This window comes from Pelecanus crispus, chromosome 3 (genome assembly GCF_030463565.1).
Source record: "Pelecanus crispus isolate bPelCri1 chromosome 3, bPelCri1.pri, whole genome shotgun sequence".
Classification (NCBI taxonomy): domain Eukaryota; kingdom Metazoa; phylum Chordata; class Aves; order Pelecaniformes; family Pelecanidae; genus Pelecanus; species Pelecanus crispus.
The window spans coordinates 119,507,455-119,795,812 of NC_134645.1; the positions used below are offsets into that span (position 1 = coordinate 119,507,455).

At 38.6% G+C, this 288,358-nt stretch overlaps 1 non-coding gene across 1 annotated transcript; it reads left to right on the forward strand.

Moving 5' to 3' along the window:
- Positions 1-11,925: 11,925 nt before the first annotated feature.
- Positions 11,926-11,997, forward strand: TRNAE-CUC (transfer RNA glutamic acid (anticodon CUC)). The gene has a single exon. It is a non-coding gene; the product is annotated as a tRNA-Glu (tRNA).
- The last annotated feature ends 276,361 nt before the right edge of the window (positions 11,998-288,358 follow it).

The window sequence follows — 288,358 nt, forward strand, 5'->3', positions numbered from 1 at the left end:
TCATTTCCCCAGATGGTGCATCGGTACCTCCCTTTGGGCTGCTGTGCTGTTGGAAAGCACTCGTGCCTGCCTGTGGACCCTCTGCATTAATGGGGTATCGAAGGGAAGCACATAGGAACACATGGGAGCATTTATGCAAGAGGTTTTGCAGGGAGTCATAGGGGAGGACAATTACCTATCCAGATTAAGGCTCTATAATGTAGATGTCTTCAGCCAGCTGAGAGAGGAAAGATGACTTTCTCAGGGGCAGGAATCACCTTTTAAAGAGGACTGCCTCACACGTCCCCATCAATACTCCGGTGTCTCAAATTACATGGTACGGTTCCAGGAGTGAGTTGCCTCTCATCTAACTTCAGACATTCGCTAGATTAGATGAATCACCATCAGAAATATCTGTTTCCATCTTCTGTCCTTAAAGGTAAATCTGTTTGGACTTCAATATGCAATAGCAGACATTTATTTGTTGATAGGACCCTTATTGATTTTTATGGGTTAACTGGTGATTTGAGGACTGAAAAGGATAACTAAAACTAAGTTGAACAGAAAAAAAATAACCCAGTAATGCTGGACCACTTATTTGAGTGATTTATCAGTCAGGACTGTCTCCTTTACTCTGCTCTCAAATATGCACAGGTACTTTACTTAAAAAAAAAAAACAAAACCCAAAATAAGGGCCCTCATTTCAAGTGTAGTAGCTGGCAAGGGGGGAGATGAGGCATATGGATGCTTTAAGTCATTCCATTTTCCTCCATATTTACAGCACCATCAAATTGCAAAGATTAATCTTAGAATTTTCAAAATTTTTGTTTTTCCAAAGGCAAAATGGAACATTAAAATGCACATTTAGACTAAATGAACCAAATAGCCTGCAGACCTACTGTGGACCTTATAAGTGATTAGTTTTGCTGGAGTTCAAAGCACTGACTTTCAGTTTATTGAAATGCTAATGAAATTTTTATTATAATATAAAATACCATTTTTTCCTCTAAAACATTATAAATGCCATTTCAGAGATTAATGTTGCAACCAGAGTGCTTCATTTTTCATTAATCTACCAGTTCATTGCCAAATATACTTCTAAATCTCCCCCTTCATCCAGCTTATCTCTCATTGCTCCACCGAGTTTAAATTCTATCTAAAATTTTATGAGAGCAGAAGTATATTACTGCAATTAAAATATCAATAAAACAACCCATAGCCCCATTTTCACTATCGTTCATAGCATGCTGGCAAAATACAAGGATTAAAGTGAGCATGGGCCCTTTTATGATTTAACTGTGCACAGGGAGAATCCAGCCACAGTGTTTGAACAGAAAGATTTGATAACATTAATCAACACAACTAGGCCAAAAGCACAATGGATACTGAATGCCATTAATCATGAAATTAATTTTCACTAATACAGTACCCTTTTTTCACCTTTCCTGTCCCTGGTAGGCCATGTACTGAGGATTAGTTTTGTTGCCGTTTCTGTATTGCCTCTTGTTCTGCAGTCACCGTCATAGCATCTGAGATCCTGCCAGTAGTTCTTTAAGCAACCTAACTACCATTTGCCACATATTTTTTTCTCTTGTACTCTCTCTAGGCAGAAGAAATGTAGCTGTCAGTGTGCTTTATTCTAGAAAATTGAACTTTTCAGCAAAGAAGGATGATATTTTTCCCCGTGCTCGGTGCTTAATTCTGATGCAGATTGCGGCTTTCAGAATTATTACCTGCTATAAATCCTACCTTAGAGTTGGCAGCGTCAATAAAGGTTGATAAAGGTTTTGGCTGTCTTGCATATCCTTAGAGTGGGCTTGGGGAAAAAAGCTTTACATTTTGCTATCTGTTGCAGTGTTTGCTTCCCTCTAGAGAGGTCTGACTTCTCACTTTCTCTGTCTCTTACTGTAGTGAAAACTGAAAACCCAGGCGATCTATGTGGGGGATAAGGAGAAGGACAGTTGAAGAGCCAAGAGTTGGTTACCAAGACTCTAGCATACCAACACAATGATTTACCAAACTCATTACCTTCTTGTTCTGTGGGTGGAGTGTCTTTTAACAGCTATTGATACTTGATCATTCCCTACTCCACCTTCCTGAGCAACAGCTAATATAAGAGATATGTGCACACATCTAAACATCCTGATGAGTTCAGTTGGTTCTAGAATCCATAAAGCTCACTAGAACATCAGTAAAACCTGGGTAATGAAATACAGGGCATATTTTTATAGAATGCAAAGCAGTTTCGCACTATCCAGTGTATCCATGTGTCTCAGATTCTGAATTAAGATTTTCCTGCATGTATTAATGAATAGGTAAATATTACCCTGATATTACTCAATTTGAAGTCACTAGATGACTGTGTCTGTGAGATGCATTGGGAAGGTAAAGGGTATTTGGTGGAGTTATATTCTTTGTCTGTTTTCCAAGTCAGAAAACTGAAAGGCTTATCCTAGTTTTAGCTTATAATAGTAAAGAATTATGCTTTTCAGTTGCATTAAGTCTAATATTCTACCTTTTAAATTCCTGGTGGATAGGGCTCTTCATCTAATCTTGGTAATTTATAATTCATGGTAATGCAAAATTCTAACAGGATTTGTGTTTTAACAACAGAAAGAGTAATTTTTATTTAACTTTAACCTAATTTCTTTTTTGTTCAAAGCTTTTTCTTTGCAACAACCAATAAATGGTCCCACTGATGCATCAAATTTGCCCTTCATAAACTTTCAAGGTTTTGATTTAGGTTTATGCAAAAGTGTTGAAACTCCCACTAATCTGAGAGAATATCAAGTCATTTTGCTGCTAACAACTGTAGGAAATTATTTATGTTGCTATTATCTGGGAGAGAGAGCATATTGCCAAGGTTAAATGCTGAGACATAGAGGTATTGCAGAGAAAATTTCCGACTTGCTTTTTAAATGTAAATCTTTAATCTGGGCAGGGTGAATTACTGTGTAGCTTTTAATTCTCATTTATTTCAAAATACCTTGAATGTCTGTGAGTGTTCTGTGGTATTTTTCCTTCATCTTCCCTTTCTATTCCTCATTGTTATGTGCTTGTACTGTGCTTTATTCTCAGTCATGACTTCTGCCTCGCTTCCAGAGAACTTTTGTTCAGCAACTTTGCATTTCATAGGACTGCTTGGATATCTGAAACTGGGCACGGAGATGTTCCTGCTGGCAGCCCAAATAACTAAGGGATACATGGGAATGAAAGAAAAAAGGAGTCCTGCTTCGGTCCGTAGTGTAGTGATGGACCTGCTTTATACTTTCAGTGTAGCGTGCCTTGCAGCTGCTTTTTGCTCTGTGAACAGGGATTAGGGGCCTGAAGGAATTGTGACCCTACTTGCACAGTACTCCATCAGCTTGTATGGCCTCTCTATTCTGTGACTGTATTCAGACAACAAACTTGTATTCTACCACTGGTATTTCCTGCACATAAGCAACATCCCTGATTCTATATAACACGCATATGGCTTTCTCTTCTGCTTTGCTTAATCCTGTCCCAAAGTATTATCCTAAGAACAGGCAATGTGAACTACTGAGGTTTTCACTCTGCTAATTTGATCCTAGAGAACATGTAACTGCGTCTTTTGAATTAGCCTCTATAACTTTGCTATACTAATAGCTATACCAGTTTTGAAACCAGAGAAGAAATCTACAGATCAAGACAACTTAGGAAAAAAAGCTGATAAATGGACACATCAGACTGGGCTATTAGAGGTCTGATAATGTAATTGTGAAGAGTTTAAAAATCTTAATTTCATGAAGCAGGAAATGGTGATGAAAGAATCTGATGGAATGTTGAAGTTTGAGGGGAAAAAATCTGCTAGATTTTTAATAACCCATCATAAAATCTACTAACTCAGACAGATCAACAGTGATAGTTTTGCAAAAGATGCATTAAAACTCAGGGTAAAACGTACAGGACATTAATTCTAAGGAGAAAACCAGAAAATAAATAATATGTGGCCTTTACTTTTGAGCAATGAAGTAGAAGAAATTCACACCAAACTTAGCATCTCCTCCCAGACAATAGAAATGCATGCAAGTAGATAAGTAGATCAAAGAAATGGGATTACTTTACATGGGTCCCTCTAACCTGCTAAGTATGTACAGTGTCAGCAGCACGTCACTTTCTGACATGTTGCTATTACTGTTTTTCATTGATAGATATCTGTCAATAAGTTAATTCCAAGAGCACTTTCCACAATGTCTGTAGCAAGAGTGTTGGTTTTCTGTCAACAGTGTAACTGCAGAAATGGCACACATTTGTTAATTCTGGCAGCACTGCACATACCAGGAATATCTGAAACTTATGATTCCATCTGGCCCCCCAAGTTAAGCAGGAATGGGTGAAGACAATGCTTTGATGACAGACTTTTATGAAGAATTTAGAGCCTTCAACGCAGTGATGTGAGCTGCTTGGAAGATATTCTTTTTTTGGAGTCAGTAACAGATGTGCATTAAAATAGCAGGGTTTATTCTGCCTGGTCAATCTGTGCAGAAAATATCCCTCAGCCATCTTGTTTCAGAGATGCAATGATTGAGACACCCTCATTTTTTCAATCCCCACCCTCTTTGCAGCATAAAAAAGCACCATGATTTTAAAACTGAAATGGAGAGCCATCATGAGAAATATTTGCAGAGACACAAGTTCTCTCACACAGGTTGCCTCTCAGGTCCTTTGCTCTCCAACAGCTCATGCTATTCATCTAAGTAACCAACACACAGTCATGTTGTCAGAGACTGAAATTATGTCTCAAACTTTGTGGTGAGGCAAGTCAAGGTCTGCAAAGAGACAAGTTAAGGTCTCCATAGGGATAAATTGGGGTCTGCATAGGACCACAGGTGAGAAGCCCATTGGCACGGAGCCAGGAGGCTGTTGGAGGACTCACAGTTCCACCCTCTCATGGCAGAAGGTCATGCAGAGTTCATTTGGGGAAGGGGCTCACTACCACCTGAAAGACCCCTCGTGAACATCCCCCCCCCAGTGGTGACTGCGCAGAAGATGGAGAACATTCTGGAACAAGCCTCAAGGGGAGCGAGACTAGAGGTGGGGAATGGCCTATCAAAGACACAACTTTGAGGAGCCACGGGTGCACCCCCACCACCAGAGGACCCCACGCTGCTGCTGCTCCGGGCAGACCTCCCCCTCCCCCAGTGCTGGGGGCCCTGCGCTCCGGGAGCAGCGCCCCGCGCCGGAGGACTGCCACATTTGGCATCGACATCGTGGGAGCCAAGGGTGGTGATATCTCTCTCTCTCTCCCCTTTCTTCCTTTTCCTTTCCTTTTGTAAGTATTTGAATTAGAACCAACATTGCCTATCATTGCGCTTTGCTGGTTTGGGTTGCCTACCGTTACATTTTCCAAGTTCAGGTCGGTGCTTACTGTCAATGAAGTGTTTAATCGATCATTTGGTGTCGTTTCACCTTAATTTAGCCCAGGGAATCACAGAACCTCCACGATCCTCTCTGGGCAGCCCAGTTTGGGTCGTGACACATGTCCTGGGTGACTGTTGGAACCACATGACTATAGAATCATAGAATCATAGAATCGTTTAGGTTGGAAAAGACCTTTAACATCATCCAGTCCAAACATTAACCTACACTACCAAATCCACACTAAACCAATCAAGGGTAGACTAGACTAAACCATGTCCCAGAGTGCCACATCTACCCGTTTTTTGAACACTTCCAGGGATGGTGACTCCACCACCTCTCTGGGCAGCCTCTTCCAATGCTTGACTACCCTTTCCATGAAGAAATTTCTCCTAATTTCCAACCTAAACCTCCCCTGGTGCAGCTTGAGCCCATTTCCTCTCGTCCTATCGCTAACTACATGGGAGAAGAGACCAACACCCACCTCACTACAACCTCCTTTCAGGTAGTTGTAGAGAGCGATAAGGTCTCCCCTCAGCCTCCTCTTCTCCAGGCTAAACAACACCACTTCCCTCAGCCGCTCCTCATAAGGCCTGTGCTCCAGACCCTTCACCAGCCTTGTTGCCCTTCTCTGGACACGCTCCAGCACCTCAATGTCTTTCTTGTATTGAGGGGCCCAAAACTGGACACAGTATTCCAGGTGCAGCCTCACCAGTGCTGAGTACAGGGGGACAATCACCTCCCTGCTCCTGCTGGCCACACTATTCCTGATACAAGCCAGGATGCTGTTGGCAATCTTCTCATTGCTTCAATGCCTGTTCATTGCCAACATCCTTGGCAATGAAATGTACTGATTTGCTAAGCTTTTAATTGTGCTCTTCTGAGAAACAGAAAGGAATAATATCTTCAGTTTGAGGTTAGCCAGCTTTTAGTTTCTATGACTTCCCTACATATAACTACTTAAAATTTCCCTGCTAGGTGGTGTTAAATGTTAAATTTAAGATTGAGCCAGTAGACCTGAGGCTACACAGCACTTTGTGGAAGCAGACTAATAATACAGTATATTTTAGTTTATTTAGTCGTATATTATAATCATATGGTTATATGAATCCTCACAGGGTTCCTCTCATCCCAGCATGATAGAAGGGAGGCTGCTGCAGGTCCATGTTCCCTATGTGCCAGAGTGAGGCTGAGCTTGTATTCCCAGCTGGTGCATGTGCACGCACACAGACACATGCACACATGGCCAAACACACAGACCAGCACAGAGAGAGGTTAGTGCCTTTATCAGCACCCACATAAACACCCACAGCACTCACACAGACATGAACATCACAGACGGCCTCATCCCATTCCTTCTCGCAGGGCAATTGGGGTTGGGGTCAGGATATATACATGCCCTCGCTCTTGATTCACAAATACACATCTGTGAGTTCCTTGAATATCGGCAGATTTCAAATCCATCCAATATCTGTGGCCCATTCCCACACACCTATTGAGGCTTTGGGTGTTTCCCTATGTGGATCTCTTCCTACTTACCGGCTGGTTCAACGTGAAGTTCATGAGCAGTTTGCACACACAGGTTCAGGGAGTTACTCACCCAGAAAATAGTTAAAATGGATTTAATAAGAAGTTACAACAGACTGTGGTAATCATCCACCAGGTTTGCCAGGGTTTTGCTTGCAGATGGCTTGCCCTTTTTATTCCCTTTTTTCTCCCTGACCCAGCTTGATCCCACCCTTCCCCTACTTTTGATCCTTCCCCTAAATATTTTGCACATTCCCACATTACCTTGAAGACACCCTGTGGTTTTATACCATCTTCAAATTCTCTTTGCTCCACCTCAGAATCCACCATCCCAAAATAAGGCCTGTACCCCTTTGGAAAATAATCCCCCTTAGTTTGTATGGTGTTCCAGGAAGATATTTTCTTTCCTTGAGTCATCTTGGCAGGTGGGACAGGGGACAATGATCTGATTGTTCTACTTTGACAGTCTTAGGAGTAGCTGACTTGGCATGCTCCATATTCACTGATCAGGTTAGTTGTTGGGTACCTTGGCCTGTCATAGTTCCTTGGATACTTGCTGAGTCTTTGTTTTCACTGTGATTAGCTTTTTAATCTCATAACCTAATAAAAACAAGTAATTTCATCTGTCATCATGGAAATATAATGAAATATATAATATATGTATATTGTATTCTTACAAGGAATTAAAATAAAATGCTATCAACATGAGGAGTATTCTGTTTACTACTTTTCATGAAAAATTTTCCAAGAACTCTTTGTCTTAAAATGTTTAAGACATTTTGAAAAATCTTGTCCATGTAAAAGTCTTTGTCAGTGTAGAAAGATATTCTGATGATCACTATTTCTATTCCTGGCCTCTTCAAAATCTTCAGAAATAGCAATTACAAAATTCATACATTTTTAGTTTTGAGTTTAATTTGTATTAGTTTTATTTATCAATACAATCTCCTGTATAGTTCTTTTTATAATCACAATACACATAAAATGCATCTATGTCTATAAAACACGTATATATTCTCTGCATCATAGAAGATAGAAAGGTAGAATCAAAATGAATTGCTTCCAAAAAATAATTGGTTTTGCCTTTCCAAAATTTTCATAAGTCTGCTGAAATAGAATACAAATACAAGGCTGTGACTGCACAAGTTGAACCTGTAAAGGGTGGAATAATGTATGAACTTATAAAGTCAAACAGATGATAGCGCCACAAATGACTGCCATATATCAAAACACTCTTCTCATGACTATTGTACATCATCTTGAAGGTCGTCTTCCCTTACACACTAATTACCCAATAACAGCAATCTTTTGTTAGGATGGAAAGGCAATCTTATTTTATCTTGCAAGCCTGACAAATCAGTCAACTTGTTTTTAAGATAGTCTTAATTCAAAAATCCTTCAGCACATGGTTTTTTAATTTATGCAGTGCTTCAGGATTCAGAGACAGAAAAAAGACTGCAGTGTGATCCCCAGTGAATAACTAATATGCTCACATGCATTTAGGTCAATGAAAGCTCTGTAGAATTTATGCTAGCATAAACAAAGTTGACTAAATTTAGCTGAATCATCACTTCATTAGGTATTCCTTTTTATTCCTACATCAGATATAAATGAACACAGGCATTTCAAAAATTATATCCTTCTTTTCATTGACATATCTTTTGAATTTCATGCTTAGTGTTTTTGTCTGATACAACTGTTGCAGTTTCCACTGGAGAGGTATAGTCTTTAGAGGCTTAGGGGAAAAAAAAAAAAAAGAGTTATAGCAACATTCTTCTTAAAAACAAAAGATTTCATCTATAAGGTGATATCTAAATGATGTCCTTTACACTTATGTTCAGCATCAAACTTCAGTGACAGAATTCAGCTCAAAATTAAAATGTCTAAATTCAGTTCTGTATGTATAGGTACCTATAGGTATGCCACATATCTAAATCTTCATGCAGTCAAAGAATATATAATTACTACAATCAGTGTAACTTAGAGCTCTGCTAGAAGTTGACCCTAAAGTAAATACCTAGGTCTTCGATTCAATTGCCCACCTATAGGCACTTAATTCTATATGACATGTTCTAGAACAACCAAGACATCCTTGTGAGGCTGGTGGATCTAGTACAGGACACTTGTATCCTTTGGGATCAGCAACTGAAAGACAGACAGTATACCTCAGAGTATCTCAAATTCCACTAAACACTCATGTGTGGACAACTGAACAAAACCTCAAATCTCTTCTGACTGCAATGGTTACCATGTCTGTAGACAGTGATGTGTGGAGAGCTACATTTACTCTTCAATTTGTGAATTGAATCCTTCACTGGTTACAGCAAATATTGCAGTGAGTTCTTCCTACAGGACTTTCTATAAAGTGGTCTGGTCATACTGCATACATTTATTTTTGGTATCTTGGATTGTATGCAAATAATGGTATTCAATATAGCTAAGGAACACCATCAAATCTACTGTTGTCTAATGCACAAAGATTCACAAAGTTATCCTGAGCTTTTCAGCTGCCATTTTAGACTCCTGTATCTATAACTTAGACGCACAAAATCCTTTTCAGCTACCATTAATTTCTAGAAGAAGCAGAAGGTCTCCAGTTTCCAAAATATTAGATGGAAGTCATATAAACACTTTGCTTTTGATCAGTTTCATGCCTACCTCTTCAAAAGTACAAACAGTGTTTTTTCTGCTCAGATCTGCTGACAAACTCATTGCAGAAAGGTTCTCAGAGCATCCATGGCTAACAGGCTCCACACAAGACTGGAGTGGAGGTGACTTATTTTGTCCAATATACTCAATGATTAAAACACTCATCAAGAAAATTAAAGATCCTGCTTCATTCCTGTCTTGACCCTACTGGGATTCAAACCCCCATCACACTGTTCTTGAGAGATCACTAATCAGTGCTTCCTCTTGCAGCACTAAAGAAGATACTTAAAACTTAGCACTTGTTTTGCTAAATGTCTCTTGAACCCTGTTGAGATGGTTCCCTGCTCCCAGTGCTGGATCTGTGGGCTCTGTTCTCAGACACCTCTCACCTTACAGATTCTGTAAATTAGTGAGGTTTTGCAGTAGTCACTATTGCACAGTATAAATCTCTTTTCTTGTATTTGCCCCAAGTTTTCTTTTGTAGATGGATCAATTACATAGTTTAGTTTGGTTTAGTATACATACGTCACAGAAATTAAACCCTGGAGAAACCATTTAGCATCATTTTCCCTCCCCAGATCAGTGCAACATTATTCCCTATTGAGCTCTTTACAGCATGTTTCCAGCTGTAAACTATTCTTTCTTTTGTTATATGTGTAAAATTGATTCATTCCAATATGTCTAACTATCCTTTTATGAAAATTATTCTGAATAGTATTTACATATGTAGAACTGAAGAATTAAAGAATGTTTCTAATTTAAGTTCTCCTGTTAGGAAAAAAAATCCTAAGGAAACTTCTAATGAACTACATACACTTGTTTGCATATCTTGGAAGTATGCCTGTGGTTTTGTATAAAGGATGCACAGGAACTTGAATAGATAACTTTTTCCTAAGAGTATTAGCTTCTTTCCAAAATGAAACTAGTTTTTAATTCTTCACAGATCAATGATTGACATAGCTTGAGTTTTAGTCTGTAATCCTTTTAGCCTTTTTTTTCCCTCTTGCAGCCCAATGCTTGATAGAATTATACTGAAAAAATTATGAACAAGCAATTCCTGTATTCAGAAACAATTTCTCAAGCCAAAAAGTTTTTTATCTATGGCATAATGTAGAAAAGAGAAAAAGAGTTTAAATCACTCAGTGCATGAATGATATATTGGTGACCTTTGTAATATACTAATGGTTACACACTTATCAAAGACTAGATTACCAGAATACATCTCAAACAAATCTGTAGGGGCTTAGTGTTACGTGTGAAGTGTTTCTAATTTTCTTTAATCAGCAGGCAAGAAACAGACAAATTGCTCCATTTGAGAAAATATATTCAATGACTGATAAAACTAATTCTGGAAGAGAGCATGTTGACTGATAGGAGGGAGGGAAAACATTGGTTATCTATTTTTTACAATCATCACTGCTGTAATATTTCTTAAAATTCAGAAGGGAAGAGAATAATGTCTTTGAGTGTTCATTGTCACAAATGTATGTAGAAAGAGAATCAAGACTTCCACGTGGATCCTGACTTGTCATGATTATATATTGCAAATACAGATGTATTTGTAAAGACACAGAGGGATTGAAAAGATTTCTCTTAGAAGCTTAGTACTTGAGTTATGGCAGGTGAAACAGTTCAAAGAAGCAGCTCCTTTAGATCCATACAGATTCAGTATGAAGGGCTGGACTGATATCTCAAAAAACCTCAAGAGCTACCTTGATCCAGCTTTCACTGACATATGTCAGAATGCCTAGTATACACTGGGTCTTAATTGCAGCTGCGTTTGGCTTTGCTAAGGAAAACCAAATGTAGACAAGCCATAGATAAAATTAAAAAAAAAAAAAATTAAATGTTAATACTATGAAATAAAGAGAGCATGTTCAGACCCATTTTACATCATGAGTACTCTACCATCATTATGGCGTTCAGTTGCCTGAACATAGGCATTCAGCACAATTCTATGATTTAATTTCCTAGAGTCCTGAAAGGATTTTCCCAGGCCCCTCCAAGCCCCTCCTAGTCTGGCAGAGGTGATGCACATAGCATTGGATACTTATTTTTGCACAAATTAAATCAGCCCCAAGGCTAAGATTAATTTAGTGTACCTCTGGGCATTTAAACATTAGATAACTAGTCTAGCCTAGTCACCTAGACAGTAATTGGTAGAGAAACAGGGAACTCAGGTGGGAGACTCATACCATCTGAAGAGATGCATTTTAGAAAGGTAGGAAGAATTCCTTTTCTCTCTCCAGGGACTATTGAGGGAACTCAAGTCCCTAAATTAGACAAATGTCAGATGGCTAAATTCAGGTGAGATCAAACGGTCCCAGAGAGCCTGATAAACTGGTATTCTAATCTAATCGAATCTGATCTATTCAGAACTGATTATCACCCTCCCTGGTGGTCTAGTGGTTAGGATTCGGCGCTCTCACCGCCGCGGCCCGGGTTCGATTCCCGGTCAGGGAATCAGCGTTTTGCAGAGCCCAGTGTGTGGGGATGAGGAACGTGCAACAGGAAATATCAGCTCGTATGTGTTTCTCGTTACTGAAGTGTCTCCCCACCAACATTCACAATGTATATTAATTACACACTTAAACCATCTTTATACCCAATATACAGATTTGTACATTCTCAGTAACCACTATGTGCTGTCTCTTAATGCACAGTTACTATTCTCCCATTCCATTGGCTTCTGCCACTCCCCCACATGTGTATAAAAGCAGGCTATGGTTTGGGCCCCATCTGTCAAGGTGGGTACTCAGCACAGGAGAAGCAGCATGTTCAAGTACTGGGTGCCAACGCCAGCTTGGTTTGGGTCATTGCTGCACTTGCCTGTTTTTTTGCGAAGCTCACTCTGTGTCAGTTCAGGTCATTCCTGCTACATTACTTCCTAGAACACACAACTCACATCACAGATTATTTTTCCCCCCAAGGTTAAATCTCCTTGTGGCACATGTGGTATCTCCCCATCCATCTGCATTACCCACCAAATACACCCAGCTCATTGAGTGAAGACAATCTCATGAATGAGTTTGAGTTTTCCTAATGGAGGATCAACCCACACCACCTTCCCCAGGCACTTCCCTATGTGCACTTGTGCTGGTTTTGGCTGGGATAGAGTTAATTTTCTTCAGAGTAGCTGGTATGGGACTGTTTCACATTTGTGCTGAAAACAGTGTTGATAATACAAGGATGTTTTTGTTATTGATGAGCAGTGCTAACACAGAGTCAGGGACTTTTCTGCTTCTCACACCACCCCACCAGCGAGGAGGCTGGGAGTGCACAAGAAGTTGGGAGGGGACACAGCTGGGACAGCTGACCCCAACTGACCAAAGGGATATTCCATACCATATGACGTCATGCTCAGCATATGAAGCTGGAGAAGAAGAAGGAAGAGCAGACGTTCAGAGCTATGGCATTTTGACTTCCCAAGTAACCATTACGCACGATGGAGCCCTGCTTTCCTGGAGATGGCTGAACACCTGCCTGCTGATGGGAAGTAGTGAATGAATTCCTTGTTTTGGTTTGCTTGCGTGTGCGGCTTTTGTTTTACCTATTAACCTGTCTTTATCTCAACCCACAGGATTTCTCGCTTTTACCCTTCCAATTCTCTCCTCCATCCCACTGCAGGGGAAATGAGCAAGCAGCTGTGTGGTGCTTAGCTCCCTACTGGGGTTAAACCATGACAGCACTATGGGAACATTATATCCTCCCACAATATGCATGGGTTTTGTTTGGGCAGGACCAGGATGGTTAACAAATCCTCTGGTGTTAACCAGCCAAGTGGCTTCTGTAAATTTATATCCCAGTGCTTCCATGCCCCATTGCCCAATGCTTTCAACATAGTCTTTACCAGTGCGTTATATCTCTTATTTTTTCCAGAGGCTTGTGGGTGACAGGGGATGTGATACAGCTGGTCAATGCCATGTTTCTTGGCCCAGGAGGTTATGAGATTATTTCTGAAATGAGTCCCATTGTCTGACTCAATTCTTTCTGGGGTACCATGTCACCACAAATTTGCTTTTCAAGGCCTAAGATGGTGTTTTGGGCAATGGCATGGTTTACAGGATATGTTTCTAGCCACCTGGTAGTTGCTTCCACCATGATGAGTATGTAGCACTTGCCTTGGTGTATTCATGACAGTGGTGCAATATAGTCAACTTGCCAGGCCTTGGCCATATTGAAAACCTAGCCACCACCTTCTATTCCAGAGAGACTTCACTCATGTGGCTCACTTGATTGCAGCACATGCTTCACATTCATCGGTGACCAGTGTGTTAGCCTCCATGGTCAGGTCCACCCCTTGATCATGAGCCCATCTGTATGCTGCACCTCCCCCTAGATGTCCTGATGTTTCGTCGGTCCATCGAGCTACAACTAGCTCACTCTTATGCTCTCAGTCCAGGTCCACCTGAGCCACTTTAGTTTTAACAGCCTTGGCTACCTGTTCATTGTTTTGGTATACTTCAGCAGTATGTTTTTTGGGCATGTGAGTGTCTACATGGTGTACCTTTAGTGGTATGTCATGATATATCATGGTATGTAATAATAAACCAGTATTCTAATGAACTGTTAGGTATACTGCCCATTTTTCATATCTCCCTCCTTTTCTTGGTCTGTTTATTTGGCTTGTGAAATTACCATTTGGAAGAAAAACTGATCTTTCCCTCTCTATCATGTTTGTGCTTTACGACTCCTTTGTAGATGGCTTGCAGGCAAGAACCATTTACAATAAATGAATTAAATGTCAGTTTTCATGCTTCAGCAGTTCCTATTCCACATTTTGCAGCAAACTGTCAAGACGAAACTGAACCTTGAGTGGGATGTGGCCTTAGGTTCTGAGATTAGGACTTGAACTGTGCCATGACACTGTGAAGGCTGTCTATACACAGGTGGACCTCAGCTTGCTTTTTTTTTTTTTTTTTTTCATTCCAGAATCCTGGGGCGTAGGATGATTTTCCAAAAATATCATCATGTCCAACGTTCTTCTGCTTTTATGAGCTAATCACCCACACTGTTACACCTTTGCTAAAGATGTACTGTCATAATTTAGTTGGTCTTTATCATCATTAGTTCATGCTTTATTCTGGAACCCTTGGTGTCTTATTTGTGACTGGAATAAATGGGACCAGCTCCCTTTTCAGCACTCAGTTCACTCACCAGCAAATGTTATTGCTCAAAATTTTTGGCCAATGCTACATAACATAAGCATCTAGTTTTGTTATTATTTTGTACAATTCATAGTGTTGGAAGAAGTTACATAGTTTTACTTCTGTATTTATTGTCATATTTTAAAAACTTAAGATTTAAACAAAAATAATTCATATTTTCTCTTGTTTTCCCCATTCATATTATTCCATTTCTGTAGTTCTATCATAGCAAAATGGTAGACACAATCCATATAATCAAATTGACTTGAACAAAGGTTTTTGCACTACTAGCTTGTTAATTTTTTTTGAGTTATATCAGTTATTGTGATTCATACAATCTAATACTCCTCCCGCAAAATTTTCTTTCTTAAAAACCATGGCTATAAACAAATTCTTCAGCATCTGTCTTAGTTTAGCTTTTCTAATAGGTATGATATTTGTTTTTTTCAGGTTTTTTTTTTAAACCATCTTTTTTGTTTGAAACCTTACATGCTTGTTCATTGGAGATAACTAGTCTTCTTTCTTTTTAGGGCTTTGTCTATATGGTGCATATAGCAACTGAGGGAAGAGCTACACTGTCCACAAATCTTTGAGGTTTCCATTGTCATTCCATAGTTTCTCCACTTCTGTGAGTCAGTCTAAAGCCAGTCTCAACAGCAAGAGTAGCACTTAACATTACTACTTGTCTTCTATTGCTAGACCATACAATTTCTCTGGAAAACTTTTGCATATCATTCATGGAATAACAAAATAAGGTGTGAGCATTCTGCTGTCTTTTATATTACTAAAAATCCCCTACTTCCTTCTGTAGTTCTCTATTATCCTTCCATAAAGTGCTCTGGTGAAGAGCATCAAAGCATCAAAATGAATACAGTTAATGATGACTAGCAATTTATATTCAAGCTTTCTATAGGATTCAAAATACATAATCTTCCTCCTCTGAAATGTCATACTTTTAATTTTTGCTTCTTGTCTTCAGTTTCTTCCACTGTAAACAATAATCTGGCTAAGAATTCTTTGGTACTGTCAATATAGCTGTGCTGTGACAGTAATTGCAGTTTGACAAGTATTTTTTCTTCAGCAGTTAGCCAGTTAAAACCACTGTAGTTACTACTTTTTCTTCTTTTCAGGCATTGTTTCAGAAACGGTGTAGACAGTCATATTTTGGTCACCTTTAGAAGTTTGTTACATTTTATCAATAGTAGGTGATTTCAGCTTCTTAGTAGCATTTGCAGTTTTCTTTGTAGTGCATAATTCTTGCAGATAAAAAGATTTTGGCAGCAATGTAGTATCTATAAAGGTAGTCCTGATCTATTCAGAAACTCTTGAAAAAATACCCATTTTGTGCATTATTGTCAGTGTAAGCATATTCTCCTATTTCATTTTGATGGTAATGATCATTTGCTTTGCCACCCATAAAGGTTTTGATGTTTCTGTTACTTTAACTTTTTAGTGTGCATCTTCATTAATTTTGTGACTCCATTTCCCCTCACTATCATATCTGTGTTTTCTACACTGACTTTGAGAGATTCCATTTTTATCTTCATTATTTTTCACATGCCTGAATTATGTTTTGCAGAAACCTTATATTTTGTAAGTTTTCAAACTTTTCCCCTCTGTTTAATATTTGTCTAATGAATTGCTAAGTTTAAATTTCTTCTCTTCTTGCTAATATCATGTTATGAGTTTATCTGCTGAAGCATATGATCTAATTATGGTTGTCTGCTATCAAAAATGGTCACCATATGTCACTCATTCCATGTAACTATAAATCTTTTGGTAGTTACACCCATCTTCTCCAGTCTCAGTAGGCTCATTCTTCTTTGCTGCTTTTCCCCTGGACTGCCTCTTTTACATCTTTATGACCATATTTGTGAGGGCATTCAGTCCCTAGAACAGTGGTTACCCTATTTTTACAATATTAATAGGCATTTTATAAAACCTTCACTGTGTAGAGGAGTTAATTATTGTCTTTTATGGGATCTACTTATTATTCAAAGCTTATTCATATGCATTATGTTTGCAAGAAATCAAATATGCTGACTAGGCCATTTCTCTGGTGCATTATAACAAACAAAGCATATAAAATACTTTTTTACAAGCAGCAGTCACTTTTAACTATCTAGAAATTGGCTTTTTTTTTTTTTTTTTTTTAACACTGGGATGCAAAATTTGAAGCTACCCATTGCTTTGTTCCAAGTTTTCCACACTGTGAAAATAGTGTAATGTTTGTGTAATAAGAACTCACACAGTTCATACAGAAACCACAAAACATTTTGTTAAGATAGAATATCAGAAGGTAAACCAGCTGTTAAGAGATGGCCCTGAGCTGACCCCAAAAAGCAACAGACTGAAAAAGATCAAGGCACTTACGAAACTATGTGGTTCACTAGTCAAGACATTTCACCAACAGCTTGTAAGCCTAATAAAATGCATATGGAGTTATATGGTCAGGTGTAAATTTACCACAGTTCACCTGACTTGGTGTTGTGATTTAATCCCAGCCAGCAACTAAGCGCCACACAGCCGCTCACTCACTCCCCCCGCAGTGGGATGGGGGAGAGAATTGGAAGGGTAAAAGTGAGAAATCCTATGGGTTGAAATAAAGACAGGTTAATAGGTAAAACAAAAGCCGCACACGCAAGCAAACCAAAACAAGGAATTCATTCACTACTTCCCATTGGCAGGCAGATGTTCAGCCATCTCCAGGAAAGCAGGGCTCCATCATGCATAATGGTTACTTGGGAAGTCAAAATGCCGTAACTCTGAATGTCTGCTCTTCCTTCTTCTTCTCCAGCTTCATATGCTGAGCATGACGTCACATGGTATGGAATATCCCTTTGGTCAGTTGGGGTCAGCTGTCCCGGCTGTGTCCCCTCCCAACTTCTTGTGTACCCCCTTTTCCTGACAGTTACCTCTTTCTTCAAATACACCTCTTACATATGTATTTCTACACGAGTGTAAAGAAAGACTAGCACATGACAGACTAAAGTGACATCACGTGACTAACATATGACACCAAAACCATGAACTTATAAAGAAACTTATGTATTTCTTTTTGTTTAATTATCCAGTGTATTGCAGTAAATTTGTCTGCATAAGAGTCTCAAAAATAACTGGAGCTCAACTCAGGTACAGGGAGTCTTGCAGAAATTAGACTAGACTGTGAGGCCTAAAACCTTCATCTGCAAAAGCAGAAACATGCATTTTTCAACCAGGGCTTCAGAAGTATAGTTAAGTTTGGAATTCTTTGGGGAAAAAAGTTATTTCAAATGCTCATGTTTGCCCATATGTCAAACATTCAGTATTGCTCAAAAGTAAAGCTCTTAAAATACTAACTGGATATCAGTTATGATGAAATTTCCAAGATGCTTTAAAAGGGGCATACTGATTTCAAACTTCTGTAATCAGATCTAGATACTTTTAAAGATATATGACAGGGGTCTTGGTTTTTAAAAGATCTTGTGTAATATATGCTTTACACTAATGATCAGGTTTTAATATGAGACACTCAGTGGGATTTTCAGAAGCAGCTAAGTAATGTAAGGTTGAAAGTCCCTGTAGAAAGCAGAATTGAATTTACTATTTGCCTTTCTCATTTCTGCTACAAGACACATTGAAGAAACAAATGGTTGAAATAAACAAGAAATGAGCAACCCCCATAAAAAATCAATAGAGTCTTAAAATATAACGCTTATATATAGTACAATACGCAAGAGGTAAAGATACAAGTAGGCATAAGAATTTCCACTAAGAACCACACAAATTTTATGATTTGCATGTGTCTGTCCCTGGATTTAGCAACCCATTTAGGCGTGTGTGGAATTTTAAGCATTAGCTTGAATTTCACTGGAAATTAAGGATATGCGACTAATGCCAAATGTTCTGAAGGACATTACTATCTGAAGTAGACTGTAGAATCAGTCTTTACATCTCTGATGTTTTAAATCTCTTATTGAAGAGTAAAAAGGGAAATAGTTAAAAAAGGTAAAAACAACATTTTGCTGGAGCAGCACTATAGATTTTCTATTTATAACTTTCATCTTGCTTTTTCCAAAATTGTTAGAGTTGTATTTTATATGATGCAAGGTATTTCCAAAGAGATTATTATAACATTAAGTTTAGACATTTCCTTAGATTTTCTAAATGTAGTTCAAAGGGCATAAAATGAAAAATTCAAGGCATATATCTAATAAATGTCTCTAATTGAGCATATCTTAGTCCCTGTCTCCCCCCACCCACCCACCCCAATCAATCTTTTGCTTATTAAAGGAAAATTAATTTGTGAGTACAAAAAAAGTATCTAACTGGGAGAAGGAATCTCTGATGTGTTGCATCTTTCTTACTCTGCTGGGAGCTATGTGTACTTCCCAGTCCATGTAATAGATCAAGTATCTAAGTTAACCCCAAGGAGATTTGAGATCTGTTTGACAATATATAAGCTGTAGTCATACCTTTTAGAATAAAAACCAATTATTGATCAATGATAAACAATCTGTTGGTGGCATAAACACTGTTGAACATAGTTACCTAAATGTTAGTAGAAAGACCACGTTACTGAAAGCTGAATTCATGCTGCCAGAAGATTCAAACTGGCAGAAAAAAGACAGAAAATATTGAGCAAGTCATGCAACATTTTATGGGAAATGATTTACACAGAGACAGTTTCATATTGGTGCATATCTTGTTCTTGTAGTCATTTGTCTCCATTTTTATTGCATGTCATTAAAAAACCTACAGAGAAATATTGCTGTTATTCAGGCTAAAACCCTACTCAGTTTAATTGTGTAAAAAACCCTGTATGAAAACTCATAAACACCTGCCAGATTTCCTGTCAATGTTAAACATAATTTCTCACTCTTTACTGCTAATGTTAAGAAGAAACAGCATGCATATATCTAAAATTGTTGAGACAGAACGTTAAATACCTATAATAGCAAGTGCCTACCTTTCAGTGCTACTGCCTAAATATTAAAATTTCACAACAGTAATACTCATAAAATGGTTCCTTCATGATTCAGTGGGCAAAATGTGTTGTTAAAGTAAGTTAACGTTATTAAAAGAGCTTCTGACTTGTGGTAGTTCTGTTTCCAAATGTGTTGTGAAGCCAGAATAACTGGGTCTTCCTTGGTAAGCACAGATCACCATACAGTATTTTCCTACTGTGGAATGTCTGAGATCATTTGCCTTTTTCTAGAGAATCCTTTGCTGGCTCACTTTACATAGGGCTGGCTTGTTTATTTCAACCAGTTATTGTCTCCTTGTCATGTATTTAATAAAATGTTATAAGAAAAAATTGTGGTTGTAGCACTTTTTCATAAATTAACAGGTTTCTCTGTTATATCTCTTCAAACAAGTGGAAATCTTGTCCTTTATACATGGCTTTTTTCAAGATATAAGCAACTCTAAGCTGTTGCAATATATATCTTTGTCAAGTCTCCTTTTCAGATTTCTTCTGTTTTATTATCTTATCCATTATTTATCTCAATAGTTAGTGTCTATCTCTGTGTTCATGTACCTGACTGATATAGAATTCTACAAGTAGCTAGCTAGGTCCAAATAAACGGATTCAAATAAATCAAAGTAATTACAAATTCTCATTACTTCACAATTCATCACATTCCATTTTTTAATAATGTCAGTATAAAAGATGACTGCCCTGTAGTGTTGCACTGATAATAAAATCAAGTTGCAAAGTGTGAGTTTTCTAACTCAGCAAAACTAATCTAAGATGAACTGACTAGTGTAATATCAATCAAAACTTAATAAGATTTCACCTCAGATTTGACAAACGAGACACAGTTTAAATTCCTCCTGCTTTTCATGGAGTTTGAGATATACATTTGAATTCTTTCTCCCAGAGATGGGGAATCTAAATTTGGACTTAATTCCACACTCCTTCCTCAGGTAAAAATCTTGTTGTTTGACTCATTATTTGTACCAAGCTTTTAATATAAATTTACTGAGACTGACAATTAACTCAAGGTAGATCAGCTGTAAGAGCATTATGATCCTGTATGGTACTTAGAAAGCTTTGCAATTACTAGTCATTAATTTCCTTGTATGTATATGTAAGGCTTTATCCAAAGCTTTATCAAACGTAATATAAAATTTCACACTAACTTCAATGAAAACTGAGGAATGCTCACAAAAAGGTCCAGATGAGCATATCTAACATTAGATATGTGAATAGTGGCATTGAAGGCAGAGGAAATTATCCTCTTTCTTAAAATGAGTATATGCTTGAAAAAACAGCCTTTACATTTCTTTAATCTTCTCTACGACCTTGAACAGCAAATAAAATGAAGTCCATCTGAACTAAGTCATTGAAGGAATGAACCTGGAGAAACATGCAGATGTACATCAGACCTCAGTGAAGTGTATTGTCACATCTCACCAAATACATGGAACAATTCACTGGAATACAAGCTTCCTCCTGCAAAAGACTGAGAACAACTTTTCAGAGGGGCTCAGCCAATAAGTTACATCAATCTTTATGTCAGACTTGTTCAGCCAATCTAATATAACGGCATACACAGAAGTAACTCCAGAAAACAAGCAGGAGTTCATCCATTCACAGCATCTTCAGTCCTGACAGTTCATCGCTGTCTGCTAGAGTTGCACTTTTGTGCCATTATTACTTCTCCATCACAAATGACAGGATGTACACATACCACAAAAAATTTAGCACAACTGCTCCTGTTCCTTTGTGTTGAGATGCCTTTCTTGACAGCACATATTTGTGACAAATAGCACGCAGTGTCTTAGGATGTACTTATAGAGCTATATAAACTTTTTACTTCTTGAAACAAATGCACTGTAAATAATATGCACACATAGCAACACTACAAGTGATTTCCAGGCAAAAGAAGCTTTGCAAAACCCTTTAATTAAAGAAAAAAAAAATCTCTTCCAGTTCAGCTATTTTCACAATCTTTATTATTTGCCTGGAATATGAATAAACTTAATATTACCTGCTGTAGAGTGGGAAGAGAGAAAAAGTAAGACAACAGCTATAACCAATTACTGTGAACTTCTTCAGATTACTCCTTGCATCTGTTTATGCAGTTCTGCATGTGCTCAGCCTTATTAGGTGAATATATGTTCTTACAGGTGTCACTGCTGTGTATCTCTGTTAACGAGGTACAGGTCCATGATGCCTCGAGTACTCAGATTTATGATCAAGGACTCAAGAGGCTAAAGCAAGCCAAGACCCTTCTTGTCAGTCAGCAAAAAAGGAAATGCAACTCCAGGGAGCATAGCAGCTCAATAATTGATGCTAGTGAGGACAGACCTGTATCTGCTAAGATCATCTACATCTTTCATAGCTGAGTGACTGAATGGGAACAGAAAAGAGAGCTGGCAAAATCCCAAGGACACTTGACAACACTGGATTTGCCTTTTATGAAAAGCAGTCTCAATAATTAAGAAGAGATGGTGATAATGACCTGAGAAGTAGCATTTATTCATGAAATAATAGATGCTTGTACTCTTGGAAAACAGCAGTATCTGCTTAAACCAGGCTGTTTTCCAGTAAAATCTATAACATTAATATGCAGTATTACTGACATCTCCATGACAGACAGAAACAGAAAGGACCAGGAACTGAATCAGAATAAAAAAGCTTTTTATTTTTTTTTTAAATATATGTAAAATACATACACCATATATTTATATGTTCACATGTGCACATATAATATACATTTATTTCCTTGTATTGTTTCATCCAATTTTTCCTGTTTCCCAGAATAGTCATCAGTTCTCTCAGTACAGTAAAAGGCCTGTTTAATAGTCTCCAATGGAATATCAAAACAAGGTGATTTATGACTTGGAAATTTGTCAATTTCAACCAGAAACTGCAAGAGAATAATATATGTTTCATGTTTGTGAATTTGCCTTTTGCCACCTATAGTCTAGCAAAGGGAGACAAGAAAAAAACTCAGAGATCGACAAGATGCTTCACAATTATGATCACTTTTCCATAGGGAGAATTAGCTTAATGCCCTCCCCACTCCCAGTACACACACTTCATTAATATAACTACATTGTCTCTCTAGTACTGCACAATTTTATAATCTCATTTGGCCAAAGTAGAAATTCACGCATCATCCCGATACAAGTAAAATGCAGATGAAGGCATGGTTGATCACCAGAGATCAGATGTAGAAGACCATATGCCTATACAAGCCTGCATAAAAATCACACTGGATAGAAAGAGCAGGATTGCCAAAGGGATATCAAGATAAATGTTACTTAGAAATCATAAGAGAACAAACGATCAGCTGAAATATACAATCAGCTGAATCAGTCATGGGGGACTCTACTCCTGCCTCAAAATTATGGATTAGTTTGAGCTACTCAGATACCAAGGTGTGATATGAAATGGCAAGTCCCTGAACATATGCTTGGGCGTGCAAGGAATAGTGATGGGATGTTTTCTCATTTTAACTCACACTTCCAGTCCCAGCGCTTTTGTGTGGAAAGATTAGAGAAGCTGGCACAAGAAACCTGAAGCTAGAGGGGCTGTCATGGCTCCATCGGTCTGCCCATGAAGCTGAACTCTGACATCCAAGTCCAGCTTTGCCGTTATTCACCCCGATGCTCATACTGCAGAAATATGAGTCAGGATCAGTCTGAGGACTCCTACCTCCCATACTCATCTTAATCATCACTTTTCCCCTGAGCTCTATAGCTGCAATATGGGAGGGTGAGTGCGTGTGTGTGCATGGAGAGTTAAAGCATTTACTTTTCTGGCGATACATAGTCATATCTTTTTGTTTGTTGCTAAATAGCGTCACAGATCGGGTCTTCTATCTCTTCATGTGATCAGAAGCAATCAGTACACTGTTACCAGTTATCCTAGAAAATACAACATTGCTTCCTCTCCTGCCCTGCTAGTAGGAATATGCATCACTCTCAAATCTACCAAAGATATAAGCAATTGCATGGTCTTTGGAGACCTGCACTGAAAGTGTTTTCAGAGGAATTTCTAGCCTCGGAAAGAAGAGTTGTCAGCATCGACTTTCCCCATAGCAAAAGGTGTGAATATACACCACCCTCGACGCTGCATTTGTTCAGTACCTTTGGCAGTTTGCTGCAGTGTTAGCCAGAGTGATGTATAATGTTGCTAGAGGGAACCAAAGTTTCCACAGAAATGATGAATCTTTAGCACAGGAAGCTTAAGGTTTTGAAATGCAATTTAACATTAGCTACTGGTTTCTGCTGAGCCCTTGTACTCGCTTGGAAAAGAAATAAAGCTCATAGAAACACTGCTTGTACTACAGGGAAAAGTAGCCCCCTGAAACAGGGAGCTAGCCTTGACTCTCAGTGCTCTTATTTTTTTCTCTCTTAAGCCAATCACCAAAGAAATTATTCCCCTGTCACTTTCAGAGTCACGTATTTCACATCACTTGAAGTTTGCAGTCATAGGTGAAAAAATAAAAGAAAAAACTATAAAAAAAGAAGAGGGCAGAGAGCTCTGAAGCAATTTATTCTCTCAAACTTAAAGATAGCACAGATTTTTCTTAGGGTATTACAGAAGAGCATATTGGTTTGTAGTTCTATAAAAGAGGAATGACTAAGGACCCTATTGCAATTTTCATGTGTTTTATGTCTGGATAGAAAGGCTTTACTTGTTTGGTTCTTGGGGAATGGGACCCGTTTTCCCTATGCGTGGCTGGCTTTGTCCCACCTTTCATCTCCCACCTTCCTTCTGCTAGTTTTTCAGTGCAACCTAACACAAAGAATATGTCAGCTGTGACAAAAAATTGCTGGTACAGCTGCATGAAAATTAGACAGTGATCAGATGTCATCCCCACTGCTCAGTCTTTCTAGTTTGCTCTGGTAATGTCTTTTCTTTTATCTTATTAAGGGAGACAAGGTTGTAAAAGCTTCTTAGGGAAAGGGTAAATAACATATCTGACTTGAAATTGATAGTAGGAAAGGGCTCAAAACAGCAGAAAGAGCTGCTCTGTTCTTTTCTTCCAAAGAAGAGGAATAAAAATAAAAATGTTGTCAAAAATACCGATGCAGCAGACGTGTTTCTACAGACAACATTGCAGACCAGTATTTTTGAAAAGGACACCAAATGGGTTTTTAAAATTATACGTATTATATATAAATACACAGACATACATATACTTATTTATATACAGTGCTAAAATAGATATTTCTCAATACAATTGCATTACACTGGATGCCTTCACTTCTAGTTGTCTAGATCAAATTACAAATAAGTGCCAGATGCTCCAAGTTCCAGTTGCAGCTGGGCAAACAATGGACTACCATGATTTTTCTACAGATAAACAAAATTTTTCTTTTGAAGCTTTAATCTATATTTTCCAATTATGTTTAGACGTAAGTGCTGCTTCAAATCCTTCCTAAACAAGTGTTTGTTTTTGTTGACTTCATTAATGAAACAAGTCTTGCATGAACAATGTGCTCATGTGCAAATGGGATGGGAAGTGGAGATGGTGAGACACACCTGCACTTCTGCTAGACACTCACACAACATTCAAACTAATTTAGCACCATATGAAAGTAGGTATATAAATCTTAAACTGATAAATAACTGGCTAATTATTAGAGCTCAAAATATAATGGGAATGAAACTCCTCTAGTTCCATATTGTGTGCTTCCCAAAGGCAGTATAGGGATTAGTTGCTGGCCAAAGCCTCTTTTTACAAATGAACTGAAAAGGAGCATAGGACAATAATAAAGATAAGATAAAGCCTGTTGGGCCACTGAGTTATGATGTGAAGAATCACAGACATAAAGACAGGCTTTATCAGTTGTAAGCTAGTCGCAGTCAAATGCCTCAGAATATTCATGTTAAAATAAAGGAACAGGTTACAGAACCACAGTGAAGAGGACATGGTAGATAATCATTAAACTTCAATGTGAAACAAAGGCCAAAGGCATAACTTAAGATAAACAGCTAGTTTCACATATGCTAGTAAATAAGGAGATGTATTTCAGGATTGCCTCTACTACCAAAAGAGAAATCTAGTTCCTCCTCTGAAGTGTTAATAAAATCCTTCTCCTGTACTGGTGTTAATGATGTAAGGAATCCTAGCCAGGCAGCATTGATATAATTCTATTGCAGCATGCCAGGATCTCTGTTCATTGAAACAAGGCTCACTATTAATCATTGCTATGCCTGTGCTTCTGTACATTTTATAATTCACTGAAACAAAGTAGCATATGGTGGATAATATTTTCCAATTACTTTAGTTAAACAGTGTAAAACAAAGACAAGATATGGTGCTTCCTGTTGCTGGACAAAATACATCCCCATTTACAGACAATCTGGGAAGAAATAAATCCTAGGACAGATGTTCTAATATAATTGATTTAATAATTCTGTGGCTTAAGATAACATGTTCTGCATCCTCTGATAACAGGCTATTATTTACCTCTGGTCCCAAGACTGTACCCTTATACAGAGACATTGTCATACCCTCTACTGGGTCAGGTTGTCTCCTGGTATCCCTTAGTTATTGCAGCATTGATTAGGAGTGAAATCTTGTTCTGCCTCACAAATACTCTCCAACTACTAAGAACTGACTTGTACACCTGCATAATTATTTCAGAATCTTTAGTGCTTTAAACAGTATTTCTACACTTACTGCCAGCTGGTGTCAGCAACAGATAGGCTCTTTGATCAGTTACACCTGTACCTGCAATATTTTTCCTCCTTCACATTGCCACATTTATGTCTTTGCTTTTGATTTCCAGACCTTACAAGTAAGACAAGGAAAAAAAGGTCATTCACATTTTACAAGCCATGCAAACAAATGTGATTTGTTTCCATTCACCTCCTAGCCTTTTTTTTTTTTCCAGCTGACAGCATCATCCTCAGGAACTTTTTCAGGTGCAATGAACCAGGTCTAAAAGGCCAGAAAGAATGTATGCAATAAAAGAAGGGAAACAGAGAAAATTGCTGAAGAGAGGTTGCTGTTTTCCTCTACTTTTTCTCAAAATTTTGGACATCAAAGAAAGTAAGTGCCAAAAATTTAAAATTATTAATTGTATGAGTTTGATAGTTTCAAAGTACAATGTGACTGCATGCCTAGAACTTGGGCACAATCAAAACTGTGCTTTAATCTTTGTTTCAGAGATGGTTATAAATATGGTCTGAATTAGTTCCTATTAGTATAATGCCACTGTTATGTATGTAGCATGTTGTTTTGATGTGTTATTATCCTTTTGTGTAGGGCCTGATCAGGCTTTCCATAAGCAGAACTTTCTTGGATTGCACCAGCAATTTCGCATATTGAAAATTTCCAGTACAGAAACAGAACTGTGCAAGCTGGGGAGAAAGCAGATACTTTGTAGATATAGTAGAAGATACACAGGTATAATACAGTCCCTTGAACCATCTGTATTAATTGATTGCCCCTAAATAGCTTGCAGTGTGGCATTATGTAGCTCAGACTTCCCTGTCTTAGGAAGTACATTTGCAAATGGATATAAAAGAAGCTGTTTACTTTGAAGAGAGTAAGGGAGCTTTCATCCCTTGTGAGAGATATTGAGAAATTCAGTCATTACACTGTCTGATATAGCCACCAATCAAATTTTAACTAACGAACAACTAGGAGAACTAAATTACACTTTAAAGTTGTGCTTTAACTTGTGTATGCTTTTATGAAAGGAAAGCAAAGCTTTCCAAATTTCTTTCTTACCTACTGCAATATATTTGCTAAAGTTTAATGGTTTTAGTCTGCCGCTTTTATTTTAAACAATTTAAAATTAGATGTCAGTGGCATGAGGTTTATGAAGTCCACTTCCAAGTCTATTTCGTGGATGTTTTTACTCAAAGTATCAATCTATTGTGACTGATGATATTGAGGTGAGATAAAAAAAAGGAGAAGACAAAAGATAAAGGCATATACAATAAAACTTAAGTGAATGCTACATTTCTATGCCCAAAGTTGTATTCCACGAACTTTTTTTTAAATGTGAATTCCTAAACTTGGACGCATGTGAACTCTCAAATCATCTCACTGTTAGAGTTGAAAGCCCACTTCTCCTACTTAGTTTTACATCTAAACATGCTCAAAGTCACCCAGCTCTGTAGTAAGGCAGCAAACCAACTGAGATTGAGAAGTTAGGCAGTTTGATGCCTTTGTCTGCTGAAGGGTCTGTACTGAGCAAGTACGAACATTCACTGCAGCACAAACATTTCATCAGAACAATTTGTTCTATGAGAAGCAGAGCTAGTGGTGTCTGATGGCCTATATATGTGTGGGAACTGTGTCCTATGTACCCTATACTCCTCACTGCCATCACCCAAGCTCACGTGTAATTCTAATGACAAACTCCTTCCTATAATTTTTCATCATAATGTACCTGTTCCCCCCTTATCTGCTGCCTACCTTCTCTGGCTTGCTGCCTGCCATTATTTGGCTTATGCCATAGCTACTTTGGAATGGCAAGGTCAAACTGATGGGTCAGGTTCTGCCAGCCTCAGTAGCAATTCTTTTAACAAAGACATTAACAGACCTGATTTCCATGGAACTTATAATAATTTAATATGGTGTGGATTATGACCCTTTTGTAAACTGTGCCAAAACAGTTTCAAAAATTACTGTAAAAGTTTGATGGGTAGGCAGATGGGTGGATGGCATGAGCAGACAATGACCCAAGTGGAAGGCCCCTTTTCACAGGGGGTGAGTGCTCATCCAGAAGCAAAGTTTTTTGAATGCTATCCAGGGAACTACAGGCTGGTCAACACCAGATTGATCCCCCTGGGAAGGTGATGGAGCAGATATACAAGGGACTAGGAGGTGGCTGGAGTAGTTAGCATGGATATGTGAAAGGGAAATCATGCTTAACCAGACTGATAGCACTCTATGATTCTATGACTAGCTTGGTGGAAGAGGTGAAAGAAGTGGATGTTTTACTGCAACTGTATTAAGGCTTTTGACACTGTTTCCTGTAACATCCTCACAGACAAACTGATGAAGTGCATACTAGGTAAGTGGACAGTGAGGTAGACTGGACTGCTGGGCTAAAAGGGTTGTGATCAACAGCGTAAAGTCCAGATGAAGTCTAGTCATCAGTGGTTGCACCTGAGGGATCAATACCGGAGTCAGTACTATTTAACATCTTCATTAATGACTTGGATAGTGGGACAGAATGTACCTCAGCAATTTTGCAAATGATACAAAACTTGGAGGAGTTGTTGATACACCAGAGGGATTTGCTGCCATTCAGAGGGACCTTGAGAAGCTGGAGAATTAGACAAAATGGAATCTCATGAAACAGAGAAGTGCAAAATCCTGCACCTTGGAAGGAATAACCCCAGACATCAGGACAGGCTGGGGGCCAACCAGTTGGAAAACAGCTTTGCGGAAAAGGATTTGGGCATTGTGATTGACAAGATGATGACCAAGAGCCAGCATTGTGATCTTGTGGCAAAGAAGGGCAACAGCATCTTGGGCTGTGTGAGGAAGAGTGTCATGGGCAGGCCAAGGGAGGTTCTCATTGTGGTACTCAGCTTGGGAAGTCGTTTAAGTCCTTCTTTAGAACCGGCCTGTAGGCTGAGGCTACATCTATGTTAGTGAGCTGAACACTGCTGGGATGCATTCCCTGGGCCAGATGGCACAGGTGGGCCTCATCCATGCTACTAAATTCTTTTACTTTCCAAAACAAGATATGCTGCTTGGAGAATTTCTATTAAAGATGGTTCCTGGCCCATCGTAGCCCAGAATCTTCCCAGAAACAATTTGGAAAGTGCAATTTGCCCAGGGACTATGTTGTGCCGGTGACTGTTGTAATAATTAAACAGTCCAGATGGTTGGCACTATTTAGTGTATGGATACAGTAGTGGAACAGATGTACTCTCAAATCAAAATTTATCTCATGTAATTTAAAGGCCAAAGCCTAAACTGACCACACGAGCCTCTCTTAACCTAAATAGGGCAATGGTAGATTAATCTCATTTTAGGTGATATCATGTTCTTACCACTAACTATCGTGCAATTTAGGGTGATTATTTTAGATCAGAAAACTAGCTGTAGTCTGTTAATCAGGGAAGAGTTACAGGCTTGGGGCAGATTGTCAAAGAATATTCAAGTGTCAGGTGTGATGGATGCTTTGTGAGGCTTTTAAAAGCACACAGATCCTTAAATTCTACCCAGTCTTCTACAACCATTGCCTAGTAACAGCTTCTAGTGAATTTTATCCTGGGCTGAACATGAATCAGAAGTAAAAATATATCACAGATCACCATTAATCAGTCTTTGAGAAACTGCACAGCTAGAAAATAATGAGATTTCAATTAAATTTGGTTAATTGCAAGCCCAGAGCCTAAGTTATGTGAATGAGTCTGTTAATCTTGAATAAGCAGTGCCAGAAAAGAATAGTTATTACATTCGTCTGCCTCACAGTGAAATTCTGTCCATGAATAAGGTTTGCCTAAATATACAGGGGAACTTATGATAGGTGGGGGGTTAATTTCAGTTTTCTTGCTGAAAAAACACCCGAAACCAATAAGAAATTAATCTTTGCATGCCACATGTTCATTTTTTTAAGCAGAAAGGATGTTCCCTCAAAATATGAGCATGTCTTGTTTACAAACAACTTCCTGTAAAGGCAGTATGTCCACAGGTGCAGAGAGCTGATCCTATTTTGTTGGGAAATGGTTTTAGAATGTTTCTAGGGTCCTCATGGCAAGTAAATAAGTATGATGATATAGGTAACTATATAAATACAAATAATACAATTTCTGGTTTAAATTACCAGGACAAAACATTGTGATTTCTAGGAACAGATCCAGGTTCTCAGTTCAAGAATTATCTGAAAAATGACAGAATTGTTACTGCTAGCTAAACTCACAGATGTGAAAGATTTGTCATGTGTACATTCTTTCCTTTGAACTTTGGCTGCTATCTGGTGCTAGAATAATACCAATTCTCTTTTTCTGTCAAGATATCATGTTTGAAAAAATGACTAATTAGTAAAGACTTTTGCAGCTTGTCAGGAAGAGAATTTGGAATAAATTATTGTCTAGAGCAATTAATTGAAATTGGGAGTTATACCATATGTAAATGTGATTTTCCCCTATTAATTACAAGCCTTAATTACTTTGATCAGAGACCTCATTATACCACTTTTGGGAAGCAATGGAAGTAGGAAAAAATAAAAAGATCTTGAAGAGGCCAGTTATTCTAGTATCAAAAGCCTTTTTTTTTTTTTTTGTCTTTTTTTTTCCTTGTTCCTTATAGCCTTGCATAAAAGTTTTACTGGATTCAGATCTGAACTGTGGAAGTTTATTTCATGCTTGAACCCTACTGCACCCAGAATAATTTTTTTAAATGTATATTAATGTTGTTTTGTTATTTCCCTTAGCAAGAGCAGCACGTCAAAGCATCTTAGAACTTATGGGGACCAGCAGAAAGAATGGTCCTGCAGGGGAGCCAGCATATCAGGGTCTCGTGATCTGTATTTAGTTCCTGCCAGCCAAAGTTTTCTTATGAAATCTTACATTAACTACTTAATATTTCTGTGCCTCAGTTTACATCCTGTGTAGAAGGATAACAATATGTTTCTCTCTTCTGTTTGTCTGACTTGTCAAGTTAGAATGAAGTGACAAGCATAGCACACTTGCACAGAAGTTCATACAGCGAGTCACAGCAGTCTTGTCTGGAGAAGAAGGGCAGGGCAGAGAGCTCTCTGTACAACATCACACGCAAATGGCCAACAGGGAGGGAAGCTAAACAGACAATTATTTCATTAACTGCACTAATGACATCTTAGTGAAGACTTAGATTGCCTTAATTTTTATATGTACAGTTGTGCATCCCATGTAAAATCCTAGCATAGGTTAGCTCTATGTGCACACAAGATAGCAGCCTTTCTAAAGATGTAATTACCTAAATCCATCTTTAGATGCATCTGTGTGGTGAATATCCTTTATTAGGACTGGAGGAAGGAAGATATCTGTGTTCTATTTAAAAAAACCAAATAAACAAAAGAATTTCTGCTCTTTTCTACAGTCCTTCACAATACTAAAGGCAGTAGCATATTTTTATTTCAAATGAGTTCTTGTTCTCTTCAGCTGCTACTGTAATACCTGTGTTACCCATGTCATCAATCACTTTTTTTTTTCTTTTAAAATCTGTGCCTCCCCTTTATCCATCTTGTAAAGGTCTGTAGTCCTGGTCTGCATTTTAATAAGGTGATCCACAGACACTTGAAAGTTTGCTGAATGCAGTCAGCAGTAATGAAAAGGCTTTAACAGTCTGCTACAGCAGCACAGGTGTTTAAACTCTATGGAATTAAATATTTCCTGGTACTATGATATTACACCAGACTTCAACCTGTTGTTTTTCTATTGTGATCACAGCAGTCAAGTTTCTATTTCCTGTTATTCTGAGACAGCCCAGAGGCTTACATACCTTTGCTGAAGCATATGAGATATTTTTCTTAATTTACCTTTCAAGTGGCAAATGCATGGTCATGCTGTGAAGGAGAAAAGATAAAGACTCTGCATTTTATTTTTGAGTGAATTTGAATAACAGGCTCAAAAACTAATGCCCTGTACACCAAATATCAGTAAAATGTCTTAAAGATTTAAATTTTGTGGTTTTTTCCCCTCTGCATGCAGTGTGTTATATTATACATGATCAGACAGCACAAAACAACTGTCACTGCCAAACACCAGCTGTGTACCATACTCTTAAATTTTATCAAACATCCTTCAGTCATTAATTCTGCAATGTTCTGATTGTACTTCTAAACTACCAGATAGCAAATATATGTCTAGGTTAAGATGACAAAATTGGATCACATTTAATCAGCAGAAGATTAGTCTCATAATTAGGGTTTGAGACCTTAAAAAAATTTTTTGCCTTTCTTTGTCTTGATTGTCCCTTAGTTGGAAGGGATCCTGAAATAGGTACTGAAGCAGAGGAGCTTACATTTAAAGAAATTAGTTTTCCATTTCAATCAGTCATCTCCAACTTTTTCTAGCTTGCTAGCAACAGTACTTGGGAAGAAATGTGCTGCCAGCAACATCTGACCTTTCTCTGCCTAAGCATATTTCAGCTTTACCAGCAACAGCTTCCTTTGGCCTCTGTGTTGCTGGAGGATCTTGCAGAGAACATATTGCCTATAAACTATATTAAGAACCATTGATAAATGTGAATTTGTGTTATGCTCATCTAACACTATGCCCTTTACAAACATGAATGCAAAATCCCTGTTCTGTTATGCACTAAACAAAAAGCACTAAGGAAATGACGGGTTTTTTTTAAACATCAAGTTACTGATGAGCAAAATTCAAGCACTCTTTTGGTGGAGCCTGGGAGAAGGGAAGGTGAAAGTATTCAAAGCAAAACTCCAGTAGGTGTAATTAATATCAAGCATTGATGCCTTATTGCTATGTAGTCTGCCTGGAGTTTACTTCAAACGTTTTCTGGTATATGCACCTTTTCTGTTAGATTTTTGTTTTGTTTGAAGTCAGTGCAGATTTTATTATTTGCACCTAGTGTGGATGCAATAATTAACCACAATGCACATTTCTTCCAGTCTGTCTTCTGTTTAGAGCTTCAGTGCAAATATATCTCTGAACAGTGCTTGAATGCTTTTAACTATGCTTAAGTTAGATGTACCCATCCACATGTCTAAGTATTTTCCTGAAAGGGGAAATATGTTGAACTGGGGGCCATATAATAAACTGGAAATTTGCTATGGAATTAAATCATAGAATCATTTAGGTTGGAAAGGACCTTTACAATCATTGAGTCCAACCGTTAACTTAGCACTGCAAAGTCTGCCACTAAACCATGTCCCTAAGAGCCACACCTACACATCTTTTAAATACTTCCAGGCATGGGGACTCAACCACTTCCCTGGGCAGCCTGTTCCAGTGCTTGACAACCCTTTCCCTAAAGAAATTTTCTCTAATATCCAATCTAAACCTCCCCTGGTGCAACTTGAGGCCATTTCCTGTCATTCTATCGCTTGTTACTTGGGAGAAGAGCCTGACACCCACCTCACTACAACCTCCTTTCAGGTAGTTGTAGAGAGCGATAAGGTCTCCCCTCAGCCTCCTCTTCTCCAGGCTAAACAACCCCAGTTCCCTCAGCCGCTCCTCATAAGGCCTGTGCTCCAGACCCTTCTCCAGCCTTGTTGCCCTTCTCTGGACACGCTCCAGCACCTCAATGTCTTTCTTGTAGTGAGGGGCCCATTAACAGAGGATATTACCAACACTTTACATACAGCCAGTATTTCCCATGCTAAAAAAACATATCTATCCTGAAGTTTATGCAAAATACCAGATTTATTAGCTAAATATTTTATTATCTTTATACACAAGAAAGATGTTGCTGTACATGGCAGACTGCAGCTACAGAGGAATTTAATTAGGCCAGATCTCATCACATGTTTGCAGGTCAGCTGGACAACCAAGCCAAGGCCTCTCTGTGCTTGTGAAAATGCCATGGAACATGTAGGGCTTAAAGTAGCCAAGATCTTAATTTTGCAGCTCTTCCAAAGAAGCAGCTGTCCTTCTGCTGCAGTAGCTGCAACTTCTGGGATGACAGCATATTTCCGTTTAAAAGTGGTAATTAACACTGGCTCAAAGGGAACAACAGCATCCATTAAAGGATTACTAGCAAATAGTTTATTAGTGGAGGAACCCCAACACTACTCACACTTGGATCAGTCAGTCTGAAAGAAAAGTGAAAAGAGGCATAACTAAACCCCTGGGAGTATGTCAAATTATTTGATCAATACATTTTCAAATTGTATTTAGTGTCTGACAACCATATAGCTAACAAAAAAATCTGTAATACCCAATGCATACAAACAATTAATTTAATTCTTGGATCATTCAAAAAGAATCATTTGCTGGACAGAAGGCAGGCCAATATTTCATAACAGCCTCTTATTTCACTTATAATTGTGTAAAGATGGTGCAATATTTAAGACCACTCTTGAGGATCATTTCATCCTCTGCTCCTTATCCTGCAACAGACTTCGTCTTACACCCCCAGTTACTCAGGCCTTGATGCACATAAAATTAAACAATCAAAGTAGAGTGTTGCAGGATCTACAATGAACTCCAGTGATGTGATCCTCAAAACCAAGGTCTAGTCTTGTTAGCAACCTAATTTTTCACCATTACAGATACTGCAAATCCAGTCCAGCAACAACATGGCAACAATAGCATGAGTGTGTATTCTGTAATTTATAGTTGTGCATGTAGGTACATAGATATAAACTATAAATAAATTTTTATATACATGTTTATATGTATTAATGGTGTGTATATATATATTTCTAGTTTTCATCCACATACATAAAAACCGTTTCATGTGTTTATAGCCCAATATATTGGAAGTTTAGTGTTAATTTTTAACCTTAACCAGTGTGTAAGCATTACAAATCAGCATGTATTCAAATTTCAGTATGCAAGGAATTGTATTGATTCAGAAGACATTTGCCTCTCCTGGATTTTAATGACTGTCAGCAGTTTCAATTCATCAGCAGACTATGAACATTGTTTATCATATTTAAGACATAATATAGTAGAATATCCCATGTCTCTTATGCAAATGGACAGCCTCACTTTGTCCATACCAACCTGAAAAGATCCAGTCATCAAGTCTCATTTCCCAGCTACTGCAAAAACCCCTCCTTTTACTGTCTTTTCCATTTTGTCCAACTCATTGCCTTTCATAAGGTCTTAGAAAACTCTATCTGCATCTCAAAAGGACTATAAAGATAAGAAAAAAGAGCTTGCAAGGATAAAAGTTCCAGGCTGAGACTTTCATTTACCCTTTCTTTCATAAGTCTGTTTTTTCATTCTGTAGTTTTTAATATTTGGTAAATTGCTTTTTTATGTTAATAGCACATGAATAAGTGGAGAATGTCAACATTAGAAGATATTATCTAAAATAGGCAGTCAAATGAGCTTCTTGATTTTAATATGGTTTATAATGATTAAAAAATCCAGAAAGTTCTTAAACAGAATCTTTCTCCATTTAGGTGTTTGTTTCTCCCTACTCAGTGGCAAAGGGCAAACATGAAGGATCTCTGATTTAGTCTGGAGATCTATACCTAAAAGTATTTTTTATATATACGTAAAAGTACGGGGTCACTTGAAATTTTTGGGACACCATCAGCATGTGTAATCTGTAGAACAAATGTCCAGAGCATCTTCAGAGTCCTCATGGATTCTGCTGTTTTTCCTGCAGGTATATGGGGACAGAGATGTGTCTTATACCTAAGGGAATGCTCCCTCCAAGCAGTTTGTCAGTTTTCTGCAGAAAATCAAGTGAAACATTGTCACTAGGAAATACAGGCTGAAGCAGGACAGTTTAATTACCTTTGGCAAAACATGCATAGATTCCCTAGAATGACTCTGCTATTGTTGATGTTTTTGACACCTCAGTTTTGTAAAAGAAGGAGGAAAAGTTTTCTTGACACAAGTAGATTAATGTGTGGGTATGCAGATGTTGGAAGTCTCATTCCTACCTTACAGAAAAATTGTGGTGGTTAGAAAAGAAAGATTAATGAATTTAGGAAGTTTGGGTCTTTTTCTAGAAATGCTTTTAGTTATGTAAAGTAAGGTCACTTGCAAGGTTATGCTGCACCTCTAACAGAGCGTTAAGAAGCAGTAAGGAAGCAGCAAGTAAATAAATAAGTTGATCTAAAACAGAATCATAGACTCATAGAATGGTTTGGGTGGGAAGGGACCTCTAGAGATCATCTAGTCCAACTGCCCAATACAGGGTATAAGTATTCTGTACTCTAGTTAAATAAATCGAGACTGGGAAATTTCAAATAGATAAATACATAAAGTAGATAATATTAGATGTAAAAGACACATACGAAGGAGATATGCCTGCTGTGTTCCCTGAGGTAGTGTTTATTAATACCAGGATATCCACTTTGCCAGGCTGTGTTATGCATGGAAACAATTAAGAAGTTGCTAATCAGTTTTGTCTATTGCCATGTGTTGTACCGGTTTAAATTTCTTATATCCCACATTCTGTTCTGATAAGCCTGAGAATTCCATGACAAATTTTCCAGTGTCTGATCAGAGACATACCTAACAATGTAGCATGTTTATTTAGTCCTGTTCATTCTGAATCTAACTTCATAATAAGTATTATGAAGTCATTCACAGCCTATATACTTCATTCTTAATCACCAGTTATTTTATTGCCAGATCTGAAATTACACTTCCAAATCCTATGTTTTGCTTTATCAGATAGATATGTAAAATAAAATAATATGATCCATTGGGTTGGCTTTAACATAAGGAAATCATTATTATTTTAGTACATTGATCATAACCCCTGTTATATCTGCCACCTTTTTACTGAAGACAAATGATGGGCCTTACTTGTGTTCATATCTTTGCTGAGATTATAAATTGTACTTTTTCCTAACCTGACAACAACCACATGAGGCTTATTACATTTCTGTCAGGTTTGCTGTTCAACTTACTTAGTCACAGGGTCACCTTTTTGATTTTAATACAAATATGAGAACATTACACTTTTTCAAATCACAAAACCTTTAGTGAAGGAGGAAAAAATAAATTATATCTCTTTTATAGGCATTAAATCCCAACAGAGAGAGCTTGTTGATTTTGTCATCCAGTATTACACTTTTTCTTTGCACTTGCAGGTATTAAAAGTTTGCAGGATATGTAATATGTTATTGTAATAGTTACAAGCACTGTGTTAATCAACCTATTGTCTTCAGTTCTCTAAAAACCAGCCTCCTAGAGTATCAGAAAAGCCTTGTCACTGATTCCCTTTTTGTGTTTGAATACATTCTTTGTTACGTGTATATATATCTCTGCAAATTTTTTGTATTGTTTCTTTGCATTTACTGCTCAAATAACTGTGTATGGCAACAAAAACTCACAAGGCAACAAGATACATTTTATTTCTCTCCATTCTGGGTCTAAAATAATTTTAATCTATGTGTTAACATCAGAGCCAAAGATAATTGAATCCAGAGGGATTTTTTTTCTGCTGATTTTAGTCGGCCTTAGATTTATCACAGAAACCTATCTTTAGATAAAATAAGTTGCCATCTGGACATACTTATTTTTCTCCACTGACTATAGATGAAACTTAAATAGCTAGTGCAGATTTGTAAGCCTAACCTTTAGATGCATAAATTAGAACAGATAAACCCATTTTCTCTTGGATGCCTTCTTGGTCTGCTGTTTACCACTTGATGTAGCTTATATAAAGCTAGTGAAAAGTTTAGAGTTTAGAAGTTTTAGACATCTCATTCTGAACCTAGACAGGCAAAGCAATGTTTACCTTAGCTCAGGTATCATATTGTACATGCGTTTGCCTGTTTGTTCCTTCACTAGGTGTATTGGGTTTGGCTCGGATGGAGTAAATTTTCTTAGTAAATCTGTTACCGTGTGTCGTGGTTTAGCCCCAGCCAGCAACTCAGCACCACGCAGCTGCTCGCTCACTCCCCCTACCCCGATGGGATGGGGGAGAGAATCGGAGGAGTAAGAGTGAGAAAACTTCTGGGTTGAGATAAGAACAGTTTAATAATTGAAATAAAATAAAATAGTAATGATAATAATAACAATATAATAATAACAGTAATAATAATATATAAAGCAAGTGATTCACAATGCAATTGCTCACCACCTGCCGACTGATATCCAGACAGCTCCCGAGCAATGATTGCTGCTCCCCAGCCAACTCCCCCCAGCTTATAGACTGAGCATGATGTCATATGGTATGGAATAGCCCTTTGGGCAGTTTGGATCAACTCTTCTGGCTGTGCCCCCTCCCAGTTTCTTGTGCCCTTGGCAGAGCATGGGAAGCTGAAAAGTCCTTGACTAGCATAAGCACTGCTTAGCAACAACTAAGCCATCAGTGTGTTATCAGCATTATTCTCATCCTATGCCTGCTACTAGGAAGAAAATTAACTCTATCCCAGCCAAAACCAGGACACTGTGTGTGCCAATTTATTCCACGTGTGCCACAGGAATACATGTCTCAAGTAAGAGGTATTGAAAAAGGTCAAGACAAAGACGGAGCCCTCAGAAAATCCCAGCTCTTTGTGGCGTGTCTCCAGTGTGAATTCATTGCCACATAAACATCAGATAATCCACACAGGTCCTTGAAGAGATGCTTTCTGAATGCCTCAGACATTGGAAACTTTAGTGGTAAGCTCACAATTCAACAGCAGTCAACTGTTAGGCACACATCCAACACTGACATGGATTTCTTTGCTCCAGCAACCATTGAACCACTTGTTTTGATGATACCAGGGCTATGTAGCTTTTCTTCAGCTGTGCTGTAGGAACCATAGGGGATTTTTCCATATGGGGAATAACATGTTGGTCTTGGCAATTTTTGCCATGTTAGATGTCAACATTTTCTCTGGGAAAATACTTATAAGCACCTAAACCAAAAGCTGTTTTAAACAGTCTGCTTCTGTTGTGAAAAACAAACACAAAACTTGTACTTGATGTCACAGAAAACTTATAGATACCCTAATAACTTGCCAAATTTTCTTGATAGTTATAGTTTGGGCTAAATGTTGTCGGACACAGATCACTGTTACACTTAACCAAACTGGTGTGCTTTTCACACAGTTGATCTTTTCATCCTTCAAAGAATAATTATAGTTTTTAGATTAAACCCACACTTTTTCATAATTTTAAGATCCAAGTGGCAAGTTAAAATAGTATTTTTGACTGGTTATAAAATCTTCTGTAACAGATGCTCGACATAAAAAAAGAGTTCTTTGTAATGTTGATTTTTGTCATATCATTTAAATTTACCTGTTTAAATTTATATTGGTGCTTTGGGAATCAGTTTGCATATTGTCAAACAGATCACAAATAGTGATAACCTTATATTGAAGTAGTTTCTGGTTGTATTCATGTATTGCATTGCATTACCTTTTGTTTGAAAGTTATCATATCTAGTAGTCCTGGACTCTGAGTACATACATTTAAGAAGAGATGTTGACTGTTTGACTGTTGTACTGGGCCTGGCTAGCATAGAGCTCATTTTCTTCATAGCAGCTCATATGGTTCTGTGTTTTAGATTTTTGTCCAGAACAGTACCAATAACACAGTAATGTTCTAGCTTTTGCTCAACAGTGTTTGCACAGCATCAAGTCCTTCTTTGTTTCTCACTCTGCCTGCCCTCAGTGAATAGACTAGGGGGTGTGCAATAGCTTGGGAGGAGGCACGGCTGGGCAGATGACCCTAACTAACCTAAGAGATATTCCATACCATATAACATCATGATCAGCAATAAAAGTGAAAAAAGGGGGTTTTAGGAGGGTTAGCCATCTTTAGCTCAGGTACTGGCTGGGCATCGGTCTACCCATAGGAGTTGGTGAATAATTGCCTTTGCATCACTTGTTTTGCTTTGTTTTTTTTTCTCTCTTATTCCACTTATCCTTCACTTAAGAAACAACTTTTTTTCTTTTTTTTTTTTTCATATTGACCCCCCAAGCTTTCTTGCTTTTGTTCTTCTTTTTCTTTTCCCTTGTTCCATTGGGGCTGGTGGGGTGTCCTGGTTTTGGCTGGGATAGAGTTAATTTTCTTCCTAGTAGCTGGCATAGTGCTGTGTTTTAGATTTACTATGAGAACAATGCTGGTAACACACTGATGTTTTAGTTGTTGCTAAGTAATGTTTGTACTAGTTAAGGACTATAACTCTATACATTATATTCATTTTCACTAATTAGAGGTCAGATCTCTTTATAATATACTTATTCATTTGTTCAATTTGATATTGATGTTTCTTGAAAGTTGCATAAGCTGAACTGCATTTCTGTGCTGCTTGCAATAATGTGATATTGTGAAATTTAGCAGGAAACTTATTAAAGATGCAACAAGATGCATTTGTTTTCCCCTGAATGTAATACAGACCAAATTGTGCACAGATTATTTTTAAATATGGGAAAAAATATGATTTCGTGAAGACATCTCTTGCTGCTCAGGACAAATTTAATTTCAGTAAAATTCTAATTACTTGAATATATTTTACATGCTTCTTATTTGCTTGTTCTTATCTACTGCTTTGGGAGATTACTTTTTGATTAAATTGGTCCATCTTAATAAAATCTGAGATCACATGGAGGAAAATCAGGAGAGTAAGAAATAACTGATTATTTTTCCAAAATACTGATGAAACACAAGGAAATTAATTACCTGAGCAAATGTAAAACTGTGGGCTTAATCTTCAGTTATGTATAGGTCTTGCTAGAACTGGATATATCCTTTACAGCTGTCTTTACAGAGTCATGATAATGGTTTTGTTGTTCCTTGTTTAGAGCAGAGCATTGAACACAGGTCTTACACTCATTGGGGCATTGACAAAAAGCAAAATATTGTGAGTGGAGGTCAAAAGAGAGGGTAACATTTCAGACTCCACTAGTCACATATTTACCAAAGTTGCCTCATTTTACTCTTCATTTAATTCCTGGTTTTTCTTGGCAACGCCTACCTACATCTCTGAGAAAACTTGTCTTTTGTAGTTAATAGTTTCCACACACTGCTTGCATACCACCAGGAATGTGGAGGATTTTATTTTTTTCCAAGACATCTAGGAATTGGACAAAACATTTAATTTGGTGACACCTGGCGTTAATTAAGGTGGTTCAAGGCTTGAGCCAATTAATCTATCTGCTAAAAAGTTTCCTTTATAGTCAATAAAGGGGAAAAAATAAATAAAAAACTCCACAGGAAGACTCCTCCCGTACTGAGACAGATCTGTCCGACAGGTAAGATGAACAGCCCTCCAGGGGTGCCTCATTACCTCCATTGGCAATGGAAAGATCTATCATGGCTTGCTTAAACTAGATGCTAACTTTTAGACACTTACCTTTCAGTGAGAGGAAGATCTTAAGAGCTTCTTCCTCTCTCAGGCAGCTGACTGGTTGATTAAGTACCTAATTATCTTTGAATTTCTGCTTCTTGGGTCTTGGAGTTTCTACAGATAAAATATTTCTGGAAAAAAAAAAAAAAAAAGGTTTTCCAGTACTGCATAAAGTAAGTACTGTTTTCCACCAATTTATAAACTTATTAGCATGCATGAATAATTAACTTTCCATTCGGTTTTTCTTATCTAAGAACTGCCTATGACTTGGTATTGTTGACTTAAAAACTGAACAAACCATATACACCTTATGGCTTGATGTATATGCATAAACACTATATACATTAGTAGCAACAGAAATCATATTACCTCAGACAGCTAATTCTAAATCCAGAGTATTTTGCCACTGATTCCAAGAGAACCCTTCAAGTGCTGCCTGATGGCAGATACTGGGGCTTTTTTGGCTGGATCTAAAATCTACTGTAGAGAACCAAGGTCTTAACATGGGATATTACTCATCCTTTTGCAGCTTTAGACAAACTAAAGAGATACTGTTGATATCTACCTGGCTTTCTCTACAGCTTTGTACTTTTTGATATTACCAAGCAAGATCATTTTTATTGCCTGTATGGTTTGTATGTATTGATAAAGTACAGTTTCTGTCATGACATAATGTGGTCTTTTTCTGAGAAGAGACAGACAGGCAACCTTAATCTTTCCTTAAAATCACATATCTCATAGATTCTGTAATTCATCATGCATCAGAACTGCATGTCTAATGGCATAACTCTGTCCCAAACACTGAAGAAGCTCATCCTTTTCTGGCAATAATGTATAATTAGAAGTGTCCTTGTTCCCAGAAACAAGTTTTACCATCACCTTGTTTCTGGTAAAAGGCCAATTGGCAAACGTGAGTGAACAGGGTAGAGCAGGTACAGTAGAGTAGAATAGAGTATAACATTTCAGTTGGAAGGGACCTACAACAATCTTCTCGTGCAACTACCTTACCAATTCAGGGCTGACAGAAAGTTAAAGCATGTTATTAAGGGCATTGTCCAAATGCCTCTTAAACACTGACAGGCTTGGGGCATCGACCACCTCTCTAGGAAGCCTCTTCCAGTGTTTGACCACCCTCTTGGTAAAGAAATGCTTCCTAATGTCCAGTCTAAACGTCCCCTGGTGCAGTTTTGAGCCATTCCCATGTGTCCTATCACTGGAAAACAGGGAGAAGAGATCAGCACCTCCCTCTCCACTTCCCCTCCTCAGGAAGCTGTACAGAGCAACGAGGTCGCCCCTCAGCTTCCTTTTCTCCAAACTGGACAAACCCAGAGTCCTTAGCCGCTCCTCATAGGACATTCCTTCCAGCCCTTTCACCAGCTTTGTTGCCCTCCTCTGGATGCATTCAAGGACCTTCATAGTCTTCTTAAGTTGCGGAGCCCAGAACTGCACACAGTACTCAAGGCGAGGTTACACCAACACTAAGTACAGCCAGGTAATCACCTCTCTTTACCAGCTGGTTATATTGTGTTTAATGCACCCCAGAATGAGGTTGCAGACCTCCCCACACTCTTAAAACCTTTGGTGGATGATTGAGAGGGGTTCTGCTGTAATTTCTGCTAGCTACTTCAGCACTCTGGGATGAATCCCATCAGGCCCCATGGACTTAAGAACTTTTAACTGATGCAACCAGTTCCTTACAATTTCAGTGTCCACAAATGAAAAATCACTGTTCCCATAGTTGTGGTCCTCCAAATCAGAGGACTGAGAAGCCCACAGTCTATCAGTATTATTAAAGACCGAGGCAAAAAAAGTATAGAAAGCTTTAAGGACAGCCTGAAAACATATCTTAAAGCTTACCATGTCTCCTAGATCATCCAGGAGGGGCAACAGGGAAGTTAAAGAATAATAAAACTAGAATCAGCTTCCTCTTTTTAATCACCATACAGATGTAAGCTACATTTTTTTGGCACGAATTACTATTTAAAAGGTGTTTGTTTATTGGATTCTAAGAAGGTATTTATTATAAAGTATTTATAATCTAAATCTAAAAGCATGAACATTTGTTTTAAATGTTGAACTCCTCTGTGCCTCATCAGGAAACCAATGACTAACTTGCAAGGTGTTCAGGAAAGATAAAAATCCTTGAAAAGAATTACATCTGGGAAATAGAATTAGTACATATTTTTCCAATTATATATAGAACTTTTGTATTGAAATATTATTATAACTGCAAGGGAGACAGTGCTCTAGCATTCACATTTATACCAAATTCTGATACTGATTATAGATGACCTAGGCATTACCCTTGCATTACATCCTGTAGCATATATTTCTGTGTTAATACAGAAAAAAAAAATTCTAGAATTCTCAAACATTTTACAAAATATATTACCTTAAAATGAGAACATTGTTTGCCAGACACCAATGTTTCTTTTTGTGCCTGAAAAGCTGAATTTTTAGTACTTTTTTTCACTCAAAAGGCAACTTGTTTTCCTGTAATTTGCCTCCACTAATATATTGCTGCTAGAAATTAATTTTTGATTGATTGCTTCCTCACACTCAAATGCAAGTTATCATGGGACAAAGCTTCCACAGCAAATAAAGAACATTTTATGTAGCCCTTTTTAATTAAAAGAGAACTATTAATTGGGTATACCAAGTGTGGGAAGTTTTGTGACTATAAAAGAAATAATAGGGAGAAATTTATCTCAACTCATTGGTTTGGAAGTTATGACCATCTTTGGCAGTGGATGATGCAAATCCCTCTGTATTAGAACCAGCAAGGACTAGTTGGATGATTATTTTTTCCTTCAACTAATACCACACAAGTCTTGGTATAAGTGCAAGGTATTCAAGCATTTGGAGAAGGGAATACAGTTAAGGAATAGCTGTCTGAAAATACAAGAGAAAGCAAAAAGGAAAAGAAATAAGGAAAGATGTCTTTCAGATAATATCCTAACACTTCTTTCCCTTTTCTTTAGAAAATTTTGTCTGCAGCAATATTAGACAGTTGTTCTAGGGGAAATACCGGGTGTGCAGGAGGAGGGAGAGGCCACTGACATTAGTTCAGTAGAGAGGCTTATGTTCTTTGAGCATTCATTATTTGATGTTTATTAGTTTTACTCTTAGGCAACAATCTCCCTTTCCTGCCAGGGAAATCCAGGCTCTGAATGAGCTGTTTGGGATCTGATGTCCTGCACTAGGAGCTTGTCAGAGACCCACTGGAACTGACCCCCTAGAATTAGTTTTTAAAATTCAGATTTGGTGCCCTCGCAAAGTGAGCTACAAATTTTCTGGGCAAAGCAAACTATCACATTAGTACTAGCTGGCACAGCATAAGGTCCCACATTGTTTCTTCATAGAGTCTCTTTTGTTTAGCCAGAGGCTCTGTGCACCCTCAGTCCTTATAACAAATAGAGTAACACAACGTGGCTACAAGTCTCCTTTAGGATCTGTTTTTTACGCTCACTAGAAACAATGAATCAGCCGCCTCAGGAAATATACTGAGTCCATCCAGCCTATTTTAATAGCATGAGTTGTGATCTGCTGGTCTGTATCTCAGCTGAAGCTATTGGACAAGTAACCGTTTTCCAAATAACTTGGAGTGAGACCAAATGTTAGTACATTTTCTTCAAGTCTAATAACTAAAAGTCTGAAAAATATCTATACTTCTCAAGTGAATGTATAAATGTATAAAATATATAAAACTTACATGTAATCCTTTCACAGCCCAGATACTTGATTGTCTTTTCTCTTATAGATGGAAGAATTACTACCGTAAGACCTAATTTTTCCCAGTTTTTATGCATGTTTACAGGGTGTATGGAAGGGAATATATTTCCTGCCACCACTCTATTTCTTCTCCTGTTTTTCTTTTCTGTTCTCAGAACTTTTGTCAGTGGTATAAAATAGGGACTTGGGAAAAAAATAGAGCTACTGCAACCTGATAAGTACAAGGGCTGTGAAAGGTTTTTTGCATATTCCTCTAGGGCTGGCACTGCAAAAGGTGTGGATGAGCAGAGAATCATGTCAGTGTTTCATCTGGGCACCTCAAAAACCACAGAAAGAGTCCAAGAGCAAATGACCTCACAAAAACATGGTAATGAATGCACTGCATGCAGTCCTGCTGTCAGCTTTCTGATATTCCAAGGCAGAAACCTCCAAACACTCCTTTCAATAATGCAGAGGGAATGAAAACACAACACAACCCACGGGTAAGCAACCTTTCTTACCCCTCCTGTCAGATTTGCTCAAATATTTTCAGCAGGTGGGCTCCCAGTAGCTGAGTTACCAGGATAAGTTTAATTGTTTGTTCTGGGAGAGAAAATATAGTAAGGAGTGCATTTTTAAAGTGAGACTTTACATGGGTCATATTTTCTTGGGACCCTGCCTAAACAATAAAACTTCTGGGGTTAATCTAAACTGGCCTTTAGCCTTCCAAAGGACTTGTAATATCAGCTTTTTTGTTGTTGTTTGTTTCACCCATTAAGGACCTACAGACCTGTCTTTTTCCAAGGGAATGAAAAGTAGCTTTAAATTTGAAATTATGAAATTACATTTTTCCCCTCAGCAGTGCTGCTCATTTTTGTGCGGTGTTTAAGACATTGAGTGCCCTGTCCAAGCAATCTGAAAGAAATGAGTGAGATTATAATAATTCTCTTGGTAAAAGATTGATGCACAAACTCTCAAGGCAATTAGAAACTTGGCTTTGCCAATCTAATGTTTAATTCTTTCTCCTATTTTGTTAATAAACAAGAGCCAGAAATATGAGGAGAAAAACTGCAGCAGTTTTTATTATTCCACAGGCACACAGCCTACATGGTCTAGCAGAAATTACTTACTCTGAAATGTTTAGTATCAAACCTTATGTCTGTGTCTCAGGTACCTCATTTGGAGAACAGACCGACCTAGTACTTATTCTGCTTCTGATCTGTGATTTCTGGGTAGTTTGTAACACTCATGAGTTTGCAGAAAATTACAGGTGGGACCCAGTCACCTCCCACAGGTCTCTAATATTTATGTAAGCTTTTGGCGTCTAGTAAAATAGTTCTCCTGAAAGAATTATTTAAAGACTTTTTACTGTTGGTCTAGAGATATGCTCGTCTTTTGAAAGCTTTCAGAGTAGCTGTTTACTTGCTCAACTTGAACTTTCTAGGTTAATGACAAAATTTTACCGTTACAAGACTTCAAAGATATCTCCAAAGACTGTCTCCATTTATGCTTTCCTGTTACCTGTTCTGGCTTCAGAAACAACTGATATTTCCTCTTCCATGTATCTCCTTTCAAGCCTCAAATCTCTTGTAGGTGTGGCAGAACACAAGAGAGTTTGTTAACTCTGGCCAAGGAAAAAATTATGAACCTCTTCACAACCAACCATTCTATAAATATCACAACATGATTTTTATTTTCACTGAAGCATTAATTTAAAAAGTGGTCACACATAAATTTAGAATTCAGCAAAGCATCCACCAAAAAATATACAAATAAGTCGTGTTTAGAAATCCCTTTCATTTCCATAAACTGCTAGTCACTACAATGATTTACGTCCCAATATGGGCTAAATCTTAGTAATGACACTAATTTCTTTTGCAAAGGAAAAAACACTGTCATCTTCATATCTCATAGACATCTTTACTCAGTTCTTGCTTAAAAAAAACCCCGAAACAACAAACCATTATAAAAATGAAAAGCAGTAAATAAAATAATTTCAGCTAACCAAATCTAAGCCACATTATTTGAGAACTTTCTATAGGAGGAGGACGGACATTTCTAGAAGGAGATTGAATAGGTAGCTAAGGCAAATGGCATGAATCTCTCTCCAGAGCTACATCCATTTCTCCATGTTTCATAAGAATGGCCTTATTATCCTAGAAAAATAATTCTTAGACAGAGCTTTTAGGTGAGAGGAGTCCTTCCTAACCACTCTAAAATCTCTAGGATATGTATTTTCTTTAACATAACATGAAATCCAAATCCAGCTGCTTTTCTTCTATGGTATAATGTCTCTAAAATACTACTGCTTCTATATGTTGTAGTATATAAACTAAGTTAACAGGTATTGCGTCAAAAGTTTTATTCTTTTTTGTACAGGAAATTGGTACAAAGATGAACATGGAAAGGAATTTAGAACTTCAAGCACTTGAGTATGATTTGCTGATGCTGTCTTAAAAAATTACAAAAATGTTTTCTTAAATTGGGATACTAGTTACTAATTCTTTTATTTTCAATCAACACTTACTTATAATACAAATAGAGTACTTAAATGTTAAAATCAAGTACCTGGATATGAAAATATGGGGAAGGAAAAATATTAGAGTTAGAACCTGCAGGTTTAATCACACAATCCCAGCTAAACCCTGAAGACAGCTGAAGAAATGTATGACATGTCCCATTAATGAGAACAGACATATAAGAATATTATTTTCATTGGTATCTTTGAAAAATGTCTTTTAATAATTATATTCTCCTACAATTTGCATATGAAGCTGATACTTCAGTCTGAGAGCTTGCCAATATTTTGATTAGCCCCTGCTACATGTCAGCATGAAAAGCTTTTTCCTTATTGACTGAGCAAAGTCATTTAATGCAAAACATAATCATATCCTAAGTGGTAGAGGTCTTCCTTCTGGTGTGTGCTGGATTTATTTAGGCATGTCATTTGCTCTGTCTTTTAAATAGCACTTAGAAGGCAAAGGATAGCTATTGATATTTTGCCAACCATTCAGTTCCTTCATGTTAGCAGTCTCTCAGAAATCTGAAAGTTCACATCCCTTTTTACTATTTTGTACTTCAACATGAAATCTTTTTGATACCTTGATTTACACCATGTGTAAAACTTATTGTTGCAGAGATGCTAGCAATATTCCATGAATATCTATCTTCTCAGGTTTCCAGACTCCCTGAAAAGAAGTTTTTAAACTTTCATTTTGAGACCAGTATAAGCACTTATTTTTAATAATGATTTCTCATGCTGTTTCTGTGTTAGATTTTGCGTTAGAATTATTTAAGTAATGGTAATCTGTTAGGTATTTCAAGAGAAGTAAATAATTGTAAGTTTCCTATGAATTTCCTTTTTTTAAAAACAAAACCAAAAACAACCAAAAAACCCCCAAAAAACGTTTCCATCCCTTGTTTAGGAGAAAATAAAGGTAAGAAAAAAGACACCAAAATGGAACTGGGAAATGAGGGATCCAACAGGGATTCTCCCAAACCAAAAAACAAACATATTGGTTATTTCTTGTTATTAAAGTTGATATATGAAAATTAAAGTCTAACCAATATTTTAAAAAAATATTTTTATAAATAGTGATTTTCACAGAGAGAAGTAGAAGGAGACTCCAGAATTGACTTATAGCTTCTATTAACTTTGGTTTCCTTCCTTAGAAGATCTTATTGGCATAAAATCCTCTCTACTACAGGTTTAAACCTCTTCTTCTGAAAAAAAAATGCTGTTTCTGAAGAAGATCTCAAAGAAAGTGTTAGCAGTTTTACCTCTGTATTCATGTTTTCTTGCAATATCTTTCTAAGGACAAAATGTTGGCACTGCTTTCCTAGAATATAACAATGACAAATTTTTGCCAAATTTTAAAATGCGGGCATCTTTCCACAGTCCTATCACACAGTTCATTTCTTTCCATTTATCTGACCCAGTGTTAGTCACAAGTAAACTTTAACAAATGAGGAATAAGCCCTACATGCTCTCCAGCTTCTCACCCAGTCATTAAGCACATTTTTGAAGAGTGATTGATAAAGTTCAAATTAGAAATGAAACGCACTGAGAGGAATACGCTTTTAAACCTCATCATCACAAAAGATCATTGTGACCTTTTTGAGCCACCACAACCCAACTTACCGTAAATAAATCTGTTCTCCACCTATTCATTTTTCCCTTTCTAGAGGCCTTGGTCTGATAGCTGCTGGTGTTGTATACACCATTTCAAGTACTCTTTAAAACAGACTGGGTATTCTGCATCCTAGTCACTCCATAAACTGTTATGAAAAATATTTAAATAGATACAGTACTTGTTTATATAAGACATAATGACTTCAAATTGGGCTGATTAGATATGCCTGACTGAATGTACGTTAATAATTTACTTTTCATCAATTTGATCCAGTGCCTAGAGGGCTCTGAGAACATTAAAAAAAAAAAAAAAAAAAGAAATCCTAAACTATTAACCAGGCAAACAACTCAATTTATCTGAATAATGCATGCTAATTCAAAATTTAAAAAAAAAGTCATAATAGATTCATCTACACACAGATTCAAAAAGCAAAGAACCAAATAATTTGAGATCCAAAAATCTAGGCAAATTGTAGGTGAACTACAGAAAAAAGAGGGAATAAGTGGATATTACCTCATTATATAATACTCTGAGCTGGATTTGACCCAGAGTTTTTGACCAAAGGCTTTTCTGTTTTCTGGTGAGCTTGACATATACAAAAGGAGTACGTTAAAGACTTTCTCAAACATTTACTTGAAAAGAAAAATTATTAATCTTCATTTCAATGAAAGATTTTCCATCCTCCAGTATGTGTTGCTGATCTCATTAATTTTGCTATCCTGAATAAGCCACACTAGAAACTTTGAAATATATTTTTAGACAGAATCCCTTCATGTTAATATCAATGTGAACTAAAAAATTCAAATAAAAGATCACATAGTTCTTTTATAAAAATTCTTTGCTACTCAGAGATAGCAATCTTTTGTACCAAACTATGCATCTAAAATGAGGATGCTTTCAGAGACTGCTGATCAAAGTCTAATTTTCTAATAACTGTGAAAGGACACCAAAAGATATTTGAATAATAATGTCATTGTTTTCTTCCTTGCCAAGTCTCATGGGGTTTAGCTCCCCATGAAGCCACCTGTAAGTATGATTCAGCAGCCCATACACTGTTGTGTTGTGTTACTTGCTCTGCATCAGGTAGCTCACCTGGCTTCCAGCTGATTTCCCACAAGTCCTGTGTCATATATGCCAGTCCCATCCAGATAGGTCTCACGTCCTAGGGCATTTCACGTGGCATTACAGATGTGTGTGTGGACAACTAAAAGAAGATGTCAGCATTCACAAGTGTTCAGTCAATGGTCAATACAGCTAATGGGGTCAGCGAGTATTTCAGCCAACGGGCTGCAAGAGCCTCAATTCAAGTGCTGGAACATATTCACCTCCCTGAGGCTGGATACATGGAGGGTCTGAATCCTACTGGGAGGCTGCTGAAGAGAGAGATGCTGTCAAATATTTACAATAGTATTAAGCTCCTATGTTGAAATAGGGAGTTTAGTCTAGCGCAGCTAAACAGAGATGTCTAAATGTTGGTGTTTACAAATATGCCAAGTGTCTAGAGAGGAGGCTGGTTTCACATGAAGACACCAAGGGCCATTTCAGGTGCTCCAGAGCCCATGAGACAGCATCTGGCTTGGCAGATGTCTCTCCTCAGCAAGCTTGATTCTACTCTCTCCCATCTTCCATCTGAAAAGAGTAATGATTTTTATCATCCCTGCTCCTAGTTCTCCTTTTGTAGCCACTAAAGTGTACTGTACATTTAAGATCAATGAGAAACTGGTTCCCATGTAGAACAGAAAACTTATGTCTGCGTGTTGCTGATCAGACACTGCGCAAAGCTGGCTCCTTGACTGTGAATAACTGCTGAAGAAATCGAGCACTGAGGCAACAGGTTATTAAGGAAACTTTCTTCTTCTTCTTGTTAGCTTACCCCTAACCTGTTCGTTATTGGACATTTCCCAGCCCCATGGTTAGAATATATAAATAGAGTTCAACAAGTTTGAGTTTTTCACAAAAAAGTGAATTTTGGCATGTTTTATGAGAAATGTGGAGAGAACTGAGTCAACTATAAAAATGTTATGTCACTGACTACAATTGCTAGTTTTCCTTGTCCTTTTAATACAAACCTGCTTTGCAGAAGTACCTCCTGCCTTGACTATCTCAATTTCATGATAGAGTAAGTAAAACCACCCCACAAGTAAAACCACCCAGCAACCCTCCTGGGACTTCTGTCCTTCCTCGACATGTAAATCTGACGCCTCTTTGCACCTTTAGTCAGCTCAAAGGCTCTCCATCTCTTCTTCACTGATGTGAGGGAAAGAATAACTTGAGACTCTGCCTTCATGTGGTCCTCAGCTCCCAGGCAGGAGTGGGATATATCTGCTTTCTCTTGATGCAGCAAGGTCAAAAGCTTTAAGAGTGGGTCTGGAGCAGACTGGTTGGAGCAGACTGACTGTTCATACAGTTCTCATGACTAGCTTCAGTGGCCCTTGGAGTACCTCTGGGTTTTTTTCAGTGTTTTGCTGAGGCATATAAAAGGAACAACCTCTCTCCAGTGTCCACTGAGGGATTCAGCCTTGCTGTCATGCCATAAACTGGCAAATTACACAACCCACTGAAGTATAAAGCATTATGCACAGCCTGCTTTGCATCACTGAATTTTGTCCCTCCTCCATCCTTCCTTTCTACCCCATTGCTTGCTGTTCCCTGGAAAGGAACATATTCGCTCTTCAACCAAGGACCATGGAAAAATTATTTTCATAACACCAGAAAAGTGCCTGGTTTTACACTACAAAATAGTTGTCTCAGATTTGTTTTCAGGGTTTTTTTTTCAAAGCAAAATGTCTTTATTCAAAATTTCATGTGTTTTCAGCATATAAAATACTTATTTTTCCCTCCATGATACTTTTCCCCTTCTTCTAATTTCATAGTACCATACTATTTTCAGAAACTGTGTGCTTTCATAAAATAGTTCCAAAATGGACAAAAAATACAGGAAAATGGGATTTTTGCTGAAAAAATGCTATTTATTGGGCCAAAGCCAGGGAGGTACCTCTTAATATTGCAAAATATAAATGAGTGTGCTCTAGAAAGCCAAGTTTCAGTGCAGCTGCTGACATCTGCAGCAATATACCACATGAAACTGCATCAGCATTATTAAAGCAATGCGAAGAAACAAAAAATATCTGGTTGTCTGTATTATGAAGAGTTGCAGAAGATGGTAATCATGGTGGAGCGGGTCTCTTGGATTTAGATCTTGGGCTCCATGAAGCGTGCTGACAAATGTCTAAATATTTCTACAGCAACTCTACAGAGCCCAGCATGATTCACAAACTTCACTACAGGGTGATCAAGTGTTTTTAGCAGACAGAATGAAAATTCAATGTGACCGTGGGCAGCTCTATGTTATGTAATCTTCACTTTATCCCAGATGTTGCTAGAGGAATTTCTCTTTTGTTTAGTATCAACAACATTTTTCCCTTGACTTCACTCACTGTAGTCACATGTAATCATGTCAACATTAAAATACAGATGCCTAAACTAGCTTTTGTATTCATCCACAGTAGCCAAGGATTAACAAAATGGTATAAATAAAATAAATGAATAACACTGCACAGTATCTCTATAATAAATCAAACCTTTTTACAGGATATTATTCAATAAAGGACATAGGAATAATCTGTTTAACCTACATTATCCTTCATTTCCTTCAAAACCTTTCATTACCTGTACTGGTGAAAACCAAAGAAAATACTGTTGTATTCCAAAGTGCCATTACAGGCTATAGCTGGCCAGGAAGCAGGACGACCTGTCCTGTCCAAATCAGACTGAAATAAAAATTTATGTAATTTCACAAAAAAGTAATTCCAGCTCTTCTAAAAGGAAATGTAGTCCCAGGACTCTCTGAAGCTGCTCCATGAAATTGATGTTCTTGGTAGTTTCACCAAATAGCCACTTGGAATCCCAGGCTCTATAGCTGTAGGAAAAGCAAATAGACTAAATGAGCTGGTGTAGCTCATATAGCTAGCCTAACCTATGACACTACCACAAGCAAGTCTGCCGCTATGTGCAACATGCCATTGCTGTCCTGATTCACTGTCACAATGCCTGCTTAGCATATGAACCTGTTTTTTGCAGTAAACTGTTTCTCATGGTTCATTTTCCTAGTAGGAGTAGTATATAACTTTGTATAATATAAACTTATTTACCTGGGTTTTCTACTTCTTTCTAAACAATATTTTTTAAATCAGTCATCTATTACAGTTGCTTATTTGATTTATTTACTATAAGCTGTGGAAGATGGTCAGCTTATTCATTGTTTGTAGCAAAAGAATTATTTTCTTTCATTTTAGCCCAATTGTAACTTCTGCCTGAAATTTTATTTTGTGCATGTGCTCTCATTAATAGTCAAAAAGGCTGTTCAGTGCAGGCAAGGTTGAAAACCTCTATAATTGCAGTTTTCCCCAGAATATTCTAGAGAAAAAGAGAATTCCAGAAAAAATCAGACCTTGATACATTGTCACTATTTATCACTGTTAAATTCCCTTTATTTCTGAAGTGAAGGAAACCTAAATCAAACTTAAGGCACAGTGTTGGCAAATGCTGCCAATATTCAGTTCCTTATAACTCAGCACCCTGTGGTTTGAGAGCACTGAAAAATGGCTGCTGCATACCAAAAGTATGAGGAGATCCCCGTGTCCCTGCGCTATTAACATAATTCTGCATTGCAGAGTCTTTTTCTGGACTCTGGTTTAATTAATAAAATTATGCAAAGTTCTGGAGGACAGTTAGAGGAAGCAGAAACCCTTTCCCACCCATCAGTTTTGATCCAGTTCAAGTGACCTCTGATGGATCTTCAGTGCAGTCACTAAGCTAGAGTCCTTGTTTTATTTTTGCTCTTCTGGCATCAATCTATTCCTGGCTTGGCTTTCTCTTGACTCCAAGCCATGAGAACCTGGGTGAAGTCCCTTTTCCCCAGGCCCCCTGCCCTTTCTGCACCCTGATGCCAGGAAACAGACAGCATGACCTTGAGTCTTGTCAAGGTGGGGACGCAGATTGTGGTCTCTCATCTTTGTGTTGTGGTGGCACCAGCGCCATTTCCTCCAGTGTGGCTTTATGCACCTTCATTGCTGTTGGCAGCTCCTCACATAACCTTTGATATCTTTGAACTGCCCTTCTGAGACGTTATCTCTTTCTGTGTGCTGTATGGACCTGTTGGAGCGGGTCCAGAGGAGGGTCACAAAAATGATCCGAGGGCTGGAGCACCTCTCCTACGAGGCCAGGCTGAGGGAGTTGGGGTTGTTCAGCCTGGAGAAGAGAAGGCTGAGGGGACACCTTATTGCGGCCTTTCAGTACTTAAAGGGGGTCTATAGGAAAGATTGGGACAATCTTTATAGCAAGGGCCTGTTGTGACAGGACAAGGAGTAATGGTTTTAAACTAAAGGAGGGTAGATTTAGACTGATATAAGGAAGAAATTTTTTACCATGAGGATGGTCAAGAACTGCAACAGGTTGCCCAGAGAGGTAGTGGAGGCCCCATCCCTAGAAACACTCAAGGTCAGGTTGGCTGGGGCTCTGAGCAACCTGATCTGGTTAAAGCTGTCCCTGCTCACTGCAGAGGGGTTGGGCTGGATGACCTCTAAAGGTCCCTTCCAACCCAAAGCATTCTATGATTCTATGCATATGAAGCATAGGTAGCTATGTGACATGCAGGTATGAAATCCATAGTGGCAAACAAAAACCTGGATTAATCTACACAGTGTTACACTCTTGTATGAGAAACCTCAATCAACATCCTAAATTAGTGTTGTGCTTTAGCCCCAGCCAGCAGCTAAGCACCACACAGCTGCTCACTCACTCCCCCTACCCCAGTGGGATGGGGGAGAGAATTGGAAGAGTAAGAGTGAGAAAAACTCCTGGGTTGAGATAAGAACAGTTTAATAATTGAAATAAAGTAAAATAGTAATGATAATAATAATATAATAATGATAATAATAATAAAAATATACAAAGCAAGTGATGCACAATGCAATTGCTCACCACCCGCTGACCGATACCCAGACAGTTCCTGAGCAGCGATCGCTGCTCCCTGGCCACCCCCCACAGTTTATATACTGAGCATGACGTCACATGGTATGGAATAGCCCTTTGGTCAGTTTGGATCAACTCTTCTGGCTGTGCCCCCTCCCAGTTTCTTGTGCCCCTGGCAGAGCATGGGAAGCTGCAAAGTCCTTGACTGGCATAAGCAGTACTTAGCAACAACTAAAACATCAGTGTGTTATCAGCATTCTTCTCCTACTAAATCCAAAACACAGCACTATGCCTGCTACTAGGAAGAAAATTAACTCTATCCCAGCCAAACCCAGGACAATTAGGATGACCCTGTGCTTACGCTGCAGTCATAGAAGCAGGCTGGTAATATCCAGAACGCAGCTGAAATGTTTCCCCTTTTCCCACTGAGTTTAGAGGTAACCTATAAGAAATTATGATACTTATTTAGGCACTATTTTAAAAAGTGTAAAGTTAGATGGGGTGGAACCAGGCCCTGATGCTTGGAAATTAATCATAGGGTTTAATTGTAAAGACCTAAGTCATTGGCTTCTGCACTACACTACATCCAAACTGTACAGTATCTTTCTCTTATACATTTTCTCAAAATGTTAGCAAGCTGAAGAGACTGCCATACTGTTTTGCAAATGTCCTGAAGCTATTTTTGCTGCTTGCTACTCCCTGCTTTGACTCCAGGTCCCAATGACTTTACAAATTCATACAGCATTTCACAATCAGAGCTTTTTCCACATTGAAAGGGTGCCAATTAATGTGTCCACCATAAGAATGTGTCTGCCATCATTCCGTGCTCTGGAAAACCTGGGCAGGTGAGCATGTTTGACCTCATCAGCAACCTGGAGAATCAAAGCCAATTTGAATGAAAGGTTGCTCATTGGCTCATCTAGCTCCTGACTTGCTTTACTGAAGGAAAAATAATGGGTACTGCATTGTTTTAGGACATAAGGTTGGGGAGCTGGCAGACAAATTCAAGCTAAAAAACTTAAATGACACTTTCAGAACTGGAATTCTCTTTATGTCTTTTTTTTTTTTCCCTTTTTTTTCTAATTTGACCTTTTGTCCCCATTTGAAGGACATGGCTCATTAAAAATAAAATCCAATTATTCTGAAGAATAGAAATTCTGTATTGCAGCAAACTCTAGCAATCTGTGCTAAAGTACAACAATATATTAAATGGCAGTACCGTAGCATCCTTGTCAAGGAAAAAGTAAACACTTTAAAAACTTCTTAAATAACTCTTAAGTATTTTTCGCAAAAAGTTCTATCTACTACTGGGCAATGATGCATATTGTCAAATTCTTAATAATCATAAAGACAACTTCATCATTTACAGATTTGGATTTATATATCCCTGATACTTTGTGAAATATTTTTATGGAGTTCAGAACTAATATCAAAAAGAAAAAAAAAAATGCTATATTGGATCCTGTGTATGTGTAGTCTCTATAAACACTCACAGATTGCCTGAAAATAGCTAGGGTCCCATACACTAAAAATATTGAAAATTACTGATATGTTTGGATAAAACCATCATTCTTTTAGCTTTCAAATATCAGTTACTGTGAGAATATTTTAAAAGTTACATAAAAACCCAATAAATGTTATAAGAAATGAACACCAGGGCAAAATACTGAAGTGAGTATTCTGTTCTTACAGAGCATTCTTTGTGCACTGAATGTATTTCAAGATGTTCAGCCCTTTTTCTTGTCTGGCATAAATTCAGTTTCAAAGCAAGTTGAAACATCTAGTTGAATATCTAGTGAAAGACTGTTTCTGTTCACTGTAACTTCTGTCCCTATCTAGCCTGAAGTCATGACAGACTTTTCAGAATATACTTTGATGGTAATATAGATTGTCTTAATAGGTCAACACAGACAGGCATGAAGAAAGAATTTAGAAAACTATTTCTCGTAAAATTAATCAGTTTGAGAAAGTTAATAGTTTAACTATTGACAGAATAACACTGATCAAAGAACACCAAGAAATCAATGAGTTATTTTTAAAAGGTAGCACAGACACATGCATATTAAATAAAATAACATTAGACAGTAAATCACGTTAACATCAAAGATGTCATCTGAGACTAAGAGACTAATGACATTAGAAATAATAACATAGCAAAAATGTTATAAGGAGCTGCAGATGTGTAGTCAAGGATGATAATAGCTTTGCACTTCTATAGTACATTTCATCCAAGGATCTTAATGTATTTAAAAAACCCTACACTGCTCTACCTAGTTTGAAGATGAAAGTGGGATTCAAGTTAGAAGCTGGATATCTTGCCTCTTGGATAAAGACAAGATAAAGGTAAAACTGCAAGGGCTGGATTTATTGCATTCAATACTAATTCTAAAAATAGGCCTCTGCTTTAAGTCATCCAGGTCCTTTCTATAGTCATTGTAGGCAAATAGGAACAAGAAGATGATTCACCTTACATGTCTGACAAACCTAATTTAAGATGTAGTTACAATTTCTGAAGAATGGCACTTTCAAAATGTTTACTTACTGTATGATAAGAAGCTGCGGTCCTTACCCTGGATGCTGATGTCTGCCTTGCAGAATCTTCAGAGACCAAGGACATCAACTTCAGGTGCAAGAAGGCATCTAACCAGCTCAAATATGAATCATGAGGCGTGAAATCCACCAGGAACCTTCTGAGAGACCTGCATTCCTTCCTGGATCTGGCTGGCTTTAGAATTTTATATGCAGTGCAGAGGGAAGAATAAAAGTCCATGGTCTCATGGCGTTTAACATTAAACATGGGGAGGTTTTAAGAAATTAATATGCAGTTATTATCTGAGAAAGAACAAAATGAAAACAGAACCTTTTACATTATTAAGTATTTTGTTCTCTCAGCTTACTTAATACTCTTGCTGAGATATTAGAGACTTAAAAGATAGTAACTGTTAAGAGTGTTTTGAACAAGGGGAAAATAAATATTAATATTCGGGTTTATGTGTATGTACACTGAGCTCAGGCTGCTTTGTGCAAATGAGACAATCATCTTAAATCCAAATTGTTTTCCAAATACCTTTCACTCATACCACATGATATCACCCATTTCTCCCAGGGCATCAAGACCTTCTTTGTCGTCCACCACCCTCCCCCACCCCCCTTGGTATATATTTTTAGTAAAGATTTTTGAAATACAGGACTTCAAGGGTCATCTTTTGCTCTTGTCTTCTTTTCCTGCAGTGACATGTTAAAATGCTACAATGAAGTGCATAATCTTTTGTTTTGTTTTATTTTTAAGACAAAGTTAGTCTTTCTATGTTCATAATTAGACTTTGGACTGGAGACTCCCTGGATATTTTCTTCTCTAACTAAACCTTTTTCCCCTCTACCTTATCTTCTTATTGCTACAAAAAAAAAAAAAAAAAAAAAAAAAAAAGAAAAGAAAACAAAACAAAACCCAAACAACCTGGTATGGTCAGAGTAACACCATCTCATGACTTGAGCAGTTACACAAATGTACTTTTCCTTCCCTTCATTCAGGCCAACTGCAAATTTAACTTTCCAACCAAAAGACAGTTTCTTTCTTGAGCTGTTGACTTAAGCATCAGAACTGTGACCAAGACAGGTTTCAATTTTAAGACAGACGTTTTCCTCCATGAATAAAGCATGAGAAAATAAATATAACTAAAATAAGTTCATTCTGAGTGAAAAACATAAAGAAAATAAAGATTACCTTTCATTCTGTTATACATAAAAATAAAGACTAACCTCATACTGTTTATTGCAGTGATGTCAAAGAAGAAGAAAAAAGAAAGCTACAGGAATGTATAGCATAGAAATACTGTGGCAAAAAGGTTATTTTTGTATTGCAATAGGAAAAGAAGGAATGTTGTTCTACTGATTAAATGTCATGAAAATATATAAAATTACTGTCATTAAAAAGGTCTTTTTAGGCTCAGATGACATTTTGTCCATACTTCTCTGGGAACAACCCTGAGGCTGCCAGAGACAGTGCACACCAATTTCAGTCTTTCCAAAACATCCTCTTTCCTCCTTGTCAGGAGCTGTTGGATTTATGTGTAGATCAGAACGCTCACTGGCTATTTTCTCATTACCGGGGAGGGAATATAAGCAAGATATTAAGAAAATGAATGAACGTGGTCAATAGTGTAGATTTTCTTGTCACAATACTCCTCTGAAAAATCAAACTGAATACACAGTGTTTGAAGAATTTTAAGCACTTCTTTAATAGGAGGTATACATAAGGACCCAATTTCTTTTTACTAGTTAAATGTTCAGGGATGAAAAGATTCTCATTGTTTTGTTGGGTTTTTTTTCTTACAAATTTCTGTAGCAGAAACAGAAGGCCTGGAAAGAAGATGAGAGCAGGTACAATATTACTCTAGAAGAAGCAAAAACTTAGGTCAGAAGTGGCCATTGGGTAATACAAAAAAGTGAGACCTTGAATAAAAAGGAGGGTTTCATTTCAAGATTTCAGGGATATAGTATATTCCTAAATATATCCCTGAGATATAAAGAAGTTCCATTAAAGTCCTTTGGAAGTCTGCTACCACACCCTGGAACACAAATATCCCACATTTGGGAGTCTCCTGCATTCTGAAAGAACAGAAATAGAGATCATGTCCAAATCCTATGTTTATTTTTACATAGGATCATGGCATCATAACATATTTCATATTGAAAGGGACTTCTGGAGGTCTCTAGTCCAACCTCCTGCTCACAGCAGTCAGCTGTGAGATCAGACCAGGTTGCTTAAATTTTTATCTTGTCAGATCTTGAAAACCTCCAAGAATGGAAACCAAACAAACTTTTTGGGCAACCTGTTTCATTGCTTGACTGACCTCATGGGCTTTTCCTTATATCCAGTCTGAACCTCTGTTGTTTCAATTTATGCCCGTTGTCACTCATCGTCCCATGATGTGCTGCTGTGAAGAGCCTGGTTCCATCTTCCACATCCTTGTAGTTATTGGAAGGCTGCCATTAAGACCCCACCGACCAGATGTCTCTTCTCCAGGCTGAAGAAGGCTGGAGAGGAGTTGTTAGGAAATTGAAAGGGAAATTCAAATTATAACTGCTCAGCAGTGGTAATTTGTGACCAAGGAAGGATCTGGCATGGAGGGCAAGAAGGCTTAACTAGAGAATGGGCTAAACTGGCTGGAAGAAGGAATGCCAGAGACAGAATGCCTTTATGTAAAGGAGTGAAGTTTTCCTTAGTGATGAGACAGGACTTGTAGCAATCCTGCAATACAAGCACTCAGAGGCCAACTTTGGGCAGCAAACTGGGCTGGGGGATGGACCCAACACTGGGCTGAGGTGCCTGATGCTGATGCTCATGATTGGTGCTGGTGTAAGTGTGTGTAAAGAATTGACTCATGATGTATCTTTGCAGACTCCTTGTAGAACCACTTACGGTGGTAGGACTCTGTCCAATGCATTGTTCATAATTTTTTTTTATATTCAAGCACAAAAGTGCATTTAATTCACCTCAAATGTGAATGCCCCAACAAAAGCCAAAGCTCAGCTGCAGGCGAGATATGCAAGGGATACCAAGGGCAACAAGGTAGAATCATAGAATTATAGAATTCATAGGTAAGGCAAAAAGATGGAAAAAAATGAGGAATAGTTTAATTGCAATGAATAGATCAGTAGATACTGCCTTGACTAGGAACTGGACAAGGGATTTTGCTTTAAAATGCAGGTGTGTGACACCACTGATAACAGTAACATCTATTCATCAGAATGACAGATCAACACTTAATGCTTATACACTTACTGTAATTCACCGATAGATTTGTCAACTACTAGAAAGCAGCAAGAAAACAAAAAAGTTTAAACAAGGAAGAGCTCCAAAGAATTAAGTGATAACATTCCAAGCTACACTGAAGCCCTCAGGATCCATCATGTACTTACAGTTAAATGTGTGCTTAATTAGTATGTTAAATTATAACATGGAATTTCTGTCTCTTACTTTGATATTTACTCAGTAAGAAAGGCCTTCCTGGCCCAGTGGGCTGAGTCACTGCTGGGCTGCTCTGCAAAACAACCAACCACATCTGAAAGAGCAGCTATGGAGAGGCCACCAGTGATCCTGGAGGAACACATGCTAGTCTTGGTGCCACAACTCCTAGGAGCTGCAACACTGTCAGGGAGTGCACATTGCTAAGTACTTTTTACCAGATGCTCTGGGAGCTGTATTTAACACTCCTAGCTCTAATAAACTGGATCTAAGCACCTGCAGTCTAGTCCTGAGCCTGTGAGAGTGTGGAAATTCCAGCAGGCTGTGCTAATAGCTGAGCTTTCTTCTTCTAGATCCAGCCATGAGGTTTCGCTCCTAAAATCTGGATACCCAAGAGATTTCAAAGTTTCTGCAAAAGCAAAGCGATTGTCAAAAAGCTCCCAAACTCATCTGACTTATTTGTACAACTGTCAAGATGTACTGACAATAGAAAGAATATATTTCCTGGATGAAAGAGAAGAGCAGGCAGAATTTTAAATAAGTGCAATAGCTTAGCAGATGGTGGATATTGTATACCACAGTTCATCTGATTATAATGAGTCAATGAATGTGAGATAATCTGAAGTGACAATACAAACTGATGCTTGCCCTCCATTTCACATTAAGAAATGCACAGTATTTTCATAGAAATAGGTAATTACTTATAGAAGATATGTTAAGTTTAATCCTCAGAAGAGGGGAAGGAATGTGCAGCTATGGCACAGCTGGCTATCTATAATTTCAGTATTAAAAGGGCATTTTGAAGTCTTAAAGTAATAGTTAAATTTTGTTCTAAGAACAAACCCCAGCTATTATGAAAAGCTCATGATGGAAACCTTTTAGCATGTGACATGCCTCAGGCATATTCAAATTTCTGTTTGACATTTTCAAGAGTACCATAATCTAACATGACTGACAAGCTGTACTGCAGAAAATGGAGCTTGAAATAAACCTGTGTTTTATTAAGTGCCACTATAGATAAAATAGTTGGCTGTGCTTTACCCTGTATAATTCCCAAAAAAATAACTCCACGAAGGCTGCTCACAGTCAGGGTACTTAGATCACTGTTGCACGGTCCCTGAAGAACTAGAATGAGGCAACAACATGTGCATTACTGTTAAGAAGTGCATTAAGATAGCATGTTAAAGTTATTTTCACGTATGGGAACCCCTTTGCTATTTATCTGAATACTGTTGAGTTGTTAATGGTTTTAATTAACCAGTTCCCTGGTTCATTCTTTTTTGAAGTCTTTTGCTAGAGAATTGGGGTTTTTACTCAGATAACCCAAGTAAACTCCATTAGCAAAGTTTTGATAATTAATCAGTATGAACAGAAACAACCTCATGAAACAAAAGCATTTTCTAAGTTTTACTAAGCTTCATGAGTCCCATTTCTCTTTGGTTACAGGGAATAGTATTCATGAATCCAAGCTGCAATATTAATTTCACTGAAAGAGTGGCAAAGATAATTGTTTCTGTCTCTCCTGAAAAGCAAAGCCTTACTGCCTGTTTGTTTTCTGTTTTGCACTCATAACTTCTTTAAGAAGGCAAAATAAAATGGCTAACAGGGTTAAATGTAAGTCTTGCCAAAAGTATCTGTTAAAAATATTAAACATTTGTCAAAAATTCCTTTTGACATTACAAGACCTCTAATGCATGCATTTGTTCAGTTTGTGCATGTTTACATGGAATGCAATACAATTTGTCTACATTTTGTCTGCTTGAAATTCAATTACCTTATATTCTCATGTATTTAAAATATCAAAAGGGTCACAATGACTTTCCAAATATTTTATCAAAGCCTTTTAGGTCACAGTGACTTAACTGATCATGATTGGTATCATCACAAATCCTTGATATATGCTGTATTGAGACATGGTCATCACAGTGTCAAAACATCATCACATTCCTTTGAACAAAGTCAATAGTGCCACAGATGGACACAGCACAGTACCTTTTTGCTCATTACCTAATTAATAAAAAAAAGGCTTCTCTTGTATCAAAGGCACATCATTCCTCCTGCTACTATTCCAAGAAACGAGAGAGCCACCCAGCTGTGCCAACAGCTTTCTAACTTCAGTACGATGACCAAAACCTTCCATATTAACCACACAGTTATTTCTATCGAGCATTTGCAATTTTATCTGAGCTGTGATTTTGGGACATGGTACTCCAATGAAAATAGAGACAATTTTCATGTTTATATGAATCTAAGCTGACTTGTAATACATTCAGATAATAATAAAAATTTTTGCTATTTTTGGTCTGGCAAATGATGCACTTCTCTGTATCACAAAATAAATCATTATTTAGGAAATCAGAATTACAAAAAAGTGTATTATTGAAAAGATTTTAAAACTACAGACTAAACACTTAGTGAGAGACCTAGATTTCAAGTTTTAAAATTCCCTTTAATCTTCATAGATTGCACATATCCTAGGTGATCTGAATAGTAAAGCTCTGTTACAAAGCGTGTGCTTCTTAAAGATACTCAATAACATTTAAGCTGGGATGATATGTCATTTCAATTACGCCTGTAGGTGGAAGTCTATTATTTCTTACTTCAGAGCGCAACTGAAATCCTGGCTAAAGTTAAGTCCTGGTGTCACCACTTTCACTGAGGTTACTTCAAACATGATGATGACCCATTTATTTTCAGTTGGACATTTTAAAGAATTGTAAATTCTAAAGCGTTTTAAACAGTAGGTTTATAAGAGTTAGTAGTTAAATAATTGGCACAAAAGCATGCTGCAGAAATGAATGCTTAACAGTTATAGTAGATGTAAGAGATAATATAAGGCAATACGCACAATATAGTAGGTAGTGCATAAGGGTTCTTTAACTAGCTCTGTATAGCCGTCACTGTAGAAACAGCAACGGTTGTTTCAGCAATTCCCCTATACTGACTAGCCTTTGCTGGGAAGCTAACGCTCTTAGGACTTCATGAATAGTGCTGTGCTTATCCTGCAAATGCACCAGCTAGTTCTGCAAATCTCTACCCTGATATCCACTGAAAGGAATACACTGGTCAGTCCTTGGGTAAAACTTTCTAAGGCATATTTGCATCCTTGAAATATGTGTTCAGTATCACTGCTGGCTACACCTGGGAGTGGGGAAAAGCATCTGCCTCAAATCCAGGATGCCAACTGGGGAGGAATAATCCTGGGTATTGAAGACCATTGATTTGGCTGCTCTTAACAGCCCCTACTTCTGAATTTTACAAAAACAGTGCATGAACAAGTCACAAAAAAGAAAAGACTTGTTTAATGAAGCTACCTATTAATCATCCCATAAGACAAGACCTGCCTGTACAGACAAACAGTACCTTCTGCCCTGAATATTAAAAATCTGGTCTTTTTCAAACAAATAAGAAGCCATTTCCAGCATTTCTTCCTGCGGGAGAAAGTGATACACTGGAGGACATGGGTGCCATCCAAAGGAACCTCAGCAAGCTGGAGGAATTGGCAGCAAGAACTGCATGAAGTTCAACAGCGCCAGAGGCGAAGTCCTGCACCTGGGCTGGCACCATCCTGTACTCTGATACAGGCTCTGAGCTGACTGGCTCAGTGGCAAATCTGCAGAAAAGGACCTGGGGACGTGAGTCAGTGGTGTGCCCTGGCAGCAATAAAGGCTAAACATGTAGTGAGTTGAACCAGCAAATGCATAGGCAGACAGATGGTCGAAGGACATGATATTTCCCCGTTATTTTACACTCATGTGGTTGCACCTGGAAAAGTGTCCAGCTTGGTCCTCTCATCTCTAAGTACAAAAGAGATACTGAGAAACTGCAGAGTCCAGGAAAGGACCACTAAAATGACTGGGAGGAGAAGCATAGGATGTATGAGGAGCTGGTTCTTCTAAGTCTCCTGAGCTTGGTTTAAATGTAAAGGTCTTGTTGTGGAACTCTCAGTCATATTAGTAAAGTTTAGTAATATGAATACTCATTTTTTATTTCTGATGGCAGAAAGAACTAATTTCACACATTTGAAATGAAAAGTTTTAATGGTGTCTTAATTAATTGGAAAAAGCTGCAAAGAAAGCTGGAGAGAATTTTTTTTCCCCCCATTACCTCAAAGACTCCCTTTTCATCAAAAGATACTGAATGTTTAAAGGCAGTAAGTGACTAGTAAGAATAAAACTTCGTAATTCCCAAAGGAAGTCTGTAATGAGCACTTTTAAACACTTAGGGATATTATGTAGTTGTCAAAGTTGCTATGCTTTATGACCAAAAAAAGAAAAGAAAAAAAAGCATGGAAGAGAGAGAAAAGTGTTGTGCAGTGAATAAAAGAATTATTAGACTCAGTTGGGGTAAAAAAATAAGTGCTCACCAGCAGTTTAAGCTTCTCAGGACTGCAGACCAAGCTGAATTTTGCTCTTCTAAAGATTAAGAGCAAGAGCCTAGATAGGACTGAGCTGTCTGTGTGGAGGCAAGGGGCAAAACTAAAGGAATGACCAGAGCCTAATGCTGTTACAGAACTGAGGGATGGAAACTGACTTCTGTTTACGGACTGATCAAAGTTCAGAGGTAGCCACAGGTCTATATTGTCCCTTTACAGTAGCAGAAACCCTGCTTTCTAGGCTGCACAGGCACAAGGGATCCTGGGAAACGTGTTATTCTGCATCTTTAGCAATCTGCTGCTATTTCATTATTGCTGCTTTGCTTACTGTAGCTACACAATTGCCTGCGAGGAGATTTACTCCTATGATTCACTAAGGATATTTTAGATATTGAAACACCTACACCTTATTTAATAACTGATTAAAGAGATTATTTTTGAGGTCTCTGCATTCATTTCCAGTTTCTATCTGCAAGTATCGGTACACTCAGATGCTTACTCAGGAACACTAAACTAGGCTGGGATGTCCCACTGAGCTTTTGATGTTCCCCCCTGCCTTGTACCTTGAAAAGGTAACATTATTCAAGAGGGTTTTTTTCCCCCTTCCCATAGCTGCAGGAAGATAGTAATAATGATGGCCAGAGATCTGGCATGTTGTCTGTCCTGTGAAACATATATTGTACACAAGGTCACTAGGGAACACAGGGCTTTGGCCCAATATAAGCAATAGGCTGTGATGCTGGAATTCAGTTACCCTCCACACTTCTGTGTTGTAATGTGCTGTGTGCAGCCCACTGGGATTTTATACTGATACTTTCTCTCTGACTACCCAGTTTACTTCAGCTTGGGTTGCTGCCATGAATTCTCATTGGAGCTGTACCTTGGAATAGATAAAAAGCAGCATATCTATCCTGTGGGAAATGTCCATATTACAGAGTTTTCAGCCAAAAGTGGGACAAAAATTTGTAATTTTTTTTCATCCATTTAGTTCAATCAATTTTATTTGGACAACAATGGGCATTGTTTCCAGCTTTACTGCAACCACACAGATTCTGTCTTTCATTCATCACGTACTCTGCACAGGGCAAACTCCATAAGGCCACTTGAAAGAAACGCCTGTCATGAGAAACAGCTGGTCACTTGTGAATACTTTGCAGTATGGCAAATAGAAACAAAGCACATGTCTAGGCTCACCTGACTTTAAACCGTGGAAACTAATTAACTTACACACCACCACACAGTGGGCACTTGTGGTTTAACCCCAGCTGACCACTGAGCACCACACAGCTGCTTGCTCACAACCCCCTGCAGTGGGATGGGGGACAGAATTAGAAGGGTAAAAGTGAGAAAACTTGTGGGTTGAAATAAAGACAGTTTAATAGGTAAAGCAAAAGCCGCACACACAAACAAAGCAAAACAAGGAATTCATTCACTACTTCCTATCAGCAGGCAGGTGTTCAGCCATCTCCAGGAAAGCAGGGCTCCATCATGTGTAATGGTTACTTGGGAAGACAAACACCATCACTCCGAACATGTCCCCCCTTCCTTCTTCTTCCCCCAGCTTCATAGGCTGAGCATGATGTCATATGATGTGGAATATCCCTTTGGTCAGTTAGGGTCAGCTGTCCCAGCTGTGTCCCTTCCCAGCTTCTTGTGCACCCCCAGCCTACTTGTTGGTGGGGTGGTATGAGAAGGAGAAAAGGTCTTGACTGTGTAAGCACTGCTCAGCAATAACAAAAACATCCTTGTATTTTCAACAGTTTCCAGCACAAATCCAAAACATAGCCCCATACTAGCTACTATGAAGAAAATTAATTCTACCCCAGCCAAAACCAGCACAGTGATGTATTTGGCTAGAAGAACACATGACAGACCTTCATTTATTAAAACCATAAAGGTCAAAAGAAAAAAACAAAAGCATTTGGCTTGCACTCAACTGAATTAAAACAGAAATGTGAACAACAAGGGGAGTTAATAAAGGAGTTCACTCTTTGTGAATGGTTCCAGTCTGAAAACATTAGCTTCTGAGGATTTTTTTTTTCCATGTCTCATCTTCTCAGCTGAAAACCAGCCCATAAATCCAATCCACCCTTGATCTTTCTATGTGACTTACAAAATGAATAGATGTTTCTTACAGAGTTATGAAGAAAGGGGAAACAAATGTTATGTTACTTATGAGCAGGTGTAATTTCCAGGAACTCAGCTAAGATCATCATCTCATGTCAGATATGAGAAAGTTTTTCAGTTCAGAATTTCACCCATTAAGTATTACCACAGCTGAAAATGAAACATCTAGCTTTTGGACTGATATTGAAATTTTTGCATCGGGTTTTCAAGTCTTCCATAGTCAGTGGGGAAAGTTAAACATTTATTGAAGAGGATAATTAAGATCTATACACTAAGTAGGTAGGTGTGGAATAAGAATAGATGGGAGGTTTGCATCTGGAAATCCACCACTTGCTTAGATTTGGGTGTTTACTTGAGATGCAGTGAAGCATATGTATGAAATAGGTCAGTTTGAAATCACCTTAGAACTTAGTTGTGTATGTAATTTCAGCAGCAGACCTTATCTTTTACATAAAAATCCTCTGGTTAGAATACCCTTGCAAAAGCGGAAGAAGTGAGATCTAGACTCACCTCAGCCTGCAATTTTGCGAATCTACAACTTCACCATACAGAGGTGGAGTTTGTCATAGCATCAACTATCAGGCTTTCAGAAAAGCTAGGATTAGAACATTTTCTGTCAGATTGTTAGATGCTACCACTTAGCAAAAACTGTGAGATTATTCTCCTTGAAGAAAAGGAAAAAGTTTGATGTTAAGTCCAGTTGCTGTTACTAAGGGGTCATTGGTCGCCAGAGTGTCTTAGGTTCTCTTCCTCAAAGAGAGATTGTAACCCAGGATTGCACGACAAGATGTACTACCACCCTTCTCTTGCAGAGCTAGGCTAACCCTTGCCTAGTCTCTCCCTGTCCCCAGGAGTCTTTCATTCCTTTCTGCCTAGGTGTCCCGATGGGGCTAAAGAGGTCCCATACAAGACTAACAGGTGAGTTTGGGCAGTATCCTGGCTCCTAGGGGCAGTGGGTGTGAAAAGTCTGAGTGTACAAAAGAAATTTAAAATCCAGGCTCCCTGCTCTGCAGGCTCCTCTACTCAATCATTATCTAAAAAACCAAGAACCATCTCTTTTGGCACCATCTGTGAATCAAGGTTTTTTGGTTTTGGGTTTTTTTTTAACCTCTCTCTAGTTGTAGTCCTGGTGAACTTTCCCAGGGAGCAGAAGATCAGGGTTCAAAGGCCCTCCTGCTGATGAGAGTCTAAAATTTAGGTCTTTTGCTCCTTGGTTCATGTTTCATTCACCAGACAGAGGGGCTTTGCACTGACAGCTTGCATAGGGGTAGTCTAAGTGGGGAATTTTGATAGAAATGCATGCAGATTTTTAAACCTTGAATAAACTGAGGTGCTGGCATGTCTCGAAATATAAGGTGCAGTAGAACTTCAGTCCACTAAGTCATCTAATACAAATACAGCATCTTTGGTGCTGGGGCATTAGACAGGTAGATGGGGATTTCACCTTCTTGGTCTATACATTATGTGCCTACACAAAAGTTCACAAAGTCGCTTAGGCTCCTAACTCCCATTTACACTTAATTTAAACTGGATACAAGCATCTAAGTGCTATCAAGAATCTGAATCCTTAATTTTAGTTAAAGTGAAACTTAGTAAAAATTTGGTGAAATAAAACCAGGGTATATGTATCTCTATGCAAGAACTGGCATTCTGAAAACAGTAAGGGCATACCAAACAATCCTATATCTCAAGACGAGAAAAATATTGCACATTATTCCATGTAAGATTTAAAATCTCTTTTTTTCTTTTTATCTTTTTTTTTTTTTTCCCTTTAGAATCATTTGGGTTGGAAAAGACCTTTAAGATCATCCAGTTCAAAGATGTCCTTTCTATCAAGAACAGGATAAATCAGGACATACATGTGTAAGTATGCATATACTTACATGAGCAAGCAATGTGCCTTTGCAGTAAAGGCGACAAATGGTATCCTGGGCTGCATTAGGCAATGTATTGCCAGCAGGTTGAAGGAGATGATCCTTCCCTTCTACTCAGCATTGGTGAGGCCACACCTGGAGTATTGTGTTCAGTTCTGGGCTCCTCAGTACAAGAAGAGACATGGACATACTGGAGGAAGTCCAATGAAGGACCACAAAGATAATTAAGGGATGGAGTATCTTTCCTATGAGAAAAGGCTGAGAGAGCTGGGACTGTTCAGCCTAGAGAAAAGAAGGTTCAGGGTGGATCTCATCGATGTATATAAACACCCAAAGGGAGGGTGCAAAGAAGATGGAGCCAGGCTCTTTTCAGTGGTGCCCAGTGACAGGACCAGAGGCAATGGGCACAAACTGAAACACATGAGGTTCTGTCTGAACATCAGGAAACACTCTTTCACTGTGAGGGTGACCAAGCATTGGCACAGGTTGCCCAGGGAGGTGGTAGAATCTCCATCCTTGGAGGTATTCAAAAGCCATCTGGACATGGTCCTGATTAACTGGGTCTGGGAGGCCCTGATTGAGAAGGAATGTTGAAAAAGGTGATCTCCTTTGCAACCTCAACTACTTTGTGACTATGTGGTAAGTATATATAGGTATATATGTGTGTGTGTGTACATCTGTATATATGCACAAACATGATTAACATAAATGAGCATGTACATAAGTGAAAAAAATATAGAAATCTGTATCTCGCCTATATCTAGATCTTTGATATAGGCTTATACATGTGCATATGTATATACATATTAGGGTCATTATTTCATATATATATGAACTTTACTCTTTTCTGCCATTTACATTTCGGACTGCATAGTAGTTTTCTAGGCGAATTATAATACAAAGATGTAAATTGTATACAGCTGGTTGAGGTTTATTTGTACTCTGTCCTGATACTTAAATATTGAGCAATTACAAACCACGTTCATATTTCCAGCAGGAATATATATTTTAGCCAAGCAAATTAATAAAGAAATATAATGTTAGCAATATGTCATAGATAGCAGCATCATCTTGTATTTGTTGTCATTTCTGTTTAAGGAGTGGTTGCCTGGGAGATACTACTCTGACAATGTGAGCCCTTTCACATTTTCATGGACAAATGTCTGCAAATAACCTCTCTTGAGTTTGTGTTGTCCTTCCTTTTCCATCCCCTGCATATTGGCCCGGACTTTTGCACACAATGGTATATGATTCTACTTGGTTGTGCAGGGTTTGATCTGCTTTCATACACACTACCCAGAAAAACTGTTTCCCCAGTTAATCACATAGAACTTTGCTAAATTTGAAATTAATTTTTTGTTCCCCTATTGGGGGGAAAAAAAAAAAAAAAGCCTTCAACTTGAAAACTTTTTTCTTTATGGGGATAAAATTAGCCACTAGTGACAATATCAGAAACATATGCTTGTATTATTTCTAATTATTTTCAAAATTAATAAACAGAACTACAACCTTTGGTAGTTAGAAAAGAATCAGTTTTACTGGACCTTCTGCCCTTCTCTAAAGAAAGGAAAAAGAGGAAATATAAATGAGAAAATCTACTTTTGATGGACTCCATCTACATTCTGACCAGATGACTTCAGTGAATTATTTTTGAAGTATGCAGCTTACATGTTTCACCATTACTGTGGTGGACCTTAATTCCAGCCCTTATAATGAGATATCTATTTTGCTATGTGTGTCATTTGATTTCCTTATATCTTTCACCCATTCTTCATAACTACTCAGAGAAATGATCCATAGAAAGGAAGAATGCCTTTGACTTAAAAACGTCGATACATTTTCTCAGAGAAAGTGTGTATTTGTAGCGTATGGATTAGAAGAGACAGACAATGATAGTTTAATGCAGTCACTTATGTGAAAAGAGCCATTCCTTCATTAGATGTCATTAAGTGCATCAGCACTTAACTGAGTAGTTAAACTGAAGGTTTAACTGGTACCTAATTTTCAGAAAAACTCTCACTTCTGCCAAGATTATGGATTTTTAATGAGTTTTCTCCTTGGAGATTTTCCCTCCAATCTTTTGCCACAGAGCATTGAATACTTTGATTTGCAAGTTTACATAGCTTCCTTTTATCATCTTCTTCTAGCCTAAAACAGCTCAGACTGAAACAGTAAGGGAAATAAAGCTAATGTAATGAAACCTATCTTTATTCCAATCAGGAGAGTCAATAATGGCATGCCTATAGACAGCCACTCCATTTTGTATGGAAGAAAACAATCAGGAAAATGTTTGGTGTTCTACATAGTTCTTAACTTTCTTTCAAGTGTATTTTTGAATGAACAGTAAAAAAAACATTCAGGTGTATGTAACGTCTGATTCAGGGTCACCACCACCATATTCCCCCACCCCATGACTATATAAGGTTTATGGTAAGAAATATTATTGCTTTTGTACTCAGGGTTATGGGCGATAAGTATTAGCAATACTTTTTAAACCGGACCTTCTCCCTGCCAGAATCTTCAACATACAGAACTATAAAATGCTGACCTTTCAGGACTGTTTTAATCATTTGTTACCTGCTGAATAGTGCATTTTCCTGTACATCTTCATTTCAGATGGTTTACAAAGGAAAAAAAGGGGTTGGAATTTCTGATGACTTCAGCAGAGATAGTGTTCACCTGTTACTTTCTTACGTACTCTATTTTATTTTTTTTAATTACATTTTTTTCAGGCTTTCTCTAGCTGTTATGATCATTTACTTCTAATAAACGTCAGGCTAGCTAAATAGCCTGTCAGACAGAGAAATTACACCTACTAATTTTGTCTAGTGAGATTTTTTTGGTGGCCTTTTGTACTGATATTCTAGAGTTCTATGAAAGATGTTATTACTTGATTCTTTGATTGATTGGTGTAGAGTAAATACACATGCAGAGAGAGAGAGATGAAGGACATGCTGTGCCTAAGGCTGGGGAACAGCAAATGTAGGAGTGCAGGAAAGAACATCACATTTTATGAAGGACTCAGGTGAAAAAACTCAGGGAATATGACCAATATCTTGAAGAAAATAAGGCAGACACCTAATTTAAAATAATGATTCTGTGAGAACTATATGCCACTTCATTTCTAAGCTTTTGTAATTAAAAGACCAAATCTCTGGAATTCTCATGACATCTCCCCAAAGAATTTAACTAAGGAACAAATCAGTTATTTCATCTTAATATTTAATTAACCCTCAGGATTTAGCTCAAAATTTAAGGTATGACCAAGGAAGGGATCTAGTCTGTCCAAATTAGGCATCTGATAAATCAGTTTTCTATATACCCTTTCCTTTCTTGAGTTCCTCAGTAGCAACAAGGGCAGAAGTGGTGGAAGTAGGAGGTAGGTACTGTGTATTCTCAACTGGACAAGCAATTTCCATCATCCATAAAAGAGGATGTTACTTTACTTGTCTCAAGCCCATTGTGCTTCACCTTACTTGCTCTTTATTAGTTACAGGCTACCCAGTCAAGGTAAGCAGTTACCTTTGTTTTGAAAGCAGCTGGACTAACATTTAGTATTGTTTTTACAATTTTGAGATGGCCAGTTTTCCATAATGTCTGCATTTCCTATTTAACTGCAAGTGATACATAGAAAATTGTATGGTTTTGTTTTTGCAGGAAATTGATGAATTTCTCAGCTGCTAAACAGCAAAATTCATTTTATCAGGTCGTCAGTCATCTCAAAATTCCAGTTGGCTTCCAGCTGAAGCACTGACAGCTCTATCAAAAAACACACACAGGCCAAATGCACAAAAATATTTTGGTGCTGAACTGTATCCTGGGCAGAATGTGGGTATCTAAGCCAAAGTCAGGAGGCCACAAGATACTCTTCCAGACTTTATGCACATCTTTGTAACTCAGAGCTAAAGTAATCACCTTAAGCCAACTGAGGTTTACTTGCTCTTGAATGGTGATACTCTGGGAGCTTGGAGAAGGGATGTGGAGGGAAACAGGCAGGTGGAAATTCATTGAATCAGTCCTCAATACATCTTGATCTCATCTGCAAAAAGGTCAAGTTTGAGAAGTACAAAGTGCCTTTACGTGGAATACTTCCACCCATCTTGACAGCAGAAACTTTGGCAAATATATTTACATTCACTAGGACACATTACAAGATGTACTAAATGACTCAGTTTGCTCTTGTTCATGACCCTTTTCAACTTAGGCCTCTGCAAAGTTGTCTGTGAGTGTGACAGGTAAGAACTGTAATATTTTAAAGAACCTGCGAAGCTTCAGAGGTCTTGAATTTATTTATATGTAATGAATGGACCCAACCCTGTGATCTTAGTCTGGTAGGATGGAAAAGAAATCTAGGGACCATATTGCAGAAGAAGAGCTTAATCCATTGGCCCATACTAGGTGAGGCAGATGGACAGAATTCTGCTAATAAACCAGGCTTAAATCTCTAGTCAGTGTGATGCATGCACAGACTTACATTCCATTGGAGAAAATAGTTGGTGGAAGTTCATTCTTTTTATGTAACAATTCAGACTCCAGCAATGTGTGATGTGTTCTCTTGCAACATAATGTGTGACATAAGTTATGGCATTATATGTGCTGTTTTTTTCTGAAGGTCTTTCCTGAATGAATTCTGTTCAATTCATTGCTCATTCACACATTAGATACTGCTTTGTTTTCATCTGGCTGTGCTTTGTTTTCAGTGAGTCAACACCCATGGGCAAGACACTTGCTCAAAAATAAATATCAGAATAGCTATAGTGTCAATATGTGTTGTGAAATAATGTGTTGTATTAAATTACTTCTGGTTAATTGTGTCATAAGACACGAGAGTATCCTTCAATGGCACATTGGAAGATGTAAAGAAGAAAGCATACAAAATAGTCTGAACTGAAAAAAGATCTATTATTTTAATGTTTCTTGTTTTGTTAGCAATAATCAGACCATCAATTTTTAAAGTCAGAATTTTTCTTTTTCTCTTGTGGGTAGAAGATAAATGAAATCTTGAGCAGGAAAGAAAAGCACCTTTACTTAGCAAGAGGTTAATTAAGGTACTCATACAGTTCAAGTGCAAATAACAGGGATAATCATGTTCTGCCAACAGAGTAAAATAATTTGATAGTGTATCTCAGGAAGAAAGCTAAAAAGCAATGTAATAAAAAATTAAATACTTAACAAGGCACAGCAGACACACAAGACGAACTGATTCACTGTCCATTTCAGACTGATATTGGGGACACTTAGTGTCATGAATTTACTTTTCTTACTTTCTGGATTGGATTACATCCATGTTCACTTTATCATCATGACCTCTGCTGAAAGGTTTGCAGTATTTGATGGAACTGTTGTGGAACACCTGCTATTACTTCTTTTCTCAGGTAATGGAAACAGGCATGGAAATGAGTCATTAAAACCTGTAATAAAGCTCATAACCATTTCAAGAGATCTATCTGTATGAAACATGCAATGATAATGAAATGGAAATGTTTGACATGGAAGGAAGTGTAAGAACAATAACATTATTAAAAACGATAAGACTTTTATTGGTCCTTATTCCATAACCCTTTGGAATATTTTTCATACTGCATGATGAAGTGATGACACCAAATTTCTGATCAATTTTTGTACAGACAAATAATAACTGTCTGAAGTACTTAGGTATTAAAACTGCATTTATATTTGTAGTTGTTTCAGATATGCTATCTATCTCTTGAATCAGCACTGTATGAGCATTTCAGTCTAATAGTAAAGTACTCATGAAATGTTTTGGTTATACTTCTCTCATGCTGGTACTGATGGCACTGCTGTTCCCATCTGTTCAGTTTTATTCTGTTTCCTTGTAACCTCTTGTCTCTACAAGGAACTGTTGCTTTTAGACCTATCTGCTGTTTAATCAATTAAAGAAATATTTTGAGAAATTCTTCTCTCCCTTTTTAATTATTTTTAATTGATATGGAATCCAGACAGTGCTGACATTAATGGTCCTTCCTTCAAGTTTGACCTCCTCCATTGGAAAGGACTGCTAAAGGTCCTAGTATAGGATTTCATACAGCACAGCTCTGTAGAGAATGTGTGCCTGGGTCATATAGCAACAGGCAATCCACACCCTGCATAGGTCACTGTCCTTTTTGTTGTTTATTTCTGATTAACTTTGTTTCAGAATTTCACTGGACTCACTCATCTTTTGGCTTGCACTTACTCTTTGTTTTCCAGCTACATTTTGTTTGTAAGCACCCAGAGACATGGAACTTATTTTTGTTCTCTTTTTATGGGTATTAACACAATGATGTCTTGTCCATTGTAGCATCCCTATGAAACAACAGAAATACAAAGAACAGCAGAGAATATCAATCAGATATTCCTTTTGGCTACCATTTCTGGGAAATCACTCAAAACTTCCTCTCTGTTCCCTGGTCTGCATTCTGCTAAACCAAGGTATTTTTTCCTATATTCCTGTATTCTTAATTCCATCAGATTTACATTACTGAGAAATTCATGATGATCAAGTTGCTTCCTCCATTTTCCTGCAGTTAGAAGAAATCAGACTACATTGATAGACTCTAATTTACAGAAGTGTTGTAAAACTTCCACTAATCCTATTGTTTGCCACATTTACAGTGACTGAGATTCTAGTTTTCCATATCTACCTTTTCTCCCCATTCTTGTTTTTTCTGTCTTTTTCAGCTCTTTTTTACATTATGCCAACTTGTGCCAACTTGCAGCATACAGGCATCAAATACAGGATTAAAGCTATCAGAAGACACATGTTTTTCTTTTTTTAAATTTAGAGCTACAGGAAGGCAGTTACATTTCCTTTTTTTGGGTAAAAATAAAGAAAAAATATTTTTCTTTAATTTTAACTACAGAAAAAGAATGAAATTCTTGTAGCTAAGGAAGCATAACATGTATTATCCCACCAGTGTCTCTCAGCACCTTCTTGGTGGAACAGTCTTTTTCCTAGTTTTAATAATATTTACTTGGAAAGACAAATATGAAAGGTTTTCATGAAGTAGTCATTTGTTCCAAGGAAATCAACTGTGAACAGGGAAAGTTTTTACATGATAAATAGCCCCCAGTCACTATCCAATGATGATACTCGGTGGCATAACAAGCCATTTACAGCTAACCGTTAAGGAAGAGCTAATGACAGTTATTCTTTTAGGCAACATCTAGCTAAATATTAAGATTTTTCTGCGAAGCACAGGAGCAGCAGGACTGTATGAAGAAATCAATCTATTAAATAATTAATAACTGTGTCTCCATCAACATAATATTTTCTGTGTATTATTTTTGCAGGGGTGGAACGCCATTTCACTATTTCTCCCTGTAAAAACATAAAAGCTCTTACTGTAAAAACAATCCTGACATCTCATTGAAAAATTTACATTTTTTAATTTCCTTTTTTGTAAGCCTAGTATTATATCCCGTTTCCTTCAAGAATTTATATTTATGCTTGTACAAACAAAGCCTGGATAATAAGGAATAACAAAGTGTGTGGAATTTTAATTTTAAAATCCTGTAATGCATATGAACATGGCGTTATGATATATGAAATGCTGACATATGGTTATGGATTAGCAACTGTGTCTCATTGTTTTCTTTTGTCTTAAGTCCCTGAATGTTTCTCACAACTGAAGATGTCAGGATGCTTCTCTGGACCAGTGGAATGACAAACATTCACAGATCTGCAGGCCTTCCTGAAGGTGGCTCCATTTGATAAAGGTTAGGCTAGACAACCCAGGATCAGCTCAACTGCAAATTCTTATCAGTGATTGGTCAGAAGAGGAAAGAACAGCAATAACTGCTCAGATAACAGGTATAGATAATGTCATGAAAAAATTTCCATAAAATAGTTCTGGGATTTAAGCAACGTGTTCTTGAAATTAATCAACAGAGTGAAGACTCTACAAAAAATGACAGAAGAGTCTTTGCTTATTTACAGTGTATGTCTCAATCTCAATTCTGAACTAAAGACTGTCTTAACTAGTATTTTGCCTTTCTTTTTAATTCTGAGTACTAAAAAGTACAGGTTCATTAGACTGTATCTCATTCATACATGATTGTTTCCAGGTTCAGTGAAATAAAGAGACAGAAAACAAAAGAGACCTTAAGAAGAACACTTATTTATTTTAGGATAGTGCTCAATTTTGCGTCAAATTACTTCATCTCAGGATGTAGATGAAAAGCTAAAATGTACCAAGCTTCATTTCAAAAGAAATTCTAAAATAGGAAATGGAAGAGGAAATTAAATTTCAGTGTACTTCAGAAGTAAAGAACTATAGATTCAAAAACTTTGGATACCAGGGAATATAATTATATTCAGTCTGCTGATTTAAAAAGAATAGTAGTGAAATATTTTTAGTTAACTTAAATTCCAAGTTACTAGCAGATAAAAACTTCCATCTTTATTAGCAAATACTTTTTGAACACATTCCATGATGTTCTAATGGCTCAGTGGCAATGAATGAATAATGGAAAGATGGTATTTTTCCACTGTAGAAGATAAAAATTTAAAACTCTACAAACCCTCAGATAGGTGGTCAAGGGGTTCTGGAAGTCAATAAAGTTCTACCAGGTTACTTGAATCTAGACTAGCCTTTGTCTCCAAATTCAGGTACATATTTGAAGCATATTGATCAATTAATCATTTTCTGTTTGATGCATTTTTAGAAAAGGGCTTTAAACCTAGTTTAGGTACTTCAACATTGTTCAAAGTACCATATAAAATATTTAGGTATATTCTAGCTTCCCATCAGCCAGTAATGTCTTGTACTTCTTTTCCAAATCATCTTTCTCACCGTTCTGTCATAATCCCCCATAAATTGATGATGACACTATAATCAGCCAGTTGAACTTGTATGTGCAGAATGCTTGCATGTGAAAAGGTGTTCCTCATTAAGAGTTAAGGCAAATCCAAAAATAATAGCAGTGTTTGTGGTAGGTGGCTAAACAGGTTTACTGGACAACAAAACTGTAGCTTCATCTACAGCAAGGGGCCAGAAAAGAGCTTTCTCTGCCTTGTTGAGGACCTTAAAATCTTTGATGTCTGCTCCTCTCAGATAAATATAAGACACTGTATATTTATACTTGTTATGTATACATATACATTGGAATCCAATAAATATTTAATACATTGTACATGTAGTGGAATTTTTTCTTTCTGATCAATACCACATACAATTCTTGGGAAAATATGACAGCATTTCCCCAGAAGATGAACCATTTCAGTATAAAATCATTTTAAGAAAAATATTCAGTCAATTCTGCCTTTAAACATTTTTCTGTCTTGACCTAAAATGGAGTATGAATGCTACAGACTTGTAAGTAGGTATCTAAGTTAAATAAAAATGGGTTTGATAGAGTGAAGAAGAGCTTTTTTGTTTCTGGTTTTTTTCAATAACTTGGGAATAGGCTCCCAGATTTAAGAATCTTATCCTGCACTCAAGAAAGACTCCCAAAGAATTCAGTCAGGAAGAAAATGGCACAGGTGAGGTGAAGAGATGAGTACACAGATGAAGACTGGGAATTACAACGTGTAATTGTAGAAATGCTAGTTGTTCTAGTTGTTGGCAAAGCAAGATAAGAAATGAGGGAAATAAAAAAAAAGTAGCAGCCTTTCCATAGCACAGGGAGAAACCTACATTTAACAAATTTTTATGGTTTATTTTAAGAAATCTTAGAAAATTCATATTCCATGACTCTTGCCACTGTAAGGATTTAGAAAGACTTCAAAAAGGACACATGTTAATTTTGTGAAACAGCCTGAACCTGAAGACAGTTTTCAATTCTTTCTGTTGGAAAGTTAAAATATGACCTTAAAAAAATCATTGTGTCCTGGTGGAAGTTCAAGGCTGTGCTTCTTGCTGTTTGACCTGTAACACACCAGATGCTTTTTATATATCCATTAAGGTTACTTGTTATTTTAAAGTTTTGGAGGTTTTTTTTTAATAAGTAGTTAAATATTTCAGTAGCTTACTGTCTTTTGGTGATTGTCTTCATTTAGAAGAAAGACATTTAAAATCTTCTCTCCTCTTCTCTAAATGACTATGTGACTATCAAGCAAACTACATACTTTTAAGGTTAAATAAATAATGACAATTTAAAAAAAATATGGTCAGCACAGAGTAATGAGTTAACTAGCTTCACATAAATTCTAAGTAATGAACACCTTCTATGGTCTATAGGAAGGACATTTCTACTTTAGTGGTTAAATAATTATTGAGCTTAGGGGGAAAAATATTCCAATCAGATATGAATAAGCTTTTTATTAAAAAAAAGGCTGCTCCATGGTTTTTAATTCTACTTAAATTTTTTTCTCCTTATATCAGGATGTGGTAAACTCCAGAAGAATTAGAAATTTTCAAAGAATTTTGATTTTAAAAGTTTTCTATAAAAAGATATTTCTATCAAAATCAATGTGTTTGGAAAGATAATATTAAACTTAATTTTGTCAACTAATTTAATTGGCACAATAAAATTCAGTAACATGCAGATGTTTCAAATGAACATACTTAAATTTTCTGTTATTTTGATTTATAATTCAACTTTGTTTTCAATTTTTTTACTCTTCCCCCCACTTTGTCTTGCTAGTTTTTTCCATTCTACTGAAAAAAAAAAAAAACCCAAAAATATCAAAATGGAAATGCAAAAGGACATATTCTCTTTTTTTTTTTTTTTTCAAAAATAACCCAAAAGAAAAATTATGTCTGTTTATTTCAAAATATTACTGCTCATTGAAATGGACACTCTTAATTTTTGATATACGCACAGTTTTTAAAAGAAAAGTCTTCTTGTGCCAGTGTTAAACTATCTGGAATATTAGTAAGAAATTATTTTTCAAATATCAGTACTAACCATGGCATAGCAAAGAAATTAATTTTTTTTTTTTGTTTTTCCTTCGGATACATATTTTGCAAGTGTATCCCACTTTTGACAGTGTTTTAAATACCTTGAAGATAATTTTCTTATTCATAAATAAATGCAAACATTTTGGTTTTCTTTGGAAGTTCCAAAAGTGGGAACAAGGTAATCCTTTTTTCCCCACTTTCTCTCCACTGGATTGCAGCAAAATGTAAGGATTTAAAATTATTCATATGGTGGTAACAACAGGCATAGCATTTTTAAGAATCAAACCCAATCTGGGGGAAGACAACAAAGGAACAAATAATTGGTAACTGTTGTGTAGGCACAAAAAGGAAAATTCATGCAATATTAATGAAAATGGTTATCCTATTCTTAGAAATAAGTATTATACTCCGCAGTCATTGTTTGCGAGATTGCTTTAAGCAGCAGGTTTTCTTATTCTTTTCTGCTTTTCATGGTCTATAGAAGGTAGAAACTAGGGACCATTCTGTTTGGTCAAGGGAGCTAATGCAATGTATTTTCCAGGTTATGGAGGCAGCAACAAATCCACCATGAGGTCAGGAAACACAACAAAGTAATTCTTGAATGAAATGCCTTCCTAACAGAGATATAACTAAACACAGCTGGAAGTCTTTTATGAAAGGATTGGATCTTTTTTACATTACAAAGCTAAACATTATCACTAATTCTTCTTAAAAGCCAAATGTGAGTATTGTCACTAAGTTCTGGCCTTAGCCAAGTCTCATTTTCATCAGGATCCCAGGTAAGGTGAGGCATACTAAGGAAACATGCTTTGAATTTGAATTTTAAAGGGTTTCCTTTTCCTGCTCAGGTGTGTGAAGCAACTGCTCTTGTACCCAGCTCCATCGACATGCTCTTCTGCAAACAGATGCTCACAAATCCATGCTGTCTGAAATGACCAGACATAGGACACAGGTTTGATGCAGAGTCACTGCATCTGTGGCATTAAGTTGCAGCTAAGAAGCCTTAGCAGGACTTGACATTTCAAGCTGGTCAAACTAAAGAGCAAGAGGGAACTGCACAGGCAGTGGAAGCAGGGACAGGTGTCCTGGGGGCAATACAGGGAAACGGCCCGGTTGTGTAGGGAGGAGGTCAGGAAGGCCAAGGCGAGGATGGAGCTGAACTTGGCAAGGGACGTAAAGAATAACAAGAAGGGCTTCTACAGGTATATCAACCAGAAAAGGAAGGTGAAAGAAAGCATACCCCCCTTGATGAACAAGAAAGGCGAACTTGTATCAATGGATGAGCAGAAGGCTGAGGTACTCAACAACTTCTTTGCCTCAGTCTTCACCAGCAACCTCTCTCCTCACCCCTCCTGAGTCGATGGATTGCACGGTGGGGACCAGGGGGGTGAAGCCCCTCCCACTGTAATGGAAGATCAGGTGCGAGATCACCTGAAGAACCTCAATGTACACAAGTCTATGGGACCTGATGAGATGCATCCCAGAGTCCTGAGGGAATTGCCTGATGTAGTTGCCAAGCCACTCTCCATGATATTTGAAAAGTCATGGCAGTCAGGTGAAGTCCCTGCTGACTGGAAGAAGGGGAATATTGTGCCCATTTTTAAAAAGGGAAGAAAGGAGGACCCTGGGAACTACCAACCTGTCAGCCTCACCTCTGTGCCTGGGAAGATCATGGAGCAGATCCTCCTAGAAGCTATGCTCAAGCACATGGAGTATGGGGAGGTGATTTGAGACAGCCAGCATGGCTTCACCAAGGGCAAGTCCTGCCTGACCAACTTAGTGGCTTTCTATGAAGGAGTGACTGCATCAGTGGACAACGGAAAAGCAATGGATGTCATCTACTTGGATTTCTGTAAAGCGTTTGACACAGTCCCCCACAACATCCTTCTCTCTAAATTGGGGAGATATGGACTTGATGGGTGGACTGTTCGATGGATAAGGAATTGTCTGGATGGTTGCATCCAGAGGGTCGTGGTCAATGGCTCGATGTCCACATGGAGAAAGGTGACAAGTGGTGTCCCTCAAGGGTCTGTACTGCAACCGGTGCTGTTTAACATCTTCATCAATGACATAGACAGTGGGATCGAGTGTACCCTCAGCAAGTTTGCAGATGACACCAAGCTGAGTGGTGTGGTTGACACACCAGAAGGATGAGATGTCATCCAAAAGGACCTGGACAAGCTGGAGAGGTGGGCCTGTGTGAACCTCATGAGGTTCAACAAGGCCAAATGCAAGGTCCTGCCCCTGGGATGGGGCAACCCCCAATATCAGTACAGGTTGGGGGATGAAGGGATTGAGAGCAGCCCTGCGGAGAAGGACTTGGGAGTACTGGCAGATGAAAAGCTGGACATGAGCTGGCAATGTGTGCTTGCAGCCCAGAAAGCCAACCGTATCCTGGGCTGCATCAAAAGCAGCGTGGCCAGCAGGTCGAGGGAGGGGATTCTGCCCCTCTGCTCTGCTCTGGTGAGACCCCACCTGGAGTGCTGCGTCCAGCTCTGGAGCCCTCAGCACAAGAAGGACATGGACCTGTTGGAGCGGGTCCAGAGGAGGGCCACAAAAATGATCCGAGGGCTGGAGCACCTCTCCTAGGAGGCCAGGCTGAGAGAGTTGGGGTTGTTCAGCCTGCAGAAGAGAAGGCTGCGAGGAGACCTTATTGCGGCCTTTTAGTACTTAAAGGGGGCCTACAGGAAGGATGGGGAAAATCTTTTTAGCAAGGCCTGTTGTGACAGGACAAGGAGCAATGGTTTTAAACTAAAGAAGGGTAGATTTAGACTGGATATAAGGAAGAAGTTTTTTACAATGAGGGTGATGAAGCACTGGAACAGGTTGCCCAGAGAGGCAGTGGAGGCCCCATCCCTGGCAACATTCAAGGTCAGGTTGGCTGGGGCTCTGAGCACCCTGATCTGGTTAAAGCTGTCCCTGTCACTGCAGGGGGGTTGGGCTGGATGGCCTCTAAAGGTCCCTTCCAACCCAAAGCATTCTATGATTCTATGATTCTACCACCACCAGTGCAGCTCCCAGCTGGCTCCTGCCTGCCCAGGAGGGAGCCGAGGCACACCCAGCTTTTATTATTACACATCCATTATAATCATTTAGTTCTGGAAGTCTGAAATTGTTCCGGTCTCCTAAGAAAAAATAACAAACCATGGGTTCTTCAGCAAGAATATCAGCACTATAGTTTTAAGATTGTGGATGAGAACAATCTAATATCAACTGCAATCCTCATCACCTTTTGCTCTAAATCATTTGAGCAGAGAACTTTACATAAAATTTCGATTATAATTAGAAGAAACTATAATCATAAATTGCTGAAATAACAATGTTGTTGTAAACAAAGCTGAAAATATCAGTGTGATAATTATTTTAAAAAATAAATAAAACATGTTCTGTCATGCTTGACAAATTTAATTGCGGGATGTTTTTTATATGCAGAGGCTGCAGACGGTTACTGGTAATCAAACTAATGATTTGTCCTTGCCGCTTAGCAAGGTTTATTTTGTGTTAGTGAAAACATAAAGGTAGCACAGTAGGCATACTACTGGCATCTATATCAGAATACAGATGATATCATATACAGAAGCATGAGAGCACCGTGGAAATTTTTATTTTGTCATAATTTCCCTATTCAAATGGTACTCAGAAACTGAAAAGAAGGCAGAGATATTTGCCCCTGTCTTACTCATCAGTGTAAATTTTGAATTCCTCTTGCGGTTGTATATGCTTTTCATATGTGAGCAGAAGATACAGGAAAAAGGGGAATTAATGCTCTATCCCATGTGACCAGCACAGGGCTTTGAAATGAATGTGCAGAAAATCCTGGTTATTAATTAGTTTCATCTCATTCAAACTTGAAGGTCCCTAAAGGAGTCATCCCAAAGGCTAAACTACATATGCTTTAAGTCTGACTTATTTGTTTTGTAACTTGGAACAAAAGACAAGATTGTTTTGGCTGGCCTCTGTCTTCCTGTATTTTTCCTGATCTGATATAGCTTTTATTTTTCCTACTCTTCTAATTCAGCTCTATGCTATCTCAAACTGAACACTCTATTCAAAAGCACTAACCACTCCTGTCACTTTAATGTTGGAAAAAGACTTTTCCTTGGCTATACAATTATTCAGCTCAAAGGAGCTGAAATGAAAGTGGAGGTTACTGTTCTTTCATGTAATGATATATTCACTATTCTTATTTCTTTCTCTTACAATCAATTTCAGCAAGCACACCATTGCAATTTAAAATATCCTTCTCTGAACTCTTTCAGTGGCTGATTTGAGGGCTTCTCTTTGTTTCTCTAAAACAAGAGCTGTGACTTTGAATTTGACTTCAACATTTTGCATCCTGCTGTAAATATATATTTTTTGTTAAAAAACTACCAATCCCTTTTCTTCCCCAGTTGCCGCTTGTTTTGGGGGGGGGAAATAAAGAAAAGAAAGACCTGATGTCTCTGGCCTGCCAATGCTTACAGATCGAGGGTCAAGGAAAGATGCTATATTCACTGCAGCTTACATTTTGCCTCTTCTGCAGAGCAATAGGAAAATCTTTGTTCGGTTGCCAGTAGGTACCGCGTCTGCTGAAATGTTTCCATGGAGACAGGGCATAGCTGAGTGCAGCAGCCGGTGGCCACGATGCATGTCACAGCCCTTCCACGGGTACCGTGTTTACTTGCATGGCTGATGGAGCGCACAACGAAGGCATCTCCCTTCTTTAGGAATCTAATTTTGCTAGAAATTAAATGCTGATTTCCTAAAGAAAACTTAAAACTCTGTAAACTACACAAGGGGGAAACAAACAAGCAAACAACGCATAAGCATTTCTCACAAATTTCACAGTATTCCAGCGACACTTGAGGAAACTTGAAAACCCTGTATAGTTGAGATCCTGGTTTTTGAGTTTGGGCTTTATTTGCATTTCAGATTTATTTATTTATTTCTAGATCTAAAGTTAAACAAATACTGTCTTCTTTAGCATAAGATGACTTTAACTCATTCACTCCTTTGCATTCAGAATAAAAATGTTTTGTGGAAAGTCAAAACACGAATGGTTTATAGGTAAACACTTTTACTTGTGAATTAGTTTCTCAGTCACAGAACGGTGTTTGAAATGTATAGTTATGATTGAAAATTTTTGTATGTTTTATTTGGATTTAATTTCTCAGTAACTTTTTTTTTTATTTGAGTGTACATGTTTGCTTCATCAAGGCTAATGAGCTGAGAGGAGGAGAAGCTAATGGAAGTGTTCTTTATTTCAAAATGCAGGTATTCAGTTTTCTGTTTGGTTGTGGTATCTGAATCATGCCTCATTCCATAACACTTGTTGGAACAAGACACTCCTAGGAGAAAGGCTTTGGCATTACACTCCAGGAAGTGCTTCACGTACCACAAGTAGGTAAAAAAGAAGGCTTTTTTTATGAATGTGGGTGTGAAATCCTGATGTCATTAAAGTCAGTGTTAAAACTGTATCTTGGCTTCTTTAAGGTATTTTTTAGCAACACCAGGAAATTATTAGTACTGCTATAGAAAATACTGATAAAACTTCATTTTAAATAGTTCAGACTTTTCTAGTCACCAACACTGAAATGAACTAAAACTGGAAAAAGACGTCAACAGAGTGCTAAAATGATTTTGGAAATGTATTATGAGACACTGAATGAGTTTGATTTGTTTCATTTGGTCAAGGAAAGGTTAAGATGAGATATACTGATTCTTTATAAATAAAAACTTCAATAACTTTAAATCATTTCAAAACTACAAACATTTGTAGGACTTAATTCTACTTAAATCTTAGTAATAGTAAATACCTACAGCTGTTCAGCTGCTCACACAGCTCAACATGTGTTAAACCAATCATCAGATATGGGGTTCAGAGGAATTTCTTCTCCTAATTAGGAAGAATTTCTGCAGAGGCAGAATTTCCTTTTTTTGTAGGCTGGAGCATCGTCATCTGGTAATTTTATTGACAAAGGTCTAGGAATCCGGTATGCAGATAATGCTCTCACTTCCTCCTGCTTTCTTCCTGTGGCACACCATAGTTTTTTGCTAGGTGTCAGGAAGCACTTCGTGGCCCATGACATTTCCAGATATGTGGGATAATGTTGTGTGGTCCCCTCTGACCTAGCTGTTATTTGTTAGCACAGAGGTTAGGGCTTGCATGCAGTGACTCAGGTGGCCTCTTACAGTGTCCTGACCTTGTGCCCTCCTGGATGAGGGATCAGTATGAATATGAAAACAAAAGTCACATGCACAGGAGCCTGTTGGGTCCCATTTAACTGAAAACATCATCTCCCTTCAGACCCGCTCATGTTGTGGGTCACAGATGTTGTCTTTGCTGGAAGGTCTCTGAGGGAGGTAGGAGAACTGAATTCAGCTGGGTGCAAAAATAAGGGAACGCCAAGGCACTGAATTTTCACAAACAATACTTTCCCCTTTGTGGTCACACAAGACACCATGCTCGAATTCAGGGAGCTCCTGCAATGAAAGAACCAAAGGCCTGCGAGAAATTCCAGGTCTGATGCCTGCCCTAACGTTTCCCAACATTTTTTTCCCCAAAAGTCGCAGTTTGCTGGAGCGGTACTTTCACTTGTTGAAAACATGAAGATGTCTCATCTGTCATGTTCTTGTCTCATGCAGTATTTGCAGTAAACAGTACTGTAGCTACTTAAGATTGGGTTGTAATGAACCTAAGACTGTTAACTCATTTGCCACAGCTCACTTTTTTCCAGAAGTTTGAAAGGTTATGTAAGATTTACTAAACAAGTCTGTGTTAGATGAGTTGGAGAGTCATTCTGCTGCAAAAAAGGCTCTTAAAATCTGAGCTAGCTCACTGCAGCCTGGCAGATATGTCTAATCCATGCTGCGGTCACAGATGTACCCACAGCTCAATGTATCCTGATCCAAGGAATGTGACAGAATAGTTTGATCTTCATCTTTGCAAGACAAAAGATTTGGGTCTATTCCATCAGACTTGAAGAGCCACTCAGTGTGACATGGAGATGAGGATGGACAAACAGACTATACAGAAATCATTTTGCCCCAAGATCTTATTCTAAGAGGTGCAAAGGTGCTATAACACATTAAATGAAGATGCATCTTAGTACAAAGTGGTTATAGCCCTGCTTACTTGTCCTCAGATTGGAGAACCTCGTGGGCACCAGTCAGCATTAGACATACAGGTGAGCAGAGGATGACATTCAGAACTCTCTCTTCAGCTGAAGACAGAAATAGGTAGGACAATATCACAGCAAAGGTTATCTTCAATCACTTGAAGGAGAATAAGCCATCCTATTTTCAGAGCTGCTCTCTGAACAGTAAAAGAAACCAAAGAATTAATCACAAAGCAAAATCTTGTCTTTTGCTTCCCTTTAAGAGGTGATCAGGTGCAGAGAATGCTTGACCCTTAGGTCTGTTTAGTGTGGAGGACTGTGCCTTCACTGCTTGAACACAGGCATAGTTTCTACTCAGCTTTGCAATGGAATAAAACAACCATCTTGAGCAGAAAAATTACACAAGGACTTTCAGGATCAAACTTATTATGCATTCAGTATCCCAATACTCCATCTGCTGTTTCCTTGTTCCATGTCCCATTAACAAATGCTAAGCTGCAGATTGTTTTTCACATAGTAATGAGCTGCATAAGTATGCAAACAAAACAAAAGTTATATATTTCTGTTAGAACAAGTGCCAAGAACACCTCCTGTTGCAACACCACTAATGACAGGATAGCAACAGTGGAATAAAGAGAGTAATTTGTAGTATTCCCAGGTCAGCTGCACACATGGTTTCTCCAAAAATAAGTAAGTGAGGCAACTTATTCTATACTTACAATGCAGCAGATTCATGCCTGTTTTAATTGCAGTAGCCTCAGTGGATCTGTATCATGGAAGAATTTGGGCTTGCAGTTGGAAAGCTTCCTACAGATGGTGGTAAGAAAAGGTGACCAGCATAAATAATGTAATTATCCCAATTAACTGAAATTGATTAATTCATCCATCCATTTCCCAAGTGATTATCTCCAATTAAAATAATTGCCTGGATAGCATTCCATTGCTAGATCTTTGGGTGAAACAGAGTTCTTCTAAATAGCGTTTTACTCATATGCCAGCACAACCACCGCTACCTGGCAGTAGGGAAACACATTACAATCTGCTACAGTTCAACATGAGGGCAGAGGAAGCTTTGGAATGTCTCTAAGATACACAGACTCATGTATTATTATTTGTATAAGCATTGGGTTACTGTGGAACAGGACTTGATTTGTTGCAGAATGCAAGGGGATGGTGCCTGCTGTAGAGCTTACATTTCTAAGCAAGCGTAGACACGTATAAGGAGCACAAAGAAACCATGATATAATATCAGTAGGCATAGCCAGAGAACTGGCAGCGACACCACAGCAACCTCTCACTGTTGTGCATTTTTGTAGGCTTCACAGTAATGGATGGGTTTTCAACCACATCTCTGAAGGTAGCTAGCTCTGTTGATGCTTACAGAGATATCCTCCCAGCTGTGAAAGTGATAAAAAGTCTGATGATGCCTGTCTGAAAATGTAAAGCATGGCAGGGGAGCCTGACACCACAGGCCTACCAGAGGCAAGAGTCCACTTTCCAATTGCGACTAGGAGATGATGGGTGTGACAGGGATGCCTTGAAAAGGCAGCTTCTGAAATCACATGTGAAGTGTGAGAGAGAGATAGAGTAGTCATTTAAAGAAAGGGATAACAAGCTCAAATGATCTAAATAGGAGGAGGATGCTTTAGCCACAGTATAGCATCTGCTAAGTTCAGAGAAAAGGCTGTTCTAATAAAATGTGAGAGTATGCGTAGATGTATGCATAGATGGAGATGAAAAACTGTATCTAAAAGATGTTTTGTATAGAAAATATGCAAAATTCAAGCATAGTTTGCATCTAAAAACATTAAATTCAGAGCTGAATAGGATGCTCAAATTACTGGGCTGCATAATCACTCAGTACAGTAACTGGTACATTTTTAAGAAAATGAGGTAGGAGAAAGCTTGAAATAAGAAACAACTTTCTGCTGAATCTGAGCTCCTAGCTACATGATAAGAAAATATCAAAGATATTACAATTTTAATTTGAGCAGAAAGACAGTTATATGGTACTGGGAGACAACTATGAGTTGTTCATGTAAGTAATAGCAAATTATTTTTATTTACAAATGAGACAGTAACAGGATAAGGCATGGAAGAAAAAATTCCCCACTGGGAAAAATTCCCACTGGGGAACCCTGCAGAGAACTGGTAGAAGGATAAGAATGGTTGTTTATGGGACATACTAATAAAAAGATAATGGAAATATACTGGGAGTGGGGAAGAGATAGATTAATGGAAGCCAGTGACAGGCAAAATGACAAGGTAGAAAGTGCCCAGCACATCACAGAAGAGGAAGCTGAATTCTGGTTTTAAGCATACACAATGTAGAATCTTTTTGGTTGCTTAAATGTAGGCATCTAATTGTGCAAGGCTCCCACGTGGCCTCCAGCCACCTCTTCCGCACTGTGTCCTAGTTGTCACTCCAGGCAGGTTTTTCAGATACCTTGTTGTATCTCAGAGGCACTAGATGTCTGTGTTTAGGTAACTGAATACTGTACTACAGGTGGGAACCAGTTCACACTTAAATCTCCTAAAGGTTTCTGTACAAAGGTGCCTGCAAACATGTTGAGAGTTTGCATTCACATTTGTGGTGGTTTGACCCTGGCTGGATGCCACGCAAACCCAACACAACATTGCAGTCAGTACAGCTGGTGTGGTTTGTGAAGCAACCCGTGTTCCCAGCTAAAGTACAGAGCTACTCAAGTTAAAGTGCAGGTATCTAAGTGTCATCTGAGACACCCTAGAGTACCTGGAAGTCGTGTGGTGTGAAACAATGAGATTGATGCCAAAACATAAAATGAGTATCACATGAAATGAAGTCAATGAGCTACCTGAAGGAAAAAAAAAAATTTCTTTCTTGTTTTCACTCCCCCCTTCCCTCTTTGGAGATACTTTTTTTATATTCTTACCTTCAGCTTAAACTGTGTCTCAAAATACAAGACTCAACATACCCAGGGCCGGTGCAACCACAAAGCCCCAGTTACAGACATCAGTTTACTACAGCAAGCAGCTACACATAGCTGATGGCCTCTTGACAAAATTAAGAATTTTCATTAGTAAGACTGCTACACAAAGGATGTTAAGAAAGGTTTATATGCACAATGTTAATTATTGGGGTCTGTAGGTAATGGTTGACATTGACTTCAAAGTTACCTTAGGGGATAAACAAAGAGGTGGGGTGTGGAAGGAAAGGCCAGGCAGAAAGAGCAGTGGTGGGGTCTGCAGACAAGAATTCTCCTCTGAGCGAGGCGCTTCCATTGCAGCATGTGAAGAAGATGAAGATGACTACAATGATCATTTTTGCCATGCTTTTCCCCTAGCAATATATACTTTCCACTTGACCTGTTCAAATTCCCTGTAAGTTGTTCCCATTTATGATGTTAATGATGCTGATTGGAGTATGTTTAATCAGGCACAGGCATTGCATGCTGGCTGGTTGCTAAGCTTTTGTGCATGTATATTATTGGATAATACTTAATAATTATTTAAATGATACTATCTATTTTGTTATACACTAAGTTTTAGACTTTTTTTAACAAACTAAAAGCCACAAGATGAGGTGGGCATGGAGAAGGGGTGATTCTCACGTTGGTGTTAATTTCTTCTTATGAAGACCTGTTGGATCAAAGGTGCAAAGCAGTGAGAAATATGAGTGTGAGAAGAACAGCATGAAACAAGGGGAAAATACTGCCCTTGAGGCTTTTGGAAATCACTGTTGAAGTGAAAAGCTATGGAACTGTGAGCACAAGGCAGATGATAGAGCTACAGATGGAGGAAGGCCCTTTGCATTGCACAGGTTATTTGGCAGGACTATGCTGGTTCAGCTACACAGTTAGACAGAGGTGATCACAGGAACTGTTTCCTTACCAACACAAGTCAGTGTCTTAGAATATCTTTTAAATATACAGCTACAGAATATCTTTTGCAACATGCTTGGGTTCTTTCTTTCTCTGTTTCCTGTGGTCAAGTGTTACTCTGAGAATATGGACATGTTTCTAAACCCTCTCATTTGTAGTACAATATGTATGATTGCTAGAAGGGATTCTTAAAGTGCTATTCTTTGTAATGCCAGGTACTAGAAACATTAGTAGAAAGACTTTATATTAATGTTACTAGGGCAAGAGCAGTTCTTAGTATAGAGAGATGAGCCTGGGTGCAGCCGCAGGATGCACCAAGCTGCAATGAGTAAGAGGTCAATTCACCTTCTAATGCTACCATGAGCTACCTAAATGTGAGCAAATGAATCCATTCTTCATCAGTCAATGTTTTCTAGATTTTATGTGTTATGGTCACAGCTACATCATCTTGGAGCACTTCAGCCTGGATAAGATGTGTACAGACCTGAGGATGTACCGTGACTAAAATAAAATGGTTATTACAAAGACTGCAGAAAAAATATTAGTTGTTTTGGGGGTTGGTTGGTTAGGAGGGATCAGGCAGCCAACAAGTGAAAGAAAACATGCAAACAAAAAAGTCCTTTTGTTTAGCTAGAATATAGGTTTTTGCTGTTCTTGAAATTGAATTCAAAAATAGCATTTTGTGAACAGAAAGTGTCAATTGACTCATAGCTAAACAGAAGACAGGAATGAAGGGGCTAGCTTCACCAAGGATAGAACTGACAAAGCTTAGGGGCTAAAGCAGTTGTATCGGGAGTCCTAGCTAAAATTCCTTGTCTGCCTGAGGAAAATGAACCAAGGTCTCCTACCAAGCACCTAATGGTCTAACACCTTTTTCTTGGTGTTATTCTGGTTTACCTAAAGACCCCTCATTGTCTAGAGCAGAGACTGAAAGTGTTTAAGCTGCAAGTTTGCAGTCTTAACTGCTCAGACAGAAGAATAGCGTGCAGTGAGAAACAAATTCAACAAGTATGAAGGAATTGCAGCCAAGGACACAAACCTCAACGTATCCCATGCTGTGGTGACTAGAGCATTCGTTCAATGGGTAGGAGGCTCCATTTATCTTTGCCCATAAACTGAGTTCAAATAATGATTAAACTAATACAGAATAGCTGTGGAAAGTGTCAGAATTGAATTCATGTCTCTTTAGATGGAGCAAAGCAGGACACAGCGGAGGAGTTCAAAAGCAGTGGTATACAAAAGGCAGACTCTTGCTTTCTTCTATAGTTTCAGGAATACAATCACAAAAGCAGCTTGACATAAGGTTGTTATCCATTTCAGGACAGCTGATACTATACTTTTGTGCTATTGCTATTATTACATTTTCATAAAAAGTACCCATTTCTAAATCAAATAGTTTTTCAGACACATGAAAAATGTCAATAGTCCTCTTGGCTACCTAGAAACTTGTCAGCAGTTAGAAATATGAGTAAAGATACAGCATCGAAATTTTGCACACCAGCAGCACTGTGACCTAAGGAAATAAGAAAATGCCTATGGAATTGCTGCAGATTAACATGATGCCAGTCAAGTTTTGTAAGGCTTTTTCTCTTATATTGGGTTTGTCACAAACAGCTGTTGTATGTGCCCAGTCACATTGTTTGAAATAACCTCACTAAGTCTTCTGAAAGCTTGATCAATTCTACCAGTGCGTAATCAGTTTTGGCGGGTTGACTGTTTAGATCAGTGGTCCTCCTCCAAGCCTAAATCCATCAGATTTTAAGAGATTTGACCAAAACTGCTCAGGTCAGAGGAAATGAAGACACAGAATCAGGAGTATCTATGTAAAGACTCTCGGTATGGCTATGAGCCTGGAAATTCAGTAATCCACATAGGTTTTTTCCCAAAGAAATTGACGTTTATCTCATGTACCATAAAAGTGAAGACATTTGTTTTTATGAGAACCAAATAACATCAATCAAATTTGAAAAACCTTTATCACATTAAGATGAGGATGATTAACTGAGGGTTTTATTTTCTTATTTTCCTTACATAAGAACATAACACAAATAAGCCTTCATTAGATATCAAATGCTCTAAGATCATAGCTCTACAGTTAGAATTAAAAAGCTGACTAAAAAATAGCACATACCTTTATGTAAGAAAGAGAAAACATGTTCCACAGGTAGTTTGTCTATGTACACTAAACTTTGGGATAAATTTTGAAAAAGGAATCAAGGGATGGAGGTAAATAGAATCAGCTATATTATTGCATTACCAAAGATAGGCCATGCTAAATTAATCCAATATTGTTCCTCGAGAACTGTTTTTTTAATGATGGGATATGTATGTGTTTTAATTCACCAGGACCTTACAAAGAGACATAAGAGGATGTAAATGGGAGAACAGGGAGATTGATTCAAAAATGGCAGAAGCAGAGATGATATGGGTTACTACCACTGTGGAGGGACATTAGTAGTGGGCATATGTGAAGGAAGGTTTCAGTGATGAGCATGGGACTGGATCCACCAAGATCCTTACAGTCCTTACAGTTGAAGGTGAATCTAAATCTAGTTATTTCCTGAATGTAAGTGATAAAAGTTACACTGCCTCTTCTAAAGCCGTACTGTTCTTCTTCAAGAAAGTGAACAGTATGACTTTTCTAATACATATGAAAGCATATCCCTAAATACATATTTTTATTTGTAGTCACCATTTTAGAAGAATATGCACTGCTTCTTAAATAAACTATTATCTCTCAAACTTTTGTTTGCTATTTCATTGCTAAAGAATTGGATGTCTTTTTTGTCTCCTCAATAAATTTATAATATAATTTTATGCATATATATGTAATGTGTATTTTGTGTAATAATAAGCAGCACAGATGAACTCTTTAGAAACAGCAGGTTTCACACTTTTTAAAGAGTAACTAGCCATTTCTAAGGGTATTGTCTTGTGCTGATATTTGGGTCAGGCAAAAGAAAATCTTTGGCACCCTTATAACATTGCTTGCCAAGGGAAAGAGCATGCTGTCTGTGATAAAACATGAAGAGATCTCTGAAAAAATCCAGGATTAAGAAGCATTGTATGCTGTATGAAATGGCTCTTTCCTGACAACTTAGTTCTCTTGCAAACCTGAAAGTAGAAGTTTCTTTTTTTTTTTTCTTTTGCAATTCTTCATTCTAATTTACAACATATTTTTACAATGTATTACTGAGGAATCATGTGGAAAATGTGTTTGGAAACATATGCTGACATTGGGTAGCTCTCAGGCATTTAAATAGAGAAAATGAGTGTGTTTCACATATACCTGGAAGGGTGGGAAGGAGTCCCAGTTTGTCTGGTTTACCATTGCATTATGCATCACTTGTCACCATGAACTCAAGTTAAACATTTGGTGACCAACGATGTTTGCAAAATTTGCTGTCTTCGGTTTTTACAAAGTGGCCTAAAGTCTCAAAGTGCCTCTCTGGTAGTAAGACCAAGATTGTATACCCACTTCCTAGTTCCTTGTTGGTGGTTTTGTTCAGATGGTTTTGTTGGGTTTTTTGGATGGTTTTGTTCAGAAAAGGCATTGGATACTCCTGTTCCCTTCTTCCTTCCACAATATATCTCCCTCTTGAAGAGAACACACAAGGACATGGACCTGCTGGAGCAGGTCCAGAAGAAGGCCACAAAAATGATCCGAGGGCTGGAACACCTCTCCTATGAGACCAGGCTGAGAGAGTTGGGGTTGTTCAGCCTGGAGAAGAGAAGGCTGTGAGGAGACCTTATTGTGGCCTTTCAGTACTTAAAGGGGGCCTATAGGAAAGATCGGGACAATCTTTTTAGCAAGGCCTGTTGTGACAGGACAAGGAGTCATGGTTTTAAACTAAAGAAGGGTAGATTTAGACTGGATATAAGGAAGAAATTTTTTACAATGAGGGTGGTGAGGCACTGGAACAGGTTGCCCAGAGAGGTAGTAGAGGCCCCATCCCTGGCAACATTCCAGGTCAGGTTGGCTGGGGCTCTGAGCAACCTGATCTGGTTCAAGCTGTCCCTGCTCACTGCAGGGGGGTTGGGCTGGATGACCTCTAAAGGTCCCTTCCAACCCAAAGCATTCTATGATTCTATGATTCTAACAGGAACCACCACAGATTTCTCTATCCTTTTGCGTGATCCAGGACTCCTCTGATTCTGTTACAAGTTACTCAGAACATTTTCCTCTTAAAAAGACTGTCTTCTTACCTTCCCCACAAGACCCCATTTTCTTTCTTAGTGGAGAATAATACAGCTAATTTGAAAGAAGGAGTTACCAATTTATATTTGAAGTCTTAACTTTGCTGTCACCACTGTGCCTCCACAAAAGACATGCAGGTGGTCCACTCCCACTCTGTCTTAATAGATGCATTTATTATTGGCTACTGTCAACCAGGTCCACTTATGTCCATGGGAGGGCTACAAGAATTAGTCCCGTAATGCTTTGTCAGTAAGCACTATCCTGCAGCTCCCTCTCTACAGCTGTACAGTTCCTCCCATTTCTGTTTCGTACTGCTCACTGCTCTCGTACTCCTGCTGCCCATGCATACTTTAATGACACAAAAAACTGATTATGGTTGTAAGCTATTTCTCAGTTAAGTCAGCTTTGAAAATTGATGTCCTGTTTTAAGCAGTTATCTCTGTCAGAAAATTCAGGATTATACTGTTGCTGTAGTACAGTTTTATTACTGGGAATGAGTGACTGAGTGGGAAAGCATTTCATTGTGTCTACATCAGTGAAATTTAACCCAAATGTAAGAAGGGCTTGAAAAGAGCAGGAGGAAGAAACTCAATCTTCCTGTAAACCCTGGGAAAGCAGATTGCCTTAAAAGAGCCTATCTCATCGTCATAGTCCTTTCCTGGAAAGTTACTCAGACCCTGTGTTCTTCCCAAAGGCTAATGTTTGCTGCTGAGCTACTCCATGCTCAGCTCATTCCTTCTGTTGACACTAACGCTCATCCATTTTCACTGCTATGCCACCCATAGAAGGCAGAGAATGAAGGAGCAGACAGCATCTATAATCCTGCACACAAAGTTTAGGTGGTAACTGAATAAAGTAAAAAGATTTTTCTCCTCACATCCTCATCTAGGCAGCTGGCGAGAGTCAAAATCCAGTCCTGAGCAGATTTAGTGAATTGGAGAGAAATGACAGCTATTGCTGCAGTGGAGAAGGCACAAGTGGTCTCCGAACCTGGGAGGCGATTGCCTGTGCTTTGCACAGCTGCGAGCAGCAACAGACAGAACAGGATGTCTTTCCCGATCTCTGGATGCTTTCAACCATTTTTAGAGCACCTGAAACACTAGAACAAACTCAAACAAGCAAAAGATCAAACAGCAGCAAATTTTCTATCTCCAAGTAATAACCAATTAGAATGACAACAAAATAATTGGGAGTAGTGAGGCAGAGGGCGTACAAGATAGCTCCTCCTTCAAAATGACCCTTTTATGTAACAGCAGCCTATTTTAAACACCCGTGAAATTAATGAGCTGCAGGCTGCAATTAGCATGAAAAGCAGAGTTATTTCAGAGAAAAGTTTGAAACAAATGCTAAAGCAAGGGGAAATATGTGGAGAGGGTCTTGCCAGAAGATCTTATTTTTCTTAGGTTGAAGAGTTCCTGGCTAAAATTCCTTGCTCTCCATTCCGCGGAGACTGAACACAGGAGTTATGGCAAGCTTATTATTAGTTCATTTTCAGTAGGACATGACAGCAGAATGAATACAAACCATATGTTTGCAGCACAGTGTGCTACATCTTGCTTACTTGTTTGGATTGTGAACACCACCCCGGCTGACGTGCTCTGAACTTACTCTGTTGTGAGTCAGTGACATGAGCCCCTGCCATGCTTCTCTGAACTGCAGTGCAACTGTGCCCATTACTGGGCTGTCATTAAACAAATATAAGAATTTCTCTGAGGGGGACTGGTAGTAGCCAAAGTATATTTTAATACTAGAATGATATTCTAAGTAAAAATCTAGGACCTTAACTGCAAAGTCCCAATTTTGAGGAAAGAATGGAAAATTAATTTGAAGTATGGGGTTAAAACATCATCTTAACAGAATTTGGCATGTCATGCTGATATGTAGGAGGGAGCTGCTCGGTCAATCTCACAAAAATTTCAATATGATGGAGCCCTAGCACACAATAGTATTCTTATCCTAAATTTAAGACAAAAATGTACTGTAAAGCTATATTACTGGTGCAAATCAGACTCTGCCTCATCTTTCACAGCGTTTTTCCAAATACAGAAGCAATCTATATATATCCCTGAATCTTTGGGGCTTCAAGGGGGCTGAGGGTAGTCAAAAAGGGTCAGTTAGAGGAGTAAAATGAGCTAAAGTTTCAGAATTTGGACTCAAATTTATTGCTAGAATAAGAGAAAATTCTCTAAATTTTGGTAATTAACACCATCAAGTCTTGCTAAAATTGAGTCCTACAAAATGCATCACTATTCAGAAGAGAATATAAGAAAGCAACTAAAACTATAACAAGAATAGAAGTTATGACCCTAGGTGATTCTCTGCAAAAAGTGAAATTTGAATGTACATTTGCAATAAAATGTATATAGCACAAATGTGACTGTGTAAACTATACATGCAGAAGAGTGAATGTCTGCAACAGTGAAACTGTGAAATGCCCGATATATATCAAAGAGAGAAACCAGAATCTCTCTGGGATGTGTTGATTCAAATCCTCGAACACTTCAAATTACTCATATTCATAAACATCAAATCTGTTTGAATATTGCTGTGAATTTTTTGTTTTGTTTTGTTTTGTTTTCCATCCGGAAGACTCTTTTTGTTTCAATTTCCCATAATTTGTTTCACAGTCCACAAAACAGAGAACCTTTTTTTGCGCTCTTGAATATCTGTCATTCTCTTACACTCTGAATGCAGTTAGATTAGGTCTTCAAGCAGAAGTAGTAACTTGCTTTCATTATTAAAAAAGTACTTTGCTATTCAACATGGGAGGGGGTATTATTTTGTTTTCTTAGTTGGCCATAAGGAGCTCCCACTACAGTCCTGAAATTAGCTAAAATAAACGAAAACTTGTGAAGCTGCATTTTTAGGAATAAAAAGCATTGCTGCAGCTCTAGGTGATAGTTAGAGTTTGTCAATACCCGCCTAGAGTTCAACACCTCTTTCAGTGTCCCTGTGGTTAACCTAACGTAATCATGAGTGTCTTCTTGCAGGTGTGGGTTTTTCTATCAGCATATGCTTGACTGAAAGCATCTGATTCACAGCCCATGCCAGGACAGCAGATGCTGTGCGAGTCATTTCAGAGTGATACAGTGTGTGGAACTCATGACTGTAAAAGTAACATCTTTCCTCTGAGATCCTATTCCAAGACATTTTTGAAATCATTTCTTTTTGAAACCTTTTACTTTGGAAAGTTTTCAAAAGAGAAAACCAAGTATTTTAGTTATCCCTAGGGTCAGTTCTATGTTGCTTTCTCATATTCATGGATGTTGAATGCTGCAGAATTAGTGAGTTGGGGAACTTTTGTCCATGGCTTGTCTGTAGGCTTTGTACAGGAATAAACTCACATAAAGCCCACTGATACAGTCAGTTCTGGTCATCTGTAATCCAAGGTCAGCATCTGAGAAAATGGCTACAGACTTCTGACGAACAGACTGGGAGAAAGATATAGCACAAAAGCAAAAAGCAGAAAATGCTATTACTTACTATGGAAAAAAAAGAAAAAAGAAATCATCAAAATGGAGGGTTCTAGGTTAGATCACATTGTGAACCTAAGATGTGCTCTAATTCCCACAGAAATTTAATATTGGAGCAGGCATTTAAGTAACTGAAGGAAAACCATTCTGATTGTAAGGCAATTGTCATCACTGAAATCACTTCTAGCTCTGTTCAGTTCCTCTCAGTTATGCCTGCAACTGGTGTGGAGTGCAGAGCTTCAGACAGGTCTTTGAAATAAGTGCTAAAAATGTCAGCTCCATCCTTTTATACAAGACAGTGCAAAATTGCCTTTTTTTTTTTTTTTCACTCAAACTTTTAGGAGCTTAGGGTCAAAACTGTTACTCTTGTAAAACCTGATCAGTTTTTGCCTATTCTGGAGGAGGTAAAATTTCTGGGAAACCAGGATATGCTTAAATTTTAGACTCCTAATATACAAACCTCCTTAAAGCAAACACCTAAAATGCCTATATAATCTATAGTGAAAAGCAGGTGCTTTTGAAAATCTCTTGTCTATTTAAACATAGACAACTAAGCTGAAGAGAGCGAGGTGATGATCAATGGCTTTTGAGCATAGCTGGAAATAGAAAACAGAAAATATGCAATTTCTGACCTGTTCCTACCGGATATTGTGATATTAATTTTATACTCCTATATGAAAATGTACTTTAATCCTGTCAACCTTTTAACTCCTGAGCCACTAGATAAAGTGACAATCTTCATTACCTCCTCTTCCCACTAACTGGAAAAGTAGGGTTTTGAAAGACAGGGCCACAGCACCTAAAAAAGAGGGAAAGGAGTCTGTCTGAAAATGGCTTATGACCTTTTGCCATCATTTCTGCCTGTTAGGAGACTTCTGACACTAACCACTTGTGTTGGCTGTCATTTATGACATTTTTGGGTCATTATCTCCTTCCATACACGTTATAGAATGTTTAGACCCACATTCAGGCCTCTGTTCAAGATGTTTACATACTGTTGTATTTTAGCTGACAACTGCTGTTTGCAAATGCCATACTTGGTGAATAAGAAATCAGAATTGGCCAAGAACCCAACTCTGAGACATCTTCAGTTTTAATCCTCACACTAAGGTGCTGTGCTGTCATGGCTTAGTTATCCAGTGCTGTCTGTCTCTTTTTTCTGAACTGTAATCTGCCACCAGTACTTACACACTACATAGGAGAGGAATTGAGAGGATTGATAGTGCCTTAATAGAGCTGTTAAAGACAAATCTATTCATAATTATTATTATCCAACAACTGATTTCCATCTACAGAAAAAAAAATTAGTCATGCTCTGCTATAATTTACTGATCTGCACTTCACTAGGACTTGATCCTCTCTGTTTGCAATTTAACTACAAAAAAAAATCGTATTTAGTTCAGAGGGACTTTTTCTCAGTAGCATATATTATATACTCTTTAGAGAAAGTATATTTTCCATGCAATGAAATAGCTAACAAAAGGAAGCTCAATTTCTAGTGGCTTTTAGAGCTCAAATATCAAAAACTCCACAGCTAAAAGAAATCGTTCTACAGTTAACTCTTCAGCTATCTGAATTTATTTACACTTATATAGATTAATGGATACGTATGTATGCCTACAGTACATATCTATCTATCTATCTATCTATCTATCTATCTATCTATCTATCTATCTATCTATCTATCTTTACTTTCTTTTTTTAGGGCTTCCCCACCACCTGACCAGGAGAAGAGGACACATCAGGCAGTCCTAATGAAGGGACTACAGTCCCCATATTTTCAGTTGTAACACCTGGCATGCACTGTCTGCAATAGAAAACAGATACTAGGAGTAAATGAATAAATACACAGTTTTGATTAAAAAAAAAAAATCCCGCAAGATCAATTTATCTCAATTACGTTTGTTTCCTGGCTACTGAAGAAAATGACACCCATTCTTCCTTTTGTATCTGATCTGACTGGGAAGTTCCATCACTGTATTTCTTTGCTGATTCTTTCTCCTGCTAATATTCACTGCTTTTCATTCTGTCTTCATCTGCAATTTATCCTGTAAGCATCTGTATCATTTAGGTTAATGGAACTGTTCAGAAGCAATTTTTTTTGAAGAAACTGAAATTTGGGATGAAAAGAAGTAGAAATCAGAGTACACAGCTTGAACTCTGTTTTAGTTACTTGATTTTGAAAGTGCCTGGAACATCTAGTCATCCAAGATCATTGCAGCAACAATGCCAAAAGAGTTATGACATATTTTTATTGCAAAAAAAGATTTTTAAATGTCAACAACTTGTTAAGTCAGTGCTTTCACATTACCTCAAGTTTAGGGCTTAATCTCAGGCCCATACAAAGGGTTTCAACCTCCTTAGCAGACTTTAGAAGAAACAACAGGAGCCTATTTCAGTGATGAGTCTCTGCAGCGCAGGTCACACAGACTCCTGAGCAGGTTGCCCCTTTCCCGCAGTAGGAGCAAGCACAACGCTACACCTGGGTATCAGCACAACACTACACCTGGGTATCAGTTCTTGGGCTAATATTGCTACCCAGTTCTATATTGCAAAAAAAAATCATAATGGGGCCCATTTGCCCTTACAAGGTGCAGCATTATTCACACTCACCAAAACCCAGATTCACAAAAGCCTTTGTCAGTACAAGTCATACCTACACAGCCTAAACTCTTGGTCAGTCTTGCCTCTGCTGCTGCTGTTCACCATCACATCCCATTTCAGAAGGAGTTTCGCTTGTTCCAGAAGCAGTCAGAGGTTTACAGGTCTGGATCTCCGGCCCGATTGGAGAACCTCAGTGAATGCCAGCAGGGTGACTCCAGTGCTTTGTTAGCCACATCGCGGTATGATGAAAAACCGAGCTCCTGCTCTTCAGACTACCCTACTACGTCATTTAGGTCTCCAGGAGTTCAACACAATGACAGACAACTCTCTGAATTACCAGTGTACTAATGGCTCCTGACATTTGCAAGAGTTTTCAGGAAACGATTTGACATGATTCATGCAAAATAATTCCCCTTTGCTTTTTAACAAGCTCGGCATTTGTCAATGAACCTTTACACCAGGCAAGGATACCTATGACTCTTTTAATCCTCTGTTAAAGATTAACTGATTCTAACAAATTGTCTCACACTGGCTGCTTCTAAGCTACAGAAGAACATGCTAGGGAGGTGGAAAACTTTAAAAATAACTGTAATTAGAAATGATACTGCAGAGACACCCACCTCAGAGGAAAATCATGTGTACATATTTACACAGATTGTGGACTATGAGAAATTTACCCACTGTCCTCCAAATGCAATAAATATTTAAAAGCTGCATAAATTGCACACACATTAACAATACAGAGGCCAACTGACGGAGCTGGCTGGCAGCATATCCCATCCTGCAACCAATAACACTGAGTTGGTCTTGGTCCTCAATCCCAATCTACCTTCAAAAAGTCACCTGTGATCTGATACTCACATTTTTGACCCGTAGCAACTTTGAAGCAGTCTGAGATAAATATTTTATTACTTTAGCTGGAGTCACATCCTAGTTTGACTGGATTTGTATTCACTTTTACCAAATACGCTTTTGAGATGGAATTTAAGAACAAATTTTTTCAGTGAATATCGGTGCTTTGGAACATAATTTATTTTATTGCCTTTATGAAATCAAAGATTTTAATCTTTAACGTAATAAGCAACAAAGCTTGAAATATTGACTAAGTTTCTTCCTTATCACTTTTTTAATGTCACTATCACAAATCATTGTCACATGCTTATTTTCCTTGTTTTTCTCTAGTTACACAATTTTTTTTTTCCTCTGAGCTTTATTTATGTCAGTCAAATACTAGAAAATAACTTGCAAATTTTAATATGACTTCATTTTTAATAGCATTTTTGGATTTTCCCCAAAATTGATATTCTAATAAATGGGGGTTTTTATTATAAAGAATGGACAGCATGTTTTTATTCTTCAACCTCAGATCAAGAAACCTTAAAACTAAGCAAGCAGTTCAGTATAAAACAATATGGCTTAAATAAATCCTGCTTTCCCTCCTTTGAAAGGCCACCTCTAAGTGTACGATGAAATATTGCTATTCTTGTCAGATAAATAAAGTAAAAATAGGCAAACTAGCTACTTCCCTCATAGATTGTGGTCTGACCACTATGTGCTACTCAGATGTTAATTTTGGAAGTTGTGTAGAATTTTGGGTTAATTTAGACAGAAAACAAGTGGGTCTGAACAAAAATGAGTTTGGGTTCCTGTTTATAAAGGAAGGATAAAACAGCACTTCTGTGTTGTCAAAATGGCCATAGTTATTCATGCCTTTATCTCCAGAGTGAGTCAGAGGAATGGATTTTACCCTAGCTCTGTGCAATTACTGAAATTGCAAGAGCAAAGCAGGTCATCCATCATCCTCATAATACTATGAGAAATACTGAAAGTGTACCTTACCTCCAGCCACATAAATCAGAGACTATTTGCTATATTGCTAGCAAGTTGCTCATAATTAGTATGAACCTCTCTTTTATGCTCTCTTCTCTCCCTTAATATGCTTTTTTATTGCTGTATTTTTTTCCTTATTTTTTATGCTGGGAATGAAATGAAAAAATGATGTGAACTAAATATTCATATTGGCATAAAACATTGTAAACAGAATGTCAGTTGATGATTAGTTGGCACACAAAGCTGTACAGAAAAATATTTATTCCATTGCTTTGAAAAATCTAGAGTAAAAACAAAATTTTATTTTCATATTATATATATTACAATAAAATATAAAATCATCAGAAAAAAATAAGTTTGCTGATTTGGCTACTGGATAGTAATTCTGTTCAGGGAAAGTTTCTACACTTCTCCCCCCAAAAACGTAGTTTTAAAATAGCATTTTCTAATTAGATGTGAAATCATAGCTCTGCTGAAGTTTGTAAAAGCTTTTGCCACAGATTTCAGTGGAACCAGGATTTTACCTCAGAGGAGGTAAACCTCATTTTCATCTTGTCTGGTTGGTTTTAATTAGGTAAGTGAATTAACCTCAAGGATAAGAACTTGACAGTTCAATAGCATTACACTTGGACTCTTAATGTACACAAATTCAAATACTTGAGCAGAAATAATTACCCTTTTATCCACAAAAACTAAGGAAGACAATGGCCATACTCTGCCTACCTCAAGGAAATACCTCAAGCTTTGAAGTCTGTGCTTCCCTCTACTAAAGGTCCAGAATACCAAGTAATAAGGGAAAGAAGGGATCACACTTAACATCTAAGAAAAAAGGAGATCTTCCTTTAGCACAGTGATAACTGACTGTCTTCCCTGAGAGCCAGTCCATACCTGTGCTTCTACTGTGGGGATAATGTGTGCATTTTCCATTTAGGAATCACTAGATAAAATGGGAGAATGGAATTAGGTTAGCAAAGTACTCTAATTTCTGAGCTATATACAAAGAACATTATCTAATTCCAGAGCAGGGAAAATTTAAGGGTATTCAGAAAAAAAAAGAAAACAAAAAACCAAAAGAACAAAACCAGGCATTGGGCCATCACAATATAACAATTAATCCAGGGTTGCTTCAGATTATGGATTTGACTGTCAACTGCCAAACATCATGGGCAATGATCCTATTTACTGACCTATAGGATACTTCCTCATTTTGACCTGGAAAAATAAAGCGTCCCCAAGAACTTGTCTTAATGGAAATGAAATTAAAAATCTTTCTGAAAAAAAAACCCATTAGTCTGAACTGTGTCAAACTGATCTTTGCCAATGAAAAATGGTTTTGTCAAAAAGGTCCTAGGCAAATATTAATAATCTGGAACGAGAAACATAACAGTTCTGTTGTCTATCCTGGGGGATAGTGGCATAAAAATATCAAAATTAAGTTGACTTTAAAACAGGATAGTAATTCAGTGAGTACAAAATATCTTTAACGATGACAAGGCAGACGTCTTAGGAGTTGTAAAATTTTAATAACACTGTGGGGCTTCACTGACTTTGAACCCAGTTCCCAAGTAAAGACTTAATCTTTCCCTTTAACTGTGAAATGCCTCTTACAGTTTTACAGATCTTGAAGTCTTTACATAGTTTCGTACTTTCTATGAAACTTGAATTATATTCTCCTGTTAGCTGGAGTTCTTTCCCTTCTATCTAATTTTTCTTCAAAGCAAGAAGTACAGTTTAGTGCAATTGTTTCTTTAAGTATCTCACCAGGGGTGGCTGTTAGTCACTTACATTAAGTGCCTCCACTTGAAGTGCCAATTTGCACAGCAGGACCCTGCAGAGTAGTAGTAGCAAGACAGGGGATATTTAAAACAGTATTAAATACAGTAAGAAAATGAGTACAAAAACTGAGCAAAAAAAGTGGAAACGGAAAAAAAAGTATTGGCATTAGGAACATGGAACTAAGAAAAAGTACTGAAAAGAAAAGCTGTGAAAAGAGGTGTTTAGAAATTAAACTGGAAATATTGCTCATAAGGTGCAAATCACAGTGCACTCTGAAAGGCAGACACCATGCCAGTGAAACTTTTGATAGAGGAGAGTATTCACATTTGAATGTTCAAAGCAATTTTAACATTAATATCTTTGTGGGGGAGTAAGGACTGATTTTAAGAAAAATGGTTCCTTGTGTCTTGGTTGTTCCCAGGAGCATGGGAAACCCAGATTTAAACCCCTAGTCTGAACCAAGTGAAGAAATGAGTTTAACCTAGCTCAATCCTCTACAGTCTTCTTACCAGAAGTGTAGTGGGAAAGGAACCCCTAAAAACCCTGGTCACTTCCAAATACGACATGAAACAGTGTCTTTCTCAGATCAAAACCTGGAGGTCTATGAACACTAAAAGGTGACTGCTACTGTAACACATACTCCATTCAGTTACCATTGTTTGCAGATTACAAACCAGCCATGAAGCAGAACTTCTTCCAAAGCCACTCCTTGCTATCACAGAATTCTTCCTTTCAGAGGAGCTAATATAGTAATGTAGAATACATTCACACATATCTTACAATGAATGTTAAATGCTCTTAATCATTCTGAAGAGAAAAATCAAGATAGAGATTATGATGTACAGCTAAACCATGTATTCATGAAAGGAAATGGTAGAGGAAATGCTGATAAACCTACTGAGGTAAGCCTTGTTCTAAAACTCAGATGAAATGGGTAAAGATTTTTTTATTATTATTGTTCTGTTCTCTAGAGCCATAATTCTTTTTTGAACCTGTTCACTTTGCTTGACATTCATTGCCATATTTAGGAGCCTTGAAACAGCAGGTGATAATAGACTTTATGTATTATTACACACTTAGATTTCTTTGATCCTTTGAATTTACTTATTGGGAAAAAAAAAAGACTACTTTCTCTTTGTTTAACTTTATAGCCTAAGAGTGATTAAGTTTTCCATCACCATGTGTGTATTTATCACACTACACTATGTAGATGAGCTTTATATTTGTTCATACATGATAAGCACTGCTAGAAAAACTTTAACAACTATGGTTAGCTCAGTTGGTTAGAGCATGGTGCTAATAAGGCAGAGTTCACAGGTTCAATCCCTGCTTACTGCAGGGGGGGTGGGCTCGATGATCTCTCAAGGTCCCTTCCAACCCAAAGCATTCTATGATTCTATGTTAAATGGGTCCACTAACAGAACAGCTGTACAAGATCTTAAGACCAATAGGAGTGTGAAGTGTAGATTGGGATTCATCATCCTACACATGTCCAAGAAAACAAGACCTTTTTATATGTATATATTTTACAAAAAACACTGAACGTAGCTCTCCCAGCCAATAAATCTAGGAGAGAAGCCCTGCTGGAGCCTGTGAACTGGCAGCTGCTGCCAGAGAGCATCCTACGTCTGGTAGGCTGAAAGGTCTCCGCTTGCCAGAAACAAAGACAAAACATCGGGGCCCCATTTTTCAGAACAAATGAGCTCCTTTTCCCTGTGAAAAGAGCACAGAAATGGTACTTATGCTTCTGTCCTGGTCTTTTAAAGGCAATAAATAGGGTAATAAAATGGTTCTTTGCTGCACTGAGTTCAGCTCTAGATCTCTGTCTTTAAACAAAACAAACACTTCAGAGTGGACTGCTTCCAAAGCAAGCAGTGTGTGATCTGACTGTGCGTAAATGAGGGCGACAGCAGCAGGTTTCATAACATGAGGAGATAATGCTCTGCTGTCCACACTCCCATCAAGGTGCTGTTTACTTGCAGTACACAATCTCACTCATACCCTATTCTACTAAGTGCTGTCACACATAATGAAAAGTGGTCCCTGACCCCAAGACCTGACACTCAGCATACAAAAGCAGCAAATAGATATCAGATGAGGAGCAGAACATGAGGGACAGTTTGCAAATAGCATAAAAAGCAATCGTCAAGACCTGACAGCTGCTTAGCTGAGCACTATTTATTCCTAGCTATGGGGGTGGAGTTATCTTGCAAGGTGTTTTTTCCAATTCACTGTGGTGCCTAGGACAAAAGCTTGACATAGAAAGCAAGTGTTAATAACAAAAGAGATGAAGCAGAGATGGGGACAAAAGCAAGCAGCCTTACGGAGAACATGCTGAAGTACAAAGAGTCAAGAGCATCAAATGGGAATGTTAAATGCTTTTACATAGATGTTTTGAGTGAAGTATATTTGCAGTAGCAAATTCTCATAGCTGAAGAATTTGAATAAAATACCAGGTGGGTTATGGCAATGACTACATATTCCACAGCAGATATGCTGTCATGTTTCCTTCATAACTGAATGTGCAGTTTGACCCCAGCCGGCAACTAAGCACCACACAGCCGCTCACTCACTCCCCATTGCAGCAGGATGGGCGAAAGAATTGGAAGACTAAAAGTGAGAAAACTCATGGCTTGAGATAAAGACACTATAACAGGTAAAGCAAAAGATGCACACACAAGCAAAGTGTCTTGGTTTCGTCTGGGATAGAGTTCATTTTCTTCCTAGCAGCAGGCATAGTGCTGTGGTTTGGATTTAGTAGGAGAAGAATGTTGATAACATGCTGATGTTTTAGTTGTTGCTAAGTACTGCTTGTGCTAGTCAAGGACTTTTCACCTTCCCATAATCTGCCAGGTGCACAGGAAATTGGGAGGGGCCACAGCCAGGAGAGTTGATCCAAACTGACCAAAGGGCTATTCCATACCTTATGACGTCATGCTCAGTACAGAAGCTGGGGGGGGTTGGCCAGGGAGCAGCGATCGCTGCTCAGGAACTGTCTGGGCGTTGGTCGGTGGGTGGTGAGCAACTGCATTGTGCATCACTTGCTTTGTATATTATTATTATTATTATTGTATTGTTACTATTATCATTAATATTTTACTTTATTTCAATTATTAAACTGTTCTTATCTCCACCCAGGAGTGTTTCTCACTCTTACTCCTCCGATTCTCTCCCCCATCCCACTGGGGCAGGGGGAGTGAGTGTGCGGCTGCGTGGTGCTGAGTTGTTGGCTGGGGCTAAACCACGACACAAAGCAAAACAAGGAATTCATTCACTACTTCCCATCGGCAGGCAGGTGTTCAGCCATCTCTAGGAAGGCAGGGCTCCATCACGCATAACAGTTACTTGGGAAGACAAACGTCATCACTCTGAAAGTCCCCCACTTCCTTCTTCTTCACCCAGCTTCACATGCTGAGCATGACATCATATGGTATGGAACATCCCTTGGGTCAGTTGGGGTCAGCTGTCCCAGCTGTGTCCCCTCCCAGCTTCTTGTGCACCCCCAGTGTCCTCGCTGGTGGGGTGGGGTGAGAAGGAGAAAAGGCCTTGGTGCTGTGTAAGCGCTGCTCAGCAGTAATGAAAACATCCCTGTATTACCAACACTGTTTTCAGCACAAATCCAAAATGTAGCCCCATACTAGTTACTATGAAGAAAATTAACTCTATCCCAGCCAAAACCAGCACGCTGAAGTATATCTCGGTTGAAAAAGATTTGAATAGTGAAGTCTAACAAAGCATAAAAGAAGACACAGATCTCAGAGCAACTTTTTATTTTCTTCTATTGACACAGTGGCTCATTACAGTTTGGAGATGTAAAAACTCAAGAAACAATTAAATAACATGGAAAATAGTCTATAAAGGGGTGGATAAGAAATAACATCCTAGGATGGGTATTTTCCTCACGAAGAATGAGACATCAGAAAATATATTAAGTGAAAAGTCATTCGTTTATTTGAACAGGATATTGCTTATGGAGAAGTAGCACAGCTTTGTATCCCTGTCTCCCTTCCCTAGAGAAGAAAGGAACATAATGCTGAAAGCAATTTTTCTGATCTCTACTGATTTTGCTGCTGTTAAGTTAGGCTAGATCAACTGAAGGCAAGTTCAAGGCAGGGAAAGTGAGTTGGAAACTGGAAGAAAATGGTGATTTTCTTAACAAAATCTCCAGAAAAGAGGACTATTGGGAAAAACACATCTTACTTCAGCTTTGTGGATAATGCTTTGTTGATAGTATACTACTTAAAGTTGCCTCTGGGACTGAAATCAGGGCCTCCCATCTGCTGGCTGAATGGCCCAACCACTGACACCCTGAGGCCCAACCCTGCAAACCGTCTTTACATCTGTTTGAATCTAAATTTCCTTCTTCTGTGCATGAACAATCACAATTGTATACCCTGCTGGAGTGTCAATAAGATCAAAGGTGAAGAGAGCAAGATAGTACCAATCCTGCAAGAAAGCAAGAGTCAGAACAGAAACATGAAAGGAAACTTGCCAGAAGCAAGAAAGGAGGTGAACTGAAGAGTGTGCTATTATTTTTATTGTTCAAGAAATAGTAAGACAAGTTAATATAGTATCAACTAAGCTAAAAGCTTTCAGTAAATTGGTTCCCCTGGCAACTTCCAGTGTTCAAACACTTGTTCCTCAGTAACTCTGAAATAACTTTTCTATTTTCACTAAGGAATGAGCTATCATGCACGTAGTGAAGGGTTAGAGTGCATTCATAGGTAGGTAACAGAACAGATCTAAGTTTCATCCACACTTAATAGTAACTTTTAGTAACTTGTTCACAAGCTTATTCGGAAATAGAGGTTAAGAGAAGAGATAGGGGATCTGGGTAGCTAGGAAAGCTTACCTTTTCCATGTTCTGGGTTTAACATTAGGTCATGACTAGAAATAAATATTAATATCAGCCTTGGGACATGTTCATCTGATTTTGTTTTTTTAATGTGCAACTGATTTGGTAGACTGTAGCAGATACTACAGAATAGCTATGATCAATCATTTCACCAACTGCATGCAAACTCTGCAAATGCCAATCAGATAGAGAAGGATGGTGCCATTGGACAACAAGGTAGGTAGTCCCTATGATTTTGGGTATAATTTGATTTGGATATTTGAAATTAATGGATTTTTTTTTTCTTAGATCAACCTCAAAAGTGAGCTCCCAACTATAGCTAATATTGGAAATTTCCTCATGTGGATGCGTCCCTGTTGAGTTATGTCTGTGTGTAGAAGTTGGCCAGACCAGAAACAAAATTAGCTTAAAAATTGCCTGCCGCCTCTGCACTTGATGCTGGTTTCAGTATGTTACACTTCTTTAATTCTGTCATGGGGTAACATTTTTAACCAGGGAATGTGATCACATGCTAAATAAATAAACTGGTGCATGTGACAGTTGAAGATAGTGCATGTAGGTCCACTTAATTTTGGCTCAAATGAAGCTCAGAAAATAAAGTCACTGTAGTCAAAACAGGTCCTTTGTCATCTCAGTCACAGGCTTGCTGATCATATCAGTGGAAGATTTATTCATAGTTTTACTGATTTTCCCATTCATGATGTGGACTAGGATTGGACCAACCAAATCATGTGTGTTTGTAATCAATTTTATGCTTCAGTCACTTAGGGATGGTATAACTATGAATAATTGCCTTAAGCTTTCATGACAGCAAGTGGTAAAGATGACATAGGGTAAATCAGTTCATGTTCACAGAAAAATGTCCAGGCAGACCAAATACTATTGTACCTAGTTGTGAGAAACTGGAAGAGTTAATGTATGTTGATGCCTCAAACATTGTGGTGAAACAAGTTAAGATCTGCATGGCAACACCAAACCACAAGTGAGAAGTTGGTTGGCACAGAGCACGGGGAGGCATGTTGGAGGATGTGCAGTTCCGTATTTCTAATGTGCCTCACAACTCATCATATACGGCCAGAAGTCATACAGAGTTCATTTGAGGAAGGGGCTTATGACCACCCAAAAGACCCCTCACAACCACCCCCCACAATGACACCTGCACAGAAGATTGAGAATATTCTGGAACAAGAACATGTAAGTCATCGAGGGGATGGACTTGATGCAATTGAGAGTCGGAGAATGGCTTATAAAAGACACGACTCTGAGAAAGCCAGGTGCGTGCCCACCACTGGAGGATCACCTCATCTGTCATCGTCATTGCGGGATCCAAGGGTGGTGATAACTCTCTCTCTCCTCCCTCCCCTTTCCCTCTTTTTCCTTCCTTCTTATAAATATTTCAGTTAGAACCCATATTGCCTACCACTACACTTTCCTAGCTCAGGTTGCCTACTGTTACACTTGCCAAGTTAACGTTGTTTCTGTCATCAATAAAGCACTTAATCGATCATCTGGTGTCGTTTCACCTTAATTTAGCCCAAGGGAATCACAGAACTGCCATGATCCTCCCTGGTCAGCCCAGTTTAGATCGTGACACTAGTAAAGTACTGATTTTTGAGCATTGTGCTTATCACTGAATAACTTGGACACCAAAAGGTGGATGCTGTAATCCACAATATGGCAGAAGTCTACGATAGGCACCTCAGCTCCCTACATAGTGTGTGGGAAGGGCTAGAAAAGGAAGCAAAAAACCAGACCAGAGAGACATCTTAAGAACCCACAGAGATGTTCTGTATGCAGCTGGTTTAATCACTGAAAATAAATGTATTACTGAAACCTTTCTTTTAGACCTCACACCTCCACCTGTTATAGTCAAGGAAGAAAAAATCCACATTCCATAGGAGATGATGCACCTTCCTGGAACATTGGTTTAGGAAAAGATAAATCATCCCACAGGGATGATTTGTCTCTCCATTCTCTAGAGAAGGAAAACAGACAATTAGTTTAGCCTAAATGATAAAATTTTGTACAACAGAAGTTTGGGGACAAGAGTTTGACATAAAGCATTCTTTTACCCTTGAGAAATAGGATATCCACTCAAGAAGTTAATTGCATTAATGGCAATTGTTAATTGTTAATGGCACACAGATGTTGAAATCACTGTCTCTAACCGTTTCAGGCATTTTTCTAATACTTGAATTTAAAAACAGTATCCATCCTCTGTAGACTATGATTTCACTTATTTCATTTAACTGACTCCTACAAAATTTTTTGCATCATATTTATAGTAATTTATTAAAAATAATCTTGAAATAACCCCAAATAAGCACTATTACCAGAATCTTTGCTATCTGAGACTAAAATCCTTAGTAACAAAAACCTTTTTGCAAGATTTAGACCTTTTTTATTAGAATTTGCAAACTCCAGTGAAGATTTTAAATTATATATCTATTGAACACTTTCTACGTAGATTCTCAGAAAGATTTTTTTTTTCCCCCTAAGAATTTGCAAATTGTGATTCTTGCAGTTTAATCTGATGTCTCAGGCTGTGTTTTGAACTCTTTGAGAGAAAAATAGCCCGCTTTCTCCAGCTTCCCACCCACGTCAATTATGTTTCAAACAGTTTCACTTGCCACTCTTAAGACAGCTTGAAGCAGGACCCATAGAAGGACAAAGCTATCTTATTCTCTCAAAACTGATGTGCAGAATTTTTAGATAGTTTTTTGCCCAATGCAAGCTTTAGGCCTCATTAGGTGCTTACATTTTGTGAATGATATATATGACAATTTAGGGTATTTTTTCCCTTGCAGTGCAATGCTGTTCAAGCTCCAAATCTAAAGGCATTGTAAATACGGTTAGTTTGCCTGAATGCAACACCATATCGAACGGCTGCACTGCTACACGGGAGCCTGAGCTAGTACCTCTCTTAGATCTTGTACAGACACACCTTCTCATATGGAGGTACCTGAATACTCCTAAAAACATGCCGCTTTTCATTTTGTAGGTAGCGTATATGGACAATAAGTCACCGGAACAACTAGAGGACTATATAAGCTAGCCAATAGAAAACATTGAAGCCAAACTTTGGATAAAATGTGGCCATTGCTGTGACTTCAGTGTCTTTCTCTGGAAAAAAAAAGGAAGTATTTTATTTCCAATCTGTATTCATCATCCTGAATCTTCCTCTGCAGCAAAATATCCAAGTCATTTTTTCTCAGAAAATAGAAGAAATAAGAATAACATCTTTCTCTTAACCCATAGCACAGCACACTCATCATTTAGGAGCTCCGGGTGTAAATCTTTGTTGGCAACAGAAACTAGATGTGGATATTCCAGGTTAAGTGTGATACAAGCTAAGTTATAGAGGCATCTTCCTCTTCGCCTGGCTCAAGAATATACAAGTGTTTTTCATAAAGGGAAGCAGTGTTAAAAGCAAGTTAGTAAATGCCAAATCTGGAATCTAGACAAACCCAAAATAGTTGTCCCTGTGTTAAGCAACATCCATGTGAGAAGTTGTCACGATGCAAACTGGGCTGTCCAGAGAGGATCACGGAGTTTCTGTGATTCCCTGGGATAAATTAAGGTGAAACGACACCAAATGATCGATTAAACACTTTATTGACAGTAAGCACCAACCTGAACTTGGAAAGCATAACAGTAGGTAACCCAAACCAGGAAAGCACAATAGGCAACGTTGGTTCTAATTCAAATACTTATAAAAGGAAAAGAAAAGGAAGAAAGAGGAGGGGGGGGGGGAGAGAGAGAGAGAGAGAGAGAGATCCACCCTTGGCTCCCACGATGTCGATGTCAAACGCGGCAGTCCTCCGGCACTGGGCACGCTGCTCCCGGAGTGCAGGGCCCCCAGCACTGGGGGAGGGGGAGGTCCACCCGGAGCAGCAGCAGCATGGGGTCCTCCAAAGGTGGGGGTGCACCCGTGGCTCTTCAAAGTTGTGTCTTTGATAGGCCAGTCCCTGCCTCTAGCCTCGGCCCCCTTCAGGCTTGTTCCAGAATGTTCTCCATCTTCTGCGCAGGCGCCACTGGCCAGGGAGGGGAGGGTCATGAGGGGTCTTTTGGGTGGTCGTGAGCCCCTTCCTCAAATGAATTCTGCATGACCTTCTGCCATCAGAGGGTGGAACCGTGCATCCTCTGACAGCCTCCCGGCTCTGCCAATAGACTTCTCACCTGCGGTGCTATGCAGACCCCAATTTATCCCTACGGAGACCTGAACTTGTCTCTTTGCAGACCTTAACTTGCCTCACCACAATGTTTGAGACATTAACTCTTTCAGTTTCTCACAGCAGTGGGAGATGGAGCTTGGGGTTTTTTAAGAGCAGGAGAGAAATATGGGCCTTCCTATCCTAGATGAATGCTCAAAACATGGAGTTTATGTATTAAAGGTTTGTGGATACAGGTCTCCTCTGCACATGGCCTGACCTGGCAGCTGTGCCCCAGGACTGTAGTCAGGTAAGGACCTGCAAAGGTGAACCCTTGGCATATCTTGCTTCTCAGTAGTGTCCAGATATAATGGTTCTTAGCATTCCAAAAAGCAAATATTGGAAATTTACAGATCTTTGCTAATATTTTTGGGGGAATATCCAGTGTTATATGACTACTGAATTGGGGGTTTGATGATATGGACTTCACACCTATAGGGAGGAGTTGACAAATTCATTCCCATGGTCTGGAGGTTTGTGAGGATAAAGATTGTATGTCCTGTCTTCTACTAGGGAAAAGGTACTCATTCAGGAGCAATACACTGAAGCACAACTGAAAACCAGTGTGATGCTAGAATTAAGACTATAGAGGCTTGATAGTGGAAAGGATTCATAAATCAGGAAATTTGATTCCTAATCCAGCATTCTCCTGGAGAAACTGGCTGATCGTGGTTTGGACTCTTTGCTGGTTAAAAACTGGCTGGCTGGGCCCAAAGAGTTGTGGTGAATGGAGTTAAATCCAGTTGGCAGCCAGTCACAAGTGGTGTTCCCCAGGGCTCAGTATTGGAGCCAGTTCTGGTTAATATCTTTATCAAGGAGCTGGATGAGGAGATTGAGTGCACCCTCAGTACGTTTGCAGACGACACCAGACTGGGTGGGAGTGTCGATCTGCTGGAGGGTAGGATGGCCCTGCAGAGGGATCTGGACAGGCTGGACCAATGGGCTGAGGCCAACTGGATGAGATTTAACAAGGCCAAATGCTGGGTCCTGCACTTCGGTCACAACAACCCCACACAACGCTACAGGCTTGGGGAAGAGTGGCTGGAAAGCTGCCTGGCCGAAAAGGACCTGGGGGTGTTGGTCGACAGCCAGCTGAACATGAGCCAGCAGTGTGCCCAGGTGGCCAAGAAGGCCAACAGCATCCTGGCTTGTATCAGGAATAGTGTGGCCAGCAGGAGCAGGGAGGTGATTGTCCCCCTGTGCTCGGCACTGGTGAGGCTGCACCTGGAATACTGTGTCCAGTTTTGGGCCCCTCAATACAAGAAGGACATTGAGGTGCTGGAGCGTGTCCAGAGAAGGGCAACGAAGCTGGTGAATGGTCTCAAGAACAAGTCTTATGAGGAGTGGCTGAGGGAACTGGGATTGTTTGGCCTGGAGAAGAGGAGGCTGAGGGGAGACCTTATCGCTCTCTACAACTACCTGAAAGGAGATTGTAGTGAGGTGGGTGTCAGTCTCTTCTCCCAAGTAACTAGGGATAGAACGAAAGGAAATGGCCTCAAGCTGCATCAGGGGAGGTTTAGACTGCATATTAAGAAAGATTTCTTCACCAAAAGGATTGCAAGCATTGGAACAGGCTGCCCAGGGAAGTGGTTGAGTCCCCAGCCCTGGAGGTATTTAAAAGACTGTCAATGTGGTGCTTAGGGACATGGTTTAGTGGTGGACTTGGCAGTGTTAGGTTAACGGTTGGACTTGGTGACCTTAAAGGTCTTTTCCAACCTAAATGATTCTATGATTCTAATATAACCTAGGAAGAGCAATGGTAGCACATTTATAATTCTGGAGTAAATATGAAAGTCACTGTTTTGACTTAGCCCAGGGATTGCCATATCATTTATTCACCAGGAAATGTAATAATTAGGTTTAGATATCAGCCATAATTTGGCAGGCTGTCTCACAATACTGTTATGTTATGGACATTCTGTACTTTGAAAATGGGGAGGCTGTACTCCACCTGAAAAAATGTCATAGCTTGTTTCTGAGTTACTGACATTTCAGAAAGCTAGATCTTGGAATGTTTAGGTATTGACTTTCTGACTGATGAGTTACAGCACAGGTGACTAATATGTATCAGGCACAAGGAAAAAATAACAGGAGCAGCTCTTTCCAAAGCATAAAATGAATATTTTTTTCTGAAGTCCTGTGTCATCACTACTAAAACATCCCTGACTTGCTTAAAAAAAAAAAGAATAAAAAGCACAAAACAGATCAATAGTAGCATTCCAATAGAAAGATTTGATATCTCAGGAATATTTTACTTATTAAGGATGCATTTCCAAGAGATAAAACCAACAGGTCATTCTAATAATAATAATAATAATTATTATTATTATTATTATTATTCTATGATTGTATGTGATTATGATAAAATTGCATTTATTGTGTACAAAACATGCTTTGGGAATCAAGCATGTGTTCTCAGTACTTCAGAAAGGAAAATTTCACAAAGCTGGAAACATGAACAAAAGAGAGGAAGAGGAAAAAATTAAATGACAAAGATAATACTGAATTGCTTAAATAATGCTTCATTGTATACATAATATCTGTAATTATTTAACAAAGAAAAAAAGCATTCTAATGATTAAGAATTGAGATGATGGTATCAGTACAAGTATTTATGAGAAGTAAACAGAAAAATAAGTTTGATAACACAGAAGTTAAGATCTACTAAGAAGGGATAGGGCCCATAGGAGGGAATGTTTTGCCTATACCAAAGGTGAGAGCAGTGTGAATCATCATTGGATCAGACAAATACATTCTATACTACAAGAAGGAAGGAAGTTTAAGGCATATCAGGAACTGCCTGCAGCTCACCGGGCAGGGCTCCAAAAATCATACCTAGATGCATCAGTGCAAGGCTCAGATACAGAATATACAGTGTGGTCTTGGTCACTGGAATCAGGGACATATTTTCCATGTGACCAGCCTAAGAAGTTGTATCTGAAGATAACAGAATCTTGTGGCATAATAAAACCATCAAAGCTGATTGTTTTGAAAACATTCCTTTCACGCAAACCAATGCTTCCAAATGTCCAGCTTGAACACCACTGGACTAAAACCAGATGTAGATTTGCCTCCTATAGGGCTCCAGGGATGCCCACCTGAATCTTGAGTTCCTAATCTCATGTAATTTACACTGAAACTTCACACAGAACTACCATTACTTCTCATAGAGTAGGTTTATCCCTGAGCAGTCATCAGAAGAGGAGAAAGAATAACTTCTCTTACATCTAAGATTGTTTCCTTACACTCAGAATGAGGCTTAATGAGTTTCTCTGGAGAACATATTTTTCCGTGAATGGGCTGGACCATCAGCATGGTTTGTTTATTGCAGGTGTAGCGACAGACCGCTTTTTTGTACCTTCTGCAGGCATATGGCTTCCCAGCACACCATGAAACAGTATTTATCTTTCTCCCTTCTCAGCATGGCTCACATCCATAATTGAGCCCTTAATTTCTTTTCTCAAAGAACTAAAATCTGCCTGTTAAACTGCCAGGTGCAATGTAATGTTAATGACTGAGTAGTGCATAATTCTGTAGTATTAATAGCTATTTCTAGGCACGTATGTACCTGTCCCAATCATTAATTCCTTTCTGACTGTTACATTATTCTTTCTCAAACAGTATTTTTCCTTCTATCTTTTGAGAAGCTCTTTGTGTCCCTCTTGATTTTTCTATTCGCTATAATTAGTTTGAAATCACATTTCCTTAAATTAGAGAGTTTTCAGCCTTCTACACTGAATGAAATTTCATGGCTTTGAGTTAGATATCCCTTTTCATATTTGATAAAATTTTTAAAAAGCCTTGCTAATCTCTTATCACACAGGCCAGAAACTTTAAAATTGTGTGTTCAAAATTAATCTATAATTAGCTCTTAATGTTTTTAATGCACACTGTTTCATCAGGAAGACGGTAACTTCTGAGCACTGAAAGTTGCTAGAGAGGCTCTTAGGTGTGAGGAATTGTAAATGAGGGCATTTTGTACACTTGTTCAACATATGATTTTTTTCTTTAGAAAAAGGCAGATAGAATCCAGATTTGGGGTTTTTTTCTTCAAGAGGAGTCAGGATAATATAGTGCATCTTTTGTATTCTGAAGTCAGGCTGCAATGCCATTTTCCACTATCACACTCTTCTTGTCTGAGAAATAAGTGGTTTCCGCCACCATAAAAAGCTGAAAAGACATTAAAATTAATACTTCTTCAGCCCCATTTGGATAGCTCAAGTTGCTCTGAACATGATATCAATGGCCACCTCTATCCTGCTCTGTGGGGGCGGACTATCCATACTGGAGCACCCTTTCTGCATTCCTAGTCTTGGCCTCCAAGACATATCTAAGGGTCCCCAGTTCCACTCAACTCCAAACCAGATTTGTCCCTTTTCCAAATTCCCATTTCCCAGTAATCATTCCTTCCAGCACCTGGTGCCACACCTCACTTGTGTCCACCATGCATGACCTGTTGAAGGTCAATTTGCTGTGTCTCCCTTAGATCTTTAGGCATGGCACAGATCAGCTGCTAGTAACCGAGGTGCAAGGGAAGGATGGAGGAGGCTTTGCCCATGAGGCATATGCAGATACCGTCAGAGAGGGACTCCACAGAGTAGCACCATGGAGGATATATTTATTGAGAAAAGTTATCTCCTGGGCTCTGTCTTTCACATCAGCCAATGCAACCCATCACAAATTCGGCAATGTGCCTGGAGTGTGGCAACCTCTTCTGCTGTAGGCCCTGTGCAGACAGATGCATACCATGCTCTGATGTGCATATATCACATCATCCATATGGTCAGCCACCTGAATGGCTACATAAATGAGACTTCATCTCTTTTGCCTGAAGTCCTGGGACACAGAGTCTGGGAGCCCAGGAGAGAAAGAAGTTTGAGTCACCCATGGCTCTCCTGGATGTAGATGTCATGTAAAGCGCAGTACCTATACTGAGCGCGTCTTGTGGGTTATGTGAGCAATATTCTGAAAGCTTAGTTTCAGGGCTCAGGTCTTGTCCTCTTATGTCTTTGTTTGGATTATAAAATGATTATTTATTTCAGTTAAATAACTTCGGATTCAATGGGAGCTGTGCTTAAAATCAATCCTGTAGAATTCAGCCCTGTAATTAAGCTACTTATTTCTGGACTAATATTGCATTTCTTGCACACCTACATCTCTCAGAACTGCAGAGATGGGCTGACTGCCAGCAAACATTGGGTGAACCCTCAACCATCATAACAAATCAAGAACAGGGTTTATTTTGATCAATGATAATAAAAGTCATGACATTTATGCCAGTAAAACACCAGTTCACATCTGTCAATGATGGTGGCTAAACTTGTAGACACCACCTGTTTTACTTGTGAGAACAGACTACACATGCCACTATGACCGTGTTCAGTGTCTCTGAAATGCATAGCACTGCATCTGTTTACTGGCAGTTCTCCAGCAGAGCAGGTGTGCCACTTTTCAGACAACTAGCTAAGGGAATACTGTTGTAGATCACTTTGGTCCATTAGATATGAGGATATGTAGGCTCCCAACAGTGAGATAGCAGGACCCTGGCAGTGAGATACAAGGAAGAGTTTGTGACTACCTGGTTTTGTAAAATCCTGAATTAAGATGTATAGAGGATGGAAGGCTGGATAAGCATATTGACTAACAGATCACATAATTCAGTATTTTTCCTTTCCTGAATTTTTCTGCCTGTAGCTAAAATAAATGCACACATTGCACACATGAGTTTCTGACAGAAAAAGATATGATGTAGGAAGAAGACATAAAAATCTGAATGATTATGCATGTTAATTAATAATGAAAGCCTTGTAGAGAAGCTTAATAATAGTGAAACAAACCCAAGTAGGTTCATTTATGTTTGACATGAATTGTGAAGAGGCTGTGTCATTCTAGAAGGAAATCTACCCACTACACTTATACAAACAGACTTGTACAAACTTGTACAAGAAAACTTACAATGCTAGGTTCATCTGTGGTATAAATCTATTTATTACATTGTTTTTTTTTTTTTTTTTTGTCATCATTATTCCCTGGATTAACTGCCACTATGGACATAATCCTTCCCACAAAGATCCTCTGAGTATATGCTCTTTGATCAGAAGCTGAAGGGGAGCACAGCTACAAAGCCACTAACTCTCTGAACTAAAGTAATCTAAATAAGGCAGTTATACTTTTTAAAGGATGACCTGGATCTATCTCACACACTGAATAGTGCTTTCTACAATGTAGTAGGGACAGCACATAAAACCCTAGTTATTTGATTTTAGGTACATAAATGAATGTTCACAGAAATGAACATGTGAAATATTTGTGGTATTCAATGACTTAGGTGTAGACTTTGTTTCAAAATTTTATCTATATGATCTCTAGGCAAAGTTGTTAATGCTGGACTCTAAGTCAGATACAATGAAGTGCATCATCTCCTGATGAGGACTGACTGCATTCCTCTCTGACTTCAAGGCTGTGCATGTCAATCAAGCTGCAATTAGCTAGTAGCAATGGTGAACCAATTAATGCTACCTGAAAGGTAAGACAGACCTTGATCTCTCCTTCAGGTAAGTTATCCTTGCAAGCAAATACCCCAGTGGTCTGTATAATCAAAGGATGTATGTGTATTACTATTAAAATGGTGGCTGTTAAAATACCTTGCTGATTTTGTTATATGTCAAATTACAATAATCACAGCTTACAAATTGTGTATTTATATGCATGTAAGGAATACATACATATATTTCTCTGTGTATTCAGCACTACAATAATGTTACTCTTACTGGTTGCTTGGCTTAATGAAACCAAGTATTTAAACCATGTCCTGAATGTACTTTTCCTGTCTTCTGATAACCTCTTCAATAAATATAAAGACAAGCAAGAAATTTGTGTCAGTATAAACAAGGGACTGTTTATGCCTTTTCTTTGACATCTTTATTGTGACTGTCATTGGTAGACATCCAAAGTCAATGTTATTCAGGTGAGAAACATTAAATCAACTGATTACTTTTTCCAGTTTAATGAAAGAGTATTTACATTTTTACTTCAGTTGATTTAGTAGATTTCAAAAGATTTTCTTTCAAAACTTCTTTTTTTTTTTTTAAACTCTGGTAAACAAAAGTCTAAAAACAATTGTAGGAGCCATAAGAAATGAGGTCTAGCAGTGGCTGGTAGGTAGTAAAGCAAAAGAGAATGATAATTTCTTGTTTATCTCTCCTCAGTTTTTTCCCCTACTTCTGATGAAAGTCATTCATACAGTTGTATTTTTTCTTACAAGCTTTTTATTTTTGATAGGCTATGTCCTTATTCTCAAGGAAGCTTTTGAAATAATTTCTGTTTTTTTCTTCTTCATATACTCTTAAAAGTTCACACTGTGCTGAGGATTTGGGAGGTTTCTGCTAAAAGGAATTAATTCAAAGGTCTTCCTAAAAGCTGCATTGTTACTCCTCAGAATGTTTTTATGCTTTCTTTATCCCATATGCACAACAGCAATCACCATTCTGTTTCCTTCATTTTTCTTCCTGCCTGCTTCAGCTGCATAATAAGGTAACCAGCTCTTGTCTTGAAGTTGTCACTGTTATTTTCCTATGCTGGGAATAATGTTGCAAAATATGAGTAGTTGCCTAGGTCACAATACCTATGTAATGTGTAGTGATCACAGCTATACTGAAGCCCAATGAACGTCTGTTTTTACAGAGTTCAGCATTTTCTAAATCACTGGTATTTTCGACTGGAAGACCATGGAAAATGTCTTGCTTGTACACTCAGAAACATCCTTGTGCACCAAATATAGCCATAAAGTTTATGTAAATCCAGTCAAGTTACCACCTTATCTTTGGGTAGGAATGCAGGGACTGTGAGAATGATCAGGGCAGCCTATATTTGGGATCTTATCTGCAGTCTACTCAGCTAGCACCCTCAGAAAGTCTTTAACTGGGAGACACAGAAGCCAGGAGAACTGCAGTAGCTCTTCTGAGTGCCTGATAAAAACAATACTGTTTACTTTCTCAATGTTTTAGAGGTCTCATTGTATTAGTGAGGTGAGAAATAAAATCAGGAGAGATGAAATAAAAGTAGTAAACTAGTCTGAGCTCTGTGAATAGCTTTAGTAAGAGGCTGAAATTCTTCTGTGAAGATAAAGCAATCTGTGTGAGACTGTCATTGCAAATACTGAACTTGAAAGTAACCTAGAAATTCCAGGCTATTTAGTGAGTAATGAAATTATTACTGAATCCATATATTTCTGCCATTAAAGGAAACAATATTCACTTTTTGTAAGAAAATGAAGTCTCTTACAATTCTTCATGGAAGCAATATAGATTTGCCAACAGACCAACACTTGAACAGCTACATTCTTTGTACTGTAGACAAGGTCAATAGATCTAGAGCAGTTACATCAGACATCTAAAGTTGTTCTGGCAGTCAGCTGCTCACAGAAAGAATCTCAGTAACCTATGGGGTGTTGTAGGAATATTTGTGGTATATCAGACCACCTGTCATGGTTTAGCCCCAGCTAGCAGCTAAGCACCACGCAGCCGCTTGCTCACTCTCCCTGCCCTGGTGGGATGGGGGAGAGAATTGGAGGAGTAGGAGTGAGAAACACTCCTGGGTGGAGATAAGAACAGTTTAATAATTGAAATAAAGTAAAATAGTAATGATAATAGCAATAATATAATAATAATAACAACAATATACAAAGCAAGTGATGCACAATGCAATTGCTCACCACCCGCCAACCGATACCAAGACAGTTCCCGAGCAGCGATCGCTGCTCCCCAGCCAACCCCCCCCAGTTTATATACTGAGCATGACGTCACATGGTATGGAATAGCCCTTTGGGCAGTTTGGATCAACTGTTCTGGCTGTGCCTCCTCCCAGTTTCTTGTGCACCTGGCAGGGCATGGGAAGCTGAAAAGTCCTTGACTAGCATCAGCAGTACTGAGCAACAACTAAACCATCAGCGTGTTATCAACATTCTTCTCATAGTAAATCCAAACCACAGCACCATGCCAGCTACTAGGAAGAAAATTAACTCTATCCCAGCTGAAACTAGGACACCACCAAAGAAAATCCCTGACTCTCTGCTTCATTGAGCTAGGAGCCTTTCAATAGCAACCAATGAAAGAAACCTAGCAACTCCACCTGGATGCTCAAGCAAAGCCATGCAAGTCCCAAGGACACAAAAGTCCACTGTATTGCAACAGTGGTGCTATATGGTGCAACTTGAGTATAGAATACTTTGAGAAAATGGCAAACTAACAGCTTGATAACAACATGAAACTATAGTACTCATCCAGCTAGTGAAGGTTACACCAGACGTGTGTGGTACTGCAGGAAGAAGATACTCAGCAGGCTCAGATAATCAGAGTTTTTAGCATGTAGCATGAACAAAGGGAGATCAGTCAGTGAATGACAGGTGGAAAATTGCTGGTAGAGACGAAAGCTGAATCCTGACCTAAAGCATTTCACAGTTAGCCATTAAAATATATCTTTGGTGTAATTAAGCTATATTATAGCCACATCAGTAAGGAATATATTTTTTTTTTTCTGGGTGAATATTTCTCTAGTATTGTCTATAATAACTTTGGATCTCATTAAACACTGAACCACTATGATTTTTGGTTAATACAGGCACTACCAACTAGTAATTAATGAAAGTAGCTGAATTTTCATACTTTAACTTCTGACTTTGAGTCTTGTATGGCTCCAGAAAAGGCAGTTTTATTAACTCCCATCTATTTTTAATTTGTTAAACATGAAGTTTAATTTTCAGGTAATAAGATAACATAGAGAATGAGTGGTATTCATTCTGAGTTTCTCAAGAAGATCTCAAGATTCTTGAGTCTCTGACAAATATCAAAATTTTCACAACAAAATGCTCTCAATATAGCCTTCTATCTTTAGAACTTTTAAGGCAGTTGGGTTTACATTCAAAACATTTCTTTTTTTAAAGGAGCTGAACCACCTTTTGAAATTATGTACTGTCTGGTAAAATTGACGGACGATAACTTTCTTAATCATGCCATAGGACCTTCAAGTGTGTAGGGGGACATTTGTTAGTGCTGAACAAAAATGTACGCATCAAGAAAAATAGTTGCTACAACAAATGTGCATTAGTGATTAAATGCTCCAATTCCAGTTTGCTTCTTATTCATTAACCTTACCATTGTTAATCTAATAATACATTTTTTTCAGATTTATATAGCAATTAAAGATTTCACAGTGAGTTTATTGAAGTTATTACAGACCACTGTCTAGGTCCACCTACACCTGTAATATGCTAAATGATTCCATAAACAAGAAATTATCACTTAAATAGTACTTGATGTTACTTGAAACAGATAAACTGCAGTTACTTTTCCTTTTCCTGAATATAACAGGGTCTTGTGAATCTTTCTAGTGTATGGAAAACTTTATTTTTATGTGCATTACCTTATGTGAGAGAAGAGTCCTTTCTTAACCCCATATCTTGTACCATAATGTACTGGACTAGACTGTTTCATTCTTTAATCAGATCAGTTTCACCTAACCAGGAAAATGTAACCAGCTTTTTGTTGGCAATAGATACCATCTTTTTCCAATCTTCATGAATAAAGGCTTTAGGAAAGAATTTGATTCTACTACTTCTAAAAATACAGCTTTGTAACCTTAACTCCAGACTCAGATCATGAAACTAGATGCCGCAAGCCATAGTAATGTTGCCTGAAAATTAATAAGACATTGAAAACTGAAAAAGTTGTTTGATTTCTAGCAAGTAGAAACTGCCATCTGAAACTGAGGGACTGGATGATAAAATTCCTTAACTTTGACTAAGACAAACAATTTGAAACACAGTTTCAGATATAAAATTAAATTTGAAAGGAGAATTTAACAGAAAAATATATCACATTCATTACAACCTGTCCTCTGTAGTGATTAATTGGTCATCTTTATTGTTGCTTAGTGTTTATCAACTAGAGCCAGTAATCATATTCTGAATACTAATGTAAACAATATTATATGTACATATTGCAACACTCCAAACTCACTGTATAATGATTTTTAATTCCAGGACATTATCATTTATAAAATATCTCTGATCAGATCCAGTTTAAGCTCCTCTGTGTAACCACACATTAGTTTCTTAGCTCAGGTGTCTTCCTTTTGAAATCAGTAATTAAATTTTAAAATAATTACATTTATTTAATTAGTAACACTGACTGTACATCATCCCATGCTCCCCATCAGATAGAATTCTTCCCTGTCATTAAGGCTAATGTTTAAAAGACAGCATGTGAGTATCAGATCAAAAATAGTTCGGAGTCATTGGCATACACAACTGCTATCATGCTTTCACTATATACTTTTAATCCATATATTATTCCTGGTAATTGCTTGTCAAAAGCTGAGTATGACTGCAAATTGAATTTCCTGAGAAGATGTCCCTTTCCTCTGAGGAACTGCTTAGTTTATCTCAATTAAAAAGAGGTATGTTATACTGCTTTAGACATGTCTTTTCAATGTTAAATCCAAACTACTGATGCTTGCCACACAATCTAACTAATCTTCATTTCATGGCAGAAACAATTCTGTGTATTTTTGCTATTCAGCTCACACAGAAATCAAATGCTATAGATATATGATATAGAATGATTTCTATGGCAGATGATACATGACTTCATAATGTGTTACAGAATTATGGAGTTTCTAAGACTTTTCAAAACAACATATGGCTGCTGATGAAAAAAATTACCTTAAAGAACATTTCCTACTATGCTGCATGATGAACTTTCTTCACAACATTTCTATTCCTTAAGAAAACAATATCTCCATTATTATTTTAGTGTCTTAGCCTTTTCTGCAAGTACCTGTGCATACCATATTTTTCTAGCATTATAGCTCCAGTGGAACAGTATTTGCTATCTCTCACTGCAGAATGCACACAGACCTAAGCATCTCTGCCCAAAGACCCCTTTTCTGGGTCAACACCTAAGGGAGGTATAAAGGTCAAGATGAAAGAGAGATTAATGAGGGATCAGTACTCCACAGGAATTGAAGGAAGCTAGATATAATTGGGACGTAAATTAGCCACCCTTGCATCTTTTAGCCTGCCTTTAAACTGGAAAAGGTTAAGAGGAGCAGCAGATCAAGAAAAAAAGTGACCACAAAACTAATGAAAAGACACAAGTGTCTAGGTGATCAAATGGTACAGGACAGTGCTCAGTAGGTTCAAACAGCGTGGGTTTAATTAGGGGCAACTGTGATAACAGGCAAGAGGAGAAACCTGTGCTTTCCTAATCATTGAGTTTGGATTGATGTACATAGTACATGGTGTTTTATAGAAAAATAGCCACAAATCTTGGATACTGAAACTACCAAGGTTACATAGATAAAACTTTTTGAAATGCTGTGAAGCTCTGCAATGCAAGTCTCATCTGCTGAGCATCCCGCAATGAGTCAACAGAGCATCAGGCCTGTAGCAACCAAAAGTGAGATTTAACTCACCCAACTTTGTCCATGCTTAGGTGTTGGCCCTAAACCTAGGAGAAGAGAACTGAATACAAGACATCTGAAAAACCCGCAAGGTTGTGCAAAGGTAGATATTGTGCTCTAATTAGTGTGTTGCATATCTCACACCTTGGATTTGAGCAAGAGATATGGCCAGATCCCCTTGGGTCATAAGGCAGAAGCAAAGAGAAGATCTAGGACAAATATAGGACTGTTTCCAATTCCACTTCTTACATTTTCAACTAATTAATACAGGAAATATTTTTGAGAGACTGATAAAATTAATGTAGACTCCTGCCTACATTCAACATTTCTCTTTTAAGCAACATCTGGGAAGACCACAGAAGACCCATGGAAATTTTCTTATAGAAACATTGAGAGAGATGAGTCTGATTGTTAAAGTATCCAAATGCCAACCAAGAGCAGGTGAAGCAGTTCACTCAAGAGTATAACTGGAGAGGAAGAACCAGGAACACAACATGCTCTCCAACAGATGATGCCACTATTAACTGGCCAGTGTCTAGAACTAGCAGTTTATTAACAGGACTGGCATATTATTACCCCAGGTTTCAGCAACATTGTAACTGTCATTATAAAAATGGGGACTTTGCATTAAAAAACCCCAAACCCGAAGCGCCAGGAAATAAGCAAGCTGAACAAATTGAACAGGTAAAAGAGGCTCCTTCAATTTTGACAGCATATTTGAATTTTGCATCAATGCATCAAACAGCAGGTTTAGAAAGGATTATTCAAACAGGGAAAGAAAGAAAGAAATAGGATGAGGTTTTTGAATTTTTTCTTTTCTTTTAGCAAAAATGTTAACCTTTTGTGAGCAACAGGTTTTGTCACATAATGGGGACATTACTCTATTGTAGAGATCAGGCAATAGAAGTTTTGCTTGTTTAGCTATCTCTACTGAAATGTTTATAGGAAAATAAAACCATTAATTCAAATCTGTTAAACTTGAGTTTACAAAGTGAAGAATGTGTTGTCAATGTCTTAGATGGCAGAAAGAGGTAGTGTCAACAGTTTACAGTCGAGTGGACTTGAAAGCAAATCAAGGCCTTATGGAACAGTGTGTAGCCAAACAGCTGCATGGTATCAGAGGGAATGTGTGAGAGCCTTAACTTCTCCAAATCACAAATGAAGGAAAGTGAGGCACTTTAGGTGGCAGTAAAGTTCTCATTTGTACCATTACACTTCATGGGATATCTCTAGAAATGAAAATATTTTGTATCATGAAAGCATGAAAATATATGTATATATTATATATGTATATATGTATATAGTATACATTTTTTGTACTGTTAAAATTCCCAGTTACAGAATGTTGCAAACAGGTTTGTAGATTAAGACAGATTGTCTGGAAATAGGGCAATCAGAAGGATTTCAATTGTATTAGCTTTCCATGCTAGGAAGAGTATCTTGATGTAAGAAAGCTTATTATAGATGCTGTGTGCATATTTCTGCTCAACTAGACACTATATTTCATTAGATTTTTTTTTTTACAGGATTGTAAATACAAACAACTAAAACTGCAAGTTTTGTTAATTTAATCTAGCAAGGAAGAACGAGAAATTGGAAGGAACGTGAATGCATCAAGCATTAATTAGTGTACAATGGCACTCTAATAGCCCTCAACAATAGTTAGAATAGTGGTAGCTAAGATTGTCAGCTCTGGGAAGCTACTTTTAAGAAACATCCTAAATGACAGGTTGCAGAGATTTGGTTAGACGGTCTCTTTTTTTGTGTGCATTTATTACACCAGTTTCCTATTTTGCAGTCAAGAACTTAAGCCTTCACAGTGTTAACATGATGGGTTTTAATTCTGACTTGTCTAGTTTGTGATGGTCTTAATTGGATCTGACAACCACAAAGCATGCTCCTTTCTGAAAGCAACAATTATCAGTAAGGTGTTTTCCAGACCAGCACTTCAGAATCCTTGCAAATTAAAACCAAAACAAGTCTGGGAAACACTGAGATTGGAGCGTATTTTCCAGCAAACTACAAAGTCACATTTGGGGTATGATTATCATACACGGGGTAAAAGGGAAGTCACTCATTGCCAATCTTGACCAGTGATAGTCCACCAAACTGTTGAGAAAGAGACACAAGAATAAATCCATGTCTCTACAGTAAAGTTCTTCACTTGCAAAATAGGATCACTTCAGGGATGGGTGGATGTAATTGTACTGCCTGATTTTGAACCTACATAATATTGTAGATTTGCAAGTCAAGACCAAACTCCTTATTCTCTGTTCTTATTACATTGAAAAAGAAAACAGGAAAAAAAAAACAAGGGGAAGAAAATAAAATAAATAGAATAAAAAAAGAAAATAGAATAAATAAAGGTAGTCAATGAAATGAAGATTGAAGAAAAATACTTTTTTATGGTTTAAAAGTTTAACATGTATCTTTTAAGCTGCTTGTTGCCTAATATTAAGTGCAGAGAGGACCTTTGGCTTTGCTATTCCATATTCAGTACTTAACAACTGAATTTAAATGTAATTTGTGTAAGGATATACTCGTGCTTCAGATAGTCTTGTTAATTAAACTGATTCCATTTCTAACATTTCTTGGTATTAAAATTTCAAATATAATGTGCTTGCACATGCTAACAGTAGAAGTGTTTCACAAAAGATATAGTAAACACTACCTGTATATTCTGTATATTCAAATTACAGAATTCCAAGACCCAGGGGAAAGACCGTGAGGAATGAATTTCTCAGAGGCTTCCAGCATGCCATGGGAGATCCAGGAGACAAACCCCAAATCCCAATCCACTGTTCAAGACCATTTGGCCTTTACAGTAAATTACTTCAAGTTAGGCAAAAAAAAAAAGGAACTTTCAGTTCTCCAGTTGTTGATCTAAGAAGACAAACTCTTAATCCTACAGCAGTGCAAGTTATGTTTTTCTCATGACAAACAACAGGACAGAAAGAAGATTATTATTCCCAGTTCAGTTTTGATCACCTTTATTTCTGTTCAAAACTTTCCCTACTTTTTTCACAGTGGAGACTGGTGATACCCTGTGAACCATTCATCCAGTAACTGCCGATGGTGTTTCCTCTGCTAATTAATCACTTGTTTAGAATTATTTTTTCAGCACATAAATTATAACTGTGTTGTTTTACATCTTTTCATGTTTGCAACAAGCCAGTTATTCCTGATTCCATTTGTTGATCATAGAATACAGCGATTTTTGATATCTTTAAAATTTTTCCTTGCTGTCAGGAAGAAGACAATTAACATACATGTTACACAGTAATCTGAAAATCAACACTAATAGGGATCAAAAGGAAAAAAAAGTAAAATTAGCTTTTCAAGTGCACACAGCTGCATCAAAATGTAAATGAACACAGATTCCTTGGAGATAACCCAGAATGTCCAAAATTTCCTTTTCATTGCTTTTGGGGTACACTGATTCATATTCTGACTTTCTCAGTATCTTTTATTACAAGATACCTATGTTACAAATCCTTTCATAGGAATTTCCATCATTTTTTCTTTCCCCATCTCTTATTTCCCTAAGCATGTATTTGATACATTGATCATGCAATCATCTTAAAGTTACCTGCTTGCATGCAAACTGCCAGCTTGTACAAGAAAATGAATCTGCACAGATGCAAAACATAATCTGAAATGGCAACGAAAAGATTTCCAGGAAGAAATTTAACACAGTCACACAATTCTTTGTAAGGAAATACTCAGTGATAATAAATTTAGCTCTTCCATGTTTTTAAATGAAAAGAGGCTATAAGCATCCTATCACCAAGAACAGGCAAAACCATTTTTATCGTGGTGAGCATTCCTGAACCCAGATTTCTACAGTATTCATCTCACTCTTGCCCTTTCTTTTTTGCATTGGAAACTGTCTCAGTGCCAGTTTTGGTGTCTGGTTACTCTGAGTACTTCCAAGGGCACTCAGATGGCAATCTTGTACTTATCTCCAGAAACAGTGCTTTATTTCTCACACTGCTCATTTTAGCACTAATGATAACAGAAAGGAAGTTTCTTAAGCGTTGATCTCCCCCAGGAAGCTCAGTAATTACCTGTAAGACTAACTGGTAAAAGTTTGCCCTACCATGACACCTTTTAATAACATTGCAGTACTGTAATGAAAAATAGGTGATTGTTTGAAAGAAAAACAAAGCATTGAAGTAATTTGGTTTTATGGCACAAACATGAGAAAACAGGCAAACTTCCTAACTGCTTACTGGATAGTAAGGAAAGAAGTTCATTTTACTCATACGTGTATGTATAAAGGAACTTTAGAAAAGAAAGAACTGTATAAAGAAATTAAAGCAGACGGAGTTTACACTAGGGTAACAAACCACTTTGTAGTCAACAAAAGTGGAGTAAGACTGAAAGGAAGCTATTGCTTAGTGACTGAAGAAGGAAAATACCAATATGAGTAAATGGAAATATTTAAGAGAAAACACAAATGCATTTGTATTTGTCCACTATTTGGCTCTTCTCTCGTCTCCTCCTACACATATCTGTCAGTAGACAAGTATCCTTTCTGTTTAGTATCTCTTGTTCTTTTAAGGAAGACAGCAGCAAACAGAAAAAGAAATGTTTCTACATCTTCCAAAACAAGATTCTTCAAGTATAAGACAACAATTTGCAGGCACAGCAAGCAGGCAGTGAAAGAGATACCACTGTGCAACTATTGCCTTGTGAAACCAGAAGACCTTGACTGAATGTGTACAGTGGGATGCAGGTCCATGTTAAGACATATTTGAGTGTCTACCCATGATCTAAGTGTATAAATTGTATTACTGAGGCAATTAAGTCAATACAGTCAATTGAAACTAGAGGAGGATTCAACGCACTATAGACACACATGGCCCTGTTCAGCTGTTTAGATCCTTATGAAACACACAAGCACATTGTGTCTGGTTTCCACCTGCTGTTCTGGAAAGATACTGGCCTCTTGTAGGTCCTATGTCACATCTGTCAGCTTTGTGCAATTTTTTCAGGTATGAAAGAGCATAACAAGTGGTACTGGACATGTACATTTAGGAAACTGACTCAAGCCTCTAGCAGTGGGTCAGCTAATTGCTTTCTAGACCCAACTGGCTGCTGCCTAGATCTCTACTGCCTGTACTGCCCACCTGGACATCTTTGTTTAAAATTCTTTGTCCAGAGTCAGATCCCACTTGCAAGACTCCATTCAGCTGCCCACATAGAGGCATCCAGATGATTTGAGATAGTCAAAAGTATCCACAAGCTGCTAACAGATGTAAAAGGGGACTTGATGAAGACTTGAGGTACTCGGGGGGAGCAACAGGACACCAGGTACAGCACTCTAGATCTCTATGCAAGGCAAACTGAACTAAGCTAATCTGTAAATTAGGAAAGATTTCTCTCCTAGTAGATTTGGTTGCCTGTCACTTATTTTCAGAAGAGTGGCTGGAGACCTCCCTTTAAATAAATGTGTCTTTTAATGGCAAACAGAACTACATGCATTTGTTCCTTGTGTCTCGTTCACAGTGCATTATTCTTTATTTGCTCTTTATATCATGTGTTAAATAATTGTTGGGTTGTTTTTTTTTAAATAAAGTGTCATAAGAGCTTTGTCTCTCTGGGGCAAGACCTATTCTGAGTAAAGACTGCAGAAGATAAGGCTGATTCTCAAGGTTAACTCACAACTCCCAGAAGAGGGAGCCTGTTGATTGGGGTCAGGCAGGTTGCAGGGCAGATTATTGTAGAGTTTCCAAGCAACTCATAAGGCAGCCTGTTGTTTTGGGCAGGTTCATTTGGCTCAAAGTTTTGTAGGAATTAAGAACATTTAAGAACAACCCAGGAGACAGAGGACTAAATTGACGTTTGAGTACTACCTTAGCTGATCCTTTCCAGGGAAGCTGGTTTAGTACAGTTCATAGGGAGAAGCAGTAGGGGGTCTCACCCCTGAAGTGTGACAAAGCTCTTTTCATACACTCAAGTCTGCAGAGCCATTCAAAAATACCTGCTCCACAAGGATAAACAGGTTTCCAGTTTTCTGAAGTTTAACACATACAATAAAATTCAGACCCCTTGTTGCATAAGAGAAAGATATTTATAGTTCCCATGTTTTGGTGTTGCCTGCAGGATAATCAATAGTGCACAAATGACAACTAAAGTGATGTAGAGCGAAGGCAAAGAATATTGGTAGATATCAGGGTAAAAGAACTCATTTAATATTTAATCTATTCATGAGATCAATAGCACTCTATGAAGGGCATCTCAAATAGTTAGTTTAATCATCTAAGCCATAATGATATATCCAATACCAGAAATTTCATTAAGTCTATAGGGACACTGTGTGTGTATAGAATCTCTCTCTCTCTTTGTCAAAAACTAATGTCATTAAAGAGAAAAAAAAGGAACAAAGCTAAGGTTCTTCACTCAAATAATATGAAGAATAACAGTTTCTATTTTGTAGAAGGAAAAAAATCTTCTTCCTTCCCCCATAATAATCAAACAGAGGTTTGAAGAAAACCATCTTTAATTTATGTTCGTTGTTTTCTTCCTCCTTCACACACTGATTTGATTTTACTGTTTTGTCCAAAAAAGAAAATAAGAGTATGACAAAGCCATGAAAAAAGAAAAGAAAGAAAAGTTTGGTTTGGTTTGGTTTGGGTTGGTTTTTTTTATGTTTTAGTGTGAAGGTTTGGAAGTTTTCTTGCTTTGGGGAAAGATTGATAAAGGGATATAACAAGCCTGAAGCAGTGTGAAAAAGGGCAAGATTATTAATTTTTTTTAATCATCAGAATTTATATATGCTGATATGAAAAGCAATAAATCTGACAGCTTATTTCATCAACAGGTGACTCCTGGAAGTTATCTGCATGCTTGAAGTCAGGTGTGTACAGTACTTGTTGGCAATTCAGTGCCTGAACATCTCTGTAATGGTCACTCCAGTTCATAAAGTATCCCTTACCACAGGGATACTACACAGGGATGCTACCACGCATCTGCATGTCTACTCTGAGCAGGGGTGGAAGAGCCCATCTCCCTCCACCTCCCTGTCCTCTGTGTTCCCACAAGGATTGCATGCTGTCATGACTGCACCTACACCCTGAGCTGGACAAATGGGGAAAGTCAAATCAATCCAGAGAATCAGTGTTATCTGAGGAAATAAAAGCCACAATGATCCCTTTGGCAGCAGCACCCCTTTCGTCTACTCACGTAGGTCACAAAGGCAATTTCCCACTAGTTCCTGAGAGTGACCTTAGACCTTGGAGCACTCTTTTTGGTACTGGTCAAAGTAGAAAGAGAGTAACCCCCTGCTCCATGCATGGTCTGATTCATGGCCATGCAATTCCAAACTCTCCTGAATATTCTCGCTGCACTGCTGCTGCTGACGACAGATACAGTACACAGAACTTTTTCAATCTCACCATAAAAACCTGGCATGGTAGCTAACTCCTTAGCATTCTGGACATCCTGGGCAGGTTTTAACTGGGTTTATGAGTTTGGCGGGTTGAAAGCCAAAAAAAGCGTATAGATTAGGCCTAGTTAAAGGGCTGATATGAATGTTTTATGCCTTGAGTCTATTTACATCAGCAATTTACACCAGGTCAGCCTCTATCTCTGTGGGCTTCCTTTAGAACTAGCGAGTTGGGATAACTTTGTTAAAATGCATCTGTGCTAGCTGCTCTTGTTTCCCCCACTTGCTGTACAAATAAGCATTTATTATAATTATTGATCAACCCATTCTGCCCTGGCCATGTTCATTCAGAACAAAATGATTTAGCTGATTTTCAATGATGTTTGAATCAGAAACTTTATCTCTATATATTCCCAGAGCTTTAAATAGAAGGGCACATAAAATCCACGAGACTTTTTTCTTTTATTTATGTTAGTTATAAATGGGAATAAAATAAATAAACACCACATGCAACTTGAAAAGCCCTAACCTCTGGAACATTTTCTGCCTCACAAATGGGAAATTCAGAGAACATATTAAGAGACTTTGCTACATGCAATCTCTCATAATGTATTAAAGTGTTGGTTAAAATGAACTCTATATCAACACATTAATCTAGTCCTGTGAGGAACACAAGCTTTGGAAAACTAAACAGAATTTGTTTTCTTATTTATACAGCTTAAGTTCCTGACAGAAACCTATTTGTCCATAGAAGTGAAGCAGCTACTACCTAAAAATCATCTCAATTATGTCAAAGAAGTATATGCAACTGTTACTCAAAATTCTGTATAGAAGCAAAGTCTGAGATTTAACTCTCCCTGTTTATTATATTTTCTCAGTTGACTACCAAGATTTTAAGCAAACACTTCAAATTGTATCTCTGAAATTTAACAAATTTGGGTCCCCTTTACCTCCAATTTTTTTTTTCAAAATAAATCCAAAAAACCTGAAACTGTCTTTTTGAAAGTGTTAAGACTGCTTTACAAATAAAAGCAAAAAGCACAAGTAATGGAAACCAGGGATCAAAACAAATCAAAAATATAGATTGATTTTCCTCTAAAAATCTATGTTAAACTCAGAAGAATTAGAATTTTTGTATTCATGTTTTGCTTCCTTTTTCCCTTAAAAAAACCTGTATAAACCTATTGTGGTTTTTTTACCAACCTCAATAAATTACCTTTATTTTTCAAAACAACTTTTAATAAGTTTCATTATAGCCACATAATGTGGGTAGTTATATGTTTTTGTTATAGTCAATTAATACAAAGAAACTGCAACCAATGTTCCTGTATTCCCCCAAAATTACTGCCAACTTCTTTATGAACTTAGCTTAGGGGAGTGACAAAATGTTCATCAAAATAGCAACAGTATTCATGGGTGTTAGCCATCCTAGTATGAGGCTGCTCTGTTTAAAACTGATCACAGAACTGTTCATTTAGGTACAATTGAGCACCAAATTCAGCTTTTTTTTCAAGAACTTTAGATCCCTTCCTGCCTTCAGAGCACAGACCGGGACACCTATCACACCACTCCTTCATCATCTTCTGACTAGTGACATTTGTTCCTTCCACACCTTCTTTATGAGAAGGGAAGGTGCTGATCCCCACCTGATTAAAGCAGGATGAGGAACAGAGCTGGATCAAGCTTCCTCAGCCAGTGGGGAATTTGAGGGCTTGGTCATACTTCTCCCCTCATTCCCGTATACTCTTCTCTACTCTTCATGCTTCCTAGCTGACCTAAAATTTCTAGTCCTGAGCATCAAGAGCAACTAACAGGATTTTTTTTTTTTCCTTTCATTTGGTTGCACTTCCTGGTAATCACTTATGGCAGGCATCTTTCACTGTATCCTTGCTGCATTTCTCCTTGGGGCTCAGGTAAGGTATAGAGCCCAGAAAAGTGTTTTCTCAAGGCAGACTTCCATGAACATCTGAATTCTTCAGGTTTTTTTATTAAATGACAAGTCACTAAACCTGTCTGGGCTCCTGGGTGCTTTATGATACAAAGAGGGGTCAAAATGGTTCAGTGGCAGATGGTATAACAAATCAGAAGTCATTACATGTAATGTAATGTAAATACATACTGTAATGCAATGTAAATTCATACTGTAATGTAATGTAGATACATACTGCCATTTTTGGCAGAGTGCAGGAAATGGTACATCCTGAAACATCTCAGTTTTCATTCTGACCTTGGCCATGAGAATGGTGTGATGTTTTAGTAAACTGCAATGAATACACGGAGGAAGATTCATCTAGAAAGCGACTGCCTAATTCAAATAAACTTGTCTCACACTATAGCCACTAAAAAGAAAACAGAGGTACTGTTGTTAAGAGGGGCATCCAAAACAGGTCAGCAGAACAAATTTTAGAGATTTGTCTTTTTCTCCACTAACTTCAGAATGCAGTTTGGAGTAATTAACTCAGACCTAGACAACAGACTTTTAGCTACCTTCAGTTACGTAAAATGGTTCCCCCTTCATATAGTGGAACAATTGTAGAAGATATGACTCGCCTTTCCATTTTCCAGCCTCACTGGGATTTCCTAATCAGCTCATCAGATCATTCAGCACCTCTTCCATCTCCAGCCAAGAACCCCCTTAATTTTCCAATTATAAAACAGAAATCATGTATAATTTTTGAAGTAATGAAAACTAGATTACCAGTTAAAGATAAAATAATTAGGGGAAAATGTTCATCTTTATGGAAAGGGTGGTCAAAAATTGGAAGAGGCTGCCCAGAGAGGTGGTGGAGTCACCATTCCTGGAGGTGTTCAAAAAACGGGTAGATGTGGCACTTTGGGACATGGTTTAGCCTAATCTACCCTTGATTGGTTTAGAGTGGACTTGGTAGTGTAGGTTAATGGTTGGACTGGATGATCTTAAAGGTCTTTTCCAACCTAAACGATTCTATGATTCTATGATTCTATATAACTTCATGATGTGTTCATTTGCTTATGGAAGATTTACAATGAAATCTAGAAAAAAAAAAAAACTTACGAAGTGGAGATGATTGTTACTACTGATTAATAAATACCTTGAATGGTGGCATAAAAGGTGCAAGAATTTTTCCAGGCTTTTGGCAGTACTTTTTTTTTTTAATTTTACACCTTAATCTGAGATACATTTTTGTGCTTCACCATTCCAAAAGGACACGGAATTCATTAATACTTAACAAACCTCCTGCTCTTTCACTGCCCTAAAGTTAATCAGTAATTTCTGCCAACTCATTTCTGGTCAGTTTAAAAACATGTTGGGTATTTGCTGGGAGACAGCTTAAACACTTGGATTTCTAAGTTTGTTTTCTTGTTGGTGTGATTGATGATATCGATCTTAAAGGAGAGAGAAAGGAACACACTCAATCTCTCAGATGTCTTTGAAGGGAGGGTAGGAAATAGCATTTGGGAATGCATGTGCTGTTACCAGCTTGTCTGGCTCTTTTGAACTATTTCCTTTCACTCTGAAGCAAGACTTCTTGAATTTGTGACATTGCAAAGGTAAACTGTCTCTCAAAAAGTAAAATCAATTACTCTTGGGATTCTCATTGTCAATACTTTTAAAGGCATTAGCTTCAGACAAGGGTTTTTTCCTCCTACTTTTTAAATCTTTGGGGTTTTTGTGGCATCAGTTTACCTTTTCCAAATATTATCTAATCCAGAAAATTAAAGCAAGGAATAGAGGTGAAATATCTGAAACATGTCAAATAAAATGCAATTCTTCTGCTGTAGATCAGCATATACTTGCACAGTGTCAGGTACCATGAAAAAGGGAGATTGTGCTGCTAGGAACCTATGTTTTAAAAGTGCTAAGACAACTAGTGCACGGAGGTGAATAGTATGAATGTGAGTGAAAAGTATGAATGTTTTGAAGACATTTGAAATAGGACATTGACAGGTGATGAGTTTGGGACCTTTTCTCTAATTCTAGAGCAGAAGAAATGTCCTAAAGGCCTGTTATGTTGAAAAGAATATAGTTACTATGACCCTGTCATGTTTACATGGATATTGTTAAATTTTCTTGATTTATCACATAAAATGCCAAGTTATCCTTTGATGACATTATATTGAATACTTACTGATAAAACTAGCCTGAAAACTAAAAAATTCTCATATCAAGTGAGGAGAGAGAGCAGTGCTGCCTCACAAACGCTTCTTAAAAGGATGAGATTTGTTTTGTTTGCAACCCAAATTTACTTTCATATGGAAGCCAAGCCATATTGCTTCATGACCTGGTCATTTGTTCATGGAGTATTTATAATGAAATCTAGAAAAAAGCTTAGAAATACTGTGATAATCTCAAGTAACTTCAAGCATAACCAAAGCCATCGGGCTGTGATTTGAGTAAGGAACATTTTAAAACAAAATAATATTTTGATTTAATGTCTTCAAGTGATGTGGAATTTGCTGTATCTCACGATACTTATTCCAATGAGGTGACCAAAGAGTAGTTCCAGTAAGTAATTGTTCTGCTTACTTCTCATTGAATGCTCTCAGACTAAAAAAAGGCATAAGACACAAGAGGTCACAACAATAAGGCACAATTTCTGCTTTAACATTCTAACCATGTGATATATCTTTTTCATTAGAGTTTCCTAATTTTTGAATTACACAATGGCATAAACCTGCTCTTTTCCAAGCAGAAAAAAGAAAAATTTAGTCAATACTGTCCTTGCAATTGACATTTTTACCATCATTATTGAATCTTTCTGATACTGGAGTTTATTTATTTTCTATATATTTCAATAATATCTTTTTAATGTACATAACATCCTTAAATATTTGGCTAATTGAAAGCCAGTCCAAATACACAGGCAATGAAAATAGAAGGTTTTGCTTTTTTGACACATCATTCACAAGAATAAAAGACACAAAATACATTCAGTATTTGTTTAGTCAATTCATCTCACAAAATTTTACTCCAGAAATTCTTTTATGGTAACAGTCATTTTAAATCATGTTGTGTTTTCATAGCCTGCCTCTAAACAACGTACCTCAGGAGTATATCTGTTCATAAAAGGGCTTCTGTCTAGAGTCTGCCAAATATGACCAAAACTATATTCCAATCATGGAGCAGGAACATGCCCATGTTCCTGCCTGTCAGCATAAACAAGCTAGATGCAGCAACCTTCATTTTGCCAGAGAGAAATTAATTTAAAAAAAAAAAAAAAATCAATCATAGGATTCTTAATACTATGTTCTCTCATTCTGAAATCTAGGAAAGTACAGTGAAATAACTTAAATGTAAGAAGCACAACTAATAAGCAACCAAAAAATAAGACACTGTAAAGCATTCTTCTTGTGGCTGAGGTAAAGTGTACTTTCAATTTTGAGTTTTTAAATTCATATAAATCTTGCTGTTAAAAACAAACAGCTAACCAAACAAAAATCTGTTTCTATAGCTTTCAGAACTTAACTGTTAAATGCAGAGTATGTAAAAAACTAGAGGGTACCTGAGAACTAGGGGAGAAAAGTATTTGACTCATATCCAGCAATATTTTGTGAGTAAGTTCATTCAGCGACATACAAATTTCCTACAATCAAATACCCCCATCAGTAGTCTAAGTAGGTGTCCCATTTGTGACAAGAGAAGTTGAACCTGCTAGTTAGAGGTTTTCATTAAGTTTTGACAAAAGAAAGCAAAAATCCCCAAAGTGTTGTGACTAACTTGGGTTACATTGTGGTATTTAGATTTTTATTGCTGCATTCCAAAAATAACATTGCCTTCCTGAGCTCAGAGAACTCAGGATTTCTTGAGGATCTCAGGTTCACATGCAAAACATCTCTGCAATGTTGTGCTAACTGTACAAGTTCCTTCCAGAAAGATGAGCAAAAATACACTAATACTCAATGAGCATTTGTATACTATACCAGTGTTCCAGCTGAACTTTCTTCTGATGGACTGGATGTGTCAAAATAGGTTCCCACTGAAGTTAATGCTGAATACCTATAAATCCTACCTTACCTATAAATCCTGACTTTTGAAGTCAGGTGGAATCAAGAGATTTCTAAATGAAGTCTGGAATTGTTTACATTAAATAGGAAATACTGCCAGCTAGGATCAATTTAGGATTTGTAGATGGGAATGGGGATTACTGTTGTCCCCCCAGAAAATCTCAAAGACCCTGTCTATAGCAGAATGCACTTGTTGTCCTACAATGTTGACCAAATAAAAACAGATGTTACTACACAAAACAAACAAAAGCAAGAAAAAGACTTTCATTAATTTTGATCCTTCTCAGGGAGAGAAAGGATCATAAATCACTTGTAAGACTGTATTTTATTTTTTCTTATACTTAGAATGCCCTAGAAGGGAGTGCAAGAGTCCAAGCTCCTAGCTTCCCATGTTTGTTACCAGATTGCTGGATGAATTTGTCAAAAAAATTTGTCCATCTTGACTTACTCAAGTGTAATGACATCTGTGTCAAAAAGAGGTTTTACTCAAATCTCAGTTAATATGCAAAAATCACTGAGATCTTCAGAAAATATTACACAATTTAAAAATACACATTGTTGATAATTTACAAAAAAATAAGCAAATCATGCTTAAAGTTGACCATGTGTATTCACAACAACTCACAGTGATTTTCATCTTTTCAAGAGAAATATATGAGTGAATTATGTTTTCCACCCTCTGATCTTATTAGTTTCTGTCTCAGTACTGGTATACAGCTGGACTTCTACACCTGAAAGCTAAAACTGAAGAGAGAGCATTTTTAATGCAAGGTTCCTGTGATCTGTATGAAAAATTTTGGAATATCTCAGATGCGAAAAAATTAACCACTCCCTTCCATGTCAAATCCCCCTGTTTGACTAGAGTCCCTCCATGTGGCCTAAAATATTTTTATTTTCAGACTCAATGGATGAATGAATTCCTGTTGTTGATCACATCTATGACTTCTAAATAAACCCATACATAGACTTTCAAGTACTGGTATAAAATCACCTAAAGAGAATGCATGGCAGCCTCTATATGAATTGGAAGTCCACCCTTCCCTTGTCCTTTCCTTTCTTTCTTTGATGTCCTGTGAAACATAAAGCAAAGCTACGACACGTGCCCTCAGCTGAGAAGCACTCCTATCTCCAGATGTTACTTGGGCTCATTTCTGAAAAAAATGATGGACAGAAACTGCAAATGGGTGAGTTCCTAGTGTGTCATGGACAAAAGAGTGAACCTACTCATGATTGATTCACATTCATATCTATGTGCCCTTGCACCAAGCAGTTACAAAGACTCCAGTCAGATTCATCATTTTCCCTACATTCAGGGTCATTAGTGATAAGTTTTCCACCCAAGTCTGACAGTCTGACCATTTGTGGGATACAGTGTTGTATTTCAATGGCTGTATTTTAAACCCATGCTGAATTACAAGGATTTGCTTGAAAAATGCTATAAGAGTTTTCCATAACCTTTATCCTTGTTTAGCTGCTTCTTCAGAAATATTTCATTTCAGAAATTCACTGTCTTGATTGGTGTCATCATTTCTGAACACTGATCCTGTAGTTCTTGTATTGACATGAGTTATCAAGCTCTGCTGAAGATTTTCACATGGATCTTAGCTTGAAAATTAGCTAACTTTACTCCCCAGGGTAAAGGGCAATGAAGACAAATAAAACTACAAGCTTTGGAAAAGGTAGTCTTTTTGTTATGCACCATAGTCTATGCCAAAAAAGGAAACTTTTGGAAAGTTATTGTTGAAAATTTCTTCTCCCACACAGAGGAAGGCTCTTAGAGCCTCTTCAGGGGTAACACATGCAGATGATGTCTTAAAGGGCAGCTACTGGGTTTTGATCTGTGAAGAAATTTAATGAATATGAAACAGCATGACATATACCTTGGAGGGCTGAAACAGAAGTTGTTGATCAGTGAAGCCAGTGCAGTGGAGTTTCTCCCAGCCTGAAGATTTGATCTGTCTTTGGTTTTATTCATGGGAAGGGGAATTATGCAAGGGGCCCTCTCTCAGCTGTGGAGCACAAGGGGAGGAAGCTGCTGCTTGTACGTGACTAGGGAGGCATTGGGGAAGGGTGGTTATGTAGGACTCCCTCATGGGCAAGTCATGTTTCTATGAATGTTGAATCCAGGATTTGTTTTTAACTGAGCCCAGAGGAATAGACAGAAACATTACTTACTGTCCCTAGTCATACCCAGAGAGATTCTATGCCTTCTTCACAAGAGCTAGAATAGTACAAGATGCCATAAAACCATCAGAAACAGAGGAAACATAAAAAGAAGCAAAACCAGTATTTGCATTAGAAGTGGTGGCATTGTCATAATGCTGAGGAAAGGAAAAAGAGATTCAGCAATAGAAATATCTGGAGTAGTTTTTATTAGTTTTTTATTTATTTATTTTTATTGACTGTGCCATGATGAAATTTCTGAGACACACACAATATACAGAATTCTGCCTTTTATAAATCCTAGAGCAGAGGGATCTGGCTACAAAACCACAGTACACTAATGAAGGGAAGTCTTCAAAGAGAAGCTGTTTAAATAATTAAAATATCTGGCATGGTTGAGAAATTACTTCTGTTGCCACTTGCCATTTATTTTTAATCTATTCAAAGCAATTGGACATTTGAAAGGAATTACTTTGAAAAAACTTAAAGAGGCAGAATTTATAAAAATTATCATTGGTAAGGTGATATTAAATTTATGAAAGGTTCTTTCATAATTATAACCATAGAAAAAAAGGAAATACTTACCAGGTGATTAAATGAGTATGGTAGATTCTCAGAACAGATGGCAGGGGTACTTGATCCTTGCAAAGGTATTTGACAACATGCAAGTAAACAGAGTCTCATAGGGACTTTCATGCTATGTCTTTACATTTTTGCTGTTATAGCTATAGCTATAGGAAAAAATGCATTATTTTTATTTGACTGCATTTGATTAGCAGCAATATTTGAGGAGATGGAGAAAGAACATGTTTCTGTTGTAGCAAGGTTATAATGCAGAGCTTCATACAGACTAGTTCTGATATATCAGCTGATGCTCAGAACTGGATTGAGCCTTATTAGCAGTATTAGCATGTCCATTCACCTAGACTGAATAACTCGGTGAGAACATGAGATAGCTGGTTAGAGCTGCTTTAGTTATCTGCACTTCTTTGCATTGTGCCACACAAGCAGACCTGAAAAGTGGAAGAAAAGAAGTGGTACATTACTATAGTATTGCATTAAGGTTATCTTATTGTGAAGAAGTAGAGATAGCAATATAGTGTCCTGATAGAGGGAACAGAACTTGCTGGATTTTTTTTTTCTTTTTCTTTCTATGAACATTGTAAAGATTTAAAATATTCTTCCTATTCCTACCTATAGAGAAAAGAATCCTGTAATTGAAAATGTGAAAAAAGCAAGTGGAGTAAGAATATGCCTAGCACTAACATAGAGGAGTTGCAGCATAACAATGTCATTAGAAAAATTTCTTTCTGCTGTCCCCAAAGGAAACAACTGTATATGGTAATCCAGAGTATTTAGAAACTAAACAGAGAACCACCAAGAATCCCACAAGATTACTGATTCTTTTCAGTTGTTTATTTGTACTTTGGGGCTCTGTACGATTTTTTACATCTTTCAGGACAGAAAAGGTTGTAGCCTTGTATTGTGCTTGTGTATAACCTTGTGTCAGAGACTGAAAGAGTTAATGCCTCAAACATTGTGGTGAGGCAAGTCAAGGTCTGCATAGAGCCAAGTTAAGGTCTCCATAAGGATAAATTGGGGTCTGCATAGCACCACAGGTGAGAAGCCGGTTGGTGCAGAGTTGGCGAGGAGCCGGGAGGCTGGCAGAGGATGTGCAGTTCTGCCCACTGATGGTGGGCGGCCGTGCAGAGTTTATCTGGGGAAGGGGCTCATGACCACCCAAAAGACCCCTTGCGATCCCCCCCTCCCGCCAGTGGGGCCTGCGCAGAAGATGGAGAACATTCTGGAACATTCCTCGAGGGGGCCGAGGCCAGAGGCAGGGACTGGCCTATCAAAGACACAACTTCGAGGAGCCATGGTCGCACCCCCACCACTGGAGGACCCCGTGCCGCTGCCGCCCCTGCCCCGGACCGGCCTCCCCCGCCCGGTGCTGCCAGTGCAGTCGGGGCCCTGTGCTCCGGGAGCAGCACCCAGCGCCGGAGGACTGCCGCATTTGGCATCATCATTGTGGGAGCCAAGCGTGGTGATATCTCCCTCTCTCTCCTCTTTCTTCCTTTTCCTTTCCTCTTATACGGATTTGAATTAGAACCCACGTTGCCTATCGTTGTGCTTTCCTGGTTTGGGTTGCCTACTGTTACGCTTTCCAAGTTCAGGTTGATGTTTACCATCAATAAAGTGTTTAATTCACTGTTCGGTGTCATTTCACCTTAGTTTATCCCAAGGGAAACACATAACCTCCGCGATCCTCTCTGGACAGCCCAGTTTGGGTCGTGACACCTTGTATTGTGCTCACTATAGGTGTAATAAATTTTCATTAAAACCATTACAAAACTTGTGCTGGCAATTCCTATCATGGAATATACTGAGGACATAACTAATGAATACAGAAATATACACAACCTATGTAGTTCTATTAATATTTTCATGCAATCACTTTTCCCCCATTTGATGTAGTTAATTTTCTTTTTTGTTGCTATAGCAGCTCTTCTGACAGTTAGGAATTTCTCACATATCTAAAGGTCTTTCCTGCATTTCCCATGGAACTAGTATGGAAATATAGTATGCATATCTAAAGATGATAGAAGATGAGATATGTCATGCTCACAAACTGGGAGGTTCTTTGAGTTTAAAGTTTCTTTAGGGAAATATGGATAGGAAAATAATTTGGTTACAAAGGTGCCACAGAATTTCATCACAGTTTTATAAAACTGGGAATTTGTCTTCCCTACTAATTACCACCTAGGACCTGGAGATGGGAATTATCGTTTTGTTTGTTGTCATCTGTATCATGAGGGTAACTTCCTAAGCCAAGTAATAGACACCTGTACCCGAGGAGATGCAATACTGGACCTGATGGTCACCAATGCAAGTGAGCTCATCAGTCACATCAGGATTGGAGGCAGCCTGGGCTGCAGTGATCATGCATCGGTGCAGTTCACACTCCTGAGGGATATGGGAAAAGTGAGGAGTATAGTGAAGACCCTATATTTTAGAAAAGCAAACTTCCAGCTCTTCAAGGAGTTACTCAGAAGGACCCCCTGGGAAACAGTCCTCAGGGGCAGGGGAACGGAACAGAGATGGCAGATCTTTAAGGACACCTTCCATAGAGTGCAAGAGCTCTCAGTCCCCAAGTGTAAGAAATCAGGCAAAGAAGGGAAGAGACCAGCATGGCTGAGTCAAGACCTGCTGGTCAAACTAAAGAGTAAGAGGGAACTGCACAGGCAGTGGAAGCAGGGACAGGTGTCCTGGGAAGAGTACAGGGAAGCTGCCCAGTTGTGTGAGAGGGGGGTCAGGAAGGCCAAGGCACGGCTGGAGCTGAATTTGGCAAGGGGTGTAAAGAATAACAAGAAGGGCTTCTACAGGTATATCAACCAGAAAAGGAAGGTGAAAGAAAGCGTACCCCCCTTGATGAACAAGAAAGGCGAACTTGTATCAATGGATGAGCAGAAGGATGAGGTACTCAACAACTTCTTTGTCTCAGTCTTCACCAGCCACTTCTCACCCCTCCCGAATCAATGGACCAAAAGATGGGGACCAGGGGGGTAAAGCCCCTCCCACTGTAAGGGAAGATCAGGTGCGAGACCACCTGAGGAACCTCAATGTACACAAGACTACGGGACCTGATGAGATGCATCCCAGAGTCCTGAGGGAATTGGCTGATGTAGTTGCCAAGCCACTCTCCATGATATTTGAAAAGTCATGGCAGTCAGGTGAAGTCCCTGCTGACTGGAAGAAGGGGAATGTTGTGCCCATGTTTAAAAAGGGAAGAAAGGAGGACCCTGGGAACTACCAACCTGTCAGCCTCACCTCTGTGCCTGGGAAGATCAGGGAACAGATCCTCCTAGAAGCTATGCTCAAGCACATGGAGTATGGGGAGGTGATTTGAGACAGCCAGCATGGCTTCACCAAGGGCAAGTCCTGCCTGACCAACCTAGTGGCTTTCTATGAAGGAGTGACTGCATCAGTGGACAACGGAAAAGCAATGGATGTCATCTATCTGGACTTCTGTAAAGCGTTCGACACAGTCCCCCACAACATCCTTTTCTCTAAATTGGGGAGATATGGACTTGATGGGTGGACTGTTCGACGGATAAGGAATTGGCTGGATGGTCACATCCAGAGGGTCGTGGTCAATGGCTCGATGTCCACATGGAGACTGGTGACAAGTGGTGTCTCTCAGGGGTCCATATCGGGACCGATGCTGTTTAATATCTTCATCAATGACATAGATTGGGATTGAGTGCACCCTCAGGAAGTTTGCAGATGACACCAAGCTGAGTGGTACACTTGACACACCAGAAGGATGAGATGTCATCCAGAGGGACCTGGACAAGCTGGAGAGGTGGGCCCATGTAAACCTCATGAGGTTCAGCAAGGAAGGCCAAGGGCAAGGTCCTGCACCTGGGACGGGGCAAGCCCCAATATCAATACAGGCTGGGGGATGAAGGGATTGAGAGCAGCCCTGTGGAGAAGGACTTGGGGGTACTGGTAGATGACAAGCTGGACATGAGCCGGCAATGTGCACTTGTAGCCCAGAAAGCCAACCATTTCCTGGGCTGCACCAAAAGTCTGGGGAACTACAAGCCCGTCAGCCTGACCTCAGTGCCAGGAAAGATTATGGAGTGGTTCATATTAAGTGTGCTGAACAGGCATGTGCAGGTCAGCCAGGGGATCAGGCCTAGCCAACATGGGGTCATGAAAGGCAGGTCCTGCTTGACTAATGTGATCTCATTCTATGACCTGGTGACCCGCCTGGTGGATGAAGGAAAGGCTGTGGAAGTCATCTACCTGGACTTCAGTAAAGCCTTTGACACAGTCTCCCATAGCATTCTCCTTGGGAAGCTGGCAGCTCATGGCTTGGATGGGCGTAGTCTTCGCTGGGTAAAAAACTGGTTGGGTAGCCGAGCCCAGAGAGTAGTGGTGAATGGAGTTAAGTCCAGTTGGTGGCCGGTCATGAGCGGTGTTCCCCAGGGCTCAGTTTTGGGGCCAGTCTTGCTTAATATCTTTATCAACCATCTGGATGAGGGGATTGGGTGCACCCCCAGTAAGTTTGCAGGTGACACCAAACTGGGTGGGAGTGTTGATCTGCTCGAGGGTAGGATGGCCCTGCAGAGGGACCTGGACAGGCTGGACTGATGGGTCAAGGCCAACTGTATAAGGTTTAACAAGGCCAAGTGCCGGGTCCTGCACTTCGGTGACAACAACCCCATGCAATGCTACAGGCTTGGGGAAGAGTGGCTGGAAAGCTGCCTGGCCAAAAAGGACCTGGGGGTGTTGGTCGACAGCCGGCTGAACATGAGCCAGCAGTGTGCCCAGGTGGCCAAGAAGGCCAACAGCATCCTGGCTTGTATCAGGAAAAGTGTGGCCAGCAGGAGCAGAGAGGTGATTGTGCCCCTGTACTTGGCGCTGGTGAGGCCGCACCTGGAATACTGTGTCCGGTTTTGGGCCCCTCAATACAAGAAAGACATTGAGGTGCTGGAGCGTGTTCAGAGAAGGGAAGTGAAGCTGGTGAAGGGTCTGGAGCACTCTGCTCTGGTGAGACCCCATCTGGAGTATTGCGTCCAGCTCTGGAGCCCTCAGCACAAGAAGGACATGGACCTGTTGGAGCGGGTCCAGAGGAGGGCCACCAAAATGATCTGAGGGCTGGAGCGCCTCTCCTACAAGGACAGGCTGAGAGAGTTGGGGTTGTTCAGCCTGGAGAAGAGAAGGCTGCGAGGAGACCTTATTGCGACCTTCCAGTACTTAGATGGGGCCTACAGGAAAGATGGGGAGAATCTTTTTAGCAAAGCCTGTTGTGACAGGACAAGGAATAATGGATTTAAACTAAAAGAGGTTAGATCGAGACTGGATATAAGGACGAAACTTTTTACAGTGAGGGTGGTCATACACTGCAACAGGTTTCCCAGAGAGGTAGTGGAGGCCCCATCACTAGAAACATTCCAGGTCAGGTTGGCTGGGGCTCTGAGCACCCTGATCTGGTTAAAGCTGTCCCTGCTCACTGCAGGGGGGTTGGGCTGGATGACCTCTAAAGGTCCCTTCCAACCCAAAGCATTCTATGATTCTGTCACTGACTGTGCTGGTTTTGGCTGGGATAGAGTTAACTTTCTTCATAGTATCTAATATGGGGCTACATTTTGGATTTGTGCTGAAAACAGTGTTGATAATACAGGGATGTTTTCATTACTGCTGAGCAGTGCTCACACAGAGTCAAGGCCTTTTCTGCTTCTCACCCCACCCCACCAGCGAGGACGCTGGGGGTGCACAAGAAGGTGGAAGGGGACACAGCTGGGACAGCTGACCCCAACTGACCAAAGGGATATTCCATACCATATGATGTCGTGCTCAGCATATGAAGGTGGGGGAAGAAGAAGGAAGAGGGACATGTTTGCAGTGATGGCGTTTGTCTTCCCAAGTATCCATTACGCATGATGGAGCCCTGCTTTCCTGGAGATGGCTGAACAACTGCCTGCCGATGGGAAGTAGTGAATTAATTCCTTGTTTTGGTTTGTTTGTGTGCGTGGCTTTTGCTTTACCTATTACAGTGTCTTTATCTCAAGCCACAAATTTTCTCACTTCTACTTTTCCGATTGTCTCCCCATCCCACTGCAGGGGGGAGTGAGTGAGCGGCTGTATGGTGCTTAGTTGCTGGCTGGGGTTAAACCATGACACTGACTCTGTTACATTAAGATAAGTAGTTTAATCTGTGTACTGTTTCTCCATGTAAAATATTACCTTGTTTCACAGCACTGTTGCACATTGTAAGCATTGTCTGTAACATACTGTGTAGCCCTTATCTAACTGATAATGCAGAATAAAGTACTAATATGACATGCTAAGAAATTAATTAGTGTATTCACCTTTTTACACAAGCCAGAGTAGTGCCTCTGTAAATAGTTTCTCCATTCTTTCAAGACCTGTTTTTTTCCTCAAGTGAGGTCATTCTTTCTCCTTTCAGATGCTTTATAATGTTATGTTCTATAATTTTAATGTTTATAATCTGTGACCAGTTTTCATTTAATATCTCAAACACCTTCAGAATTATCTGCGTGCTTCTGTTTGCCTTTAACTTGCAGTATTGCATACTCAAGACTGCAAATCATGTTATGCTTTCCTCTAAAAAAATTTGCATTATATTTGCTAGAGTAAAAGAGTCACTACCTCAGTGATTGATAAAAATGACATTTTAATCTTATCTGTATAGCTGATACTTCAAAGACCAGGACATTTCTAAACAAGCAGCAATATAACATACTGCAGAAAGAATAAGGACCTGTCTTCATATTTAATAAGGTGATCTCTTTTTTGTCATCTCTCATTGTTTTATCTTTAACTTTTAAAGTATTTAGCATTTTTTTCCTCACTGAAAATGGGGAACAGGACAGAAAGCTTGACTGATAAAAAATTAAGGTTAAAATTACATCATTTTTTAATAAAATACCTGAGAAAAATTACATCTAATATGAGGTTATTAAAGCTAAGAACAGTGGATAAACCTTTTAAAATGTATAGTAGTTTCTCTTCTCATATCACTTATTTATCAAGTACCTTATAAAGCTAATTACTACCTAATTTATTGTAGACTGAATAGTAGGAAATCACTGCTCTCCTATGTAGTATAGCAGATAATCCATTAAGTAGCACAGTAGGATATGGGGCCACCAGGAGCCTCTCTGTGAGAAATGATCTATATCTTCCAAAGACAGGCAAGAGGCTGGCTGTACAGAGGTATGTCCTAAGCAAGTTACAAATGCCTGTTGCACTAATCTTCACCAAAATACATTTATCATGCTGCAGAGCTGTAAAAGAGATGTGTGTCATTAGACATGGACAAATTTGCATCCCTTTCCCTCATGCTGCCATGCATGACAACTGCAGACCCAGAGCTAGGCTGTAGCACAGAGGAAGAATCAAGGCAGTTTAGTTATTGATTTGATAACTTAATCTCTCAGCAATCTTCCCAGCTCTTGCTTCAGGCTTTTCATTACAGCTGGTGTTTCTGAGGTCTCTGTCTTCTTCCCAGCTACCTGTTTCCCAGAAATTTTAGGAAATTAACTATTCTGAGGTCTGTGTTAAGTTTTTTTGACACTGGCTAAGAGGTTTAGAAATTACCTAGGACACAAACATACACTCAGTCAGCATGATCATATAAACTTCCTTTTGCTAGGAAATCAATCTCAAAATAGAAATAAACATGAAGGCTAAATTGTTATAATAAATGATTTTCTGTTGTACAGGCTCATGCTGATCTTGACAGAAGACCATTGTACAGAAATATTCCTACTACAGCTTGAATCTGCAGGAATGCAGAAAATATTTCTTGATTCATAGTTGTGTTATGCCTGAATAACATCCCCTGATATTTTCACATGTATCCAAGTTCTTGCCGTCTATTCTACAATGACCATATTGGATAAATATGTATGTATAAAATTCTTGCTTTTTTTTTTTTTTGGTTGTTGGAATTTATAACAGCCACTGTTTCCACTGATGTGAGAGTCAGAGGAAAGAACTGTAACCTAGATAGAGAATAACAAATCATCACTGTAGGCCACAAACTTAATCTCTTCCCACCTCTGAGCCCTGTGAGACAAAGAAGAGGAAAGTGCAAGAGAAAGTGCAAGAGAAAGTAAATATTTCTATCAAGCAGGGCATTTTCTGTTTTCAGAAAAGTGCTGGAAAACATTACTTTTTTTTTCTTTTTTTAATTTAAAAAGAGGTCATATCTGGATGCATATATTTAACTGAAATAAATAACTTGTATCATAATATACATCGAAATATGTGAAAACTGCACTCTGAATGGAACTGTCCTTCATGTTCTCAAACCTTGTTCTGCCAGGGCAGTAAATTGTAAAGAGAATGAATTTATATTAACTTAGCTTAATTTGGAATATTAATGAGTATTATATATATGATAGAAGAGGTAATTTTTTTCCACTGTACTTTTCTCTGGTAGAGGCCTCCTCTGAAAAAATCTGTTCAGTCTGGACACTGCAATTTTAAATAAAATTCAAACAAATCAGGAGGAGTTCAGGGGAACACAAGAATAATGCATACAAGACACAACCCTTGAGAAAATGCTGAAGGGACTTTGTATGCCTTTGTAGACTATAAAAGAAGAGCCTTAGATAACTTGCAGTATATGAAACACTATTAGACAGAGGCTGGTGAACATTTTTTCTCTTCACTCAGTGAAGGCAGCACATGAAGAAATTAGGCAAGTTTTTAGGACACTGTGGAAGATACTGTTGTTAGACATGGTAAGGGTAGTGAAACACACAAATAGGCTATACATGGAACAGGTCTGATAAATGTCTCCCTGGACTGGTTTGGTCCTGAATGAATAAGACTGATCTTTTTTAGCCTTTTAAACTATCCTTTGCTCTGATTTTGTGAAGCAGTTAGTTGTCACCATCAGCGACAGGCTTCTGCCAAATTCTGTGAAATTCCTTTTCCAGACTTGCTTTTCCAAAGTCTCACACTCATAACTGCATCATGCTGATTAAAGAATAATTGTCCTCATTAGATAATCAGCCTGGTGAGCCATTTGGAACTCAATCCTGTTATTGCAAATGAATTTTTAACTATTCACCAAGCAACTAGGAACACAGAAACAACCAGAGCAAACCAGAACATCGACAGAGATATTAGCCTGTCACATGCAGACACCAGTATAAACTTCTTCAAAGGAAAGTGCAAGAAATCTTGCAGGAGGTTGGCATGCAGACATATACTCTCAGACTGTCTCCTTAGCCTTAGATAGAGACATGGAGCATCAACAATTATATCCTTTCAGCCATGCTCTTCTGATCTTCTCTTAATCCTTTCCAACTGAAATGTGGACATTCTCATCATCTATGCAAATCTTTCTTAAGCTTTCTTATAAACCTGCTTTAGTCTTAGTCTCATTAGCATTCATAGCCAATGAGTTCCACAAGTTGATTGGGCATTGTTAGGCAAGTATGTTCTTATAGCTTTAAATATTCCTGTCAGTGCTATTGAATCTCTATTTGGTTTTTTGTTTGGTTTGTTTGGCTTGGGTTTTTTAATTATGAAAATAAGTGAATATAAAATTAAATAATTCAAACTTCCTATAGTTCCTTTTTTCCTCATCATTTTCCCAGACTATATGAAATGAGCACTCTTCGCATTTTAATTTTGTCTTTATACAAATTATTTGTTTCTGTGGTGGGTCTAACAGTCAAACTCCCACCCAGCTGCTCACTCACTCCCTCTCCTTAGCAGAACAGGGGGACACAACAGGAAAAAACAGGAGGGAGAAAGCTTATGGTTTAAGATAAAGACAAGGAGATTGCTTAGCAATTATCACTGGCAAGCCAGACTTGGGGAAAATTAACTTAATTTACTGCCAATTAAAATAGATTCAGGTAGTGAGAAACAAAAAGACAGACATTAAAGGAACACCTTTTCTCCCCCCTCTCCCAGGCTCAGCTTCGTTCCTTCACTCCAGACTCCTCTATGCCCACCCCAGACGGCACAGCGGGGGTGAAGGAGATGTTATTACGGTCATTGTGTAGCAGTTTCTCTTTGTCACTTCCCCTGCTCTGGCATGGGCTTTCCACGGGCTGCAGTCCTGAAGGAAATCTGGTCTGGCATAGGTTTTCCATGGCTGCAGGGAATAACTGCTCCAGCTCCTGGAGCACTTTCTCCTCCTTCTTCTTTGATCTCAGTGTTTGCTCTGTTGTTTCTCACTCTTCCCCCCCCCCCCCCCCCCCCCCGGCTTCTTTCCTCTATCCACTGTTTTTTGCCCTTTCTTAAACATGTTTTCACAGAGGACATACAAACTTCACTGATGGGCTCAGCTTTGACCTGCAGTAGGACCCTTGCAACTGGATGTCTGGACAGCTGACCAGTTCAGGGAGCTGACCTGCTCCCAGAGGCCACCCCTGCAGACCCCCCTCCTCCCCCGCTAAAACCTTGCCATGTACACCTGTAAGTGTCATCAGTCACTTTTCAGCTGATTGGTGATTATAGACTGTTCACTTTGAATGTAAGTAATTTGGCATCTTACCGCCTTTTACTTCAGCCATCTAAAACCCTGTCCATAGGCAGCTAGAACAATTTGAAATTCCCCAGTGTATCTAAGGCAGTCATATGTGGCTAGCAGATATTCCTCCATACAAAACACAGTTGTGCACAGACTGGTAAGAGGAGAAGAGTAAACAGGAAGATTTTCAGAGAATGCAACAAGACTGCAATGTATTCTCTCCATGCATCATGGGAAAGCCTGGTGGTTTCCCATGCTGTGCGGAGAAAATACACTTCAGTAAGATAAGGAAGAAGAGCCATGGGAAGGATATATAAGGTACAAGAGGAAAATAGTCTGATAGTCCAGTAAAGATGTAAGTAATATGCTGCACTCATGCATTAACATTGCATGTGTGATATTGTATATCACATATATAGCCATAGCTGGGAGAATTCTGGAAAAACCAGGGACAGAAAAATAGGCATGAAAATAAATGAAACACATAAATCGTCATACTGAATCTGGGCACTCAGTCTTCAACACAGGCAGATGAGGAACTCCCATAATAGGAGATTATTCAAGAGATCCTCTGTGGGGATGTTTCCACTTAACCACATGAAAAATACTTTAGAACAAAGTTCTGAAAAAAAGATTGTTTATAAACCTTGGAGATTTTTGAGCAGTGTAAACACAGATGTTGTTGACAGTTCTAAACATTTTTAATCCTTCCTTAAAATACTCTAAGGTGACAGCTACTGGAATTTACTGTTGCCTTATATTTTCTGACAAACATAACACATTTACTCCATGCATTAAATTCTTGTTGAGTGTCTTAATTTTCAACCATCTACAAAAAATATTGGTACTTTAAAAAGGCAGTAATTATATCATTCATGAAAAGTCACAGGACGACATTCAGTGGCTGATGCAACTCCAGTATTTATTTTTAACCTCAAGGTTCAAGATATGTGTCTTCCAATTTAATAGGAAATTACGTTCTATTTCCCTACTAAATCTAAGTTCTTGTATTTCTTTTACTTTAGTACTTCTGACTGGAAATATTATCAGACATGATGTTTATGAAGTAGCATTTTATTTCCTCTTTCACGCTTCACACAGCCTGAAAACAGACTGCAGAGTTTCACCTTCGAGAGGAAAGTTGCATTACTTTCACTTGTTCAATCAATCAACATAATTTACAAAACAGAACCACTTTCCTACAATAGTAAGCTTCGGAGCACCTTCAATTCCCATTTCACTTCCAAAATTTGCTGACTGCGCCCCCCCCCCCCCCCCCCCAAGCTGTATTTTGTGTTCAGTGGCTTTCATAGGCAATCAAAGTATTTTGAATTTCCAAACTGAAGGCAATTAGTTCTGTTCTGCAATATAGATAGACAGATTAAGCAATTTAAATCCCTTTGTCACACTGATGCATATCACTATGATCAATCAGCGGAAACCATTCTTGAGGCAACACAATAACCCGTCTAAAAGAATCATCTGTAAAGGGAAGGAATCAAGTGATATATTATCAGTATGGTCACTGAAGACTTTGCTGAAACACATTAGTAGACATCACAAATTGCACTGAAAAATGTATATTAGAATGTCAGGTTAGGAAGACACCAATAGCTCAGCAAAAGATCTGAAAAAACAACCTTCTTTTTAACAGGTAAGAAATAAAAATTATGAAAGGGAAGAAGTAAGGTATTCTTTGCGTAGTATAATAACCTTGCTGCAGACATTTGCAGATGTTGAAGTTTTGTAACCAATCTTTTTTTGGCAGGTGCAGCTGCCTAAAAGCCAAGTGTCATGGTTTAGCCACAGCCAGCAACTAAGCACCACACAGCCGCTTACTCATTTCCCTCCCAGTGGATTGGGGGAGAGAATCAGAAGAAAGTGAGAAAACTTGTGGGTTGAGATAAAGACAGTTTAATAAGTAAAGCAAAAGATGTGCATGCAAGCAAAGCAAAACAAGGAATTCATTCACTACTTCCTGCTCGTAGGTGGGTGTTCAGCCATCTCCAGGAAAACAGGACTACATCACGCATAATGGTTACTTGAGAAGACAAAATGCCATCACTCCAAACGTCCCCCCTTCCTATGTCTTCCCCCAGTTTGTATACTGAGCATAATGTCCTATGGTATGGAATACGCCTTTGGCCAGTCTGGGTCAGCTGTCCTCACTGTGCCCCCTCCCAGCTTCTTGTGCACCTCCTCGCTGGCAGAGCACGGGAAGCTGAAAAGTCCTTGACTAACATAAGCACTGCTTAACAACAACTAAAACGTCAGTGTGTTATCAACATTATTCTCACGCTAAATCCAAAACACAGCACTTTACCAGCTACTAGGAGGAAAATTAACTCTACCCCATCCAAAACTAGCAGACCAAGTCTGTAAGAGATAAATACAGAAGTGAGTTTGATAAAACAGAAACCCCCAGCAAAATTCAGCTATAGCGAAGGAGAGATATAATCAGACCTCCTCCCAAGGAAAGGTCAGATACCAGATGAAAATGTATGAAGTTCTTTGTTTACCTTCTGAGAAAAATTTAAGAAACCAATCTAATTTCTTATAAAGTTGCATTGTTTTTGTAGCATGATGGTCTGAGAAAATACGTGAAGCAAAGCTACTGTAGCTATTTTTTTACTTCTTCCCATTACTTTTCAGAGCCTCTGCAGCAAATGAGGTTAACACTGGAAACCTACCATGACTCACACCACCTTCACATCTCCTACATGTGTGGGAGATTTTAGTCTTTACTCTTGTTTTCTTGTTTTACTGTACATATGCACTGCACATATAAAAAAATGGGGGTGAGGGTACACTGAAAAGATCCAGTTAGGACGGTATCATTGTTGTTATGAATCAGTTTTACAACAAACATGACTGTGACACAGAACACAAATATGGATTACATTTTTTTAAAAGAGCTTGCTCCAGAGACAGCCTTTAGGAAGCCTGTGCATCTGTCACATAGGAAAGAATTATAAGTTTCCCACACAGTCCTTTCTAATGACCACGGCTTCAGTAGTGGAAGACCATTGCTTCCTAAAGTTTAGCCTCATCTGAAAGGAAGTCTGCAAAGATCTGAACATTTACTATCCTTTCAATACTTCTGACGCACTGATGAAGGGAATCTTGACTATTCCTGATCTGTACAGCTAAATGAGTGAAGCTGTCATACTCTTATTTCTTGAATATTTGTTGGCAATTCACAATGGTAAGTTATTCCACTAGGGATGTCAAGGAATACCTCTCATTTTGTTTAGTGGGACTTAACCCAGCAAGCTAGACCCAAACCTAATTATTTCTTGTTTTGCAGAAGTGAATTCTACTTATGTGAGTGTTGTCATTTTAGTGAGAAATGCAGACTTGGTATATCATACCTCCTCTTTATTACACACTGTCATCTTTTTCATGGTTAAACTATATTTCTGTGCACTTTTCTTGTGCTAAGCCATTAAGTCCAAGAGTAACAAACTACATCACTGTACTCAGCAGGGGAAAGCCTACTAAAATGTTGGGGATACTTAACCATTCATGCTTCATCTGAGAAATGGCTTGTGTTTGTGGTTGGCTTACCACAACTTTTAGTTTCTACTTTCTTAAATGTTGTGCCTGAATAGGCAAAAATGCAGGAAATTTACTAAAGGGCCTCTGCTAATGATAAGTTATCCACAGCCAGCAACAGAAAGCTGAGATGGGATCCGTTCTATTCAACAGAGGTGATGGGGTAATAGTAATCCCTGACATTTTAAAATTTCTACCTTTAGAAGGATAATAAACACCAACATTTAGTTCATTGTGGAGGAATTCTGGCTATATTTCTTCTCTACTCCATCTTGTCAGGCATTTGATATTATAACATGCAAAAATGTCACGAGGAGGGGGCAATATATGGGATTGAACAAAAATTCTAACATTTTAATTAAAGAGCAGCATTAACCAGTAGTATTAAGAACTGATACCAAACTCTGCTAGAGGAAAGAGTTCAGCTGGAAAATGTAAAAGCATAAAAAGCCTGTATGCTTGATTGCATCTATTGGTTCTCAGATATCATCCACAGATGTACATTCCTCTTCTCTTGTTTACATGTTGTAGAACTGAATTTCAACACTAGCAATGAGCACTAACTAGAGCAGTCATTTCATTGTCTTATTCAAGAGATCCATTGAGATATATGGTTTCCCAAGAAGCTATTCTTGGGAGCTGCCTGTTCTTTCTGATTTTGTTTTTGTCAGTGACTGATTAATGGTGATGGGTCCTAACAACAAGTGGGAGAAACAAAACTTACTGGATGCCCTAGGCAGGGCTGTCACAAACAAGTGGGAGATCAGGACCAGATAACTCAGCAGTTTCTGAAGTCACCCACACCACACTGCTGTTACAATCCTCTTGCAAGACAATACAGCAGGCTGGAGAAGTATCATTGTCAGCATTGTCACAGCACTCCCAAGTTCTCAAACTAACAATCGTTCTAGACCATATCCACTCTCCTGGGCTTTGCTGATAGTTAAGTACAGTAAGTATACTGTTCAATAGAAAATGAGGTGGTAAGTAGCATCAGTAAACAGTTAAATAATTCCGATGATAATCTGAGCAAATTGAAATATCCAGAGAGATGCACAATTGTCTGGTTTCACGGTGAGAAACATGTCTGATTTTGTGTTCTAGATCTAAAAGGAAAAGCTCAGGAAAATGTGGAAAATGGTATTTTTTTTAAGGACGTTGGTTATTGATGAATGTTATAACCATCACTAATTTTTTGAGGAAAACTTATTTGACTGTGGAAGCATAGTTGTATGCTTCACCCTTATGCATTTTCCACATCTATGCCATAAAGTTTATTTTACAAAATGCTTGTAAGTTTTTTGCAAAACTGCTCAGTCTTAGAAAAATATATCAGTCCCAAATTATGAATAAGAATGAAATCTGGGTATACATATAGAGAAATGAGGCTGATGTGAAAAACAGCTGAGTAGAGCTGTTCCTCTTAGTCTTCATTGAATCTCATTTTCTACCATTTCTATTATGCATTGAGGTTTACAAGACTGTAATCTGATGAGTATTTATTGTCTCTTTTGACTTCATATCAGCTCACACAATTGTTGTCAATATTGTTATTGAAAAATGGGAGGAAACCTTTGATGCTGATTTTTAAAAGACTAGACTTGAAAGAATTTGCCATGTTAATTATGAACCATGATAATTTCATACACGGGATTTTGATCTGTTTTAGCATCCAGTCTTCATTAGTTTTCACATGGAAACAAATTGACAAAGATCAGTCCTACACTTTTTGTGTACTCACACTTCTCATCTTTTCTGAGGATTTTTCATATATAAAAATGGAAAGAACAATGTTTTTACCAAAGCTTTGACTGAGTCATAGTAATTTCAAATGTTGGCTATATATTACTAATTCCTCATTTTCCTTGATATGCACAGAGCTCTCTGCTCTGTTAGAAGGTATTGCATTTAAATGTACTGCCTTATAATTATCTTGGGCCTAATTATATGAATTCTGTTATTTCTAGTGAACCAATGGGATTCCAACACTACCACTATTTCTCTATTCCTTTTTCTTAAAAATAACTACTGAATATTCTACTGAATATCTTTCCCCATGTATTTCTGAAAATGTCTGACAATTAATGAACTACTTTAGACAGTTCCTTCCTGCATTACAGTAACTTCTCACAGAATTTCAGGGGAAATAAGGTCATTGCTCATAGCTGCACATTGTACTTCATTTGATGTTGTTCATAGAGATGCACTTATGCCTGTGCTTTGCCTTCACTTTCCTTTATCATGACCACTCCCTTCTCTTTCTAACATTCTAAGAAAATGTTACACAAAGTGTTCTGCCACTATTTTAATGTGTGTCTATATACAGACAGAGAGTGAGTGAGAGAAGATCACAGAAAAATATCTTATTAAGCATTTCAGCTTTCTCCGTGGCATCTGTTATTTGCATTCTTTCCTTGGAAGGATAATATGTTCATCTAGCAGAATATGATTGATTAACTGAGCAGAATGGTTATTTTGCGTGTGTCAGTACTTGGAAATGCCATAGTCTGCATCTATTCTCCTGCCCGTCTCTTCTCTCACATGGTTTAACACAAAATGCCAGTCTTTGTAGGGCCCTGCCACTTTTTCTCTAGGTTTGTCATTATCATTCTGGAAAATTACCTTTATTTCATGCAAATAGGATTGGTTTTATAACCTGAGGGAAAAAGGTGTACATACTATTCTGTAAAATATATAGAGAACTCTTATAAGGGTCCTTCTATGTATCTCTTTAGGAGAGGTTTTAAAATCTTGTCTTATGAAGTTAGTGTTCACTGAATAAGTGAGATGAAGATGAGATTGTTTTATTCATCAACAGAATCAACATAGTGCAAGTAGAACAGTGCAAACTTCTTCAGCTAAACCAGAAACAGCGATTAGTGTCTGCCTAAAGGTGTGATTTCTTCAGGTTTTCCGAAATTGTTTTATTCTGGCTCAATGAGAAAATTACTACCAATTGTTACTCAATTCTACTGTCCATGTATAATATCTTCAGGGTAACAGACTTGAAAACAAAGTACATGTGTAAATGGATTATGAGTGTGTTATTTCCCATGTAATAACATTTCACCATCTTTCCTATGTGGATGTGTGCTTAATCCCAATGTACATCATTCCCTCATTGTATATACCAGTATTACTACTTATTTCCATTCTCCTCTTTCAACTTAGACAATCTCCTGGTATTAATACAGTCATGCCTAAACTAAAAATACATAAAATTATTTATTCATGATTGTACCCACACTGTGATCCCACCTTATATTGAGAGTCAAACATGATCTTTCCAATCATGGACAAATCAGATTTGCTGTCAGTACATCCACTTCAAAATTCATCTGTTTGTACTAAGTAAATGAAGAAACTTAAATGTAAAAGATTTCTAACTCCTGTACTTCTTAGTCATATCTCTGCTAATGCTTTTGCGATGGGCTGTATTTCCCTAGGGAAAATGATAGGAACTGAGAATAAAGTCTTATTTCCCTCATCTTAGGCTGTCAGCTGTAACTTCTGCAGTGCTATAGGCATGGATTGCCAGAATTGCAAACTGTTCATATCACCACATTATAGATTTAACTTATATTTACAAACACAGGTTGAAAATATAATTCTGCACTGCAATTGTTTGGTAAATTGGAGTGGAATTCACCTCACCTAATTTAAGACAAGATAAATGTCCAATTAACCATCGAGGCTCCCACTAAAGTCAGTGGAGAAAAAAGGGTACACCAGAGGATGATTCATCCCATCTGTCTTGGTCACGTATCTTAAAAGTGGGATGAATTGCCTTCAAGTGTACTTATCACTCTTCACTGATCTGCTTGATCACTTGTTTGCACAGTATGTCTTTTAGATCGCTGAAATTAGGTGAAATGAATTTCACTTTCACTCAACATGGCAGAAAGCCAAGTGCTTTCTGTGCTTAGGTTTTGAAACCTGAACTCTTCTTCAGTCTCTGCAGTTAAGTTTTGCTATGTTTGAAGAATAAGCATGGATGAAAACTAAAGCCAATGAAATAAGTAATTTAAAACTCTTTGCTTGAATTTCGTGACATCTGAGCTTTTTGTGTTCAGTCTCCCCAGTAATTGTTTTACCTTCCTCAATGCTTGTAGAAACCAAGCAGCAATGACATGTTTTATATGGATAGGACGTTATTATTACTGCAAGAGATCATATACCTAAAGTTCCTACAGCAACTGACTGATAGAGAATTGAGCAGGATAGGTCTGGTCCTTCATAATTTGGTCCCCTTCTGTAATTAATTCTTTCAGTGCTTTAAAAAAAAAAAAAAAAACACCTAAATATTGAGTTATCTCTGTACCTAGTACAAAATATTTTCAGGCTGACTAAATCTTACTAGACCCAGAAAAGGAGGAGTGGAACATTCCTTGATTTGCTTTCCTTTCCATTTCTTTCTGATCCCAAGTGGGGCTTTTGACGTGGTGTCTCATTAAAAGGTGGATTCACCTTCCTGTTAGCTTAAGTGGGAGGTGGTGGTGGTGAGATATATCCAACAATGGAGCAGACATGTTCCCATATAATCATGGACCAACTGTAACTAAGCAACAGCTCACATTCCTCCTGTCAAATAGTTTTGCAGGTTGGTGTACTATTGAGCCCCAAAAGAAAAAAAATGCATGCACACACAGCCACTCTCACAAAAATGGCAAATAATTTCAAACAAAAAGATTTATTAACCTTCTAAAAGCTTGTTAGGGTTTTAAAAGCCAGTCAAGGACTTTTTTTAAATGGAAAACCTGTTAGATTGCTATAAACTTTGAATTACCAACACAGAAGGATTGAGACCCTAGGGAACTCAAAAACTTTTCTTTTCTGACAAGAGTGCAAAGCACCATCACTCTCACAAAATCATAACCCACAGATAGAAGACTCCACTGTCTGTCCCATGAACTAGTCCTGCAGGTGAATCTGCACTGAGACACAGACACAGATGTTACAGCCACAGATGTCTCTTTATAACTGAGTTAAAAAATTCCCGTGTTAACAATTCATATAACATTGAAAAAATAGTATCTCCTAGTGTTTAATGCAAAAACCCCTCTGTTTTATTCCTACTCTGATAATCAGTTCCAGTTAGTACATACTTCTTTTTCAGTTCTTTAAGGAGATCCAGCCATAATGAGGAGGATGGGATAGAAAGTTCATGACTTACTGAAATGTTATCAGCCAGGACATTTTGCACAAGACACTTAGCCTAACAGATTAGGCAAACTGTAAATCATTGACCCCACAGCTTATATACTGAGCATGACATCATACAGTACGGAATACCCCCTTGGTCAGTTCGGATCAGCTATCCTGGCTGTGCCCCCTCCCAGCTTCTTGTGCACCTGGCAGAGCATGGGAAGCTGCAAAGTCCTTGACTAGCATAAGCAGTACTTAGCAACAACTAAAACATCAGTGTGTTACCAGCATTATTCTCATACTAAATCCAAAACACAGCACTACACCAGGTACTAGGAAGAAAAGTAATTCTATCCCAGCTGAAACCAGGACAGTATCTACCCCTTATTCTATACCATCTATGTCATGCACAGGCCCTCTCCTTTCCAATGCATTCTAATTAATCACCACCACTTTCCCTATATTGATATATATACACAGATATAATTCCATTTATCTATGGGCCATCCCTCTAAGATGTCCATTGAGTTCATTTAGTCCATGACTTTGGGTTCCATCTATCATCACAGTCTTTCAGAGCAGGAGAGATGGCATGCGGTGTTGGACTGTTGCATGCTGAAGCTAGTTCTGGTTCCAACACTACTGCACTTTGCTCGGTTTCATCAAAGTTCATTCTTCATTAATCTGGGTGATTCTTACTGTAATACCATTGATGTGGCATATAGCAACCATAAAAGAGATGACATACAGTATTATATAGCAATTAACATCATACATTTCAGTTCACTGGCTATTTTTACCCAAAATCAAATCCCCTTGAGGTACACATCAGACTTCCCCATCCTTTCACATCACCCAGCAAGTGCACCCAGGTCCTTGAGCAAAAGCAATCCCATGAATGAGTTTGCCTTTTCCCAAGGCAGGAATAACCCAGACTGTCTTCCCCAGCATACTTTTTATGTGCACTACAAGGACTTTATCTCCTTCTACGGTATGTAAAAGTTATGATTGGGCAGGGCCAGCTCAATTGGCAGATCCCCTAGTATTCGCAGCCGACACCAGGACAGACCATACAGGCAATAACACTATTAAGAGAGACTTCTGTGAGGCATCTGGATTGGTACCATGTGCCGTTTAATTTAAAAACCAGAACAAAACTGTACAAACACAGTGCACAAAAAATACCAAAAGTGTTATAAGGGGGAGGGGGATCCTTTTTTTTTTCTTTTTTTTTTTTTTTTTGAGAAAATCTCTTTCTAATAGTGCCCTCTAGCAGTCAAGTCTTCATTCTGTATTATTTCATATTCCTATCAGTGACTGGGATTAGGGTGGAAAAGCACTTTTGCTAAAAAGTTGGAGATGAGACGTAGGTCAAGGCTGTAATAAGCAATTAAGACAGTGAATTACTGAAGAAGCAGCACATCAGGATCAGCAGCTACATGGGACGCTTTATTTAATATAGGCAAATAGTATGTTTAATTTAAATTGGTCACATGTAAAACCAATTATTTTAAAGGATGGAAAACTATTCTGGAAAGAAACATCTTAGAGAATGATTTAGAAGTCTAGGGAACCAGGATTTTCATATGATCCATCAGGACAACTTTTTTGACTGAAAGAGACAGTGGGCTCAGTGTTAAGCATAAGGCATTTTCCTTGATGTGGATGCCACTGAGAACAGTGGTTGTACTCATGGGCAGTGAAAATTAGAAACAAGTTTGGAAGAGACCAATGGGGATGAGTTGCCAATGTCTTAAATTGAGAGACTCAGACCTGAGTTTGCATTGGCAAGTAGTAATACACAAGTTGTAGCAGTGAATCTGCAGAATAATACAGCCAGTGTTGGGCTCCAAATGCCCACACTACAAATGGATGAGAGTTTTATTTAATACTACTTCCAGTCAAGTCCTGTTGTTTGCATGCTCATAAGTGACAGGATCACATTAAAAAGTCTCCTGAAGCATGTACTCATCCAGATTTGGGTTCATCTAGAGTTCAGTCTGCAATTCAAGGTTGTGTCATGAGGAGAAGCTAGGAGTCATAAGTGGGGATGACAGGAGATTTCCTTTAAAACAGCACTTGATCTCAATTAAAATACATTCAGTGTATTTAGAGAAGCAAAAATATGAAATAGTTCGATGTCTTTGTAAATAGCTGCTTGTGGACGGGTCATTTGAAAGCAGAAGTTTCTATTGTATAATTCACCAAGTCAATATATCCAGTGGCTGGAAATGCAAACTAGATAGGTTTAATATAGAAACAACTAGACAGGTTTAAGATAGAAACAACATGTCAATGTTACCTGTGAGTATAAATTACATAAACACCAGTTTAACAACTTCTACAGTGGACTCTCTACCACTTAAAATGTCTTAACCAGGGTTTTATTAAAAGATATGAGTTTGGGTTTGTGACTGAAGACTTAATTCTACAAACACATAGATGCACAGAGGAACAAGTAAGGCAATGCTAATAACCAGGGCTGTCACAGGAGGGTCACCAGTGGACCCAGTGGACAAGGCCACTTGTGCCATCTGTGTTTGAAAGAGTGTTTCTCTATGTGTTGATCTGTGTATGTATGTGTATGTATATATGTGCTGTATACATGTGTTCATATGCGTGCTTTTTGGGAATACAAGCTCAGCCTGGTTGAGACCTGGGAGCATGGAGCCTCATGTCTATCAGGCTCCCAGATTCAGCAGTCCCCAACAGTATACGGTAGGTTAAAAAAAAGGATAAGAGATGAAAAATTAGAAAATTCCAGTGTTCCATTTAGCCCCAAATTTAAGGATATATGAAGAGAGTGATCTTATTAATATCTTCCCTCCAGCTCAGGCTTGATGCCACAGACTTCAGTAAAAAAACACCAAGAACCAGCTGGTCAGAAATGAACATGGGAATACAGATACATAGCTTAAAGTTTCCAAGAGAGCTCAGTGTGATGTGATCTGGGGAGGTTTATGTAATCAAATACTGTAAAAATCCTACTAGTCTTCCTTCCTTCCTGCCTGCCTGCCTGCCTGCCTGCCTGCATGCCTTCCTTCTCTCACTCTCTTGCCAATAACCAAATAATGAATGCATAAGAGCATTATAGTCTGTTTTGAAAAGGACAATTTTTTATTACCACAAACTTTTAGCTTTTACTTCTCTTTTTTTCCCTATTGTGTTCAGCACAGATACTTATTATTTATAGGTAATTTACACTAGTTTGTATAATAAAACTAGCTGTGACTACAAGTCATTTCTCTAGAAGGGTTCAAAACATTTTTTTTCTTATCTCTAAACTCCCCATGAACATAATGTAGCATTTTGTTAAAAATCACTGAAAGACGTGTTAACATTTTTCAAAAATCCAATGAAGTTAATAAGAATCTTATACATTTGTTAAAGAAAAGAAATAGTTTTCAGGACTCAGAATGTTCAGCTTACAAAATTAACCCACCACTACATTTTTAAAAATAAACCTGACAAAACCACTCTTTTACTTAAAACTTGATTATTGAGCTTTATATCCTAAAAATGCTTTGGGTGTTTTGTTTCATGTAGGTTCAAAGGTCATTTCTATTGAAAGTAATCTGATGAAATCATTCCACCATTCTGTCACATCAACTAGTCATATCCCATAATGCTCAATGCATGTGCAGTCCCAATGTAGATATGAAATTAAGAGTTTGGCTTACTATTTTCTCCTTTTCTGAATCCAAAAGTCTGAAAGAGCACCTGAGTTTGTTTTTACATATGTCATCATGGAGGAAAAAATTAGGGAGTAACAGACAGGAGATAGTCTGAGTAAGCAAAAACAGAGAAGTGCAATTAGAAAAATTGAAATTAAAATTTTATCCAACATACAGCATCCAATCTCCAAACTTCAGTGAAGTACATTTGAAAGACAAACTTGACAGTGAAGAAGAGCTCTCTACTCTGGCCCAACTAAACATGACAAATAATAGATTGGTTTAATCTGATTAGTGGTATTCGTATCAGTTTGAAGGAATATTGGGGAACTCCCAGAAATGTATCCATCTTATCCTGTTTTCTTCTGACTTCTGTAGTCATTTATGTGGTTTTTTTCTATCTGAATAGAAAGCTGCTGTAGGTTGGAATTTTACTGAATGTAATGTAGAGTGATTGCTTGTCAGGGTTGTTGTTGGTATGGTGGCACATCTCAGTTATTACTGCCATGAGGTTTGTTTTCACATTCTATTGAGTACTTGGAATTTTCCTCAAGAGAAAAAAACAGGCCATTATCACAGCTTCTGTTATTGCATCTGGCACTATTACTTCTGAAGCATTTCCATCAAGTTTCAATCCAAAAATAGCAGGAAAAAAGAAAGATATTCCAATGGCTTTAGGTGTCTTTTCTTTTCTGATAGTCTAGGACAGAGAGTCTGAGCCTGTGGTCCAACACCTGCACACCATCCGCTGAAGCAGTACATGCCATCTCTTGCCCTGCTGTGACAATCTTCTTTCTGGGTGCAACACAGAAATGGCTATGAAATATAGTCCAGAGGAGTTGCCTTAAGAACAACAGCTTCTCTTTTATGCCATCTTTGTCCTTTGTGGCCTTTCCCTGCCGCACCCTACACAAATATGAGAAGAATGTATCAGTCTGGGTGTGGGAAGGAAATCTGTCACTTCTGCACACCAGATTTTCTCTACATTAATTGAATGCTGAACAGGCATAGTAAATCTACTTCTTGAGTACACTGGATGCACAAGGCTTGCACTGGAGTTCTGTCTTATACATACATACATTAAGCCCACAGCATCTGTGAAAGTCATAAGCCTACATTACAGTTCTGGACACCTGTCTTATTGCGTATGCACAGTGAATCCACCATTTGGTATGGAATATGCAGCTCTTTCATTAGGCTAACACAAGGCATATGAAAGCAAAGACAGTGGTGGTTGAAATGAGTAGAGGTCAAACTAATAGATATATTATCAAAGCTTAGTATTTTAGGAAGAACCAGAAAATTCTCATTTTAGACTGAAGTTGGAAACTTAGTCAAGGTGGAAGGTTGATAAAAAAGAACAGCCTTTTTATCAGTGATGTTCTGCTACAGCACTTTTTACTCTGTTACTTTTTTTTTTTTTTTAATTATGTTTACTTTTTACCAATATATTCCAGGACACTGGAACACATTCCGTTTTATGGTCAATGTTGAAGTCATCTGTGAGGGAACCTAGTTCTGCCTATGATCCCTAGCAAGGTTTCCTCCTCAAAATGTATCTTGGGTTGTCATAGGGGGTGTTTACAACTGTTGTGCCTGGAATCTGTTTTGCTGGCTTGTTCACCATATGTTGAAAGCAGTTCTGCATTTGGTTTTGCTGAAGGGTTGCCCAGGTAACAAGGAGACACCTTGTTTTGGCTGTTTCACTGTGCCATGCAGAAACCTGCAGAGGGAGGTGGAGGTTGCATCTTCCAGAATAAAAACCTGGGGAAAGAAAAGGCAAGGGAGCTCCTGCAGTGTCGAGAGAGAATCAGAGAGATCAGTGAACCCGGAGCACAAGAAGACGCTGGGAGATCCTTGAGATGAACAGATTCGATAACCAGAAAATAAGTGAGCCAAATCTGTGTAAAGGAGAATATTCTACTTGAATCCAGAAACAAACAGGCAGACTCTGTGGCCACTTAAAGGGAGCAAGACTCAAGAGAGGAAGGTACCTTAGGGGATACAGCTGGCAGGGAAGCGTGAGGTGCTTTTTAAGACCAGATGTATTCTCTCACCCAGAAAATCTGATTTTTTTACTATTTGAAAATTATCTTGTTTAAATAAAGCTTAGCTTTGCTGTTGGAAAGTGTTTTTATCACTTTTGCTTTTCCTCCTCAAGGAAAAGATGCAGGCAGACCTCTCTCAACTCTCCAGGGTGTTATCACAACCACAGAAAGACAAGGTGAGTCCAAAATAATGGGAGAGCTCAGGCTAGAATTTAGCACAGTTCCATGAGCATGAGAGGTATTCACTTGACTTTCTGTAAACCATTTGCCCATTTATATTTCCCAAGAGGCATAGCTTGACAGATTTTATCCTGTACGTTTGTGCCAATGGAAAGTAAAGCTGAGCTGAAGTCAACTTTCCTGAGTAGAAATGAAACCTAGAAATGAAACCTAGGCTAGTGTTAAAGCATGTTTTGGCTCAAGCCATTTTGCACCCTTAAAAGGAATCAATTTCCTATTTAAAAAAAATAAAGTTACTGAAATTTTGTGAGCCAAATGGCATGTAGGAAATAAAAGGATATAAGTCCAGAATGAAGTCTTGAGATCCCTTATTGGACATACAGAACTCAAATGGATTCAAACTGGACCTTTTTCTGCATCCGAAGTGACAAGGATTAACAGAGTGGCAGAAGATGCCCTTATAAGCGACTCAGTTATATCAGGGTTATCACAAGCCAGTCTTAATAAAACTAAAAAATGAACTCATGCCAGTATCAACCTGACAAAAAACATTGCTAAAGATCTTCCCAATTACAGCTTAATTAATATGCCAGGGAGTAAAGCTAGACTAAAAAAATAATTTGTGATCAATTTTGCAGAGAAATAATTGCAGCTGTTCACATGCAATCCTTTGAGTTTCTAAGACTAGTAGAACAGCTTAAAACAGTGATGATAGGATCTGTAATTGATGGTAGACTTTTATTTAACAAGCAATGTATTCTTCATGAGCTGGCAGGCATGTTTGATTCCATGACAGTAAAGAAAACTTGTTCAAATGGGCTTGAAGTAGAATAATTTCTTCAGGGTGCTGAGGAAGCTATGTGAGAAGTACGGGATGTCTCGAAGCAATTGCAGCCACAGTGTTGACAGGTCCATTTTTCCCAGGAGAGGGTAACAGGGGCTGTTGCCTGCTCATTCACAGGGAGTGTATTCTTCAGGCTGTGTGCCAGAGAGATGTCCTTCCTTCTCCCTCTTCCAGACCACAGATGAACCTGGCCATAACATCACAAAACTTAAATAGTTTTTTTTATACAGATGGAAATTTAAATGATGATGAGATTAGAAACATGAAGTGTACCATATCTGTAAGACTGAGCAAGTGCCTTCAGTTAGAGATTATTCAAAAAATTAAAGGAAAAAGGAGCACAAATCTCAGTGAAGGCAATGGGATTACTTGCTCCTAAATTCTGTGGGTTATAAGAATCTCCCTGTAAACTTTCATGACCTAAATTTCTAAAGTTATGTATGCATGATGAGGAAGGGAGGCTTTGGGGAGTTTTTGGAAACTAGGTATGATTTTGCACCTTCAAGCACCTAACTGTAAATTTTATCACTTGATTTAAATGGAGAGAGAAAGACCCTATCTTCTCCGGTCTAACTCTGTCAGACCAAGTGAAGGTTACCTGGAAGTGAAAGCTTTATTTGTGAAAGCTTTATTTACTCATTGATCTCAAAAGACTGCTTGGGATTTGTTTGATAGTTGCTTCTGACAGGTTAAGTGCAGAAGGATAAAATAAGTGGGGCAAACATCTTTTGAGGTGGGATTTGGATAACATGCAGACCTGCCAGTATTAAAACATTAGTAGAGGGTGGCGTATTTTATCTGCATGCAGTTCTCCTTGTAAAGACAAGTAAAGGAGGACCTTAAAGAAGTGCTATCCCAGCTCCACTATACTGAATTAATAAAACTGGCATCTAGGTAACTTCTGTCTGTAATTATTCCTTTTACAAACTGAGATAATGTTCCCAGACAAGCATGCTTGAGAATGATACCAGGACTCTTCACAGAGGTGTTAGCTACTTCTTGAAATACAATGGTATTGTGAGGTATCCCGCAGACTGCTGTCAAGATCAAAATCCCCTTGAATCAGGTGCTTAGAGAAGCCTACACTCCCCAGAGAGATCCAGGATTAAGAGAGCTAAATGCAGGAAGGTGGGAGACATCTGTCTAATTCATCACCTTTACTTGCCCCATTTTTTTTTTATTTATTCATTATTAGTAGAGACACAGAAGATATGAGAATAGTGAGAAAGATTGATAAAAGGAGAGACAAGCTGAAAAGAGAAGAACAACATCAGTAGAAAAGAGGGATATCCAGGTGGAAAAATATAAAAGGTTATGCCAACATTGTCTCCATCTAGAATCAAACAGGAGAGCAGGGCACACCTACCCAGTGACTTATCCACTGCTTTAGATACCTACAGAATAAATTGCCGTGGTGACATCACTTTAAGGCACCCAAAGAATTGCAGCCACAGGTACTGTGGATGGGTATAGTACAGGAAGGCTAGGCAAACATTTTGGAATATCTAATTTCTGTTGTTCTTGCTGGTAGTTGTGACTGGGAGTGTTTAATTTCCTGATTCTTAAAGTCTCATCTCTTGCTACATCTTCTTTTCAGTAGTAAACCGATAAGTTTTTTTCTTATCTGAACAGGATTCAGGGCAGTGAGTTCCACAGGTTAAAAATGTATTAGGGGAAATTAATATTTATTTTTACAGCTTATACTGTATTGCCTATTCATGAGTAATCCCTCCATTCTTGTCTCTCAGTTTGACCACTTCTTCTGAGTCAGTTCTTTTCTTTTTTGTTACCCGTCTACCCTCATTAATGAATTTGTAAAATGACTCAGTAAGGACTTGGGCAATGGTGGGATTTTTTGTTTTGTTTTGTTTTTTTTCAGTATGATAGTTTGTTCTCATGTGAGTGGCTTTAACTTCACCATGGGAACTCTGCATAGCTGGCTTTGTTCTCTGCAGCTGCAGCTCAATATTTCTGACAGTAGTATGTATATCACCTCATTGCAGAACTGAAACATTATCATTTTGAGTGAGTCCGAAACGCTAATGATATGTCTTCTCATGTCCAATTTCATAAATGAGGTTTAATTGACTTTCTGCATGATGTAATGACTGTCACATTGAACAAGCAGGCTAGGGGTCCATCTGCAGAATACCAATTAAAAAAAAAATGGTAGCAGATTGCCATGTATTACAGAAATCCTGTCTTGTGTCAGCTAAGTATTTAGTTTGAAAAAAACTGTTGGACAGTTTTGTAGTTGCTGTTAGTTACATAGGAGGCTATATACACTGAGTTGATTTCATTTCACATGGGAAGAAATGGTGAGGTTTTCTCATTGATGTAAACCACACTATAATCCTTTTGATGGTTGGCTTCTCTCAGTTTTTAGAATGACCTAGTATGAAACTTATAGTTACAATAATTTCTTAGTCTGGAATAATATTACCAAATGCAATATGAAATAGTAGGAAGTGATATATTTTCTAACATAAGCAGCAATATTAATATTGGCCTGAAATAATAACTCAGTTCTGAAAAATAGTGACAGGTTTCTTGCTTTTCGTAATGTACTAGAGACTAAAGATTTGTTCCACTTTATTTTAAAATAATGTTTTGAGGTTACCATAATTGAAATCACCTCTTAATGAACACAATGGTTGTGGCTACAGGGATCATATCAGTAAATATTAGTAAATACAAAAAACATTTCCCTCAGGAAAACAATCAAAGTACCACCAAAAATACCATTGTAGCTACCAGCTTTATTAGAATTTCTGAGAGACTAAATTAAAGATTTTACAAATCAATTGCTCAGACTACAGTTTCTTGGATGAAGCCAAGATGGTCTTATATCACCTTTGGGAAAACAATCTTAAGGAACTCATGCCCACTTGTGTGTTACAAAAGTAAAACCTACAAAATGTATCACAAAAAAATTTGAGCTTTGGCCATCTCCTCCTCTTTTTCACAGAATTATTTTCTGCCCTTATGCCTGTATGCATTCAGCAGATATGGCAAGAAATTAGTAAACAAACCACTCATTTGAGGGGTCATGTAGGAAATGTATCATCAGGTACTAGAAAGGCTTACTCTGCCACAGTCTATTTTTTGTGGTTAACTGATGCCGATTTCTAAGGTTGCTAGTACTTTAAAAGAACAACATTCTCTCATAGGAAAACAGAATAAATAAATTATAAAATAATTGCTAAAGCCACCATATGCCACATTCTATTCTGCTTCTCTTTCATGTTTTTCCCATCTGAAAGATTCATCTTCTGAAGCACAACCTTTTCTTCTGACCTTTAGGAAATTAAATAAAAATGAGGATTTTTCCCTCCTCCCCACTTAGAGGTTAAAAGTATGCTTATAATATGAAGTAAAGTAGATTAAAATCCTCCTTAATAAGTTATCAAAGCCTCCAGAATACCTCTCACAAAAATCTCCTAAATGCCTTTTCTATCACTTGGGAATAAGTGCAATTAAGGAATACTAAAAAAAAAATTAAAATAGATTTCTTAATAGATTACAAGCCCAATCCATAATTAATATACACATCAATCTTTTTGTCTTCACCACAGACAGTTCTTTCTGACACAATTTGATGACACAGAAATTTTGGTAATAGCACAAAAATTAATCAAACAACATTTTAAAAATAGTTTTAGCTGGCCTCTGTGATCTGTCTCCTGTCAGAGCCATGACCAACACTGCAGCTTCCTTCCATGCTGGTTCTCTAGAGTGCATCTGCCCTGTATCAATAAACCATCTACATCCTTCATGAGGTGTTCAAGTCTCATGTCCTTGCTTTACATGCTAAGACTGATGAACATCATACTCATTAATGGGCTTGGTTATCCTTATATGGATTCCCATTAACTAGGAACTGGATAATTTCCAAAGCTATTTTTCAAAGACATTAGCACAGACATTTTTGTCATTGTAATTTTTGGCCAATATCTGCGTGGGCTGCTTGTGGCGACAGAACACACCTAATTAACAAAAGACGGACCTTCAAGCTCCTCAACGAAACTTTAACAGGGGAAAAAAAGAAGAAAGTATTAGTGGAAAATACCCATAACATGCTAAAATAAGGGTCCACTGCTTGACTGACAGGAAGATGACCAGATTTCAAAATAGCCCAGATCATGTAGACATGGTGGTGTTGGGTTGATGATTGGACTGATGATCTTAGAGGTCCTTTCCAATCTTAATGATTCCTCGGTTTGACTTTCATTATAAATAATCCAGCCACCAGGCTAAGAAACATGAAATTGCTACTGTACCCTTAATTGGTTTAGTGGTGGACTTGTTAATGTTAGGTTAGTGGTTGGACTGGATGATCTTCAAGGTCTTTTCCAACCGAAATGATTCTATGATTCTATGATTCTATGTCCCACTCTATCACTCAAGATCCTCCAAAGATCAGGAATTATCCCTTATAAGGCAGGAATATGCTGCTGTATGCAGGAATGAAATCTCTCCTCTTCTATTGAATGATACCTAAAGCCCACAGCCAAGATTTCTACCAGCATTAAATGATGTGTGTTTGTGCTTTGAAATCTACAGGATTTGGAAATAGCATGTATTGTGTGGATTCACTGTTACTTGACTTCCTTTCTCTCCTAAAAAGCCAAGATGTGCAGAGAGGGGATTACTAGCTATAAGACATAGCCCTTCATCTACACAGAGGGCTTCCTAAAAAGGATCAAGTGAAAACAAAACAAAATCATGCTTCTGCCTAGGGAATAATCTAATGTACCATGTGTGAAGATGGCTCTCCTCAAAATGAAGAGATGCAAGAAGCAGAGAGACTGCTGATACTTCACACAAAAGTCAACTTGAGCCTAGTGAAAGGCAGCTTGAACATATGCTGATATTCAGAGTGGGATGGATACAGTTCATTCACATCCACCCTAAAAATATCATGCAGCATATTGCTGAGGAAGTAGTAGGAGAAGAGCAGGCAGCAGCAACATTCATATCCCTGTGCCGGGAACTGTGTTAAGAAGCTGGAAGCTGAGAGGTAGTGATAAAAGTGGTGGTGTCACCTTCATCTGCTCTTGAGTAGATGAGCTTGCTGGTGGGTCATTGTCCTTCACTGCTGCCACCTCCCCTTTCTATAGAGAGTGAATGTTATTACTGCAATCGCTAGTTTCTAAGTGATACCCTTAAGTAGGACACTCAAAGAGAAGGTCATATGGATGATATCTGCTCTGTGTGTCCTTAGAAGATAAGGAGCATGGTGACACTAACTTCAGGAACATGATAATCCTCACCTTAGCCTAAAAAAAGGTCATGTAAATCTCTTAAACACAGTATTGAGAGGGCAGAATTTATGCCAGCAGCTTTGCAACAAATGCAGTTAGCTATATCTTTGCAAGTGTATTTCATAAATAGGAAAAGACTGGCTCCAGGAAAGACTCTTGGAATATTTTTATTCTTTTTGGCCTCAAATAAGGTTCATGATTTTACAGATAAGATGCTTAACTGTTGCTTGCACTCCCCAGAGTCTCCTGTATACAAGCTCCTTAATGTGATCTCATATAATTTATATATGAAATCACAGCAGGAAACATTACATGCAACATGAGGAAATAGAACTTAATCCATATACTTTTGAATATTACCACTCTCTCTCCTTTGTTTAAATCTAGATCCAGGATCTCACAAAAAGACAAATATTTTTTAAAACAAATGGTCTGACATCCAGCCTACAAATTGTGGAAGAAGAATTAATGGAGATATTTAGGACTGTGGCTGCACCCATTTTGAAGGACGTATTTAGCTGAAATAATTTGATACTTTTCTATTTTGCAGGGCACCTGAAGATGGGTCTTGTTGTCTAATTATCTACAGCTGTCCCTGACAAAAACTTCAGACTTGTATTCAGGTGAGAGCCTCCAACTGTAGGCCATGTGTTCATCACATCCAGCTTTCAGGAATATTACAAGCTTGTGGCACCCAGGAGTGCAATTGAAAGTGCAGCCACGACCACATGTGAAAAAAAAAAATCTGTCACACAAGGGACAGCATCCACAGATCATATTAACTGAAAGTACCTTCAGAGTGGCTGAGGTATGCGATTTGGATACATTCCTGTTATTTTCTTTCCATGAACAAGGGTGGGAAACAGCACCGACACCCATGTTTGCCTTTTCTCTTTCCCTCTTCCAGGACATTGGTGTTGTGCACGGCATGGGCTATTTGAAGTGGCAAACATAGGCCAGCCCTTCTGCTTTGATCAGCTGGGAGGAGTTGCTTTGGCTTTCTCTGGTCCAGCATTCCTCAACTGGCCACAAGGCTCATGCACCAGAGCACCAGCCACCAGCCCCTTAAAATTATTCTTTCTCCAAAAATGTAGTGAACATCCTCAAAATGCCTTCATTTAACTTTTTCATTGCTTTTTATTACTAACAATTACTGTAGATGCTTTCATATCTGTTGCAGGTTGTTTGGCTTGGCGCTCTGTTTTAACCCCCACACCCCCTTTTGTATGAATAGTTTAGCTGACAAGAGACAGATATGTTAAGCAGAATCCTTTTAATAGAAAAATGGATTTGAGTTTTTGAATTGTGTTGCTTTGGCAGCTCTGATAAGGAGAAAACACCCGCAGTGTGGTGATAATGTGGGAAAAGCTTCATTGTCTGCTATTTCTCACTCCTTTGCTGCATTTAAATTATGTAAGAGTCTGCTTCCATCTCAGCCTACTGCACCCCATTTAGCAGCCTGCATGACTCTGCAGTTAATTCTTGCAGCTACTGTAATTCCCTCTTGAAATTATTTGGCAGTTCACCCTGCAGAAAAGGGCATATCTGGAAATTGCCTTTTCTGCAGTTTCACAACGTCTGCGATTACCCGATTTAAGATGGAGGATCACACTCAGAGGAATTGAATTTCCATACCTGACTAATAGCTGCTGTCTGTGCTTCTATTTCTAATGGGTTCCTCACAAAGCAGCACGTTTTGGATAAAAAATTATGAAAAAAGCTCACTGAGGAATAATCAAACTAAAATCATCACAAGCACTGAGTGAAAACTGGACATTAACATTCACACTAGATCCCTTCAGGTAAAGATTAGACTAAAGACCATTTGTTCCTGGGAGATTTCTCATACAGTTTAGTATCTCCTTCAGGAAGAGATTTGGGTTTTTGAGGTCAAATTTTCTGCCCCAAAATAATGTTGCAACAAGCTTTATCAAAATAGGGTTTGTGAGACTGTGCACCGAGGCACGTGCCACTTCCCCCTTTTGGAAGGCAAGGGAACAGTCCAAACTCTCTGTAATGCAAAAAAGCACAACTGAGTTTCCCAAAGTTCAAATAAGAAAGGACTGTCATTTTGAAATGTAAGAATTACACATCATCCTGTTCGGGGGATTGCCACAAGATGTAAATAAATGTTTTGACATTCCCAGTCAGCTACTCAACATGCTTAATTTTCAGAAAAAGTTTGAATGTTGAATTTTCTTTGCAGTATGGGAAGACAATAAGGTCAGTGTTCTTATACTACTCTAAACTGATATGTCCTTTCCTAAGGGAGGTTGGTTTTGCTATTGAATGTTTTCCACAGTGTGTTGCATTGGCATTTAAAGTCCTGGTAGTCGAGACAACTTCGTAACAGCAGACTGAGTTTTCTGTTGGCTTCATCGTTTTTGTACAAATATTGTCCAGTCTTGCTGGAATGCATCAAAAGACTTGTATTGCTTTAGGATCATAAGGGTTAATTGTTGTCATCTTCTATGAAAGTGTCCAGCCCATGGTTCAAGACTAAAGTTAGTTGTGACAATTTCTCTTTGATTTGGAATCACAACTGAGTATAAGAAAAACAGATCCTAAAATAACAGCCAGCTGCTTTATTTTTAACCCCAATCTCGCATGATATTCCATGTTCAAGTGGAAGGAAAGGAATCATTTCTGGCAACTTTTTCTTGCACCAGCTGTGAAGAAGTAAGAATTTACAGTTAAGAATCATGTACTCTTATCTTAAAGGGTGCTGGGTACATCTTGCAATGTTCTAAGTACCTTCAGTTCCCGTAGAAACTAAATGGGATCAAAGGACAACCAGCACCTTGCTAGCGCAGACTGTTGGCTGACGACCAGCCTGGATGTTTATTTGCAGATGTGCTACACTGCTAACTGCTTTCATAAGAGTTGTAAGTTTTCCATTAGATAGACAAGTCTGAGGGCTTTTCAAGGACACAGTGCTTTAAAGCTTTTTGAAACCTATAGGCTGAAATAGCTTCTCAGATATGTGTTCAGCTCATACCAAAAATAATAAAGGGGCATTGCAGTGAGTGTGAATACCTTTGCCACACCTATTAAAAGAAACTCTTTCTTATTGGAGAGACTTTTTGTGGCAGTGTTTTACATACTGGCCTCGGAGAACACTGCACCAGTCTGCAGAACTACCGGAATCACAAGGAATGTTTTAGCACTATGAAGCCAGCAGCAATAGTAGTGGGATGCAGACCTCATTCAGTCCTCTGTAGCATAATTTGCTGTGCCATACTGTTGTAGGATAAAAATACGTAGTTTAAAATCAAACAGAAAAAAAACCCTCTAATTCTCCCTTTGTACTTTGTAAGTATAGTACAAATTTTTGTAGCACTTCTCTCATACGAGGCAGGAGCACAGAGACGGCAAACATGGCACACAGAGTCCAGATAACCCTCGTGTATTTATGCATGCAGAGGTACTTGTTCTTGTTGTAATACGTGTTCTTTATTTGCTGTGATATAAACTGTCCAATCCATAATGATGGTCTCTTGTGACACTTTGAACTGTGATTTTCAGGGGTGTTGGACACCAGTAACTTTCGGCCATTCCAGTAGAATTGTGGGCACCTTATAGCATTTTAGGTGAGATTTGTCTGATCATATCTGGACAGCTACAGTACAGAGGCCTACAGCTGACTAAGTCACCATATCAATGGTGAGAAATAAGCATCAGAATGGGAAATCATTCCACTGTGAAGGTGATACTAAAAACAGTGAGGAAAATCGTATGATAGAAAAAAAAAAAAAACCCAAACCACACCACCCCCCATTTCTTCTCATTGAATATAAAAGGTATCCAAGTGGTTAACTAAGCTGTCGATGAGAAAACCTTATGGTTTTCTAAGATTACATGAATCCCGCTTCACAGCTGTCTGAGACGGGGTATCCAAAGTCAGCTGACACTTTAAAGCATATATCCTCATGTCTGTTATCAGTGACACATTTTGATGACCTGTGAGTGTATCCCTCAGCAGAAGCTGCTGCCTTGTAAAAAGCCATGGGTTTCCCCGAGGGAGGCAGCTCCTGTGTCCGGCAGGTGCTGCAGAGCAGGCTGGCTCAGCAGCTGCTGCTCACATGCCGCAAGGTGCTTGCTGCTGTAACAGGCATTCTACCCTGCAGCAAAAGATGGGAGCGGCTCCTTTCTAGGGATTATTGGCTCCTTTTCCTCCTGCATGAGGTGACAGGACCCAAGTCTCACTCAGTTTGTAAATGGGAGGAGGGAACTGTTTTGCAGGGGGCAGGTTGCCTCTTTGCAAGGCAGGAGTTCCCATTTCTCACATGCTTCTTGCTTTATTTCCCCCACTTTGAATACTGTTTGTCTGCCTTGGCACTGTGGGTACAACCTTGCATTGCTAGCAAGAGCACTCTGATTTTACTTATATTACAGCCATGGAATAATTTAGGTTGAGAGGGACCTCCAGAGGTTACCTAGTCCAACCCACTGCTCAAAGCAGAACTAACCAGAACAGTTTTCTCAGGGTTGTGTCTCACTGAGTCTTGAACACCTCCCAGTGTAGTTCCCTTCACACTCTCTCTCGGCACATGGTCCAGAATTTGATCCTCTTCATGGTAAAAATATTTGTCTTTCTGTCTAACCAGAAAAGAATCTGCCTCTATCTTTCTGTCCTCCCAGCAGGTAGTTGTACAGAGCACTAAGGTCTCCCCTGAGCCTTCTCTTCTCCAGGATGAGGTGACCCAGGTCTTTCAGCCTCTCCCTGTATGCCATGTGCTCCTCCCAACTTCCTGGTCAGCATGGGGGCCTCTGCTGGACTCGCTGCAATATCAATATCTATATTGTACTGGAGAGCCCAAACCTAAATGCAGCACTCCAGATCTGGTTTCAGCACTGCCAAGTAGAAGCGAAGGCTCACCTTCCTGGACCCACTGGCTACACTCCTTCCACTCTGTGTAACTGAAAGCCAAGTCACTCTTTTCTTTGCCAAAAAATATCTTTTATAGTTTCAGGACAATGAAAAAGCAGAGATAATTTTATTTTCCAATGTTCATGTTATTTTGAGCTTCAGTAGCAGGGATTTCTAAACCTTGGTGGTAACGTCAGTGAACACAGATTTTTCTAATTTATGCCTCCACCCATCCTGTCACTCACCCAGCTCTCTCACAGAGCTGAGAGACCTTCCCCTTCATTCCTTTTATCTTATGCTCTTCCTTCTTCAGGATCCCTAAATTGCTAGTTCAGTGAAGCATGTAGCACCCCACCCCCAAGAAAATAAATAGATAAAAGAAACGGAATAGCTGTATTGTAACTTCAAGGTGTTATGACATTTTCCCCTCATGTTGGGTTTCATGAATAAAATTCAATTTTGATTAAAAAAAGTTTCTATATTTTACTTTGTTCTAAAATTGAGGACAGGATTGACCTTAAAGAAAAAATTTTAAGCAAACTGTCTTTGTAATCAGTGTAGTCCTCACCCTCTTACACAGTTTCTTACAATATCTCACTCATCCTTCTGACTGGTATCTTAGCCATTAACTGAGGACACACTTAATAGATATGCATTTTCTTCAAAAAATAAGTTAGAAACCTATATCTGAGTCTCTTCATTTTTTTCCTCAATAAAACCACGAAGCAACCCTATTCAAGAAAAAGCAGCTCTTCCAGTAACCACCTGTTATCTGTTAACCACTGAATGTGGCTTTCATCCCTTTAGGATGCAGTTCCCATGAGGCATACAACAGCTTGTTGAGCTTTTTATTGTGCAAGACTGTAGCTGTGATTTTGCAGCAAGTGTCTCTGCTTCACTCCTCTCTGATAACACACGCACTGGTGGCTGACTGTGGCATGTTGTGCACTTGTCGCGGGTGAGTCTACAGTGGGTTAAACAGGGCCAAGGAGCGTTTCAGCTGGTGCCATCAGCAGAGGCTGGCAAGCACTGCCCTGAACGGTTCCTGACACAGCTCAGCAGCTGACATGGCCAAAGGACAACTCACAGTAAGCACTTTGGGTGCAATTGCCTTCTTTTGGAGACTTTGAGTTTAGCGGCACAGGTTTGATGAGATTTACCGTTTGGTCCCAGGACCAAAGGGTGGTCTCCGGTATCGCTTAATGCAGGAGTACAGAAGCAGCAGTGAGTCCTCAAAGAGAAGGAGGTGTGTCATAATCCAAGTGGGAAAGAGAAGAATAACTTCTCTAGGGCTTTCCCCTGCCTCAAAATAGCCAACCAACCAACCAAAAAACCAAAAAACAAATTAGGTTTATGTAAACAGTGAAATTGTGATGAAATGGTTTTATTTATAGGGCAGCTTCCTCTGAATGTTTCCACAGATACCAGACTCAGCCTGTGTATTTGTCCTCACCTGTCTAGTGAGAAAAATCCCCCAACTCTGCTGTTTCACCTGCTGGTACTGTTTGACTTTCCCCCTACGTGAATGATGTTCCAAGACTCTTTTGATAGCCTCCCCTCCCCTTTCTTTTCTGTTTCAGATTATTTCAAATATGAGTCAAAGGGTCTTATCTGAGTTCATCATTGCCAATTGAGAGCAGAATTTGCTCGACACAACTTGCGATTTAAGGGTAATTATTATAGTTATTAGGTCACATTTCATCATAATCAGTTATTTAACAGTTTTTCAGTTTTGCTGCTACCTTATTGAATTTTTGCCAGTCACTATCATCATACTGAACTTTTACCTGTTCAAAAGAAGTGAGATATGATTCAAAAGAATTTGTTCTTTCCATTATGGATCCAGTTTTCAGGGTTGTGTTCAGCTATATGTTATTGTCTACCTTTATCTATATCTGTATTTATATTGTTTATCTTTGACTATCTATATAATCTGTCAACTTTCCTTAACTATTATCTTTATAAATAAAGTTTTGGAGAAGTATAACATATGAAAGAATAGGCTGTTTTCTGTTACGGTTCTTCTCCATGGTCCAAGATACATGTTCCATATGCAATTGAATGTACCTAGGTACATCCACAGTACAGAAAAAGACATAAAGAAAAATATTTGTGTTAATAAACAACAAGCTAAAAAATTCTGTGGTCATCATTCATGCACAATGGCCCTATATCCCAGCAGATACCCCAGTTCTATCTGGTGATAATCTCTGAGCAGGATTTGTACCTGCTATTTAGAATATTCTTAATTTTGTATTTATTTCTCCAATTGTTATACACCCTTATTTTCATTCAAAGAAAGCTAGTGTTTATGGTCAAAAACAGGTTTCAGGAACATCGATTCATAGTCCAAAAAGAAACTTATGAGAAAGTACATGGCAGGAGATAAGGAGAAAATGTATTTATCAAAAGCAAAATACAGCAATTCTTATCTAGTAGCACAGTCTGTTCTGAAGATTTTCACATATAAGGGTTATATAAAGGAATGTATATGAGATACATTTCCTTCCAGAAAAAGGAAAACATCATTCCTAGTGTTAACAAGGGAGAGCAACTGTAAAATTCAACTGGAGGTTATTCACATAAGAATTGGTAGACTGGTTCAACCAAGTGATCTAATACCTAGTGCAAGAGTGAGGTGAAAGAAGGGCCATAGTGACTACTTACAGAATAACTTGTCCAAAGGCAAGTTTCCTTTTAATCAGTATCATTGATTAAGACTCCAAGGCACAAAGGTTTTGATTCCTTTGAAATATGGGCCTTTCTATTTTAACTGTGCTTGTGGTCATTGTCAGTGTACATGAAATAATCATTCTGTTAGGCTGTTATCCTCAGTAGCAACAGTTATATCATCACTTCTGTGGTTTCTGCTCATCAGTTTTGTAACACTCTCTGGGAAAGGACAAAAAGGTACACTGAGTTAATTTTCTTTATTGCATGTGTTGTTTAGCATAGTATTATCACTGATTTCAAAGGGACGACTCTAAAAATTATCACTGACCAACTCTGAACTTTTCCTTAAAGCTTTTTAGTTTATCTGGAAGTGAACTCTTTCACATTTTTCTTGACAAACAGCTATATTTACTTTCAAGTCTTCTGTGCTGTGAAGTGGTCATGGAATATCCATTTCCAAGTGTGACTACTCAAAAGGTAAAATTTGCCAGTTTCCTAAGTACCACAGCTACTTTGCAGAGAAGTTGACCTGCACGTAAGGCCAGTTTTACAACCAAAACCTACTAGTGAGATACATAGTCAAGCACTTAGCCTCTGCAATGGACAGCTCCCAGATTTAACTCTTTGCTGCAGCTGCTGTCAGAGACAGAACAGGAAGAGAAAAGGGCACTGTGGCACAGCCTGCCAAACTAATGGCAGACGGCAGCAGCACAAATGGAGAAAAATATATGTGAGCTCTGGGTAAAAACCAAGAATTACCAGTGTTTTAACCCCACACAGCAGACTGTGCAAATGGAAAGGGTGCAAATGTTATTGGATTATGTGATGTAGCATTTAATAAAGATGTCAATCTTTTTAAAAGATGAAATCTCTACCCTGTACTTGTTTACCCATCCTCCTCTATTTTTTTATTTGCATTTCTTTTCATAGTGTCTGTATTGTTTTATCTCACCAAAACATACAGCTTACTTAAAATATATTATTATTATCCCAAGACAGATAGATGCAAATATTAAATGACAACACAAACACACATTATGGGACCATTATTTCCCTTCTTTGGCTTAATTTCTTCTGTATTTGCCATTTAGTTTATGCACAATAGGAATCATTTTAATATCTTAAAGATCTTATTGTTTGCATGAGACATCAAACAAAATATTCTCCACAAAGGGCAGGAAAACTCTCAACTGAAGATCCATGTTTCATTGGAAGCATCTGCTCAACATGTGCATCCCACATGTGCTATTCTGAGGGTCTTCTGAATGAACTAGCGTTTATCGCTAGTGCACATCTATCCAAGCCCCAGCAATTTTGCTGTACATTTCATGGTGACTGCTTCATGAACATGGTCTCCCTACATGAAGGCAATTCAGTCTAACAGACTAAATGAATTTGAGCAGATAGGAAGACAGAAACTAGCCCAAAGGAGCAAAGCTTGCTGCCCATCTTTTCTGATACCCAGGGATAAGAGCTGATAAAGCCAGAAAACCTTAGTGCCTTTGCAGTTCAGAAAAAGTGGTGAATCTGTGAAAGGGAAGATAAAAGGTGAAAAATTTATTTCTGGATTTCCCAAGCAGAACAGCTGTAGCATACCCATAAGTGAAAAAGAATAAAACTTCAGAAGTTTCACAGATAGGTATGGAAGCATCTTTCTTTTTATAAGACTCCCTCTGCTCATGTAAGGAGCATTTCCATCACCTAACTTCAGAAAGAGATGCTGGCATCCTTAAAGAAATGATTAAGATAGAATGGAATGAATCATCCTCTGAAGATACCTGTCTGTCTCCACAGACTATGCAAGGAACCCAGACAGCTTTTTTATGCTTGGTCTCTAACTTAATTGCTAAGGTTAGGTGGGACACATTTACCTTTTTAATTCTCTTCCAAAGGAATTCAGCTAATTTTCAGTTTGAATCACTTTCACACCCCTTTTTCTTTGGACCCACCTATCTGAACAGTAACGGTCTTTTTAAACATAATTGACTGTCATCTTTTTATCTGTAACTGACATCTTATGAATTTTAAGAAACACACATTCTCTTTAGCCTAATTAGTTTGAATAGCCTACTTAATTTCACTACAGCATCATGTTCCCTAGCAACCTACTCTAGCCCTGCTGGGCATGCTGACTTATCAAAGAATATGTGTTTTCTTCAGAGGAAATTAAGTCACTACTTGTGCTGCTCCAAGTTTTCCCCAAACAACGTTCTGTCTTTCAAATCACTCTGCAAAATTGTCTCACAACTCTTTAACTGTGTCCATCAAAAGCTACATTGCCCATACATTAACTATTCCTATGCAAACAGATAGCATGGACTTAGGTAAGAATCAGCTATAGCTAAGCCAGAAAGTCAAGAAAGACCAATTCTAATGTATCTAAGTGTAATTATAATTAACATACCCTGGTTATGCCTTTGGAGACTTTTTTTTTACATTTTCATAGCATGCCTAATTAGTCTAACATCATGAAAAAGTATTTCACAGCAATTCAGGATGGCACTTTTCCAAAAAACCTTAGATGTGCCTCTGTTTCTCATTTGGTGCCCTGGGATTGTTGGTTTTAGGGATGACTTTGCCTTACTTCCATACTCAGTCTTGTAGTATGCGGTTTCCCCTGTGGTGTGACCACAGATGAACTCATGCGCAGCAGTACCATCAAGGGCTTCCCAATGGGAAGCAACAATGGGAATGCAACCCCCTGTAAACAGTTAGCTTTCTCTGAAGGCTGGAAAGAACTCCACTGCTAGCAAAGATATGTCCACAATGCTCTCCCAGACCATAATGCGTCACAGCAAACTGAAGCCCGTCCCTCCCATCCCTGTGCCACACCAGTCTGTGATGCAGACACACACACACTGTGTTTGGTGATCAAGTGAAACGGAGCAGGAGAACATCTATGCCCAGAATCAAAAACTGGAAACAGAAAACATATTTACTCCAAAGTTTTGGAATCTTTTATAAATGTTGTCTTCCTTGTTTTTCCTTGTAATTTAAAAAATAATGACCCATAATTAAAAATGCGAAATAAAAGTGAGGAACAGCCTCAACTCAGCTGACATTTCATTTTAACATTTACTGGAGGCATTCTACTTTTGTTCAGAAAAGAAAATGAAGAAAAAATTCATTGTATTAAATATTTCTTTAAGAACACCCTTCCACAATGGATGTTGTCTATGTCAAAGATGATTCCTCAGGTCATAAAAATTGGTATTCTACCTTTGTCTTCCTTTGCCTAGCATCAACGAGAAATAAAAGCACACCTTCTTTCTAGACTGACTCGTTAAGACAGGGAGAGCCTTGAGGTGTTGCCGCATTGAGGATTCATCACCAGACAGGTGGCACATGTTATACTCACACTTGTTCTGGAGGCTGCGCTTTTGGCTACTGCAGGCAGGCTATGACTTCAGTGGGAAAAGGTACTGGTGAGATAGGCTTAGCAGCTGATCCCAATTTGTCACACAAGACTCTAAAGGAAACCTTTATATACTAAACAAATAAAATCAGCTTACAGTTAGTTTTAGGAAAGGCTACAATGTTCTAATTACATTCATGATTTATTTTAATAATGGTTTCTTCTCAGAACATAAATTTATAAACAAGTTTCATCGTCCCCTAATTCTTTCTATCACTCCCACAAGAATCTCAATTCCCATTTATTGTTCTCTGTGACACCAGGATAAAGAAGGAGCATTTGTAGAGTGTGAAACACCTACACTTATTTTGTGATGCAATTGTTATATCAGGAATCACCAGCGACAGTTTGGTGGTTAGTCTCTGCAGTACAAATGAAACCCAAACCTTTCTGCCATGAGAGCAATAATGCAAAGATATCACAGAAATATGTCCCTCAATTCTATGAGCTGGCTTTAGGTTTTAAACAGATTATTGTCAATTTTATATTGAATATTTTTAATTTTATTGTCGTTCTCCTAACAAACTAAAAGCAGTAGAAGCAGAGTTAAACTGTAGCACCTGCATTTAAATTTTCCTTCAATTGTTGCAAAGTGTAATTAACATCCAGAGTTTTAAGTCAGACTTCTTCTTCTGTTTCCAGGAGGGTCTGATGCATGATAGCCTTGTTACAAGTGTGGTTACTTTTACCTGAGAACATTCTGAAGCAAATGAAATTTTCAATCATTACACTTCATAATGAAAAATTTTTATTTCTTAAGAAGAAAACCACCGCAACAGATTGATGAAGATGGCAGTATTTTCAATCTCATGTTAAACGTTTTCATATTCAAACAATTGTGAGCAATCCAAAATGCTGAAATTGTTCTTGCATGTGAAAAGATGTGTTTAATTGAAACTTAGTTTTCCATGTAAGAGGTAATATTCAATTAGCCTTTGTTACCTTGCCAAGCAAGAATGATGGCTTTCCTGCCATCCTTCCCAGGCACTGTGATACAACTTTTGTCTTTTTAGTTGCTGGACCAAATTTGGACTTAGATTGATAGACTAAATCTTGAGGTAGTTTACACAGACATTGCTTTATGTCATTCAACCAGTCTTAGTATAGTGAAGTGATTATTCTTCTGATCATTATCTTTCTAGATTCTCCTATGTAGGAGGAACATGTGTGCTAGAAAGTAAGCTGAAACTGTACCACAAGGGGATTTTCTGACTGGGACTTGGACAGTATACCCTAAATCTCATTAGCTTTCAGACATCTGCAATAGTAACCAAGCACTCAGCACTGCCTATTGAAATCACTCTGGAGCTGGGACTTCAAAGAATAGTGCCATTTTTCAGATACCTAATAGAGATTAATGCTAATTTGGGAAAAAAAAAGTTCTAAAAAGATCAAGGGATTGAAGCATCCAAATCCCATCAGAATTTGAAGTAATTTGGGTGTCTAAATTACAACATATTTTTCTAAAATTTTCAAGCTAACTACAAGTTTATATTTTTTGAAGGTTGTCAGATGTTTTTGTTCACATTATAAAAGGAAGTCAAGTTTATATATATGTTTTTAATGTTTCAATTTTGAAACAGATCTTACTGCAGAAGGCTTTCCTCTGATACTTGAAGGCAGTATTTAGGGTTATGTGGGCTCTATCATAGAACAATAGAATCATAGAATGCTTTGGGTTGGAAGGGACCTTTAGAGGTCCTCTAGCCCAACCCCCCTGCAGTGAGCAGGGACAGCTTTAACCAGATCAGGGTGCTCAGAGCCCCGGCCAACCTGACCTTGAATGTTGCCAGGGATGGGGCCTCCACCACCTCTCTGGGCAACCTGTTCCAGTGCTTCATCACCCTCATTGTAAAAAATTTCTTTCTTATGTCTAGTCTAAATCTATTCTTCTTTAGTTTAAATCCATTATTCCTTGTCCTGTCACAACAGGCCTTGTTAAAAAGATTCTCCCCATCTTTCCTGTAGGCCCCCTTTAAGTACTGGAAGGCCGCAATAAGGTCTCCTCGCAGCCTTCTCTTCTCCAGGCTGAACAACCCCAACTTTCTCAGCCTGGCCTCATAGGAGAGGTGCTCCAGCCCTCGGATCATTTTGGTGGCCCTCCTCTGGACCCGCTCCAACAGGTCCATGTCCTTCTTGTGCTGAGGGCCCCAGAGCTGGACGCAGTACTGCAGGTGAGGTCTCACCAGAGCAGAGCAGAGGGGCAGAATCCCCTCCCTCGACCTGCTGGCCACGCTGCTTTTGATGCAGCCCAGGATACGGTTGGCTTTCTGGGCTGCAAGCGCACATTGCCAGCTCATGTCCAGCTTTTCATCCACCAGCACCCCCAAGTCCTTCTCCGCAGGGCTGCTCTCAATCCCTTCATCCCCCAGCCTGTACTGATATCGGGGGCTGCCCTGTCCCAGGTGCAGGACCTTGCACTTGGCCTTGTTGAACCTCATGAGTTTCACACAGGCCCACTTCTCCAGCTTGTCCAGGTCCCTTTGGATAACATCTCATCCTCCTGGAGTGTACATGTGCACATTCTAAAAGATGGGAGGACACTTTGCCTTATATTATCTCTTATATCATTATTCTCAGGTTTTACCTCCAGTAGTGCTTATATGAGACTTTCCCTCCTAAATCACCTCAGCACATCAAGTGCTTGATTGGCCACTCTCTGGTTCTCCAGTAAGAAATCACTTTGTACGCCAGGAATCTGACTCCTTTCAGAGAACTGCTGAAATTTGGAACATGTAGCTGCTTTCTGACAAGATAAATAATTCAATAGAGTATTCCCTGCATTATGCATTCAAGAGAGTTCAAGTCATATATATTATTCATTAAGTGCTATTTAATCAGCTCTATCATTGACTAACTTACACCCTGTCACCTTAACATTCATTTCAGCACTTAATTTATCTCTTAACAGTTATCTCATAATTATATTAACTAAGGTTGTTATATAAAGTAACGATTGCAACATTTCACATTTCTATTGATCCCTCCACCATCAGTCTATCTTAAAATGTTCTTCTACACTTTTCTACAATGTTCTTCTACACTTAAATGTCCACAAAGGACATCAGAGCTATTAACATTTTCAACAGAGAGAAAATGCCTGGAAAATTATTATTTCAGATAAGCAAAATCTATTTACAAAATTAGATTTTAAAATTACAGGAAAAGTGATATTGAAAAGGGCAGCAATTTAATTTCATTATCTGAATTCTTATACCTCATTTTGAGATGTTATTTTTCATGTTATAATAGCCGAGGTGAAAAGAGAGAAAAAAAAAATTAAACTGTGTTGAATAATGTGAAAATTAAAAAAAAAAATTATAAAAATAGGTTAAGTTTAGTGGTTTTTTTAGATGAAACTTCATGAAGGTAAGACAATCTTTTCTAAAAGTAACTATTTACCAGACCACTACCAAAAACTTTGCAAAGGAAGGAATACAGAATATTTAATCCTATTAACATTTGAGAAGCCTTTTTCATAGGATAATGTAAGACAGTCATTTTGAAAGGTCAAATTTTAACTGCATTCATCACTCACTGATTTTTTCAATAACACAATCTTTTGCCAAGAATAGACATGTGGTACCTGTGGGCTGGTATAGGCTTTTTCATGGCAACTACTGCCTTAGTCTTAATCAGATCTTAAGCTTGATCTTGCCCGAACACAACTGAATTTTTGCTATCCTGTCTTAGTCCATGACTGTCCTGTTGGTAGCACAACACTCCCAGTGGCACTCAGCAATTTTTGACATGGAAAATTGTCCTCCCCCCAATCACTAGACTCAGGTCTTTGGTGATTAGCTGTTCCACATCAATGTACAGACAAAATCTCCCAGGGGACAATTCTTGCCATCTGATGTAAGACTTCTCAAGCTAGAGGGACAAGTTACTTACTGAAGATGCCTCCCTCCCACGGACTACAGAGAAACCTTAGGTTGACAGTTTAAGAGATGCTTATTTTTAATTTTCTATCCTTGCAAAGGACTGCATAGCAAAGATTCAGCTCTTCTGAGTTTCTGCCCAAGTGGTTTTATGGCTGCAGGAAACCTCTCATCTTACATGAGAAGCAAAGATTTCCTTTTCAAAATTCTTATTTTACTGAAATTCAAGACAGTTGTTTAAATCATATATAGTAAATTCACTCATGGTGGAAAACATTAATCTGACCACTAAATTTCATTTTATAAAATTAGTGATGTTTTAGCACTTAGTCAGTTTATACAAACACTGCACCTTTGGTCAGGTCAACACCTTCCCTGAGAGAGTCTAGTGGTTCAGTTTTTTAATGCAAATGTAGCTACCAGTGCCGATTCAGCCCATCCACACTAGTCAATGTTTACAAATGCTAACTTGTATTTACCAGCATGGTATAAGCACATCTAAAGGGACAGAATAAACTGTAAACCATTATGCAAAACTGGAAGCTTCAATGATGTTAAAACTTGCTGCTTTGCTGTTCATTGCAGGTGTAGCTTATATATGTACACTTTTATGTTATGCAGGTATGTTTTTCTCCTATTGGTTTATAATTTACTAAAAAACATGTTCAGCAATTTTTTTTTATTATTTAAAAAACTACATAGAGCAGCTAAGCAGAAAAATCACACCTACAGCCAAACTGATAAATACTTTTTCCCCACTCATCATATTACTGTGAAAGAATGTTCATTTTCATTTACCTGCAGTGAATTTTGCCACTTGCTCAGAAACTGAAGCTGTCCTGCAGCAAGAACTCTGTACCACTCGGGTGAGTAGAGTGCTCAGAAAGAGGTCAGTATTGAAGTTCAAAAGCCACTTTATTTAGGAAGTTAAAAATTTGGTGGAACCTGTGAGATAAGAGTCAGATCTTCTTCACAGTCAATATTACAGCTATATTATGTACTAAAATATTTTTAATTCTTACAGTCAAAGAATTGGGCCTCATGGAAAAAAGTGTTATTTTGAGAATACTAAAGACAGGAATGTTACTTTTGTCATCAGTAATGACTGTTGATTTTGTCATATGTCACTAAATGTGGCTACCTTTGGTCTTTCTATGACATGTAACAGGTAAGTACCACTCGTGAAACACCACTTGTTCTTCAAAGTGTGCAGAGATTAATTTTGATATTTTATTAAGAGCAAGAAGTAGTATCCAAAATTGTGTAGTCACTTGTTGTGAGACTGAGTATCTAGAATATAGACTTAGGCCAATTTAAAAGATGGAATTAGCTTTTTCTAACTGTAGAAGTTCAAGCATTTTATCAAAGTCCATCTTCTGGGCCTCAAAGACATAGTCAGTGTGTAGAAATGTAGAAATAGGACTCAGTTCAGTTACTTAAATAGAGATACCTAATATCACTTGGGTGTCTTAGGACATCATGACTGGGCTGACCCAAGTGAATGCTTCCAGATACTGCAGCCGCACGTGGATGTCTTGTAAATCCCAGGATATCTCAGATCTCACAAGACCCCCCTCTGTGGACAAATGAGACTCTACACGGTAATTTCTTCCACTTATTTTAGACACCCACTTTCAAAGCTGGTCCCACCTCTTCCTGTTGCTCTTAGAAGGAGCCTCATTGGTCAGTTGGGAACTAAATGGCCAAAGTTAGGTGAGAAAAGCCCTACCTCAAGTGATATAGAACAAGGGGGTCTTTCAGTGTAATCTTAAGGTGTGTATCATCATTAAAAAAATCAGAAGAAATGATACAGATAGAATACATTCATTTTTTGTTATGAATTAAAACTATTAATATTTATGCATGTGAATCATTATGTGTTGTAAAAATGTAGGTAATGCAGTTTAAGGTTAATCTACAAGGACAGTGTTTCAAGACCAACCGTTCCACAATGTTGATGTTTGGATTAAAAAAATCACTGAAAGGCAAACACCTCACTGAAGACTCCCTCCTCATTTCACATTAGGTGTAAGTTACTGTGGTCTTCCTCATACCCTTGTTCACTCCCTAGATACATTCATGCAATTAAGATTACTTGTCATGAACTTAAGCAGGAATTTCAAATTTCCATAGTTAAAATCTGTCCTTATGCACAGAATTAGTCCAGTGATTTTTGGAAAGTGAAGATCTGCTATGTATGTGAAACTAAGATCTAAATGCTGCAAAGCGGATATACAGTCCATCGGTTTGAACTTAGAGGTAGGTCTGAAAGGCAAATCTCTGATTATGCTTATCAATTTAACAACCAGCCAGTAAATCAACCAGTAAGGCAGAAGGGAGTGAAGCACAAGTAACATCCTAGATCTCAGTTTGGGATTCAAGCCTTTCCAAAGTTTTCCAGCATTTCAGTTTTGGAGGACAGTTATTTCTCTCCTGCTAAAGGAAAAATAACGTGTTCTGTTAAAAAAAAAAAAAAAAAGAAAAAGGGAAAAGAAAACGATTAACAAAACTCCAACAAGGGCCTTAGCAATAGAAATCCAGCATCAAAGCTACAGACATGTTTGATGCTAGTAGCTTATCTTTCACACTAATTTATTAATTTTGAATGCTGTGCATGTTATACAATGATCTGTTCTGTGGGGAAGCTATCAAAGCTCAGACAAAGAGATCAAAGAAAGCCTTTAATGTAAATGAGGATAAAGGATGCAGTATTTCTCTTAATTTTTATGTCTGTCTTTCCAGTTCACAATGATATTAATGTAAAGGACCCTTTAAAAGCACAAAAGATGTATTTTCTTTAGGTTGCCTCCTATGGCAAGTTCCTGTTGTACCACTTTTAAGAGCTTAACTTCAAAGGAAAAGAGGTTATTTTTACAGGAAACTGACTTCATGCCTCTTTAAAGCTTAAGTATCTGAATAATGTGATGTATTTCCTCCAGTGTTGCATGTGTCAAACTACCTCACTTTTTGACAAGTTTTAAAGAGACCCATTATTGTCATTACTTAATAGATCTATTCTTGCAATTATTGTATTCAACAGGAATTTTTTTCTGACCTTACTAGGAAAGATGGAAATTACAGAAAAAACAAGGAATTTTATTCTGAACTAAATCACTCTTCCACCACAGAAGGCTTACACTAATTAATATATTTCTGTAAAAAGTTCTGCCTTCAAAAAAAGTACCATTTCCTTGCCAAAAGAAGTCATCATTTCTCTGGAAAAAAAAAAAAAAAATATCAACTTTATTTTTTAATGTATATTGTTTAAAATAAGTAAAATGCTGATTTAAAGGCATAGTTTGATACTGCAAGATACCAAATATACATTAAATCTTATGGAGAATGTAGTTGTTGTGATTACTGAGGACTGCAAAGGATCTAACTCAGTCTAACATGTTATTTTCTGCCTTGCTTTTAGACTGCTAAATCTGCAGATAGAAAAAACACAGTTACTTTCAGTTCAAAAGGTGTCTAGTAAATCCACCCTGGTGCTTTCTTTTCCCTCCTTTTGGCTTTAATGGCACAATTAAACACTTAAGTTAAGTAGTTACAAGTTCTTTTCTGAAATGGCTCATGAAAAATAAATGAAAATACAAGTTTTCCCACTGAATATTTTGGATCTCTTGCCCCTGCTTTAAACTCAGCTTGATTTAGTTTTCTGATATGGGTAATGGCATGCAGCACTGCTGTGAGCTCTCTCCAGACCTGCACTGCAGTATGCTCGTGTTGTGTGAGAGCTGAGAGGCATGCTGAACACGGGCGGACTCTGCCTATAAAAATCTTATGACAAAATGACTCATCATTTCCTTTGTGCTGCTTCTGTTATTTTTGACAAGGGTGAATGAACTAGTGTCTGTCAGTAAGGAATCCAAAATCACTTCCATATCTCTCTGTGCTTTTCCTGTTCATGCCTAACTTCTAGTCCTGCTTGCCAGGTTTAGTGTAAAAAGAATTTTTAATCATGCAAATATGTTCCAGTATTACAGCATTTTAGACTGAAGATACCCACTTTATAATATCAATGAATAAACTTTACTGTAATTTTTAATAGCCTTATTTTTTTTCACTATGCGTAAACATGTTTGGAAAGAAGATAAAACCTGGGAAGTGAGGACATTTGGGTTTCAATTCTGGATCTGCTACTGCAGTGACCTTTCCATACATAGTGTCCTTATTTTTTGCCTTACAAATCAGCATAACAGTCCAGATGTCCTTTGTAAAGACCCATGATAACTGTAAACAATAATCACTATATGCATGTTAGATATCGCACCTGTATTCTAGACTTTTTGGCTAAAACTAAAAACTAAAATGAAACTGAAAGAACCTCTTTACAACCCACCCTTTCCAGATTCAACTTCCCTTCTAACTTGTCTACTTCCTTCTCCCTCAGTAGCTCAGGGGGCTGGGAAATGCAGGTTTTGGTCAGTCCATAGGACTTCATCTCTGCTGCTCCTTCCTCCTCACGCTGTTGCCCTGTTCCATCACTGGGTGCCTCCCATGGGGTAAAATCCTTTGCAAACTTCTCCAGTGTGGGATCTTCCCATGGGCTGCAGTTCTTCAAGAAAAGCATGGATCCTTTTCATGGGGTACAGTCCATCAGGAACAGACTGCTCCAGCGTGGGTCCCCAAAGGGGCACAGGTCCTGCCAGAAAAGCTGCTCCTGCATTTGCTCCTCCCCACAGGTCACAGCTCCTGCCAGGAGCCTGCTCCAGTGCGGGCTCTCCACAGGCTGCAGCTTCCTTCAGGGCATATTCACCTGTTCCGGCGTGGGGTCCTCCATGGGCTGCAGTGTGGATACCTGCTCCAGCATCGTCCCCCATGGGAGGATCTGGCTGGAACTGGCTCTGTCCAACATAGGGGCAGCCCCTGGTGTCTTCTTACAGAGGCCACTCCTGCAGCCCCTGCCCCCTAGGAAAGCCTTGCCATGTAAATCCAATACACAGGTTTACCAGGAATAGGCAAATTCTGGAGCAGCAACAGAGGAAACATTCAGAGTCTAGACTGGTGCCTTAACACAAGCCCAGACTCTCTTTTTATGTGCTCTGAATGTCTCCTATGTGGACGGGACCAAAAGCGTCCAATTCATGCTATGCTTTAAAAGGTATTCTGTTGTACCATACATTTACGCTGCAGCTATATGTAGCTATACATATACACTATCATTAAACTACTCTGAGTTGGCAACTTGGTATAGTCATCAATAGACATTTCTTAGGGTATAACTATCTCATCAGAGATATCTAAAATGCTTGTGCCTTGATTATCAAGGGAGAACAGATGACTTTCTCAGATGTAGACATCTGGAGTTAGCAAGATTAATTACTGTGTTTGAATCAGGTTGACAGCCAGCAGTATAGGTGATGATCATGAACTCATGGAAGGCCCTTTTGGGGCTTGGACTATCCATACAAATGTTTCTGAAAGGTACATGGCCTCTATCAGAAGATAGTCAGCTGTAGATTCCCTTTAAAATCATGACAGAAAGAATTTTCTTGGTTTAGGATTTGATTGGCAGCTCCATGTGATGGGATCAAATTACCAGAAAAGTTGCTTTCTGTAAGAAAACACTGCTGATAATACAGCACCAGTCAGTCCTGAACTGTCAAAGCTAATATAGATGTTGTCTTCCACAGAGTCAACACTCTGGGGAAGTGACCTTCCTAGGTGTAAGCAAAACACTCATCCTGTACGAGTAACAAGCTCCCAACAAGCCGGTTACACTCTTCTTTGGATCAACAGTATCCCCAAGTTCTGTGATTATGGATGTTTCTCTTCAATCCCCAAGAATGCCAAGATCTAAAGCACTGTTTCCATTTATTTTCACACTGCCTGTCCTCAGCAAGTGCAAGATTTGTGTGGAATTGATGTCCCTTGCTGTAAAATGATTCAATTTTTCCCAGTGGAACAGGAAGACATATGGGGACTCATTGAGCGTGTTTTCTTTTAGCAGACTTGCAAAGCCATGAAGATTGTTTTCAGTTTGTCTTTGCTGAAGCTCTCAAACATATCAGAGCAAAGGTAATTATAGCTGTGAAGCTCTGGTGAGTTGTATCTGTCTTTTGTTTAACCAAACAAGTAAATTTCCACAGTTCACAGAGAACAACTCTATTGGAAAACAAACCCTTTGGCTACTTCATTTCCTATCACACCTGCCAGCTCCTGACACTTCACCCTGTCCAGATTGTTCAGTGGTTATTCAAAAAATGAGACTTAATTCATTTTCCCAGATATGATATGCCATTTCTGTGAAGGATCTTGTACCTCTGACATTTCAATTTGAGGGATGAAACTTAAACATCCGACCTTTACTCTGCAAAGATGGAAAACTCTTAGCCTCTTGCTTTTTGCTTTTGCTTCTTACTCACCCTTTCCACACGAGAAAAACCTCTATCGTATTTGTGGCCATTGCTAGAACCAAGAATAACACCATAAATGGGATTTTGCAGCCTAAGCATGGCAGTCCTTTTTTTTTGAGGTGACCTAGGATATCTGAGACATTTTCATGGGCCTTGATACAAAACCTGCAGGAGGCACTGGCTTCTGAAGGTAGAGTGGGAGGCTAGAAAGCTATTCTAGAGCATCTCAGGTAGTGATAAACTATGTTTTGCCACCTGAAGTTCTCACCATTGATCAGCTACAGGCTCATGACGCTTTTTGTTCTATGTCAGATTTGGTTTGTACCCTCCACCCATCACATTTAGGCTCCACTGGTCTGTTCCACGTATTGTGTCCTCCACAAGCTGAGTCCTTAACTGAATTACAGTAATGCCTAAACATGCTCAGAATAAATAACATGCTGTGATATTTGCTGAAGATGGAGCAAGAACACAGAACTCCCCACTCACTGCTCTGGGCTACACAAGGGCTTGTCTAGACAGCGCTTTTGCCAAGATGATCGCTGAGTTCCCTTCCAACCTGATATTCTGTAATTAATTCCCAAGGAGACCAAGGGATGGGAACAGGTCCTCCACTAGGACTGCAGTAGGGATGAGATGGCTCACTGGATCCTGACTCCAGAACAAAAAAGCCTTTCCCCAGTCACAGTGCACTCGCATCCACTAAGACCCGGGTGACATGCACTGTCTGTATGTCTGCCACCACAGCTTCTCATCCCACCTTTGGCACCTACACTGTTAGCACTTGAGGGAAATCCCTGGGTTGAATATGGCCCATTGCAATGAGTTTTGGAAACAACTATAAAAGAAATAACATCCACTCACAGTTAAGTATTGGTGTATTACTGTAACTTTTAATACCATCACTTGTCACTAGTGAGTCTGCTCTAACACTACAAAAAAACTCTAGTACTGAATAATAACTGCATTCTAAGGGTACTCATGTACAATTTATATCTGAAATGTAAATGTCATAGAAATTTTTCCATCTCTATGAAATGAGATATCATAATTTAAGATAATTTTGGAGCATGAGGTTGACTTTTTAATTAAATAATAGCACACAGAGATGAAAGTCTAGCTAATTCCAGTGAAACATCCCAAATGTATCTTTCTGACTAACCCATTCAATAAGAAACATCCATTCTTACAGTTTTTGTTAAAATATTTTCTTTAAATCCTTTCCTTCCTGGTTGTATCACTTGGATATAGCATTCTTTTCAGTTTGAGCAACATATTTCCTTCAGGCACCAGCACCTCTCTTTGTTACTTTCCTCATTTGATTTACTTCAATTATTATGCCATTCATCTAGTGGGTTTCTTTGGATGATCTTCTTTGAATATTTGCACACAGCAATCCTAAAATAGATGAAGATGCATAGTGGCCTGTATGTGGAACACACAGAAAGTAGCAGGCAGGGATCATTTATGAAATCTAATTTAACAGTACGCTGGTTAATGTTCAGATGCTGCCTGTTTCTGTTCTGCTCATTGCAGTCTGTTGTTTTTCATGAAGTAATTGCTTAGGATCTGCAATGCAGTAAGAGTCATTTTCACTTGACTGCAATTTTCTTGACATTTGTTTTAAATCCCAACAAAATTCTTTCCATATGTATATATGGGGAAAATGTTTCTAGTATATTTTTTAGAGCACAATTTAGAGGTGTTAATTGTTAACGAATAATGTATCTGGAGACCTGACAGAAATTAGTACACTAAATGGATCAGATAATCATTTTTGGCAGAAGGAATCCACAGAGCAGTTTTGAGATTCATATTATTTGAATCATGCCCTCAAATGAACCATTGCAATGAGTTTTCTGATGGCACAGCATCCAAAATAGTTCTTGCCCCCAAATGATGCTAAGTTGTTATTTCACAGCGTGGAAACCCCACCAGTCTGTTGTACTGTCTAAATGTAAATGATTTACAAACATAAATAATGAATGACTCTCTGTTTTGTCAACTTATGGAATATACTAACTCTGATTACAATAACACTATGGTAAAAGATGATAGATTGTTTCTTTACTGACAATGTAATCACTTCCATTGCTTTACAAAAGAAAAACACAACCCTGTGCGTTAGTTCCAACTAGCTTGTACTCTAAAAACTAAATATTAAAAACAAGTTACCAGAATGAAGTAATTCAAAGAAGCAATTATTTCTGTTTACATACATTAAGTGAAGCCTCTAGGGTGCTTTAAGCCTGCAATCCAGTTGAGGATTCAATGACATTCAGCAGAGGAATGTGATAGAGTAGGAGATGCAATTTTGCGCAAAGGGAAGGCATTAGAAGAGTGGTTAATTTCGGATACCTCTCAACACAAATATTTTCTACTTTTCACAGATGCTCGACTGCTCACTAAATAGCGTGGTCCTTTTGGCTATAGGGTACTTCAATAAAATTAAAGTGTCATATTCTAGCACTATGAAGTCAGTGCAGCAATGAAGGAGACTATGGGGGAGAGTCAGACCACCTTCTTCAGTTGACCAGCTTGGGTGACGCAGTGAATTGGAAAAAGGTATCTGGACCTAGCAGGGTGATTCAAAGTGAATTAGCTAAATGACCACTTAAGTTTCCTGCACACTCATTAAAGAGACTTTGGTTCAGACTGATGATCTTGAACGTTAAGAACAGCACTTAAAGCTGGCCAATGAGATATATAGCAATGTGTCAGATCACTTGATCTCTTTAGAGGGAGCAAAAAATGGCTATGTGACAGTTTGCCTTCTTCCACTGCGGATTCAGTGTCAGGTCCTCTTCAAAAAGCACATGCATACACAGACAGGGAGCAGCAGAACAGCTTGTGAAAGAGCGCAAGGCCAACAGCACTCATCTGCTATGGGTCAAATATATCTGCAATCAAAATAAATTCAAATCCCTGTTCACCCATTCTTCAAAGCCTATTGTATAAAGGTGGAACGGGCAGGAAAGTTATTCTTCACCCTTCTCCCTGAGCCTGGGGGACTCTGCAAACAACAATGCAAGAGTCATAGCACAGAAGGAAAGCAAATAAAAAAAGGTGGACACAGTCTAGCAGGTAGGGCAACGAGCCAGAAGGGAGAGGATATGAACAATTTAAAGATAGAAGGCCTTTATTAACTTTGTTTTGTCCATGCACTCCCCCAAAGAAGTTACTGCAATAAAATCCCTTCATTTATTCCCACAAACCCTGACAATTCTTCTAAATAGGACACCATACGCTTCAGTAGGGATTTGTCTGTGTAGCTTCTATTACATGTTTCACACCGAAGGATTACACTTGTTTCCTGTAAATGTGACTGTTATTAGTGTGCAAAGGGGTGAACGAACAGATGGGAGAACAATAAATGAAGAAGTAGAGAGGATTCCTTTAGAAACCCAGAGATCCTGAGGGATTATTTGTGGAGTTAATTTATTTTCCACAATAAAGGAGGATGATTAAGCAGAATTGACAGATAATGAGAGTCAAAGAGAGAGTTAGAGACTTAGTTCACTTGAATTCAAGTGGAAATTAAATATGAAACTGAATTTAAAATTACATTATGAGGTGAAAATTGGAAGAATATTTGGTACAGTATCTCCCAACTCCTATTGTTCCATCCATGCTAATCTCTACTTTTAGTTTGAGAAGTAAAATTTACAAGGTACTCTATTACAGATTGAGCAGGTGACACGGTGTCACTGGTTCCAAAATAACTACAAGCACTTACCTGAGTGTGAACCTAATTATTTCCAAAACCTGTTCATTCAATTTGTGGATATGGCAAACTCAGTGTATGGCACTGTTTAAAGCAAGCAGAAAATATGTTGCTTGGTGCATATAAAAACCAATTTATTTCTTGACTGTTCTTCTATAATATCTGCAGGAGAAAGTTCTAATGTTAGATATTTGGATATACATGTGGTCCTGAATCTAGAAGAAGGCAAGGTACAAAAAAATCTAAATAAAGTGTTTCTAATTCACCATAAAGCTAGAAAATTATAGGAAAAACTACTATTGGCCCAAAGTACTATTTGGCCAAAACGAGAAGCAACTGAATAGCAGACTGTATATAAGCTGTTAAAACCTGGACAAATATAATGTTGTGCCAAACAAATTATTAAATGAAATATTGAAAAGGCATGAAATATGAAATAATTTTTTCCTTTCTCTAGTGGCTTCAACAACAGTTTCAGCATGACCTGATAGTCCAAGTTTAATTAGAAAAAATAAGTAAATACATTAGACAGCTTTCTGAAGTCCAATAAATTTGCTAGTGTACAGAATTCTGCACAAGCACTGCATGTGGAAAACTTCAGAAGGTTAAACTTCATTCCACAGTTAATCGCTAACTTCATCTTCAACAGTAAAATTGCAACAGTTTTATCCCTAAGCTCAGTATTCTGTAAGACATATATAAAACTATGGGGTTTATTTGGTTTTTTTTTTTGAGTTTGTGAAACAACAAAGAGAGAGGTAAAATGTGAAGAGAACAAATTTTTCAGCTGAAAAAAACTGTTTTTTGAAATCTTGGAAGTTATGTTTAATGAAATTCTATGAAAACTTGCAAGACTCAAAATTCACTCTGGCTGATGGCGGAATGGAAATGAGTGTGCAGTAAAGAATATAGGAATAGCTGAAATAAGTAGTATCAACAGACCATCTAGACAAGTATCTTGGCCCTGGCACTGGACAAATAGCAGATGCCAAGAAGGATTACAACCACGAAAATGTAACATGAGACTTCCTAGTACATTCTCTCATCGTGCAGCAGACTGTGCCTCAAGAGCTGCCTAATCCATAGCTATTGTCTTTTTATTTAGTGCCCTCTTATGTCTTTTCCCTCCATGATTTCAAAAAACATGGTTTGGACCTATATTAAACTTTTAACCTCTGCATGTCCAAGGGAAGTTTTGTAATGTAACCATGACTGTGAGAAGTGTCTCCTTCTGCTTTTTTTCAGTCTGTATTCTGATAGTTTTAATCAGTGTATTCTATTTTTTGTGGAAAGAACAGGGTACAATCAATCCTTATTCATCTTTTTTTCTGCTGTTTACCTATCAAATGACTTCTCAGTTATCTCATCCTAGCTGAAGTGTCCTCATCCATTTAGTGGTCATGCAGTCAAGGCCCATCTATGCTTTTGATCCTCCACGTTATCTTTCCAGTTGGCATGTGTTTCTTCTGAGAAGTAAGGAGCACATCTGCCTCCAAATGCAGTTGCACCATGGAGTTATACAAGACCACAGTGACACTTTCTGACATGCTGTCTATTCCTTTCCTATTGATTCATAGTTTCACTTGCTTTTTGACTGTTGCTGAGTACTGAGCTGATTTTTCTCTGCAATGATGATTTGTGACTCAAAGATCTCATCTCTGAATGGCAATAGTTAACTCAGAATTTATTCCTGCAAATGAAAAAAATTGTACTTTTATTTTTTCTGTGACATACTACATTTGAGTTTTGTCAGCAGTCTGTTGCCTAGTGATTAAATATTGCAAACATCTGCAGTTCTCCACCATTAGCCATCATCTTTATTATCCCAATTAATCAAGTACAATAAGCAAATTTTTTTTACCTCATTATTAATATTCATAAATATATCAAACAACACAAGTCACAGGTCAGACTTCCATGGACTCTGTGAGCTACTTCCTTGCACAGTGAACATTTTGAAAGTCTGTTAAAACCAGACATTTTTTACATGATCACAATTTCTTGAACCCACTAATAAGAGATAAATTGAAGTTAACCATCTAGTCTCAGAATCGTTATTAAGGGATCAATTCAGCTCATTCAAAGACAAGTGCCTAAATTGGCTGTAGCCATCCCTACACATCCAAAGGAGGTGTCTGTCCATCTTCACTGACTTCAGAGAACCTGGATGACATCAAAAAATTCTGTGGCCAAGACAAGGGGCTGGAAAAAATCTCACTTAAAATGCAATTTGTTTTTTGATTCTCTTCGTAATGAATTTCTTCCATTTCTGTGGTAGGGGTTTGGGGTTTTTTTGTCTAATAGCGATAACCATTAAAACCATATGACTTTTTTGAAGCAAATTTTTTTCCTCTTCTTTCTAATCATTACTGCTGAAGTATCTGGGTTTATTTGTATTTAAATTAGACTTAATTTGATGTATTCTAGAAACTCGAATATACCTGGTATTTACCAGACATCATCTGGATTTGGATGAGAAAGGCTAAATCTATACAACCAAATAAACCTCAACAAACACAAAAACATCTCAGGTATTAAATCTCAGACCAGGCTGACCCATGCCATTACTAAAATTAACGCTTTACCTTTGCATTTGTTAGCAAATGCTTTGTATTATAAACAGCATTACAACTAGTGACAGACAAGAATAATATCATAAGCCACATAATAATGGGAATCTTTGCATTCACTTAAACTGAATTTCAGTCTGATTTCTAGAATTATTTCAGTTAGCTTATGCATCAGGAAAAAGGCCATAAACAGTTACAAATTCTGTGTAAAGAATGTATGATATCCCAAAGGGAACCGAGATATCAGCATTACAACACAATACACTGTTTCTGTCAGTCACATGCAGACAGTGATCTTTAGCTTCAGTAAATTCATATATTCCAGAAGACAAGCAAGAATATTGCTATTGCAAAGTGGGAAGTAGGAAGTACTCCCTCCCCGCCCCCCCCCAAAAAAAAAAACAAAACCCAAAAGAGATAAGAAATATTTCTTACTCCCAGGTGTGGAGAACTGAGAAATGTCTGCATTTTACTTATTACTTACAGTTAAATGCACAATATCTGCATGAAAATGCAGATATGTGCAATTCAATATAGATTTCCAATAGCTTCCTTGCTATCGAGTATATTATTATAGGCATGTTAAGGAATCAAGAGAGGAAACAAAACAGCCAAGGCACAAAATATCTCAATGAAACCAGAAAGTCTACTAGCTATTATGTAATGATTCTATTCCTCATTATATTAGCCTATGCCTGCACTTTTTGTCCCAAGTCTAGAAGTATGGGCCTAGATTTAGTCTATATTAGATGCAAGTATACCTACATTTCAGACCTCTGTCTCTGGTTATTTAGATAATGTCTATCTGGTTGAGGCAGAACTTTGCTTTTACACCTCTTTCCTCAAGCTGTATATGCATTTTTATCAGATCACCAAAGCAATATTAAAAAAAACCCAAATCCAGGGAGCAGGAACTTTTTCTTCTTTTCCTAAGTAAGTTCCCAAATCCCTTGTCTGCTTCCTACATCCACTGGGGAGCAGTTTTGAATACTTCAGTCACACTGAGATTTTGTTTCTCTTATCTTTCCCTGCATATAAGTTCTTGTAACTCTATCTCACATAATCCTCATTAAGATGAAAGATTTTTGCAAAGTATTAGTTTTTGCAGAGAAGAGGATAAATAGTAACTTTTTAAAAACATCTTGCAGTACTCTCAAAAATAAGGGAAAAAAAATCAAAATGTTTGTAAGCAGAAAACACAAACCCCACAAAATATGAGAGAGTTTCTGCAGGAGTGAATTCTGGAAATCAGCGTGGTTGTCCTTCCACCTGCCCACTTTTTTTTTTTACTTTCCATCACTTGCAGAGTCAAACTGAATATAATATCATTTTTTTCCAGATGTCAACCCTCTTCAGAGCAGCACTAGAACAGAACATCACTCCAAAAAGGTGTGGAGCCATGGCCTTATTTTTTGAAAAGAGCATACCTCAGGGACTGGAAAAGATCTTTGGAAGGGACATCTTACCTTCAAGCTGTGACATCAGGGTCTTAAAGGCAAAGGAATTTTGCACTTTAGAAAAATCTTCACAGGGCTGCATCCAAAAACTGAATGAGCATGTTGATCTAGAGGACATAGGGAGGGTGTGAACTTTAGGCCAAGGAGGAATTAAAACGGCTGCAGTAATATTTCAAATGGCATTAGAGAAAGGAATAAACAAGGGGTGCGATGAATTTTCACTTCAGTCTAAGCTTCTAGTGGGATAACCATTTTTAAAGGTACAAGAACCAAGTATGAATATTTTAGATGCTGTCCTTCATTCAGAGCCAAGATTCAAACAAGCAATATAAGGGGCCAATTACTTATGGGATATCAGATCCCAAGAGGCTCACTTCAACCAGAAAACAAAACAAAGCAAATCTCATGTCAATATGCACACAATGCTCTAGACGAGTAATGGACAGTGTATGTGTCAAAGCTGATGTTTATTGAAGTCCTGAGCTTTGGTGAAAGTTTTCTTAGTCAAAGAAGTCAAACATCATTAGCTCAACTGATTTCTACAGTGATTGTTTATAATTCTAATTAAACTGCCAGAACTCTAGACTTAAGATTATCATAAAATACTCGAAACTGAGAAAAATACAGAAAAAGCAACATGATGGGAAGAAATTACTGTTAGAACACAGGAAAAGGGCAAAAGGGAACGAGAATATTACAATGCTTTTTAAAAATGTCGTGGTTTAGCCCCAGCCAGCAACTAAGCACCACGCAGCTGCTCGCTCACTCCCCCTGCCCCGGTGGGATGGGGAAGAGAATCGGAGGAGTAAGAGTGAGAAACACTCCTGGGTTGAGATAAGAACAGTTTAATAATTGAAATAAAGTAAAATAGTAATGGTAATAATAACAATATAATAATGATAATAACAATAATAATACACAAAGCAAGTGATGCACAATGCAATTGCTCACCACTTGCTGACTGATACCCAGCTGCTCAGTTCCTGAGCAGCGATTGCTGCTCCCCAGCCAACTCCCCACAGTTTCTGTACTGAGCATGATGTCATATGGTATGGAATAGCCCTTGGGTCAGTTGGGATCAACTCTTCTGGCTGTGCCCCCTCCCAGGTTGCACCTGGCAGAGCAAGGGAAGCTGAAAAGTCCTTGACTAACATAAGCAGTACTTAGCAACAACTAAAACATCAGTGTGTTATCAACATTCTTCTCCTACTAAATCCAAAACACAGCACTATGCCTGCTACTAGGAAGAAAATTAACTCTATCCCAGCCAAAACCAGAACAAAAAATTATGCTGCACATAAATAATACCATGCTTTTCTACAGTAGCTTTTACAAGGTAATCTAAGAGCTAATTTCTGAAACTCCAAATATTGACTGCCCTTGCTTGTAGAAATTTGCATTCTGTCCTATGAGCATAGGAACCCTACACTAAAGAACTGTCAACTGGTATGTCTATCATTGAAATTTTCTTCTGTTAATTTCTCTTCTTTTAAAAAATCTGTAACTAGGGAGTAGGGGAAAAAATGGGAAAATTAGAAGAAGCTGGAATAGTTTGGATATACCTTATATTTCTATGTAAGCATATAGAAAGTATCTCTTATAATTTTTTTGTTGTTGTTTATTGTAGCATGTAGGCATCCTAGGTTTAGATCAACCCCCCATATTTACTGTATGAAGATGATCCTCTAGAAAGCACTCACCTGAAAAGTTTAAAACAACATTCTGTATTATTAGATGTAAGGTCTAATCATTCCTTGTCTTTATTGGGGAATGGAAAGTTTCAGACCTTGGGCTCCTCTGCTTTTGGAAGCTAAACCCAAGAGTTTCAGAAACAATTTGTGACCTTGAATGTCCAACAGATCCAGCAAAACTGGTTGTGTGAAATTTTCTTTTCCTGAAAATTTACTTTTACAATTTGAATGTCAGAAGATGAAGGTAGCCAAAAACATTTATTGATTCAGTATCACGTTGCTGGGGTGTTAAAGTGTCAATCCAAACTCAAGACACCTTTGAGTTGCTGTGGTTTTTTTAAGACCTGAGTCCATAGCGATTTTAAAACAAGCTAGTGGAAGGTGTGAGCAGTCAGCACCTATGAAAGTCAGGGCTGATCTGTAGATAAAGCATGAAGTGAAAATTAAATTGAAGAAACTATTGCAGACATCATTTGGAACTGTTGACCTTGAATTGGCATTTAATTTGTGCTTTGCATGCATGTTAAACATAAAAAAACCCCAAAGACACAGAGAAGAATAATAAAGGAGTAAAACAAAAATAAGAATATAAAGAAAAATAAAAGAGGAATAAGACACTTATTAAGAGAGAAATTTCATTAACAGTGAGCTGCTCCAAATGTTTCTGTCTCTCTCCATCTCAGAGCTGTCATCTCAGGAACGATTATAAACATAGAAAAGCAATTGCAATGCCAACCTCTCCTGTTCTTTCCTCTACAGTCATACAGAATAAAAGATTTCTAATACAGGTTCCTTCAAACCACCCTGAAGTGTAACAGAAGTTTCTTCAAACTGAGGAGTAATTGCTTGTTTGAACATGCCAATTTATTTTGTGTGAGGTATAAGACAGTCAAGGTGAAGTTGTCACCCTCAAATTCATTAAGGGAAGCAGAACTGCAACTCCAGACTGATATGTTAGCTTAAGGTATAGTCATCTGAACCCAAGGTGAATCTTTATTCTAACACATCATCAGAAAAAAAAATATCAAAAAGTCTTTTCACATTTTACAGTTTGTTTATTCAAATAGAAACAATGCTGAAGAACTGTATGTTCTCAAAACAGAATTTATGATGAACTCTGATTCTTGCATGTTTTCCTGCATTTCTCCTTAAAAATTCAATACAGACAATTCCCTGCAGTGTTCAATTAAATTCTTCTTCATCTCAGAATCTGGTTATATGTGTTTTACTATAAATAATTCTGACCATTTTTTTACAAAATATAATTCACATCTGATGATTTATTCTCTGTTCCACTACTGCTCCCAAAGAAAGAAAAATGAGGGTGGTATTTTCAGACATGGAGACTTTGAACTTTGATAACTAAGTGACTGTCCTAGCTCTTCTTGAAGATATTTGAACATTAGCAATTGGTAAAAAACTGGACTTTCTAACCTATTCTGGAAGTAGTAGCTGTTTGGATTCAACTTTGGCTCTAATAGCTTTATTTTGTGCACCTATCTTCCAAGCACATTTTAGGGTCCTGGGAAGCTGACAATCATAAAGGAATTTCCTAAGTTTGTTTATAATTACTGGGGACATCACAGAATATATTGATAATTTCCTAAAGCTGATTTTGTTTAGCTAAATTTAGGGACCTATTTTGGGTGGGAAGATCACACTGAAGGAGTAGTTCTAGCTTCTCTTCACTGCTTATGCTGGTCTTTACTGTTCTGGCTCACCAAAAGTTGGAGGTGAGTTGGAGTCTATGTAAAATGCACTGATTCCTATCCCTGTATTTTTGTTAAGACCAATTCCTATGAAAATTAAAATAAAAAAGATGAAAACAAACTGATTAAGCTGAGAGCACTTCAGTGCATTCTGCATAATTGTTAAACATTTGTAGAGTTAAGTCTTCCTGTTAGAAATGCATTAGCATTTAATAAAGATGCAGCACTTTGTTTTTCATTTTGAAAAACCTTGAGCCATAGAAGTAGAGATGTGAAGCAGAGATGTAATTACAGTACATCCAACAGCAAAGTCACTACACATTTGATTTCTTGTTCATAATTGTCTATCTGAAATACAGTGAAGTTCTGACATGCAAAGTGCTTTCCATTTCAAGTGTTTGACTTTTTAGTGAGATAATATTTTAGACAGAGTATGCACATCTTCTTGTTGCCATGGATACAAGAATATTGAATTTATGAGAAAAACAACAGAGTTTGAGAACTTGAAATTAAAATGAAGTTAGAAATTATTTCAGTTAAACATAACTTGAGCTCAGAATATACAGCAATGCACAATATAAAATAACGAAACATAGAGGAAGATGAATGTTGTTATGGGTGACTTATTTTCTTATATTGTCTTCTGGTAAGAAAACACCAGGATCATCAAGTTAAGAAAAGCCTGCATTCAAGTAAAATGCAAAGAATGGTAAAGGTCATTCACCTGATTTGTGTTTTTTTAAACAAGATTAATATTCTGCAAATATCAGCTTTTCCTTTGCAATAGCATAAAAGAAGCCTAATTTTAACTTACATATTTAGTATATATTCCCTAAATTACTGCTTGAAAACAAACATTTTCCTTTCTCTTTCATATTAGTTATTGCTAGAATTCATAACAAATGATCTAAATGTATTGTTTTCCCTGAAAAAGGGGATGCATGGAAGTTCCTGTGATGATCTGTAGCTACAGCCACACCAGAAACACCTAGCTGCAGAACAAAGACATGTCTTTTCTGAGTTGCTGCCATTTTCTCAGTTTTCAGGGACTGAATTTGCATGCTGAGCTTACCAGATGGAGAAGAATATGCCTGCATGATATTAACTGCCAGGAAGACATCCCCCAGCCCCTTCCCACTGCTATTTGAAAATAGATGGGCAACAACTTCCATATCTTTCAACACAGCCAATTTTTCGTTTGCTGGTTATGCTTCTAACCTCTGTTTTCATTTGAGAGGATGGATTTCTTTGTGGTGAATGCTGCATGTTGAGACTGCAAGGATTCCATGCTGTTTCAGGTTGCCTATGACAATGACAAACTGCTTGGCCTCACTTTGCTGCCATTCTTCTGAGGGACCTTTATTGCCCACGCTACCTCTGCCAGTCATCTCACCTAGATGTGTACGAAGTGCAACCTCTTACAACCATATTTCTCTAGTCTTTTTATATCCTAAACAGTGAGCCTGAAGGAAGTAAGATTCACCTCAAGAAAAAGACCAAGACATCTAGTGGTCTATGTTTTTAAATCTCCAATGCAGTCAATTGACATTGAATGCATGTAGTCAGAGGTGCCCAGAGAGGGATTAAACCCACTAGATAGGAGGGCAGGACTCAGGTGTTCAACAAAGGAGACTGTTGCCATTTGAGACACCCTAGAGAACCCAAGCCATCTCCACGGAGCTTAACAAATCTGGCAAAGTGGAGGCCCAGCCTCAGCTGAGGTGCCAGGCACTCCCACTTTTTTGTTAATAATAATGCTCATATGTTTGATCTGGAACAAGTTTTACATTTCAAATGAGTCTACAATTACCCATCACTTAAACCCCAGCCTACAGTTACCTTGATGGATCTTCAGGATAGCACTCATTGAACAGCTTATGTTCAATGTTCCACGTTACAAACCTAGATGATTCTTATTTATTATTTAGTAACTGAAAGTATGTCTATTTCTCCTTTGAGCAGACTGGAGTGATTCACCAGACAGGAAGGAGAATGCAAAATATAACACACAAATAGGAGTCAAGAGCTGCAGTGGCATGCTGAAAACTGTTGATTTAACAAATACGTCTCTCTGATTTTAAGAAAACTATGTTTTAACACTACATGTGTGTGACTGGTAAGCTCATCAGTTCTGCCTCTGTGAACAGTAGACGTTTATGTGTTTGGTGCAGAACAGAGCACTGAAGATATTTGTGTCACCCTAATCATTTTGGTTACAACAGTCACCTGAAAGATAGACATTCCCTGTATTACCTCAGCCTTTCATTCTCATTTAACATAAATGAAGGAAAAATTCCAAGGACTGATGGAATTTAGAAAAGAAAAATCATGGAAAAACAAAATAAATATGTAGGTGTCCTGAGTATTTTGCATACTTGTAGAAATAAAGTTACATTTTCATACTTCAGAAGTTTTTTTAAAATACTTTTTAGCCAAAACTGAAATGTATTAGGAGCATTTAGTGTACATACCCACTGGTAAATATATTACAGTTGCTCTACTTCCACATTCATATAATTATTTATTCAGCTCTTCAAGAACTCCTGCTTTTAAAGTAACTCCATTTGTAGCTGTGGCAAATTATATAACTTCTTTAATTTCATTAACTGAATAATGGTATTATTAGAATTCCACACACTAGATGGCAAGGCTTAGTTAAGACAACTGATGGGAAATAGTGAACAAATGTAAGAATTGCTGTTATCTGAAATTTCACATTGCTTGAATAGATGGAAATATTTTGCTTGATCATGATTTTACATAAGTCACTAATATCAGTGATTTTCATATTCAAATAGATATATTGTCTTCTTTTGAATGTGAATTCAGTAAGGATTCCTTTTAGGTCTGTCAATAAAGAATTGCTGAAGCAGAGCATATTTGACAAAGAACTGTAATTTGGTTTGTTGTGCCCTGTTCAGAATAAATCCAATAATTTTCATAATGCAATACCTGTGTAATGGAAATATCTGAATGTGCCTTTGGTGATAATATTGATATACAGTATATAGCAATTAACAGACTTAACAATGCATCAAGGGGCACAGTGCTTGAAAGCTATCAGTACAAAATGAAATGCTGAGCCCTTCTTTTATCTGTTCATGCATGATCAGCAAAGGAAGATTTACAAGGGTTGAGTAGGCTATAGGTATCTCATTAGTGCTAGTTCTTGCAAGGCACTTTCTGCCATATGACAAAGAAAGGTTGGATCATTGCAGGTTCCTGCTTTGTCCTATAGAAACGAAAATTGTGGAAGAAAGAAATAAAATAAGTTGTAAGCGAGAACATAGTCTGGGAACTATTCACCCTATGCAAGTTTAGGCAAGAAAATTAGCCAGCTCCTCTCCTTAACCTCATCATACTCACAGGACACCCATATGGGGAAGTCACAGCTTCCAGCTGTCATTGCAGAAGGACACAGGTCTCATGTATTTGCTGTGCCATAGTTGCCAGCCTTTTGCATTTGGTACCTCTGGTTACGTAGCCCTGAGCAGGTTAGGTACCATCCTAGCCTAAGGCAACTGAATCATGTATTGAGCTCCTGGTCAGCTGAATCATCTCCTAAAATCCACTGATGGTATGGCTATGGTTTCCTTTGGCAAAGAGTTTAGACACCTATAATCCCATAAAGACAACTACCTACAGGTATGAAAATGTAGGTGTCTTAACCTTCAACTGAGTCCTACCTCTAAATTTAGGTGAGATAAATCCCATCGTCAGAGATAAACCCCCTTCATTATAAAGGTTGAACTCAGACTTTCTGATGCCTTCTAAGCTCTATGGTGGGGCTGTGCTGTTAGGGGCAGAGCAGTCTGTTTATAAAAAAGGACTGATCATGAACATCATTTTTAGATTACTTAGCAGTCACGCCCTTTGTGACAGATTTGGGTATGACCCAGTTAGACAGTGAAGCTACATGCTTTTCAGCAGGTATCTACTTGATTTATTTTAAATTTACATTTAACAAAGTACAGCAAGCAAAGCATTCACAAGCCCAGTGGGAAGCACACACTTGTTAGTTTGGCTTTTAAAGACTTTTTTTTTTTCTTTGTTTTATATACTAAAGGAACACTGACATCTGGGAGAGTCTCATGAATTTCCAAGAAATATTCCACAGCTAATGTCAACTGCCAATTACAAGAATAAAACCCCCTCATCCTTATACCTTTTTTACTGTGAAGTCTCTTCTTGGAAAGGAAGCTAATCCTCATATTAATAAAACACTGTGTAGGATAGATGAAAAATCTGTAAATTAGCTGAAACTGTGATTAGTATTAATTGGAGCTGTTTGCACAACTGGTGCTGACAATAGGAATTCAGATTTTACAAATATGAGATCCTCTTTGAGGATCGAGGACTGCTAGGAAGAAATGGGAAACGTCTGACCACACAGGGCAAAAGCATCTTTACTCAAAAGGTGGCCCACCTGGCAAAGGCAGCTTTAAACTAGGAACAATGGAGGAGAGATATGATGGCCCAAAGTCAAGCGAGGAAGTAGCAGACCAGGTTGGCAAGCAAAGGACATAGGGTCATGCAGACAGAGACCTTGTAAACCATAAAGCAGGGCTGAAGGGAACCAGCCCTGGGAAGCTGATGGAGTAAATCACCCTGAAAACAATTTCAAAACATATGAAGGACAGACAAGAAGGTGGTTTGGAGTAGTCAGCATGGATTTACAAAGGGCAAATTATGCTTGACCAACTTGGTAGCCTTCTTGGTAGTGAGATGACTGACTTGGTGTGTTAGGGGAGAGCAGAAAATATTGTTTATCTCAACTTTAGTAAGGCTTTCAAGACTGTCTTTCTCACAGACAAACTGAAGAAGTACAGATTAGATAAGTGGACATCTGGAACAAAGTGCACCCTCAGCAATTTTGCATATGATACAAAACTGGGAGGTGTGGCTGATACACCAGATGATTGCACTGCCATGTGGAGGTGCCACAACAGGTTGGAGAAACAACATGACAGGAACCTCATGGAAATCAATAAAGGGCAATGTAATGTCCTGCACCTGAGCAGGAATAATCCCATGTACTGGTACAAGCTGGGATCAACCATGTTGAAAACAGCTCCACAGAGAAAGTCCTGGTGGTCCTGGTGGAAAAGAAGATGAACATGAGCCAGAAGTGCACCCCTGTGGCAAAAAAAAAACCCCAAACAAACAGAAAAAGCAGCCAATGGCATCCCGGACTTCATTATGTAGAGTGTCATCAGCAGGTTAGCAGAGGTGATCTTCCTCCCCTGCTCCTCACTGGTGAGACACATCTGGAGTGCTGGATCCAGTTCTGGCCTCTCCAGTACAAGAGACACACGGACATACTGAAGTGAGTCCAGCTAAAAGCCATGAAAGTGATCAACAAATTGAAGCATCTGTCACATGAGGACAGACTGAAGAGTCACAGCTCCCAGCTGTAGAACAGAAGGCTCACAGAGAATCTTATCAATGTATAGACATACCTGATGGGAGGGAATGAAGAAGATGGAGCCTAGATTCTTCTCAGTGGTGCCCAGTGACAGGACAACAGGCAATGGGCACAAACTGAAACACAGGGAATTCCATTTACACATTAAAAACTTACTGTGAGGGTGGTCAGACACTGGAACAGGGTCTCTGAGAGGCTGTGGAGCATCCATCCTTGGAGATACTCAGAATCCAGCTGGACACAGTCCTGAGCAGAAATGAAGAATCAGTAGCTCTTATGAGGACTTTCATTAAAGAAGCATTTCTAAAGGTAAAGCTAAAGATTTTAAAGAAAAGCAATAATTCTAGAGAGACCACAAAGGAGTAAAAGCTGAGTTCCTGATATTGATCACAAGTGGGACAGAACTGGGGGGAATAAATCCATGGCCTACATGGTCAGAAATTACTGAAGGTTTCTGTAAAAATTATGTTAGCTTACATGAGAAGCCTTACAATTAGATCATATGTGATCACACGTTTGAAAGTATACAAGGTTAAAAACTTAAAAGTGGAGGGACCCCACTGTAGGAAGGGTGTTTTAGGGGATGAAAAAAGAGATGATAAAAAAGATTTTATTTCAGGTAATTTATTTATTTCCAGTTAATCTAATCTTTTCCATCGCTTCTCTAAACTTTGAACTAACCTTGAACAATTGGTGCCTGAAATCTCAGTTCAAAATGGCAGTGTTGTAAAGTCAAGTTTAATTAAAATTTAATTCAATTACATTTTGGGTGTATTTTGGCACTGATCCTAAAGTGGGCAAAAAGCCTAAATAGGGGATTTATGCTAATCTACTTACAGGAAAGGTCTGTAAAGTCTTTTTGTGTTAACACAGTTATGTTTTCACTGGACTGATATTCTAAAGCAAAAATACATCATTGTAAATCTTTGAAGATGACTGATTATCGTCTAGGCTCTCTGTTGCTTATTTCATAGCAGGTGATTCTGTTTATTTACTTTGCTTATCTGAATCTCCAAGCATGACAGGAATGGGCTTCCACCTGCTGATCTTAGATAGCCACCATTGTGGGTATTATACTCCTGCATGCAATGTACTGTGTCCTTACATACCGTTATGGGAGTGGGCCCCCAAACACTAGACTTCAACCTCAAGACATGGCTCAGTAGGCTCCATTGTACTAACTAGATCACCATTGACTGTAACGGGAGTTCAGACACCTATTACACAGGTAGGCACATAAATTTAAAAATTTACTCTCAAGCTGATTCCTACCTAAGACTGGAATTCATTTCAACTTTCTGCATGTAGGAATTGATGCTTCTTTAGCTCCGAGGAGGCTTTCCTTGAAGATCAGCCAGTTCTCTTGGGCCTCTTGTCCTCCAGGGCAGTTTCACATGGGATCCTACCAAGTACATCTCTGAACAGACCAAAATCTGCTTTTCTGAAGTACAAGCTCACAATTCAGCTCTTTGTCTTGCTCAGTTCTCTTTGGATCTTAAAATCCACAATTTCATAGTCATTGCAACCAAGGCTGCCCTTGACCTTCATATCTTCATCCAGCACTTTCTTGTTTCTGAGTAGCTGGTGTAACAGAGCACCTTGTCTTTTCATCTTATTGATTACCTGTATCAATAAATTGTATTAATATATTTCAAATATCTTCTGGATTTTTTATGCCCAGACATATTGTTCTTTCAGCAGGTATTGATGTCATTAAAAAGGCCCACAAGTATCAAGGTCTGTGGTTATGAGGCTTTCTCCAACTGCCTAAAAAAGGCTTCAGCTACCTCCTCTCCCTGTTAATCCATCCTAATCTAGATATTTAAGACCTCTCTGGAGCTATCATTAGAAATGACAATGTATTCCAGCTGCTATGGATATATATGTTAAGATAGCATGATAAATCTCCTGGAAGTGCTTTTATTTCAACAGCTACTCTCACTAGGGTCTACATAAATAGTTTAAGTGTTTAATTTATAGGTTCCTAACTTTTAGGCAGGTAACTTTTGGCTTTGGTGAAGTTAAATGTGATGAATCTATTCATGAGCACAGCAGTAGAGAAATTATGGTACATTATGCTGAAAGTGCACAGCTATTAATCAGTTATAAGATTTATTCTTTGTATTCACTTTCCATTATATCACAGAAAATGCTGATCTCCAGGCTAAAGATACCCATAAAGATCTATAAAAATTGTTCTACCTGTAATCATTGCTCCATTTCACTTATGACAGCTGTGTTCTTTGAAAGATTATATTGACATAGTTTATTTTCTTTACAATAAAAAAAGGTTAAAACAAAAAGACAGTTGAAGGGGATTCATCTACTCCCAGTTAGGTATCATAAAAGTAGTTTTAAGTCCAAGTTTTTAAGTCTGATTTAGTCACATTGTAATTAATTTATAGTTACAGGAGAGAACAGGCACTTTCAGAGTGAGGTTCATCTCACCATGACATAGGTCTTGGACAGATGAGATGAATCATTCTCTGGAGACCCCAGCTCTTTCCACTGATGACAGAAAGAGCTAAGGGCTTAGAGTAGATGTGTAACATTTAGATATCTTAAGTGAGATGAATCTCAACGACCCAGCATCATTTCTTCATGTTACCACAGATCCCTTTATCCGAAGTCAGTTCTGCCATCCCTACAGCAAGTGTAAAGGATCTTCATTTAAACAGGAATAGGGGACTTGAATTTTAATAAGCATTTTAATAGTCTGGATGAGGGCAGAGAAAATCCTTTTCTTAATAAACAGCCTAGGTCCACAGCTTGTTTCTTTAATGGGAGATTCACTAACTTCATCGCATCTTTTAGTTACTGAACAAGAGACCATTGCTATGTAGTTCCTCTGCTTATAACAGAAATCAACACTTGACATTGAATCAGTGTTGAATGCTGCTTACCTACAACTTCATGGAAGTTTCAAAATGCTTAAGTACTCTTATAAGACTGTGTTCAAAATTGAATTGCCTCATGGCAGACAGTAGCACAGATCTGAATGCAAAACTGTGGTCCTGCTATGGTCCTGCAGAATCGTTTACAAATACCCATGCCCATTTGTATAACTTCTTCCTACTACTAGATACTGTAGTACCTATAATATCTATAAAATGATTGAGATAGTGTTTTATAATAAACAAATAACATCAAAATATTTGCAATGTTTTTCACAAACAATCTACCTTAATTTCTAGGAAAGCTTTACTCACACACTGAATTTAAGCATTAGATGCATGGGTAAAAATGGCGATCTGATCTTTCAGCCATACAGGACTGTAGGAACCTTCTGAGATCAACAGCTGGAATTCCTTTCCATAAATATTACACATTGAAGGTAATTCTCCTTTCTTTTGCTGTTTTTTTTGGTCAAAACAGTTTCTGTTAGCTCTCTTTCTAGCTAGACCTCAATGTCCTCAGTAGACAGACACAGGTACATGCAGAGGGTGACAAGAAACCATCTTCTGGTGATTCTCTCTTTATACCATAGGCATAGCTTAGGAGACTTACACTAAAGGTCTGTCAACTAAAAGTAAGTGAAATAAATTCATACTCAGCCAGAGTTTAACAATGATGAGGACATTTGATATCTATTCTGACCCCAGGTATATCACAGACCATAACTTTCACTTTTACGTAAGGCCAGTAATAGGTCTTTGACTATGGAAATTCTGCTTTTTACTACAGCAAATTTTCTGTGTCAACATGGAAGCCTTGATTTGAAGACATCACTAGGCAGGCACTAGTGAAAGAGGAAACAGAGTTTATTGGTTCCTTCTGATTCAGAGTGCAGAAGGTCAGTAGTAGGAGTTATTCATATTCAAGTTCTCCATCTTCAGAATGGCTCTGTAGTGGTCTGCTTGATCATATATATATGTGCACCAGCTATATCAGGTTCCCAGCTCATGGAATACAAGCCAGTTCCCATCGGAAGACTTTTTTTTCTTTATTCTGCATCAGCTAAACCCCCTGTTTTTTAAATTCCTACACTAAGGGAGCTTTGGGACTGCAGTTGGTTTACTTTCCACTGTCTTGACATGTAGGCAGAGCTAGAGGTGCAACTGCCTACACTTGTGGGGCTGTTCTGGATGCTGGCCATCTGCACAAGATTGTCTTCCTTGGAGTTGACGCTTCTGAGCATTTCAAAGCAGATGTGCAATTTTTTGGAAAAATGGTTTCATAAAACTAAATCTAGGTTTCCTAAAGATAGAAAACTAAATTGTATGGGAAAACATTGGTTTTCTAAACAATCTCATTAAAAATACTATTGTGGAGTTGAAATATTCCAAGAAGCTGTTTTGTCACTGGTTTTATGAATCATTTTCATAGACAAGCTTTCACAACTCTTCTATATACCCTTAAATATCAGTTCATAACAGGTGACTAAAATTGAAAAAAAAACCCCAATCTTCCACACTGTTTTTATTGGAAAACACATTATTACAATACTATGTCCCTTAAAATTTTAGCTTCTCTGACAGCCTGCTAAGGAGGCAAAATAACTTTAGCAGCAAAATAATTCCTTTCTTGATAAGGCAAAACAATGGAAAAAAAAATCACTCAGTGTAGTGAACTTTTCACTTTGGCTTTTGGTACCATTATGCCTATTTCCCATATACTTATTTCTACTCTGTACTTTCCCACAGAGCAGACTGATTCACTAAGAGGAGCACAGCTGAGAGGGTACAGAGAAAGTGTTTTAAGAGAAAATCTCTCTAGTAGGAGTTATTTTACTTGGCTTTCTACTGTATGGATTGTCCTAAACCAGCTCTGGTTTCTCAGCTGTGCAAGGAAAATTGAATTTTACTGCCTTGAGGATGAAGGCTGGACTCTTCTTACAGTGAGAGGAGTGGAAATAGTAATTACTGCTTCTGAGAAATTATTTACACCTGTAGCAGAGGTTATTGCGTGTGACACCTGCACTCCCCTCCTGGTACAGCAACCCAGGCTTCCTGGGGTTTTCACATAGCAAGGAGGTCACCAAGACTGTGACAGTTTTTCTAACACTTGTCACAGTATGCTGTTAATATAAAGGTTAAAGCACGTCTGTACTTGATGTCTACAGCCAATTCTAGCTTTGTAAAAATCACGACAGTGTCTAGAATGACCAGAATCCTTTGTCAGCTGTCTGTTAACCTCTCTACACCTGAGAAAGTCCTGTACATGCATGGCAGCTTTGAACAAGTCATTTGGCTATAACACACAAGATTGTTGACTGACAGTGTCTAAAATGGTGACAGAGGTTAACAGTACTGCAGTATAGTGCAGTTAGTCAAACAAATGCTGTTTCTCAAGACGTGCAAAGGTTCCATACTGGTTTTCTTACTGAAGAGTGTATAGCTTGTTTTCTATAAAAAACCCAAGTTTTCTAATCCTGTCCTTTCAGGGATAATAAAGACAGGTATACAGATACCCATCCATGAACAGGCAGCAGATAAGTCAAAGCTGATAATCAGATTTCTGAAAAGCATTTTGTGCTTAGTACAGCTTTATTAAAAAATTAAAATACTACTGATCTGATGTGATGTAAGAAAAATTTCTTCTGCATGGATCAAGATGAAGTACTAATGCAAGATGATATTTAAAAGCCCCTACAAAAAAGGCATGAGGGAAATCTCAGGGACCTACAGACCTGTTAGTCTAATCTCAGTTCCTGGAAAAATTATGGAGAAGATTATACTGGGTACTGTTGAAAGGCATTTAAAGAATAATGTTATCATCAGGCACAGTCAACATGGGTTCACAAAGGGAAAGTCCTGTTTAACTAATTTGATATCCTTCTATGATAACGTCACCCGCCTAGTGGATGACAGTGGATGGAGTTTTTCTGGATTTTAGCAAGGCTGTTGATACTGCCCCTCACAGCATCCTTCTGGACAAGTTGTTCAGCTGTGGGATGAGGAGGTACACATTGCACTGGGTGAAGAACTGGCTGAAGGGCAGAGCTCAAAGGGTTGTAGTGAATGGGGCTACATCTGGCTGGTGACCGGTCACCAGCAGTGTTCCTCAGGGCTCAATTTTAGGACCAGTTCTGTTCAATATATTTATCAACAATCTGGATGCAGGAGTTGAATGCACCATTAGCAAGTTTGCTAATTATACCAAACTGGGAGGTGGTGTTGACTCTCTTGAGGGACAAGAGGCCTTGCAGAAGGATGTGGATAGATTGGAGCACTGGGCTATGATTAATGGGATGAAATTTAACAAGTCAAAATGTCGGATTCTGCACCTAGGATGGAGTAATGCCTGGCACAAGTATAAACTGAGAGAGGAGTGGCTGGAGAGCAGCCCTGCAGAAAAGGATCTGGGGGTGCTGGACAACAGCAGGCTCAATGTGAGTCAGCAGTGTGCCCTGGCAGCCAGGAGGGCAAACTACATCCTGGGGTGCATCAAACACAGCATAAGAAGCCGGTCAAAAGAGGTGATTATCCCAGCGTATTTAGTGGTGTGGCCTCACCTTGAATATTGTGTGCCCCACAATTTAAGAAGGTCCTTGAATGCATCCAGAGGAGGGCAACAAAGCTGGTGAAAGGGCTGGAAGGAATGTCCTATGAGGAGTGCCGAAGGACTCTGGGCTTGTCTAGTTTGGAGAAAAGGAGACTGAGGGGCGACCTCATTGCTCTCTACGGCTTCCTGAGGAGGGGAAGTGGAGAGGGAGGTGCCGTTCTCTTCCCCCTGGTATCCAGTGATAGGACATGTGGGAATGGTTCGAAGCTGCAGCAGGGGAGGTTTAGACTGGACATTAGGAAGCATTTCTTTACTGAGAGGGTAGTCAAACCCTGGAAGAGGCTTCCTAGAGAGGTGGTTGATACCCCAACCTGTCAGTGTTTAAGAGGCATTTGGACAATGCCCTTAATAGCATGCTTTAACTTCTGGTCAGCCCTGAATTGGTCAGGCAGTTGGACTAGATGATCGTTGTACATCCCAACTGAAATAGTCTATTCAGTACACACAATTTTTAGGAAACCTTGTTTCAAGTGACAGAAAGACAACTGTCGTGGTTTAGCCCCAGCCAGCAACTAAGCACCACGCAGCCACTTGCTCACTCCCCCTACCCCGATGGGATGGGGGAGAGAATTGGAGGATTGGAGGAGTAAGAGTGAGAAACACTCCTGGGTTGAGATAAGAACAGTTTAATAATTGAAATAAAGTAAAATAGTAATGATAATAATAACAATATAATAATGATAGTAACAATAATACTAATAATATACAAAGCAAGTGATGCACAATACAATTGCTCACCACCTGCTGACTGATACCCAGACAGTTCCTGAGCAGCGATCGCTGCTCCCCAGCCAACTCCCCACAGTTTCTATACTGAGCATGACGTCATATGGTATGGAATAGCCCTTTGGTCAGTTTGCATCAACTCTTCTGGCTGTGCCCCCTCCCAGTTTCTTGTGTGCCTGGCAGAGCATGGGAAGCTGAAAAAGTCCTTGACTAACATAAGCACTACTTAGCAAAAACTAAAAACATCAGCGTGTTATCAACATTCTTCTCCTACTAAATCCAAAACACAGCACTATGCCTGCTACTAGGAAGAAAATTAACTCTATCCCAGCCAAAACCAGGACAACAACTAAACTCATCTAAGCACAGTACTACAGCAATATCCCTTTGGAAAGTTATGAGAAAAAAGAAAAAAAAGTTTATGAAATAAATGGTGTGTTTTTTACTTTGCGGATTGCCTCACTTGGAATATACAACAAAATGTCCACAAAGGGCTGGCAGATTTGACAAGAGACTTTTAAGAACCATAGAATCATTTAGGATGGAAAAGACCTTTAAGAACATTGAGCCCAACCGTTAACCTAGCACTGCCATATCCACCACTAAACCATGTCCCTGAGTGTCACATCTACACATCTTTTAAATACCTCAACAACTTCTCTGGACAGCCTGTTTCAATGCTTGACAACCCTTTCAGTGAAGAAATTTTTCCTAATATCCAATCTAAACCTCCCCTGGTGCAACTTGAGGACATTTTCTTTTGTCCTATCACTTGTTACTTGGGAGAGGAGACCGACACCTACCTTACTACAACCTCTTTTCAGGTAGTTGTAGAGAGCGATAAGGTCTCCCCTGAGCCTCCTTTTCTCCAGACTAAACAATCCCACTTCCCTCAGCTGCTCCTCATAAGACTTCTTCCCCATACCCTTCACCAGCTTCGTTGCCCTTCTTTGGACATTCTCCGGCATTTTAATGTCTCATGAAATCCATGTGCTTCCCAAATGGGAGCTGGAGGCAGGGTAGATTACACTAGGTATCACAAAACCTCCTGGAGATGTGTGTTTAGTTAACTAGATCACATCCTAACTCAATGGTCTTGGTTCAATTGTCTACATATAGATGTCTATGGCTATTTGTTATTCAGAGTCATACAAGACTGAAGAGATCCTTTCACAGGTGGCAGATACAACATAGATGATAGGTCTGATACCTTTTTGGAGAGATTGATGGAGTTGAGGGCGGTACCCAGGGATGTTTCTAATGGTACTACATGTCTATGTACAAGCAGGTGGGTCAAACCTAGTAGAGTCTAGAGACAGATTCAGATGAAAGACCATTGACAACCTTTTCCAAGACTACTAAAACCTTGGCCCCAGTGAACACCCATGCAAAAGAATTCGGCAGCCACATTACGTGTTGCGTGGAGAATGACATGAGTATTTACACTTTTAATGCCATAGAAAGTTCTCTTTGCATTCTATCATGAGAAATGGAAAGATAAGGTCTTTCTCCAACACACTATTATAAATATATTATTATTATAATAATTATTAGGACTTTGTATGTCCTACTTTTTCTAATGCAAACAATCCTAAACCTTTCATTCTCTCCACATTAGAAAGTCTTCCATATCCTCGTACATTATTTCCTTCCTTGAGCCACCTGTAATCCTACATAATCTTTCTTGAAATGATCTGTAGAAAATCTCTCTAAATGATTCTGCACTATTGACAAAGGCAGATATACTGATCATTTTAATAATTTTCTCAGTACCACATTCTTTTGTTTGTCTTTCAACCAGAGAAAAGCATTACACACAGGTTCTCACACCTGACCACAATAACAATACCAGGATCCTTTGTATACACCTATATAGTTTGATTCTATGATTTAAAGGTGGGATTACTTCTACCACTTCTACCTGATTTCTTCTGCCTGAATATTAGGTGCATAGTTTTATATAGCTGTCTGTAACCAAACAGAAATAGTCACATAGAAAGGACAGTTTATCTCACCAAAACATGTTTAAAGAAACAAAACTGAGATACAAGAGAAGTTCCTTACAAAGATAAATAATCAGTTAATGGGCATGAAACAGAGGATAGAAGCATATGGTGAATTCTTTCAGTGGAGTTCCACAGAAATCATTTCTGAGACCTGTGCTTTTAACACATTTAATTATGACTAGAAAAGTGTTGAACAAGGAAAGGACAACATTTTTTTACTAATACTAAATTAATTAGTACACTTAAGTTGAGAACCAGCTGCAGAGAACTGCAGAAGGATCTTACAAAGCTCACCAACTGGGCAATAAGATGGTAGATGAAATTTAGGAGACACAAATATATAAATACACAAGGCAAAAAAATCAAACAAACCTAATTTCCTGTGGAAGATGTTATGCTCTGAGAAAAACTACCAGATAGCATAGACCCAGGAAAAATCATCTCAATGCTCAGTAAAAAGTAGTTATGAATTATTTGAAAAGTTAGAACAATACAGAACTTCATTATATCACTGTTCCACCCAAGGTTTGTCTGCACCTTGAATATTGTGGGCAGTTCTGGCTGTCCCACTTCTAAAAACATTAAGTATAATTGGAAAAAAATCAGAAAAGAATAGCTAGGGTAATCAAAGGTACAGAATGTCTTCTATTTAGCAAATGAATATTTAAGACGGGACTCTTCAGCCTGGAAAAGGGACAACTGAATGTGTTTGTGAGCAGTATGGAGAGAATTCTCACTGTTCCACTGCAGGAACAAGGGGCATTAAATGAATCAGCTGGAGAGAGATATCCAGTGTACAAAAAGTTGTGGCTTTTCACACATGTAATTAAACTATGGAGGCCTTTGCCAATGTGTGTTGTAAATATTAAACATTTGTTTCTGCTATTGAGGAAAGCCAAGGAGAAAAGCTAAGGGAGGAAAAAAATCCAGGTTACTACAGTAACACCTCATCACATCTCTAGCCACCATTTCAGATTTCTATTGCCAATTATTTAATAACCTGCTCTGATAACCATCATCATTACACCACTTTTCCTTCCTTTGCCCATGGTTGACTTGACTGACTTTGATGAGCAACAGGCATCTAAGAAAGATTATGACAATACTGGAAAAGTAACTGTACAGAAAGAGACAGCAAGAGCAGTAAAATGTTGACATAATTTGATCTTGTCTATAATCTACCAATCAAAATCTGAAGCCAGCAAGCAGTCATGTATCGATTTTTATTTTAAAAAGCAATCAGCACTCCAGCCTTCAAAAAGCTGTTTGCACAATGCCAGCCTTTCCTACAGCTGGTGATCCTGATGGTCCTGTACATGTTTCTCTGTCTTTCATGTCATTTACATTGCCTTCATGCTTTTAAAATGGGTGTATTTCTGTAGTCCCTACACACATCTCCTTTCAATTACATTAATCTTTATGGGGAACAAAATGTTGTGTTGTCTGTGAAATCATTAACAGTTACACTTTTTAGGATTGCATCCTCAATAAGTAGAGAAAGTACAACCAGCTCCAGAAGTTCCTGACCTGAAAAATAGAGCCTGGAAGGATGTCAGAAGGAAGTATGGCATATGCTCATCCTTAGGCATCCACTTCTGGACAGTGACTGTACCTTTAGAGCTCAATTCAGCAATCAATACAGAAAAGTCCATTGCCAGTTGATATCTTCCAAGACATCAGACACCGGTTTCTTATATGAACTGCATAGCACCCTCCATGCCCATGTAGATTTCTCGGATAATCTCAGGTGACTCAAATGTGTGGGTATCTAAGTCATGCCTTTAGGCTGATCCAGTGTAATCACTCCAATGGTACTACCCAATCTTAGACATTTCCTAGCATGGAATAAATCACTGTGTGCAGGTGATTTTAATCGGGGTCGGGGGGGAAACCCAAACCAAAAAACCCCAACAACAACAACAACAGAACCCAAAAAAACTAACCCGAAAAACCCTAGGAAACTATCTTAGACTTACATATATTTTCTTTTAAACTAGTGAAACTGAGAGACAACATTCTCCTTCATCTATTGCTTGTATATTTAACACAGGTAATTTAATTTCCCCCTCAGTATGCATTGCTGCACACTTACCAAAGTTACCTTTGTTTAACATTGTTTTCTTTTGTTTACCTCTTAATGCCCCTTTGAAAATATAGTCCTCACTACTCTGTTAACCTAGTTTGCAGTATCTAGATCCTACCTCTTTGCTTGATCCCCTTATTGGAGGTATTATGTAAGTTTAGGCTACCCAGTATTAGTATTCTAACCAGTTTTTGATACCCCTACTACACACACTGCTCTACAATACCAAAGCTAAGCATATATCTTTCTAAATGATTGAGGCAAAAATGTGGCAAAATTGTTTTTTTTTTTCATCAGATTGTATATAAACTAAAGATTTCCCTGTCTTTTAACACCTTAAAGTAAATAGTTTTCTTATGAACTTTTATGAGCTTTTATGATCTTTTCAACAGAAGAGGGAAAGATAATGTTGGTTTGATGAATTTACTTTGTACTGTATTAATGCACAGGTTCATGGCCAAATTTCCACCTGGAATATATTGGCATTGCCCCATTGACTCCATTAAGCTGTACGGTCTTTTTTAAGATGTTAACATTGTAAATAACAACAGCATTGATGTCTTCTTCATGCTGGCAGGCTTAAAGAAGTACATTGTTGGGTTGCTGAGAGCAGTTATTCAACAGAAGAGTTTGTCTTTTTTTCCTCCTTGTATCTGTCACAATGTAGGCCAGGTGCTACTAGGTAATATCAAGGGTGTGTGGCACTGGCATGTTTACTTTCTCCATCACCACCATTTCATTAGCTCTAAGTGTCATACTGGCTTTTTGTGGCTTCATTGTGTGCTAGTGAACTCCAGGTTATAGTCAAGTTTGAAGGTGTAGCTGAGTTGAGGATTCACCTGACTCTACAGTGCAATTGTCTACTTGTAAGCTAATTAATGTGGCTCTCTTTACAGTCATTTCAAAGAGACTGACACTTCAAAATACAGTTCATCACTTTAAAAGGTAGACATCTAGACCAGATCAGATGAAGATCTCCCCTGGAGACTAACAGGGCTACCTCTAACGTGGACATCTATATTGTGAATACCTCAAGTTAGCTGCCTAGTCTACTCCTACCATAACTGACTAATTTCCCAGCAGCAAAAGAACACTAGAGGTTTATTCTCCTCTCAGTCTTTGGAAGTATCCGTTGAAATTACTTTTCACCCTCAAACATGACACAGTGATTTCACAGCACTGAACAGCACTGTCACTCCAAAGCTATACCACCATTCAGACAAGGGGAGTTATCCAGTGACAAGAGATTTGCTTAGGAATTTTACATATAAATTTTATCATTATGCTGTGTCTTTTAAAATACAACTGAAAAATCAAGAAAAAAGTGAAAGTAAAATATAATTCACTTTTAAAGGAGACAGCATTTGTTTACTTATGTTTTGTTTCTATTTTTTAAAGATGACAAAAGGATAACATTGCAGCCAAAATGGCAATGATTTCACCTGTGCTACTTTTTTCAAGCATATCTGGTTGTTCTAGTGCAAAGTCAGCCTGTTGTCTGAATATAGAAATGCAGAAAATATTACATTGGAGAGTGCTCACAAATTCAGTTTTTTTGTAAGAAATTAGATTAACATTTTAAAAGCTGTTAGCCTTCTAGACTATTTTTTTTTTCTTGTGACAGCATGATATCATTAATGTCAGGATACAACAAATGCATGATTTCCAGATTTAGTTTGATAGTTATTAAATTTCTAAATTAAGAGGTTTTTTGTTACCTCTCAGAATGAACAAGAACTCTTATTAATTTAATCTTAGAAAGAAATGTAATATATATAGGAATTCCTACCATTATTACACACATACTTGCCACAAAATTAATGTGCATTCTACAGAATTAAATCTTTTAAACCAAGGAGCAATGATTTTACAACATTCTGGTTTCAGTTGCTCTCTGCTAAAATAGATTTACAGTACATAACTGGTTGTTCTCAGGTATATTAGCTTTTTCAGTTACACAGAAGCGTTAGGGACTGCATTAAAAATAACTAACATTGCAATAGGTAGCAGCAAGGAAGGATACACTGGTAAGACAGTGAAGTCAGAAAACATTTCATATAGTTCTATATTTCTCAGAGACTGCATGCCTCATTTGAAAAGCTATTCTGTTTCTGCTTTTTAATTAGTCAGCTTTATCTGAGTTATGAGCCCTAGCTTTTCCTTAGGTTGTGCATTCCTTAGCACAATGGGTTTGAAACACAGAGATTGTCTGTGTAAATGTGACATTAATAGTATGAAAATAGTGACATTAAAAATCTGCAAATTAATATTTTCTTGTTCATTTTCCCCCACTGTCCAGGTGGGGGATACAGACTCCCCAAGAAGAAAGCAGGCTATACAGGCAGGTAAACATGAATGGGAAAGTTGTATGATCAAGAGCTGGTCTCTTTTTAATGTTGTTAATTTGGTTTATCCAACAGACCCTTAATCCAAATTATGTAACCCCCAACAGAAAACCCAGGACTTCCTTCCACCTGCCCCAGACTTCCAGGAAGAAGCTGCATCACCAAACGGTGCTGCAGTCCCTGCTCCCCCTCTGTCCAGCAAACCTTGCCTACCTTCCTTCGTGCTGGCATGGCATCAACCACAGGGCTAGAAAATATTCCATACTGCTTAGTCGGTGAGGACTCCCTTAAGGAGGATACATCATTAGGCCACCTTATATTGAAGAAACCAGGGATCTCAAATGTCATTCCTCCTGTGCAGCCACGTCCACATCTCTGTTGTAGTTTGGTTGGCTGGTTAATGGAAGTGGCTCTGACTAAATCTCCAATGTGATAGATAACATGTCAAAGGGTTGTTGGATAAACCATATTAACAACATTAAAAAAGAGACCAGCTCTTGATCATACAACTTTCCCATTCATGTTTACCCCCCTGTATAGCCTGCTTTCTTCTTGGGAAGTCAGTATCCTCCACCTAGACAGTGGGGGAAAATGAACAAGAAAATATTAATTCACAGTTTTTTGATGTCACTATTTTTACACTATTAATGTCACATTTACACAGACAATCTCTGTGTTTCAAACCCATTGTGCAATGTGATAGATAACATATCTACTAGAATGGGGACGTTCAGCTGAAATTTTCCTGGTTTGTACTTCTCATTGGTCAATAGATATGATACAAGAACTGAGAGACTTCACTTGGCAGCACTACTGTCTGGCAATGGGATTGCCAGGGTGTGAGTAACTTCACCAGCAAAGCCAGAATTATCTTCAGATTCTTAGGAGTATGGCCTGCTGGCAGCTTGTTGTGGGTCATTCTGCCACATTTGGAGAATGCGGCTCTCATTTCTAACTGCAACTATACTACTATGAGTAAAGGGAAAAAAAATCTCTTCCACCAGAATATTCTTTGAAGAGATCTGCAGTTTTTCAATGCTAGTCTCCAGCAGCACTAATCTATATCATGTCTTTTTGCAGGATTGATTTACGGGTAAGAGCTTTCATTTCATGACCTGTACATCCCTAGATATCTTCTTAACAGCGGTTTTCTTACATAAAACTTTGTACCCCTTTTTATGGCATCTATGACCTTCTACCATGGTGGTTTAAACCAGAGGAAAGAGACAAAAAAAATGTGAGAAAGAAAAAATTAATCAAATCAGGAAAAAAAGAGGACAGAAAAGAACAACATAGAAAGACGATGAGACAAAAATGAATAGAAAATACTGGAGACACAGAAACTGTGCTACAGTAGGATACAAAGGGAAGAGACATGAAGAAGAAAGCCAATGGAAAAATTTGAAGTGAAAATTTAATTTTTATCCATTAATTTCCATCCCACAGTTCTGCTGTTAATTCTGAAAGAAGAAATTATCAGCTTTGTGCAAGAATCTCAGAATTTGTGCTATTAACTCTAGCACATATGTAAATGGGATGTTGCACATTCTGAGATACTAAGGGTTGTACGTAAAGCTGCCATCACTTGCACAATTTGTGACTCAGAAGTCTGCATAATTTCAACAAAATAGAAAGGCAAGTCAGATCTCATTTAAATTGCATGAACGTGAATTCACCCACTGGGATCCAAATGTAAATTTTGGATTGAATTATATTTTATGAGAAAGGTCTACCAGAGGGAAGAAGTGTGTATTGAGTGACATTGGGAAGAAAGAACTCAAATTAATTTTGCTTCTTAATACAGGGGCAGACAAAAAAAACATTAAAAAAATAAGTAAATGGCTAAGTGGAATATAACATTTAGTTACTCGTCAAGCTTAATTGAACAAATTGGAATTTGTTACTGAAGACTGGTGTGGGTAAGGCTGGAGGTTAACATTGATGACCAGAGCTTATTAACTGAGCAGTCTCAGTTGTAAAGTTTAGGTACATCCTGTTTTCCTCTTGATGTAATCATCAAAGCTGCCAGCTAGACTTGATTTCAAGTGGCCTGTCCATTTGAGTAAGACATTATGAGTAGCAATAAAGCTCAAAAAATTTCTTAGAAATAAAGAAGTATATTTGCAGGTAAATAGAAATACATTAATTTTGGCTATCAACAGATTTTATGAAGATGGGTTTTCTAATTTATGCATATAGATGGCATTAAGGCACACACACACAAAAAAAAAAAAAGATAAAAGAAAGTATCTAGGTATCTGGAATGTAACAAATTTGTAAAATCCGGTTCACCCTCTACTGAGTCCTTCGTAGAGCTCTGTAGGAGTTCATGTGACATTTTCATAAGTGATGAATCATTCAGATTTATTTTATACAGTATACATTCAGCCCTTAACTATTCAAAAACCAAAAATGCAAAGAGCATCAATCATTTTTGCAGTACCAAGATATATTTACATTTCAGATGATCTTGTTTCTGAGGGGTGTTCCTAGTGGGTCAACAAAGGTACAGTGGGAAATTTCCACATTTCTAAATATGGAGGCTTCTTACTTGACGAAGTTCACACACTTTCCTAGGTTATAAGATATTGCACTTGGGACTACTTTGTTTTGTTTGTATTTTATTTTAGTTTTGTTTATATTTTATTTTGGCTTATTTTTAACTAACTGTTATTTTTCATGAGACTTTCACAATGAAGCTATTTTTCTATGCTTTCAAATTTTACCAGAACAAAGTTATTGGCTGATGTATTCCCATGTCAGTAGAATTGGGGTTTTCTGAGTTCAGCAAATCAAGAGGAAAGATTTTTGGATTTGCAAATCTTTTGTTTGGTTGGTTTTCTCCCCCACATACACCATGTTCATCAGGTGATCTACTAGACCACCTCTTTGTGCAAGCGTTCCCTGTCCTGTATTCTTTGTCTATCACAGTTACAATGCCATTATTACAGGATAAGTAATACTTTGTCTAGTGGTATCAGAACATCATAACAGTCCTTTTCAGGCAGCAACTGTCTTGACCTCATTGGCAATAATCCAAATGAGCAACTCTACTTCAAAAGACATAGCATTTTCTTCAGAAGCTAACTATGGTCCAGTATAACACTGTAAGCACTTCTTGAACAGCTGTTCCAGAGGAAAAAGAGGAATAGCAGCTATGTAATGTTTTTGTAGGAATCTCCAAACTTAGTGATATTCAAAACTCAGTTTTACAATTCCCTGGTCAGCCTGATTTAACTTTAAAGCTTGGTCTAACTGCAAATGTGGTGCTGCTCTCATCAGAGACTTGGACAACATCACCTTTAAAAGTCCTTTCCAAACTGTGTTTTTCTTTGATAATATATATCAGCTGGACACTTTATGTTCTATTTCTTCATTTTAAAATGGAAAACAAAACAAAACAAAACAGATATCATTGTCTCCATTTACTCTTTGCAATAATACAATCAACACCCACTTCTGGAGACTTGTTTTCCTGTACGTCCATTTTAATATTTTCCTAATAAAATATTGAACAAAGGACATCTGGAATGTCAGATATATGTAAGAAAGACCAAATATGACTTAACTCTGGGAGAAGTGGAATAAAACCAAGACTTCTAAGGTTTCTTAGTCTCCAGCATACATTTAAAAAAATAGTTCCAACCCATTTCAACCCATTTCAACTAGCTTAACTTTCTCACCTCACCCCCTGAAGAACCAGAATAATTACATCCAAATCTGTGGGAATGGTCCATGGTCCATGCTATGCCCATGGGCTTGAACCGTGTCTGGCAGAGGTTAAAATTACATCAAGAACCATGCTGACTATCTTATAGCTCAGATGACCTCTACCAATGCTCAAACCTGTGCATGTCCTGTTTAAGTTACTAACATAGATATAGTTTAGAAGTCCTGGTTATGATACGTAAAGCATAATTATCCAAAAGCAAACCCAGGAGGATTACAGCTAAAAATACAACAACAAATAATCTCTGCTCACTGATTTCTCTGAGTCCATCTTTTCTGCCTCCATTTCTAAAACTCAAGAATGGAGCCAAGCGGACAGGCTGGACATGAACCCCTCCTGCCTTCCATTGCTTACAAGCTGAGGAGCTAATGCTTGTGTTTCTAATCAGTTAATTAGAACACAAATGAGCAGTCTGAAGGGATTAGTCTTGCATTCAAAAAAAATTAACTACCCTTGTTAATAACTTAGTTTATGTATATAAACTGATCTGGAAAACTAAAACATTTGATATAAGGAGCAAGAGCAGTAATTTTTCTAGTTGAAAAAATTATTGAGCTACAAAACCAGTGCTTTTGCTTTCCTTCCTTCCTCTTCAAGGGCTAACTCCTTGTGAAGATCACTAATACACACTTTTCCATTATAATTCTGTTGCATATGCTTTTCCTGCAGTCAGGCCTAAAAGAAGCAAGGTTTCCAAAATTCCTTCATTCTTGAACTTAAAGGAAAAGCATAAAAGTACTTAAAGTACTTTCTTTTTAGGTAGAGTACTTAAAGAAAAAATTCCTCCTCTATGTGCTTAAAGAAAAAGAAAAAAACCAACAATGATGTCCCAAAATTAACCATGTAGAACCGATATTTCCAGACCTACCCTATCTATTCACTTTAGAGGTTTGCAGACTAATATGTGTACTTGATTAAGGTTCAGAAACACCTTCTGTAAGGTCATCTAAACTAGCACATTAAGTTCTCTCTAAAAAGCTCTTTGAAAGGCAAGTAGCACACTATACACTATGTATAATGACAGTAACATTTCAGTCACAGTAGTCATGACTTCTCACATTTCCACTAGGTTTTCTGCTTTTTCTGGGAACCTTGTTGTACTTCAGAACTCAGAATCTGTCAACAAGTGAAAATTTCAGTCATTTAAAGTATAGCTTTGATTTCAAAAATGCCTATGTAAAACTGGCACCTGTGAACTTGGATAAACCTCCTCAGAGTGCATGGAGGCTAGCATTTGCTACATCGCAGAATCCATGGGAAAAAAACTAGTTACTCAAATACACTTGGTAAAATACATTTACATAAAAAAATCTAGTATTTTAATTGATGAGAAATGCTTAAGAAAGTCCTTTGCCAATTAATGCAAATTTGTCCAGGAGTGAGAAAATCTAGCCTAAGTGCTGAAGCATTTCATCTGCATTCTTTAGCACTTTGCCATGCAAGGAGTCCTGGTGGCAGTGTCACTTAATGAACTGAGACTTGAGTTCTACATTAGGGATCCTTTCAGTGTAATATGGAAATGTAGTATCTTTGGAGCTCAGTTTCTTAGTTCAAATGAAGAGGTAAGGTTGTGTATAACCATGATGAAATACATACTTAGCTGAGCACACTCCATATTGCTGTAGCACTTCTGTTTACCTAATGAAACACAGAACAACGCAAATTATCAAAACAGTCTGCTGATATAGCTAGTGAAGCTAAATCACCCAAACAGGTGATAATCACAGCTTGACTTAGCTACAGGAAGCAGAGTAATCTGAGTACCTACAGTGAATGCACTTAAACATTTCATCTTTATATCTTATTGTTATTATACACTATTAGTTTGTTGTTCTTATTTGCCCTCTTCACTTAATAACACAGAATCGCTACACTGACTAAACACAGATGGGAAGGTTTCACCCAGACACAATAGGAATTTGTGAATAATACTTTAGCCCAGAAGAATCAACTGCCTAATATGAAGATAGGTTTCTCTAAGAAAAACAAGCTATTAAATCATAGAATGGAATCATAGAATCATTTAGGTTGGAAAAGACCTTTAAGATCATCCAGTCCAACCATTAACCTACACTACCAAGTCCACACTAAACCAATCAAGGGTAGACTAGACTAAACCATGTCCCGAAGTGCCACATCTACCCATTTTTTGAACACTTCCAGGGATGGTGACTCCACCACCTCTCTGGGCAGCCTGTTCCAATGCTTGACAACCCTTTCCATGAAGAAATTTTTCCTAATATCCAATCTAAACCTCCCCTGGTGCAGCTTGAGCCCAAATGTGCTGTCCCTGTAAACCCTCACCCTTAGGCACAGATGAAATACTAAAAAATAAGGCAAAAAAGTAAAGATGAAGTTGCACTTTCTTAAAAGTCAAATAAAAATAAAGAATTTGAACTTCTGCTCCATGACTCCTGCTGTTCCCTTTCTGGAACTAGGTACAAAAAGCTTGACTGGACCTCAGAAAGCACCTAGGATGTATTGCTAGATTAGAAGCTTGTATCATGTACTTCTATGACATTTTGTTCATCTTTTTTTCCCCTGGAAGGCACTTTATTAAAAAAAACATGGTGCAAATACTGTCAGATACTGTAAGTGATGAGAGAAATAAAGAACAGTTCTCTTTTTTTCCTGCATGATTTTAATTTTTTGTCAGGGTAATTTTGCATTTGCTTTAACTCAGGCACAACCCTAATTATGGTTTTCCATAACTGGGAGATTCAGTGTTCAATACAAACTGTGGTTCACCTCTACAGCAGAAAATCTCTAGATCTAAGGTCAGGAGTGAAATTTACACCACTGAATAAACCTCACTTTTACAAAATTTCCCACTTTAGACTACTTGAGAAGTCTGTGCTGATAACAGGAATCTCTTGCTACTGTGTGACATAGCAGACATAAACCTCATAATCAGCAAAAATAGTATACTTTTTTAAAGATTATCTAATGACCTAATCAACAACATTATATATAAGCATGCATTCTCCTCATTGTTTCTCCAGAAAACACACAACTAGAAAACTAGGATAAATTCACAACTTTGCCTAGTGACTTTTGATATAAGAACCCATGCTGGGTTTACATTCCATGAGCATCTCCTGTTCTTCTAATTAGACAGTTAACTTTTCTCAAGCTCTTACCAAATCTGCACTGTGCTTTTCATATCAACATCCCCTACTTGCTGAATTTTCAAGCAAACTTTCCCATGTTTTTCAGGATAATCTTCATGTTCAGGTGGAATTTCTAACTCACTGCAAAAACAATACACATATTCCCTAAATGCCTCTTCTCTCTTATTCTTCAAAAAAACTTGACTACAATAAAAGTGCAAATACATTTAGCCTACCCTTTTTCATGCTAATGATATTAGTTTGTTCCGTTATGATCCCCTATTTGTAATTTGTCATCCCCTGCCTTGTTTTATATGTCAAGATCAAGTCTGCAATGCACTATGATGACAACAGAATTGTCACCTCAGATTTGCATGCATTCATAAACCTATTTGTTCCTCAGCAACAAAACCCAGATTTGCTATTATCAAAATAAAGCCACTTTCCTGAATAGCAGAAGCACCCAGCCATCGTATTTCTCCCAGCATCTGTGCCGTTTTATTTGTGCTTATAGAAAGAGCTCTCCAACAACAGTCTCCAAATGTTGTTTTGTCTTTGATATTGACTGATCTTCCACAAATGAGTCCCACTTCACATCATCACAGTCATCAGAAGTTCTCTCTTAAGCACCTAGTATGTTTTGGTCAACATGTTCTACCATCCCCATATTTGGGCTGACAGACATGACTCAACAAAAATAAAGCTGAAATTAAAATTCCCATAGTTGCATGAATTAGGATGAAATCCTATAAATTTTTGGTCTGCATGGAGCATCAAGTTTCAAAATCCAGTCATGAGGTAACAGGAGCTTCAATCATACGGAGAAACCAATTGAAGACAACCGAATAATTTCTTCTCACCTTTACTGAAATACACTATACTCACCATTTAGAGATCATATAGCCCGAATCCTGAGGTGAGAGATTTCTTACAAACTCTGTTTGATTTCAAGTACCATGTGCTGGTACTTCCAGTTGCCTTGTCTTTGAGAGAAATTATCTTTTCAAACTGTATTTTAATATAGGCTAATGGAATGGTAGTCTGGTTTGAAACATAGGCTACTAGACAATGTCAGTACATAAACCTAAATAAATAAGGATGTGGGTTTTGGTGGGTTCAACACCCAGAATGCATTTGCTTAATAAATGAATGAATGAACAACAATTTTTATACTAATTAAAATGGTATGGAAAACACTGATTAGCTCAAATTTAATAAGATAAATATCATATAAATCAGTGAAAGGACTTCATGCACCTGAATTTCAATTCATAATCAGCAGTTCAGCAGCAGCACCTAAAAATATTTTGTAGCACAAATGTCAGTACATTTGTAAGCATAAATGTACCATGGTTATTCACATTTAGCCTCCAAGATTAAACTTGTATGTCTCATAAGACTGTTTTAAAAACATGGCAAGATAAGAATGAGACTGCTTTGTTACTGTTTTTTGATATACAGAAATTCAGCTCCCTGCTGAGCTGGATGTCTTTAGAATTTGTAAGTGTTGGAATTCAAAACAGTTTTATTCATCTGCCTTTAAAAAGCTGGAAACTTTTGATGTGAAATAGCTTATTTAAAATGTGTCTTTGCGAAACCTTTCTCTCTAATATTGGGAAAGGAGGAGTAACTTCTACTGTACTGGGGGGAAATCTCCAGTTTTTAATTTGATTATTCCAGAAATGCCTTCAAACCACTTATGCCCTGGAATCTGCCAAGTCAGAAACTAATGGAGGTTGATCTGATCGGACAGGGTCTTTCTTTTACCATATACTCTATTTTTCTGAATACATAAGAACTTCATCAGCATCTACAAGATTGAGACTAATGTAATAAATTAAAACCAGATGGAATCTCCCACTCCAAAACTGTAAATAAAATTATTAGCAACAAAATATCAGTTTGTAGTTCTGGCAGTGGTAATAATATCAGCAATTTGAGTATGATAGCTCAGAAGACCCTCTGGTCTGTGAACAAAGACTTTACAGTGCTGGGCATTTAACAACCCCCCTTTCCACATATATCCTATCACTATTCACTCTGAAGCCCAGCTATTAAAAGAACCCAAAGCCACTTAAAAATAAAATAAACAATAAAGCACAGAAAATATGATACATTGGTATTCTGGAGTGCTCAAAAATAATTAACAATGTCCTGAGTTCTTACTTCTGAACCAAAATCTGACCCTACATGAGAAATCTCTCTAAGACTGGCCCCAGATCTTGCAATGATTTCCTGCAAGATAAACCTCACTGTTGTCTACTTTGAGATTGTGCAATTCAAAATAACCTATCCCATAATAAAGCAACATTTTTGTGTTTCCAAAAGTCATAGTTGAAGAAGGAAATCAGAAGAAAGAAAAGTGTATGAAAAAAACTGCCAGTTCAACTTTTTTATAATTAACAGGGAGTGGCCAGATATCATGGTGACAGTAACAACTTAAGAAATTGAACCAAAACAGAGAAAAACAGAGAAAGAAAAAATGCTGGTAGGAGAAAATATCATTATTATAAAAATACTTTTAGTTACTTTCAGGGTATGGCAAGGAAAAAGGTTAATAAACAAATAGCTGCCTTATTATTAGGAGTTTTCACACTCATCCCAAAGGACTTGGTGCTGCAAAATATTTTTTTGGCCTAAACCTGTCACTCATGTGAAGAACTTGCAATGTCCTTTAGCACATCTTCAAACAGCTTTCAGTAACATTTTCACTTTCTGTCAGAAGCCATGAAAAACATAGTCAGTTGGAGGTTACTGTGGGCATTTTGAAACCAGTCGTTTAGATTAAGTACTGTGCCATAGCAGTCAGTTTTCCAGCTTCATTGGCTACTGGAAAAAATAGGATAGAGACAATTCTCTGGTCCTGAGACTTGCTGGCATTGTTTATGCAGGACAGTCAGCCTTGTGGACACAAGGAACTGTGTCCTGGGAAGGGGCCTGTGTCTGGACTAAGTCCTCTCAGATTATCATTGCCCATGTACTCTTTCTTGTCTCACTATTCCTAAAGTTTTTTTTAAAGTCCTTGGAGTCAGGAAGTGTTGCTTTAGGAGGGTACTTCACAGGTCTTTTGCATGAAACTGCTAGGATGTGCAGAAGTTCACAGTGTGCAATAACTATGGGTTATTCAACAGAAGAAGACTGACCACTTTCTGACTGATTTCTAAACAGCACATATTACTAAAGGTAAAACAAATTACACTGATACACTCAAGAGAAGAATACAGTAATTCACTACTTTGAAAACACGAGGAAGTCGTCAAAGTTAAATTTGCACTTCATTTCATAACTGTAAATAACTATCACCAACAAGAGGAGAGAAAAAAACTTTCTTAAATATTCAGTTGATTTCTATTTATTTTCATTAATTCAGAAGATGATTTTGAAATTGTGTTAGAGACTTTTGAACAGTGGTTGTCTACAAGTGAATATGACAGTTGTGAGCAAAATGGTTTCTTCCCTTTTTTTTACAAAGGATAAAAAAAATGTGAAGATAGAAAAGACCATGAAAGGTCTTCGATTAAAAAGCTTATAAAATATTATAAATTTTGCAGTTTGGGAGGACTTACTGCGGCCTTCATTGTGGTGATTGTTAGCACTGAAGCAAGTAACTGAGTCTTTAAAAATAGATAAAAACAATCACTAGAGGAAAGAGCATGTAATGAAGGAACAAGCATTGCAGTGGCTCATTTAGGCTGATAACGTTTTTTTCTTTTAACTAGAACTCACCAGTCATATTTCAGCCCAGACCTCTTAATGGAAACACTGTAACTGAGTTTTGGAAAGAGCACTTAAAAACAGACTACTTAAAGACACAGAATATACCCTTAACAAAACAATTAGAATTTCTTTAGCAGAGAAATAAGTAAGTGATGCTCAAAAGGAAAAGGTTAATACTGTGGATGTTATGAAATATCCATAGCTTTACAGTAAAGGATTTGAGACTGAAAATTAAATGAATTCACCATCAGTTTGAAAACAACAGCAAATATCACAACTCAGTTTGATTCCTGGCATTGGGAAAAGCTGCAAGAACCCAGTGGAGTACAACACTTTGCAGGAGCCAGCATAACATACACAGCAGGGATGGAGAGGATGGTAACAACATCTCTGGACTGGATGAATTCCTTATTAAATCATTGGACAATATTTCAGGAGAAGGTGAACAGACCATCAGCCTGAAGCAAACAGGTTATTTAATAATTTTCTGTCAGGCAAAGTTAAGTAAGCAAGTATAATGTGTGAAATAAAGGTAACAAAAAGGAAAGAAGAGCAGTAGAAAATCAACTAAGAGAAGAAACTATAGCTTATATGGGCTATCTAACTGGAAAACAGTGTAAATTTGCAATATGACTAAAACTCAGCCACCAGAAGATCATCAAGATGTGATTCTGTAAAGAGAAAGTTTGTACTGGAGGGGCAAGAGTCTAAGGACTGAGAGAAGGGTTGGATATGCTTTCCAGGTAAATGGGAAAGCCAGAGTGAAAGTGTTCAGCTGCGCCCCCACTTGTGTCCTAGAGCAGCTCCTCCCACTATTCCGGAAGAGGATCTGGAAGTGCCACTTGCTTAGTCAGTCTGAGAAGGAATAACTTTATAAACAGGGAGTACTTACCTCTGAAGACTAGTTGGAACCAAGCCAGGCAAGTCCCTGGGTAGGACATACAAGGTCCTGGGTTCCTGCTCTCAGTCATCTACTGAAAAAGAAATCTCCCAATTAAACTGGGCCTCTGGAGACAAGTTTCTTTAAACTAAAACTCTGTGAACTCATATGTCCTTTTTCTCTTCAAATATACACAAAATCTTGGTTGGGTGCTAATAAATAGCCCAGCATAACCACACTGCTTCTATATCAGTGAAAGCATTTTGCTGAACAACATTTCTGGTCACTGAGGCCAGCTGGCATGGAACAACCCATGTCTATATGAGGATGCTTTGCCTCAGAAAAAGAGTAACAAAATCCAAGCTACCTGCGTGGAAATGTTCCCCGGTGCACTCTGGCTCCTGAGCCAAGCCTGGGAACCCTTTGGGAAAGCAGTCATTGGCATAGGTCAAGGTCGGTCAGGGCCTTCTTCTAGCCATTGACTATTGTAGGTAAAAAAGACATTCCAGTGCTCAGGAATGTCTCCACGTGTTTCTGATTTCTCTTGTATAGCTACTCGCACAAGGCTCCTCTTTGTGCACACCCAAATCCAGTCTGGGAAACTGTTTCCTCAGGCTGCTACTTGAATGGTGTTTGGTAAATTTACTGTTTTTTTCAGAGAATTTAATACATTTTGGATGATACAGAAGGTATTTAGATTAACAGAAATTGTTTTGACCTCAGGAAAAACAGTAGTGGATCAGAATCAGATTACTAAAAGTCTTAGAAAGAGGGAAAGTTGTTGGATAAAGTTAACCAACACGCAAATTTAAGTGTCATGTAACAGAAAAGACCTAGCCAAGAGAGACATTAATACTGCAAAATGTACAGAGGAATGTAAGACAGACTGAAACCATCGTCAACATGCCCTCACAAAAAGGTTCAAAGGAGTCGATAGGTCCTTGGACCACAGATGTTTGTATGGAAATGTATGCCACATTCTGTGACTGAATAAGAAATCTCAGGCTTCAACTTTATCAAATATTCTTATAGTCACCATGCAGATATCTTGGAAAAGAATTTGTAATTATTCAGGACAACTCTTACAGGATTAATGCTGTAAAGGAGAATTATAAACTTAGAACACAGAGGAATGATTAGAAATTATCCCCTTAAAGGGTAATATAACAGTCTGTTCCAATAAGTGGTATATAAAATCAATAAATACTGATTTAGCAGTAACCTTTTTTTTACAGTAGAATCTCTGGCTCTGTTTTGGTTTCACCAAAAATATATGTTCTAGCCTCCTTCTATCACTTACTACTGCACTAGGTGCAGAAATTACTGGCTTAAATTATAGCTTGACCATTTTGTTTCTTTATTCCTGTACCATAACTGATTAATTAGTGGAAAAACATATGGTCAGAATGTGTATGAAAAAATCTGTATATATTTGGCTTTTATAAAATGTATAGCTCTGAAGAGCCAACCACTATTAACCAATCAAAGTAGTAACAAGTACTTTGCCTCTTATGACTTTCATTTTCTGCTCAAAAAAATCCCCAAACAAATAAGAATCCATGGAAAAAATAGCAACTCAAAATGTATCACTTGCATCAAATGTAGTTACACAGCTCACTGGACTTTGCATCTACATGCAGGGACTTTCCCCCTGGGCTGAAATTTTAGAGTGAAATACCATTTGTTTTGTGGTTTGTAACATGTAAAGGTGAATTCAGAAAATCAAGCTGTTCATATTTGTTATCTATTGGTATTAATAAAAAATTTATCTTGATGTTCTTTTCAATTTATAATTTGTTTGTTTCTCAGTTACTCCTGAGTGCTGGAAAAAAAAAAGAAAAAGAATTTATTTCAGTATAGCAATGCAGTGACTTTGACTAATCAACCCCCTTATAAGAAACATTTTCTGATCAATTTTCCAAATGTTGACCACTGGGTATATTTATCCCATGCACCTTTGGGAGTGTAGCATTCTCAGTGCTATTTTTTACCCTCTTTTGCAAGATCGTGCGTTGTTTGCCAGAAGCTCCTGTTTCACAAATGCAATTTCATGTTATTCCACAGGGACATTGAAAAACTAGCCAACAAATACTATAAATAACTCACATTCAAACTGGAGGCAAATAAAGTAATCTTGTCTACTAGCGTAGCTACTAGCATACAATTTTGCTAACTTTTTGTGGCTCTATTGTATTCAGTTTAATCTCTCTGGAATTATGGCAGTGTAACAGAAAACCTGTTATCCTCCACTTAATACAGCCTGAGCTTTGATTTCTGTGAAATACAATATTTTTAACTCTCTCAGAAATCTTAGGGGGTCCATATTCATTTATTCACCTAACGGCTTATGAAAACCTAAAAATCCTAAGCATCACAGCTAAAGGTAACCAGTGAGTGTGGGACTGCATCCTGTAGTCAGTTCAAGATCGAAGATCCCAAGGTTCATAAGTCTTAAAACACATTGCAGGATCCTTAAAGACTGAGGAAAAGTAGATCTAACTGCCTTTGGAAGACTGTCACTCTCTCCTAAGCCATGACTGCTTCTGTACCCGGTTCTGCCCCATGATAAATGTGAATTAGTTTTCTTCACTTTATTAAAACATGAGCTGTCTTGCAGCTGCCATGGGGTGTTGGTGTGCTCGTTGCTTCAAACTAGCTAACCTCATTTGATTCCTGACCCCTTGTTTGAGCAGTCAACCCTTCAGTTACTCTGTATGGTAACATGTCTTATGAGAGATCCAGTGCTGGAAAGGCAGTTTAGTTTGGGACAAAATGCCACTGTACAGACAGCCATGCTCCATGTTCACGGCAGTCTGCAGTGCATTACTGAGCAGCACACACTTGAGAGACACCCTGGGCTGATTGTGTATCAACCTTGTGCCAGTGCTAAGTCAATTGATGTCTTTGTTGTTAGAAGGATGAGAAATCAAGCAGTATTCAGGAAAGCCACAGTATGCATTCTGCATTGATTTTTAAATCCCTGATGTTTTGTTTAGACGAGAGGATAACCTCAGTTTGTACAGCCCACTCATCAATAGTATCAGAGAATAAAGGTGCTGTCTTAAATACAAATCTGTATATATAAGATATCAGAAGCCTTAGGAGACAGTCTCACCCTTGGTGGAGATGCAGTGAGCTGGAACTCGAAGGCTGGTTATTTTCCATTCGCCCTTGATTTGATGAATTACAATGTCATTTAGCAGCATACAGATTTATGAATTGTTGTTTGACTCACCCACCTAATGCTATTAATTTGTATTGATAACTGAAATGTTCATGCACCTCTCAGCCCTAAAACACAGAGAACCTTGAAATGATAATGATACCCCAGGCTACATTTTCATTGAGAGTTGGGATGTGGTGTCCATCGTTCTTTGTTGTTGCTTACATACTGACTGTATAAATCCAATGCAACTACAAGGGTGCCTCAGCAAGAACGGGTTCTCTCCTGCTTTTTGCAGACACAAACATCCTGAGAAGTGACACGGGCAGCAAAGCAGGAGAGCTTAGGCCCCATGATTCCTGTACAAGTGATGCTGGCTCTGAAGTGTGGACTTCTCAGCTCTTTTACATGAGGCCAATTATACACTGATGCTGACCTCAAAATTGTTAGTAGCTGGTGTCCCTTGCTTGCATTCTCATAAGACCAACATACCCAGGTGCATTATTTTCTCTGAATCACTTTATTCATCCCTCCCTGTACCTCCCTTTCCTACCCCATCCCACCATTCCTGGTTGCCACTAATTTCATCTCTCCTGAGGTGTTGGTTCCATCCGTGGTTTGAAGCACTATGCCCTCTGCACTGACAGGCAACCTCTTGCAGCTGGAACCCCTTCAGACACTATTTCTCTTTCAGCTTTCACTTCACATAGTTATCACTACATCACCCTGCAAAAGCACTATTCTTCCACGATACATTCACATTCACTAAGCAGACACTCATTGACATGAACTGCTTAGTACTTAGAAATTTAGTTTCCTAATATTGGGAACAAATTCTTGAGAAAGATGACAACGGATAAGTATACAACGCAGTAAAGGTGACTGATTAATGAACTGTGTAGAAACAAGAAACACTGAAATGATCATGCATCACATATCCTGGGGAAATCTCATCCTGCAGTCACCTGTGATTTGACAGGTACCACTCAGAACAGAGAATATTTGCTTCTCAAAATCTATCACATTTTCCCATCCCACCTCTCTCAAAGAAAATATTGCTTTAGGGAAAAGTGATAGTATAATCTGACAAATCAGAAAAAGATTGGACAAGGTTTTGTCATTTATTGGTTAAGTTTCAATGACCTAGAGCGATTCTGCAAAGCCTTTCCTGCTTTGGTGATGCTTACCTCCGTTTTGTTTTATTCTGAGCATTTAAACATACCAAAACTATGTACAAAACAGTGAAAGTTTCTACAATGATAAAAAAAGAATTCTTATTTCATGAAGAAAACCATAGGATTTCAGATATGCCTGTATGCCACCAAGGAATAGCTCAGAGCCTGTAGACCAGAAATTTGCTCTGAAGTTTTATTCTTTCTCATACTTCTGATCTGATAAATATTTAAGTCTGTATTAAATGCAGAGTTCCAACAGAAAACTGAAATTTAACTTACTAATAACTTCAGAATTTTATATATTGTCATGTGAGTTAAAAGATGGATTTGCCATCTCTTTTGTCACATCTCTTTTCTGTTCCACTTTCTGGAAAACAGAAAGCAGAAAAAAGTTTATAGGCACTTTTAAGCAGAAAAGTTAAAATATTGGAGAATTTAAACTTGCAAAATAGTATTTTCCTCAGTAATCTAATGTTTACTATTATTACATGCAGAAACAAACAGGCTATATCTGATCTGAAAAAACTAACACTCATGTGTTATAATTTCTCAAAAAGCAGAGTACATCCCCAGGGAAATACTCAGATCAAAAATCATTATTTCTTTTGGATCATGAAGAAAAACAGAAAACCCAGGATTTCTTAGCAAACAAATATATTCCAGAAGAGCTTATTTCTATTAAAACAATGCTACTTCACTTTGAGAAGTTTATTGAAATTTTATTTTGATCTAAGGTCAAAGGTTTTGCCCCATTTCATATATCATACTTCTGCGGTTTGCATCATGTTATTATAGAATGGGGCATTATTATGGGGCCGGATGGGATCCACCAAGAGTACTAAAGGAGCTGGCAGAGGAGATCACCAAGCCACTTTCCATCATCTATCAGCAGTCCTGGTTAACAGGGGAGATCCCTGATGACTGGAGACTTGCCAATGTAACGCTCATCTACAAGAAGGCCCAGAAAGAGGATCCGGGGAACTACAGGCCTGTCAGCCTGACCTCGGTGCCGGGGAAGATTATGGAGCGGTTCATATTCAGTAAGTTCAAGAGGCATGTGCAGGTCAACCAGGTGATAGGGCCTAGCCAGCATGGGTTCACGAAAGGCAGGTCCTGCTTGACCAACCTGATCTCCTGGTGATCCATCTGGTGGATGAAGGAAAGGCTGTGGATGTAATCTACCTGGACTTCAGCAAAGCCTTTGACACTGATTCCCACAGCAATCTCCTTAGGAAGCTGGCAGCAGAGTTCAAAAAACATGTAGACATGGCAATACTGGGTACAGTATTCCAGGTGCGGCCTCACCAGTGGTGAGTACAAGACGACGATCACTTCCCTGCTCCTGCTGGCCACACTATTCCTGATACAAGCCAGGATGCTGTTGGCCTTCTTGGCCACCTGGGCACACTGCTGGCTCATGTTTAGCCAGCTGTCTACCAACACCTCCAGATCCTTTTTGGCCAGGCAGCTTTCCAGCCACTCTTCCCCAAGCCTGTAGTGTTGCATGGGGTTGTTGTGACCCAAGTGCAGGACCTGGCACTTGGCCTTGTTGAACCTCATACAACTGGCCTTGGCCCATCGATCCAGCATGTCCAGGTCCCTCTGCAGGGCCTTCCTACCCTCAAGCAGATCGACACTCCCACCCAATTTGGTGTTGTCTGCAAACTTACTGAGGGTGCACTCAATCCCCTCATCCAGATTGCTGCTAAAGATATTAAACAAGACTGGCCCTAAAACAGAGCCCTGGGGAACACCGCTCGTGACCGGCCACCAACTGGACTTAACTCCATTCACCACAACCCTCTGGGCTCAACCACCCAGCCATTTTTTTACCCAGTGAAGGGTATACCTGCCTAGGCCATGAGCCGCCAACTTCCTTAAGAGAATGCTGTGGGAGTCAGTGTCAAAGACTTTACTAAAGTCCTAGTAGATGATGTCCACAGCCTTTCCCTCATCCACTAGGTGGGTCACTAAGTCATAGAAGGAGATCAGGTTGGTCAAGCAGGACCTGCCATTCATGAACCTATGCTGGCTGGGCCTTATTCCCTGGTTGACCTGCACATGCCTGTTGAGCGCTCCATAATCTTCCGTGGCACCAAGGTCAGGCTGACAGGCCTGTAGTTCCCCAGATCCTCTTTCTGGCCTTTCTTGTAGATGGGCGTTACATTGGCAAGTCTCCAGTCATCAGGGATCTCCCCTGTTAACCAGGACTGCTGATAGATGATGGAGAGTGGCTTGGCAAGCTCCTCCCCTAGCTCACTCAGTTCTTTTGGGTGTATCCCATCCAGCCCAATAGACTTGTCAGTGTCCAGGTGATATAGCAGATCATTAACTGCTTCCTCCTGGATTATGGGGGCTTCATTCCGCTCCCCATCACTGTCTTCCATCTCAGGGGCCTGAATGCCCTGCGGATAACTGGTCCGACTATTAAAGGCTGAGGCAAAGAAGGCATTAAGTACGTCAGCCTTTTCCTCATCCTTGGTGGCAGTTTTCCCCCCTGCATTCGATAAAGGATGGAGATTCTTCTTCTCTCTCTCTTTGTTGTTAATGTATTTGTAAAAACATTTTTTATTATCTCTTACTACAGTGGCCAGATTGAATTCTAGCTGGGCTTTTGCCTTTCTAATTTTCTCTCTGCCTAACCTAACGAGATCCCTGTACTCTTCTTGAGTTGCCATGACACAGCAACTCAAGAAGTTGAGTTCATGATGGGGACAAATATTCATAATCCTGATGTTCTGTTTGGATCCAAATTTTGTGCATTTCAGAAAACTACTACCTTTATACATATAATTGTGTTTTGAAACCAAAGGTGAAATGACTTAACCAGTTCTGGCTCAGGCCTATGCATGGTAGATGTGCCAAGGGAACTTCCTCCTCTTATCCATTCCCATTACAGGTTGGGTAGTTACTCCAGACTTTTTTCAATGGAAATGCATATGGCTATAGGTGTCTGCAAGACAGGAGCCAGGAAATCAGTTATAAAGGCAACTAAGAAACATTGGCACCGAATCAGGCATTCAACAGAACTTCGAGGAATCAGGAAACAATGAGGAATAACAAACCAGTTTAGTGTATTTTGAGAGCTACAATTCAAAAAGCAAGCAAAAAACGATTCTTAAACCTACTGTGCACAACTATGGTTTCAAGGAAATATTTCTAGCTGTATCGCTGATATGTCTGACAAACTTCCTTGTAATGCTTAGCTGGAGACCTAAGTGACCATTTATTTTTTTAAAACTCTTTTGGACTCAGGAGACACCCCTGGGTCTGAGGAACTCAAATCTTGACCCAGCTCAAACCAGCTCAAATCAAGCCCTTCAGACTACTCAGGGAGGAAGGTATTCTTTGCAAAAAAATCATGGGTTTAAGAGCATTTAGCAGAAAACCTGAGTCTGACCTGACATCTTGGGCAGATTTGAACACACTGGTCCCCCAACTCCAGAGGTAGCTCTAGTCACCATCCGCAGCAAGAAAACTGCTCTGGGAAGCTGGTGATGCCTCAGCGTAAGCTTGGAACATAATTTATGGCACACCTGCCTCTTCTGGCATTTGTTCTGTAATGGCTTTAGTGTCCCAGTGCTCTATGCTCTCGCTTGCATTTAGGATGCCAGTGTATCTGTCCTTCAGAAAACGTACAAGGAACCCACGTCCTTAAAACACGCATATGAATCCTTTTCTGGAAGCTCAATGATTATCAGGCAGATAACACTGAGAATCAGGAGGTGTTTTTCTTTGGGGAATATTTTATTTCAGCCCTTATATTTTTTATATGAATTGAATGCTTAATAGCATAACTCTTCTGAAAAATCCTATGAAGCACCTTTTTTGTATGTTAGGGAGATAAATAAATTATAAATCTGTAATGCATCCATACAAGACAAACTTTGACCTGTGTGTATCACAGCAGCTTTGTAAAAGCTCAGTCTACTGCCACACATCCTGCTCTGTCTAGTGTCTAGTTATTCATGAAGGATTCAACCCAAAACTCCCCCAGGACTTTACACTGCACATAATTGCTTCATATGAACTGCAAGACACCAGCAGAATCTGATCCTGTGAAATTGCATTAGTGAACAAAATTATTGTTTTACCCAGCTCAAAAAACAAAGAAAATAAATATGACAGGGAAAAAAACAATATAGCATGACCTCAGCCAACCTTCTAGTTGTGCAAGAAAGCTCTCTTTCATTCAAAGGCTCTTATTTTGCAATTTTCGAAAAGAAATTGCTGCACTTCCAAAGCTGAAAGTTTATTAAAAAAAGAAAAAAAGGTTTAGATGGGGTTTAACTTAGAGAAAACATTACATTCAGTGATCTTATTCTGTCATGGCTTCCATTTTGATATTTTGTGGAATGTAATCCCTTCATTTTTCATTTTAGAAATATTTTAGGGTTTGAATTTTTTTATAACATCAGTAGTACTAGAGACATGAAATAAAATTTTTGGTCTTCACTAAAATGTATATTTCAACTGTTCCATGGGAAATAATATTTTTGTTCGGTTGTTTTCTCGTTCATTGAGAACAAAAATCAGCTCTGAAATTGCCCAGGTTTCTTCTTAAATGAGAATGCTGACTTCTACAGACTTCTGCTTTACACTGAGATATTGCTATGACATGGCATGCGTCAAAGACATTAAATAAGAGGCTAGTATTTCCACTCAATGTATCCAAACATTCCAAATATTTTTCTAAACTTTTAAAATTTACAGATTCCACAACTGTTATAGGGAATCCAATAAAATATAACATTGATTTTTTTGTATCATGAAAATGGAGTTTTATTCATATTCCTTATGGAAGCAATCTAATTACTGGGACCATTTATACACCCTGATGAACAGGATTTTTCCTGCTTTATGACTTCTGTCACAGCATGATGGGTTGCATTCCAAATACAAATTTTTGGTGGAATTAAACTGTGGTTTGCAAGAATACCCATACAGATTGACCTCTAGCATGGTTCCAACTTTGCTTTAAAACAAAGATTCTTCTCTGTAAAGGAGCAGTCTTTTTTTCATGTTTTATATTAGATCCTGTCACTTCAGAGGGTTTTTAGCATAATTTATCTGTTAGTATCCTGAAACTGCACAAATTACTAAAGATTATTTTTTAACTCCATGTTTTGGCAAATAAAATCCCACAAAGACAAAACAGTGTACACAAAGGCTAAGTGGATACCTGCCTCACATTTACTAAAGGTAATTTCTTGTCAAAGCTGCCTATTTAAATTAGTGTCATCAGGCAAAAAAGGGAATTCACTCAGTCACCCAAATCTGTTGACATCCCCAAATTGGGATAGCCTTCATGTACCTTCTCAGTCAGGAGCCAGTAATGAACTGCATACAATTATGGTGTTTGAATGTTGATACTTTATATGTCTTTAATATTGAGATTCACATAACTGTAAATTTCAATGAAAAGTATAAACTAAAATATACTGCGCAGGTACCACTGGAGACAAGGACATTTTTGATTTTCGATGTGGTAAAGTGTTGTTCAATAGCCAGCTGAGCAGAGAACGTGCCTACTGGTCTTGCAGACATAGACTTAAATATTTTTTTAAAGAAACATCTTTTATTTTAATTTAAGAAGGCTGGACTGTCTTCAGATTAGAGAGGGAACAGAATGAATTTCATGTTGAAAAAATTAAGCTTCTCTAGATCCTTTGAAATGTTTCAAAGGAGAGATTAGCTAGAAGAGCTAATGTCTGATAGCAGGAATGAATAAAAGAGAAAGGCAATGCGAGACCTGAACAAATCTGGAAGTGTACTCCGAGGTCTTTGCTGATAAGCAGTGTCTAATGGAACTCTGTCTTATAGGTATGTTCTGTGACAAAGCATTCAGATAGGTATAACCTGAGGATTAAGGTAAGCACAAAGCACAGACCCCATCTGCCACTGTGTCAGGAGGCAGTTATGCAGGAAAATGAAGTGTAGAGAGATGGTGTCTTTCTGCAGTCACTTGAGCATAATTAGACTAGATGATGGCTTTGTTTCATTTCAGATTTGTTTTATCAGTTTTGGACACTATTGCTTGTCTTCTAATTTTCTTAAGCTATTTCAAATTACATATAATTCAAATTCTCCAGACAACAAGGTATTTCACACATAATTGTGTAGCAGCTCTGTAAATTGAAACTCTGGGACACCTTTGTAGGCCATTGTCTACTGAAACAAGTAAAAAGTGCCCGATGGATACAAAGGATGCCATCTGAGTTGCATAGATCTGTTGAAAAATGAAAAAAACCCACAGGGGTCAGTAAATGGAGAAATATCTTCTGGGGACCACTGGTGATACCAAAGGTGATATGTGTAGGGTGACATCCTGAATTTCCAGGATGGAAATGTCCCCAATCCAGAAATGAAAGGGAAGGGCTATGTAAATAAAGCTGCTATTTTATTTCTCTGAGCTCTATATATTTAGCTACTAAGGTCCTGGGCATAACAGGAGCTAATCTAGATATTTTTGTTTTGTGTCTGGTGAATGAATGGTGTGTTGACTAATATAAGCAACTTAAGTGTTAATTAGTGAGAGAGAAATCAAAACAATCCCATTTCCATGCACATTATTCGGGTTGGTTATCATTCTTTTTATGCTTTCTGTAGTAATCCCTCTGACAGAAGAAGCTATAAGAATATCCTTGAGGGAAATGAACTGGACAATTTTGTTATTTTGAATGCTACGAACAAAATGACCATTTTAAAGTAAAGTAGTAAATTATGTAAGAAGGAATGGGGGTGACAAAAAACATTAAGAATTTATGTAAACTTCCAATATTGAAAGTAAATTTTGAAAAGTAAAAGTAGATAGTAGATAAAGTAGACAGAATTTCTCTACACACATAACTGATTAGGCATGTGTGCTTGGGAATTGAATTTATTGATGGAAAAAAATATATGCTGGTGCTTTAATTAATATGATGCTAGAAATAGATATAAGGCAGAAGAGGTAAGCATACCTAAGTATGTTCACTCAAACCTATGAGACCCATGACTGTGTAACCATCCAGGAAGACAGACTGACCCCCTGCAGACTCTACCACTGGGTAGAAGCTTGTCATCTTAGTTGAAGCTAAATGTCAAGGCTCCTTCTGTAGCCAGTGGAGACACTGGCATGTCCTGCATTCATCTCACCTGCCTTGATGGCTACCATAGGATGCAATGAATCATGCCTTTGAGGCATGGGTCTCAAGTGACTAAAAAGGTTATCCAGAGGACTAATTTAATTGTAGACCACTGCATTTTATAGAGTGGGAGTTAGGTAAGATGCACCTTAACTCATTACATATTATTGTCTATTATGTGCATATGAGCATCCAGAAATCTCAGTCAAGTTCTCCATGTGGACTATCCTATGCTTGAATAAATATAAGAATAAAATCTGAAGAGTTTATTTTCACAGTATTGAATACAGAGCAAAGAGTTATTGTTATCATAATTTTACAGATGGCAGAGGTTGTTAATTCTCAATTAAAAAAAAGGAGATAACTCAGATAAAGGCAAAACCATGGTTAATTCATATGCATATTATGCTATAAGCATCTATTTAGTATATTCACCCTCGAAAAAATATAAAGAGGTTTTGTAGAAGCCTTAAACAGCACTGTGCACAGCCAGCCCTGATGTGAGCAGCATGTGCCTTGCAACACTCCCTCTCTGGCACTGTGCCTTACCCAGGGTATTGAGTGAAGGCAACACCTGGCTAATGTACAGTCCAGATAATCTCCTTCCGGATAACTGAGGCTGTAAATACATCAGCATTTTGGTTTGGAGTAGTAGCAAGGTCAGGAAACCAATCACCCTTATTTCCTATTAATTCAGTTAGCACAGCAGTTTTGATATATTCACACTAGGTTCATTTCAAAGGCAAGCAGAGACTCTACTTCAACTACACATCAAATATGCTTCAAATCCCAATGGAAACATAAGGATTTGAACTAATGGTTGGTAAGTTGAGTCAGCTCTCATCCACATCCATGGTAAGAATGTTTGGTTCTGATTAAATTCATTTTGAATTAAATCTCCCAAACCACATATAGTGTAGACATAGGGTCCAGCTGCCTCACTCTTCAAATCTGTTCCTACGGTACCAAAGCAGTTCCTACTGTAGGCGTAGCCAGAGCCGGTTCTGGGATCACTGGAGATGTTGTCTAAGCCGTTCCTTCTCTTAGAATAGGATCAACAACATCTAGGTAATTTCTGGCGGAGTATGTTCAATATAGTCCTAAAAACTCTACAGCTTCCATGGGCTTGTCTTATTCCTGTCTTCTGTTATTGTACCTATTTTTTGTAACCTCTAAGCTGAGTCATTCCCATATTCACATCTGTTATTTCTTTCCACCTTGCACATGGAAAACAGATTATTCACCCCCTCTTTATTGGAGGTTTCTTGAAAATTGTTAGCATGCCTGGCTCCCCCACAGTTTTCGCCTTCTTATTCTGCACAACCCCAGTCTGTGTAATCTTCCTTAAGAGAAGTAAATTAAGAAGAAAGACTCCAACAGATTCAAGAGTTGAACCGATTCAAGAGTTGAACCCATTTCTGTAAGTCTCGGTCCAATGTTTTAATCACAAAGCTGTCCTTCCTTCCTGACATGGTGACTGCCTTGCAAGGTCATTGTGTTTAGGGTCAAAGTAATTTTAATTTTTCATGTGAAAAATTGATGAGCCTTCACAGGAAGCATTTACATTCAAAATACTAATTTTCAAAGTAATTTTTAAAGTTTTTTACTTATTTTTTTACAGTCAAAAACTAATCTTCACAAACATCATGCTTCAGAAAAAAAAAAACAACCAAAACCAACACATAATATTTGAACTGAAAAATGGAAACAACATATATTTAGTCAGTTTACAAAGTTTTCTTTCCAACCAGATAACATTTCATTTTTGCCAAAAACTCAACAACTTGCAGATGTTTTTTATAAAAAAAAAAAATGGATCTTTTAACGTGGAACCTCCGAACTGCAGTTTCTGAAAACTGACTATTATTAACCTTTCTGGTTTAAATTATCTTTGCTTTAATGGCTCTATCAAAATACATTTTATATTATAGGCAAATAGAGACATTCATGCAGTGGGACTGACTTTGGAAGCCTACATTAACATTACAGTGGAAATTACAGTTTGACTACCTGTTCATATGCCCTGCTGTTCATCATTTCTCAAAATTTGACCAGCCAGATGAGAAAAGACACACAGGATAGAGCTCCCAAGCTCCGAAACATAAAAGAGGAGCTACAATTGAGGAAATCAAAGTGTAATACCTAGAATTTAAATTTCAGTTGTCAAACCCATTTACTAATTAAATTATGTTTAGATAGCTAAGTGAAGCATCTCTTGAATTAAAAATGGGCATGAACATAGGGTATTCTATATATACAAAGCCTGTTGTAATTGCAACAAGCACAGCAGAGAAAAATGTGATTCCCAAAGACAACTGATCAGAGTGTTTGAGGAATGAAAATAAGTTGGAAGGACGTGTGCTCGTGTAAACTAAGTATGCAACAGTCAACTTTTTCTAAATTCTGCAGATTTTTTTTGTCTTCTTTTTTAACAAATATACTAAGGAAAACACACAGGTGTTAAGCTATAGGTTGACTAGAAGCTTGCATGGGAGTTTGAATTTTTTTTCAGACCAGGAGAACAAAAAAAAGTCCCTTTGGATTGAAGACATCCTTGCAGACAATTTGTCTGGTAGTTCCCATGCTTTGATCCAATCTCAGAGCTCCACAGTAAAGTCTAGATGCTAGATGCAGAGATCCCCTTGTAAGCTGCATGATGTCCCCTTAAATGTTCTTTTTGAGCAAGCATGCCAAAGTGCACTTCCATGTGGGTTGCTCTCCTCTTTTGTAATCCAGATCCCTAAGAGAATGTCAACAGGGACCACTCAGGCAAACGTCACTGATCATACCAGAATACACAACATGTCAAGCCCAGCGCCAGCCTGGACTCCATACCCATGGGGTTGCTTGCTGTCGTTGCCTGATGGGAGCTGCTCCTGGATCATGGCTTGTCCTTGAAGATTCACAGTATGTACCATTCACATTGGTCCTTGGCCATTAGAAGATACCGACTTGCGACTCTTTGGGTCAGAAATGCAGGGCAGTCTGATCTGTGAGAAGTGTCCTGTGTCTTATTTAGGTTTATGGTTTGGGATAAATCAGTGCTTTTGGGGTTGTTAGGTTGTGTGGTTTTGTTCTGAGCCAGGAGGTGACCAGGAAGCAGACACTGACTCAGACATTGTCTCATCACCATCCTCCTGCGTCTGAGGTGGGAGGAACACTCCCCTCAGGAGCATGTCTGTTCCTAAGGGGACTGTCTCCTATCCAGTGAGGAAGACGTAGAGACAAGTTTGCAGAAAGCATGTTTCCTCCGGGCACAACATAAGTAGTATATACAGTCCAAGGAGGGGATGTATTTCTTCATTTGCGGGTGTAAATTAAGCCACAAGTCACTCCTCTCCTATTAGAATAGCTGGTAACTACTCTAATTGATGCTTGTGCTCTTGCAATGCCATCATTTGTGCCTCACACATCTTTGGGGCTAAAAAGGTTTGAGAAACACAAATCTGTGGTAATAAGTATGCCATTTTTTCCTTTCTACTTGGAAGATCCATAAATTCATGCCTTTCTACCCCATCCTGGAATCTCTAACCACAAATGAGTTAAATAAGGCATTTAGAATTGGTTTAATTACTGCTGAAAGAGAAGGAAAAAGGTTAAGGATAGAGCTCACGCTGAAATTTTCTTTCAGTGCTTTTAAACTGAATTTCAGTTCTATATTTACTCACTCTTTTTGCTTCTGCTTCAGCTTATAATTATGGGGCTTTTTGCAAGGCATAAATAAAAGATCTTAGTACACATGGCAATGACTGTGTGTAAGAATAACTGACATTCAAGGTTTTTAACATTTTCTTTCTTGCTACCAGTTCAAAAGCATATCACCATCCAGTTTAGCACAATTAAACACCTGTACTAAGGTCCAATTGCAGCAGATTAACAAAACCGCTTCTAACCAGAGCTCAGCCACGGCCTTACTCCATTTGTGCGCTGTGCTCACCTATGTTCCTACACAGTCAAGTCCCATTTCTCAGCTTTTTAACTTACATGAGCACTGAAGTTAACTTTAGAAACCACACTAACAGAACAAAGTCTAGGCGGGACTGTTCTATTTTGTTCTTTATTGAATTGAGCCTCAAAATTGGCAGTTGCATAAGAATACGTGACTAGACTGTCACATTGCGGAAGCCTGTTTGGTATGCATCTCACATCTTCCCCAGGCTTTCTATCACTTAGTGCTGACAACATGAATGGATGCAAAGATTTACTGACTGACACTGCAAAGTTGTCATTGTCAGGAGAGGCAGACACCCTAATGATGTGCAGCGTTGCTGAACCTAAAAGGGAAAAGGAAGAGAGAAAGAGAGAGAGACATTGTTTCCATGGCTACACAATAATACTTCTTCCATACCTCTTCTTCTTATTGCCTTGCCATCTGTGTCCATTCTGCAGATAACAGTTGATTATGTCTCATTAAAATATTTAATGACTCCCAAGTTATTAATTAGTGAAGGTTCAAATAGGATTGTGCCTTGCTGTAAATATTACTCATACAGTAATCTTGAAAAATATTATATAAAGCAAATAATATCACTCTGTACCTAATTTAACCCTATGTATATCAAGACACCTTGGAGTCTATTGCAATACAATATCTCAGTAGTGAGTTGTCTGCTCCAGACTTCCTTGCAGTGTCTGTCGCTCATTACGACAGGGCACTGAACCAGAGAGGTTCTTCATCTGTATCTTTAAGAATAGTAGTCATATTACTGACAGAATATATAGAAATACAGAAATAATAAAATTAAAGTAATTCACCTGTTTAAGTCTCAGCCCTTGGAACAACTCATACTGTTCACTTCCAAATATTACATAACCCCCTAAATCAATACGTGCCAGTGTCTGTACTCAGTCAACAGGAAAAGGTAGGCAACTTCCAGGGGTATTGCAATCTGCTCTTCAGGAGAACCTCCTCTTTCCTGTAGAGCTCAGGTGTGCTGAAACAATTTTCTAGAGCCAACTACATACTCCTGAGTGTTAAAACCGAGTTGAGGTACATAAATTGGGTGATCTGACTTAGACATGTACCTTCCAAAATTGTTCAGTAACCTCTTGCCCATGACCCACAGTCACTATTGGTTATCTTACTGCAATATAAGCAGTACTGTGGCAACTAGAGCAACTACGTACTTGCAGAATCAATACTATGAAATAGATTAGTGGATTAAGGCAGATGGAAAGCTATAAACATGGGGGGGCAGGGGTATCCAAATAAAGCATCTTCACATTTTGAAGGTGAAAGTGACTCATTTAGAGATTTTGCCTTTTGTGGAGTTCTTTACTGATAAGTCCTTTTACATGATTCAAAGGATTTGAGTACGTTTGGCAGTATCTTCTTGTGGATTATTCTTTATTTGTTTAGTTGCAGTCCTCTGGAGGCAATGGCATTCATTTCACTGACCTCAGTAGATTCGGGGAGGTTATAACTAATGATTGTAAATAAAACAGTATAGGTAGAATTAAATAATTTGCAGTGTGTATATATGCTCTTTCTTATTAAGTTGCTTTATGCTAAATGACTTGACTTGTTTCCAGAAATTTAAAGGGATAAGGATGTTTGTACATAAAAGGTACAAACCAGCTTTAGGCTGAAAATGTCAAGATGTAAAACAACTGAAAAGACTTGAAGAATGTCTCCTAGAGATTATGCATACATTTACAGCACAATTTCCTTTAATACTACTGGGAAATTCTCCTGTGATAAGAGCCAGAGACCTGCAGTTTTGCTAGAAGATATGATTAATCTTTAATGATGGTATTTGTGGCAGAGAAATACAAGTGTCCCAAGAGTTGCAGACATAAGACTTGCTATTCTTTTCCCTGCTGAGCAAAATGAACCTTTTCAGGCCTGATTCCACAACTCTTGCTGGTACTCTGTAGGCCTTTAGCTCAACTGAATCATCTCTGCATACAGTGAATCATCTTACATGTGAGAGCTGCAGAAGGGCTTCTTAGTTGTCCACTCTCTATGTTGAGAAAGACATGAATAATTGCCGAATAGATGTCCAAAAAGACCATTGTGTGCCCTGAGCCCCACCATACTTTTATGGCACTGTATATATTCAACATAATCTGTCCCTGAATTTCAAAGTGCAAAGATGGTGACACCCTGCAGTGATCCTTGCCTCCATTTGACTAGCCAAACAAATCACAAGCACAGTATGCATTTGTCAGCTGGTGTAGCATTTATATAGACAATTTGCAAATTAACGTTCAGGCTTGTGAAGACATACTGTATGGGATTTTGAGTTTTGCTATGCAGGTTTATGAGCAGTAAGACCATGAGAGTAACATCAAAATTGGTTTCTGACTGGAATCAGCTCCTTAGACAGAACAAGGAGATAAGCTTTGGACTTGGGCTTAGCTCCTCAACTAAGAGACTATTTGCATAGTGTTTTTTACTCCCTCTTCTCTAAGAAATATATATGGATTTAAACAAAACAACTTCCACTTCCAATACACATATGTGTAAGATGACTTTCTCAATATGGAAAGCTGACCTGAGAAGCCCCATGAATCTGTTCTACTCAGTTCCCAGGTACACCAAAAAACATTAAAGCATGCTTTCATCTTTACGAACAGCATGAAAAAAAATCTTATTTTAACCTCATATTTATGTCCTCATTAAACAAACTACAAAATACAATGGAAAGCATTAAAATGTTTCATGTTTTCAGCAGAATTTTCAAAAGTTCCTCAGAGAATAAGGAACCTTGCAGTCAGGTTCACTTCATTTAGCTTTAACCACCTAAAAATAGGTTTAAGATATGTTTCATCTGGGTGCTTTGGAAGATATAAGAATGTCTACATAGTAATTCATTCTACCTTTCTTAAGAAACCCTGGAGCATTCCTCAGAAGTCCCCTCGCTCTTCCTAACAGGAGATGAAACGTAGATAATAACCTTTCTTTAGGCATTTAATTTTAAGACAGAAAAAGATAACTGAGATATAACTCACTCATTCAGTTCCATTTAAGGGAAATCTTATCCTTAGCCCTATTGACATATTCCAAAATACCAACCACTAGAAAGATGATGTACAAGTCCCCAGAACTCAAATTATCCCTAAGATCTTTCTTGAAGACAGATACAAAATATATTATCCAAGACTGCATCTATTGTTAGTATTTTCTGCAGGTAATTCAGATATGTGGCATACTCGGGTGATTTGTTCTTCTTCAATATTCCACTTCAGTCCAGAATATCTTTTTCTTCTGGGAAAAAGGTCAATCCCTGAAAGAAAGGTCTCTAACAATGCAAGGATTAAGGCGACTAGCAGAATTTAATGAAAGCAAGCACATTCAACATATTCAACACGTGCTTACAGTTGCAACTGAAAAATATAGATATTTGAGTAAGTTACCTTAATAGAAAACTATGTACAATCCATATTTTGGGACAAGTGTCAGAGCAAAAACCTCATCTGTGTTTCCAGCCTGAAGATGCTACATGTCTCCATAGCGAAGTGAAGAGCCTAAGGGGATATATATCAACTAAGAAAGAAACTTTCTTAGTTTCTAATTCATAGAAACTAATTCATAGCTGTGTATTTCTTTGTATATACTTCAGAGGACTAGCCTGCAAGGAAAAAGAAGACCCAAACAAATAAACAAAAAAAAACTTCTCTTGAAGGGCTGAACTGTACATATCTTGCTGATAAGGTTTAGGGTTTTTTTAAATTGTTACTAATTAATCAGAGACTATCATCCAGTCCATTGCTGGCTGGATTTCTGCATTGCAGTACTGAAAAGCTAGCTGCACTGCTGATGCCTTAAAATAGGTCCATAAGCCTCATTAACATCATTCTCAAGTAATTATGTAAAATATTTCACGAATAAAAGAATGGCTTTTTGAGTCAAAGCCTTTAAGAAAATCAGTGTACATTAGAAAGGCAGATGTGAAAGCAGTATCTAATGAAAAAAAGTGCTTTGTTTATGCCCTATAGCATCTTCACAGATAAAAGTTTGTTTATATATCTAATATACACCTAGTGCCAACAAAGTCTACTTTGTTAGCTTTGGAGAATTTGTCTCATTACTATGCAATATTAATTCTGAAGTTCTCTTTACCACTTGTACAGTCTGTACTGAGAATCTTTTTTCCCTTTATTCTCCTGTCATAATGACCAGTTTGTGAACCATCACCATCCCAATAATCCAATGGCATCCAAACACTACACAGTTTATACTTATTAGCATAGAGTATTAGCACTGGAGTATGTAACAACCTTTTCTCTTTGGTTGGAGTTTTTTTCTTGGCAACTGTCAGGCTAAAACCAAAGGAAGGACTGATTTTTAATACATTCTTTTTTTTAAAGGGTTGATTTTCTCTTTAATTTTCCTGCTCTCCATACCTCACAGCCATTTTTCTGCATATGGAATTTAACTTTGATACTCTTCCATGCTATAAGGCTTGCTTAGTTTTAATTTACTATACTATAATGAATAAGTCCAAATATGTTAGAATTTGAGCAAACATGCACTCAATTTTGGATTTCAAATAATCCAGCTGGGAACACTGAATACTCTGATTTGCATTCTGTCCATAATATATCCAGAATGGAAGCAAGCTCAAAGAGAATTAATGTTGAGCCACAGTACTCCTTTTACTGGGATCTTTCAGCTTGTGTGTTCCAAAATCTGAGATTCCTTCAGGATCATGACTCATTATTTAGAACAGGATTATTAGAATGGCCCAATTCAGACTAAAGGTCTATCCTGATTACAAAAGTTAACTAAGGCAGAGTCATGCTGAGTATAAACGCAAAGCAAGCACACATGGTACTTTTCCCTAACATTTTCCCAGTCTCTGCTTTACAGCAGAGGGATTTAAAGAAACGGAGGTGGTTTCTATGCATTTGGTAAACCCAATGGATTTCTCTTCCAGGAAATCACTCCACCTCCTCTAGAACACATGCAAACTGTTGGAATCTCTATCTTTATTTATATTTGGAAAATGTGGACTAAATTCTGTCCATATCTCAGGTCCCCTGGGGCAGAAACTGTGAAAATTAGGATACAAAATAAGCAAAGACTTTCACCCTCCTCTTCTCTTCCAACTCTGTTTTGGGTACATTGCACCATAGACACAAATTAATATAAAAATACTTACATTAGAAGTGTCATGATAACTGTGCAGCTATGGCCACACTGACTTCAGCATATGCTGTAAGTTCACAGCATAGCCGTGAGTTCATAGGAACATGAGATCACTCAGATGGACAAGGACCTTGGGAGGTCTATAGTCCAACCACCTGCTCAAAGCAGGGTCAGATACAGGGGCAGACCAGGTTGTTCAAGGTTTCATCCCCACTGCAAAGGTGGGGTTGCCATAACCTCTTTGGGCAACCTGTTCCACTGCTTAATTTTCCTCCAGAGCAAAAAGTGTTCACTTTTTTCTTTACTTAAAATATGAAACCCTCCTGGTTCAATTTATGCCCTTATTTCTTGATCTCCAGTTGGTGTCTGGCCCTGAAACTGTATTATATGGTTTTGACTCACAGTATAATCTTTTTTCTTCAGTGTTCAATGTAAGAGTTTGTTTACTACAGACAGGATAATTTCAAAAGACCAATGGTAATTCTGTATTTCTGAATATTTAATTTCTGGAAAACATTTAATAAGTTTGTTTATTTTTCATCCTAGAGACTATTTCTCAAACAGTTAATTAAGGTTTTACTTCAGGTTTTAAATCCAGTTACGGCCACTTTTAAAGCTACAGGCATGGAAAACTGCAAAACTTGTTTATTCTTAAATAAAACCTGCCACCAAAATAACATAATAATCTCAGGAAAGATTCTGCTTTTTAACTTTCCAGTCTTACAATATGAAACAGTACGGTATTGTATAAATGAAGTTAAAAAGAAAAAGATGCTTGTATTTTGTGCATGAAACATAAGATGGTTTACCCTCATGATAGCTGCTTGCTATGCAGTTGCTGACAGGGCCAGCTCCAGACACATGTGGAGTCATCATGGTCAGCAGGCTACAGTGCACACCAAGAAAAACAGGCCTGCAGTGTGCCCAAGCTCAGGCTAACCATTGCTCTCTAGAGCTTGGGGTAAGAGCTAGTGGCATCCCACAGAAGTAGCCACTCTCTAAGTCTCTCAGTCTACCCACCAACAGAAAGAAATAAGCTTCTCCAGGACCTTCCTCCCTCCCTCCCTCCCTCAGCTCTCTTCCTCCCCCTTTCTGTATCACTCCTCTTCAGTCTGTGTGGGAGGAAGGCTCAGCTCTGATCAGGTTCTGGATCCTCATCCCTGGAGCAGCAGGATTCAGTTTTGCAAGATCCAGTTTCGCCTGCACTGCTGACAGCAGCGAGCCAGCTCTGTATGTAGGTCATAGAATCATAGAATAGAATCATAGAATTGTTTAGGTTGGAAAAGACCTTTAAGATCATCCAGTCCAACCATTAACCTACACTACCAAGTCCACTCTAAACCAATCAAGGGTAGACTAGACTAAACCATGTCCCCAAGTGCCACATCTACCCGTTTTTTGAACACTTCCAGGGATGGTCGTGGCTCTTCCCTTGCTGTGTTTATGGTGCTGACCTCGAGGTAACCTGAAAAGTTTATTTGGGTATGTAGAGGACTGATGTTTCTCTAAGTAAGGAAAGCAGATATAGAATACCTAATTAAAATGAAATATGTCAATTCAGAGTCCTAGACAAATGTAAAGCAGAAACTAAGATGATATTGCTTACTTCTTTAAGAACAGCAGTCAAACTAAATTTCAGCCTGAACTTAAAGACACAAACTCTCGCATTTTAGGAGTGCCTGTTTAAGGACCATTGTTCTCCTTCTTTGACAGTTTAATATTTGGCTTTATTTTATTTATTTATTATCTCTATCTTGCTTTAATATGATAGATCCTCTAAATAATAGTGTTATCTACTGGGAAGTCTATTAAGGAAAGAGATACAGTAAAGGTGTCAAAATTAATATCCTTATTTGTTAAGCTTAAAACCAAACCAAAACCAAAACAAACAAAAAATGGCATAATTAGTACAGTTTTGTTCTGTGTAATGCAGGATTTATGAGAGACATTTTCAATCCTACATTTCACCAGTCCTATGAATTACAATCCAAATGTCTCCTAATATCAGGATATTGTACAAGATGGAAAACCAGCATTGCAATGGTTTTGTACTGTAACCATTTGGAGATTCCTTGATAAAATTCCCTTGGGCAAAGTATGCTTGTCAAGAGTATAAATCATCTGCAGGATGAGCGTGTTTGCGTTAGGAAGTTTTCCAAGCCTATGTAACCTACCTGTCTGCCTACAATTAAAAATTTTTACTAGCAGCTAGAACTGCCTGAATAAGAAAAAAACATATTGGAAATACAGAATTTAAAAAATACAGAAATATACATATACATATATATATAAAAATTACGGCTGACTAATTTGATAATAATCCAGTAATGAGAAATTAGTAAATAATTGGGAGGACAGTGCTTTCAGAACAGAGTAAAACCATTCTCACTTAATTTCAGTTATCTAAGTATTGACTATATAGCTTCACAGCTTCAATCATTTCATATTCTTTGCAATTAAAAGAAAGGGAGAGGGAAAGATGTTTTCATCCTCAAACAAGTGGGGTGAATCACCCTCTGGAGGCATCTCTTCCTATCCAGACTAGAGAAGGACTAGATATAATAGTCATAGGCAGGTGGGACAGGACTCAATTCAAGACATTTAAATTTAGATGTCAACATAAATTAACTTACCAGAATAAATTTAGCTTGTCCAGAAGCATAAAAGCTGTTTAGGCTCTCATTACAGTCAATGAAGATATAATCAACACAGACACAACAGACTAGAGCAAATTCAGCTGACCAAGTGAAGGTGTCAACTGCAGCATGAGCGAGTATTTGTCTGGTCTCCACTGACTTTATTAACTAGACCTCTATAAATGATAATGGCAGCTTAGACATGTGGTTTACATATGGACACATATATAGGGACAAGAAGGTGCAGGCTGTCATGGTTTAGCCCCAGCCAGCAACTCAGCACCATGCAGCCGCTTGCTCACTCCCCCTACTCCGATGGGACGGGGGAGAGAATCAGAGGAGTAAGAGTGAGAAACACTCCTGGGTGGAGATAAGAACAGTTTAATAATTGAAATAAAATAAAATAGTAATGATAATAACAACAATACAATAATGATAATAATAATAATATACAAAGCAAGTGATGCACAATGCAATTGCTCACCACCTGCTGACCGATACCCAGACAGTTCCCGAGCAACAATCACTGCTCCCCGGCCAACCTCCCCCAGTTTCTATACTGAGCATGATGTCATATGGTATGGAATAGCCCTTTGGTCAGTTTGCATCAACTATTCTGGCTGCACCCCCTCCCAGTTTCTTGTGTGCCTGGCAGAGCATGGGAAGCTGAAAAAGTCCTTGACTAACATAAGCAGTACTCAGCAACAACTAAAAACATCAGTGTGTTATCAACATTCTTCTCCTACTAAATCCAAAACACAGCACTATGCCTGCTACTAGGAAGAAAATTAACTCTATCCCAGCCGAAACCAGGACAAGGCTCAAACTGAACCCTGTCACTGCCTTGTTAGATGGCTAAACCTGGGTCATGTGGAATGCATAAAGTGAATTGGATTGCATTGGGAAACTCACCTATTTCAACAAAATGAAGTTTAAAGGTAATGTGTAGCAAATTTGGATACCTGAGAGTGAGGAACACCAGCCATACATATTGCATGGTGAATATAAGCACTGCTTTCTGTTGTAGTTGAAATAATAACTTAAATGGTGAATGCTATCAGGCAGCATATAGTTGGCTATATGTGTGTAGCTGGGTGAATGTCCAAAACTGAACTTTTGGACTCTCAGGCACAAGCCTGCTGCTTGCTAGGTACAACTGGTAGGTGCACTGGCTGTAGATTTTTATAACACCTGGACTAAACATAACTGACACATCCTAAATCCTCTGGTTAATGAAGAGACATGGGACAAACCCACCAATTAGTTATGAGGCTGACCAGACAATTGCTTCTACAAAGTTTTCCTATTTAAACTGGGGCCTTGGAGTCTGAAAGGAAGAGGCAGTGCTGAAAAGAAAGGTTTCTGAAGAGAAGAGGTGGTCTTAAGAAGGAAAAGGGAGCCTGGAAAGAAGAAGGTGAAGATGCCATCTGGAGGAAAGGTCATGGAGATGTATGGCGTCAAATGCCGGGGATGCCCAGGGATTTTGGCCAATAACACCTCAAACTGTGAGGAGCTGCACAGCAGGAACCAACATGACTTTCTGTCTGACCTTCCCAGACCAACAGTGATCTCCCTGCTGGGGAGAGAAGTCAAGACCAATGAGCATAGTGCTGTGGGAAGGGACAAGTGAATACGTGAAATAAACAAGTAGGGTAAAAGCTCTCATCTTGTTAGTTCTAAATAAACACCAGCATCCAGATCCACTTCAGGTAGTGGCTTAGTCTGTCTTACCTGGGACAGTTTGGAAAACAGTTATTAGAAAAAGGATTTGTATGTTTAGTGGACAATTCGGAATGAGCTTGCACTGCACTTTTGTGATTCAGAGGTATAGTGCAATCACCCAAAACTGGCAGAAAACTGAATAAGATCCAGATTCTTTTTATAGCATTGATAAAAACAAAACTAGGAAAGGATACAAAACAAAGCATGTGAAAATTATTGGATGATAGAAGAAAGTGGCTCTTAGTCTGAGTCTGAAAGAGCTCAGTTTACCAGTGATGAGTGCCTTTGTAATGCTAAAACATTCAAGTATTGAAGAATATACCACCTAATGTTGGATGCTGAGTAATTAGAAACAAAGAACATGCTGTTTTATGGGGAAGAATGAATAGGAATGAATATACATACATATGCATATATATGTGTTTGTATATATATTTGTATATGCATGTTGTATATATATTATACACAAAATGAACCTACTGGTGAAAACTAACTTCTCAAGAGATGTCAGTTTTTCACCCCTTGATGTCTTCACAGCAACATCAGATGTCTCTTGAGGTGATACATTTTTTTTCATACTGAAATTATCAACCTGGAGAGGCAGTAATTAGGTAAAACCTAACAGCTTCCAATCTTTAAGGTTCACTGGACTCCTTTTGTTCTCCCACTTTGTGAACCTGCATGCAATAGATTTGATACTCAGTGGAAACATTCCACAATATTTCTTAACTGGACTTGAAACATGTAATTGGAAGTGAAAAATTCCAGTAACAGGTGGATAAAAGCATGAAATTTTGTAACAACACCTTACCCAGTGTCATGGTTTAGCCCCTGTCAGCAACCAAACACCACACAGCTGTTTGCTTACCCTCCCCACTGGTGGGATGGGGGAGAGAATTGGAAAGGCAAAAGTAAGAAAATTCATGGCTTGAGATAAGAACAGTTTAATAATTGAAATAAAATAATAATAGTAATAAAAATTGTAATGAAAAGGAGAACAACAAGGGAGAGAAACAAAACCCAGGGAAAAAAACAAGTGATGCGACCTCTCACCACCTACCAACCCACACTCAGCCAGTCCCCGAGCAGTGATTGCTGCCCCCCAGCCAACTCCCCCCAGTTTCTATACTGAGCATGACGTCATATGGTATGGAATAGCCCTTTGGGCAGGTTGGGTCAGCTGTCCTGGCTGCGCCCCCTCCTAGTTTCTTGTGCACCTGGCAGAAAGGTCTTTGACTAGTGTCAGCACTACTTAGCAACTAAAACATCAGTGTGTTACCAGCACTGTTCTCATACTAAATCCAAAACACAGCACTATTCCAGCTACCAGGAAGAAAATTAACTCTATCCCAGCTGAAACCAGGACACCCAGGCTGGGTTGAGCATCTTTCCTTGGGATGCTGCAGAGAGCAGGCACCTGGTGAATGAGGGACAGCTGGGGGACCAGCAGGGACAACTGGGTGCTACCTCAAGGCAGGTTTCTCCCCTGCACATGCTTGGGGGGTTGCAGGCAGCAATCCTGGGCACAGGAGCACCCGAGTCTTCCATCGGAGGGGGGTGCAAGTAGGGAATGTTCCCCCTGGAGAGGTGCATGTGCCTGAAACCCATACAGCCTGTGCAAGGATGTCTCTCTGTGTGTGTGATTAAAATCTGGGGGGGACTAATTACAGCAGGTATTTCAAAGTCTGCAGCTGTTTGTTCCCATCTAGTAAGTGTCTAGTGTTGTGGTTTATCTACTTTGCCACTAAAATGGATCCTGAACGCATGGTTCACTAACTGCCAATTAATTATGTTATTAGGAAATTAATAACTTTCCAATTCTGATCTGATTCAAAGTCCCTGAGAGAAGCAGTTTTTACATGTGACACCTGTGTGTGTGTGTCTGTGAGTGGCACCCAGCAGTGTGGGTCTCATGGGTATAACACACAAATATGTGTGTCCAGGCAATGTACACGGTCTAAGCATTTGCATATCTTTTACTATATACATGCAGAAAAAGCTACTAAGACCAGCCATATATTTCACATAATCAGAAAAAAAGGCTGCAGATGGAAGCGTGTGTGTGGTTCATAAAAATAACTCAAAAAAAAAAAACAAAATTCTGATGGGAAGGAATTTTAAAATGGATGACTAACCTCAAATAAAGCCACCTTGAAGGACACTCAAGTGGTATTGTGGTACCACAATATTCAGTGGTATTCAATCATACTGAAGGACAACTTTCTATAAGAAGCATGCTTACTAATGTAGAATTAGTGCACTTCTCTTTTTACTCAGTACAAAATGACTTTCTTTGATTATCCTCCCACACTCCTTTTAAAATAGGCCCATGAGTTATAAAGCTTCTAAATAGCAAGATTAGGTATTTTTAAAGGTCATAGTGACATCTGAAAATAGTCCCTTAACATTTTTTAATGTTACGGAAGTTTAAAATATAACATTAGAATAGGAAAATAACATAATTAAGACTATCAAGAGAGGTACCTGCTAAATAAGCATAACCTTAAAGCCTTTTGTATAGATTTTTAATATCATAAAACTGAGTGAAAAAAATCAAAGGTCAGTTTTAGTAATCTCATGTTTAAGTTGAAAAAAATCTCATTGTAGTTTAATGAAGTTTTAAAGTTTAAAAAAAAAAAACAGTGTCATTTGGGTTTCTGTTAAGGACAGAAAGAAAAAAAGAAAAAAAAAAAAAAAGAAAAAACCCTACAGTATTATTTCATGTAGCTTTCTTCATCCTTCTAAAACCTGAAACTCTTTACAGAGATCAGTAGTACAGTTTTGGAGATATTAGAATTATAGAATCATAGAATTATTTAGGTTGGAAAAGACCTTTAAGATCATCCAGTCCAACCATTAACTAACACTACCAAGTCCACCACTAAACCAGTTAAGGGTAGAGTAATAATTAATTTCATGTTTCCTGGCTTGGTGGCTGGATTACTTTTTAATGAAAATAAAACTAGGAATCATTAAGGTTGGAAAGGACCTCTAAGATCATCAGTCCAACCATTAACCCAACACCACCATGCCCACTAAACCATGTCCCAAACTGCCACGCCTACACATTTTTTGAATATCACCAGGGATGGTGACTCCACTTCCTCTCTGGGCAGCCTGTTCCAATGCTTGAGCACTCTTTCCGTGAAAAAATTTTTCCTAACAGCCAATGTAAGCCTCCCCTGATGCAACTTAAGGCCATTTGCTCTTTTCCTATCGCTAAATACTTGGGAGAAGAGACCAACACCCACCTCACTACAACCTCCTTTCAGGTAGTTGTAGAGAGCGATAAGGTCTCCCCTCAGCCTCCTCTTCTCTAGGCTAAACAATCCCACTTCCCTCAGCCACTGCTCATAAGACTTGTTCTCTAGACCCTTCACCAGCCTTGTTGCCCTTCTCTGGACATGCTCCAGCACCTCAATGTCTTCCTTGTATTGAGGGACCCAAAACTGGACACAGTATTCCAGGTGCGAGGGATACCTTAGGGTCTTCTGGAGATGGTAAGGTTTAGCTCACATTATAGCTAGTATTCAGATAAGGCTTTGTTCCCATTCCACCAAGCTAGATCCAGGTCTGTGTTTCAGCTATGCAGTTTTAAAGCTCACCTGTTGCATTTAGCCCAGACACTGACTGTAACACTGATGAGTCCAGTATCTGAAGGAGATAATTAGTGTTTTGGAAATTTTTTCCAGACAACAGTAATTGCTGAAGTGCCTAAATAGAAAAAATATGTTCCTATTTCCCTAAACAGAAAACATCAAGAAAGGAATTCAGGTGTCTAGAAAGAAAGAAAGGAGGGATGCAACTTTTCAGTAGTACGCTGTACAAAAGATGCTCTAAAAAAATCAAGTTTCATCAGATTGTTTCTAATACTTTAATCCTACATACTTTGATATGTACTGTATTAAACTGTGAAAATGGCAAAGGATGTTACTGTTTTAAAGACAGAAAGTAAATATAATTTTTTTCTCCCCTATGCCGAGAAGATGGAGGAGTTTTTAAAATGCTGTGGGAGCAAAGGAAATTAGCCTGTGACAAATCTGACTAGATTTTTATATCATGAATAGTACTACAAATTAAATACTACTACAAATTATTGTATACGATTATGATATGAATGGATTCAGTCCTGTATTTGTTTTAAACTATTTTTAACCCTCGTATATATGTTATTTATACGAAATTGCTAAGGTAACATAGAGAATTCAAAGAAACAGGCTCCTAGAATTTTCCTATTTGACTATCTGCTAGAAAGTAATGGTAATCTGAGATACTTGAGCTAAGTAGTTATTTAAATCTGAAAGCAAAAATTGAATTCCATCTCTGCAATCTAAAGAATACTTTAAATTTAAAATGTATGCATTACCACAATGTTACAAATGTTATGTATTCATTATTTTACATACCTTTTTTCACTAGAAAATTGTGCCAATAGATACTACTTGTAGTGGAGAAATGAATGACAAAAAACCAGCTTCTTTCTTTCTAGATATTAAATGTGAACTTTCCTTCAAAACTAAACCATTAAAAGGCACTTTCACTGCCTTTAAAAGTTCATTTGCTAAGTTTCTTCCTTCTTATCATAACCGCGAAGAGGCAACTATGATTTCTTATGCCTGAAAGACTGGACTCTGAAAAACCATATTTCATGCTGCATTGTTAATGCTCGTCTCGGGGTACATTAAGCCACAGAGGTGTTTTGTTAAACTGTAGATATGGTAGCTATGCCTGTGGAAAAGACACTTTTATAAAAATTTAATAACCTTTTTTATATTGTTATATTGTTTTGAATTTGTCAAGAAACAGAAATCAAATTCTTGAATACATCCTTCTTGTGAAACATTCATTTATATGAGTAGCCATAAAAGAAAAATTCCCAAGTCCCTGTAACAATTAGATCTGTTAGTACATGTTGATGAAATCAGAACACTTCATTCCAAGTGCTTGCAAGTGCTTGGGAGAGTTCAGATCCATGTAATTGAATTTCACCCACTTATGGTAAAAAGTCAGTCAAGAGTCCCTTCAACACTGAAATCAGATTCCAAAGGGTTCAGCTATTCAAATATGTAGACTAGTCTAGGTTCTACAGGATATCATCACCTTACCAATAAGTGTGCCAAAATATAATAAGAAGCCTGAACAAAGATTCAAAGCTGAGGAATTAATGTTGTAAACTTTTTGATGGGCCTTTAAATCTAAGAGATTGTGCACAAAAGTATTTTTTTATAGTGGTGGGGGTTTTTGTTTGTTTCAAGTTGAACAAACAGGGATCCACAGATGTTTACTTATAAGGTATCAGATGCATATATTACCATGATTCTTTTCTTTATCTGACTTTGAGAATTAGTTTATCTCATTTACATTGAATTCTTTTCTCATGGAAATGTTCTTATTGATTACCAGGACTAAGATAACCACATAGTAGTATGTAAACATTATTATCCAATTCATTCAAGTTCATTATCTGCATTCTTCTCTTTCTCTTCTTGTTTTACACTCTGGACATATTTGTTATGTTAGACATATTCTGTTACATAGCAAACAGCTATGTGTGCTGTGTAACATTTATTGATTCCATCTGTTTTTTTGAAATAATGGATGGTCCAAATGTTAGTTAAAATCTGTTTGTTATCAACAAACTGGTTTTATGAAGACACAAGAACGGCTTTTCTTTGTTAAACACCTCAGATGATGTCTTGGAATGCATAAAACAGGTACAAAGATATTTATAAATGCAAATAGAATAGTAATGGTAAAAGCAACCACACTTTTATTACAGCATTGTAATGTCACCTGTATCCACAGGGTTGATGGCACTGTAGACAACAAAAACAGAAAATGAGGAAGACAGATATAATGGACAAAAATAATTATGCAAAGGACCATGAACTACTACCTCATTTTGGTGAATGCTTTTACTATATAAACTCATAAACAGTCAAACACACCTACAAGTATCTTTGTGGGCTACTGTGACTTAAATTTGCAGGTGAAAGACTACATTAATTTAACAAATGGCATATTATTTCTACCTGCAAAATACAGACAAGATTTGTTTATGTAAGCATGATCACCACCGTGTGTAAAAGAGAGTGCTTTGCGCGCACAATGAAGTGCTAGGGTTGCATTCAGAAAACCTGGCCTGCACTTTCTATGCAGAACAGTGGGTTTTCAAGGCTGTTCATACTTACTTACGGGGACTTTGATTATACCAGTGTGGTGGGTTGACCCTGGCTGGATGCCAGGTGCCCACCAAAGCTGCTCTATCACTTCCCCCCCCTCAGCTGGACAGGGGAGAGAAAATATAACGAAAGGCTCCTGGGTTGAGATAAGGGCAGGGAGAGATCACTCAGCAATTACCATCACGGGCAAAACAGGCTCGACTTGGGGAAAAATTAATTTAATTTGTTACCAATCAAATTGGGGTAGGATAATGAGAAATAAAAACTAAATCTTAAAACACCTTCCCCCACCCCTCCCTTCTTCCCAGGCTTAACTTCACTCCTGATTTTCTCTACCCCCTCCCCCCGAGCACTGCAGGGGGACGGGGAATGGGGGTTGCGGTCAGTTCATCACACGTTGTCTCTGCTGCTCCTTCCTCCTCAGGGGAGGACCCCTCACACTCCCTGCTCCAGCGTGGGACTTCACGATGTCTCCCACGGGAGACAGTCCTCCACAAACTTCTGCAATGCAGGTCCCTCCCATGGGCTGCAGTTCTTCACAAACTGCTCCAGCGTGGGTCCCTTCCACGGGGTGCAGTCCTTCAGGAGCAGACTGCTCCAGCGTGGGTCCCCCATGGGGTCACAAGCCCTGCCAGCAAACCTGCTCCAGCCTGGGCTCCTCTCTCTCCACGGGTCCACAGGTCCTGCCAGGAGCCTGCTCCAGCCTGGGCTTCCCACAGGGTCACAGCCTCCTTTGGGCACATCTCCCTGCTCCAGCGTGGGGTCCTGCAGGGCTGCAGGTGGATCTCTGCTCCACCATGGACCTCCATGGGTGCAGGGGCACAGCTGCCTCACCATGGGCTGCACCAGGGGCTGCAGGGGAATCTCTGCTGTGGTGCCTGGAGCACCTCCTCCCTCTCCTTCTGCACTGACCTTGGTGTCTGCAGAGTTGTTTCTCTCACATACTCTCACTCCTCTCTCCAGCTGCAGTTGCAGGGGTTTTTTTCCCCCTTCTTAAATACGTTATCCCAGAGGCACTACCACTGTTGCAGATTGGCTCAGCCTTGAGCAGCAGCAGGTCCATCTTGGAGCCGGCTGGCATTGGCTCTGTTGGACATATGGGAAGCTTCTGGCAGCTTCTCACAGAAGCCGCCCCTGTAGGCCCCACGCTACCAAAACCTTGCCACGCAAACCCAATACAACCGGTTACGGCTTTTTAAAAATTCAGTGATGGGACTGATTTGTGAATGAGAGAACACATCTTATTGAAGGGTATTTACCTTATCTTCTGGTTTCCAGTAAGATATTGCAGACTTTGCTAATGTTGGCTTTTAAGGGATATCAGAAAACTGCATCTTGTGTAGAGTGTCTCTCTGTAGTTGAGGGTAGGATGGATACACCTGAACTGATGACTGTTGTATGATGACTGGAATAGTGGGGACCTTGGACATCTTTGTCTTATGTCTGTACGATGAAGTACACAAGGCAGAGTCTTCATTGTTAATATGGTTCATGACAGTAATGAAAGTCTTCCTTTATCAAAACAGATCTCTTACTGCTATTATATGTTTTAGAGCACAATACTATAGTAAGCAGTTTCTGTGTTACCAGTAACAAGACTCTTGGCACATCCAAGTAACAATTAAAGAACTGTAATACGCTTGGTTTTTAATGGTCACACCACAGAATAAAAATATTCAGATTGATCCAAAATTAGTTTTTGTTTGGTCTAGATATCAGAAAGAAAGGATTATTGAAATTGCTGAAGCAGAATAATTTCTATCAAAGCAACACAAGTTATTATTTTCTAGCCTTTATTAAAATCCAATTTATGTACATTTGTATTGGGTCTGGCTGAGATGGAGCTAATTTTCCCCATAACAGCCCTCATAGTGCTGTGTTTTGTATTGGTAGCTAGAAAGATGTTGATAACATCCCAGTGTTTTGGCTACTGCTGAGCAGTGCTCGCACAGCATCAAGGCTGTCTCTCCAATATTTCCTCCCCTCCTACCCCCCAAGTAGGCTGGCTGTGGGCAAGATCTCAGGAGGGGACATAGTCAGGACAGCTGACCTAAACTGACCAAAAGGATGTTCCCTACCATATGATGTCAGCTCAGCAATAAAAGTTAAGAGGAGGAAGTAGGGGCATTTGTTATTTATGTTTCTCTTCTGGAGCAACTGCTAGGTTTCCCAGGCTTCCCAGGAAGTGGCTGGGCATCGCCTGCTGATGAAAGTAGAGAATGCTTCCGCACGCAGCCTTTGTTTTTGCTTTTTTATTAAACTGCCTTTATCTTGACCCATGAAGTTTGGGGTTTTTCTCCATCTCATTTTCTCCCCACCTGTCCTGCTGAGGAAGGGAGTGATAGAGTGGCTTGGTGGCACCTGGCATCCAGCCAAGGTCAACCCACCACAAAATTTAATATAGAAGTATCTTTTCCAAAACAAACAAACAAAAAAAAAGTGTGTTTTCAACTAATGTTTCAACTAGTTGAAAACACACTTTTTGTTTGTTTCACTTGACAAATTTCACCCATTCAAGGGATAATCAGACTCCAGGTATTACACCAATAGAAAGCAGGAAAACACATACACTGTTGCAGAATGGATGCATTTTGCAAAGATACACATGCAAAGGGTGATGTGAAAAGGTACAGGCTGAAAAGGAGCAAGTCAGTGAAGTTCCAAAAGGACTCATGAGAGACTGCAAAGAGCAGAGCAGGCAAAGCCAGGGGACAGCAGATCAAGAGGTGAAGCTGCATATGTGCTAAACTGTAGTGCTCTGATGAACATCATGCCATATGTCCATGACCATTCGTATTAGGTTTATGTGGCAAGGTTTTGGTAGCAGGGATGCTGTAGGTGTGGATTCTGTGAGAAGACACCACAAGCTGCTCCCATGTCAGACAAAGCCAGTTCCAGCTGTCTCCAAGATGGACCTGTTGCTACCCAAACCTGAGCCCACCAACAACATTGATAGCACCTCTGTGATAACAAATTTAAGAAAGGGTAAAAAGTGCTCTGCAACAGCCAGGAGATAGGAGTGAGAATATGTGAGAGGAAGGACTCTGCAGACACCAAGGTCAGTGAAGAAGGAGAGGGAGGAGGTGCTCCAGGCACTGGAGCAGAGATTCCCCTGCAGCCCCTGGTGAAGAACATGGTGAGGCAGCTGTGTCCCTGCACCCATGGAGGTCCACGGTGGAGCAGAGATCCACCTGCAGCCCATGGAGGACTCCACACCAGAGCAGGTGCATGTGCCCGAAGGAAGCTGTGACCCCGTGGTGAGCCCATGCCGGAGCATGCTCCTGGCAGGACCCACACTGGAGCAGTCTGCTCCTGAAGGACTGCACCCTGTGGAAAGGACTCATTCTATGGCAGTTCTTGAAATACTGTATCCTGTGGATGGGACCACATGCTGGAGCAGGGAAACAGTGTGAGGAGGATGGAGCAGAGAGATGAAGAGTTATGAAACCCCATTCCTTGTCCCCCTGCTCTGCTTGTGGGGAGGAGGTAGACGAGTCAGGAATGAAGTTGAGCCTGGGAAGAAGGGGGGGGTAGGAGCAAGATGCTTTTAGATTTGTTCTTATTTCTCACTAGCCTACTCTGTTTAATTGGCAATAAATTAAATTAATTTCCCCAAGTTGAGCCTGTTTTGCCCATGACGGTAACTGGTAAGTGATCTCGCTGTCCTTATCTCGACTCGCGAGCTTTTCGTCGTATTTTCTTCCCCCATCCTGTTGAGCAGGCTGAGTGACGGAGTGATTTGGTGGGCACCTGGCAGCCAGCCTAGGTCAACCCACCACACCATTTTATGTATTTGCTAATTCAGAACAGCAAGATGATTCAGTTATTTCTGTTGGTGATGTTCTCATTCCCTTACATTTCATAATCGCATACAAGGTGAGTGGGTTCAATTCAGTTCAGTGAGGTTGCTTGGAAGAAGGGGTGTGACTGGTCAGAGAAGGGAAAAAGAATAACCTCATTTGATGCTACAGCTATAGCTATACTTTTCATAGGAACATGTGTGAGGGAGAGGGTGAAGGCAAGATCTGCCTTTTGTCATTGTCTGTCTAAGCTGCCAGCAAAGAAACTTTTGGCTGAGATGCTACAAATTGCCTTTCTGCATGAGCAGACCTATTCAAGGAAGGGTCCCAGCCAACCTTTCTGCTGCCTCAAGGATGTGTGGGATGCCTGAGTGGAAGCCAAAGTGAGATGCCTATGGCTGTGTCCCCCCATCCACACTTCAGGTGTGTTGTCTTACCTTGTTCCCCACGTTCAGCTAAAGCCAGTGCCAGAGGGTAGGTTTGTGTCAGTCAGCTGGAACAAGGCAACTTTATACTCAGAGGTTCACGCCTCTGCTAGAAATGCTGCAGGGACTCATTCTTTGGCCTTGTGAATTGAACCAATTGAAACCAGTGGAAGCATTCACAGTAAAGTTAAAAATTACTTCTATCCACAATAATGGAAATCCTCCACCCACCCCCCTTTTTTTTTTAATGAAAAAACAGCTTTTCTAGTGAACACTGGAATTTTACAGTTGAATTATCAAATAAATGAGTCAAATAAAATCACAGTTTGCTTTTATACAAACCTTTTATACAGCCTTCTGGGCTATATAACTATCGGCCTTCTCAGTGACCATCTAAATGGCAAAAAACCCACAAAAATTTACCATTCACAAATATAACAAATACTTTTCTTTTGGTTCATGATTTAATACTGTGAAAGGTGCCAATATCCTGCATGGTGCAAATTGTTAGTTGATATACTGATGTTAACAATAGACAAGACCTTTTCTTATTCTTCTTTTTCAACTGAGCATTTGGGTTTTTTTCTAGAAACATGACAAGATAGCATAATCTAAACACTCCATGGAAAAAAAATCTGATTAAACATGTCAAGGCCTGCCCATCTATGTGGTCTTTCTGCCAGTTGCCCTCTCTATTCACTGAATGGCTGGAGTATTAGAAAAATAGGCATACAGGCAAGCCAACAAATTGACTTTGTGGCCAAATTCCTGACTAATGGGCTGGCTTGTTACTTACTTATCCAGTTCCTCAGGTGAAAATAATGTGGAGGTTTTGGTACTACTTTTTGGAATTAAATTTTATTTTTCTGCTTTTTACTCGAAAAAATGAGTTTCAGGTACCTGGGTATTATCTATAATGTTGACTGTGGATGTAAGTGCCAAAGGAAAAGAAATTAGACATTCAATAAAAATTTAAAAGTGCAGCGAGATAGTCTAAATGTATATAGAAGACTCTGTTACTAGGGCAAGAGCTATCCAATAGTCTTCTAATCCTTAGATGGCTATTTTGACTATTTATAGTAATTTCAGTTGTCCTAATGACAAGGTCAATGCCCTTGCCTTCCAGCTTCTTTTTTATTTTCTCACCATGTATTTATTTTGTGGTCAGGAAGGATATTTGTAGTGCGGTATAAGACCACTGAATTCTCTGGAGATAGATTTTTTTTTTATTTTGGCTCATCTAAGTGCCAGTAGCATCTTCTCATTTCCTTTTGTTGCAGATATTTCTGTGTTCCTCCATCAAAATAGTGTTTGAAGGGCTAACGGTCTGGAACAAACACCTGAGCCATACTGGGGTGGGAGAGAGAAATTACACTTACAAAGGAAGGAAGAATGAACACAGCTGTTTCTGTTGCTGACTCACTGGCCAGCAAATCCTCTAAAATGAGAACCAGAGTGTTAACAGACTATTTCCTTGTTTGTTTTTCTTCCTTGCACATGGACAAACAAAAGCTTAGAAGTAGTAATGTGGGCAACACAAAACATGAAAGAAGATAAAAAGTGAAAACTGTTAAAAAACGTTAAGGTCCTTCTAAGACAACAGTTAAAAGAGTTTTCCTGTTGAAGCTGAGTAGGAAATATCTGTCTAAATATCAGTAGTTTGTTCGTTCTCTGCTGATTATGTTGGTAAAATATGATGACACTTTTTTCCTCAAGAAATTTAAAAGCAACATATTAATGAGGCTGCTTATCAATACATTAAGGAACGGGTTTTCTGAAGAAGTCAGGTTATATCTAATTATACCACACCTAAGGGGAAAAAGCAAGCAAACAGACCTTAAGGACCAAATGGTCCTTAAAATAGATCTGGACAAGTGACGACCTTGTCCAGACAAGGATTGTACCACTGTGTTATTCTACCCAAGACAGAGCATCTATTTTCAGAGTCAAGAAAATATATTCCTAGCTCTTCTCAGACACTCTCCAATCATGTCTACTCTTCTCCCTTGTTCACTGCTGTAGACGCAGATATTGCACTAGAGCTGCTCAGAAGTTGTTCTTGAGGAAGTAACAGAGATGGAAACTCCCTCACTTCTACAAAAAGGTGTAAAACCTCTAGAGTACTGCAAGCTAAATGTGAAGGAGAGAGAGCTTATTACAAGAGGTTTGCACCTCAGCACTCTGGCTAAATACTGCTCTGCTTGACCTCTCAGGCTAGTGAAAAGTAAAACATAAGAAACATCAGCTGTTCAGAGCCCAGGACAAATAAAAATGTCACAGACTGAGAGGAGTGAATAGTGATGACCCAAGAGAAAACTTGTACAAATTAATATCTAATTTTAAAACTTTTTCCAACTCAGTATCACTGACCTTTTTCTTAAGTACCCTTGGCAAATCCAAAGCCCTTCCCATAAAATTAGGAAATCAAAGCAGATAAGCAAACTAATGAAATTGTTAGCAGACAGTCTATTTGATGGACTTTTCTGGGATTGTTCCTACACTTCTAAAAAAGAATGAATCTTTACTAAAATGGAGGAGACCTGAATTCACCACACCCACACACACACCCATTGCCATAATTTGACTTAGAATTGCAAATAGTCCAGAACAGAGCACTGGATCTAGCTTATTAGTCTCATACATTGGGCTTCTGAAGATTGTGAGCTAAACTGTATGGCATGAGATCAAGTATTTTGTAGATAACAAAAGTATTAAACTATAAGTGGGAATGTGTAAGAGGTAAACAAAACCAACAGTCTTCTGCACCCTTGGAGTCAGTGAGTTTAAGCTTTGCACAGTGAGTTGTTTCAACCTATTCTTAAGCTTAGGGACGACTTTAAATCCTGCCAGTCTCTATTGACATTAATGGCAGTTAGGCATGTTCTTAAGTATTTTGTTGAACTGAAGCCAGAGGACATAAAAAACCATTATAATCATTGTAAAGGCTTCCATTGCCTTTTGGTAGGTTTAGAACAGGTTCTTCTGTAACTGTATAATGAATGAGCATAAAATCTCATCCTCCTATGTGACAGCATTTTGCTCTCACCCTACTGGGTGTAATTAGCTGCCCAATGTCAACTGTCTGCCTGTTCTTCCTCAAAGACTGAAACTCAGAGAGTCAGTGGTGTAATTGAACTAGCTCCATTCAAGATTCAAGCAAATTTTGCTTCTGTAAATATTCCTGTGTGCTTCACTCCCATGTCATTGCTTGGCACTTTCCTTTGTAAAACTCAGAATTTTGTGTTAGTGGTTCTTTCTTCTTCATATAAAGTCAACCACTTGACTGCTACACTACACCATAAATAGACATGTTTTTCCTCCCTTTTTCTAATCACGCAGCTCCAATATCCATGTTAAGGTATGTCCTTTATCACAGCTTGTCATGCTTGCATGGGACAGTTAAGATTATCTCCAAGGCAAAATATTTATCTGTCCTTGCAAGAAAGGAGAGAATTTCTATGAAATCCTCCTGATGCTCATGTTCTAGTGTATTGCCTGAATCCAAGAACTTGTTAGAGGTGACTAGTGGAAAAGGCAAACCAATGACATAGTTTCCTCAGGGAATAAAACAGAGGAAATATTAGCTGGGAAAAGTCCCAAGTCAAGTCCCACCAAGCTAATACAATTTAAGCTTTCAGGCTTGTGAAAAGCAAGATGAGGGTGAAACCTTGACCTTCAGTCTGATGCTGGAGAGGAGTGTTGGTACCCAGGAAGTTAAAAAGTGTGTAGGTCAAATAAATGCCAAACCAGAGCTTTTTCTGTGTTCTCATGCCAGAAATTCTAGTTACTTTGGCAAACAGGATATTAAACATGCTCTACAGACTAGACCAAGAGTGTTTAGTAAACAATTACTTAGTATTTTTATTCTAGTAATTCTTTCCTGTACATGCTGCAAAACTACAAATCTGAGGATAATTAACCTTTATTTTGAAAATGATTTATCACTGCAAAGTCATGTGAATAAATTAATTTGGGGACCACTGGCTGTTCAACATTTACATACGTTGGGAGGTCTGAGACCAGGAGCCAAATCTTTGTCTTGTCTGACCTGTTTATATGCTAGAACATAGCTGAGATTCTTGGTCCACTGATCATCCATGTCTACTAAACACTGTGGATCCTATCTGGGCATCACATTCCTGTCTATAAAAGAGAGCATGTTGCAGAAAGGAGCTGGTCATACTTCCATATATCCTTTAGGTTGAATTAGGACCCAAGATCTGCTCCTGTATCCATCAAGTCAGATATAGGGTGGTTAGATCATCTGGATCTAAACATTGGGAAGGAAATGCAAGAACTTTGATCCCTGGACTGAGGAACGCACCCCTGGAGAAAAAGAAATTTAAGAGGCAACTCACCTGATAACCATGAAAACCATTCTCATTTCTCTAAAGCATATTCCCTTTTCTATAGCTGCTGTGTAGGAATCAATGTGTTCTGTGACACTTTTTTTTCTGCTAGGTGAGAAATCATTTCCATTTGCTAGTATAACGACACAAACCTTTCATTACTTATCCTGTCTTATAGGCAGTAGCTGTTTTTAAGGGGTTTTTTATTCTCTACAAGTCAAAGTTGTGCAACCAGGGTTCTGTTGTTATTGCTGTTGTTCTTTTCCATTTTCTTTTGCTTATGCCTCCTTCTTCTGTCCACATAGTTATGTATGTATTACTTCACCTTTACAGGCATTCAAAATTCTTTCAGATGCTGACCTATGGAACTGTTCTTGAATGCTGTCAAGCACATTGATTGGCAGATTACCTTCTTTTGTAATTTTTTTTAAAAATTATAACATCACTAAAATAGTTAAGCCTTTGAGGTACTTTCTGCCTGATTTACAGTCTATTTTAAAGAATTTTGTAAAGATTCACACTGGGCTTTGACATGTGTTCAAATATTGATCACGTATCACCAGTGCACACTTGTGGGAGAAATATTGGCTTCAGTGTGGTTATTCCCAGGCTTGTGTTCATGGTATGAAGGGTTTCACCATAGAAATTCCACTATCCCCATCAGCTGCAGCAGGGTCTGTGTTCTGGGTACAGTATTCAAATTTAGGCTACCCAAATAAACTAAGAAAAATGAATGCAAGATCTTAGTACACTAAATTTTTTCTCATGTGTTCTTGACATTTCCACAGAACTCTCTCTGACATTTCATTTTCAGAACCGGAAATGTGATGAATACTCACTCTCCTTCCATGGGATTTTATTTTCACTGATACCTGTAGATATAAAGCCTGGAGAATGTAGTGGGAAGTTAGTATGCAGAGAGCTGATAACTTTTAGGAACGTCACCTAAGCTTCTGTGATTTACTGCTTTTCAACCTATTAGCTGACTGAATGGAGGTAAAGGAATTTAAAAAGGTATCAGAGGCAACGTTGCCAAAACCTACTCCTCACTAAAGTGTTCTGGATGAACACCCTTGTCAGCTCGTTTAAGTCAGAGGTTTGAGAATGCAGAATGTAAAAATGAATCTTTCCGAGCCTCTGATCTTGTGCAGCATGTATGAATTCTATCATCCTACTTGCCTCATCTGCCAAGGGCTTATCATATCAATATGTCAGCCTCAAAGGGTCATGTGAAGGGTCATTAAGTGATCTTTATTAACTGTCACATGATGATAAGCTCTTTGATGAAAGTCATTATAGACGTGTGAATTCCCCTTTTACAAGCACTGAATTAGCCTTCAACTTCTCATTTTAAAGTAGCTAAGAAATTCAAAAGTGTGTTGACAAACCACAAATGGAATCCCATCTGGCCATATGCAGTTGAACTGTCATCAAAATAAAACCTAAAATTGTTTCTAGAAACAGCAGGGGAAAGCATGATTTGGTTTTTTCAGTCTACTAAATGAACTGACATGTTCCCGCTGCTGCTCTATATACTTTCATATGAATTTCATTGCCATCAGAGTGGTAAAACTGAGAAAAACAGGGTCCATATTAACAACTGAAAGTTTATTCCAAGCTCGTTCATTGTATATGGGCAGTGCTTTTCATCTCTATGTTTTACAGACACCTAGAAAGAATAAATCCAGCATCAGAGCCAGTACATATTTTCTTTCATTTGTCGGTGGGGTACAGCACAGACAGAAGCAGCAACTCGCTAATGTCAGAAAGTCAGATTATGAGCAGGTTGTCCCAGACATCAGACACAAAGCTATTATTCTTCTACAGAAGTTCTTTAATTCACTGTCAATGAAGAGATTGGGACTGACTGTGCTGGCTGGTAGAAAAGCTGAAAGATGCTATGGACCATCAGTTTTCACCAGCTGCTGCTGGAGTTCATAACAGGGAAAGGATTTCTAAGGATGCACAGCAAATGGCAGATTAAGATCCTCTGACAAGTAATCTACTAAAGAGAAAAAAATATAAAAAATTAAAATTCTTGCTATAAAATGGATTCTTTTTCCATTGCTGAATGTGTGCCTTGAAGTATAATTTTATGTCATTCTAGTGAAGTTTGACGGTTCTGCTTACTTTTATCCCTAAAACAGTTCTTATGTGATGGAACTAATACATAAATATTTAGTTTTCTTTTTATGGAGCTCTATCTTACATGATTGCAACTATTTACTTTTATTTTCCAGACCTATTGATCAGCAGTTATTCAATAATTTTATGAAACTGTTCAGCATTTGCCAGTTTTTTCACATCTTGCCCTTCAACAGTATGATGGGAAATATTTTGTTTTCTGTTCTCCATATTTTATTCATATAAAGACTAAATATGAGGCTGCTGTCAATCCTGGTATTTTAATATATTTTAAGTAAACAATAGAAAATAGTGTATGCGAAGTTCTACAGGGAGGAAATTTTTCTATTATTTTCTTAACATTATTATTTTCTTATTATTTTCTAGAGTAGCACAAGACTCTTACCAAAACAAAACACAGAGTTCTGAGTTTAGGAGAAATGATGAAAATTCAAGATATTTACCATGACCTCAACTCTGGGGTTACATTTTTACACGAGAGCAGAATAAGAGAATCAGAAACTGGGACTGGGGAGAACCTCAGAAGGGGCGCTTGCCCCTCTTCAGCAAGGCAGGGTCAGTCTAGCCTTCCTTGTAGAAATGACTGTGAAAAAGAAGAGGGATTTTTACAAGCTTCTTTATACACAATGTTTTATCCTAGACATGCATTGCTGCGCAAGAAACAAATTTTTTTGTTGAATTCAGCTTTAAACCCAAATTATTTCAATAAGTAACATGGTAATGTTTGGCTTTTAACAGATTTTTTAAACGCTGTGACTGAAAACAACTCTCCATAAGCATGAGAAATGTGTCAGGTCTTGGTTTAATTCTACTGGTGCGACAGCAGCTCCCAAGACAGCAGCAAATAAGGGAGGACAAGGCAAAATTCAGATAGTTGCTGAACAGTCCCAAAGATGACAGCACTTTTTAAAGCACCTTGGCATTCATGTCCAAGCACACACACAGACCTGGCCCTCACTTTTTGGCATCTCCACCCTAGCCAGACCAACTGCATAAATGTCATTTTCAAAATGACACTTCAGGAATACATAGTTCCAATACACATGGGCCCTTACTTCTTGACATGCTCCTCAGACAGGGTCTACACAAGGCTGGAAGAAGAGTGGGAGGAGAGAGGACTCAAGGGGAACCTTCCAGGACTTCTTATTTCCCTTGCTGCTTCACAGAGTAGTCTCCAGGTGGAGATGGGGCAGGGGCCCACATCATCCAGCCATCAGCCTCTCATCACTAACAGGTTCATGAGTGTTTCATATGAGATCTAAAAGGCAATTCAACTCTAATGCCATGACAGCTACTCTGCATTTCTCAAGAGGGTTATTTAGCAGAAGCTGCAAGAACTCCTGAAGGCAGCTTTCCTCCCTGGTGGTTGCTCCTTATTCATAAGCGCTTCCACTAATGATGTTGCATCTGATTCCATAGCCAATTACATCTGCTAGATTCTGGCTTCTTCGTGAAGCTTTCCTATCCTATTATTTACATGTAGTGAATCCATCTTCCCCACCAGGGACTGGACGCCATCGTAGCATGAATTTCCAGCCTCAGGATTCCTAGGAGTCTGTACCACCCAACACAGGTATTTAAGCTAGTCGCAAATGGTAATGTTGATAAAGGTATCAGATTTGAAAAAGCACTGAAAGGGTCTTTTGTTTGGCTTGCTAGAAGAGGTTCCTGTTGAAAGAGACTTTAAATGGTGTTTGAAACATCTTGGATTTTGTCATCTTTAAAAATACAGCAATGCTGCTTTCCTTTGACAATCTTCATTAAGTATATGTTTGTGTTGTGAGATAGGCTTACATGTGCAAAGATTTATTAGTGGGTTACTTAGCTGATGGCATACATAAACTCTGCAGTAAATGTAAGGGGGAGAGAGAGAAAGAAGAAAAGAAAAAAGCTCTCCCCAGTGGCCATCTGGGAAGAGAAGCGATTGGCATCCCCAATGAGCATCTCCCCTGGGCTCCTCTCCAGTGCAGCAGGCAAACCCCAGCAATCTTTTTCCATAGGGACTACATAATTTTCATCAGGACCCACTCAACCCTTCCAGTAGTTATTACTTCTGGTGCTGTTAGTGCTGGCTGGAGCACACTTTCACCTGCAGCTGGAGCACACTTTCACCTGGGGCTGGTACTGCAGACTGGGTCATTGACAAGGTATGTGCTTGCATATTATTGGGTCCCCATAACATAACCCAAAAGCTACAACCAAAAGGGCAAGGAAAGCAAAGGCAAAAGGGTGATTCTGATGCCGGGAGCAATCTGTTTCCCAAGATGAACCCTCCGTAACAGTGCTGTTGGGGTTTGCAGGAATAAGGCTTTGAGAATAATAGCACGAGAATAACAGCATGAGAGCAACAAGGGAAAATCACTGCCACAGCAGCCTGCATGAAACATTGCAGAGCTTCAAGGAAAAGGCAAGCTACAGAACTACAGCTAAAAGTCCCTCAGCTTTCCAAAGCACCTAAGGCACTGAGCAACACTTCTGAGTTTGAAAATGGTATATCATGCCTTTCCCTCCACTGATTCACTTTCTACTTTTTCTCTGATAAGTGACTTCAGACCCTTTTTCTCACCTCCTCTAGAAGCTGTTCCATCTTTTCCCTCTGTTTTAACATTTCTGCCTGCTCTTTCAAGTGCATTGTCTCTGATGGCTAACACACACCTGTGCCCTGCAGCCAAACCCCATGCACCTCTGCTTTGTATTGACAAGTACTTTCTTCCTTGCTTTTCGTGGACACTGTAATACAAAAGTATCTCACCTCTAACTGCAAAAAGCCTCCTTTTCACCTTCCTAATTCTCTGAACAACAAAAGTAAATTTTCCTCCTTATTAAATAAAGCAAATCTGTCAGCTTTGGAGCCACCTGGCAGAACAGTCCCTGTTCTCTTTTAATGGCCTCTTTACTGATAGAATCATAGAATCATAGAATCTTTTAGGTTGGAAAAGACCTTTAAGATCATCCAATCCAACCATTAATGAGACACAGTGAGATATCAAACACCGCAATACCCATATTGGTGCAAATCCAGCACCACCTGCACTTGTGAGCAGCACAGCCTCATCGACAAGGATTGTGGGGTGCAGCTACACTATTTACAACTCCACAGATTTTCCATTTTACCTTACACACAGAAGCTGGACTCCGTACACCAGAGCCTCGCATCACATTCTAATCCCATTGAACTCAGAAGTGCAAATAGCTCAGCAGTATCATGCAGGATCCTGCAGTGAAGAGTGAGCTGCTCTGTTACTCAGCAACAGTCAGTAGCTGATGCAGTGACATAGAACCTTGTCTGCAGATTAAAACCACTTTCCAAATAAATTGTATTGTTAAGCAAATACCTAGTGAGTATGTTTGAAGGCTAAAAATGATCCAAAATAACTCCCATAGGAAGACTGGTATGCTGTTTCTTGTCTTTTTTATTAGTGCCTGGAATTATTCCCTGAGTTGAAAAAGGGGATGAAATGATTTAATGGATTCCTAAGTACCAGCTTAGGCACATGAGAGAACTGTTATATTTCCTTAGTCTGGTTAAAAACAAGAATTATTGGCGAAATTACTAGAAAACTTGTTCTTCTGAAAGTTTCAATATGACTTGTCAATTAAGAGGTGAGGCTATATTTAATAACACCAATCAAGATATGTGCACACAAAAAATATAATACATTTTGAGTCGCAAGAAGCAGTCACAATACATTTGGGTCCACATTTTAGGGGAAAAAATGTTGTCTTTACTGGTGAATTAAATGATGCTGCTACCTGACCACAGGTTCTGAAATTTCATCACCCTATACCACTTATTTATCATTTACAATTATTTTCATGGGCCAACATAGGATCATGTTTGTTATTTTCTCCCATAAACATCTAATTTAGTCAGCTCCCATCTCAATCTTATTTCTGATAAGTTAAACAGATTCAGGTCTTTAAGTCTTTTTATAAGGTATTTTCTCAGACCTACCTGAAATTGTGCTTCATTCTTCTGCTCACCCTCTATTTTATTTTATTTTTTCTTAATAAGGACACAAGACATTAAAAAAAATATGGAGAAAGGAAATACTATACTTCTCAAATCCAATTTATACTGAATAATTATTCATTACATAATAAGGGATCATAATATTGTGTTAGTGCCTGAGAGGTGCAATAGGAGTTTCAGGTTGACTTGTTTCTTCACTAAGGTCTCTGAGCTAGAAACACTTTTTCCAGAATAAATCCATCATTTTGTAGATACAGCCTCACCTCACACAGGTGAGCATGCTCTGTGGTCACTCTGTCCCTGTCATTACACATCACTGTGTTTATCTTTGCAGTAGCCTCACATTTGTGATATTTAATAAACTGTTTGCACAAACTTAATACCCTGATAATTTCTGTAGTAATTTTTAATTTCTTGGAAGTTTTTCTACTCTACTGGTCTACATTAAGTTTCTTTATGATCAGATACATCACTGAGGGAGCTAGCAGATGTTATGGCAGGACCACTCTTGATCATGTACCAAAGCTCTTGGGAGCCTGGGGAGGTCCCTGCTGACTGGAAGCTAGCCAATGTTATTCCAATTTACCAAAAGGACATGAGGCGAGACCCAGGGAACTACAGACTGGTTAGTCTAAACTCAGTTCCTGAAAAATTATGGAGAAGATTATACTGGGTACAGTTGAAAGGTATTTAAAGAATAATGCTATCATCAGGCACAGTCAACATGATAAGGTCACCCATCTAGTGGATGAAGGGAAGGCGGTAGATGGAGTTTTTCTGGATTTTAGCAAGGCTGTTGATACTGCCCCTCACAGCATCCTTCTGGACAAGTTGTTCAGCTGTGGGATGAGGAGGTACACATTGCACTGGGTGAAGAACTGGCTGAAGGGCAGAGCTCAAAGGGTTGTAGTGAATGGGGCTACATCTGGCTGGTGACCGGTCACCAGCGGTGTTCCTCAGGGCTCAATTTTAGGACCAGTTCTGTTCAATGTATTTATCAACAATCTGGATGCAGGAGTTGAATGCACCATTAGCAAGTTTGCTAATTATACCAAACTGGGAGGTGGTGTTGACTCTCTTGAGGGACAAGAGGCCTTGCAGAAGGATGTGGATAGATTGGAGCACTGGGCTATGATTAATGGGATGAAATTTAACAAGTCGAATTGTCGGATTCTGCACCTAGGACAGAGTAATGCCGGGCACAAGTATAAGTTGGGAGAGGAGTGGCTGGAGAGCAGCCCTGCAGAAAAGGATCTGGGGGTGCTGGACAACAGCAGGCTCAATGTGAGTCAGCAGTGTGCCCTGGCAGCCAGGAGGGCAAACTGCATCCTGGGGTGCATCAAACACAGCATAACCAGCCGGTCAAAAGAGGTGATTATCCCAGCGTATTTAGTGGTGTGGCCTCACCTTGAATATTGTGTGCCCCACAATTTAAGAAGGTCCTTGAATGCATCCAGAGGAGGGCAACAAAGCTGGTGAAAGGGCTGGAAGGAATGTCCTATGAGGAGTGCCGAAGGACTCTGGGCTTGTCTAGTTTGGAGAAAAGGAGGCTGAGGGGTGACCTCATTGCTCTCTACGGCTTCCTGAGGAGGGGAAGTGGAGAGGGAGGTGCCGTTCTCTTCCCCCTGGTATCCAGTGATAGGACATGTGGGAATGGTTCGAAGCTGCAGCAGGGGAGGTTTAGACTGGACATTAGGAAGCATTTCTTTACTGAGAGGGTAGTCAAACCCTGGAAGAGGCTTCCTAGAGAGGTGGTTGATACCCCAACCTGTCAGTGTTTAAGAGGCATTTGGACAATGCCCTTAATAACATGCTTTAACTTCTGGTCAGGCCTGGAGTGGTCAGGCAGTTGGACTACATGATCACTGTAGGTACCTTCCAACTGAAATAGTCTATTCTAGTCTAGTCTAGTCTAGTCTAGTCTAGTCTATTCTAGTCTATCCTAGTCTATTCTATTCTAAATAAATATGTCTTTACAGTAGTTTCTTAAAAGATTTGAGCAGAGGAATATTACGGCAAATTACACATTCATTTTGAGATTACCTATTATTTAGAGGCTGGAAGAAAGTATTAAACACCCATGCAGGCAGTTACACATAATGGAAAGCAGTAGTCTAGAGTCACTGCATTTCAGAAATGCTATCAATATTGTTTGGTTTGGTGCCAGGGAATTAGGGCATCCATGTTCTTGTCATATTCTAATACTAATCACAAGACTAGAAATACCACAGCTGAGGAGGTGGATTTTAAAAGTAGCAAGTGGAAATAGGATAATCACCATTCACACTGATAGCAGGAATATGAATGCAGCTTTGCTCATCTGTGTAAGCTGGGTGCCTTTCAGAACTACTGCGTTTGAGGGATTTTAATAGCTTTCTCGGGAGTCTAGAAGCAGCTGCTTTATTAGTCATTATCGCTTAACATTTTGCAGGTTTCTTCCCTTATCTTGCCAACAACACATAGCAAAATGATCCAAATTGAGACTCTTTATGAACCTAGTGACATTTGGGTGTTGATGCTGAGCTGCAATAAGCTACCTGCCCAGAAAGTCCTCACCGTCTGGGGATGTTGGCCAGCAACAGGGTGGGGAGTTTGTCGTTGGGTATTCAAGTCAGCTTATCTTCTATCCAGCCTGGAAAACCTATGCCTGAAGAGTAGCCTTGTTTAAGGTATACTTGCCCATCATTAGCATTTCTATGTAACACTGTGCTGAGACTAAAAGAGCAGATGACCATTATGTTAGCCTTCTGCAATGAACAGGTTGAAGCCTTTCCGCTAAAGTGTTGTAAAATCATAGAATCATAGAATGCTTTGGGTTGGAAGGGACCTTTAGAGGTCCTCTAGCCCAACCCCCCTGCAGTGAGCAGGGACAGCTTTAACCAGATCAGGTTGCTCAGAGCCCCGTCCAACCTGACCTTGAATGTTGCCAGGGATGGGGCCTCTACCACCTCTCTGGGCAACCTGTTCCAGTGCTTCACCACCCTCACTATAAAAAATTTCTTTCTTATGTCTAGTCTAAATCTATTCTTCTTTAAATCCATTATTCCTTGTCCTGTCACAACAGGTCTTGCTAAAAAGATTCTCCCCATCTTTCCTGTAGGCCCCCTTTAAGTACTGAAAGGCCACAATAAGGTCTCCTCACAGCCTTCTCTTCTCCAGGCTGAACAACCCCAACTCTCTCAGCCTGGCCTCGTAGGAGAGGTGCTCCAGCCCTCGGATCATTTTGGTGGCCCTGCTCTGGACCCGCTCCAACAGGTCCATGTCCTTCTTGTGCTGAGGGCTCCAGAGCTGGACGCAGTACTGCAGGTGAGGTCTCACCAGAGCAGAGCAGAGGGGCAGAATCCCCTCCCTCGACCTGCTGGTCACGCTTCTTTTGATGCAGCCCAGGATTCGGTTGGCTTTCTGGGCTGCAAGCGCACATTGCCGGCTCATGTCCAGCTTGTCATCTACCAGTACCCCCAAGTCCTTCTCTGCAGGGCTGCTCTCAATCCCTTCATCCCGCAGCCTGTACTGATATCGGGGGTTGCCCCATCCCAGGTGCAGGACCTTGCCCTTGGCCTTGTTGAACCTCATGAGGTTCACATGGGCCCACCTCTCCAGCTTGTCCAGGTCCCTCTGGATGACATCTCGTCCTCCTGGTGTGTCAAAGGCACCACTCAGCTTGGTGTCATCTGCAAAGTTGCTGAGGGTACACTCGATCCCACTGTCTGTGTCACTGATGAAGATGTTTAATAGCACCGGTCCCAGTACAGACCCCTGAGGGACCCCACTTGTCACCGGTCTCCATGTGGACATCGAGCCATTGACCACGACCCTCTGGATGTGACCATCCAGCCAATTCCTTACCACCAAACAGTCCACCCATCAAGTCCATATCTCCCCAATTTAGAGAAAAGGATGTTGTGGAGGACTGTGTCGAACGCTTTACAGAAGTCCAAATAGATGACATCCATTGCTTTTCCGTTGTCCACTGATGCAGTCACTCCTTCATAGAAAGCCACTAGGTTGGTCAGGCAGGACTTGCCCTTGGTGAAGCCGTGCTGGCTGTCTCAAATCACCTCCCCATACTCCATGTGCTTGAGCATAGCTTCTAGGAGGATCTGTTCCATGATCTTCCCAGGCACAGAGGTGAGGCTGACAGGTCGATAGTTCCCAGGGTCTTCCTTTCTTCCCTTTTTAAAAATGGGCACAACATTCCCCTTCTTCCAGTCAGCAGGGACTTCACCTGACTGCCATGACTTTTCAAATATCATGGAGAGTGGCTTGGCAACTACATCAGCCAATTCCCTCAGGACTCTGGGATGCATCTCATCAGGTCCCATAGACTTGTGTACATTGAGGTTCCTCAGGTGGTCTTGAACCTGATCTTCCCTTACAGTGGGAGGGGCTTTACCCCCCTGGTCCCCATCTTTTGGTCCATTGATTCGGGAGGGGTGAGAAGTGGCTGGTGAAGACTGAGACAAAGAAGTTGTTGAGTACCTCATCCTTCTCCTCGTCCGTTGATACAAGTTCGCCTTTCTTGTTCATGAAGGGGGGTACGTTTTCTTTCACCTTCCTTTTCTGGTTGATATACCTGTAGAAGCCCTTCTTGTTATTCTTTACACCCCTTGCCAAATTCAGCTCCAGCCGTGCCTTGGCCTTCCTGACCTCCTCCCTACACAACAGGGCATTTCCCTGTATTCCCCCCAGGACACCTGTCCCTGCTTCCACTGCCTGTGCAGTTCCCTCTTACTCTTTAGTTTGACCTGCAGGTGTCGACTCAGCCATGCTGGTCTCTTCCCTTCCTTGCCTGCTTTTTTACACTTGGGGACTGATAGCTCTTGCGCTCTATGGAAGGTGTCCTTAAAGATCTTCCAACTCTGTTCTGTTCCCCTGCCCCTGAGGACCATCTCCCAGGGGATCTTTCTGACTAACTCCTTGAAGAGCTGGAAGTTTGCTTTCCCAAAATTTAGGGTCCTGACTGCACTCCTCGCTTTTCCTGTGTCCCTCAGGAGCGTGAACTCCACCCATGCGTGATCACTGCAGCCCAATCTGCCTCCAGTCTTGACATCACTGATGAGCTCACTTGCATTGGTGACCATCAGATCCAGTATCGCGTCCCCTCGGGTAGGGGTGTCTATTACCTGGCTTAGGAAGTTGTCGTCTATGCATTCCAGGAATCTCCTGGATTGCCTACAGCTCATCATGTTGCTTTTCCAGCAAATGTCGAGGTGGTTGAAGTCCCCCAGCAGGACAAGTGTCTGCAAGTGCGAAGCCTCCTGGAGCTGGAGGAAGAAGGCTTCGTCAGCAGGCTCCCCTTGATCAGGCGGCCTGTAGTAGACACCAGCCACAAGGTTCCCTTTGTTGCCTCTGTCTCTGATTCTTACCCATAAGCTTTCGACCTGCTCGTGGCTATTCTTCAGGGACAGCTCTTCACACTGTATTGATTTCTTTACGTAGAGGGCAACACCTCTGCCCCTCCTTCCTCATCCGTCTCTTCTGAACAGCCTGTAGCCATCAATAGCCACATTCCAGTCGTGGGATTCG